This window comes from Hirundo rustica, chromosome 6 (assembly GCF_015227805.2).
Source record: "Hirundo rustica isolate bHirRus1 chromosome 6, bHirRus1.pri.v3, whole genome shotgun sequence".
Classification (NCBI taxonomy): Eukaryota; Metazoa; Chordata; class Aves; order Passeriformes; family Hirundinidae; genus Hirundo; species Hirundo rustica.
In genome coordinates, this window is record NC_053455.1 from 60,117,772 (window position 1) to 60,365,432 (window position 247,661).

The following is a 247,661-nucleotide window of genomic DNA, read 5'->3' on the forward strand; positions in this document are numbered from 1 at the left end:
GTCGAGGTAAACGGGGGTTGTTTGTGGGGGATTCGGGGGATCCTGGGGGGATTTGGGGGTGTGGGAAGGTGGCAGGGATGCAGCTGGGGGGCTGGAAAGGATCTCAGTGGGCTCTGGGCAGGGTGCAGGGAGGGAGGGAGCTGGATGGGAAGAGGAAGCGGTGAGGAATGTTGGGGGACTCACGAGCTGCTTCCAGGTGCGCTCCCCGCTCTCCAACTCCATCCTGGGGGAGCAGACGCTGGTGGTCTCTGAGGAGAAGGTGACGGTGACAGAGCTCCACACCCAGGTGGTGGCCGGGCTCTCCTTATCCCTGCGGACACAGCCAGATCATCCTGGCGTGGTCACCGCCACCGCCCTGGGGACACCCACGCTACGGGCCCTCAAGCAGGTGAGATGGGTGAGGGAGGGTCACCCCGGCGTCCCCGCTGTCCCCCGAACCTCCGCCATCCCGCTTGTCCTGGTCCCGCCAGGAAGCGACGCTGTCCATCTGGCTGTCCTTCTCCGACCGCACGCTGGCCCCGCTGGAGCTCTACGGCTGGCACGACGTGGCCTTGACCGTGACGTCCCTCGACCGCACCGTCGCCAGCGTCGGGGGGTCCCCGGGGGGCCCCGCCGCCCGCCCCTGGGTGGTGGCTGAGGGTCCGGGCCGGGGGGCCCTGCTCCAGCTCAGCCTGCACCCCCCGGATCCGTGCCGGCGCGGCCGGCACCGCGCGGCCGCCCTGGCCACCGGCACGGCCTGGCTCGAGGTGGGGGTCCCCTCCGCCGGGAGCCCCCGGCCCTTCCCGCGGGCCGAGGGCGCCATGTCTGGGGAAGCGGTGACCGTGGGACGGAGGGACCCCGCAGGCGTGGGGCCAGCAGCCACCAAGCTGCAGGGGTCTTCCTCGGAGGAGGAGGAAGGCTACGGACACAACCGCGCCGGCATGGAAGAGGAGGAGGAGGAAGAGGAGGAGGAGGAGGAGGAGATGGTGAAGGCTCCGGAGCGGGTGACCGACCTGGAGATCGGGATGTACGTGCTCCTGGGAGTCTTCTGCCTGGCCATCTTCATCTTCCTCGTCAACTGCATCTTCTTCGTGCTCCGGTACCAGCAGAAGGAGCTGCCCGAGCCGGGCGGGGCCCCCTCGGCCCCACAACCCCACAACTGGGTCTGGCTGGGCACCGACCAGGAGGAGCTGAGCCGGCAGCTGGATCGGCAGCAGCCGGATCGGCCGCAGCCGGATCGCCGGCAGCCCGAACCCCCGGCGTCCCCGGTTCCCCCCTGTGGCTGCGGGGCTCCCCCGGGCTCCGGTGAGGACGGGGCTCCCCCTGGCTCCCCGGCCCCCGGAGCGCCACCGCCCCGCAAGGAGGGATCGGCTCCGGGGGGCGGCCGCAGGAAGCGGGTGGAGTTTGTCACCTTCGGGCCCCCCCGCGCCCCCGAGGAGCCCCCCGCGGCCGCCCCCCACGTCCAGTCCATCCTGGTGGCCAGCGAGGATGACATCCGCTGGGTGTGCGAGGACATGGGGCTGCGGGATCCCGAGGAGCTCCGGAGCTACATGGAGAGGATCCGCGGCAGCTCCTGACCCCGAGGGGGAGACATCCCGGACCCCCCAATTCCCGGGCACACCAGTAAGGGCCCGACCTCCTCCCCGTGCCGTGCTGGGGGGACACCGACCCCCCCCTGCCCAGCGGGACGTGCCGGGGACCACTGGTGGCCTCCCGGGACCACCCCGAGGTGCCCGCAGAGGGTGAGGAGGAGAGGGGGGGGGTCTCCCGGCCCCGTCCTTAGACGGGCTGGATCCCGGTGGCACCGCACTGGGGAGGAATTTGGGAAGCTCTTACTGCTTTGGGTCTCATTGCGACATGGTGTTCATAGTGGTGATGATGATGGTGGTGATGATTCCTGTGGTCTGATCCCGGGGAGGATCCCGTGTCCCCCCCACCTTCACCCCGGCCGCACATCCGTTTTGTACGCATTTTTTTAATCGGGAACGCCCGGGAAGGGGCTGCCAGGGGCTGGTATTTATGGAAAATTTTTAATTCTGACGTTGTTACAAAAATAAAGTATTAAAAAAAAAAAAAAAAAATTGGGTATTTCCCTCCGTGCCGTCGCCTCTGATCCTGACACCGGGTCCCACCCTGCCGCCGTGGCAGTGCCAGGCTCCTGGGAATGGGCACGTGCCCTTGACCTTGGCTCCACATGGGAGCTGGTCACGGGATTGGACCCAGGGCTGGGCCTGGCCGTGGTGCAGCTGGGGTCACCTTGGGATAAGGGATCTCCTTCCTCCCCCTCCTGCCATCCTCCTCCTCCACCTTTCCAACCCCAACTCCATCCTGGCACTGCATGTCCTCCCCGTGGCCGGTCCCCGACATTTCCACACTCCCTTTAATTTCAGGGTGCCATGGGGATTGCCACTCCGTCAGCTTCCCGGTAAGTCCCAGCAATCCCAAGACACCCAGGAGATCCCCCACCTCATCACCTTGCTCCCAGCTATCCCAAACTTCCCAAAACGCTGCTGAGGCGGGGTGTCTGGCGTCCTGTCGCCCCTTCCCAACATCCTGGGTCCCCAGGATGGATCCCAGCCCTCACCCACGGTGGGGATCAGCATCTCCTGGGGTGATCAGGAGCTCATCATCACCCAGGGGGTTCCCATGCCCCGGAGGGTCTCCGGGCTCCCCAAAACCCCGTTTCCTCCCCACCGGGGCAGGATGAGCCACCCCATCACCCTCCTCCACCCTGCAGCACCGAGTCGGCTTCCTGCCCCTCCGCCACACTCCCGGAGCTGCCGGAGCGCGGGGACACGGCCGAGCCGTGACCCCAGCCTGCTGAGAGAGGGACCCCCCGGAATCCCAGACCCCTGAATCCCATGGGGCTGCCCCGCTGACGGGATGGGGGAGCTCTGCCTGCTCCTGGTGGCTCTTTCTGCCCTGGCACCTGCGCAAGGTACGTCCCTGTCCCCACCCTGCCTCTCCTGGGACCTCGGCGTGGTGGAGCCACGGATTTGGGGGTGAGGGACCTGCCCCCTCCCCGGGATGGGGAGCACCGGGGGTCCTGGGGGGGGTCCCCAACAGTGGTGCCAGTGGTGGAGGACGCTACCCCTCGACCCGCTGAGACAGAGGGAAATGGATCCCCTAAAAGGGTGTCCGAAGGCTTGGGGATTCTCCTAAGGGTTCAGGCCCCCTTGAATGCCTCCAAAAGCACCCAGGGAACCCCTAAAAGAGGACCCTAAGCCCCTAAAGGTGCTCTCGGAGCCATCCCACCCACAACCCCTTCGGGAATGGGGTGACACTCAGGGGCCGAAGCCCATCCTGTCTCTCGTGTACCCCCGGATGGTTTTGGGAGGTGATGCCGCCTGTCCCCCGCCCCGATCCCGGCAGGATCTGGGAAGGTTTGGCTGCCAAAATGTCTGCCAGGAGCTGCCTCAAGGCCTCCAATTGGCGGGGAAATGGCCCCATCGCCCCATTTCCGCCTTTCTCACACCTCAGCCCCCACCTGGAGCACCTTGAACCACCTTCTCCCCTCATCCCTGGCTTTTTCCTTGAACATTTTAACTCCAATCCACGCCCCCCTACCAGCTCTGGTGTCTCTTCCCAGGATTCCCACCCATGCAGCCCCCCGGATGCCTCGCCTCTGGGGCTGAATCCTTCCCCCCGGAGGAGCCAGAGGGGGCATTTTTTAGGGATAACTGGATCATCCACTCACCCGTGGCTCTGGGATGGGTGTAGGCGGGTGGGTGCAGGCAGGTCCAGCCCCTCTGTGTCCGCAGGGATGAAGCGGAAGGCGGGAACAACGTGGATGCAGGATGACATCCCAAATTTCAGCTCTTCCACCGCTGAGTTGTGCCCCAGTATCCCCGTATTTAGGGCCAAATTCTCCCAGCAGATCCCACACCGGGATTTAGCCCGGAGAAACGCCCTGGAGCACACAGGGACTGGTTTTTGCCATGCAACAGCTCCTTGGCCGCTTTGCCAGAGGCCAGGGGGATCCCCACTGTGCCCCTCACAGCTGGCAGAATCCTCTTGGCCACTTTTTGGTGGGTTTGGGATGCACCCCTCCACGCTTGGAATCCCGGGGTGATGAGCCCCTCACTCCCCTGCCCTCTCTCCCCACAGTCCCCGCAGAAACGACGGGACCTCCCAGTACTCCGGCTGGGAACACCTCAGTGACGCCGGGTGAGCGCGGGAGGCTGAGGCACCTCCCTACACACGCGGTTTTTCGGGATCCTGGGACGACTCCAGGTCACCCTTCCCGGCGCATCTCCCAGGTCCCAGAGCGCTGCGGCTGGCGGGCGGCCGGAGCCGCTGCGAGGGCCGGGTGGAGCTGGAGCAGGAGGGGACGTGGGGGACGGTGTGCGACGACGGCTGGGACATTCCCGACGCCGACGTCGTGTGCCGCCAGCTGCGGTGCGGCCGCGCCGTCAGGGCCCCGGGCAACGCCGCCTTCGGCCGCGGGCACGGCCCCATCCTCCGGGATGAGGTGGGGTGCGAGGGACACGAGCGGGACCTCTGGGAATGCCCGGCCGCTCCGGAGCACGACTGCAGCCACAAGGAGGACGCCGGCGTGGTCTGCTCAGGTGGGTTCGGAACGTTCCGGAGGCGGGGATGGCGCGGGCGGCGCGTCCTCACCTCTGCGCCCTTCCCGCAGAGCACCAGGAGTGGCGGCTCTCCGGAGGCCGGGACGGGTGCTCCGGCAGGGTGGAGGTGTTTTTCCGCGGCACTTGGAGCACGGTGTGTAACAGCACCTGGTACGAGACGGAGGCCACGGTGCTGTGCCGGACGCTGGGATGCGGGGACGTGCTCCAGCGGCCGTCCTTTGGGCACACGCTTCCCGGGAAGATGGTGTACCTGTGCGGGAGCCTGCAGCCCTCGCTGGCGCAGTGCCGCTGGACCTTCAATAAATCCGCTCCGTGTTACCAGTCCTGGGCCGCCGGGGTCATCTGCAACGGTACCGGATCCTTCCCGGCGGGATTTGAGGCACGGCCCGGCTCCTGCACTCTCCCGAGCATCCCGTTTCTGTTCCCACCCTTCGCAGGCTCCCAGGGTTTGGAGACGCCAACGCCCATGGCCGAGGTGACGCCCAGGAACGTCACTGTCCTGCACGGTGAGCGTCCGAGCCCTCGGCCATTCCCCGGGATCAGGGTAGAATTCCCAGGGGGAAAGGTTTCCGTGGGATGAGCTGTGTCCGTTCTCTGTCCCAGCCAAGGAGGGGACCCCGACCCCCGGGACAGGACCGCCGGACAGTCCCCTCTTTGTGCTGTGCCTGGTGCTGGCGGCGCTGCTCCTGCTCTCCCTGCTGGCCTTTCCCGCCGCCCTGCTGTGGCTGAGGAAGAAGAGCGGTAAGGAATTCTGGATCCGGACACGGGATTAGGCCACGACCCCCACTTTTTTGGGCTCAGCTCAGCCACGGGGCGGGCGCGTCCCCTTGTCCCCACAGCCACGTCCTCCTTGGGAACGCCCACGCCAGTCCTGGTGACCCACAGCTCCCGGAGCCCCAGCGCACCCTCAGGGATTCCCAACGACTACAGGGAGGCTCCCACCGGCCTTCCCAAAGGATCAGGTGGGTCTGGCGGATCCCCCCAGGGGCAGTGGGGCCAGAGGGCCCGGCTGGTGACAGATGCCACGTCCCCTTGTCACCCCCCAGACTGTCTGGTCACAGTCATTTCCAAGGATTCCGATTCCGACTCGGAATATTATGAGTTCAGCAGCAAGCCTCCCGTCGCCCTGTCCACCTTCTACAGTGAGCATCCCACTTCCTCTGGGATCCCTGACACCCTGTCCCAGGGTCCCTGTCACCCGGAATGTTCACAGCCCTCTCCCATTCCCACAGACTCCCTGCGCCAGCAGCCCAGGGAGGATCTTCTCCCTCTGGGACCCAGCCAGGACAGGACGGAGCCGTTCCCAGAGAACGGTATGACACAAGGAAGGGGGATCTATGCCACGGATGGGAGGGTGGCCACCCCCTCTTCCCATATCCTCGTTCCCACATTTGGTGTCCTTATTCCCACAGAGCCGGCCAGGCTCCGCAGCTCCTCCAGCTCCTCCTCATCCTCATCCATGGAGCCCTGTTGGAATGGCAGCGTTCCCCCCGCCACCCATGGCACCCAGTGCCACCCGGCAGCCACCGGCCACGGCTACGGCACAGGTGGGAAGTGCGGGAGCGGGGACCGGGAGACCCCAAGGATGGGAGAAAGGGATGCAGAGACCACAGGGGTGGGGAGGGAATGGGCTGGTCGGTGACCCTGGCTTTCCCTGTCGTTTCTCCCTGTTCCTCGCAGCTCCCCCAGCAGCTCCCGCCCCAGTGCCCTCCCAGCCCTGGGTACCTGGGGCTCCGGCGGATCCCGATCCCGACGGCAGCTCCAGCACCTCTTCGGGGGAGTGGTACGAGAACACGCAGGAGACGGAGCCCCCTGGAGAGCCCTCCTCGCACCCTGGTGAGGATCCCGCGCTGGAGGTGGGGGACAGGGGGAGTTCCGGGAATTCCCAAATCCTCCCGACGGACCCTGTTCCTGCAGGCTGGTCAGATCCATCCCGCCCCTCGGGGGAACACGGGGAGGATCCCGACTTTTCTGAGGGCAGCGACTACGATGACGTCCAGGGCTCTGTCTGCTGAGCCCGTCCCACCGCGCCGGAGGCCGAAGCTTCTGGAATCCTCTGGCTATCTCCTCCAGGATTCTCCGGCTGTCTCCTCTGTGCTGCCATTAAAAGGCTTTCCCCCCGCGTCCCTTGTCCGTGGGGGTGTCACCGTCCCCGGAGTGAGGCTGGGCCACCGAGTGCTCCCCCTTGTCCGCCACCAAGCGACACCAAGACGGCCAGATATCCCACTGCCAGCCCTCAGGAGCAGGGAAGGGGGCGGCAGGGCCCTGATCCAGCCCCACAGCACCAGGGGTTGGAAATTAAACTGCAGGAAGAGGGGACATGGAAATCCCATGTGTCCCCCCAGAGTTTCCCTACACCCTTCTGACACCGTCCCCAACCCGGGAACATGCTGTCCCTAAATCCTGTCCGGGAAGGGAAGTCACCGAGGTGCCACCCCAAACCCAGCGCCATATGGGGGTGGGATGCAGCCCCCGAACCCTCCGGCATCTCCCAATCCATCCCTATCCCAGCGGGAAGCTGGAGCCAAGCAGCTTCCTGGAGCCAAGCACCACCCCAGCTTCAGGATTTGGGGGTGCTCCCAGCTGGGAGGGGGCACAGCACCCAGGCATCCCCCCGGGATTGGGACCCCTCTGCCCCCTCCATCACCCCACTTCCCGCCGCCCATCCCAAGCCGGCTGCTCCCGCCCCGGCCCCGCTGTCGGATTTCTGTCTCCCCTGGGGAGGAGCTGGGGGTTCAGCCGCACCCCAAGTGGAAAATGTTCCCCCCCCCCCCCCACATCCTCCAGCTGTCTGCTGAGCGAGAGGCCCCGCACAAAGGAGCCGCAACAACGGAGGAAATCCCAAAATAGCAGCAAAACCCCGACAAAGGGCACGGGGCGAGGCCGGGGCTGAGAGCGGAGCGGGCGCGGGGCGGGCACGGCGGGAACCGATGGCGTTGGCATCGCTGGGATTGCGGCATGGCCGGGCCTGGGGGGGATCGATGGATCGGGGAGGTCCCCAAAAATCCAGGGGGCATCAATGACCTGGGCGGGATCGCCGTGTCCGGAGCGTCCTGAGGGCGCTGATTCCTGCCAGGGCGGCAGTTCCCTAGGAATAACAAAGCCCTGGAAGGTACCGAAGCCACGAAGGCACCAATTCCCTGGAGATACCAGCACCAGCTCCCTGGGGACACCAGCGCCCCCGGAGAGCGACACCTGGGCGAGGTGTCACCTCCATCCCCACGCAGCCACCTCAGTGCCGACCTCTCCCCCGAGCTGCTCCCGCCCGGAAAATTCCCCTTTTCCCTCGTCGTTATGATGCCAGCAGCCTGCCGACAGCCGACAAGCCCCTTTCCCGCTGGCTCCAAAGGCAGCTCCTGCTTTTTAAAAGGCTCCTCACGGCAGGCAGCGACGTCAGCACTTGCCAGCGGCCCCCCCAAACTCCCCCCGGGAAGGGATTCCAATCATCCCGAGCTGCCGCGGCAAGCTCAGGATGCTGAGCCGACTCGCAGCGCCCGAGGCAAGGCGGATGCTCAATCCCAGCCCAATATCCCCGGGATCTCACGGCTTCCAGAGCCAGTCACGGCTCTGAGGGAAGGGCTGGAGCCCGGGCTCCCCATATCCGTGGGGCTCACATCCCCTTGGATAACAGAGTCCTTCCCAGAGGCACGGTGTCCTGGGGTGTTTGAGGTGAATCCCGAATTTCAGGTTGGTTTTGGGGGATACCCGCTGAGTCCTGTGGGAGCAGGCCCGGGAATTGCACCCCTCTTCCAGGGGAATTTTCAAAGCCAAAGTGGGTGGGAGGCAGCTCCAGGATATCCCCCACGCAGGATATTCCAACAGGGCCTGCTCCCTCCAGGACCAGCAGAACCCCCGGGATCGCTGGGGTGGGATCGAGTGATGGCTGCAGGGATCCGTTCGCAGATCCTGCTCCGGGGCTCCACGGACGGTGGAGCAGGATGGGACGGGATGGGAAGCTCCATCCCTCTCTCCTTCCGGCAGGAATACCACGGAGTCAATGGAAAGCAGCTGCCTCATTAGCATGCCTGACCTGGATTCAGAGCAATTAATTAGGGCACAATCAATTAACGCCTCTGCCCTGCCCGGGTCCAGCCCCGCGGGCGGCCCCACGTGCCCTTGCAGGGGTGTAGGGTGTCCCTGGAACGCCAGGACTTGGGATGTGCCTGGATAAAAACCTTCCCCCCATCCCATCCCTGGGGGTAATCACAGGCTTTTGGGGGATGCCAGGATGGGCATCAACTCCTCTGCAACCCCGGGGGTCCGGGGGACCCCCAAACCTCCCTCTGCACTGGATATACTCGCACGGGATATCCCGGGATCTGACGGGAACCAAACCCTACGAGTTTCTCAGCCCTTTTCTGTCGCGCGTGGTGGGACCCGGGGAGGCAACGGAGTCTTCAAACGGGCCCAGAGGTGACGTCAAAAAACCACAGAGGGAGGAAAAACAGCCGGTTCCTGCCCGGGCCCCCTCCCTCGCCTGCTCCGGGCCGGGCAGCGGAGGCGGCGGAGCCTCCGGAGCCTCCCGTGCCCCCGTCCCACCGGCGGAGCCCATGGCAAGCCAGCTGCCCACCCTGTGCCTCCTGCTGGGAATGTGGGGTGAGTACCGGGCGCCCTGACCTCGGCGCACCGCTCCAATCTCGTGGCCGAACTCCCCGCCTCCCGTTTTCCCGCTCCAGGCGGGATTGGCGCCCCAAGTCAGCCGCAGTTCGGGGCTGGAGGTGGGAAGCGTCCCCCCCCCAAGCCCCCAGGGTCCCAAGATGGAGCCAGTGGTGCCGAGGGCAGCCAGGTGTCCCCCTCAATTCCCGCTCCCTGCCGGCTCCCCTCGGCCCACACGGCGCATTTCCCGAACATTCCACCCAGGAGCGGGGCGGATTCGCGGTAATTTGCTGGGCCCCCGTTCTTCTCTCAGCCCTAAAGAACCCCCGGCAGATGGATGGGGAGGCAGCAAATCGCCTTTCTCCCTCCAGAAATCCCAGCTCTCCCACAAAATCCCCCAAAATAACCATCAACGGGCCAAGCGGCGGCTCGGCTCTCCCAAAATCAGGGTCCCCGGGGAGGGATGCGGGATTGACCCCCTCCATTTCCGCTCTTTCCCACAGCCATCCCTGACCGTGGAGGAGCCACCTGGATCCCTGGAGGTGAGAATTTGGGGAGCAGCCCTTTGGGAATGCCGCCACAGCTCCGGGAGCACGGCGGGTGCTGGAGTTGCATCATCCGGAAGCGGCGTCGTGGGCTCCCAGCTCAGGCCCCCCACCTGCTCCCATTCCTTGCGCGGCTTCCCAAGACCCCCGCCAAGGGCTTTTCCATCCTTCCCAGGGTGAAAACCCGCTGGGAAGGGAAGGAAACCCCCTAATGACGGTGTTTTCCCGGTGTTTTCCCACAGAACCCATCCTGAGACTCACCAGAGGCGGCTGCCGCTGCACTGGGATACTGGAGGTGAACTGGGAAAACCAATGGAGACAAATTTGCCGGGAGAGCGTGAGCGTGGACGACCTGGATTGGATCTGCCGGCGGCTGGAGTGCGGCCCCCTGACCTCTGAGCCCTTGGAGCTCATCATTCCCCGCAGGAAAGGGCCACACAGCCAGGCCACGAGGTGCAGCAAGCCGCCCAGCCCGCCGGGATGCCTCTGGGAGCTGGAAAACTGCACGGATCACGTGGTAGTTGCCTGCAGAGGTGAGCCTGGAGCCCCAGCCCGGCCGCCTCAATCCCTAGGGAACATCCGTGCTCATGTGGCGCCTCTCTTCTCATTCCAGAGCCAGTGAGAACCACTCCCAAGCCCCCACCGGCACCCCCGGCCACCACCCCGGAGCCCACGGGTGAGCACCGCATCCCGAGGAATCTGTAGCCTCGAACTTGGGAATTTCCCCCTAAATAATGGGGAAAAAAAAAAAAAAGCCATCCCAACCAACAACCTCTCCCACCACCAACCCCTCTCCAGGACCCCCCCCGGCTGCGGCTGGTGGACGGGAATTTCAGCTGCTCCGGCTTCCTGGAGCTGCACAAGCAGGGGCTGTGGGGGGCCGTGGCGAGCACCCCGCGCCTCCGGCCACACCTGGTCACCCTCCTCTGCCGGGAATTGCGCTGCGGCGCCGCTGGGAACGGCCACGGCGAGCCGGATCCAGGGATCCACCTGCCGGTGCGGTGGGAGGCCGTGGATCCCTGCGGGAGCCGTTCCCTGCTGGACTGCTTCAACAGGACCGGCTCCCGGGGGAAGAGGCCCGCCTTCATCACCTGCTCAGGTGAGAAGGGCCCTGGAGGGAGCATCCATGATTTCCTGCTGGCGTGGGATACCCTGGGCGGGGTTCTGAGGCCGGAGCAGGGCACCAGCCCCAGGACAGCCTGCCCCTGGGCCCCATCCACCCACTCCCGCTCTTCCCCTCCGGGGTGCGAAGGCAAAACAGGAAATCTCAGTTCCCGGCAGTGCCCAGCGTGGCACTTCCGAGGAGGATGAGCCGGGGAGGGAGGGAGGGAGGCCATGGCAGCATCCCAAATTCCAGCTGGAAGAGGGGAGCGCTGGCTGTGGGCAGCTCCCTGAGCAACTTCCATGCTTCTGCCTGGATATCTTCCCTGCCACAGGCATATCCCTGCTTTTCCGTGACCCTCTTCCACGCTACAGGCTACACCCTGCCAGAGCATCTTTCCCTAGCCATCAGCATCTCCCAGCCACGGGGAGACGCCTGTGGCTTCTCCCTGTCCTTTTCCATGAGCATTTTCCTGGAGATGGGATGGGTGCCGGCTCCGTGGCACAGGAATCCAAGCCAGGAAGCTCAGAGCGGGCTCCTTGTGGATCCAGCCATCTGTCCCAGCTTGGAATCCCGCGGGATTTGGGGCTTTAACGGGCTGTGGCAGCTGGCAGAGCCAGCTTCCACGCCGCATTTCCCACGGGAAGAGTTCAAAGCTCCTCCGTGCCTGGCTCTGGCTTGGCTCAGTCCCTGTGGCATGAGGAGAGATGCTGGAAGCATCCCTGTGCCAGAAGCTGGGAGAAGGAGGATCATGTGCCAGCATTATCCCTGTGGATCTCATCCCTGTCTGCCTGTGGGCCTGACTCCTCTCTCCCCGTGGATCTGGCTCTTCTTCCCACAGGTCTGACCTGTCCCCGTGGATCCGACACCTTTCTCCTCATGGATATTGACCCTGCCCACAGGTCTGACCCCTCCCTGTGGATCCGACCCCTCCCTCTCCCCATGGATCTGCCCCTTTCTCCCACAGATTCCCAGCCGCGGGCGCTGCGAAGGCTGGCGGCCGGCCCCACCCCGTGCGAAGGGGACATCCAGGTTTTCCACGCGGGACAGTGGCGGGATCTGTGCGACCCCGGAGCAGCGCAGCGAGGCGAGCGTGGCCGGCAGATCTGCCGGGAGCTGGGCTGCGGGAATCTCACTTCCAGCACGGGAATCCGGGAGCCTCCCTCCACGGGAGTCACCTGCGGGCTTGGTCCCCTGCACCTCTGCCAGCCCGAGCTTGGGAATATCCGGAGCTGCTCCCGGACCAGAGTTGTGTGTAAGCCGCATGATCCGTGGGGCGCTGGGAGCTGGAATTCCCACGCCTACGGAACGGGCGGGGATGGGTGGGAGGACCAAATGCGCGTGGGATTCGGGCTCCTGGCGGGGCGCTAACGGATATTGACATCCCGGCACCGACCTTCGGCTGGGCGCGTCCGGTGACATCCGTGCTCTTCCCAGGCCAGGACTCAAAGCCGCTTCCCAGCGGAGCATCTGCCGGAACGGTCGTGAGCATCTGCCTGGCCCTGCTGCTTTTCCTCATCCTCGCCCTCATCTGCGGCCCTCCTGCCTACCGCAGGCTGATGAAGAGAAGTAGGGAACAACCTCGGGATCCTCGTCCTCCTTTTCCTCCTTCTCCACCATCCCCACGTGCCGGCTCAGGCCCGGCAGCTCCACGGATGCTTCCCTAAATTCCTCTGGGTGTGGGGATTTGGCTGCTCGGCCTGACAGATCCCCCCTGTCCCATTGTCCCCAGGCCTGCCCCACATGGAGCGTGGGAGCGGGAAGAGGGATTAAGCTCCAAGCAGACACAAAAGAGCAGGTGGAGGATCCTGGGGGGGATTATTCGGGATGACATATGGGGCTGGCAGCAGGGGGGAGGAAGCATCTGGAGGGAGGGTCGGGGAGATCCTTGGAGACACAATTCCCCCTCTCTTTCAGTCTCCAAGAAGAAGCAGCGCCAGTGGATCGGCCCCACGGGACTCAACCAGACGGGTGAGCTGGGAATGGTGTTTGGAGTTCCTGGGTACGGATTTGGGGTCTGGGCGGGCCGTTCCCCCCTGGATCCTGGCACAAGGGCCCTGGATCTCGCTTCCTTTGGGGACGTAACACATCCAGGAGATGCGGGCCTGGAGCAGGGCCGTTTTACCCGGCCCCTTCCCAGGGTGGGTTTGCTCCCTCCAAGCTGCTGTTCCAGCCCCAAAATCCCGATCCCTTTTCCAGTGTCTTTCCACCGCTCCAGCACCGCGCCGAGGCCGCGGGGACGGGGAGGAGGGGACAACGACTACGCTCAGGCCCCCCAGAAGAGCTCCCAGCTCTCTGCTTACCCAGGTGAGTGCTGGGAGCGGCTCCTTCCCGCTCCTTTTCCACGGACGTGCACCCGGTGAGCCGCATCCGTGCTCTCCGCAGCTCTGGAAGCAGCGTGCCGGCGCTCCAATCCCCCGGATAACTCCTCGGACAGCGACTACGACCTGCACTCCGCCCGCAGGGTGTGATTCCCTTCCTCCCAAAGGAGCTGGTCCCACCTCCCACCTCGGCTCTGGGGGCATCCTGGCATTCCAGCGCCCTTCCAGGAGCACTTCCCAGCCTCCTCACGGGAGAAAAGGAGGCTTTGGGGTTTATTTTTTTAAAAAGCTATTTATAGGAATTTAAGAGGTAGGGGGGTGCAAGGAGCCCTTTGGAAGAGTGGGATCGTCAGCTTCTCCAAACCCGGATAAAGAGTCGGGATGATGGATAAAGGATAGGGGTGTAAGGCTGGGAATACTGGGAAGGAGTCCGAGATATTTAACAACCAACAACTGTAATAAAATTGGGGTTTTGTACTAATGACCACTTGTCCTCTTCCTTCCGTTATCCCAGTGGGATTCCAATGTCCCAGACGGGAGGGGGAAGCGGGACAGGGAAACACCTTTTCCCCTGTTTTCTTCATCCCAGGGATAAACCCAAGAAACGCAGGAACTGAAGCAGGCTAGGAGATGGTCCTGGGAGAGGGTGAAAGGTTTCAGTGATGGGATCCAAAGGAAGCTGGAAGCCAGGAAGGGATAAAGGGATCGATCCTCGCCCGGGTGTTCCGCTGTCTCCCAAAGTAACCGCAGCCGTGACTCCAGAGTGCAATTAATTCATCCAGTTTTATTACTCTAATTAATCCCAGGGACGGAATTGCTCCCATCATCACTCCCTAGTCCATTAGTAATCGTTCCTTATAAATAACTTAAAAGGGCTACAGGCAGGATTTGAAGGATAAAGTGCTGAGCAAAGCAAATCCCATTTCTGTCGTTCGTCATTCCCTCCGTTTCCAAGTGTTTCCTGAGAAGGGGGGACGTGAGGAGCCCGAAGAAACACACGGGAGGTCGGGAATACTGGAGGCTGCCCAGGCCCAGATGGGAATCACTGACTCCCACCAACGGCCCTGGAATGGTGTGGGTGGAAAGGGATCCTAGGGATCGGCCACTTCCGATCCCTTTCCACTAGCCCAGGTTGTTTCAAGCCCGGTCCAACCTGGCCTCAGACATTTCCCGGGATGGAGCAGCCACAGCTTCCCTGGGAAATCCATTCCAGGGTCTCAGCACCGTCACAGGGAAGAACTCCTTCCCCAAAAATCCCATCTAAACCCACCCCTTGACAGCGTGAAGCCGCTCCCCAACGTTCCACCACTCCAAGTCCTTATCCAGTTCTTTTGGAGCCCCTCTAGGCACTGGAAGGTGCTCCAAGGTTCTCCTGAGGGTTTCTCGTCTCCGTGTTTCTGCCGGTCTGGCTCTGCCTCTTGCTCCGACCTCCGGCGCCCTGACTTATCCCGTGTAATTCCTTTGTACCAACGGATCCGGGAGCAGCACTCAGGGATCCCTCCTCTTCCTCAGTCCCCAGAAAAAAGGAGGAATCAGCACAGGATGCTCCCTTGGATTAGTATCCAGGCCAGGTAGGACGCTGAGGGTTGGGAGGCGGGGGGTATCCAAAGGGTGGGGGAGGCCCGGGATAGGGAGCCTGAGTCGGGATCGGGAAATTCGGGAGAGGGGGCTGAGTGGGATACGGACACTGCGGTCTCCCTGCTCCAGGTGGGATGTAGGGAGAGTATCCCGGTCTGGCAGGGGGAGGAGAGGGATGGGGAGCAGGATAGGGCAGGGGCTGTGGTGGGCCCCGGGATGGAGACCAGGAAAAGCCTCCCGAGGTGGATTTGGGATACCCTGGTGCAGAGTCGGCAGCGGAAGCCGCCGGATATCCAGGAGCCGGAGGAATGGGGTACGGGAAGGAGGACTGGGAGCTGGGCTGGGAGGAAGCCACGTGCCCCACAGTGACCGGAGGTCCGGGGAAAGGGGCAGGAGGAAGCGCTCCGTGGGCAGCGGGGCCGGGCGGAAGGGTCGGAGCCGGGCTGTAGGGTAGAGAGAAGGCCGGAGATCCCGGTGGGAAGGGTTTTGGTGGATCCGTGGGAACGTGAGGAGGAGGAGGAGGAGGAGGAGGAGGAGGACGCTGAGAGTCCCTGGCGTGCTCCTGGGATCCCTCTGACTTCCTCACGATCTCCTGAAGCTTCTCCACCCGGACCCGGCGCAGGTGGAACAACTTTCTCATCCCGGAAAACTGCTCCAGGAACGCCTCCAGGGGCACCTCGCCCTCCAGGAATTTCTCAGCCATTTTCTGGAAGAGAAGAGCAGCCCCGGGCTCATCCCTGCATCCCTCTGCTCCTCTTCCCTAATCCTGATTTGGGTCTCTGCCAGCCACATCCCGAGGAGCAGCACCCACGCACAAACAAGGACGGATCCAGCTCTTTGGAGAGAACCCAGGAGGCTCCAGAGATAATCCATGATTTTAGGAACGGGGTTTAATTGCAAGTCTTTGAGGATGAATCACTGGAATTCCCAATGGATTGAAGCCCTAAACTCACCTCGGATTCCTCTTCAATCTTCTGGCTTTCCACCTGGAGGAGATCCAGCAAAGTCTGAGGCTGCAGCGCTGCTGAGAATTTCTCTGGGAAAACCAAGGCAGAGGGGGGGAAAGAAAAACCCCAAGGAAAAATCACTATAACAGAACAGAAACCAGGGAAAAAACAGCGAAGAGCCCACAGGAACGGGCTTGGGAACTGCTGATGGAAAGAGGGAAACCCGAGAGGAATAACATCCTTGATCTCTCTGGCTGCTGGAAAAAAGAGAGGGATATCAGTTTTCCAGGAAGCAGAATCCCTCCTGGGGAAAGATCCCCATGCTCACCCAGCTTTTCCTTCTGCTCCCTGCACCTCCCAGCCAGCTCCTGCAGCTCCTGGTATTTCTTGGAGAGGTCACTGCGTCCCGTCTCCAGCGGCACCTGGAATTTCAGGTTCTGCTCGGCCAAGCTCCGGTTGGCAGCCAGAGCCATCTCCCTCTCCAGCTGGAGCTCCTGAACCTGTGGAATTCGGGATGGTGAGCGCGGGAAGGGGACGAGGACAGCCCAGAGCCATCTCGCTGGCACAGCACAAACCTCCTGGGATTCCAAAGCCAAGCGCTCGATCTCCTGGGAATCCTCCTGCAGCTCCCGGAGCTCCTCCACTGTCCGGTTCCTCAGGGTCTCCATCCTCCCAGATTCCTGGGACACAGGAAAAAGAGACAAATCGATTCCCAAACCCGACTGGGAAGAGGTTTCTGACCAAAATCCGGGCTCGCTGAAGCCCTCGGAGCAGCTGCGCCATGCTCCATAAATAGAGAGGGGAAAACAACATTCCCACTAACTCCTGCTTGGAAAAAGACTTTTCCCCCTTTCCCAAGTCTATTTGGATGGAATTCTGCACCTTCCAGGGTGTTTTGTCAAGGAAAAAAAACCACCCACAGCCCCAGCTTGTTAATTCCAGCTGGATGCCCCCATCCCACTCCAGAGTCCTCCTCATTCCGGCCTCCATCCCATCCCTCCGAGGAAACCGGGATCTGACCATATCCCACCATGCCCACAGGGCTGGGAAGGACCTCAGGGATCACCTAACTCCACCTCCCTGCCGTGGAATTTGGCGAAATAACAACGAGATCAGGGAAATGAGGGACCTCCTGCACCATATCCGTGATTTATCCCAAGTATTCCCAGCCGACGGATCCGTTTAGCACGTGTCTGGCGTAAATTCCATGAGGTGGGGTGGAATAACGCGGGAACGTCCCCAAAAACCGAGGAAACACGACACACCTGCACTGTCCTATTGGCTCCCAGCTCCTCTACCTCCCATCCAGCTGGAACATCCCAAGGATATCACGCCGGGAACGCCACAGCAGCGACGCTGAGGCTCGGGCTTGCCCAATCCGCGATCCAGATAAACCTGTCCCAGGGAAAAACTGGGAATTAAGTCCCGCGCTGCAGGTGTGGGGCAGAAATCCTGATTTGTGTGGGGTTTTTTTGTGGTTGTTTTTTTTTTTTTTTTTGGGGGGGGGGTGTGGGGTGTTTTAACTAAGTATCACCGAGTTTAAGAGGGAAAAGCGGGAATGGTGGCAGTGGGAAAGCTTGGGGCTGACTCTGGAAAGAATCCACGGGCGCTCAGGAAGGTGGACGCTAAGGGCCGCCCACCTTCGGGGCTGCAGCGAGCAGCCCGGCGGGAGCAGCGCCGTTATCCCGGTTAACCCGCTGTTACTCCCGTTATTCCCGTTCTCGGCCCGCTCCCGGGACTCACCAAGGCGCCACCGGGACCCTCTGCCCGCCGCCGCTTCCGGCTTCCGGCACAGAGCGGAAGTGGGCGGGGCCACCGCGGGCGGGGCGGGAGGCGCGAGCGCCCCCCCCAAGCCGTGAGGGGAGTGGTTGCTCTCAGCGCCGCCATGTTGAGGGGGGCGGGAGCACGCATCAATTTAATGGCGTGTTTAAATCAGTGATCGCTCTTTGGCTACCCGCGGGGCTCTCCCCGAGCTGTAGCTGCTCTAGGAATTAATATCCTTCGTGTTTCCGGGGTGCAAAGGGCTCCGGGAGAGCTGGAGAGGGGTTTTGGAGAAGAGCGTGGAGCGACAGGGAAAGGGGGGAAAGGCTCCGCCTGGACACAGGGCGGGTTTAAATCGGATGTCGGGAATACATCCTTCCCTGTGAGGGTGGCAAAGCAAGATGCCCAGAGAAGCTGCAGCTGCCCCATACCTGGAAGTGTCCAAGGCCAGGTTGGAATAGGTTTAGGAAGCACATACAGACCTCGGCAATATCCCAAAAATACATAAAATGTCGGGTTCCTCCAGCCGGATCCGAGAGATCAAAGCAAATTCCTCTGGAATACCTGGTTAGCTCCTCCTCGCACGACACGGCAATGTTCCCAAGAAAGCTCCGGTCCCATCACCCTCTCCACAAATCCAACGTTTCCAAAGTACGCTTGGAAAATGCTCTGCTTTTCCACCTGTAGCCCCGCATTCCCAAAACCCAAGCAAGGATGAGGCAGGGGAAGAGCTCCATGGTTTCTGCTCCTTCGGGAGACTGGAAGTCTGGGCAAGGTCACCCGGATCTTTTGGGATCTGGGAAAGGCACCTCTGAGCTGTTGTTTAACAAATCAGAGTCATATGATCCCAAATAATTCTGGATAAATCAAGGACGACTTGTTCCCAGCGTGGCTGATAACCGGGTCAAACCCCCAGTGCCATGGGAAAGAAAAGGGACTTGCCTTTCTAAAGGGGGGGGAGAAAAAAAAAAAAAAGAAAAAAAAAAGAAAAATCGGGCTTCCTTTGGAGCAGTTTCCACAGACCTGGGAAAGCTGGGAAATGCTTAATTAACATTTTATACTGAAACATAAGGTTTGAGGAGAGGGAAAATTGTGTTTGAATTTGCATGGAAGAAATGGGAAAATACCCATTTAAAAGCGTTATCCAGAAATAAATTTGGGATAAACAGGTGGTTTTGGAAGGATATTCCCATTAGCTGCTTATTAGTATCCTTAATTTCCACAAAAAGATGGTTCCACGTGTTTTTTTCCCTCGGATGGCCTCTTAATCCCAGCCCAAATCACCCACAGCAGGTAGGAAAAGGTGACCTGAGCAGCCAGAGGTCCTGTTGCACAAAATTCCATTCCCACAAGGATCAGCCAACATCCCTGGGCTTCCTTGATAAGTTAATTAAATATTTTTAATCCAGTCCCGGAAATCTGACACCTCGGGAGCGTCAGGTTTCTCTCCTTTCATCTGACAGCTCCGATAAAGCACCCGGGTGATAAAAAAGCCTTTAGGGAAGGGACAAGAAAAACTGGGAACTGGGCCTGGAAAAGTTGACCTCATCCATCCATTTCCAAGAAAGGCTCTGTCTCCGTAAGGGGATTTTTTTGGGGAGCCTGCAGAGATAAAATGAAGGAAGTTTTGTCAGAACGAGTTTTGGTGTCCCAAAAAGCCTGAAAATCCCTGTTTGATCCGGAGGGCAATTCCCACGCAAGTTAAATTCATCCCAGGGCGTGTTTCCACATCAAAATGACGTTAAAAATCTGAATTTTCCCCATAAAAGCTTAAATTTTGGGAGGGTTTTATTGCCTGGGAATCCTCACCCAGACCCGGCCGCATCAACCGGGAGAGAAAGCTTCCAGATCCATCTTTCCAGCTGGGGTTTTTTTGGGATCTCCGCATGCTGTGGTGCCCTCTGGTGCCAAGGAAAGCCTCCTGCGCCCATCCGATGTGGTCCCAGCGCCGGGATGAATTATCCCAGGACCCAGCATCTCATGCCCTCCATTTCCCCACCAAGGCTGGGAAGATCCAGGATTTCTCTCCGAGGCAGCCATCTCATGCCCTAAAAGGGGTGATTTTCCCCATCCTCATAGATTTTATTCTGGATTCAATTAGTGCTAAATAGCAATTCCCGTTTCATTCCCAGTCCTGAATTCCACGGTTTCTTCCTTTTGTGGATATCATCCACCCGAAAATCCATCCCTGTTGGATCCATTGTTCTGCTATGATGGGATTTACCAGCAGCACAATAAGCTTGTCCTAAAACTTCCCATAACTGGGTAGTTTTTAATTTTTTTTTTTTTTTTTTTTCATTGAGAAAACAGGAATCCTGATCCCTGGGGATGGCAGTTCAGGGGCAGATGGGAATTCAATGGATAAATAGCCCTGGGAAAACTTCATGCTTGTGTTTTTTCTACTATTTTGGGGGAAAAAAAAAAAAAAGAGGAAAACTTGGTAACTTCAAAATCTACACGGACACATTCCAGGTTGGTTTCTCCAACTTGGCTTTGGACACTTCCAGGGGTGGGGCAGCCACAGCTTTTCTGGGAAATCTATTCCAGGGCCTCACCGGCCTTACCAGCCTCACCGGTAAGAGTTTCTTCCCAATATCCCATTTTCCAGTTTGGAGCCATTCCCCTTGCCCTGTCACTCCATTCCCACATCCGAAGTCCCTGAACTGGGGGAAAACTGGGACAAGTTGAGGGAAAGCCAAGCTCCAGATGCCTCCGGATGAAGGTCACAGGAGCGGGATTGGGCACCTTGGCTTCGGTCGTGGCACCCCGTGCTGGATCCGTGGGTTCTGGAACGGTCACCTTGTGCTGGAGGAGATCAAAGGCTCCCCGAGGCTGGAGCTGGCGTTCCTCCCTTGGAATCAGCCCCATCCCAGCTCGGAATGATAGAAGAGTCAGAGGGTACGGTGCTAGGTTGCACTGGGGGAGGGAAAATAAGAAGAAGCTTGATGCGGGGGATGTTAGGAAAAAAGGGATGGAGCACTGGATTATCCCTGAGGGAAAAAAAAAAAAAAAAGAGGATGGGATGTGTTGTAGGGGGCTGGAGAAAGGAGAAAGTCCCGGCTGATTCTCAGAATGGAAAATCTGGACCTGGCAGCCTGAAAATCCTTTGTGGAGCCTTGGCAAGAGGAGTAGGAGAAGGATTTGGAGAGACCTTGGAGCCTCTTCCAGTGCTTTAAGGAGCTCCAGGAGAGCTGGAGAGGGACTTTGGAAAAGGACCTGGAGTGACAGGACAAGGGGGAACGGCTTCCCACTGCCAGAAGACAGGGTTAGATGGGATATTGGGAAGAAATTCTTCCTTTCGAGGGTGGTGAGGCGTTTCTGGGAATGGAATTCCCGGAGAAGCTGTGACTGCCCCATTTCTGGAAGCGTCTGGCTCAAACCCTCCAGCAAGGAATTCGAGGGTTCAGGGGACAAACAACCCTGCATTCCCACCAGCTCCCACAGAATACCCGGGACTGCTTCCCGCCCATCCCAACATGCCTGTGGCCTGAATCCCCTCAGGGACACGGGGATCCCCCGGCTTGACATTCCCCACCCCCCCCCGCCCCGTCTTCCTTAAGGACGTTTTGATAACCATCCCAGGAGCAGTTTGCCTTTCTTATCGGGGCCTCCGGCCAAACACCGGAGCCGGGATATAAGGAGCGCAGCCAGGATCTGGGGCACATTTTCCTTGAGCTCCCACCATGAAGCTGCTCCTGCTCCTCGCCCTGGTGGGCCTGGCCCAGGGCTTCCAGACCAGGTGAGCCCCAGGGAGTCCCCAAAACAGGGATGTGGGATGATCCCGGTGGCTCATCCCGGTGATGCGTCCTGGTCCCTGTCCACAGGGTGCCGCTGAGGAAGATGAAGTCGCTGCGGCAGAGGCTGCAGGAGCAGGGGTTGCTGGAAAGTTACCTGGAGCAGCATCCCTACAACCTGGCTGCCAAGTATATCCCGGGCATGGCTGTGGAGTCCTTGGAGAACTACATGGATGTGAGGGGCTGGGGTTGGGAACTGGGATCAGGGAGCACTGGGGGGCACTGGCTCCTTCCCCATCCCACTGGCCTTTTATCCATCCCACCGGCTCCTTCCCCATCCCTTTAACTCATCTTATTAGGCCCTTATCCGTACTCCTTTCCCCATCCCATTAACACATTCCCATTCCAACAGGATGAGTACTTTGGCACCATCTCCATTGGGACCCCACCCCAGGAATTCACCGTGGTCTTCGACACCGGCTCCTCCAACCTCTGGGTTCCCTCGGTGTTCTGCGCCAGCCCATCCTGCAGTAGGTGTCTGGAATGAGGCCGGAGTGTGTCTTTTGGGAGTCCTGCAGGGCTCTGCCCAGTCTTTCCCAAGGGACAAATCCCAGGCCATCCTCACCCTTCCCACCCCCGCAGGGAATCACAACCGTTTCAATCCCGCGGAGTCCTCCACATTCCTCAGCACCAATGACACGCTGTTCATCGCCTATGGCACGGGAAGCATGACCGGAATCCTGGGATACGACACCGTCAACGTACTGCCGGGCGCTCCAGGCCCCTCATCCCAGGGGATTCCATGGGATTGTGCCCCAGTCCCACACCTGTCTCCTTTCTCCCAGGTTGCTGGCCTCAACGTCCGCAACCAGATTTTTGGGCTGGCTGAGACGGAGCCGGGGGATTTCTTCTACTACACCCCCTTTGACGGCATCCTGGGATTGGCATTCCCGAGCATTGCCTCCTCCGGAGCCACCCCTGTCTTCGACAACATGATGATGGAAAACCTGGTGGACAGGCATCTGTTCTCTGTCTACCTGAGCAGGTAAATCCCAGCCAAAGCTGCTGAGGGTTTCTCCCTTTTTCCTCACACTGGCCCCGTTTTCCGATGGGGACGGAGGCGTTGTTCGGCTGGGAACCACCCCGGATGGATTCCCCCTTTCCCAGGAACAGCCAAAGTGGGAGCTTTGTCCTCTTCGGTGCCATTGATCCCTACTACACCACCAGAGGCATCTCCTGGATCCCGCTCTCTGACGAAACCTACTGGCAGATCTCCATGGAGAGGTATTCCCAGTATTCCCTGCCCTGCAGGCGGTGTTCTGGGGAGTCCAGGCTCACCCTGCTATCCCTCTTCCCAGTGTCTCCATCAATGGGACTCCGGTGGCCTGTTCCTTTGGATGCCAGGCCATCGTGGATACGGGAACCACGCTCTTGGCTGTTCCTATCCGAGCCTTCCGGACCCTCATGAGACTCCTCGGTGCCAGCTCCAGCGGCGAGGTGAGGCCTCGGGACGCTCCCTAAGACGTTTGGTCCCAGTTGGAATGGCTGCTAACCTGCCGTGTCCTCCCCAGATCAGCTGTGAGGCCGTCAGCAGCCTTCCCAACCTCATCTTCCACATCCACGGCAAAGAATTCCCGGTGCCGCCCAGAGCCTACGTGTTAAGGGTGAGCATCCCGCTGGGAATGGGTTTGCAGGGATAGAGGGAGGGGTCCAACAGCTGGTGACCACCCCATTCCATGTCCTTGGAACAGAGTAATGGGTACTGCACCCTGGCATTGCAAGGCATGGACACTCCCACGGAGGAGGGCGAGCTCTGGATCCTGGGGGATGTCTTTATCCGGGAATATTACGTCATCTTCGACAGGGCCAACAACAAGGTGGGGCTGTCCCAGCTGCCCTGAGCTGGGATGGGAATCCTGGGTGTTCCCAACTCGGTGGCTGGCAGGGCTTGTCCCTTTCCCGGCGCTCCTGCCGCCACCGAGGACAATAAAGGTGTGGAGAAGCCCCCCCTGTGCCGTGTCTCTCTGGGAAAGGCCACCACATCCCTGGGAACGCGGCGTGTCCCTGGTGCCACCCTCAGCTGCACTCGTCAAGGATGTCCCAGTGCCCCCACGATGGGAGCCTGGATGTGGCTCTGCTCATCCCTGAGGAGCTCCCAGCCTTGGGCACCCGGGGAAGGACGTGTCCCTCCTGTCTCCAAACCCCACTCAGGGTGAGGGGGCTGAACACCTCCAGCACCGCCCTCGCCACCCTGGAAAGCCACTAATCCCAAAATCCCCGGGGGACAAGCCCCAGGGCTCCACGTGCTGGCGGGTGCAGGGATGAGGGCACAGGGAATAAATACCAGAGTGACTTTATTGCCCCCTCCCCAGGGCCAGGCCTGCTGGTCCTGCAGACCCCCTTTTCCTCCTTTCCTTCATCCTCCTTCTCCTCCTCATGGCGTTCCAGGCACGCCTGGCACCTGGAACCCGGGGCTGTCCGATGGCACCGCAGTGGGATCCTCATTCCCAGGGGATCCCTGAGCCTCAGGGCTGCCCGTGGGATCGGGGGGGACCGTGGTCTCACAGAGGGGGTCGGGGGGCACAGCGGGTGCCGAGGGATGTCCAGAGGGACTCGGAGCAGTCAGAGGGGGCTTCCCAGCACCCCAAATCCCTGGAGAGGGGCTGAGGGGGAGCGTGGTGGGAAGCAGGAGCTGGGCCAGGCGGTAGCGGAGGTGTTGAGGGGTGCCAGGGGTTGAATCTTCAGGGACTGGGGACTGGGATGAGAATGGGGGCGAGGACGGGGATGGGGACAGGTCACTGCCCTGCAGCAGGAGCCGGATGCCTGTGGCTGACGGAGGGAGGATTTTGGTCAGCACCCACCTCTTTCCCAGGAGGCCCAGTCCGCAGGGGGCACATCCAAGTGCCCGGGGATGGATCTGGGGATCCTGTTACCTGGGCAGGACGGGCAGCAGCCCACGGGCAGCGTGGGGGGCTCAGAGCAGGAACGGGGGCACGGCCTCTCCTCACAGCTCACCTCTCCAAGCTGGAAAAAACAGGGATCAGCCATCCCTGCCAGCCCTTCCTGGGATCCAATGGCGTTGGCACGGGCACTCCGTGGACACTGGCATCCCATGGGAATGGGCGGGAGGTCTCACCTGGCAGGTGCAGCGGGTACAGGGCTGTCCCTCGGGAACAAAGCTCTGGCCGTTCTCCACCTTCCTGCCCTGGTAGTTGCAGTCTGCAGGGACCAAGGTCCAGAGGGGGTTCCGGGGGGGGATTTTGGCGGGGTTCAGGGGGATTTTGGGGACCTGCCCAAGCTCGTACCCTCACAGACGGGGCAGCACCGACCCTCGGGGTGGAAGGGGTAGGAGCACATGATGGCGCATTCCAGAGGCGAGCAGGCCACCGAGCCCAGCTGCGAGAGACGGGAGAGACCCCCGAGGGCCGGGCGTTAGGAACCCCGGAGCGCCCCCGGAGCTTTTCCCTGCAACGGAGCCAAAAACCGGGCTTCAGCCCATGGGGCGGGAGCCGCAAATCCTCCGGGAATGCCCGGCCCAGCCCTCACCAGGCAGATGCAGCTCAGGCAGGGATCCAGCGCCGACGGGAAGGTCTCGTTGTTGGAAAAGGTCCTCCCCATATAGGTGCAGCCTGCGGGGAGTGGGGCTCAGGCGATGCCCGGGCGGCTCAGAATCCCGGAATTCCAGGCGCGCCCTCACCTGCAGAGCAGTCGGGGCAGCACTGCCCGGGAATGCGGATGGGATAAGGGCACGTCTCCACACAATCCGTGCGCTGGCAGCTCACGGAGCCGTCTGCCTGCAGGCGGGAACACCCTGACAGACACCTCGGGATTCCCAAACCCGCCGGATTTGGGAGATTTAGGGCCTGCCAGGCCACGGGCATCCTGAGGGCGGGAATGGGGCAGGAGCCGTGCGCTGGGGCAGGAATAGGGAAGAGGGAATGAAGCAGAGCAGGTTCTCATTCACCTGGCAGATGCATAACTCACAAGGATCGCCCGGAGACCAGATCTGTCCGACAGGAAACTCCACGCCGTTGTCATCCAGGAAGCAACCTGGGTAGGATCCCTCTTCCCAGCTGTCCCGTAAAACCTACCCTTCCTGCCCCCAGGGGTTCCCTATATTCCACCCTCCCTGTTCCTAGGTATTCCCCATCTCCCACCCTTCCCATCATCAAGTATCCCCACATCCCACCCTGCCCTTCCCCACACCCCATCCCCAAATAGCCCAACATTCCATGCTCCCCATCCCCAAGTGTCCCCCCCCCACCATCCTCTGTCCCAGCTGTTCTTCCCAAGTCATGCCATTCCCCTTTCCCCTAGCTTTTCCCCATCATCCCTCTCCCTGTCCCTCCCTGCCCATTCCCGGCTGTGTCCCTCATCCCCACTCACCGGCAGGGGCCGGAGGGTCCCGGCAGGTGGAGCAGCACTGCCCGGGACCCAGGTGCCGCTGGTGCTGGGGACAATCCAGCATGGGACAGGGAGTGAAGGAACATTCCACCTCTCCTCCCTGGGAACATGGGGATGGGTCACCTGCTGTCCCTGCCACCAGCCCCGAGCAAAGCTGGGATGCCCCCAGCAGGGGCAGGGAAGCACTGGAGTATCCCTGGGGATCTTCATCTCTGGGGACCTCCCGGCTTCGGGGATCCTCATTCCTGGGGACATCCAGGACCCACCTGGCAGACACAGGTGGTGCAGTCGTCCCCATCCAGGCTGAACCGGGCTCCGTGTGCGTACGTGCGTCCCCGGAAATTGCACTTTTCTGGGAAAAGGGGAAGGAGTGGGGCTGGAGAGCGGAGCGTGGCTCTTCCCTAACCCCCAGCCCAGCCCGGGGTTCCTCACATCCCCGTACTGGGGTCCTGGGATCACCTGGATTGCAGATGCAGCAGTCAGCCGGAGAAGGGCCGGGGCAGGATCCTGGGGGACATTCCGGGGAGAGGCAGGAGACATTCCCAGCCTGTGGAGGGGAGCGTGAGGCTGGGAAGGAGGACCCTGATTCCCCATGGGGGGAGGATGGGAGGGCGTCATCCTCTCCAGAGCATCCCAATCCATGGTTGAGCTAGGATGCAGTATAAGGGTCCCCAGGGATAAGGGTGGGATTCTCCCATCCCAGTCCAGCTCACCAAGCAGACGCAGACAGTGCAGTTCCCATTGGATGGGGAGAAGACATCGCCCTCAGTCCTGGCCACCCCCTCGTGCAGGCACCCTGCGAGCCGTGGGGATCAGGGGCGTGCTCCTGGGAATTCAAGGGGGGCTATCCTGGGAATTGGGGGGATCAGGGGGGCCGGGACTCACCCGTGCAGGTGGGGCAGCAACTCCCAGCCGGAGGGGGCAGCGGGTGAGAGCAGGGAACAGAGCAGCTCACGGTGTCACAGAGGACTTGTCCCCCCTGCTGGGACACGTGGGGGCTCATCCCGGGTCGTGATGGTGCCGTGGGATGGGGTGGGAGGACGGGATGCTCACCTGGCAGGTGCAGCTCTGGCATCCCGGCTCTGTCCAGCGAGCGCCGGGCTCCCGAGGGATCCCCCGGTGCCAACAACGACGGGATGGGGGGGTGGAGGTGCCAGGGGCTCCCATGGCACGTGGGGATGGCTCAGGGAACAGGGATGGGGAGGAGGGCGGGAATTGGGTACCAGGAGCTGCCACAGGGAGATGGGGAGAGGGGGAGCCCCTCGGGAGCAGGTGGGAGCCGGGAGGGAGCAGGACAAGGGTGGGTGGATGCTGCAGGGATTGCAGGATGGGCGATGGGGCCAGGATAGATTTGGGGTACCCTGGGAAGGAAATCAGGAAGGCAGAGACATCACTTGGGGCAGGCAGGGAGACGGGAGCATCCCACTCTGCTCCCTCAGCCAGGAGAAGGGCACCGGTACCTTCACAGGACACCTTGTCCGTGCCGAGCCGGTATCCGGGGCGGCAAGAGCAGCGGAAACTGCCGGGAACGTTGTGGCAGCTGTGCTGGCAGGAGCGGCGCGCGCCAGGCCGCCGGCACTCGTCCACATCTGCGGGATAAGGGAATGTGGCAGGAGGTGCTGCACCCCAGGGCAGGGCCCAGGAAAGAGCCTGGAGCACCGGGATGGGCCCTCAGCATGGCCCACACAGGGATGAGGATGAGGCGGCAGCACTGTGGTCACAGGCTGATGGACACCTCTATCCCTTGGGATTTGGGGAGTGATGAGGGAAGGGGTTCTGGCATAGTGCCCACGGGCTCACAGCCACCTGCATCCCTCGGGATTCATGGCATGGAGACAGATGAGGGTTGAGCACGGTGCTCATACATGCAGGGGCTCAGTGACCACCTGCATCCCTTGGGATTCACGGCACGGAGAGGGAAGGGGGTGTGGCACAGTGATCAGGGCCACCTCCATGCCCCGGGACTGACTGGAAGGGCCCCATCCCGGTGCTCACCTATGCAGGAATGCCGGTTCCCGTGGAGGTGGTATCCGGGCCGGCAGGAGCAGCGGTAGCTGCCCACGCTGTTCTCGCAGCGGTGCTGGCATGGCGTGGCCTGGCATTCATCCGTGTCTGGGGGTTGGGATGAGGGTCAGGATCCCTGGGGAGCCACGGCTGCCCCCCTGGGACCCCGCGCACCCCGGCAGCTGCGGCGGTCAGCAGAGAGCTCCCGGCCGGCTCCGCACTCGCAGGCGAATCCACCCTCCGTGTTCACGCACGTCCCCTCGCAGGCTGCGCTCTGGCACTCATCAATGTCTAGGGACGCACAGGGAAGGGTCAGATTTGGGGTGCGGGCACCACCGGGACGCCCGCTCCCATGGGGATGCCCGCTTCCTTCGGGATATATCGTTCCCACTCACCGGTGCAGCGGACGCCATTGGCCGTCTCGGCCATGGAGAAGCCGATGGGACACACACGGGCGACCTCCTGGCAGCCGCCGTGGTTACAGGACAGGTCACAGCCGTACTCTCCACAAGTTCCTGGCGGTTCTGGAACACGGGCACAGCGTCCACAGGGTACCCCGTGCCACCCCAGCCCCATCCACTTCCATGGATCCCCCCAGGGACGGGGACAGTGCCAGGGAGAGGTGACAAGGAGCCACGGTCACCTCCATCTGCTGGGATTTGTGGCACGGAAAGGGAAGAGGGTTGGGCACGGTGCCCACGGATTCGTGGCCATCTCCATCCCTTGGGATTCGTGGTGTGGAGAGGGAAGGGCATCCGGCATAGCCACTTCTCTCAGTACCTGGGCAGGTGATTCCCTGCTCTCCATCCGGGCACATGCAAAGGTTGGGAGCGATACAGGAACCACCACCGCAGCCAAAGGAGCAGAGTGCTGTGGGGATGGGAACAGGAGCTCTGGGAATGGGAGCAGGACCCGCATGGGTCCCTCAGACCCCTCTACTCACGCAGGGTGCACTTCCCGCTGCCCGGGGACAGCATCCAGCCGGGACAACATCCGCTGCCGGAGCCTGGGAAGCAGACGTGGGGCCCCACGCGGCGCCTGTGGGACACCAGAGCCTGAGGCCACCCTGTCGCGAGCCCCTTGCATGGAGCAAAGGTCCCAGGAAGGCGAGGACAGGGAGGACGATCGGAGCGGTCAGGATGTGCCCATGCACCGGGAAGCAGAGCTCGGCACGGATCGGAGGGAGGTAGGATAAGGTGGGACAGAGAGGGGGAGACCTTCCCGGCCGTCCCGAGCATCCCAGCACGTGGCGACGGGAGAAGCGTCCCCAGGCTGGACAGGGATACGGGGAGCAAGACAGGGGTGAGGGGAAAAGGACAGGGATGCGGGAAGAAGGACAGGGATGCGGGGAGCAGTGTCGTGCTCCCCTGGACCTGGGAAGAGGGAGGGAACTGCGGGGCGCCAGCCCCTCCGGCTGGGACCCCTCTGGCCAAGCCCTCCTGCAGGCTGGAGGCAGGGATAGCCGGAGCTCTGCACGCTGCCCCATCCCAGGTGTAGCTGGAAGAGGGAGAAGGAAAAGGGGGGGATCCAGCTACCTCTCCACGGCAAAGCTGGCCGGCTTCTTCCTCGCGGGATACACCCTGCCCTGGCCGCTGGAGAGGAACAGGGACACACAGGCAGCCTGGAAGAGCAGCTCCACCAACATGACAGGCGGCTCCAGCACGTCCCGGCGCCCGCCTTCCCGCCTGCCTTCCCGCTGGCCCTTGGCCCTGCTCCTCCTCCTCCCGCCGAGCCGGGAACAATGCGGGATTGGAGGGGGGCGAGAGCGGGGGGGGTCGCCAGCGGCACCCACCCACTCCCCCCAAGCCCACACGGGGGGTCTGGGGTCACCCCAAGGTTGTCCCGTTCAACCGGGACGAGCGCTGGCATCCCGGCCGCTCCTGCCCTCTGGCTGCGGGCCGGGCCTGGGGGTCCCCCCCTAGGTTTGGGAAGCAGCGGGAAAGGCGTCCCCCCTTCTCTCCTTTCCCACATCTGGCAAAGCTCCGGCATGGCCTCTCCCCACCCCTCCTCCTCCTCCTTCTCCTGGAGGCGCTGGGCCGCCTTCCCAGCCCTGCACGGGGACCCACGCGGCGGAGAAAGGGGCCAGGCATGGTGGGATGCATCCAGGAGGGAGAGGGATGCTGTGGGACACCCCGCTCCGGTGACCCCCAGATTCCCCCCGGCGCCGTGCCCTCATCCCGGGGCAGGGAATGAAGCGAAGGTCGGAGGCAGGTAAATGATTGATCCCATGGAGCAAAGGGTGCTGCTGCCTCCAGAATTCCCAATCCAGCACGGGTTTCTCCCCACAAAATCCTGCCCGAGGTTTGGGATCACCCAGGCAAGATGCAGCCCCCTTCCAAATGGAAACCACAGTAGGGGGGGGTCACGCCAGTTTTTTAGGAACCCAATGCAGCCGTGGGACGCTTCTGTCCTAAGGGAATGTGATCCCAAATCCCTGGGAGGCAGCTCCATGACCAGTGGCAGTGGGTAAACTATGATCCGAAAAAAGCAGGGTGCCAACATTGCATTGGCACCAGAACCCCCATTTTTGGTGGGAAAAGGAGAGCGCTTCCAGGATCCAGGCTGTGCCGCTCCCTGGGCCTCCCAAAATTTGGGAACAAGCTGCTCCAGGCAGGTAAACAGAGCCCAAGGTAATAAAAGCAGAGGCACAGAGTCCAAGGTAGCAGAAGCGCAAGCCCTGCTCCCCCAGTCCCCCAGCTCTTGGAAGAGATGTCCAAATATAGCCTTGTCCTTGCGGCCTCCTCTGAAAATACGAGAGGGAAGCGGGAGCCAGGGATGCTTCCAGCACCAGCTGTCTCTGGGAGGGGGAGGATTTGGGAGAAACCCGCACGGAATGGGACTTGGGGGGCACTTAACCAGCAGTTACGGGGAAGATCCGGGCTGGGGAGAGCATGGAAAGATCCAGGAAAACACCCAGATTCCATGAGAGATGTGAAGCAGGTGGGAGACCACGAGAACCATTAATGAGTAGCCAGAGGCTGGAAAATCCATCTTCCCCCAAAAATTCCATCACGATCTGCCTCTCCAGGCACTCACAGTGCCACTGGCAAAGGGGCAAGGAACTAAAATTTCCTACAAATCCAAGAAAAGCTAGAAAGATGCACCTGGAAAACAGGTGTCGCCAAGATCCCAGAGCCGAGGACACGGATATCATCATTCCTCAGGACACGGATCTTTCCTCTTGGACTACTTTATTTGGTAAAACTCCGAAATCAGCAAAACTCCGAAATCAGCTCGAACTTCCCAGAACTTCCCTCCCTGAGCAAGGCATGGATCCTAAGGAGAGAGTTATCCCACTCGGCTCCAGCCTCGGCTGCTCCTCCAGCTTTGATTCCCCTTCCAAAAAAAAACCAGGATCAAAAGCAAAACCAAAAGCCAAAAAAAAAAGTAATAAAATATCTAAGGACACCAGGGAAAAGGGAATCGAGGTGAGGGCATCAGATCCCAGTGGATCACTCAAGGGACAGTTCTGGGCACAGCCAAATCCGCAGAATCCATGAATCCCAGCAGATGACTGACACCCCTCAAAATTCCTAACAAGCTGCTCCCCCCCCGTGAGATTCCGTCCCCCTCCGGCTGCTGCTGCCGGTGTTGGGCACAGCTGGGGAAGGATTCCCTTTGCTCCGTGCGGAGGGGAGGGGTAGGGAACAATCCCGAATCCTGCTAATGGATCCGGGTCAGCTCCTCTACGATCTTGATCAGGTCATCCACGGTGGCTTCCCTCTTCATCCCGCTTCCATCGTCAATCTGCACAGGGAGGAAAAGGCATTGGAGACGTTGGCAGGTGCCAGAAAGCATTCCCAGATGATTCAGGAAGGTGTGGATTTAGGATCTTCCAGAGAGGCTACGGCTTCCCCATCTCTGGAAGTGCTCCAGGGCCAGGCTGGACAAGGCTTGGAGCAACCTTGGGAGGTGCCCTAAAGTCCCTTCCAACCCAAACCGTTCCGTAACTCTTCAATTCCGCAGTTTACTGAGCCTGGATTCCTGAGCAAGGTCCTTGAAGGATCCAAGCACACATTCCTGAGCTCACCTGCAGGTTTGCCACCACTTCCTGCATCTTGGGCCTGCTGATGTCCAGGAAACTCTCGATCAGGTCTCCATCGATGAATCCCGTGGCTGGTTCCGTCTTCCGTTCGGTGTGGAATGATCTCCAGGTGCGGCAGTCAAGGAGCCAAATCCGCAGGGAAATAATGCCAGCCCTGAACATGGTTAGTGGCAGGATGGCTGTGCTGGGTTAACGGTTGGGCTCTGTGGTCTCCCAGCTTTAATTCCAGGATTTCCGAGGGCACCAGCAAACCCGCTCCCACCCTCTCCAGCTGGTAAACCCCACCCGGCACAGGCTCCCGGCTGGAATGCCAAAGGATATAAGGAATGCTCAATCTTCCCCACGCTCTTGATGACTTTGTTGAGCCTGTTCTGCATGTCCAGGAGCAGGTTGTACCAGCTTTCCGACAAGGATGTCACCAGGCCTGCACGGGAATAACGGACACGGGAATGTGGCAGGGGGTGGAGCTGGATGAGCTTTCCAACCCAAACCACTCCAGGATTCCGCAGGGAATCCTCGGCCCCTGCTCCTTACCGATCATTCCATTGACAGTGCCGAAGAGCACGGACCCCTGGGTGGGTGTGGAAGTCTCTCCCAAGTTCTGCATGACGAGGGATCCGTGGCAGAAGACGTTGACGAACTCTCCCAGGTGGGATAATCCCACTTCCTGCAGGTGCTGCCGCTCCTCATCCGTCGTGGCCGCGCTGGAATCCCAAACACCGCTCAGTCCCAGACAGGGGCACTCCAAAACTTTCCCTTACTCCCAAAACTTGGGAATGCTCCCCCAGTTTTTCGGAAAATCTCATCACCCCACTCCGAATCCATCCCATCCAGCTCACCTGTCCTTCTGGCACACAAACAGATTGAAAGCATTCTCCGCTCCCAAGAAATTATCATCATCCAGGATCTCCACGGCACTCATCCAGTTAGGATTGAAATCCCGGGCAATCTGGAAGGGGACAAGAAGGGACACGCTGTGTCCAGGTGGCCTGGCCTGGGTTCCTGCATCCTCATCCCACCCAACACTAATATTCAGGAACGAGGCAGGATCCAGTGTGCCCCTCTCTGCTCCAGGAAGCAGTTGAGCAGGAAAGGCACTCCTGGAGATGGTCCTAGTCCAAGTGGCACTTGGATAACATCCAAGCCACTCCAGCAATTCAAACCCCCATTCCAAGCGGACACCAGGCATCCCAGATGGCACCTCCCACCCACCAGGCACCAGCTGCTCTTCCCACAGCCAGCTCCCTGGAAACTGAGGGATCCATCCCTCCATAGACCATGGGGATCCATGTCAAACCTTATCCAGTCGAGCCAAACTCCTCCTTTTATCCCCTCCAACACCATTCCCTGTGCCCAGAGCTGTCGGAAGAGATTCCTGGCACCGCTCCCGTACCTCCTCGAAATTCCCTTCCATGGGTTTGTAGGCCAGGAGCAGCACGGAGCGCATGAGGTCTCCCACCAGGATGAAATCCCCCTTGGTTTTCAGGTACAGGGCCATGATGTTGTTGTAGTGGTTGCATTCCGTGCGCAATTCCTTCTCCGCTGTCCACTCGTACAGGCGGACCTGTGGGACGGGACACGGATCAGGATTCTCCACATGGGAGCTGGAATAGCTCCTCAGCAGACACCTGGCTGACACCCAGATCCACAAACATGCTCCCAGAAAAAGTCAGGGCCTTGCCTACCGTGCTGTTGATGCTGGCTAACAGCTTCCCGTTGAATTCCACCATGGAATACACAGCTCCTTTGACCTCCTTCTCAGCCAGGCTCTGCAGCTTCCCTGGAGTAAAGCCAGGCATTACTCGGGTTGTTTATCCAAAGGGTGGGAAGTCAAGGGGGTTCAGCTGAGCTGGCCTGAATTTTCATTCCTAAAAAACTGTATCCGAGGGGGACAAGTGACGGGGAAAGCAAATCCCAGAATCCAGGGCTGGCGAGGGATTCTTGGGCTTCTCTAGGAGACAGGGGAAAAAAGGGAACACAGCACCCACAGATCCTGACAACAGATTCCTTGGGAAAAACTGCCTGTTTCAGGGACACAGGCTCTCTGGGGAGCTCATCCCAGATCTCCCACCTAAAGAAGCTGGATTTTTCCAGGTGAGAACACCTTGTTCTTACCATCGGAGTAGTGGAAGACGACGATGCGGCCCTGCTTGGGCTCCGCTTCCTCGGGATACACCATGGCAGTGCCCACAATGAAGTAGGTGTTGGGATCCTTTCCCAGCTTGCAGGAGACCAGACTGAGGGCGTACTCATTTTGCAGGAATTGGTGAGCGTGGAGCACTGTGGGGGGGGGAAAAAAAGCGGGAAAGGGAGGAACAACTGGGATCCCAAAGTCCTTAAACTGAAAGCTTGAGACACATCCTAGAGATCCCCGGTCCTATTCCCCACTGCCTTGTGCCATCAAAAATCAGTATTCCCTAAAGCTTATGGCTGATGTTCCACCAGGAAAATGATTTGGCTGAAGCTCCCCTGGGAAGCTTCTCCAGGATGGGAAAAGCTGGATTTTGGGATGGGACAGGTACCTTCGAAGGTGTGCTGGTCTATGATGAGCAGGTTATGCACTTCTACCTCCTCTCCGAAGGATGTCTCGTGTGGAGCTGTGCTGCTGGAAAACAGCTTGCTGGTGCTCACACTGCTGGACAAGGCCTGGGAAACAGGAAAATCCGTCACATCCCGGTGCTACTCGGATATCCACGCAGCCTCAGGCAGCCAGTGAGCGGGAAAAGGGATGGGAGAACAGGCGGAGCAAGGAATGAATAAAAGGAGGGCTGAGTGATGGTGTTGATCCGAGTTTACACAGAGCTGTGGCTTCCAGAGCTAGATCCTTGGGAAAGGGAAAACCTCGGAGTTCACACAGAAGCTTTGATTGGGAATGGAAGGAGCAGCACTCAGAAATAGAAGGGATCAGGTGGAACAGTGGCTGTGCCACCCCCTCAGAGAGACCCCACCATCCCATTCCTCCCCAGCTGAGGAACTGGACTGGACTCACAGCTTGGAAGGGAGGACCATCAAGGAAAACCTGGATCAGGAATTCTGATCCCCATAGCATAGGGATGACCCAGCCTGGGATCTCACCTGGGTGCTGGCGCTGGGTCTGAGCGCCGTGGTGCCTCCACTGGCATCCTGCACCTCGATCCGGCTGGAGAGCACCCCGAAACACTGGGATACCTCTTGGTAGCAGATTTTCCTGTGGGATAAACAGAGCCACATGGGTGGGAGAACTGGGGAAGGCCGTTCCAAGGGCTCTGGAAGCAACAAGAGCTGTTTGTTTGCTCCTGGGGTGGCAACATCACCCCAGCCCTTGTCCTGTGCAGCAGAGCACCCTGATCCCAGGACTCCTGATCCCAGGTATCCTCACCTGGGCGACTCGTAGAGGGGAACAGTGCGGATGTGCAGCTTCTGGATCTCATCAATGGTGCCGATGGTCAGGGTGCTGTTGTTGGCCAAGGCCAAACTTGTGGGGGGGGAAAAAAAAAAATCATGGGAAACCACTGGGTGGAACAGCAAGAACCTCCCTCTCCTCCCATATCCCTCAGGATCAGGAACTCGTGAGCAGACTCACCTGTCGGGATATCCGTCGGAATTGAGGGGGCACATGTAGTTGACCTCCTTGAGGTTGACGTTGGAGAAGACCAGCTTGTGGTTGCTGCTGTAGATGACGGTGGGGCGGTCGGAGCAGGCGAACACGTTGGTGGTGGACAGGGAGCGGAATGTCCTCAGCACCGTGGGCTGCGTGCCCAGGGTCACCTTCTTCCTGTCACTCAGCAAGCCTGGATTCAAAGGGAAGAGGGACTGGGATATGCCACAACACCGCAGGGAAAAATGGAGTGCAGGTAAGCACATCCCGGATTTAAGAATCCATCTCCCTCCTCCAGTGCGCTGGAGAAATCCCCCAGCCCACGGCCAGTCCCGCCCGAGCATAAGGCTGGGAAAGCAAGGAGGGTCTTTCCTAGAAAACTGGAAAGGAAGGGAAAAGGTCACCTGTCTCGAGGCTGAGGCCGAAGTAGAAGAGAGCTCCGTCCCCCAGGGCACACAGGAGGTAATGGCTGCTCTCGAAGGTCGTCATCAGGATGGAGCGAGGGATAATCTCTGTGGGAAGCAGGAAAAGGGATGGATGAGGCCCCTCAGGTCACGGACAGCGACCGCCGCCACCCTTGGGAAGCTCCTACCTCCTCCCAGCATCTCCTTGTGCAGCAGCTCGAAGGACGGGAGCTTCAGGATGCGGGCAGAGATGTCGGTCCAGAGCCCGATGGCGCAGAGCGGGGACATCCCGTTGGAGTCTCCCAGGGGGGTGATGTCCAGGCAGGCCACCTCGTGCTCCATCTCGGTGCAGCTGGGAGGAAGCAGGGAGGACAGGTGTCTCTGCCTGGATCCCGAACCCCGGCATCCCAAGAGGCCTCAGGATGCGGGCTCACCTGATCTGCCGGAGCTCCTGGGGCCGGATTTCCAGGTAGTACAAGGCTCTTCCCACCGCCACCACCACCTGGTTGCTGTTGCAGGAAGCGACGCTGATGTTCTTCCCATTGGGCTCTTTCCACTCGCTCACCAGGGATTTGGGCTCCTGGCTGACCAGTCGCACTGAGGCAGAGGTGATCTGGGAAGACAGGCAGGAAAAATCATGGAAAACGCTGTTTCCAAGGTGGGTGGCAGAGCAATAACCTCCCCCTCTTTCCATATCCATTAGAAATGTGAACCCAGGATCCTGTTCGCTGATCCATCAGCTCAGAGAAGCACTCCAAGCTCTTCCCTAGATAGGTCACGATCCATATGACACCGGGAGAGCCACATCCATGTTTTCCTCATGCTGGAATTACCTGGATCAGCTGCTGATGCGCCACGTTGCCGCAGAAGAACGTCTGCTGGTCATCCACAAATCCCGTGAGCTCCGTCTCTTCCACTTCCTCTCCATTCAACATCAGAACCCTGAGCAGGGAAGGGAGTTCCCATTAATTCCTGCTCTGACACGGGGCTGAGAGCCTGGATCAGCTCATCCCGCCTTTACCTGGTCTGGCCAACAAAGGACAGCACCAAGGTGTTGTCCGTCTCCCGGTGCGGATCCGACCTCAGCGGCCACAATCCTGCAACAAGGAGGCCACAGTTCCACACATGCTTCCTCACCATTCCACATCCCAACCTCATCTGTGCCCACCACGCCCCCTCCCACACCTTTAATTCCCGGCAGGTCGATGCTGGCGTGCTCATGGATGCCGATGCCGTTCCGGATGATCCGCAGCGATCCCTCTTTGAAGGCCCCAGAGCAGGTGACCAGCTGGAGGAAAAGCAGATGGGCTTTACCAGCTGTAGATGGGAAGCTGTCCCACTCTGCTCTGGGATCATGGAAATTGGGGAATCATGGAATCCTGGAATGGTTTGGGTTGGAAGGGATCTGAAAGATCCACCAAGGCCTGGCTGGACAGGGCTTAGAGCAACCTGGTCTAGTGGAAGGAGTCCCTGCCCATGGAATGAGATGATCCTTAAGGTCCCTTCCAATCCAAACCATTACTGGATTCTGTGATTTTTATGGACACCCCCCCCAGCCAAAAATTCCCAGCAGTGAGGAGGAAAAAGCGGGAATGTTACCTGGCCTTGGCCTTGCCTCTCCAGGTCCACCACGCACATGTCCACGATGGGCCCGAGGTTGGTGAAGGTCTCCATGGCCACCACGTAGGATCCCTGCTCGTTGCTGTCCACATTGAGCTGGGAATAAATACTGGGATCAATTTCTGTCTTTTAAGGAGCAGGACAGGGAAAGGGCAGGCAAGGAGAAGACAGGAAAATGTATCCACATCTCCAGGTTTTGATGGAAACCGAGTCCCGTGGAAACACGCGACCAGGAGCTGCCACGTACCTTCACGAGCTGGGAATCTCCAAGCCTGGAGCCAACAAACACCACTCCGTTATCCAGGTAGGTCAGGCACTCGGCAATGGATGTCTGGGAAACGGGAAGAGGCAGGTGACCCACCGGTGGCATGAAAAGGTCCTGGCGCACACACACACCCCCCTTCCACTGCTAAGCCGTTATCCAACAGAAAAACCCTGGGCATGGGAAAGGGATTTAATCCCTTCTTAAATCCCACAGAGTCCAAGCTCCTTCCAGTGCAAGTACCAGGGGAAAAAAAAAAAAATGGGAAGAAGGTGTAAGTTTAAGCGCCCACAGGGAATTTTCCCAGTGGTTCAGGGCTGTGACGAATGTGAACCATCAACACCTCCCAAAATTCCCACTCCTTCCTAAACAGAGCCTTTCCAGACTGGAGAATCCCAGGCAAGTGCCAGTGACGGCCCAGGTGACTCCTACCTCTCCCAGCAGCTCCACACGCAGATCCTTCAAGGTGACAGTGCCGTCCATCTGCTCCTCCTTCTCCAGGAGCAGCATGAAGAGCCGCCCTTCCATGTCCCCCAGCAAATACCGCGATCCGTTGGGATCCACGCGGTTGTGGCACACGATGGTGCTTTGCTGCAAGGAAAGCAGGGAATTCTAGCATCCCACTGGAACGGCCCCAAACCGGCCCCCAAAATGTCTGTGCAGGTGATGCGCTCCCAGCTCCAGTGTCCCACCCATTCCAGAGCTCCAGGAGCGCACGGAGACCTTCAAGCACCAATATTCCCGTTTCTTCTCCCAGGATTTTTAGCCTGTCCTTATCTCCATCTTAAAAGGACCTCTGGGTGGCAATTCCAGCCCTCTTTCAGCTGGGAGCAGCACATCAGCCAGGCCATTGGTGCTTCCTCCTCTGACCAAATGTGGGAAGTGGCCTGTTATTCCCACAAAACCCACAAGTCCAATTGCTGTCCCAAAATCTTTAAGCCTTTTCTCCTCTGAACAAGTCTCATCCATGTTTTCCACTCCCCGAAATGAAACCAGGCTCTGCCCTGGACTTGTGCCCAGACCATGCCCTAATTCCTAATGAATCCCATCCAGGGGGTCCAAACAAAATTCCAAGAACTCTACAGAAAGGGGAGGCACACAGGGATCACGGATGTCCCTCGGTCCCCAAAAACAGTGGCCAGGAAGCCAAACCTCTGGAAGTCCAAGTAAGTGGCACTGTTGGACCACACCTGGGACAACAGGGGTTTGAATTCCTGGCTGGAAGGCCTGGGAAGGGAGGGATTTTTTGGGATGCAGTCCTGGATCCCCTCACCTTGATGATGGGAGGAGCGATAGCCAGATATTTATCCCCATTGTGGTAGGTGATGGATTCCTGCCCGATGATAATGGCACCTCCGAAGGGCTCCGGCACTGCGGGTACACACAGCAAACGTGAGACAACCTGCCTGGGAAAAAGGAGACATCCAGCCAGGAAAAACATGGGAAGATCTTTTACAAACAAGGCCCAACCTGCGATGACCATGGAGGCCTCGGCCTCCACGTTTTCCTGCTTCCAAGGGCCCTTGTTGAATTCCTTCTCCCGCAGGGACACCTCGTACGTCTTCACGTGGCGGCCCTGGGGGTCCTGGAAGAGAGGCCAAAGTGGATGAGATTCCAGAAGTGAGGAGATCCCACCTCATCTCCTGGAAAAACACCATTCCAGGCAGCTTCTGAGGCTTCCCACCTCCTCATCCTCCCTCAAATCCACATGCCACCATTCTCCCACATTTTTCCATACATAAATACCCCCTGAGGAAATCCCTGTGCCAGGAAAGACTGTAAAGTATTTTTCCACTGTTTTACAACTGATATTCCGGAATTTGCGTTCCTGTGACAACCCGGGAACAAGTGGCACAATGGAGTATCACCCCCTCCTCCAGCTCTTGCAGACATTCAGGAATTCAGGGGTTTTTATCGTATTTCCCTGTGGTTTCAGAACTTCCCCAAAATTACCCCAGCCTCTGCTGTCCTGGGATAATGGAGAAAGAATCAAGGGAACAGCTTGGAAACATCCTGCTCTCCATAGGCAGGGATCAAAACAATCCAGAGCTTTACCAGTCAGAACTGACATCCTGCTCCAAGGGTTCAAGCTCTTTTGACATGGACCATGGAATCACTAAAGTTGGAAAAGCACTTTTCCAACTATTCCCCCAAACTCCATGTATGACGTGACAAAGTGATTTTTTTTTTCCCTCCAGGAAGTTTGAAGGGATCCAGCAGTGCCCAAACAGGGAATAACGGTGCCACTGCCGGCATGGGATTTCAGTTAAGCCTGGGATAGCCTGGAATTTAACAAAGGGAAGCTAATCCCTTGCTCAGTCAGCAGAGGAAAGGCTTTTTGGATCAAAACAGGCATCCAGAGAAGGCCGGGAATGCTCCCTCCATAAGGAGCCAGGCCATGGGAGAGATTTTGAATCCTCTTTACACACCTGGAATCGCCTCCCAAAAATACCAAGCAGGCCATTGCCTTGTTTTCTAAGGAAAGGTTCAAGTCTCACTATGGGAAAACAACTGTTTGTGGACCTTGCTGGAAAGATTCCTAAGCTCCTCCTGGGAGTTTAACAAGGAAAATTCCCATCCAAAGCAGAGATGCCCAGGAATCCTGTTGGAAAGCGTTGCTTCCTCCTTCCCAGAGCTGGGAAAAGGCGGCATGGAGGAACACGGACCCGGAGGAGCTGGAATCACCCCTCAGTCTGCCTCACAGAAAGCCTTTGGAAAACGCTGGGAGCCCTTGGCTCCACCTGGGTTATCCATGGATAAGCAGGCACCTGGTAGACGAAGCAGATGGTGGGAGCCTGGCAGCCGTAAAGGAATTTCACGTCGATGACCTGCAGCTCTTCCAGGCGGATGTTGAAGGCCTTTAACTCCTTGTTCTCCCGATCCAGGGGGATGACCTTGAAGAGGCCGTCATAGAGCCGCAGCCCGATCATCCGGCACTCGGGATCGATGATCCCGATGATCCCGGTCTCTGAGGGCCGGCCGATGCGATCCTGAAGGATCAGAGAGAGGGAGAGGAAAGGAAAAGGTGATCAGTGCCAGGAGGATATCCCTGAAAAGCAGGGACAGGAGTTGCCAGCCCTGAGGTGAGGAATGGCTCCTTGCAAGCTTCCCAACAGGCTTGAGAATTCCAGCTGGGAAGCCACCAAGCCTAAGGAGGAGATGCCTTTCCAAGTGCCATGCCTGGCAGAGCTCCCACACCACACGTTCCCACAGGACTTGTTTCCCTCACAAGGAGTTTGGCCTTGAATTTTCCCTAAATTTAATTTGTTATTCCACAAAGCCTCTCAAGAATATGGCTCACTCCATAGGGATGCAGCTTGGAGCATCCCAGTCTAGTGGAAGGTGTACCCAAGGCAAAGGGTGGAATCAGCTGATCTATACGTCCTGCCCATCCCACACCATTCCCGGATTCCATGTGCTGGTTTAGATGGGATATTGGGAAGAAATCCTTCTCTGTGAGGGTAATGAGGCCCTGGGATGGATTTCCCAGAGAAATTGTGGCTGCCCCATCCCTGGAAGCGTTCCAGGCCAGGCTGGAGGGGACTTGGAGCAACCTGGGATAGCACAAGGCGTCCCTGCCCACGGAAGGGAACTGGATGAGCTTCAAGGTCCCTTTTCCAACCCAAGCCATCCTAGAATTCCACAAATCCTCCCAGAAACCAAGACTAGCTCTGCAAACACCCTGCGACCGCAGCGTGACCCATCCCAGATCCAGCGGCTGGCAAGGAACCACTGACGGAACAGGAATCCAACACCCTGCCGCACCAGCAAGGCAGAGCCATTCCTAGGGAAGGGAATTCCCAATCCAGGTGCTGCACTCCCCCTCACCTGCACGTTTCCGTGGGCACGGGTGATGATGTCGATGCTGTCCCCGTTCTGCTTGTATTCCAGGATGCAGGCATTGTACTTGGCCGTCAGGATGAACAGCAAATCCTTGCTCTCCCCCTGCCCAAAAAAAAGAGCAAACACCCGGACAATGCAGATTCCAGGGGCGGACGTTCCCATGCCACCCCGCCCCGGTGGGCACCCACCTTGGGGCGGAAGAGCTCCATGACGGCGGTTTTCCCGTACATTCCCACTTCCTTGACGGGCCGGAGCCCCTCAGCTGTCACGACGTAGATCTCCAGCCGGGTGTTCTTGGCAATCAGCAGGTTCAGGTCCTCCGCAGAGGTGAAGTGTCCTGGGAAAAGGAATCCCAGAGGAGGGGTCAGCTGGCACCTCCACAGCCTCCCTGGAGCATCCCAAAATCCCAGCACGTTCCTTCCGTGGTGCTAAACGCTCCCAGCAGCTGCTTTCTCTCAGCCCGCACTCCTTGTTTTTCCAAAGAAATGCTCTTCCCACTGTCTTCCCTCAGGAATCCTCATTCCTGGGGTCTCTTCCCGCCACGCCCAGCACTCCCAGGGCTCCCGCAGCTTCCCCAGATCCCACTCTCTCTCACTCCTATTACGGATTTCGGGAGCAGTTTGATCCTTCCTCTACCCCAAAACCCCCCAGTATCCCCAAAGCCCCGGTACTCCCAAACCTTCTCGTACACCAAAACTCACCGGTGAACCCCAAACCCCGCCCTACCCCCAACCCCTCTCCCCGTAATCCCAATCCCTTCCCGGTGCCCCACCCCCCCCCCCCCCCCCGGTACCCCATAACCGCCCTCCCACGCCTCCCCCCCACCAAACCAGGTGTTCCCGTCACCGCCCGCCCCGCGGTACCGGTGACGCAGCCATTGACGGCCGTCGGCTTCTGCGCCGTCACCACGTAGTTGTAGGACATGTTGGGGGAACCGGGAGGTGCCGGGGGGGGCGCGGGGGAAACCGGGGGGGAACGGAGAGCGCGGCCTCTCCGCCGCCGTCGCCGCCACTTCCGGGAAGTGGGTGCACTGGGCCGCTCTAGCCCGCCGGGAGGACCGCGGAGAGCAGACGAGAGGGGCCGCTCTAGCCCGCCGGGAGGACCGCGGAGAGCAGACGAGAGGGGCGGCTGGAGGACCGCGGAGAGCGCAGGTGTGGAGGGGGATGCGTGGGAATCCCCCAAAAGCCGCGGGGCCCGCGCTGATCCCACCCTGATCCCACGCCGTATCCCGAAGGAAGGGCCCCGCATGGGAGGGTGCAGCCCCCTCCCTGCTCCCAGCTGCTCTGTGCCCCCCGCCGAAAGCTGGGGTGGGGGTTCCCGCTCTGAGGGGAGAGTGTGGATCCATCCAGGGCCTCCGCTGAGAGGAGATCCCAGAACTTGGGAGTCTCCCCATCACACAAAAAAGCGGTCCCTGTTTGGGAGTGGTCCTATCCTGATTTCCTACCTCAAAAGGGGGTCCTTCTTTGGGGGCGGGGGGGGGAGTCGTCACGGTCCTCTCTCACCCCGAAAAGGGGTCCCTGTTTGGAGGTTATGCCATTCTGGCGCCTCATCCCGAAAGGGGGGCCTGGCTGGGGCGGGACAGTGGTCCCATCCTGGCTCCTCATCCCTAAAGGAACTCCCTGCCTGGGGCAATGCCCTGTTCGGGGACAATTCCAGCGCCAGCCCCATTCCCGACAGACACTCCCCATAGCATTACCATCACACCAGACATCATCCCACCCCGCGCCCTTCCCAGCCCCCCCTCTCCGCTGTCCATTTCAGACTGGACCTTGCCCTCTTTCCGGACAAATTCCATCTTCAGGTCCAAGTGCTGTGCTGCGCTCCCATGGAGGTGAGCCTCGAGCAGGGGGGGGTTGTCATTCCTGTGGGGTTGGCATTCCTCCTTTCCCCACCCCACTGCTCCCCATTTCCCCCCACAGGTCCCCAAAAAACTGGTGACAACGGTGTCTGGCTGCGCCGATGACGCTCTGGCTGGGCTGGTGGCCTGCAATCCAGGGCTCCGGCTGCTGCAGGGACACCGGGTGGTCCTTCGGAGCGACCTGCCGGCCATCCGCGGCCGCGTGGCCCTGCTGTCCGGGGGGGGCTCTGGCCACGAGCCCGCCCACGCAGGTGAGACCCCTCCCGTGCACCTGTACCCCCCACCCAGGGACACGGTGCCGAGCCCTCTTCCCTCTCCACAGGCTACGTCGGGAAGGGAATGCTGACCGGAGTGGTGGCCGGAGCCGTGTTTGCATCCCCGTCCGTGGGCAGCGTCCTGGCGGCCATCCGGGCCGTGGCGCGGGCCGGAGCAGGTTGGGAACACGCCAGGGTGGAGTTTCGGGGTTCCTCCCTCCGGCGCCGCGTCATTCCCGTTATCTCCTGCAGCCGGGGTCCTCCTGATCGTGAAGAACTACACCGGGGACCGGCTGAATTTCGGGATGGCCCTGGAGCGGGCGCGGGCCGAGGGGGCCGACGTGCGGATGGTGGTGGTGGGCGACGACTGCGCCTTCACCGCGCCGGGGAAAGCCGGGCGCCGCGGCATCTGTGGCACCGTCCTCATCCACAAGGTTCTGCTGGGAACATCTGTGGGCATTTGGGGAATTCTGGGGGGGCCGCTCACCCCCTCTGCCCGGGACAGGTGGCGGGAGCGCTGGCCGAGGCGGGAGCCAGCTTGGATGAGATCGAGAAGAAGGTGACGGCGGCTGCCAAAGTCATGGGTGCGTTGTGTTATCCCATGGGAATGCTGTCCCGTGTCCCCCAGCCCGCGGATCCCAAGAATCCCCCCAGTTTTAACAGAACGTTCCCACCTGCGCAGGTACCCTGGGTCTCAGCCTGTCTCCCTGCAGCATCCCAGGATCCAAGCCCTCGTTCCAGCTGGCTGAGGACGAGATGGAGCTGGGGCTGGGTGAGGAGCAGCCCCTTGATGTGCCCCCGGCTCCCTGGAGGGTCCCAATGGCCCTGGCGCCCCCGGGGAGGCGTCACCGGGGCTGGGATGTGACACGGCCCTGTCTCCCTAGGGATCCACGGTGAGGCTGGAGTGCGCAGGATGAAGGTGAGGGGGGAATTCTGCCACTCCCTCCCGTTTCCAGATCCCTGTATTCCCAGACCTCCCCACTCTGCTCTTCCCCTGCTCCGTGTCCCCTCCAGGTGCTGCCGGCGGATAAAGCCGTGGAGACGATGCTGAAGCACATGACGGACCCGTCCAATGCTTCCCACCTGTCCCTGACCCCTGGTGAGCCCCCCAAATACTCTGTGCTCCTCCAAATCCCCCGGATCCCAGGCTCATCCTGCCCCGCCCTGTCCTGCAGGATCCTCTGTGGTGCTCGTGGTGAACAACCTGGGCGGATTGTCCTGCCTGGAGCTGGGAATTGTGGCTGGAGCTGCTGTGCGCTGCCTGGGTGAGTGCAGAGGGGAGCTTGGGATCCCATTCCCCGGCTCCAGCCGCTCTGGAATGCCCCGGTCCCGATCCCCGATCCCGCAGAGAACCGAGGGATCTGCATCGCCCGGGCCTTGGTGGGATCCTTCATGACGGCGCTGGAAATGGCCGGAGTCTCCCTCACCCTCCTGCTGGTGGATGAGGAGCTGGTGAGGCTGATCGGTGAGATCCCGGTGGGAATGTGGCCTGGCACCGGGGCACGGGGGTTTCCGTGCGCTGGCTGACGGGACACAAGGTCAGCGGGACGTCTGGGGGTGCGGTTCCTGGCCCCTGGGTGTGCGAGAGAGGATCCGACGGGATCCTGAGCCCCCGGCTCTTCCAGATGCCGAGACCACGGCCATGGCGTGGCCCAACATTCTGGCGGGACCGGCGACCACCCGGAGGGAGGAGGTGCCAGCGCCAGCAGAGGGACCCAGGAAGCCACAGGATGAGACTGGAACTGGTAGAGAGCTCCTGTCCCTTGTCACACCCCACCCCCCCCCGTGCCTCGGTTTCCCTCGGGAGCGCGCAGGGACGCATCTCCCCTCGGCAGGGCCCGGCACGGCGCGGGTGCAGCGGGTGCTGGAGCGGGTGTGCAGCACCCTGATGGATATGCAGGATAAGCTCAACGAGCTGGATCGGGGAGCCGGTGACGGGGACTGCGGCCACACGCACGCCCGGGCGGCCCAAGGTGGGTGTGGGGGCTGTTATCCAGGGAATTGCGGGGAATGCTACCCCTACGGCACCTCCCGGGAGCAGGGAGTTCCCCAGGACATCCCTTCTTGGGATGTAGGAAATCCTGTAACTGTATTCTGGAATGCCTCTGCATCCAGTGGCAGCTTCCCTATGGAATTGAGGGCTGTCCCTGCTTGTCCCCAGGAGGGACAGGCGACTCCAGGGCCGCCCCCGTGCCACTGTCCCTTCCATTCCTGCAGCCATCCGGGAATGGATGCGCTCCCGGCCGCCTCCGGCTGCCCCAGCCCAGCTGCTCTCCGCCCTGGCTGATGTGCTGCTGGAGCAGATGGGAGGCTCCTCCGGAGTGGTGAGTGGGAGTGGGATTGGGAATGAGGCAACACAGCCGGCCGTGTTTCTGGGATGGCATTGATGTTATTCCCAAAGCTCTACGGGCTCTTCCTGACGGCGGCTGCCCAGAGCCTGCGCGGCCGCAGCGATTCCCCGGCGTGGGCTGATGCCATGGACGCCGGGATTGAGGCCATGCAGAGGTCAGTGCCGGGGGCTGTGGAGTCCCAATTCCCCTTGGGAATCCCAATCCCCCCCTGAATTTTCTCGCGTCCCACACAGGTACGGGGGAGCTGCGCCAGGAGACCGGACCATGGTGAGTGCTGGGAGAGCCCAGGAGCCAGGCAGGCTTCCAGGGGGATGCCAGGAAGTCCCCACCCAGCCTCAGCCCTGCCTCCCAGACTAATTCCCACTTTTCCCAGCTGGATTCGCTGTTTGCAGCCGCACAGGCTCTGCACTCCCTGCGCAGTCCCGGGGCCAACCTGCTCGAAGTGCTTGCGGCAGCTGTCCGGGTATGGAGAGCTGGGAGCTGGGATGGTGGGAAAATTGGATGGGAATCCCTGCTGTTATCCTGGGAAACACCCTGTTTTCCCCGGCAGAGCGCAGAGGCGGCAGCGGAGGCCACCAGGCACATGGAGGCTGGGGCGGGCAGAGCCAGCTACATCCGCTCATCCCGGCTGGAGCAGCCCGATCCCGGGGCTGTGGCAGTGGCAGCAGTGCTGGGAGCGGTGCTGGAGGGGCTGCGGGACCCCCTGGGCGCCCGGCAGTAATGGCAGGGATGTGTATCCCCAAAAATCTGTGTCCCCTCGTAGTGATGGAGACATGTATCCCAATAAACCCTCATGTCCCCCCCCATGTATCCCAGTAGCCCCCCGTGTTCCTTCGAGGATGTGTTTCCCAATAAACCTTAGGCTGTGGCCCCCAGTGACCCTCTGCGTCCCCCGTGCCAGCTTGGAGGGGTGGGATGCTGGAATTTGGGGGTCTGGGGGTGCCCCCCATCGCTCCAGGCTGGGAAGGCAGATGGGAACAGGGATCCTGTGACTGGGGGAGGAAGGAAACCCGGGGTGTGGAGGGGAAGCCACAGAGCTCACATGGCTCTGGGCACGGGGTCTGGGGGCGGTTCTGGGAAAGGGGCAAAGGAGAAGCGGGGACGGGGCAGAGCATGATCCCAAATCCTGTGGGGGGACCACACGGAGCTGTCACCCTTGGAAGGGACAGCTTGGCTTGGCCAGGAGCTACTCCCAAGCTCCCACCTCGCCCACCCCAGCTCCCAGGCCCTCCCTTGTTCCCAAGGATTTTGAGTGCTGGAGCCCTGCAGAAGCCAATGTTTTATTCCATGTCCACGAGGTCCCTGAGTGGCTCCACGCTGAGCCGGATCCTCTGGAGTGGGAGCGGTACGGGTGCTCCTCTTCGTCCCAGCGAGGCTGCGGCAGCTCCGGCATTGAGGGATGGCACTGGGAAGCGCTGGGGTTTGGCACGGCCCGGGCTCCAGGCAGGAGCTGGCACGTGGAGGCACAAGGATGTAGCTTGGGAATGCTGGGAGATCCCCGGGATCAGCGCTCACCAGAGAGCAGGGGCTGTGGGAGACAGGGATGAGCCTGGATCCCTCAATCCTTCCCTGCCCTCCTTCCCAAATCCAGCCAGCGCATCCCGTACCTGGCGGGAGTCTGGGGAGTTGGAATCCGGGCGCTTCCAGCTGGGCCTGGCCAGGGCAGCCACCACCAGCACCCCGAAAATGAGGATGAGGAGCCCCAGGGTGTTGGCAAACACAGCCTCAGCCGGCAGGAGCTTGTACTGCATGGTCCCGTTCTTCCTGGAGCAGGGAAGAGAGGCTGGGAATGTCCTGGATGTTCCCAAAACTCTCCCCCAAAGCCTTGCAGGGAAGTGTGCAGGGAGCCACACACCTGAGGAAGTGCTCAGTTCCCTTTGCTCTGTGCTGCTCACTCCCAAATCCAGCCCAAATCCACATCCTGAGCCTCCCCCTTTCCCTGTGAGGGCTCTTCCCGGGCTCCCCTATCCCTGTGAGGGATCTTCCCGAGCCCCGCCCCGACTCTCACAGGCTGAAGAAAAGCTTCTCGTTGATTCCCGACGCGCAGGAAGCCACGGACAACATGAGGATGGTGGAGCCGAAGAAAACGTGGATGGGCTTGTAGAGCGCCCGGAGCCAAGCGGGAGCCCAGGGAAGCAGGAACGCTCCAAAACCCGCCGCCCACTGTGGGAAGAGAAGGTGAGGGCAGAAAAACTCGGCGTGCCGGAGGGGTGGGGGGGATCCAGGAGGGATTCCCACCTGGCAGGAGAAGAGCAGGACGGTTGCCAGCCCCATCCAGCTGTGCAGCGAGTACATGTTGGGCGTCCCTTGGGAATTATGGAAGCAGAACACGGCCGCCAGCCCCAGCACGGTCAGGACGAAAGCTCCCAAAGCCAAGCCGCCGTGCAGCAACTTCCAGGGAAGCTTGGGGCCACTCCAGGTGTTGGGAATGCGGTAAACCAGGGCGGCTGTGAGAGGGGGGAGAAAAGTCAGGGAGGAGCCGTGCCGGGATCCCCGCGCTCCTCGTACTCACCTGCGCCGTAGAGCACCACCAGTCCCGTCACCATCAGCACCGGGTGCCAGTTGAACGTCCGGGAGCTGCCGTCCAGGGAAAAGCCCCCGCGCCAGTGCTGGCACCAGGTGCCCACCATGGCCACGCAGAGCAACCCCAGCGTTCCCAGGAAGGCGCAGAAAGGCAGGAAGGGCACGTCCAGCATGGCCGTGGAGCGGCCGTGGTGGCACCTGTGGGCGAGCGAGGAGCCGGCTCAGGCTCAGGCTCCGGATGCGGTCCCGGGGAGGAGCCACGGAAAGGGGAACTGGGACCCCCCAAGGGAGTGTGAGGGGGCAGCTGTTTGCCAGCCTGGGAAAGGTGACAGGGATGGAGCTGCTTCCCAGCCAGGGATGCTGGCCCAGCTGCTTCCCAGCCTGGGAACGGTGGCAGGGATGGATCCAGGATGGTGGCACCTGGGGACGACTGAGGCGCCTTTTGGGGCTCTCCGACGTCTCCGGGAGGAGCCACGGAAAGGGGAACTGGGAACCCTGAGGGGGTGACCGGGGTCCAGCTGTGCCCTGGACTGGGAAGGAGGCCAGGGACGGAAGAGGACGTGCAGAGCCGAATTCGCAGGCACTGCACCTCAGGGAATGGCAGCGAGGGGCTCTCAGTGTCACCTTGCCGCGGTGCCCCAGGCAGGAACCCGACCGCTCTCCTTTGCATGTCATTTGCGTGTGCCCCCACAGATGGGTATTTCTGTCCCCTCCGGGGACGGAGCATGTCCCAACACCTTCAAATCAGCTGCCTCACGGGACACAGAGGCAGGAAAGGGGTGGAGACACGGGGCTCCACGGTTCCCCAAAATCTGGGACGCAGAGACTCGCGGATCTCCTAAATCTGGGATACTCGGGGCCCGAAATCTAGGAACACGGGGCTCCACAGCGCCCCCAAACCTGAGACTCCCCTGGATCTGGAACACAACGCCCGGCCCTGACACCACCCAAACCCTAGACCACGAGATCCCCCGGCCCCGCCCAACCCCGGAGCCGCCCCCCGGGGCTCCCAACCCCGGGGCCGTACCTGGGCCCCACCGCCCCCTCCTCGTCACAGGGCGCCGCCATCTTGGCGGGCGCCGCTCTGCCTGCTCATCTCTATGGTTCTTCCCGCCCACCCCAATGTGCCGCCACAGAGGGGAGCGGCGGCCAGAGCGGCCGCCGCGGGTCCTCCAGCCTCCACTTCCGCCTTCACTTCCGGCTCCGGCGGCCGTTTCCATGGGGACCAAGATGGCGGCGGCGGGTGAGCGCCCGGGGCGGGGGACGCCACGGGGACCCTCCGGGACCCACCGGGACCTGGACCCCCGGCACCCAGCGGGGTTTGGGCTTATCGGGAGGGCGACCCCGGGAGAAGGGACGGGGCCAGGGACAGGGGGAGAGGGCGGCGAGAGGGGGCCCGGGGGCTCCGCAGTGGTGGCTGTGAGAAGGGGCGGAATGACACGGGGTCTGGAGGGGCAGAGAGTGTTCTCTTAATTCTTATATCCAGCTCTTTCCCCCCCTCGCCCCATTCCCCACCTTTCTCCCTCTCATGTCCATTCGTTTCTCGCCCCCCTTTCCAGCCTTTTTCCCCCATGTCCAGCCACTTTCCGTCCCTTTTCAGCTCCTTTCCCCCCGTCCATCACCATGTCTCCCCCTCAGGGAATTCAGTCCCCGGCGCAGCATTTTTCCTGCCAGGACGCACGGGATCCCTCCGTCCCTCTCCGGCCAGGATGATCCCGAGGGGGCTATTCCCGTGGGATTTGTGTCCCACGAGGACTGTACCTGCTCCCGTGTCCCAAAAAATGCCCGCTTGTCTCCTCGCTCCACTCCCTGTGCCCAGAGTGGGACGTGCCCAAACCTGCTCAGAACTGCCCATGGAGCTGGGATCAGCCAGGAATAACCGGCTTGGACGCTGCTCCTTGGGACTCTGCACGTCTCCCTCATCCCTGGATTTCCTCACATGGGGATTGGGGTGGATTTCAGGGCAAAGGAAGGCGCCAGATTGGGGAGGGGAGAGAGAAGACACAGCTCGTTGGGTTTTCCTGGTTTCTGGGATCCATCCCAATCCCTGTGCTCCCCCTCCAGGTGTGGGATATCGGGAGAGGCCCCGCTGAGCCCCCCAGCACCATGATCCATTGGGAATGCTGGGGCTGAAGGCTCCAAGCCCCGGGAAGGAGGATGCTCCAGCCCAGCAACTACAGCCTGGTGCTGTTCATGCAGTTCCTGCTGCTTTCCTACGACCTCTTTGTGAATTCCTTCTCGGAGCTGCTCCGCACGGCTCCGGCCGTGCAGCTGGTCCTCTTCATGTGAGTACGGGGCTGGTGAGGGCAGCAGATCCAGGAGATCCAAGGCTTCACAACCCCTCTTTTTTCCCGGCAGCATCCAGGACATCGCCATCGTCTTCAACGTCATCATCGTCTTCCTCATGTTCTTCAACACCTACGTTTTCCAGGCGGGATTGGTCAACCTGCTCTTCCATAAATTCAAGGGAACCATCCTGCTCTCCGCAGCCTACCTGGCGCTCAGCATCTCCTTCCACATCTGGATTATGGTAGGATGGGCTGGGCACGGCTGCTGGATTCTCTCAAGGGATTTTTCCGTGGGCTCCCGCCCCTCTCCCCAGCTTCCCACGGTCCTTCTCTCGCGGTCTCCCCATGGAATGGGTCTCATGAAAGGTGTCCCATTCCGTGCTCCCGTGGTTGGCACCAGGCTGGGAGGGTCCTGCCTGATGCCAGCCCCATCCCAGCTCATTCCCTAAGGGCCATCAGAAAATCCTCTTCCCCCTGGGAAAGCCTGTGCTAGCAGCTCCTGGTTCTTCTGGGATTAATCCCCGTACCTGAGGGCAGCCCCCTCCCTTCCCACTGCTCCGAGGGCTGTCCAGGCTCCTGGATCTGTCCTGGCAGCACCTTCCCCTTTTCCTTCCTCGATAAGCTCCTTCCTAACTCCTTCCCAATGGAGCAGCTCCCGTCCCCTGGACGTCTCCTGAAGTTCCCTCCATCCTGCTGCCCTGGAGCACAGGGAATGTTCTGGGGGGTCAGGAGCCAGAGCAGCTGCTCCAGCACTGCCCACGCTGTCCGGGAAGGGGATTTGCAGGGATTTGCAGGGATCTGCAGTCTGAAGCCGGAACAGGTCCGGGCTCAATGCCTAAATCCCCTGAGCTGCTTAACCTTCGGGACAGGGGGCTTCCCAATCTTCTCCAGGTGTTACTCCTGGCTTGATGTCCCTCCGCCTTGCTCAGAACCTTTGGAACGGGGTGAGGGCTCAACACAACTGCTCCAGGGGTTATTCCCGCTTTTCCAACCCCCTCAGAACCTGCGCTGGCGTGACTCCAGCCGCTTCATCTGGACCGAAGGCCTCCAGACCCTGTTCGTTTTCCAGAGGCTGGGTAAGGACTCCCAGGATCGGGGTGGGATCCCGCATCCTTTTGGGGGTGCGGGGGGCCCTCTCTCATCCCAAAATTCCCCGCAGCGGCCGTGCTCTACTGCTACTTCTACAAGCGGACAGCTGAGCACCTGGGAGACCCCCTCTTCTACCAGGATTCACTCTGGCTCCGCAAGGAATTTGCCCACTTCCGCGGCTGATGGATGCCCAGAATCCCCTGGAGTCTCCTTGCACTCCGCAGGCTCGGTCGGGGTCGGTTCCAGCTCATCCTTTCTCCGGGGACCAGCCCTTGGGATTTTGGGAGTCAGCGAGAGGCCCGTGGGGCGCCCCTGCATTTCAGGGCCGCGGGGCTTGTTGGGACTGGAATGTTTTCAGGAACCCTAAAGGAATAAATCGGATGTGTTTTCCAGAGGCTGCCGGGTGTTTGTGCCCGCCCGGTGTCGCGGCCGCGCTCCTCACAGCCTTACATTGTAAGCCGGCTCAGTGCTGCGCCTGCAGCCGCAAAACGGGGCAATTCCCGTGTTCCGGTGTGGGAATCTTATCCCGATGGATGCGAGGGGGCGTGGTTTGGAGGGACGGGGACGCGAGCCCGCCCCTCCGCGATCGGTCCTCCAACCGTAGAGCGGCGCGGGCGGAGCGGCGGCGCGCGCGCGCCGCCCGACCACCGAGCGAGGCGGCGGGCGGGGATAGAGCGGCCCCGCCCGCGCGCGCCGCGCGGCCTCGCCCTCGGCGCCCCCGTGCGGGCTAGCGCGGCGGCGGCGGTTCCCATGGAGATGGAAGATGGCGCCCAGGGGTGGGAGCGGGACCGGGCGGGAAACGGGGGATACCGGAGCCTACGGGGGGTACCGGGAGGAACCCGGGGTGGGAGCGGCGCTGGGAACGGGGCTGGGGTGCGGCCGAGACGCTGCAGGGGTCCGAGGGCCGCGCTGCCGTGGCCGCCCCGTGCCCCCCCGCCCCCCCCCCTCATGGCCGCCCCGTGTCCCCTCAGGCCGCCATCGCTCCTCGGCTCCGCTGCAGGTCCTGCTCTTCCTCAACGGCTGGTACTGCGCCACGTATTTTCTCCTGGAAGCATTCGTGTTCGTGTACAAAGGTGAGTCCTTCGCTCCAGAACTCTTCCCGCTCCCGCCGGGCTGGGCGGGAATGAGGTGCTGAGGGCGGTGCTTTTCCTGCAGGGCTGCTCCTGCCCTATCCCGTCTCCAACCTGGTGCTGGACGTGGTGCTGCTCCTCCTCTACCTCGGCATTGAGGCCACGCGCATCTTCTTCGGTGAGTCCTCCGAATTCCTGAGGCTCCACAGGGAGTGCAGAGTCCTGGGACACCCCCAGAGATCTTTCCCTGGGTGTTCAGGTTGGACGGGGCAGGGATTAACCTGGGCTAGTGGACGGCATCCCTGCCCGCGGGAACTGGGCGCTTAATTTTCCTCCCCTCCGTGGTTTCCATGATGCTATCCCAGCTCTGTGTTCCACAGGCTCCAAGGGGAACTTGTGCCAGCGGAAGGTGCCGCTGTCCCTCAGCCTGGCGCTTACAGTGCCGGCAGCTGTGCTGGCCGTGTACTACCTGCTGCTCCAGACATATTCCCTGCGCCTGGAAGCATTCCTGAGCGCCATCCTGCTCCTCTTCTACGGCCTGGAGCTGCTCCTGGGCTTGCTGGCGCTGCTCTCCTTCTCCAGGTGCTGCATCCCGGGGACTGGGGGACCCGGCGCGGGAGCTGCCAGGTTGGTTTGGTGCCCACACAATCCCCGTCTCTGTCCTTCTCCACAGCACGGATCCCTACTGAGGACACGGCCCAGGGACACAGGGAAGCATCACCCGTGCCAGCTCTATTTCCCAGCCCTGGGAAGGGGGAGGATCCCACCTTTCCCACTGCCCATTTCACCTGTTGCCACACCGATTCATCCCTCCCTTTTCCTGTTTCCCACTTCACTCACTCCCCCCTGGACATATCCCTCCCACCTTTCCCACTTCCCACTCCACTTGGGACTCCTCAAGGTAGGAAGAATCCTTTTTTTTTTTCCTACGACCTGCCAGGATGGTTCACTATTTTCCAATAAATATTTATTTTTACCTGGTGCCTGGGAATGTGGGTCCCCCTGGGAACGCTGAGGTGCTTCCAGCACCTCAGAGCCCGTTTGGGAAGCACAAGCAGGAGCCCACTGAAGGAGGAAGAGGGCGAGGGACAATGGGTGCAGAGATCCCTCCCCAAATCCCTCCCATTCCCTCATTATCCCAAATCCCACTGTAGGAAGGCAACAGGAGCGCTGTATAAAAGACTGACAACGTCATCCGAGTTTATTACACAATTCCAACCTATCCAAAGACAAATCTAATCACTGCGAGCAGGAGGGGCGGCGCCTCGCCCGGGCTTCCAGGGATTTGCTCTGCAACTTGGGGGATTGTCCCCCCTCCACTATTTGGAAAGAAACTAAAAATCTGTGGCGGTAAGTAAAAAAAAACCCGGAGCTCTCCCGCCGAGTGCTCCCACCTCGTGGGGCTTGGGAAAATTGGGGTGGCTTTTCCTGAATTCGTGTTATTTCATCTTAAAAAGACTTCCAGGGCCTGGGTTTTCCCACCTGGGGGTGATTCCAGCCCTGGAAGTCACCCAGTGTGTCCTGGCTCATCCCGACCCTCCTGGGCTCTCCCTCTCCTTCCTGGGATCCCGAGGGGACACGAGGGGATCGCGGCCTGCCCTGCCTCTTCCGCTTCCTCTAAAACAAGGAAGGCTCTGCTGCCAAGGGAGAGGCCAGAGCTGCCCTTGGGGTGGGAATGCTGCTGCGGGGAATGTCGGGATAGAGAGGGCGACCCCCCGGCCCAGCTCCAGCCCCTCTCTCCCAGCTCCCGTAGGGCCAAGGGGCGAAGGAGGAGCGTGGCGCAGTGCCCTGCCAGGGCAATGGGGACGGGAGTGTCCCCACGCATCCCAGAGGATGGCACAGGGCTCCTGATCCCGGGATCGGAAGCCGTGAATCCCCAAGCCCCCAAGCTGCGCAGGGAGGGCTCCGTCCCCTCCGTTCCCTCCCAGACTGGGGAGGGCTCACAAGCCTCCCTCCATGGAATGAAAGCACCGTTTCTCTTTGGGTCCGAGTATCCACGGAGCGGAGCGGGATGGCCCCGGGAAGCAGCAGCAGTGCTGGGGGGGATTCCCAAGGCCACGAGGTGCGGGCGGGGGTCCCACCCAGAGGGGGCTGGGGGTGGTGGGCAAGGGATCGGGATGGGGCGGAGCGGCCTCGGGCACTGCGTCCTGGTCGAGGTGAGGAGATACGAGTCCATTAAAAACCACTTCCTGCCAAATTCCTGCCAGGAGAGAGGAGAGGAACGGTCGGAGCGCCCTTCCCTCATCCCTCACCCTTCCAGGGCGTTCCCGAACCTCCCACCTGTCTCAGTGGTGCCGGTCCCTGTCTCTGTCCCTGTCCCGATGCCGCTCATGCTCCCGGCTCCGCTCCTGGAAATAATCCTCGTGCCGATCGTCGCCGTGGAGCAGATCCCGGTGCCGCCGGCTGCTCTCGCGGGACCGGCTGGGAGAGCGCTCCCGGGATCGGTGTCTTTTCCTTTGGGACAAGGGAGAGACAAAAACCCCCAGAGTGACCTTTCAGCCGCTCACCCGCGGGGAGGACCCCATTCCCTGGATCCGGGGGGATACCTGGAGCTGCTGCTGGAGCTGCTGCTGTAGGATTTGGCCTCGATTCCGTGCAGGCAATCCTTGAGGGAAGAGAGGAGGACGCGGCACCGCTCGTCGCTGGCCACGCGCGACTGCTTGATGACGGCGATGGCCGTGAGCAGCGTCTCGATGGCGTTGCTGTAATCCCCTAGGAGAGCGGAGCAGGGGGTCAGGAGCGGGAATCCATCCCGGGACGCGGCCCGCGAGGGACTCGGGAAGTACCTGCGCTGGCGCCGGACACCGCCTTGGAAATGGCGCTGCTGGAGATGGCGCGGTTGCGGTTCATGATCTCCTCAAACTCGCCTTCGCTCACGGCGGGGATCGGCGGGCCCAGCTCCCGGCTGTCGGGAACAGTGCGTCAGCGGGATCCCCCCGGAGCGTCCCGCCCCGGTTCCCGCCCGGCTCACCTGCTGTGGTTGTAGGGAGCTATGGCCTTGCCGTAGGTATCCGGAGGGGGTCCCAGGGCGGCGGTGGGCGGCGGGAAGAAGGCGGGATTGAGGTGTAGGGCCGGGGGCACGGCGCCCGGCGGGGGCACGGCCAGGGGCGGCGGCAGCCGGGGCGGCGGCGGCAGCAGGTGCTGGTAGGGAATTCCGGGAGGAGGCGGAGGGACTCCGAAAGCGGAGGAGAGGGGCGGCGGCGGGGGCATGGGAGGGGGCGGCAGCCCCATGAGGGGCAGCGCAGGGGGGCGGCTGAAGAAGGGCAGCACCGAGGGCGGCTTCTCCATGCGGGCGGGGGGCAGCGCGTTCTCCGTCGGCGTCGCCCGGCCGTCCACCGCGTCCATGGAATCCCGGGAGTGGGCCCGCGGTGGCACACCTGGAAGTGGCACGGGGAAAGAGCCCGTGAGGTGCAGCTGGAGGGGAGTCCAGGTCTCTGAGAACTGCTGCTCCTCCTCTTCCTCCCACCCCTGGAGGGCTGGAGGTGCCCAGAGAGAGATCCAGCTGGCCACACACAGCCTCCGCTTCCATGTGTTTTTCCAAGAGGGGCCCGGCTTTCCAGCAAGACCCCGCACGGTGCCTTGGGGATAGGCAGGTCACAGGGACAGGAGCCAAAAGCCACGAGGAACGGTGAGAGAGTCCCCAAAGGCATCCAAAGACCTGGAGAGCCGGATGGATTTGGAGAGGCCCGAGCACGGAGGAGCACGAGGGGACAGAACCCAAGTGCCGACAGCAACGGAGCTGCTGCCAGAGGAAGGAAAACTCAGCATTCCAAGAGGGACGAGAAGCCTTGCTCTCTCCAAAGAGGCTTTGAGGATGAGACAGAAAAGGGTGTGACAGGAGCCAGGGCTCCCAGCAGTGCCAAAGGGTGCACGGGAGCTCCGCTGTGCCCCGGGGGCAGCCGGAACTCGGCCCAGGGAACACTCCCTGCTCCACCAAAACTGCAGGGCAAGTTGGGACACAGCCTCAGCACCAACCAAGCAGCCGGTCCCCTCAGGCACCGGAGCCGAAGGAAAGGAGCGAAGCGACTCTGCTGGGAAAGGGGAGCTTTCCTTGCACAAAACGTGCCAAGGGATCTCTACAGTGACCAGAGCTGGCCAGGATCTCCTCAGACACGCTCCTGCCAGGACAATCCCTGCGGATCCCGTCGCATCGCTGCGGAGTGAGGCCAGGACCACCTATCGCCATTGAGGGACGCCCACGGCCAGGCCCCAGCTGGAATATTCCTCCAGTGTTGGGCACCTTACCTCCGCAGGGATGGAAAAATTCTGGAGCAGATCCAGAGAGGAGCTACTAATAGATATGGAGGGTCTTAGCTATGCTGAGAGCCTGAAGAGCTTAAGCCCATTCAGTTTGGAGAGGAGGAGGAGGAGGCTACGAGGGATCTTCGCAGTGTGGGAGCACCTAAAAGGGGATCATAAAGACTCGGGTCAGGAGCTAATCCGGCTCAGGAGCGGGAAAAACAACCCCCAGACGTTCCTGGCAGGGTCTCCCCCCATCCCGAGGGCTCGCTGGGCTGGGCCTGGCAGCTGATCCGGGGGGAATTTGGGATGCGTGTGAGGTGGAGCCCCCCCGCCCGCATCATGCCGGCGCCGCACTCACGTTTGCGAGCCTGAGCCTCGAACTGCGACAGGTTCTGCCGGGTCGCCAGCCTCACCTCCACCTTGTCTCCGTTCAGGATCTTCCCGGGAAGCAGCTCCAGGAGTTTATGGACCGAGTTCTCGGAGGCGACCACCACCTCCGCGTACCTGCGCAGGACAGAGGGAGGTTGAGTCCCGAACCCGCTGTGGAGACCCTCCCTGGACCCTCCTCCTGATCCCGTCCCGCTATTCCACGCCCCCTCCTCGCTTTTCTGTGCTCCTTGGGACGCTCCGTGAACTCCCCGTGCCAGGCAGGAAAAGCGCTGGCTGCTCCCTCACCCTCCACCAAACAATGGATGTGGCAGCGAGGGCCCCGCTCCCGCCATTCCCACCCAAAATCCCGTCGGCTCTCACCCCTTGGACTGGCCATTGGCTCGGTTCTCCGCGAATTTCAGCTCCACCACGTCGTAGACCCCGATGGAGCGGATGATCTGGATCAGCTGCTGGTCAGTCGTCCACTGAGGGCACAGGGAACAGGCTGGCATCCATGTCTGTCCCCAGCGTCCCCCACCCACCTGAGGAACGTCACCCCCCAGACTCCCTCAGGGAGCTTAAAATCATCCGGAACAAGCCTCGGGAATGGACAAGAGAGACGAGTTTTCCGAGAAGACAGAGCCTTCCCAAAACTGTCCCTGAATTCGTGGACAGGAGAAGGCGACTTGGGAGCAGCACCCCAAAGTCACGGCTTCAAAGGGATGTCGGCGCACACCCCAGCCCAGAAGCTCCTCAGGGATACGAATCCCTTTTCCCTGAGGATCACAAAGCCGAGCCCGGCTCACGATCCAGCTCAGGACACCAGCTCGGGATTGAGGAGGAGCGGGCCCCTCAGAATCCCCGCCACTCCCCTAGAGAGCCCCGCAGCCCCTCTGAGGTTCCCCAGGAATCCCAAATTTCCCAGGCAGATGAACTCACCCAGGAGAAGCTCCCGACGTAGACGGCGGCCCTCTTGTTCCGGAGGCCGCTGTAGGTGTACAGGATGGCTGGGGGTTTGCTGTTAGGCTTGGGAGACGGCTCCTGACGGATCTCCGGAGGTGCTTCCGAGCTGCTGGAACGCTTTTCCTGGGGCTGGGAGCTGGCTGCTAACACGTCGTCGTAGAGATCCATCTGGTCAGCATTACTGAACTCCGGATCCTGCCGGGAAAACGTCATGAGATCCCGCCTTGGGAAGGGCTTGGGAAGCCGCCTTTGCTGTTTCCAAACCTGCTGTCCCAATTCCCAGGCGGAATTTCCCAGCCAAGTCCAAAGGTTTGAGGCCCCAAATTGCTTGGTTTGGGTCTGTGGAGAGTTGGGAATTACAGCCACCCCCTTGCCTGGGCAGTGCCCAAAAAACAGGATGGTGGGCTCTGATTTCATGGAATCATGGAATGGTTCCATGGGGTTGGAATACGGACCTTAAGGACCATCGCCACCCCCTGCCATGGGACACCTTCTGCTATCCCAGGTTGCTCCAAGCCCTGGCCAACCTGGTCTGGAGCACTTCCAGGGATGGAGCAGCCTTACAGTTTCCCTGGGAAATCTGTTCCAGGGTCTCACCATACTCACAGGGAAGAAATTCCTCCCAATATCTCATCTAAACCCCCACCGAGCTCCAGCACATTCCAAGGACCAGCCTACTTGGATCCCATGCAGCAGGACAAGACCCTGTTGCTGCCACCAGGAAGAAATTCCCAATTTGGAGGGCAAGGATTCAGCGGTGGAAAACCAAATGCCCTCCAGGGATGAGCCTCCCACTCCTTGGCAACACATGCTTCCCAAAAATCCAGCTTGGGAAGAGCACACCCCCCTCAAACCATGCCCAGCACCCCAAACGTGCTCGTTTTTTGGGGGGAAATAAAGTGCCCTTTCAGGGTAGGAGTTCCCACATGTTGGATCTGTCCCCTTGGCAGAGGAAGCTTGGGAAGCTCCAGAGCTGGGAATTCCATTGTGTCCTAGATCTGCCTCCTAATTCCCACTATGTCACGGGTTGTATTTAATTTGGAGCGTCCGGCAAGTGCTGTGTTTACTATGGATCCCAGTTCCTCATCCAGGTTGTGCCGAGAGTTTCATCCCACAAATTCACTCCATGAGGATTCATCCCACGGTGTGCCATAAATGCCAGAGGTTCTGCTCCCAGATTTTCACTTCCAGGCAGTTTGGACGATGTTTTCTGCTGGAGACAGTCTGAGGATCAGGGAACTGCAAACATCCCGTTGGGAGCTGGACAGAGAAGGGTGCTCAGCCCACAGCTTTCCGAGGATAGTGGAAATCCGGGAATCCAAAACTCCAACCATTTTTTCCCCTCTCCCTGAAATTTCACATCCAGCTTTTTCCCTGGAGCTGATAAAAGAAGGATTCGAAAAGGGAGCAGTAGTTTTGTGTTCATTCCTCAAAAAAAAAAAAGCTCAAGTGTTTGGTTAATCCAACACCCACATTCCCACCTCCACCAGGAGCCTTTGGACACAGCCCAAGGCTGGAAGATTCCCGCCTGGAAGTTTCAGAAAGTCGAGACCAAAAATAGGAAGGAGGGGCTAGAGGAGGAATCCCTTGGAATCCCTCAGTTCTGCTACTTAGGAGATGCTTCAGCTTGGGAGATTTCAGGGATTCTCCTGCTCCCAATCCATGCGCGCTGAGTTGAGGCACACAGCGATGAAGCTTGGCACTGTCAGTGGGAATCACCACGTGGGAATGTGGGATCTGGAATTACACTGGCATCCCTGGAGTGCCACAGGGACACCGCAGCACCTCCCCAGTGCTTTGATCCTGACGTGGATTAATTTCCTCCTGCCACGCATCCCAAAGGGAGGGACATGCCGGAGCCGTTGGCCTGGATCACCATTCCAGCTTTGAGAATCCTCCATCCACTTGATCCTCCCAGGAGATTCCGTGGGATATTCTCACCCAGTAACCAGGAGCTTCTCTTGATCGCTCCGGGAGCTCATAAGAATTCCTTTCTCCATGGTGATTCCTTCCTCCGTGTGCTTCGCTTCCAGTTTCCATGACTTTTCCTCTTGCCAACTTTCCGTGGCAGTTTCTAATTTTCCAACATCTGCCTTCGCAGTTGGTTTCCCATGTCCATGGACTCCCTAAAACCTGTTTCTCCGGCACCCCCTTCCTTCATCATTCCCTCCTGTGAATCGCAGATATTCCTGAGATGGGAGAAGCAGCACAGGAACAGCGAGTTCCTCCACAGCTTCCCAGCCTGGGTGATCCCATGGATTTGACTCCTGGTATCCCCTCACTGTGTAATTCGCTGGAAGTGCCTCTTCCAGCTGGGCTTTCTCATTTTTCCAACCAGGACACAGCTAAGCCCTTAAATCCCAAACATTCCGGGTCACAACCCATGGGGAAACCCTTTGATCACAGCTGGAGGTGGCAGCCACTGAGATTTGGGAACGATCGGGAACAATCCTTCCCTTTTCCCAGCCACACTGGGCGCATATTCCACCGGGATGAGCCGCAAGACACCGGGATCTCTTCCCGAGAAAAAAAAGGGGGGTGGGATCTGCGCTCCCGTCCCAGCCCTCACCTGGGTGAACTCCTCGTCGGCGTAGATGTCAATCAGATCCACTCCCTCGGACATATTTCCAGAGGCGGGAAAAGCGGGAGCCCGGGCTGGGACCGGGCGGAGCCAGGACACGGAAGGTGCTCTGGGAAGGGGGGGCAGGGGGTCATCGGGGCCGGGGGCGTTCCCACAAATCCCTGGGTGCCCCAAATCCCGTTTCCTCGCCCCAGGACCCGTGTCCACCTAAATCCCCTCTTCCCCCCAAACACCTGTGCCCCCCTAAACCCCTTCAACCCCCCTAAATCCCCTCTGCTTCTCAAATCCCATGTCCCCCCTAAATCCCTTCTTCCCGCTAAATCCCTGTGCCCCCCCAAATCCCATGTCTCCCCTAAATCCCTGTGTCCCCCTCAATCCCCTCCGTTCCCCAAATCCTTGAGCCCCCCCAAATCCCATTTCCTCCCAAATCCCGTGTCCCCCCAAACCCTTCCGTCCCTCCGTATCCCGTCTCCCCCCCCAAATCCCCGTGTCCCTCCCCAAATTCCCTGTGCCCCCCACGATCCCCCACTGCTTCCCCCCCCCGCCCGCTCTCCGCGCCGCCCCGTCCCCGCCATATGCGGCCCTGCGGAGCGGCGGGGTCCGAGCCGGGGGGTTTGCGGGCAGGGGGAAGGCGTGGGGAGGGGCCGGCGGGTCGCGATATGTCGCGATAGGTCGCGCCCCCCACCCCGGGCCCCCCTTCCTCAGATCCCAGCCCCGCGCGCGCCGCCCGCGCTCACCGCCAGCGCCGCCGCGCCCACTTCCGGGCGTGGCCACGCCCACTTCCGGCACACCCCGCCCCGCCCCCGGGAGCCGCCAGGGGGCGCGGCCAGCGCGGCGCGCGGCAAGATGGCGGCGGCCAGGGTGTGGGGGGGGGGAACGGGGGGAAAGCCGGGAGGGCAAAGGGGAGAGAAAGGAGGGAGAGCGGGAAAAACGGGCTAAAATGGGAGGAAAAGGGCGAAAAGGGGGCGAGGGGGGGAAAAAAGTGGGGAAAGGGGGAAAATAAACGGAAAAAGATAGGGGAAAAAGGGAAAAAACGGGGAGAGAGGGGGTAGGAAAAGGAGGGGAAAGGCAGGATGGGAGGAAAATTACTGTAGTGCGGGGAAAAGGGGAGAAAAAGAGAAGGAGAGTCTGAGCAGACAGAAGGGGATTTTGAGGGGAAAAGGGAGGTCAAAGGGGGATTTGTGGCGTGTGAGCAGCGGGGTTTTTGAGAGGTGGGATTGGGAATCGCGTCCAGCAGGATTTGGGGAGGTCCCTGTGTGCAGGCGCTCCCAGGCCTGACGTCCCTGTTCATTCCTCATTCCCTCCAGCTCTGCTCCCTGCGCCGGCATCTCCTGTGGCCGCTGATCCCACAGCGCGGCTACCGGGGGAATTCCCCTGCGGATTCTGGGAAGGACGTGCTGGAGATCCCGCTGCCCCCCTGGCAGGAGCGTCCGGACGAGCCGCTGGACACCAAGAGAGCCCGGCTGCTGTACGAGAGCAGGAAAAGGGGGATGCTGGAAAACTGCATCCTGCTCAGGTGGGCTTGGCTCCAGCTGTTCCAGGGAAGAGTTTACTGGGGTAGTGCGAAAATCCCAAGGATAAGTCGCCCCAAGATCTTGCAGGTCCAGGATCCAATGACGGAGTAGAACTGGGAGAGCTCAGTGAGCCAAAATCCTTTGGGAAGGATGCATGTAAAGTGTGGGACATGTGAACACAAGGCTAGTTGGATTTTGGGTTTGAAGGAGAGATTGGAGACAGAGGATTGTGGAATTCTGGAATGGTTTGGGTGGGAAAGGACCTTAAGGGACACTTCACTCTCCCAGGTTGCTCCAAGCCCTGTCCAGCCTGGCTTGGAGCACTTCCAGGGATGGGGCGGCCGCAGCTTCTCTGGGAGATCCATCCCAGGGCCTCAGCAGCCTCTCAGGAAAGAATCTCTTCCCAATATCTCGTGTGAACCAGCACATGGAATCCTGAAATGGTTTGGGATGGAAGGGACTTGAGGATCATCCAGTTTCATCCTGGCCTGCCTTCCACCAGACCAGGTTGCTCCAAGCCTTTATCCAGCCTGGATAAAGGGATTCCAGGGGTGGAGATCCCACAGCTTCTCTGGGAATGCTGTGCTGATGTTTTCCCACCCACTGAGGCGAAAGAGAGTGGGCCGGGGGTCCGTGTTTTCCAGGATCACGTCGAGCTGGCTCTCGCGTATCCCAGCTCTTCCTTCATCTCCCGCTCATCCTGACCCATCCCTCTCCAGCCTCTTTGCCAAGGAGAACCTGGCGCGCATGAGCGAGGAGCAGCTGAACCGCTACGACCGCCTCATCAACGAGCCCAGCAACGACTGGGACATTTATTACTGGGCCACTGGTACGCCTGGCCGCACCCCGGGACACCGGGACGCGCCCCCGGGACACCGGGATGTGCCACCCCGCGCATCCCAAACCAGCACGGAGCTGATTTTTTTCCCTGTTCTCCCCTCAGAAGCAAAGCCGATCCCAGCGGAATTCGACACCGACGTGATGGCCATGCTGAGGGAATTTGCCAAAAACAGGAACAGGGAGCAGAGGCTCCGGCAGCCGGACCTGGAATATCTCTTTGAGCCACCACGCTGAGGGAGGGGATGCCCCTGTCCCCATTCCCTGGAGTAGCGGCAGGACACGGGGCTCTGGACTGGTGTTTCCGCCTTCCCTGTGGTTTTCCTCCTCTGTCAGCAGCCTCTGGATGCTCGCGGAATGCTGAATAAAGCCATGGCTCCTGGCCCTGCCCGACTGCTGGCCCTGCCCCTCTCCCGTTTTGTGACATCGGGGTCAGGCCCTCAGGGGCGTTCCCAGCTCCATCTGGCACATCCCCCCTCGCTGATATTCCCGATTCCCACCTGCCCCTTTTCCCCAGGAGGTGAGCCCACCTCGGGGTGGGTCCGGAGCGGGGACATTCCCTCCCAGGAGGTCCGCAGTTGTCGCGGTTACCCGGAGACAGAGTCGCGTTCCACGGGTGCACATTCTGCAGCTTCCCGCACCAGCCATGGCCTAGGGCTGTACCTGGGGCCATTCCCGGCGCCAGGGGGCCATTCCCAGAGCCAGGATGCCGTCCCTGCGGCAGGACTCACCCGCCGCGGGGTTGGGGACGGGTTTCCCCGTGGTGAGGGGCCCCCCCTCCGAGTTCATGGGCTTCTACACCACCACCTACGAGGCGGCCTTTGGGAAGAGGCCCACGGGCTCACCCCGAGTGTTCCAGGGGGGCCGAGTTTTGGGGGTCGAGCCCCCCAAGGACAGGAGCATACACCCCCTCCTCGGCGCCCACACCGGCTCGGGATACGTCACCAACAACTTCTCGGCGCTCCCGTCCCTCCTGTCCCCGCGCGTGGAGCGGTAGGTCCCTGCTCCAGGAGCTCGGGGGGCGCGTTTTGGGATCGCTCCGTCACAGCCGTTCCCGCCGCAGCCAGGACACCGACGTGTCCACCACCTGCGAGGACTTCAAGCTCTTCGGGCACCCGGATTTCCGAAGGATGTTGCCCCAGTACGTGGATGAGCCTGAGTGTCGCTATCCCGCCGGCTTCTCCCTTTCCCGCCTCCGTTTCGGGGAGCTGAGAGCTCCAAGAGCGTCCAGGGAATACGACACCTGGAGCCGCCTCGACGGTCCTGCCCAGCCAGGTACTATTTCGGGGTCTTGGGAATAATCCCAGGGAGAAAGCTCCATCCCTAGTAGGAGGGTTTTGGGGTGTTAAGATCCCAGGGAAAGCTCCATTCTCAGCAGATGCTGGTGTCTTGGGGATCCAGGGGAAAGCTCCATCCTCTTAAGAGGATTTTTGGATGTTAGGATTCCCAGGAATCCTCTAACCGCAGGAGGGTTTGGGGCCCTGGGGGTTCCAGGTCCGGCTCCATCATCAGGAAGCTTTTATTGACGGTCCCAGAGCCATATCCAGCCGCAGGGATTGTGGGGAATCGGCGTCCCTGGAGCCAAGTCAGGCCTCAGGAGGATTTGGGAGGGTTGGAGACACCCTGCCTCCCCCCAGCCACAGCGGAACAGGTGTATCCAGGCCATGCCAGGCCTGGGGACACAGGGGACATCCCTGCTCCATCCGCTCCCCACAGATGTCCCAGAGAGGGCAGCGGAGCTGTCGGGCTTCACCAGGAGCGCCCCGAGGAGCGACCTCACCCTGCCGGAGCAGCCCGTGAGCCCCGTGCCCACCGTGTGCCCTGTGCCCCCGGCCCTCAGCACACCCGGGGACACTTTTCGCCGCCCAGAGCTCGACGATGGTGACGGTCAGGTGGATTCCTCCCCCGCCATACGCAGCACTGTAAGCAGAGGCACGGAGACATCCTGTCCCGGTGCTCCCAGTGGGCTCTGAGGCAGCGGGAGCTGCCTGGGAATGGGAATGAACGGGATCTCATCTCTGTGTCCCCAGCCTGCCATGGGCCACCCTGCCCCCTTCGCACCCCCGGAGCTCCGAGTGGCGCCCAAGGGAGTCACTGCCGGGAAGGTGGGTGCAGCCACGTCCCCCGTGTCCCCCGTGTCCCTTTTCCCGAGGAGCCACGCTCCCAACCCGCCCCGTTCCTCAGGAGCCGCTGACATACGGTGCCATCCACAACCAGTACCTGACCAAGCTCTCGCCTATGGCCCCCGTAGCACCAGGTGAGTTTGGGGGGGATTGCAGCCCCCAGCAGGAGTGCACGCCCCCCTCACCAATCCCTCCTGGATTTTCCAGGCTGGTGGGCGCAGACTCCAATCACCTGGGCGCCGAGATCCGTGGAGGGCATCCAGATCCCATCTCCCAGCGGCTTCAGCACCAACAACCGCCCCACCAACCTCTGGCGCATCGATGAACCCCCGACTTGACACCCCCCCAAAAAAAGCACTGCCGCATCCCGGGAATCCCATCCTCGGTTTTTCCCAAATCCCCTTGGCAGGAATAAAGACCCTGCACGATGCCAGCCTTCATTTTGGGGGTTTCCTGCAATCCCAAAGGCCGGCAGGAGGGGTTTGGGTGGTCAGGGGGTGTCACCTGGCCGGCTGCCGCTGGAGGGCTGTATGAGCCTGGTTTTCCAGCTTTCCGAGCCGGCTTTGGGATGACACAGCTGATTTGCGGCAGGGAAATCCAAGCAGGGCTATGGTGGGAAGCCGGAGGATGAGGAGGAGGAAGGACCCCGCAGGGTGGGCAGCCGTGGCACGGGGAGCACTTGGAGAGGCTTCATCCCTGTCTTCCTTGGCCGTGGGGAAGGGGATTTGTGCCCCAAGGAGTGGCTCCCTGCAGGGTTCCGGGGGATGTGAGGAATCACAGAAGGGACTCCCCACCAGTTTAGGGACCCCCAGCCACTTAAGGCATCCACACACAGCTCAGGGATCCCCTCCCACCACTTCAGGGATCCCCACCGGCCCCAGGGACCCCGCAGTCGATTTAGGGCCCCACACTCAGTTCAGGGTGAGGATGCCGATGCCAGGCTGCTGGGAAAGGGGCCGGGAATGCTGGGGCGCGAGGGGCTCCTGCTTGCTTTGGGGTCAGCGCCTGGACGGGCGGGGCGGGAACGAGGCCGGGCAGGCGTGGGAACGGGGGCGGGGCCTGAACGGGCGCGGGAGCAGCGGGGCGGGGCCTGCGGGCGGCGCGGGCTCCCATTGGCCGCGGCTCGTTGCCATGGCCACGGCGTCGCTCCGCCCGCCCCGCCGGGTCCCGGCGCGGATCCCGGTGCCGGTCCCGGCGCGCCATGGGCAGCGGCGGCTCCGCGGGGCGCGGGGCCCGGCTGGCGGCCGCCGAGGGCCCCGACGGCGTCGAGCAGCGGCTGGAGGTGCGGGGCCGGCAGGTCCCGACCGAGCTGTGGGCTCAGCAGGGGCTGCGGAAGCTCTACCTGAGCGACGCGGGGCTGCGGGAGGTCCCGGACGAGCTGGCGGAGCTGCAGCACCTGCGGACCCTGGCCCTGGACGGCAACGAGCTGATGGAGGTGCCCGAGGCCGTGTGCGACCTGCCCCACCTGGCGCACCTGTACCTGGGCCGCAACGGGCTGCAGGGGCTGCCGCCCGCCTTCGCCCAGCTCCAGAGCCTGCGCTGCCTCTGGATCGAGGGAAACTTCTTGGCGCACTTCCCCCGCGCCCTCCTGCAGCTGCCGGAGCTGCGCAGCCTCCAGCTGGGGGACAACCGGCTGTGCCGGCTGCCCGCGGCGCTGCCCCGCATGGCCGGCCTGCGGGGGCTCTGGCTCTACGGGAACCGCTTCCAGGAGTTCCCGCCCGTGCTGCTGCGCATGGATCGCGTCCGCGTCCTCGACCTGGATCGCAACCGCATCGCCAGCTTCCCGGACCTCACCGGCCTCGCCTCCCTGCGCCTCCTGTCCTACGACCACAATCCCGTCCGGCGGCCGCCCTGCGTCGGGGATGAAGTGCGGCTGGTGGGGGACGGGGCGCAGGAATACATGGAAGCGCGGCAGGAGCGGCTGCAGAGCCTGCAGCGCCAGGAGAAGGAGGAGGAAGGCGCCGAGGCCGCCCCAGTGTCCCTGGAGGACGGGCCGGAGGATGGGGAGGGGGAATGTGCGGCCCTGACGGGATCTCCTGAGGAAACGTGAGCTGCTGTACCCCCGAAGGGGCGCAGAGCCTCCACTTGCCTCCCAAGGAATTCCCATCTAGGGCTGGGAAAAGAGGAAGTTCGCGGCCTCCACAAAGGAAAACCAGCGGCCTGAGGATCAGCCTTATCCAGCTGGGACAGCAGCATTGGGACCTGGGTCTGGCAGGGCTCATGGATCCCAATGGTCATCCCACCTGAGAGTGTTCCACCTGCTCCAGGGTGCCTTGGATTGGGATACAGCCGCCCTGCCCTGAGGGGTGATCCCACACTGAGAATGGGGACATTTCCACTCCTCCTCCTCCTCTGAAAATCCTTTACTCCCATCCCAAAGGGCAGCACAGAGAAAAGCCATGCTGGTTGCATCCATTCCATGGATCCCGTCATCCTGAAGAGCTCTGAGGTCCGGGAATAAAGGCACAGACCCTGAGAGCCCCATCCTGCTGCTGGAACGGGGCTGGGGGAGAGAGTTTTCCACCAGGCTCCTCCCTGGCCGTCAGGTCTGGGAAGGAGCCGATAGAAATTTTCCAGCGGCGTCTAAGCACTGCCTGTCTCCAACCTGGACAGGGTTTTGCCTCTGTGGGACGAGGAGGCTCATCCCTGGCACTGCCCGTCCCAAAATGGGCACCGGATCCCGGGCTGACACCTTATCCTTCCTTTTCCTCTCCCCAAGTGCCTCTTGGACCAAACGCAGGCAATAAAAAGCACAAATCCAAGGAATTTGTTGTGAGAGAAAAGTAGCAGCCCCAGGGAAGGGTTTATTTGGGATCCCCTGAAACCAGGTGACGTATCCTGGTGTGCAACCACCAGCCCCTCTTATTTCGGATGTCCGAGGAATCCCGATTCCCTCTGCCCATCTCCGAGGTGAGCCGGCACGGTGGGAAGCTCGGGGATCCGAGGTCTGGAGCTCTTTGGAGGTTTCAAACCATGCATCCGCTTTCAATGGCCACGGATTCGGGTTTGGGGCTGGGAAGCAGCCAGAGCTTCCGCCACATCCGTTCCGGCACTGGCAGGGCAGATGCTGCCGGCTTTTCCCCCCGCTTCCTATTCCACAGCAGGAACCACAGCTATTTTGGACAGGTGGAGCTTCCTCAACTGTGGGATGCGCTGGGGCTGTCGGTGCCAGCTCCTCTGGGGTAATTTCAGGGATTTGGGTCTTAGCAGGAGCTTGGAATCAGGTCCTCCCAAGAGGTACGGGCTGTCAATCCCTTCTCCCACCCAGGTCCCTTCGCTGTCGGGGCAGAACATCCCAGGATCCTGTGACATCCCAGGAACGCTCTCCTCGGATTCTGGGTGTGTCCCAGCCCTCCATGCCATCGATCCAGGGCACTGCTGCTTTATCTGGGGAGACATTGCTGCCGATTAGGAAGGAATTAACCATGATCCCGAGGGTGCTGACCCTGGCAGAGACCCTCAGCATTCCAAGCCCCTGCCGTAGGCGAGATCTGATGCCACCAGCTCCGTGCAGATCCCTGCCAGCCCACCCATTCGGCAGGAATTGGGGTGCAGGTGGCTCTGGATGCCACGGCCGGGATCACATCCAGGAACTCTGACACCTGTGGTAGAGGGCTCCTCCCTCTCTGCAGCCTTTTCCCACCGCCCAGCTTTTCCCGAGGAGCTGGGTCGGGCTCCAGGCACCGGTGACGACGGTGGTGACACCAGGGCCCGGAGCTGCCGCAGTCAGTGGGAATCTGACAATTCCGGCTCCGCTCGAATATTTTGGGGCCGCTGGCACCGGCGAGTCCCCGCTCCCGGCAGTGCATCATCCATACGTCTGTCCCTATATATATCCCTGCCTCCTCTCCCGGCCCCGCGTGCGACGGTTTGTGGCCTCGCCGCAGCTGGGATCACGCTGCTATTTCCATCTGCTCCCGCTGCCTGCCAGCACAAAGCACAAACGGGATTGGGAATGGCTGCGGATCCGTGCAACAGGAGCGCCGGGATCGCTGCGCTTTCAAAGATTTGGGAGGATAAAATATGCCCGGCGTCGGTGTAAGAGCCCAGGATGGGTGGCACCGACGCCATGGGCAGCTTGGGAATGCCAGAATTCCCAGGTTCAGCTCAGCTGGAGCCGGAGTAGGCAGCAGCCACTTCCCTTCCACCAGAGTGCGGGTGGCAAGGGGATGGCGTTGTCCCCTGCTGCCACCTCCGACACTGCATGCCAGGGCCTGAAGGGTGGATCCGGTGGGATCTTGTCCTGCCACCCCTGCGTTTGAAGTTTCACTTATTTATTCAGGACCAGCATTCCGTGAATTATTTAACAGCCACCAGAGCCTTCTCAATGGCACCGGGACACAGGATACGGTTCCCTTGCTCTTCCTTCCTTTTGGAGCCACATTCCAGCCCCTGTCCAGCACATCCCAAGTCCAGGAGCTCAGCCCAGACCTGGGTGGGGCGGGAGCTCACCTGGCTCCAAGCAGGCTGCCGGGGGCACTGTTGTCCCTGGGGATCCCAGAGTTCTGGGGGGATTCTCGCTGACGGATGGGATAATAGCGGGTGGATACTCGGAGTTGGGAGGGGGATGCTCGGTGCTGGGAGGGGAATGCCCACCCAGCCGTGGTGCCCGCCCAGGTGCGGTGCCCCCATTCCCAGCCCGGGTTCCGCATTCCCCCAATCCCAGAGACGACTCACGCTGGCAGTTACTGACTGTCCTTTATTACCGAGAGCAGGGGCAGCCTCCAGAAAACGAGGGGCCCCGCTCCCCAAAAATAGGATTCTTCAAAGGAGACGCCCCGACCCGCACGCCCCATCCTTGGCATCGCCAGCCGGGCACCCCCCGCTCCAGCCGCTCCTCAGCCGGGCCGGGCTCTTTAGTGGAAATTTTTTTTTTTTTTTTTTTTAAATTTTATTTTTTTAATTTTTTTTTTTTTTCTGTATTTTACACACCAGTTGGATGTTACCGTCACATGAAGAAGAGAGAACCTGAACAAGATCACGGCTACGAGCTCTAGAGTTAAAAATGAACACACAAACCCCCGGGGGGAGCCCGACCGCGGACGAGGAATCCAGCCTGGAAAAGCGGGGTGCCCGAGGGGCCACGGGGGGCACCCGGCTTGGCACGGCCCTGGCCCTGCCACCCCTTCCCCAGGCATGTAAGTCTCTTCTTTTATGTTAAAAAAAAGAGAGAATATGACAAAAATACAAATGTCCCTAAAAGCGTTGTTATTACTGTAATAGCAGTATTATGACTTTCTCTCCAGATTGTCCAAAATCGTCTAAACTGGGGCTGTGGGAGCTGCTGGGAGCCAAGGATGCCACGGGGGGAGCAGGAAGACTGAGGATGATCCGGCATCTGCCACACAGAGCCACCGCCGACCCCGCTGTCACCTCTGTGGGGCTCCCAGGTGGGTCTATCCCTGTTTTTTGGGGTCCCGGGGAGCAGGAAGGGGTCTGGCGTGTGCATCCCAGGGCTCCGTGGGGGTGCTGCTGCTGGCACTGATCCTGCCAGGCTGGCTGTCCCGAGGGGTGCCACCAGCCCAGGGAATGTCACCTGCCCTCGGCGGGGACAACAGCGCTCGCTCCACGCTTTATCCCCAGGGATGGGCTCCGCAGCCCAGATCGGCCCAGCTGGAAGGGGACCCCGCGGAGCTCCGCATTCCCCCCGAGGGCCCCCTCCCTGCCCGGGACGAGGGGGGGGCGAGGGCAGGTCCGGGGGTCCCCAGGGCGGCTCAGGGACCCCCCCGCTCCTGCCGAGACCCGAGGCGGAGGTAAAGCATCGAACCCGGCTGAAGGCAGTGCACGAAGGAGCCCGCTTTGGATTAGGAACTGTGTCATGGCTTCCGATCCCAGGAAAAGGGGCTGTCCCTCCCCTCGGTGTCTCCCGCCCGCCCCGGGAGACTCGAGGGGGGACGGGCTGGGGCAGGGGGGGGCTCCGTGGCTCCGCTGGGGGCTCCCAGAGGTTTTATGGAGCTGAAAGGGGAGGGAGGAGGCTCCCTCTTGCATCCTCAGCCTGACCCCCTGAAATGAGGGGTGGGGGGGGGGGACGGGGGCGAGGCCGGGGAGGGGCCGAGGGGCTCCGGGAGCGGGGCTGGAAGCACTCGCAGAAGTCCTGCCCGGTGGTGGGAATAGGGATGGGGGTGCATCGCTTCTGGCGCCTCCTCGGCCGGGGTTCGGGGGCGGCTCCGCACCCCCCTCACCCCGGGGAGAGGCCAGCGCGGGGGTCGGGGGGGCTCCGTCCCCGTCCTCCCGCAGGGTCCCCGCCAGCCAGGCCGCTGTCCCGCCGGTCCCTGGCCGGGAGCGCCGCGGGCAGGGGCCGGGAGCTGGGAAAGGGGAGCCCGCGGTCCGGGGGCGCTCAGGCCTTCAGCTGGTGCCACTGTGCCACCGCCTGCCGCGGGCGGGCGATCATGTCCTTCCAGTGCTTCACCTCGCCGGGACCGCTCTTCCAGGACAGGTAAATCTGCGGGAAAACGCGTCCCTGGAGCCACCGCCGCCGCTCCAGCCCCCGGACCGCTGCCCGGCACTGGCTCCTTCGCCCCCAGACCGCTCCAGCCCCGCTTTTCCGGGCTCGGCGCGGGGCCAGGCTATTTTTATCCCTCGATTTTCCATATGGCGCCGCAGAAGAGCGCGTGTGCCAGCTCTCGCCGCTGCTGCCGCCACCTCGGGGAGCCGGTGCCACCGCTCCGGCTCCGCGGATCGTCGCCGGAGAGCCGGGATGGAGCGGAGCTCGCTGCTAATTATGCCATCAGAAGCGATTAGCGAGCCTCGGGCCGCGGCGGGGTTTTAACTGAGAGTGGGATATCGCGGACGCCGCCTGTCCATCCCTGGAATCTCGGATGTGCCCGCGCCGCCTCCGCCTCCGCCCCTGCCCGGCGGCCCGCGGCGCTGATCCGGGGATTTATTTAATGGATTTATCCCAACCGCCGCGTTCCCCTGATCCCAGCGCGGCGTTTGGGGGATCGCGGGCGGAGATTACGGCGCTCATTTGTCGTCGTTGCGCTAACAGCGAGCTGGGCGATTTCAGGGACAATTCCGCAGCTCCCGGCCCCGGGGAGTAATCCCAGGGCGTGGGACGCGTCCCGGCGCGGCTGCCCGCGCCCCGTCCCTGCTTTTCTGGGGGAACTCGGGCAGCCCGCGGCCGTGGCGCCCAGCACGAGGGGTGCCCGCCCTGGAGAGGGCTGTTCCCGGATCCCACCCGGGCGTTCCCCGGGCGGTGTCACCCACCTTGCCGATGACGTCGTTGCGGCTCAGCCTGTCCTTGTCCATGACGGTGATGACGATGGTGGTCTCGCGCAGCCGCTCCGTGGGGATGTCGAAGGCGAAGGACTCGTTGAAGACGGGGTTCAGGCACCGCTTCATCACCACCGTCTTCTTCTTTTCCACCCGCTTGTCCTTGTACATCAGCCACACCTTCACGTAGGGATCTGGCGGGAGGAGAGCCGCTCTCAGCCCCGGGTGGGAGCCAGGGAATGCCGCCCGGGATCGGGGGCGGCCGGCGCCCTACCTGAGGTGCCCCCGATGTCCATGGCTTTGAGGTTCCGCGCCTTGATGATGTTGACCACGATGGAATTGGCCGAGGGGTTGTAGCACAGCGAGAGCAGCAGCTCCCCGCGGCTTCCCTGCGGGACACACGCGTTCCCTGAGGACGCCCGCGCCCCCCGGAGCTCCCCGTGGGAGCGGGGTGCTGGCGTGGGACCCCCACCGGAGCAGCCCAAGGGTGGGGTTTGGGAAAGCACGGAAAACCAGGGCAGGAGGAAATGGGGCCGCCCCCGGTGGGACACTTTCTGCTCTTGCTGGAGGCAGGAGAAGGAAAAAAACCCTTACATTTTAGGTCTACCTGAAGCAGTTTGGTTTGACCCAAAATGAGACTTTTGGGCTACTTAATACAAAATTTGGGAAGAGAAAAATCCCCGTCAGATGTTGAAGCAGAAAACACCCCTGTTAGGATGGGGGACGGTCCTGTTGGGACACTGCAGGGACAGGGTGTCCCCTCCCCTCCCCGGGGCCTTACACTGCCATCGCTGCAGGGCTTCAGGTCCTTCCAGAAGGTCTGCATCTGGGTCAGGTCCACCTTGTTGAGCGGGATGGACACCTCTCCGATGGGATCATTGCGGCTGAAGCGGTCGTAGTCCAGGACTTGGAGGTACAGCACCCGCTGCACCACCTTCTCGTAGGGGAACCCTGTGCCCGAGACGGAAAGGCCGGAGGAGATGAGGAGCACTTCTAGGACTGCTCCGCCCTTCCTGTCCTGGTGGCAAGGCCCTGGCACAGCCCACGGCACAGGGAGATGCTGCCACATCGATTCCCACGGATCCTCTTAATCCTCCCCCCACGTCCCCTTTCTGGGATGCACATCCAGCCTGGCCTCGGTGGCTTGGCCGAACAATCATGTCACCAGCAGCCACCACGCTGGTGGCTTGAGTTGAGTTGAGCTGAGCCCCAGGAGGGTCCCACGAGGCTCCTCTCCCACCCTCATCCCCATCCCAATCCACACCTTCGAAGAGGAAGGTCTCATTCCAGTGCGGGTTGAGGTTCTTCCTCTTGACCTTGGTCTCCAGCTTGTGCTTCTTGTCCGGCAGCAGGTAGATCTTGACGAAGGGGTCGCTGGTGCCGCTGAAGTCCTTGGCCGGCAGCTCCTGCGCCTTCATGATCTTCACGGTCAGGGTGGACTCCTGGAAGTTGTAGCCGACGCTGAACTGGATGCGGCCCAGGTTCTCCCGGCTGACGCCTTCGTGGCCCTCGTCATCCTCGGAGCCTGGGGAGAGCTGCAGGAGCGGGGAGGAGGAGGGGGGTGAGCGCAGCACCGGGGACAGGCGGGGAGCCGATCCCCGTGCCCCCGACCCCAGCCCCGCCAGCTGTCAGGGGACATCAGCCTCTCCCCTGCTTCCGACGCCGCCTGGCTCGGTGCCGCTCGTCCCGCGGAGCGGGAGCTCCAATTAGCCAGATTCCTCCTGACAGCGCGTCCCTCACGTGTCCGGCACCGCTCGCTCCCTCGTGCCAGCCCGGGGGACACGTCCGCGGCGCGTCGGCTCGGCCGACGGGGTCCTGGCGCAGCGGGCAGGGACGTGCCGGGGCGCTCGTGGCTGGCACGGGGAAGAGCTGGGAGGGCTGGGTGCTGACCGTGGAGACCCCCAGGCCCCCCGCGCCCCACCCACCATGAGCATCTCGCTGGTCAGGGAGTTGACCAGGTCGGAGACGGAGGAGTGCGGCTCCGTCTTGCGGTCGGACTCGTCGTGCGGCGGCTGCCCCGGCGCCGGTGCCGCGTTCCCAGCCTTCCCACCGGCCGGCAACCTGCGGGAAGAGAGGCCTTGGAGGAGAGGGGCCGGGAGCCGAGGGCGAGACAGCGAGGGGCTCCCCCGGCACCCTCTCCCAACGGATACTGAGCCTGGGCTGCGCCAGCGCCCGACGGACGCTGCCGGGACAGGCGGTGGCTGCGGCCCACCGGCATCCCTGGTCCCGGAGCCAGCCGGCGGCCTGGCGCCTTTAGGGCACGGCAGCGGGTCCCCTCGACCGCGTCCCACGGCGACGGCAGGGACGGCGCGCTCCCCACGGCACCCACAGCTCCGGCCGCTCCTCACGCACCGCGCCCCCTCGTCCCGGCGGCGCCGGGCACCCGCGGGTGCTGCACGGGGGCTCGCTGGCCCCCGCCCCACTGCCCTGTGGCCGAGACGCCCCTGGGATCGCTGTCCCGGCCGTCCCCACACGCGGTGGCTCCCGGGCACAGCGGCGGGAGGCGGGCGGACAGAGCAGCGATGGAGACGGGCGGGAATGCGCCGAGGCCGCGCTGCCGCGGGGACAACGGGACACGGGCACGTGGCGGAGGGGGACAGCCGGCCCGGGATGCTCCCGAACCCCCCGCCGCGGCTCCTGTCCGAGCTGGGACACGGCAACAAAACCACCGGATGGACCGAGAGGCGCAGGGACACACGGGAAGCCACGGCACGCCACGGGCACGCCGCACCACGCCAAGCACACGCAGACACACGGGGAGGGGACGTGGGCGAGCGAGGGGGACACCCACACGCACACACGGGGCGGCACCCAGGAGGGACCGGAGAGAAGCTGGGGAGGCAAAATCAGGTTAAAACCGGGGAAAATGAAGGCGGAGGAGCCGGCGGTGGGGCCCGCCGAGCGAGGAGGCGCCGGTGGAGCCGGGAATGCCGGCGGAGGTCACGGATAGCGGGAGAGAGAGAGCGGGAGAGAGCAAAAGAAAGGAGGAGCAGCGTCGTCCAGCGCCGGCCTGCAGGGAGGGAATGGGAGAGAGGAGCGGGGAGGATGGACGGACAGACGTAGTCGCCGGGACGGGAGACACGCCGAGGCGCCGGGCTGGAGCCGCCGGGGACAGGCTGGAAGGAAGAAGCTGCGAAACGGGGATGAAGGAGATGTTTTGAGGAAGAAGAGCGGGTGGGCGGGAGAGAGCCGAGGCTGCCGGTGCGCGTCCCCTCGGCCGGCCGATCCCGCCGCGTCCTGTGGAGCCCGGGGAACGAGGAGCGGGAGGGATGGAGGTGGGGAATGCCATGCGAGTGCTGGGATGGGGGTTCGGAGCAGGGAGCTGCGGCAAGCGAGGAGCGGGGTCCTGCGGCACAGCCACCCACCCGCCGTGTCCCACGTCCCCGTGCCCTCGGCGCGGGCTGCCGGTGCTCCCGGCCGGGGACCGGCTGCGCAGCGCCGCGCCGGGGAGGGAGGTGCTAAAAAGATGGAGCGAAACCAAGCGGAGCAGTGTAAAAATAGCCGCCGGGCGAGAACGGTGCCAGTTCATCCGCACGCCGAGCACACGGGGAGGCAGCGCCCGCCGGCTTCACACCTCCTCCCCGCTCCGGAGGGGATGAACGCCCGCTCCCGGCGGAGCACGGACCCTCTGCCTCTGCCGTGCCAGCCCCGGTGCCCGCGGCCCGGCGCCCGTGCCGGGGCGGGATGCGCTGCCGAGCCTGGCGGCAACGCCGGGAATGCGAGGAGCGGCCGGAGGCGAGGGGCCGCGCCGTGCCGGAGGAGAACGGGGGGGTACGGCGACCTGCCCCCCCCGCCCCCCGTGCCACCGCAGCGGTGTCCCCGGAGCCCCAGGGAAGCTGCCCATCCCGCCGGCATGGGGGTGGCAGCAGCGTGTCGGGATGGGACGCGGCTCAGCCCGTGCGGCATCGCTTGGGGGGTACCCCCGTGTCCCTGAGCGTGTCCCCCCGTCCCCCGCATGCAGCCAGGGCCGGGGAGGGCAGGAGGGGGAGGAAGGAGGGAGGAGGGAGGGATGGGGGTGCTCTCGGTGCCGCTGCTCCAGAGGCAGAACCGCGGGTGCCGGTGCGAGCTCAGACGTCCCGGTGCTGCCCGCTGGGCCACCCTGTGCCGCTCCAACCTTCGCGCTCCACGAGGCCAGCCTCCTCCTCCTCCTCCTCCTCCACCCTGGGTGAGGCCCTCGTCTCCTGCTCCTGCGGGACTGGCCTCGTCCTCGCTCATACCTCTTGTCCCCCTGAGCGTTCGCCTGGTTCGGCTGCGTCCCAGCGGGTTGCAGGTCGGGAATATTGGCAAAGTCATCTTGCTCTGAGAGTCCCAAAACCAGGGATAGCACCACCATCCGGCCTTCCCTGCCCGGGCGGCCCCGCCGGCAGCGGGAGAGAGAGAGAGAAAGAGAGAGGAGAACACAGCATCAGGCAGGGAACCGGCGGGAGCCGGCGCTGTCCCGCGGACCTCCGGCGGAAAGGGGACCCCGGCTCTCCCCGGCGGCTCCTGCCAGGTGACGACGGCCGGGATGGACGCACAGGGCTGTGGGGAGAAAGGGCTCCGGGGGGCCCAGCACGCCTGGATACCCGGGCCGCCCCTCTCTTCCACCGGTCCGGGCAGAGAGGGTGCCAAAAATCCTGATGGAGGGGGGGAAAAGATGCCCGGAGGGGCTAGGGAATGAGGGAGTGTGACTGGAGTGACAACCCCTTCCACGGAGGAATGGATTGGCGGTGCCACGGCAGAGGTTCTTCGCCCCAAGCGGGTCCTCGCCCGGGTCTGTAGCCGCGTTTACGCCGCGGCGCCGGGGAGGGTGAACGGGGGTGAAGAGCGGGAGGAAAATCGATGGATCGGGAAAGAGGCGGTGGGAAATGACAGCGGCTCCTCCGCGGGGAAGCGGCGCTGACTCGGCACGTCTGGGCTCTGCGGCTGCTCCCTCTCCGCCGAGTCAGGCTGGAACCAGCCCCGGCGCTGGGCAAACAGGGAGAACGTGACCCCCGGGATGGCTGATGAGCCGCAGCTCCGCGGCGGGAGGCCGGGAGATGGAGCTGGGAGGAATCTGGGAGAGGGGACCGTGGGCAGCGCACCCCGGGGTGCCTGGAGGAGGGTGCAGCCCCCACGCCAGGGGCGTGACGGGCACCCAAATTTGCGTCTCTCATCCAATCCTGATGCAGGAAGCGCCGTGTCAACTCGTGGAAGGGCAGGGTCAGTCCTGCGTCCCCCTGCGAGTGCCGCCAGCCTGCGGAAAGCAAAGCTGGGACCTCGGCGCTCCTTTTTCCAGGGTGCCAGGGGGCGGACAGCGGCTGGGGAGGAGCTGGAGAATCCAGGGGAAGATGGAGCCGGTGGGGGGCGGGGGGGGGTTGGCAGCTCTGCAGAGGAGGGACAATGTCATGTGCCGAGATAGGGTGACAACACGGGACTCGGATTAGTCCCCGGGGTCTGACGTTGGAAATCCAGCACCGATGGAGGAGATGGGGTTAAGACGGATTAAAGATCCCACGGCTCCTCCGGCTGGGCATGATATCGGGGCTCAACTCACGGTCACCCCGGCACGGTGCCACCCGCGCCGCGACAGCTTGGGACGGCAGGGTCACTCCCTGGGGACCTCGCCGGTGGCCGTCCCTGGGGATGGGAAGGGGATGGCCGGGGACGTGGCGAAGCACATTGGGGAAGTGCGTGAGCCCTTCCCTGAGCCCCTCCGGGAGCCGGGGGGGACGGGGACCTTCCCGCAGGCCACGGGCAGCGCGGCCCCAGGGGGGCGACGGATGAGCGACCGCGCCGGGGCAGCGGTGGAGGAGCAGCGGAGAGAGGGATGGAGGGAGCAGAGGGATGGAGCGCATGAGAGGGCGATGGAGCAGAGAGAGCAAAGGAGGGGAAGGGATGGAGGAAAGGATGGAGGAGGGGATGGAGGAGAATGCAGAGGGCGGTGATGGCGAACGCAGACTTACAGGAAGGACTTCATGTCCAAGCCGCGGTTGCGGATTTGCCCCACCACGTGGTCCCAGCTGCCGGGGTTGGAGCGGCTCCTGCCCCCGGCCATCCGTTGCTTGGAGCCGGCGGCGGTGCCCTGACGCGCCGGGCCGCCGCGGGATCCCCGGGAGCTGGCGGCGGCGGCGGAGGAGCCGCTGTGGGCCTGGAGGTGGCCCAGGCTCTGGCTGGTGGTGGGCTGGCTGTGGTTGGCGCGCTGGTGCTGGCTCAGGGGCTGCTGCAGACTTTGCTGGCGCACGAGCGTGCGGGGCCTCTGGAATTTGGGATCGCCTGCTGAGGTGGGGATATACTCAAGGGTAGTGGCTGTGGACAGGGTGGAGTCCTCGAAACTTAGGGAGAGGAAGGGCAGAGGAGGAGGAGGAGAAAGGAGAAGAAGGTGGAAGGGGCAAAATTGGAGGAAGGAAAAGAAGAGAGTTAGAGAGAAGATGCCCCAGCGCAGGGAGCGCTCCGGCGGGAGCCAGCGGGGGCAGCGCCCGGATCCTCCGCCTCTCGCCCGCGGCTCGGCCCTGCCGGCGGCGCGGGGGGCTCGGGCCGCCGCCATCCTGCCTCCCGGGGGGCCGGCTCGCCGGGGCCGGATGCCCACCCGCTCCCGCGGCCGCCGCTCCGCCGGCGCCTTCCCGGCACGCCGGCCGACCTGCTCTGCGGGATAATTAGGCTGCTGCGCGGAGGCAAATCCCGAGGCGCCCGCTCACGTGCTGCCGGCCGGCCCATCCCAGCGTCCCAGTCCCTCCCAGTCCGGCCCGGCGCCCAGCAGCGGCGCCGCGGGGGGCTCGGCGTCCTCCCGAGCCCTCCGTGCTGCGGGGGCAGAACCCCCGCCGTGGTGACATCCCGGCGAGGCGACCCCGGGGCCGAGCCGGGCTCCGACCGCCGTGGGAGACGGCGGGATCGGGGGATGCGGACGCGGCTCCGTCGGGACGCGGAGAGCGGAGCCCGGGGAGAGCGGGCTCGGCGCGGGCGGCGGAGCGGAGAGAGCAGCGGGGTGCCCCGAGGAAGCGGCGCCGGCCATGCAGCACATGCGTGGCACGACCCGTGCAGGATTGCCCCCGGCAGCCTGGGAAGGTCGTGGCCGCGAGGCCAAGGGAGGGAATTCCTCCCGGGACCGGCGCCTGGCGCCGAGGGGCGTCCCTGAGACCACCGGCCCTCTGTCCCCGTCCCGGCGCTGCCGGCTGGGACCGCGGGGAGAAGCCGTGCCATCGTGCAATGCCAGCAGCGGGGACGGAGGAGGAGCGGGGAGGGATAGGCAGCGCCAAAAAAAAAAACAAAGGGGGGGGGGAAAAAAAAAGAAAAGGAAAAAGGAAAGGAAAGAGGTGAAGAGAGAGCGAAAGGTGGGAGAAAGAGAGAGAGGAGGAAAGGGAACGGAAAGGAGCGGAGAGCTCGGATGGACGGAGCCCCACGGCCGGGGCCGAAGGCACTGCCCGGACTCTGCCGCCCTCCTCTCCGCACCGACGCCGACCTCCTTTCGTTTTCCTATCGAATCCCAAATTAGTTCAATTTACAACCTCTCAGTCACAGGAAACTAAATCTGGCTCCTGTCGGCCCCGCGCCAGCTGGAGGAGCAGCGGGCTCCTCCAGCGCCGTGCCAGGCGGCACCGGGCCCTGCCCGTGCCCGGACGGATGCCCTGGCACCGGCACGGCCGGACCCTCGGCCTGGACCCCCGGGACACTCCCGGTCCCGGCTGCGCTGCGCCAAGGTCGCGCTGGAAAACGGGACGCTCCGCCGCGTCCTCTTAACCCTGCCCGCGCCAGCCCGTCCGTCTGTCCGGATTCCCGGCGGGGGCACGGCGGAGGGCCGCGCCGCTCCCGCTTTTCCTCGCCTCTCCCTCCTGCTCCCCGGTGCCCGGCTGGAGCGGGACCCCTCCCCCGGCTGCCCCATCGCAGCGCGGAGAGCCGGAGCAGAGACCGGGAAGGCCGGACGGAGCCCGCGGCCGGCACACCGGGGCCAGCCCCCGCCGGAGCCACGGCGCTGCCGGCGGCGGAAGGTCTCGCCGAGACCCCCGCCCCGGCCCGGAGCCCCTGCGGGAGCTCGGATTGTCCCTAAATCTGAACGATCCCGCGCCTTCCCCAGCTTTTCTCGGCATCGGGGGGTGGTGGCGGCGCCGGGTCCGGTGGCTGCGCCGGGGGTCGAGGGAGCGCGCAGACTGGAGACGCCGCTGCCTTGTCCCCGACTGTCCCTGAGGGCTGGGAGCGTGCGGCAGCACCTCCTGCCTTCGGGACGCCGCCGGGGTAGCGCTGCCTGCCCTGAGAAGCCGAGCTGGGAACGCCGAGCCGCTTCCCACCGGGACTGCGCGGGGACGGCGCCCAAAGGCGCCGCCGCTGTGCCCGGCTGCCTCCTCTGCCGCCCCTGAGCCGGAACGCCGCCGCGGGAACGGGAAAGGCTCCTCTCCCTCGGCACGGCGGCCCCGGGGACCTGCGGGCGGCCCCCATCCCGGCTCACCCGCAGCGGGGAGCGGCCGCGGCCGCGCCGTGCCGCGCCGTGCCGTGCTCACTCACTTGGACAGGCTGAGCTTCCCTGCGGCCAAGTGGCTCTGCACCGTGTGCCAGCGGCCCCGTGCCGCCTTTCCCGCTCCGGGCTCGCTGTGGGCCGACACGCTGCTCCTCATTCCATCCTCGCCGAGCCGCTGCTTGTCCCCGGGCCGGCCGTCGCGGTCCCCGGACAGCCCGGCGGCGGCCGACGCCGTCAGCTTGGCCCCTGATAACAGAGAGCCACTGGGCCGGGCCGGCGGCAGAACCCCCCCAGACAGACAGACGGACGGAGGTGGAAAACGTGGGCAGCCACGTCGGGGAATGAGGGGAGGGCCACAGAGCCGGAGGGGCAGGACGGACAAGAGACGGACAGACAGACAGAGAGAGAAAGAGAGACATCAGCACTGCAAAAAAAAAAAAAAAAAGGGAAAAAAAAAATAAAAAGAAAAAAAGAAATAAATGGGGTGGGGAGGGCGGTTCCTGGCCGCGGGGTGCGCGGGGGCCTCGGCAGAACATCCAAGAGAAAGGGAGGAGGAGGGACGGGGGGGGCGGGAAGGGGTCGGGGTCCCGCTCGCCGGCAGCCCAGCCCCGGGGGGACCCGTCCCCGCGCCGGGGGGGTGCCCCCAACGCGCAACCCCGTCCTGGAGGGAGATCCCGGCCGGCCCCGGGAATGCGGGAAGGAGGGGTTGCTCGTCTCCATGGGACGGCCCATGGGGTGGCGTGCGGGGAGCCCGGGAGCAGGAGGAGCAGGAGGAGCAGGAGGAGGAGGAGGAGGAGGAAGGCGAGTGGGTGCTGCCCAAATACTCACTACACGGAGCAAACCCGGCAAGGAGAGACTCACTTGAGGGAAAGGCGCGGGTCACCGTAGGGAGCGTAAGGAGAAATGTTTAGGATAAACTCCTTGGGAGGGTAGGAGCTCCATTTCTGCTGCACTGTGTTGTCATTGTTATTCCAAAAGTCTCTGTCTAGATCGCTACAGCGGCCGGGTTCCGGGGGAGAAAGAAAAGGGAAATACAAGAGAGAGAAGCTGAATTCCTGCGAGAGAGAAGGATAAAGCAGCCCTCCGCCCCCGGAGCGCCAGGATCCTGCGGAGAGAGACGGGGGGAGCCCACCCCTGGGACGCCAAAACACGCACACGCACACACACAGACACGCGGACACGGACAGAAGGATGGACGGAAGGATGGGAAGAGCTGCGGAGAGACAGGAGCAGGCGGCTCCGCCGGCTGGGAAGGAGAGAAGGATGTGCGGGGTTGGGGAGGTGTCGGCGCCCGCGGCAGGGCGCTCCCAAGCGTGCGTCCGTGCGCCCTCGGCACGCGTGTCCGTGCGCCCCTCTCCTGCTCAGCAGCCGAGCCCTGCTGGAAGCGCTTGGTTATCCGTGGGTGTTGGAGGCCCTTCCCTCGCGGATCCCTTCCCGCGGAACCGGCCTGCTGCCGGCACGGGACCAGGACCTCCCGGCTCTGGGAAGCCACCGGAGCTGCGTGCCGAGGGCTGGGGGGGGTCCAGCAGCTCCCCGCTGGTGCCGGGAGGCTGGAAAAGCCCCCACCTGCAGCTGGGGGTTGATCCCGGCTGTACGGAATGTGCCGGAGTTTGGGGAAAGCTGTGCCATGACGTCGGGCGGGACGCGCCTTCCCCTCCGTTCCCAGCTCGTCCTGGTGGGCTGGGAGCAGCCGGCGAGGTGCCCCTGCACCCCGATAACGCCCAGACCAGCCGGGGGAGGAGGTTTTCCATAGGCTTATTCCAGGCAGGAGCTTTTTCCCTGCTGGTGGTCCAGCTCCCTCCTCCCTGGAGGCCTGCGGAGGGTGTGGAGAGGCGGTGCTGGATGCGGGACGCCCCGGAGAATCCCCTCAGCCTCCAGCCTCCGCTTCACTCCCTGCCCAGCGCACCGGGGTGCCCCAGCTCCGCTCTCCTTTACCCACGGAATGCCCCTGGGATGCGGAGCTGCTCCAGCCCCGGCGGGCTCGGGGTCCACACTGGAGCATCCCAGGGAACACTCGTGCCGATGTTCCCGTGGCTCCGTCCTGCCCACGGCTCGCTGGGATACGCGAGGATGCTGCGGACACCCGCCGGGTGTCTCCCAGTCTCCCGGAGCCCCTCTCCCACCGGGAGAAGGGATGGCCACCTCTGTCCTTCCTCTCTCCCCCCCTCCATCCTGGCACCTACTTGATGGTTTTCTTTTCGCTGCGGCCTCGGCTGGAATCCGGAGTTCCCACGGTCTCCAGGGAAGTCTTGTAACGCTTTCCCTGTGGAAAAGAGAGGAGAGGGGGATCAGAGGACCCCCAGAATATCCCAGTGGAAGGTGGGAGCTGCCACCGCTTAGAGAGTTTCACCTGGATTTTGCTCTTGCCCTTACGGCCTCTGGGCTCCATCCCACCCATCCGGGCAGCAAAATTCCCCAAGGCCCCATCCCTTGGTCCTCGGGAACTCGTGCCCCGCGTCACCCCAAGGACAGCATGGTCACCGCTGCCGGCATCCCGTTCCACGGCCTCACTGGGAAGGAGTGGATAATTTTAGGCCTAATTGGGCCCGAATTAATTGAGTTCACCTTTCCCAGCACCGGGCGAGCGCTGCCGTAGGATAATGAAGCCGGAGCTGGCTCCAAACTGGGGCTGGTAATCAGGGCACTCGGACTGGTTCCGAGCGCTGCTTGGAGCCGGGGTGGGCTGGAGCTAATTAACGCCAATTATCCGACAACTGGGAGCAAGGATGCAGTGCCCAGGCGGGTGAGGTGGGACGGGAGCAGCTGCCGGAGCAGGATGAGGTGGAGAGCAAGCCCTTCCATCCCGCTGGCCCTGGATCTCGGCAGCCAGGCCTGCATCCAGCCTGCCCGCGGGATGGGAATGTTTCTCCTTTCTCCTTCTTCCCAGGCTCTTTGTATCCACATGGAGCCGTCTCCTTGGCTTGCTGGGACACCTGGACCCTCAGCACAGCATCCTTGGGCCAACCATGCCAGGAGCTGCGGGGAACACCTGGACCTCCTTGGATTCACATTGGTGAATCCTGCCAGGAACTGCGGGGGTGTTGGATATCCTTGGATGCCCATGGGCTACTGCTGCTGGAAGCTGTAGGGAAACACCTGGACCTCCTTGGATCCATATTTCTGAATCCTGCCAGGAGCTGCAGGGGTGTTGGATATCCTTGGATGCCCATGGGCTAGCGCTGCCAGGAGCTGCAGGGGAGCACCTGGACCCCCTCGGATGCCCATGGGCTAATCCCACTGGGAAGCATGGGGGTGCCCGGCCTTGCTGGATCCTCACAGGCCATCCCAGAGGGAATCATCCCCCAACCCTGCACTCATCCGGCTCGTGAGGGGGCTCCTGAGGACGCGGCGGCGGTGGCCGCGTGGGTTTGGCCGTCGTTCCCGCACAGCCGCTCCAGCTCCGGGTGCTGTCGAGGGCCGGTTCGGATGCGCCTTCCCGGCCAATTTACACTCGTTTGTTCCTCTGCCAGCTCCAGCCTCCTCCTTCCCAGCGGTTTTTCCCTCTGCCAGCTCTCTCTCCCCATCCCCTCGGCTGCACCTGGAAGGGCCCTTCCCACCCATCGCCTTCCCGCCGCCTCATCACCACATGGACCCCCTCTCCCATTCCCGAGGGAACGCCGCCTCCCCACGGCTCGGGGTGGGCACCTCCCTGGCGGGAAGCGCTGCTGCCGTCGCAGCACTTGACCCAGATTCGATTCCGATGGCGAAGGAAAGGTGGCTGAGCACGTCCTGCTCCTGGGAGAGGAGCAGCAGCAGCAGGAGCAGGAGGAGGAGGAAGGACGAGGAGCGGGAGGAAGTGCTGTCCCAAGCTCCGGGGAGGAAGGGATGCACAGCGGGCGGCAGGGATGGCTCACGGCGCCCGGCGCTGCCAGGGACGGGCTGGCCGCCTTCCCACGAGGCTTTTCCAGGCAGGAGCTGGCCCAGCAGGACAGGGGCCAGCTCGTTCCGGCTCGTCACCAATGTACATCCATATATTTGGAAACTTCCCTTTGTGCCACACAAACGGTTTCGCCCAAACATTTCATCAGCGCGCCCGGAAAAGCCCAAATAAAAGCTGCAGCCGGCAGCTCCGGGGAGCTGCCTCCGCTTGGCATTGGAATTCGGCGGGAATTGCCCCCTGGTCGGTGGCACGGGGCAGGGCGAGCCGGCATCCCGGGAAGCTGGCGGGGGAGCCGGGCACTCACCATTTTCCGCTGGCACCACTGGCAGATCCCGCAGAGGACGATGGTGACGCTAAGGCTGACGGTGATGATGGCTGAGACCAGGAGCACGTCACGGGAGGGGGTCCCTGGGGGGAGCAGAGCGCAAAGCGGGGGTCAGGCCTCCATCCCGGGGTGTTCCCGGCGTGCGCCGGGCCACGGGGCGGGAAAGCACGGGGAATGTTGTCCGAGGGCCGCGTCCCACAGCACCCGTCACCCCCTTGGCTTCTGAGCGTGTCCCGGGGGGAGTCTGCCCCCGAGCGCTTCCCGGGAGCTCAGTTTGGAGCATTGATCCCCAGCCGGGACCCCGGGAGTGCTGGCACGGCCTGTAAAGGCCACGGCTGCCGCCTCGTGAGCCAATCCTGCACGGATTCATCCCAAACCGCCGTGCGGATCCACTCCTCCCCCGAGCACGACCGTGGGGGCAACCTTGGGGACCCCAAAAGCATGGGAAGGACCCATCAACCTCCTCCAGCGCTTCCATGACATCCACGCTCCCAGCCCGCGGAACGACCCCTGTGGGATGAGAATATGGACCCAGACGGGCCCGGCTTTGCCTCCAGGCTGTACTCCCGCCACAGCATCCCTGTGGATGCTCCGCGTCCTGCTGTGCCCGCTGGGCTGGGATTGTCCGCGGCTGGCAGCGGGAGGCGGCGAGGCCGGAGCAGCGCCGGGAGCGGTGCCGCGGTATAAATATTAAACAATAAACGTTAATAATTAATTCGCCCACAGACCGTGTTATTGTAAGGAAATTTCCCAGCGGCTCCGAGGCCGGGGTGAGTCAGAGTGGACCGGGGAGGGGGGATCGGGGCTCTGGAATCGCCCCCGGCGCGCGCCGAGGCACCCGCAGCTCCCACGTCCCCGCTGGAATCAGGCGAGGAGAGGGGATGGTGGCCGTGAGGGGGGGATTGGTAACGATCCCTCGAGGAGAAGGTGAGGGTGGGATGCGGAGGGCGTGGATTTGGGGACAGGTTCCCCCTGCGGCGCCCGCGCTCTCTCCATCCAAAGGCAGCTCCTCCATCGCTCCCGGATCACGAGGAGCCTGTGTATAAAACTCACATAGCAACTGTTGCCTAGGAGGGAATTTGGGACCAGCCCTTAATTCCCAACATTTATAAAACCCCGGCTGGATGAGCTGCCGAGGGAATGGGAAGCAGCAGCGGGCACGGCCGGGGAGCGCCGGGTGCCCCTGCTCGGCTGGGGCCCCGACCAGTCCGGGCGGCCCCGGGGCTTACTGGGCGGACTGGGAACTGGGATGAGCCCTCCTCGCCCTCCCAGCTTGGAGATCCCTGCTCCAGCTCGGGAAGGCCGTGACCCCTCTGGCTTAGCCCGGAGCTCCAACGGACCCTTCCATCGCGGCGGGGTCAAGCTCATCCTGGAATTAGTCTGGAGAGAGGGAATCGAAGCAGGAAGCCAGGGAGGGAAGGGCCGGGCACGGCGGAGGCCACCACGGCGTCCGGAGAGGGACCTCGGGGTGGGACATCATCAGATCCCCGTGCCGGCCGCGGACCCGCCGTCCCCCCACGATCCTGATGGATTCACCAGCGGGATCCTGCCCGGGGGGTGTCCCTGTGCCCGGGACAGCTCCGGCCCCTCCCGGTGGGATCACGCCGTGTCCCCAGGGCGGGGGGAGCCGCAGGGGTCTCCAGGCTGCGCCGCCCTCAGCACGACTCAAACCACTCTTTCGCCAGGCAATTAGCGCTGTGTTAATTAAAGACTCGGAGCCGCCGGCTCGTCCCCAGCCCCGCGGCGCGGCGTGGGGGTCCCCGCGCCCGTGGGGACGCGATGCCCCGTGGAGGCTGGATGCGGGGGGGATGCGGGGAGCGGCGCGGCACCGGGACACAGCCCCGGGAGCGGGTGACAAGGGGAGAACGCGCCGCCTGTTTGCGCCGCCGCCGGGCCTCCTTCCCCCGCCGCTCTCCGTCATCCAGCGCGGATCCAGGCGGGAGCGTGGAGACGGCCGGGTGGGATTGGAGGGTCCGCCGCCCTGGGGGTCCCTGCGGCCGCCCCCCAAATCCCAGCGGCGCTTCGCTGGTCCCGCCTCACCCCAAGGGAGCGGTGAGGGGGGGAGAGAGAGGAGACCCCGCGTCCCTCCCGGGAGGGATGGAGGCCCCAATCCCGTCCCACGTGCTGGCAGAGCAGGGGAATGCTGCGGGGGCCGGGGAGGGGGTGGAACATCCCCGCGGCTCTTTCAGCAGGATCCAATGGCACTTGACGGGATGTAATTCCACTTTTCCAGGCCGTTATCGATGAGCGGATTACCTGCCTCCCCAGCGCCGCGGCTCTCCAGCGGGGGATTTGTGCGGTGCTGCGTGAGCCGGGGAAGAGGATCCCTGTTCCAGGGGGAGAGGGCTCTGGATGCGGCAGGCAGGGGGGTCCTCACGTGGGGGGAGAGGATCCCCGCACCAGTGGAGAGGGTTCTGGATCCAGGGGAAAGGTCTCCACGGTGGATCCAGGACAGGCAGGGAACCCCCTGCGCCCTTCCCAGTTCCCACTTTGGAGTGGGAGACGGGGAACGTTCGGGAGACAGGGATGCGGGCACGTGCCCATCCTCCTTTATCCGCCGCTCCCGCGGGCTCCGGCCTTTGATGGATGTGAGGAAACGCTTCAGACCCGACCCCGGCACAAGGAGAGGAGAAGAGATCCAAGAGGGATTTGTCCTCTCCAGCAGCATGCGAGCTGGAGATCCGGCAGGAAGGGAATAGCTGCCGATGCCGACGGATCCAACACGTGCCTCAGGCGTGCACAGGAAGGGCGGACGAGGCAGCCGAGGCACAGCGCATTCAAGGGACACCCAGAAGAGTCCCTGAGCATCCCAATGGCCTTGGGCATCCCAGTGATCCTGCACATCCCAGCATCCCTGGGGATCCTGGTGATCCTGCACATCCCAGCATCCCTGGGGATCCTGGTGATCCTGCACATCCCGGTGTCCCTGTGCGTCCCGGTGTCCCCAGGAGGCCCGGCAGCCTCGGACACGGTGGTGGCTTTGTGGCGCTGGTGGCCCTGTGCACACTCAGCTCCAGGACAGGCGTCGCCTGAGGCACAGCGGGACCGTCTGGCTCACGGGCGGCTCCGCCCATTTCCCCCCTAATTCCCGGTTTCCTTGCGCCTATCCCAGGACTCGGACCTATCCGACAGCTCCTCCATCGCCTCCAGCCGCAGCCCCTGGAGCAACGCTGGGAAGGCAAAGCCCCTGCAAGGGGCATCCAGGGATGGCTCCAGCTCTCCCAAACGACAGCTCCTGCGCGGGATGGAGAGGCCGGAATCTCCACGGAGCGCCAGAGGCTTTGGATGAGCAAAGGCTTTGGAACAAGCCTCACGCCTGCGGCACCGCTGCTGGAACCGACCTCTCTGCAGGTGTCCCGGTGAGGATGGCCCTGTCCAGCCTCTCAGGGCCCCGCTTTTGGATCCAGACCCAGCAATTCCCAGCTTTTGCGGCCGCTGCGTCTGGCTGGCAGCTGCTCAGTGTCACAGCCCCATCTCCTGGAGCGTCCTCCCACTCGCCCTGTTCCAGCGGCGACATCCACGGATGCCAGGTACCCTGGGTGGGGAAATCAAAGCCGTGGGGAGCCCCTCCAGGGCCCAGCTCCCGCCGAGCTCCCTGGAAGCGGTGATCAAAGCCAACACCCGCAGCTCCACGCGGGGAAATGGCTCCACGTGCCGAGCCGCCAAGCCGGCAGCGGAAACGCGTGCATTCCCGGGAAAAGGGCAGCGGGAGAAGGTGCCAAGCGAGCAGCGCATCCCTTCCCCAACATTCCGCTGGGCACCGCCGTCGTCGCGAGCCGCGGAGCCGGAGCGGGATGTGACGCCCAGCCTGGATGTGGAGGGTGGCGCCGGGCAGGACCCGTGGGATGAGGGCGGGATGGGGCGGGAATGCGGCCGTGTGCTGTCGGAGAAGCCCCTGGCGCTGCCGGGGCGGAGGGACGCACGGCGCTGTGCGGGGTGGCCGCGTTGTCACACCGGGGCTTCCCAGATGCTGCCTGCCTGGCGCCAGGCCATTAATTCCTCCTCTTCTCGTCCTCCCACTCGTTTGCTCGATATTTCCCAAACCTCTTATTTTTAGGACGCAGCTGAAAAGCTGCGAATTTGCAGCTTTCGCTCCGGTGCAGGATCCCGGGCACGGGGCGGAGCGGGGCAGGACCCCCGGTGGGAGCAGCAGGAACGTGGAATCCAAGTCCTCGGCGCGCGGAGAGGGAGAAGGGATGGGCTCGGAGCGGGACGAGGCTTTGCTGCCGTCCCTGGTGACAGCCCAGTGGGCATTTTGGGAATGCTGCGAGCCAGGCTGGGCTCGTCACGTGGAAGAGCCGGAGGGCTGGGTCCGGCGGTGCCGCCTGCCCACGGGCTCCCGGGGGCCCTGTGGATGTGAGGGGTGGCTGGAAGCCCCACGGCCATCCCGGGATGAGCCTCGGGGGGAGAGAGGAGCGCTGCCACAGCTCAGCACCCCAGGCGTGCTCCGGGCAAGAACGTCTGCTCTCCGTCTGTCTGTCTGTCCATCGGTGCGTCCCCCTCTCCAACACATCCATCAATCTCTCCATCCGTCCGTCCGTCCGCCCCTCGTACACATCTGCCTCTCCATCCAGCCATCTGTCCGTCCCCCGGAGCTGTCAATCCGCCTGGCTCTGCCTCCCCCACGCCGAGCTGGCAGTCCTGGGGGGCTTCGGGGGGCAGAGCCGACCACCACGGGGGGCTGGGGGAGCCGAACGCCGCCCCAAGACCCTGCACAGCCCCGGCCCGCTGCTCCCGGGCATCCCCTGTCCCCAGCAGCTGCCGCGCATGGACGTGTCCCACCCGTGTCCCTCCCGTGTCCCTCCCGTGTCCCTCCCGTGTCCCTCCCGTGTCCCCTCCGGCCTCGCTCCGCGGCCACGGCGAGCAGGAGCTGGGGATGGAGGGAGAATTTGGCAAGGGAAGGCGCTCCTTCCCTGGCGCCGGGCTATTTTGGGCAGAGGATTTCCGGAGAGCCGTGCGGTCTCCCTGCCTCGTGGTCCCCACCGCGCCTCTCTGTCCCCGAGGAGCGCCCAGAGCTCCAAACCATCCATCCCCATCCCCATGCCCGTTCCAAGCCCGGCTCCCGAGAGGCCGCCGCTCATCCCCCGGCCGGGCTGGGGCTCCGCGTCGTCCCTGCTCCAAGCCGAGCCCTTGGGCGCCGCTCCCCACCCCGGAGTGCCCCCGGCCTCCCTTCCCCTGGCGCAGGATCCCCTCCCGGCGCTGGCGGCGGGCGCGGAGGGGCGGGCTGGGCTCTCGTCCCGAGCGGCACTGCCAGCTCCGCGCCGTCGCCACTTAGCCTCTCGCCCCAGGGCTCTCCATCATTCCCGAGCCCTTCGGGTGACGGCGGGAGAGAGGGAAGGCAGCGAGCCAGCGGCTCCCCGGGAACGGGGGCGGGCAGGCTCCTCCATTGCCCCCGGGCAGTGCCCCCCAGCCGCGCCGCCCGGGATCCAGGATTCCCGCGGCGAGTTCAGGGACGGGGGATGCTCAGGCTCGGCCACGGCCCTCAGAGCCGGGAGAGGAAGAGGAGGCTCGGAGGGGAACGCGTGGAAAGATGGAGAACGCATCTCTCCAGGAGGGAGGAGGCAGAGGAGGGGATGAAGGGCCGAGGAAGGCCCCAGAGGGAGGACTGGGGACTCAGGTGCGGGGAGGCGCCCGGGGGAGCTGGGGGTGGTGGAAATCCTCCGGCCGAGCCTGATCCCGGGGCTGCATCCTCCAGGGACACACGGGCAGGGTCACCCGTGGGGCGGCAGGGACGCTCAACCGCGGCGGAGCGGGGACGGGACCCGCCGCCCCCCGCAGCCACCGGCGCCCCACAGCCCCGTCCGCAGGGGAGGAGCCGATCTCCTCCTGGTACGCGGAGCCCCCCGGGGGCATGGCGCGGGCCGTGTCCCCCTCGGAGGGCCGCCGTGCCGCGCTGTCCCTCCGCCGCCGCGCCGGCTCCGTCCCCGCCGGCGCGACCGCTTCCCTTCAAACCTCATTAACTCCCCCCAAGGTGACCGCGTCCCTCCCGCAGCGGGGCCCGGGGACACCAGGAGAGGACGGGGCGCTGCGGGGGGCGGGGGTGCTCCAGGAGCCGGCAGGAGGGCGCGGAGCCTCCCGTGCCACGGCCGGGCTGGCACCCGCCGGGATGGGGGATGCTCGGCTCGGCGCATCCCGATCCCGGCCCCTCACGCTTCTCCCCGGCTCCCTGCTGGTCCCGGCCGGGGGGGCTCCGTCCCCCTGCTCGACGCTGCCCATCCCCGCCGCGCTCCGGCGGCTCTCCGGGAGCCGCTCCCTCGGCGGATCCATCCATGATGGATATTGTAGCTGAGCCCCCGGGGGCCGGGGGGGTGGCAGCGATATTATCTGCATCTGTCTTCATTCCCCGCTCCCCCCCTCCCTCCCTCCTTCCTCGGCAGGCGGAAAAGCCGCGAGATCAGGCGCTGGAAAAGCCGCCTCCGGCTCCTCTCCTGCTCCTCGGAGTCAGGGGGGATCAGCCAGACCTCCCTGCCGGAGCCCCCCGCCCCCCGGGGAGCCCCCCAGCCGTGCTCTTGGGGGTCCCGGGACGCGGCAGGGCGGGCGTGGCGAGGCTGAAAGGGTTGAAAATCGGCGGCCACCGCTGGCAGCTAGGAACCCCCACCCTGGGGGGGCTCGGCGTCCGCCTGGACCCCCCCCTCCACCCCCGCCACGGAAAACGGGACGGAGTGGCCGTGGGGGACAGGGGCAGGGTGAGGCCGCGGGGGAGGCTCCCAGACGCCGGCAGGAGCGTCCCTCGGGCTGGAGCAGAGAGGGGCCGGCTGGGCGGGGGTCCCCAGAGCGGCGCAGGGCGGGGGGGTCGCGGGTGGGCGTGGAGCGGCCGCTCCGCGGGACGCGAGGCTGCAGCAGGTGCCCGGCTCCGGGCGAGGCCCGTGCGCTGCCATCCCCGAGCTCTTTGTCTGCCTCCCCGCCGGCCGCGCTCCCTCATCCCGCTCCCAGCCCTTCCGCGGGGCTCCTCCTTTGGAAGCCCGGGCTTTGCTTCCCAAGCCCCGCGGAGCTGCTCCCACGGCCGCGCCAGCACCGGGGCGCTCCATCGCCCGCTCCCAGGCGGTGCGGGGGGAAAACAGGCAGCTGCTGCCTGGTTATTGATTCACCACCTCCAGCCGCCGCGCGGCTCCGCTCGGAACGCTTCCAGCCGGGAAAGATGGGGACGCGGGCAGCGGGGCCCCCCGGCGCCCGCTGGCCGCACTGAAATGGAGCCTTGGGGACGCGAAGGTCGCCCCAAAGGGGACAGCTGGCGACAGCAGCGGGGACGGGGACGGAGGCGGGGGTCCGGCAGGGGGAAGGGAGCTGCCCGATGCTCCCGAAGCGAGGGGGACGTCGTCCCTGTGTGCACAGAGGGCGCCTTTGCGGGCAGCCCCGAGCTCTGCTTGGCGCTCGGACGTGGCTCTCCTGGACATCAGTGGGTGTCCCCCCCTGCAGCGCAGCCCGCTGTGGCTCCCCGAAAAAAGCCTGCACCTTGGGAAGCGCCTCAGCTCGATCCCAGTTCCCAGCACCCCTCTCCAGCCCAGCCCAGCCCGGATCCTTTCGGGCATCTCCGGCCCCAGGAGCGGAGAGCCCCCGGCAGCACCTCCGTGCCCCACGTCACCCCCCCGGATCCCCCTTTCCTCGGGCAGCAAAGTTTCCCGAATTTCCCGGCGTCTTCTCCCCCCGTGAAAGGCAGCCAGCGCCGGGGGCCTCGGCCCCTGTCCCCGCACGGTGACGCGGAGAGGGGGACGAGGCAGACGGGACCGGTGCCACCTCGGGAAGGGTTTTGGGGGGACAACGGGCGCCGCTCGGCCCCGGGATGCGGCTTGGCTGGCTCTTCCCAGATCCCGGGGGGTGTGAGCGGCCGGCACCCCCTCAGCCTCCGTCGGGCTGGGGACAGACAGGGCCGGCACCCCCCCAGCGCCGCGCCTGGAAAATGCGGTGGGAGCGCCCAGGGAAGCGGGCAGCGCCGGGATGCTCGCACAGGTGCGCGCACCCCCAGCGCCCCACGGCCGCCGGCGCCGCGGCACGGCCGCCGCCCGTGACGTGGGAAAACTCCCGGGCGACGGGAGCCCCAGCGGCCGGGGAGCACGGCGCTCGGGACGCGGGGAGAGGGGCTCTGCCCCCCCAAATCCTGCCGCTCGAGCTCTGCCCCGGGAGCTCCCAGCCAGCCGAGCGGAGCTGGCGATGCCGCGAGCGGCCGTGGCGGCCCACCGGGACAATCCGGCGGGGGCGAGGGGGACGAAGCGGGGGCAGGTGCGAAGTTTGGAGGGGGGACGAGTCGGGAGCGGATCTCGGGCACGGGGAGGGGAGGGCAGCCCCGCCGGGCTGGCGTCGCCCCTCTGCCACCCGCCGGGTGACCTTGGGCCAAGCGGCGCCGTGCCGCGCTCCGGGCATCCCTGCGGGGTGGCGGTGGCCCGGGATGGAGCCGCCGCCGGCGGGAGCGCTCAGCCTGCGGGCGGGCGCAAAGTTGCCCTCGAAGGCGGCTCGGCCGCGGCTGCCGAGTCCCGGTGACGCCGTCGCCAGCCGCGGGTGACAGCGCGTGGCCGTGCCCGGCGCTCCCCGGCCCGCCGGATCCCGCAGGCCTGGCACCTGCAGCTGTCCCCGCCGGCACGTCCCCAACGCCACCGCAGGACACGCCGTCCTTCTGCCCGGGGCCCGGGACGCGGCCGGGGACAGCGGCCAGGCCCCGGCGATCCGCATCGCTCCGGCAGCATCCCTGCGTGTCTCCGCACCGCCCCGGGCACCCCCAAAACGTCCCCGCCGGCGTCCCAGATTCCCCGGTGCGGGGCCGGCTGCTGCCTTCCCAGCATGAGCTCAGCAAATCCGCGCCGGAGAAAGCCCCTGCCCCTGCCGCCCACCCCCGCGTGTCCCGGGCTGCTTCCGGAGGGGCGGCAGGACCGGGCTGCGGGACCCCCGGCAGGACGGAGGGCGCGGGCGGCGAGGAGCAGGGGCGCGCTGACCGCTGGATGCCGCTCCGGACGCCGGGATCCGCGGCTCTCCCGGGGCTTGCCTGGGGGTCTGGGGAGCGGGATGCTGCCCCCGGGGCTCCCGGTGTCCCGGGGGGGGATGCGGAGCTCCGGCGGCTCCGCAGGGCGAGGAGAGGGGGGCTCGTACCGGATGCTCTCCCGGGCGCCGGCACCCGGCGGGATTTGGGGCTCGCCCCGTGTTTATTTTTTTGGGGGGGCGCCGGGGAGCGGGGTGCCGCCCGCGGGGCTTGGGGTGTCGCCGTGCGGGGGGCTCCGGCGGCGGCTCCGGCAGCTCCGCAGCGCGGTGACAGCGGCGGCGGCGACTTTCTCCCCAAACTACCGTAACTCCCGGGGAGGCGCGGGGGGAAGCGGGCGACGGCCGCGGCGGATCCCCGGGGGGGCGGCGAGCGGGGCCGGCCGCCCCCGGCGCGTGTTCCCCGCGTCCCGCGGGTCTCCGTCCGTGCCCCCCCCCCCCGCCCTCCCCGGCGGCCCGGGGCTCACCTGCGCTGGCAGCCTCCGGGCGCAGGTACATGGTGGCGGGCGGCGGCGGGGCGCGGCGGGGCGGCGGGGCGGCGGCTGCCCGGTGCGGCGGGGCCGCGGCTCATCAGACGGCGGCGGAGGCGGCGGCGGGAGGGGGCGGCGGGGCGGGGGGCGGCGGCGGGGCGGCGGGGGCCCGCATGCGGCGGCGGGGGGCCGGGAGCCCCGCGGAGCCCGTGCTGGCCGCCCGCTGCTGCGGGGTGCGCGCGTGTGCGGGTGCGTGTGCGGGTGCGTGTGCGGGTGTGTGCGGGTGCGTGTGCGGCGCGATCCTGCATCCACTTGCTGCTCGCTGCTGGCGGGATTGGAAACTGCAGCCGCCGGGAAGGGAGGAGGGAGCGGAGGGGCGGGGGGTGGGGGAGTGGGGGGGGGGGGGGGGGGGGGTTTCGGGGATGCGCACGGAGAGAGGGGGGACACGCGTGGGGCGGCGACACCGCCCGCGGCGACGCCCCCGCGGGCCCTCACTCGCCGCGCCGGTGGCGATCTTCCGCCGTCTCCGCGGATCCACGCGTGGCACCCGCGCCGGGAAGGGACCGCGCGTGGCACGGGGCAGGGACAGGCGGGCCGGCGCGGGGGTGGCACGGCCCGTCCGCGCTGTGGCGGCGGCGTTCCCTGGGATCCAGGCAGGGCGCTCCCCGGGACCCCGCGCACACGCGTGGGGCGGCGCGCCGGACCCCGCTGGGCCCCCGCCTGCTCCGCGTGCCGCGCTCCGCCGGGATCCAGGCCGGGTTTTGGCGGAGCCGGGGCGCGGCGGGCGCTGCCGGGGCACTGCGGGCGCGGCGGGCGCTGCGGGCGCCGGAAAACGCGGACCGGATTTCGCGGAGCTCGCTCCCGTTATTCCGCCCCCCCCCCCCCAACTCCCAAACCACGGCTCAGAGGCGATTCCCGGCGAATTCCTGCCGCTCCAGCCGGGCTCCAGGGATGCTGGCCCGCGACTCCCCGGGGTGCGAGGGAGCGCGGCATGGCGGGGAGGCTCTGCTGGTGCAGGAGCAGGAGCTGACGGGGAGTGGGGGTCTTCTCCCGGAACGGGGAACCGCGCCGGCTCCCGCATCCTGCTGGGATGAGGGGATCAGGGATCCATCCCGGAACGGGGTGACGGGGTCAGAGACCCATCCCGGGATGGGGAAACGGGGCTGGGACGCCCCTGGCTGGTCCAGGACTAGCGGGAACATCCCGGGGGCAGAGCCCAAGCCTGGCCTGGCGGGACGGGGCCCGGACCTGATGACCTTTAAAGGGCGCTTCCGACCCGAACCGTCGGGAATCGGTTGGAATCTCTCTGGAGCCGTACCGGGCCGGGAAAAGGCAGGAAAGCAATACAGCCACGGTTTGGAGGCTCTTTGGGGGACAGATACGGGACTTTCCTTGCTCCTAGGCTGGGTTGGGAGAAGAGAATGGAGCGGGAAACGTCTCCTCGTAAAAACCCTGAACCGGCAGGAGCCGGATTGAGGGACGGGGCTGAACCGGGGGCAGCGGCGGCTCCCCAGAGCCATGGAGCTCCCTGGCCGGGGAACAAAGGGACGAGGGATCAGGTCTCGCGTGCCCGACTCACGCCAGAGGCTCCATCCCGGTCGCCCTCCCCTGGGGATGGGAGCTTCTCCCAGCGCCTCGGCGCCGGGCCAGCCACATCCCGCTTTGGAACGCCGGCTGGGAGCCGCGTGCCAGGCGAACTCCGGCACGTACACCCTTGGCAAAACTCTTCCAGCGAGGCGGAGCGGTGCCGGGCTGCTGCCAGCCTTCCCGGGGCTCCGGACGGGCTGGGAAGAGGGCACCTCTCTGCCCCTCCGTGCTCCGGGGCCGGCGGAGCCTCCTCCCTCGGCCGCGGGGCTTTATTTCGATTTTGGAGCGATTTTCTGCCCCTTCCGTGGGAATGTTCTGACGGAGCCCTTGGCAGCGGCCCTGGCTTTCACTCCTCTCCTCCCCGCTCGCTTCCCACGCGCTCCTGCGAGCTCTGAAATCCCCGCACGCACAGACAGCCCGGCAGCTCCGTAACCTCCCGCTCCCACTCCGCGGGGCCCGGGTGGGTGGAGAGCGCTGCTGAGTCACGGGCCCGGCGCCTGGGCCGGGGCCACGCGTGAGCCCGCCACGCCCGCCCGCCAGGCTTTTCCGTGGAAGGAGAAAGCCGGACCAAAAATAGGCACCTGTGGGTCCGCGGAGCCACGAACCCTTCGGTCCGAATTCCTGGCTGCCCCCAAATCCCTGCTGCCGTTCCCATCTCTGCGCGCCCCAAATGGATGGGCCAATGGGGGCCTGCATTCCCAAATCCCTGGGTATCCGAGCATCCCAAAGCCCTGGATGCCTGATTCCCCGGGAGCGCCGAAGCCCGGCCCAGCGTGCTCCTGCTGGGCAGGGAGATTCTCCGGCGTGTCTCCGGGATGTCTCCCACGTGCCCGCTCGGGGCTCCCTGGAAAAGGCGCGTTCTGCCGCCGGGCTGCTCCGGATGGAGCCATCCCGCTCCTTTCTCCTCGTTCCCCCTCTTTTTTTGGGGGTGGGGAGAGAGCGGATATTTCCTCTCCTCCCTCCCCGCCCAGCGGAGAGAGCCTTTCCCTTTGAATTTATTATCCCTCGCTGGAGCTGTTTATCCAAATTAATCTCCGGGCGGAGGCCAGGCCGCGGGTGATTCCAAGGAAAACGAGGAAATTTTCGGAGCCGAACGGGAGCAATTAGAGGGGGTTAGGAAGCGAGCTGTCCCTGGAGTCGGACATGAGCGGGCGGTGACCCGGCGCTTGTCACAGCTAATAAAGATGTTAATGAGCCGGCAGCGGCACCCGGCTGCTGCTCCCATTGTTCCCATCGCTCCCCATTCCCGCTCCGCCGCTCCCGGCGCTGCGGAAGCCCGGGGCCGTGTTTGCCTTCTCTGTGCAAACACAGAAGCGAGGCAGAACCGGTCCGGCGGCCGGGCGGGATCCGCCGAGCTGCCCCGGGCGGCTCCCGGCGCTCATCCCGGGGGGCACGGGAAGGAGAGCGGCGGCGATGGGCTCCGGGGGGATGGGGATGCTCATCCTCCCGCGTGTTGTTCCACGGGCGGATAAAGCTCGCCGGCCCGTGGATGCGGATCCGCAGGGAAGGCTGGAAGCCCAGCCGCGGGGGCAGAGGGGGAGCGCAGCAGAGCCGCGCCCAGGCCTCCCTCGCCGAACGGGAATAACGATCCCGGGGGCCACCGGGTATCCTCCGGATATTGTAATTACGGAGGGAGCATCCGTCGTGCGGCAGAGGCTCCAAGGGACGCTGGGCACATCCCTCCCTGCCTGTTTGCCCTGCCTGGCCCCAGCCCTCCGGAGCTGCTGGGTGGGGCCAAGGTGGGGTGGCTCCCCAAAAAAAGGCACGTTGGGAATTTTAGGGTCTTCCAGCGAGAGGCCTGAAGCCACCAGGGATCTGGGTGGGGAGCTTGGGAGATCTCCCATCCGGCCCCAGAGCTGCACTCTCCATCCAGGGAATTTATTCCTGCTCCTCTACCAGGCAGGAAAAACATTAAAGGAACGAAAGAATTGGAACCAGGAGCATGGATTACCATCCGTGTGGAATGCTGGGGACGGGGAGACACGAGCCGGGGTGGGTGGCCACAGGGGATGTCACATATTCCCCGTCCTCCTGCCACCTCCGTGGTTTATATACCTCAGCTCCTCGTCTTTTTGGGATAATTTTGGCTATAAATCCTTCTGGCTGAGCCCTCTGCCATCCCGGAGGCAGCTGCCTGGCTCCACAGGGATGGCCTGGCTGTGGGAACGGCGAGGAAAGCTCTGGGCCTTCCGGCATCACCAGGGCGCCCGGAAAGCTCCGAGGAAAGCCGGGAAAGGCGGCAGGTGGAGGCTGAAGGTCGCGGCGTGGACTTTGTCCCTGCGAGCAGCTGCTCGGCAGGTGAGACGGGATCCGAGGCTGCGCCGCAGGGCCGGGATCCTTCCTGCTGGCTCTGAGCCCGCGGCAGCCTCGGGATGCAGGAGAACATCCCGCAGCGGGTTTGGGCTAGGGGCGCACGGATCCTGCCTCCCGAAATCCCGCGGGGACGGGAGGCTTTGTCCTGCCGGGCAGCTCAAAGCCGGGTCATGCCGGGGTCCATCTCCGCAGCCCATCTGGGATCAGGTTTCGATCGATGGAGCCGCTCCGGCCCCGCTGCCCTGACTCAGCAGGGCCCGACTCCCAGAGTCCCTGCCGTGCCTTCGGATCCTCACTGGGAAGGGCAGGAGCCAGCCGGGAATGGGGTTTGGGAGCGACTGGTGCTCCCAGCGCCCAAAACGCTGTCCCAGGGGAAACCGGGAATGGCGACACGGGGGTGTCTGGGCGATCCCACGCCGCATTCCCGGCGCTGCTGGGACGCAGTCTGGGCGTGGCTTTCCACCTCCAAATCCTGTTGAACCCCATCCTCCCACCCGCTGCTTTCCCAGCCCTTCAGCGCCAGCCTTGGATCATCTTTTTTTCATGAGGGCCGGCGGTCGATGCCTGGGAAAGGCAGAGCTGGAAGAAGCCGCCCTTGGAGGCTCAGGCCAGGGAAGGAACAGCGCAGGCACTGCCCTTTCCCTGCCCCTTCCAAAGTGCCCCGGCGCTGCCGACACGGAGCCAGGAGCTCTGAGTGCATCCGAAACCGCCGCTCTCCGCATCCCGATGTCGGATAATTCGCGGAGCACGGCCCCGTAATGAGCGGTGACCTCTATTAGCCGAGCTCTCTGGCTCCTCAGGAGCTCCCCGAGCGCCTCTCCGGGGTTTTTTTTTTTTGGAGGATGGAAAGGCCGAGTCACGGTACAATTAGGGATAAACTGTTCCTGCGTTGGATGGATGGATGGATGGATGGGTGGGTGGATGGATGGATGGATGACGTGTGATTTGGATGCCCATGGCTGTGAGGGCAGGGATGAGGTCAGTGGGATAGGGAAGAATTGGATAGAGGCAGAAAATGAAGGATCTGCCTGAAAATCAGACAGAAAAGGGCTGTAGACAGACATTCCCGTCGCACCCATTGCCCTGACCAGCAGCTCCATGGATTTCTCCCACAGCCGGGAATCTTTGCGCAGCCACCTCTGACTCGCTGCGACCCCAGACCCGTTTCTGGGGTGAACTCTCCTTCCAAAGCCTTGGGAGAGGCCTGGATTTTCCCTCTGAAGGCAGCAGCAGGATGGGCAGAAGTAGCCCGGAGAAGAAAAAGCTCCTGAAAAGATCCCATCTGGAAATGGGATCCCACGGTCCCAGGGTGATGCCAAGGGACAGCCACGCCCCATCCTCATCCAGTGGGCACCGAAACCTGGCACCTGGGAGAAAATCCCACAGAACCAGCTCGGGCTGGGCGGGGAGACGGGGTGAGCGCTGCTTGGATACCCCAAAGAAAACTGTCTGTCTGCACAAAGGGCTCTGGGAAAACCGCGAATGTCAGGAATTCCTGCCCAGCCAGGGGCGGAGGAGCACAGGAAGGCGACGGCACAGGGGTGATGATCCACGGCCAGCGCCGCCACATCCGCTTGTTATCCAAACATCTCCGTCCTGCCGCGGGCGCCGGGGCAAAGTCCAGGACAGCCCCGTGAGCGCTGCAGCGGATCTGGCTGGAAAAGCCTCCAGCACCTGCCTGCGATGGATGCAGAAAGGCAGGATTGGAGGGGTAGGAGAAGCAGGGAGGAGGGAGGCTGGTCCCACGCCAGCCGCGGGAAGAGCCGAGGTGGGAATCCACCTGACATCCCGGCCTGGAGATAAACAGCTGCTGGTGGAGGCACTTAACGGCCGGGAGAAGGGATTTAATGGCCGAGGATTGTTGGGAACAGCTCGTGCCAAAGCCCTCTAACAGCTCCCATGTAATCAGGGACAGAGATGAGCCTTAAGGTCGCTTCCAAACCCAACCACTCTGGGGTTCCGGGACCTTCGGCCGCTTGGGAAGGCGCCAGTTTTTCAGTGTGGGCACCGCTGCTGAAGATCATGGAATTCTGGAATGGTTAGGGTGGAGAGGGCCTTAAATCTCACCTCATTCCTGCCCCCGCGGACACCTTCCACCTGCACCATGCCCAATCCTGTCCTGGAGCACTTCCAGGGATGGTGCAGCCACAGCTTCCCCGGGCAACCTGTGCCAGGGCCTCCCACGGCCTCCCAGGGCCATGGAATCTTCATCCCATCCTCTCCGCCAGGAAGACGGGACACAGCAATCCCAATCCCATCTGATGCCCCCTCAACACCACCACCGGAGACTCTTGCGCCAGATTTAGCGGGATGGAGGGTTTGTGTCCTGCAGCAGGAAAGGGGACACCGGGAAAGGCTCCTTGGGACAGGCCGGTTCCGCTCCACGCCGCGCTCCCGGTGCTCAGCCCCCATCCGAACACGGCAGCCATCCCAGGAATGCTGTGTGTTGGACAGGGAGAGCTCCGGCTCTGGCTCCGGCTCCGGCTCCGTGCCGGCTGCTGACAGATGTTGGCACTATCGGCTCCCCGCACGCTTCCAGCAGCCCGCGGCTCCGGAGTCACGCACCGCTGCCGGTCCCCTCCCGCTCCCGCCCTCCCCGAGGCCGGGAGCAGATGTCCGGCACCGGCCACCTCCGGCACGCTCCACAAATTCCCAGCTCCTGGCACGGGGAGCGCCAGATGGGCTTCCCGATGCTCCAGCGCGGTGCGGGAAAGCAATTCCTGCCACGGCAGGGAGCGCTGGGATGATGAACCCGCTCTCCTGCCCCTGCCCGTTATTCCCACACGAATATGGAGACGCTCCACGGCACAGCAGGCAATCTGAATTCCCGAGAAGGATTTGGAAGGCAGCAGGATCCTGCCAGCGCTGTCGAGCACCTGCTGCCTTCCCTGGATGTGTGATCCTCGTGGGTATTTTGGGAATTGCCTGGATGAGGACTTGCAGTGCTCCGGCAGTGCCTCTCGCTCTTCCTGGTTCCTCTCCAAGAGCTGGGAAAGGACAGGGAGGCCTTGGTATTCCAGAGGCTCCAGAGCCATCCCTGCGGCTGGGGCGTGTCTGTGATGTGGGATCGGGACTTTCTTGGGAAGTGGAGACAAGAGCTGGAGGAGGACACTGGGAGGGAATAGACGAGTGGGAGAATTTGTTATTCCCTGGTTTCCCACAGGGAATTCTTCGTGCATGGAGGCACTCCAGGCTCGGATGGGATGAGCTGGGATGGTGCCAGAACCTGGCTGGGCTCTGCTGGGTCTCGCCCTCGTTAGTGACCTCCACCCAAACTTGGAGGGAATCCTTCCCAGGGGAGTGGGAGAGGGATGGGATGGGATGGGATGGGATGGGATGGGATGGGATGGGATGGGATGGGATGGGATGGGATGAGAAAAGAATGGGACGGGATGAGAAAAGAATGGGACGGGATGGGATGGGACGGGATGGGATGGGATGGGATGGGATGGGATGGGATGGGATGGGATGGGATGAGAAAAGAATGGGACGGGATGAGAAAAGAATGGGACGGGATGGGATGGGACGGGATGGGATGGGATGGGATGGGATGGGATGGGATGGGATGGGATGGGATGGGATGTCCGTGCCCATCCGAGGAGCCCCAAGCAGGACTTCCCCATCCACTGCTGATGTTTTGGGGTCCCAAGGGTGGATGAGCTCCCTCTCCCTCATGTCCAGCAGGAACACACCCAGGGCAGGTTATTCCAGCTGGGAAGTGCAGTGGGAAGTGCTGAGGCTGAGCTCAGCCCTGCTGGGCTCCAGGGAGTCTCCCCATCCCAGGGGGCTGCGGGAAGAAGGCAGGAGGATGGCACATCCCACAATCCCAGCCAGGAAGAGGAAAGATTCCTCTTCCTTCCAACCTCATCCCGAGTGTCCCACCCTTTCTGGGCCCCATCCTGCTCCGGGGAACTCCTCCCTGCGTGATTCATCCCGCCGGGATCCCCCTCCTTAGCCGAGTGTCGCCGGCTGACGCAAATCCTCCCACCCCAATCCCAGGTGCCGGATTTAGAACAGTTCCACCGGCGGTGCCAGGGAGGATCCGACACCCCGGCTGCCAGCGGGAATGGGATGGGGATCCATCCTGGAGGAGCTGGAAGCGCAAATCCCACGGAGGGGTGTGATGGCTGGAGCTGGACAGAAGTGGGAATGCAGGCACCCATCTTGGAGATGCTCCCACTTCCCTGATGCCAGCACTCTCAACGGGGTTGGGATGGGATATGGGGTGGGACGGGATGGGAAAGAATGAGATGGGATGAGAAGGAGTGGGATGGAATAGGATGGGCCACTATCCCTGCACACAGGAGCCATCCACGTGGAAGCCCCAGGGCAGGAGCTGGAGCAGCTTCTGGAGAACTCTGGTAAAATCCCGTTCTGAATCCAGCCCTTCCCGAGTGGTTTTCCACAGGGACAGACACGGTCCCGAGGTGGGAGAATGGAGCCGGGGAATGGAATCCCTGGAATACAGCCCTGGGAACGGGCCAAGGGGAGCCAACGGCACCAGGAGCGCTGGGATGTGCTGGGATGAGAGCATGAGGAACTCTGGGATGCACTGGGAGACACGGGACTATTGGGATGCGCTGGGAACATCAGCGGATCCCTGGGAAGAGCGCCAGGATGCGCCGGGAGTGGCGGGAGCACCGGAATGCACCGGGAACGCGGAGCACCCTGGGAACAGAGGCATTTACTGGGAGCACTGGGATGCGCTGGGAGCATGAGGATCCACGAGAGGGATGCTCCAGGAGCGCTGGGAGTTCCGGGAACAGAAGGAACACCGGAATGCGCTGGGAGCATTGGGGTGCATTGGAACTGGGTCCCTTTGGAGCGCAGGGACACCGGGAACCCTGAGAACAGATGGAATGACCGGGACTTCTGGAAGCATCAGGATCCGTGGGGGCATAGGGACGCTCCCGGAGCACTGGGATGTCTGGGAACAGAGGGAGCGCTGGGATGCGCCGGGATGGAGCGGGGATCGCCGGGATGCAGCGGGACGGAGCGGGATGCGCCGGGATGCGGCGGTGCGGTCTAAAAGCTCCTCCTCGTGGCTCCCGGGGAGAACTACCGGGAGAGGCCCGGGATACACGGGAGAGCCCCGGGGCACGGGCCGGGCCGAGGCGCCGGCACACGGAGCGTCCCGGCACCCCGGGAAACACGGGGCGACGGGAATTCCGGGACGGAACGAATCTCCCCGTCCCCGCAAGGGCCCGGGATGGGACGGGGCCGCATCCCGGCTCCCCCGGCATGGGAAGAGCACCGGCGGGGACCGCGCAGAGCCACCGGGCATCCCGGAAAAACCCGGAGCGGCAGCGGGATGGGGGGATTCTGGGAAGGCTTGATGGTAATGGATGGGATGTGATTTCAGGCCACGGTCCCGGCTGATCCGAGTGTGGGAGAGAGGCGGGAGTGGAAAATCACTTCTGCTGCGGGCAGCAATTCCTTTATTTTTCCTTTTGCTGGCGAAGGTATTGAGAACGAGAGGGGGAGAGGAGGAATGGGAACACCAGGGAGCCTCCGGGCAGCGGCGGCTGAGCTTCCAGAGAGCTTCCCATGGATGGCCAAGCGGATGGCACCGCGCCCCCGGCCCAGGAGCCGCTGCTCCTCCACGGGAGCATCCAGGAACCCCTCTGAGGGATGTCTGGAAGGGAGGGAACCGGTGGCCGGGTTGTGCTTCGCTCCTCGCCGGATCCAAGCGGGATGCGCCGCCACTGGGATCGCTCCCAGCTCTGTTATCCGGGAAAGGCTCCCTCCCCGCTCCCTGCCGTGCCCTCCAGCAGGGATCCACAAGGAAAAATCGATACCTGACTTCCAAAAAAAGCAGCTGCCCGTGGCTTTTTATATCATCCTGCCCCATTTGCATCCTCCCTCGGCCCAGGCCCAGGGAGCCGGGCCTCTGGCTAAACCAGCCGTGAGCTCCCGAGGGAAACGGCCTTGGAAAAGCGGGAAGGCAGCTTGGTTGTGCTGGAATGTTCTACCGCTGCCACCCCATCCGTTGTTCCCACAGGGAAGAAATCCCCTGATGGGATTGTCCCGCTCCTGCAGCCTGGCTGGGCACTGGGATGGGGTGGCTGCCAGCAGCCCCAGCCCCTCCTTCCCTTCGGGATTGCTTCCCAGAGGGAAAAAGGGATGCGGGAAGGAGGAGAGGCTGCCCCAGACAGGGGGCTCATGCAGGGAGCGGGGGGAGGGATGGCTGGGAAAAGCCTGGGATGAGGAGGCACTGACCCTCTCCCCCTGCAGAAATCCCAGGCTCGTATTCCACGGATTACTGAGGTGCCGAGGCGGACGAGCAGAGCACGGGGAATATTTAGGTCACAGTAAATGAGCTCCCTCATTAGAGCCTCTGGAGCCGGGGCTGGGGCGCGGGAAGGGGATCTGGGCACCCCTGAGTGGGAGGGGAAGATGGATGAGCCCATTATCCCGAGGAAATTGAGGAGGTGGAAGGCAGGGCACTGCCAGGCTCGGATGCACAGGCCAGAAACGGTGGGAGGCTCCCAAAACACCTTTGATTCCTGAGATTCTGGGGCTCTGCCCTCGGCAGAAGCTTTTCCTGTTTTCCCTCCCCGCTCATCCCAGGTGCTGCCCCTCAGCCTCGCAGCTGGAGCAGAGGAGCCATGGGATAAAAGAGGAATTAAGGAGGCACTGCTGCCCCTTGGGAAGGCCCAGTGGGAAGGATGTGGGCTGGTGCTCCGGAGCTGCTGGAAGTGCCTTGGGAGAGGGTGAGCTCACAACCTGGGGGCACGGCGGGGCCCTGGGGATGCACCGGGAATTTTCCTCCATTTTCTTCCCATGTAAATTTTTCCCTGGCGTGGCCAGCAGGTTCAGGGAGGGGATCTCCCCCCCTCTGTCCTGCTCTGGTGAGAGCCCACCTGGAATGCAGTGTCCAGCTCCAGGTGCCTCAGTATAAGAAGGATGTGGAGCTGCTGGAGAGAGGCTGGAGGAGGCCATGGAGATGCCAGAGGGATGGACACAGGCTGGGAGAGCCGGGGGTGTCCAGCCTGGAGAAGGGAAGGGTCAGGGGAGGCCATAGAACCCCTTCCAGTGCCTAAGGCATCTCCAAGAGCTGGAGGGGGACTTTGGAACGACAGGACAAGGGGGAATGTCTTCCACAGCCAGAGCACCTGTATGGGTTGGATATCGGGATGAAATTCTTCCCTGTGAGGGCGGGCAGGCCCTGGAATGGGTTTCCCAGAGGAGCTGTGGCTGCTCCATCCCTGGCAGTGTCCAAGGCCAGGCTGGACAAGGCTTGGAGCAAGCTGGGATGGTGGAAGGTGTCCGTTCCCACGGCGGGGGTGGCACTGGGTGGGCTTTAAGGCCCCTCCCGACCCAATCCACGATTCCCAGACTCTGGGCATCCCAGCTGGCCTCTGTCAAGGAGAAGGATCCAGCTGGCAGGCTCAGGGATGCTCCCCCACGGCTGGGAGGTGTGTCAGGAATCGCTGCCTGATCCGGAGTGCAGCAAGAGCTCTCCTGAGGATGAGTCAGTGTCCCTGAAAGCCGGGCTGGTGATCCAGCAGAAAACGTTTCAAGGAGAGACTCCTGTAAATCTCCGCTCTGCGTCGGGGACGCCATTCCCTGGAGCCGCCTGCTCCAGCCCTGATCCGGGACTGCTCCAGGGTGTGTCCTCACCACGTCCAGCAGTGGAGGGAGCCGGAGCTCTCCCAGCCTCTCCTGTCACCTCGTGGCCATGCCACGTCCCAGGCTGGTGGCCCTTCTGCTGGAAGAATCCTGGAATGGTTTGGGTGGGAAGGGACTTTAAGGATCATCTCCTTCCACCCCCAGCCACAGGCAGGGACACTTTCCACTATCCCAGGCTGCTCCAAGCCCCATCCAAGCTGGCCTTGGACACTCCCAGGGATCCAGGGGCAGCCACAGCTTCCGTGGGCACCCTGTGCCAGGGCCTCAGCACCCTCACAGGGAGGGATTTCATCCCGATATCCCATCTAAATCCACCTTTTCTTTTTCATTTAAAATAATTCCTGCTTGACCTTCTGCTGCTCCATGCCTTGGGAATGCCTGTAGTGGGAATGTGCTGGCATGAGTGGGAAGCAGCGCCGGGCAGCGACTGCTGGTAATTGGTGTCACCGTGAGCAGCTGCTGCTGCTGATTTTGGGATGAGTAATTCCAGCAGCTCAATTTGGGAAATCAGGCTCTTTGTGTCTTGCCGGGCTCATTTGCAGGACAGCCCTGGCGCAGCTGGAGTCGCTGTGCCGGCAGCCGGACATCTGGAACGCCGGCATGTCCCTGGCTCTGTGCCTGGCGGGGAGGGGGACACACGAATCCTTGGCCCTCTTCCCCCCAAAAAAGCAGGATTTGCCGCCTGAGGCAAAGGGGATCCCTCACCAGCACCAGGCAGGAGGGATGGAGGGCATGAAATTCCTGGTGGATGCAGAGGAAAGCAAAGGGTTTAAAAGGTTTGGGAGAGCATCCTTGGGTTTTTTCCGGTCTGCGTTTGGTTTTGTCCTTGTCTGTGGGATCAGGCCCCTCTGGAATGCTTCCTCTGAATTTGAAGGCAGTTTTGTTCCTGGGAGACGTTTGGTTTCAGCTTTGTGTCCTGTGTGGAAGTGGTGTGGGTGACATCAATCCATGGATCCCACCCGTCAGCTGGGGACGGGACAAGGATGTGTCCATGGGATTTGTCCCCTTGGCTCCAGGGCTGCGGGAGAGACGGAATCCTCCTTACCCAGAGGCAGATGCTCCTCTCCAACCTCTGCCACCCAATCCCTGGGCATTCCCACTCCGTGGGGATTGGATTGGAGCAGAGAGGAGGGGGTGTGACCCCCTGGAAGTCTCCCCTTTGCTCTGAGGGATTGGGACAATCGGTGCTGGGTGACATTTCCGAACACCGGGATCACCAGGAAGGACACGCTGGAGAGCGGCCAGCCTTGGGGCAGCCCATCCGTGCTGCTGTATTCCATATCTTCCTGGCTTCTCCAGGCACCTGTCTGTTTGTGTGGGCTTATCTCAACAGCAGCCAGCGGCAGCTGGAATCTGCTCCGAGCAGCTCCTTGGAGTGTGGCTCCAAGATGGAGCTGCCCACACAGCCAGCGGAATGGGCTGGAAGAGCAACTCCCAGCTGGCACTGGCACTTCTCCCCTTCTTCTCCCCTTTCTGGGAATCTGTGGTGGCCCACAGGAAATCCAGAGGGCGATGGAGGCATGTCCAGAGTCCTCTCACCCTTCTGCAAAGCAGCAGCTGCCTTGTAATGTTTCCCAGAGGAGCTGGGATGGGAAACATCCCAGTGGACACTCCGTCCCTGGAAGTGCTCCAGGCCAGGTTGAGCAGGGCTTGGAGCAACCTGGGATAGTGGGAGGTGTCCCTCCCCATGGCAGGGAGCTGGGATTTAGTCATCTTTAGGGTTCCTTCCAACCCTAACTCTTCTGTGATCCTAGGATTCTGTAGTGTCCAGGGACTTCCATGTTTTCCAAAGCACTGGCTGCTCCCAGCATGGATCTGTGGCTGGAGCTGTGCGGTGCTGAGGCTGGAGCAAATTCCTCCTCCTCCTCCTCCTCCTCTTGGCAGCAGGAGCAGAGTGGTCCCGGGGAAGGGATGATCCTGTGCTTGCTGCTCAGGACTTCCCCCTGTTTGTGTGGGATGTGGGATTGCTGGGAATGGGCGCCTGGCAAAGGTTCTTTGTGGGCTCTTGGTCACGGAATTTTGGGATCTGCAGCTCCTCGTGGGCTTTTTGGGGTGGTTTCAGTCCAAGAGGTGCCTGTGAATAGTTGAGATAGTTGGAGACATAATTGTTGCTTCCAGAGCCTTCCCTTCAGAGAGTCCCACAATAGTTTGGATTGGAAGGACAGGGACACCTTCCACTGGCCCAGGTTGCTCCAAGCCCCAGCCAAGCTGGCCTTGGACACTCCCAGGGATGGGGCAGCCACAGCTCCTCTGGGAAATCCATTCCACGGCCTCATCACCCTCAGAGGGAAGAATTTCTTGCCAATATCCCACCTAATTCCTCCCTGTGGCAGTGGGAAGCCATTCCCATCCTCCTGTCACTTCATGCCGTTATCCAAAGTCCCCCTCCAACTCTCTTGGAGTCCTTTCAGGTGCTTCCTTCCCAAGTCCCTCTGTTTTATGCCCATGGATGTGGCAGTGCCTGGGGTGGGCAGAGGTTCCCCGAACCCCCTGCTCTTCCCCTTGGATCCCCCAAATCCCAGCCCGGAGCTGCACGGCGCTGCATGCTTCAGCTTCGGAGCTCCACCACCTTCTCTGCCAAGGGATTCTTCCCCCTCTTCTCTTCCCAGCTCCTTGTTCGTGGCCGCCAGGATTTGACAGGCTCTTGGCACGTCTCCTAGCCCCACGGCAGCAGCGATTCCCGCCCTCTCCCCCTTTTCCCTCTCCCTGCCCTTCCCACGGTCGGAGACCTGTTGGGAGGGCTGCGTTCGCCGGAAGAATCAACTCCCAGCCTTTCCCTCGGAGCCAGAAAAGCCCTGGCACAGGGATGGCAGCAGCAGAAGCCAAGAGGCTCAGATGGTTTTAAATGTCAGGGAGAGGTGTAAACGGATCTGGGAGACGGCATGTCCAGGAGCCACGAGGTTTCACAGACAGCGGCTCCAGAGCCGGCATCCCGCGGTTTTGCCCGGTCACCGTCCCGGAGCCTGCTGGGATCTGCCCGTGGGATGGTGCCGGTGGCCTCTGGATGAGGGGAGGACGCAGGGCCGGCGGGGGCAGCGCTGGTGAGGAGCAGCAGCACAAATGCGCCTTGGCTCCCGTGACCTTTTCCGCTCCGGCGTGATCCGTCCTGATGCTCGGAGCCGGGGGGTGGAAAAGGGGAAGCGGTCATCCGGGCTCGGCCGCTGTGCGTTTGCCTGCCACTTCCCAAAAAACTGGGTTTGGAGTCCCCGAGAGTCAGCAAGTTCCCGGTGCCAGCCATCTGTCCCATTTCCCTTAGCAACCATCCGTCCTTTTCTCCTTCACCGAGTGTCTGAGGCGGATCCCGCCTGGCAGACCCTCTCTCGCTTCCCTTTTCGCCTCTCTGGATCCGTTCCCGTCTCCTGGCGCTGTGGCAGTCAGAGTCCTGACATCAGAGCACGCTCCTCTCCCAGGAATTCTTGGACACAGCTCGGACGGGGGCTGTTTGCTCACGTTCCTGCCTGCTGATTTCTTTTCTTTCCAGCCTGATCCTTTCCGGCTCCTCTCCTTCAGGAATTGTTCCGGCTGGAAAAGACCCCCAAGACGGAGTTCAGCCCCCCAAGCTCTGACGTGGCCACCGTTAATTCGTGTCCCCAGGTGCCACATCCGCTCGGCATTTAGATCCCTCCAGGAATGGGGACTCCACCACTGCCCCGGGCAGCCTGATCCAACCCTTCCATGATGGGATTTCCCCTCACGTCCAAAAAGAAATTCCCCTGGGACAACCTGAGGCTTGTTCCCTGGGAGCAGAGCCTGACTCCCACCAGGCTCAGGGAATCATGGAGAAGGGAGAAGGTCCCCCCGCGAGCCACCTCTTCTCCGGGTTAAGAGAAAATTCCCTGCTGTATTTCATGGATTTGTGCAGAAGGGAGCTGGGAACTTCTCCTTAGGATAATTATTCCCGGTCATTTGTCTCCAGCCTCTGCTTTGCTCTGCCTGTCTCCAGCCTCTGCCTGCTGGGCTGTGATCCCAAGGCCTCTGCCAGGACTTTGTGCAGGAGCTGCACTGCAGTTTAGGATTTGGGATCTCCACGGGCAGCGGTGTCTCCCGGTGAGAGCTGAGCTTCTCCCTCCGGCAGTTCGGAGCTGGGACGGGGCCAAGTGGGTTAGACAAGGCTTTGAGGTCCGGGAGGAGCGGGGAATGGCTCTGCAGCCCGGTGTGAGGAGCGGGAAAGGAGCCAGGAGCGGAGCCAGGAAGGAATCCTTAATGGGAAACCTCCGGGTTCAGTCCGACTGCCTCCAGAAGCAAGAGCAGGATCCTGAGGAAGCAGAGGAGGGAGGGATTTGACCTAATGAAATTATCCAAGTGCCTTGGCTCCGGCTGCTGCTTTCCAGTCGCATCCGACTGATGTCCGGAGACGTGGCCTGCGGGGGGGCATCGCATCCTCCACGGAGCACCCGCACTGTCCAACAGCAGAATTCCAGGCTTCCTAGAGAGCCTGGGAGGCTGCAGGTGCTGCCTGGTGAGGGAGAGCTCTCCGACACCGCTTCCCTGGAGCGCTGACAGGAACAACACAGCTGATCCCTAAATTTCCCTGTCCTGCCGCAGCCGTTCCCATCACTGGAGGAGAGCAGGCTCCTGGAAATCGGGAAGCAGTTCATCCTCTGGGCGAATTCCTGCGCCTTGGCCAGGGAAGTTGTGTTCGTGCCACGGAGCCCTGGGAAAAGGCCAGCGCTCCTGCTTGTGGGGGTGAAGGCATCCCACATCCCTAAAGCTCCTGCTAAAATCCTGATTCATTCCCGGGCTGGAGCTCTCCTCTCCAAGGAGGATGGAGCCAAGGGCATCCGAGAGGTGGGCGGGGAGGAGGAATGACACGAAGGAATTTTGGCGGGGGTGAAGCAGATGAGGGAAATGACACGCTGTTATTGCACCTGGATTAGGCAGGGCCGGGCTGGAGCCGGGAATTCCAGCGGCTGCCAGTGCTGCAAACACAACCCTGCGGCTCGGGGGAGCTCCGGGGATTTGCGTTTTCCTCCCCTCCAAGCCTTTGGGGCTCGTTTCCACACTTTTATTATTTTTTCTTTTGGTTTTAATTCCCTGCAGAACAGCGAGGCTTTTACATCCTGAGGCGAGAAAGCTTCGGAAAGACGGGTTTGACCAAGGGGGAGCACGGAGGATGCTGGGGAATACCCCAAGAGCCCGGAGCACCGCTTCATCCTCTCATTTTTCCCAAAGGAAAAGCCACCTGGAGCTGCCGGGCAAGGAAGATGGCCTGAGCTTTGCTGAGCAGTGGCGAGAAACCCCAGTGAACCGTAATTTAACCGGCCTTTTCCATGGCAGTGGCTCCTTCCCAGGGAGAAATTTCTGGGCTGAGGAGCCACAGGATTGGATAATGCCGGATAACGGCCTCGGGAGGGGGAAGCGCTGGCGGGATTGATAGCGAGTCTCCGAGGCTTGGCTTCCAGAGCTGGATCTCGTACCGATTTAGCAGAGCAGCTGGAAAGAGGAGCTTGTGCTCAGAGTCGTGAGCAGCCGGGGCTGCGCCGGATTCCAGGAGGCAACCCGCGGGAGAAATCCTTTCCAGGCTTTTTCCTGCGGAGTCAAACCCGTGCGCGGGTGCGTTTACTGCGTGCCAAGGGCGAGCCCACGGCGTGGGAACCCCTAGGAAAAGGGGGGGGATCCCGCTAGGAAGGAGGCTTTGAGGCTGGAGAGGGCGTTCCCTGTGCCAGCCTGTGCGGGTGGGAATGGGAAGAGCTGCGCCCGAGGGAAGGAGCTGGGAATGTGCCGGCCTGGCTCCGCCCTTCTTACCTGCCGTGGGACCTGGTGCTGCCCACACCTTGGGAATTTAGGGAAGAAATCCCTTCCCTGTGAGGGTGGCGCGGCACCGGAATGGATTTCCCAGAGAAGCTGTGGCTGCCCCGTCCCTGGAAGTGTCCAAGGCCAGGTTGGACACGGGGTTTGGAGCAACCTGGGATCCTGGGAGGTGTCCCGTGGCAGGGGGTGGAATGGGGTGATCTCCGGGGGCCCTTTTCAACCCAAACCATTCCAGAATTCCATGTCCGATCCCTTCAGGTGCCTGACAGAGGTTTCCCAATTTCTTCCCTGCCTTTGGCTGGCGTTCCAGCCTCCAGCGTGCCAGCCTGAGCCTGAATTCTGGCTTCCAGCTTATCCCTGGATCAGCTCTCCCTGGGTTTGGTTCTAAATTAACAGGTTTTTAGGGATTCAGGCTCAGGGGTGGGACAGCAGCCTGGGCCCCTGTGCCGGAGGATCCGTGGAAAGCCGATGCAGCCGGAGGAAGACGTTTTCCCGAACATCCGGAGCGCGGGAGAATGGGAATTCTCCACTAGGGAATGACTTTTAGTTGCTGTTTCTCTGCAGAGCCGCAGCAGCCGCTCCTGCTGGGGGGACACTGCCAGCTGCTCATCCCTGCCTCGGGAGCTTCCCAGGGGCTGGGGACGACACGGAGCCAGGAGGGGCTGGCATCTGGGAAGAGCGGGTTTCTGGGGAGATCTGCTGGGATAATGAAGGGTTTGAGGAGCAGGAAGAGTCAGGATTAGCCGCGCTTTGGCAGGAGGTGACGGAGGCCGATGGCTCCGGAGAGCCGCGGGCGGGAATCGCGCTGGGAAGGGAGGGCTGGGAAGGCACAGCCACCGCGGGGATGGCAGCAAACACGGGGGCACTTCCTGCTCGGTGGCACGGGAACGGGGGACAGGGGAGCCCGCTGCCGGAGCTTTTAAAAGCGCTTCCCAAATTCTGGTGGGCAGCTGTGTGGCCGGCTGGGAATTTTGTGCGGAGTTACGGTTGGCTAAGCAGAGGGAGCGGCCGTGCCTGGGAAGGTTTAGGTTGGGTATGGAGGAAAATTCCTTTGTGGAAAGGGTTGTCAGGCAGTGGAGCAGGCTCCGGGGGTGGAGTGCCCATCCCTGGAGGAATTTCAAACCTGTGTGGATGTGGCACCTGGGGACACGGGACAGTGGTGGCCTGGGAACAGTCGGACTCCGTGATCTCGGAGGCCTTTTCCAACCTCAGTTCCTCACAAACTGATATTCCCTAGAGAGAGAGAGACAGTGGGTGAGGTGCTGGAATTCTTTCCCCTGGAGGGAATGTCGGGATAATGCTGTCGTCCACCTTTCCCCGGTGGCCTGTCGCCTTCCCAAGACGCTTTGTTGCTGTCTCCCCTTGGAATTCAGCCAGCTGGAACAGCCTGTGCCTGCTCCAGGGGTGATGGAGCCCCGGCTGGTGTTTGCAGGGATTGAGAGGTGGCTTGGATAACCTGGATGCTGGAATCCCTGCAGCAGGGAGACAGCCGCGCTCCCAGCCTCGATCGCGCTATTTCCCGAAGATTTCTTGTGATCCTAACGGAGCAGCTGAGGGAAATTGGCAGGGTTGGGATGGAGGAGGAGAGGGGCTCGTTACCCCCGGAGTAACGGAGCGTCTGGCTCCGACTGGGAGCCCAACAGGAGCGGGAATTCGGAGCAGCGGGTTTGGATGTGCTGTGCCTGGGGGCGGCGGCGGCAACGACAACAAACTGAATAATAATAAAAAAGCTTCCCATGTTCCCAGCTATTCCTGGAGCCCTGTTCCCTGTCCAGATTCCCCGGGGGAGGGGTTGGTTTGCTTTTAGGTTTAGGAGAATCCTTAGCCCTGGAATCCGTTGTTTTGTTTTGTTTTTTTTTTTTTTTTCCAGGGCACCAGGATCAGCAGAGCTGGATGGGTTCTTTGCTGATTGGATCCTTCCTGGCGCATTCCAGGGATCTCCAGAGCTCCAAGGCTGCCTGCAGTGGTCTGGACTTTTCCTGGGAGATGATACGCAGAATTCCAAGGCTGTGGTGGGGAACAGCCCCGTGCCGTATCCGCGTGTTGAGGAACAATGCTCCAGCTGGAAGAATGCCGCTGAAATTCCCTCTCCCTCGTATTCCCGGGGCATTCCTGCACAAAGATCCACCCAGAGGCGAGTAAGGAGCAGCAATTCCTTGAGCCAGTGGGGCCTTTGGAGGTTTCCTGGTGAAATGGGTGGTGATGGAGACGCTGCATCTGAGTTATCCGCAGGGATAACCCGGCCGATGGATGTCTGGGATGCTCCAGCTCTCCTTTGCAGCCCTCTGAAGGTGTAGGATTCCCAGGAATGTGCGTACATCCCCGCCCCAGGCAGATCAGCCCTTTCCCACAGGTTGGGAAGCTCTGAGATGAATGGATTTGCTCCCGGAGCTGGAGGTGGGGACAGACCCCGGCGAACATCATTCCTTTTGTGACAGGCTCAAATTAATTCCTTAATTCCCTTAAACGCTTCGCCACCCGCCCTCCGTGTCATGACAGCGGGGGGAAAAATGGGATTTCCGAGGGCATTAATCCCTCCCTTAATGCTTTAGGGAACGTTAAGGCATCTGGTTTATCCAAAACACTCTGAAATTTCCTGTAAACGGTGTCACTGCCATCCAGGAGTCAGGGAACGGAGCCCCGGGGGTCACTGGGATCAATCCCGGTGCTGGGGCTGGGCTACCAATGCGATCTGGCCCTTGCATTTCGGTGGAGCCAGGCTGGAAATGGGCAGCTGGAGCTGCTGGAACGCAGAAATCCCGAGCTGTATCGGATTAATCGCCTCGTGTCCATTAATTGGCGGGATCCGGGCTGGGATGTGCTCTATCCCACCCCTCGGACGGCGTCCGATCGTATTTCCCTGAATAAAGGAGCGATTTCCAGTCTTCCTGAGCTTCTTCCCGCTGCCTGCTCCGGGTTTCGGGGCTTCCAGGGGCGCCTGGCCGGCCGGGAGCGGATTGTGCCGAAGGGAGGCCTTGGAAGCGCCGCAGGCTGGATGAAACGATTTGCCGGAGCGCTAAATTCGGCAGCAGCTTTTCATCCGCACCGGAGCCACTTTGCACCTGTCTGGGAAGATAAAGGGACTCGGAGCGAGCGTGAGTGGGATTTTTTTTCTTTTTTTTTTCCCTGCCTGAACGGGATACAAAGGCCTCGGCACAAATGAATTCCAGAGCTTCAAAGGCTTTCCTGAAGGTTTTTCCGCCCCTGTCAGGCAGTTTTATTTCCCGGGTACGGTGATATCACCCAGCAGACCATTTGAAGGCTGCTGCGCCTGCTTTAAGGAGGAGTGGGCAGGCGAGGATGTGCTGCTATTCCCTCCTGGATCAGCTTTTCTGGGACAGGGATTTTTTTTTTTTTTTTTTTAATATTTTTATTTTTTTTAATATGTATTTTTCAGCGTGCCTTTTTTTTGTTTTGTTTTTTTTTTTTGAGGTAGGAGCGTCTAAGCTGTGTCCTTGGACGATGGCAGCTGCCGAGTTCAAAGGGAATCGCTGTCCTTCCTCCCGAACGGGATGGTGGCTGTGGTGCGGAGGGAAATCGGGAAAGGGACCTCACAGCTCATCCAATTCCAGCCCATGCCGCGGGCAGGGACACCTTCCGCCATCCCAGGTTGCTCCAAGGCTGGTCCAACCCGGCCTGGGACTTTTCCAGGGATGGGGCAGCCACAGCTTCCCGGTGAAATCCACTCCAGGGCTTAACTAATTTCTTCCCCATATCCCATCCAACCCTGTTCTTGGTCAGTGGGAAGCCATTCCCTGTTTTCCTGTCACTCCGTATCCCTTGTGAACAGGCTCTCTCCATCTTTCTTGGGAATATTTCCCCATAGGAGTGCGCTGCTTTTCCATGCTGGGCACTGCAAGCAGCGTGCCAGGCCCTCTCCACGGGGGAGACCGCAGCGCTGGGCTGTTTTCCGGAGGGAAGGGATGTTGGGAGAACCCCAGGAGGGGCTGGGGGGGGACGTTTATTGCTCCCTAAATTCCCTGATTGCCAGGGAAGGCAGATTGGAGCCAGGCTGTGCTCCCAGGGGGCAAAGTGTGGGATAAGAGCCTGAACCTGTGTCACGGGGAGTTCAGGTCGGACACCAGAAGGAAAGGAATTTCCTCCTGGGAAGGGTGATGAGACAGTGGAAGGGGCTGCCCGGGGGGCGGTGGAGCGCCCACCCACGGAGGTGTCCAAGGAATGACCGGATGCGGCACCCAGCGCTCTGGGATGGGCGACAAGGCGGCGACCGCCGCGGGTTGGACGCGGCGCTCCCGGAGCTCTTCTTCTGTGGGATCCTCCCGTGATCCCAGTGCGCCCTTCCCGTGATAGCAGCGGCAGCGCAGGTCACCAGCGGCCCGCAGCAGGCGGGATTTTTCCCGGGATCCCGGCGAGAATTCCCGGCCGCCCCGCCCCGCCCCGCCGCGCTACCGCCCAGCGCCGCCAGGCGGCGCCGGCGCGCCCCGCACCGCCCGTTGCCGTGGCGACCGCAGGTTGCGTAGCGGCCCTTACGCAGTTGACGCAGTGGGCGGCCCCGGCCGGGCGGGGGCGGCCCCGGCAGGGCGGAGGCGGCGTTGGAGAATCGGGGGCCGCAGGGCCCCCGGCATGGAGGAGGCGGCGGCGGCCGCGGCGCTCCCGAGGCGGCGGCGGCGGCGAGGCGAGGGACGGCGGCGAGGTGAGGGACGGCGGCGGGGGCCCGGCGCTGCGGCAGGTGCGGGGGAGCCGGGAGGGCTCCGGCAGGGCCGGGGGTGCGCCCGCCGCCGCCGCCCCCCGCCCCGCCGGGCCGCAGGCCCGGGCAGCCCGAGCGGGCCGGATCCCGCAAGGAAGCGCGGCGTTCCCGGCGGGAGGGCCCCGCTCCGTGTGGCCTGCGCCCGGTGGGATTCCACCTGCGCCGCGGGAAAGCCGCCGTCCCGCCCCGGGCAGGTGCGAGGCGTGGAGGTGATCCCGCGGTTTTGGGAGTCGGGATCCTGCGGCGGGAGGCGGGAGCGGTGCCGCTGGATGTCCTGGGGAGAGGGAGCCGCGGAGCGGGTGTGGGTGTGACACAGGGATTCTCGCTCCCGGGTTTTATTACTTCCCGCAGGGAATGGTACCTGGCTTGAGCAAACGCGGGCGGATGCTGAGCCGTGACCGCAAAATTCCCGAATTTGGGATGGCGGGCACGCTGCAGGAGCGATATATCCTTATAAAAGTAAGGGAGGTGTTGCTCCGAGACCTTGGAGCTGGGATGCTGCCAGGCTGCTCGGCCAGAATTCCCGCTGTGCCCAATTCTGGGAATTAGTACCTGCTGGTGTGTTTGGGACGGGCTTCAGCTGGCACTGGGAATACGGGGATGGGGAATTGCCGAGGCCGGGGCGCACGCACCGTGGTCCTTAGAGCCTGCTCCAGGTGGGATACTTAAACCCGGGACACGAAGGCAGCAAAACTCTGGGGAATGGTTTGAAAGGAAGGGAGTATTCCAAGGTGGGAATATTCATCTCCTCCTCCCGGGTGAAAGTTAGTGGGGATGAGCTGCTGCATCCTCCTGGCTGGACAGGGAGAAGCATCCAAGTTTTTGTGGTCAGGCTTGAGTGTTCTTAAACGGGAGATAATGAAATTGTGGGAAGTGGCTCTTGGGAACGCTTGGGACTCTCCGTGGTCCGGGCGTTGGTGTGGCCGATGAAATGAAATGTATCCCGTGGACACCGCTGGAAAAAGCTTCCCAAGTGGGAAACCTGAGCTGGGGGAAGGTGTTTGTTGTGCCAGGTGTTGGTTTTCAGGGTCACGGAGGTTGCACGGGGTTTTAGAGCTGCTGGTGAAATTCCTTGGACTGGGAATGGCTGGGGGGGTCGGGAATGCCCAACAGGGACAAGAGACGTGGAAAAACATTGTTACGTGGTAAACGATACAAAGAACCTGGAATTTCTGCAGCCAAAGCCCTTCAGCAAGGAGCCGGATAAAATTCCCCCTTTAAACGGGAATTTAAATGGGAAATTTGGGGGCTGGCAGCTCTGCTTTCCAAAATTTTACTCCAGAGGGTCGCAGTCAGGGATTTAAGGATACAGACTATACACTGCAGGTACCGATTTTGTCAGAGCTGACCTAAAAAAAATCCGGATTTGACCCAAATTCCAGTTTAAATTGAGGCACTTGGCACTTTTTGCCCGCTACCTGCGCAGCCGGCTCCGAATCCCGGAGACAGGGAATGCTGTAAATCCCTGGCAGCTCCGTGGTTGCTGGGAAAAGGGCGGTGAAAAAGGGAAACTTCTCTGGACTGTGTCCACCCGTTCCCTTTCCAGAGGGCTGGGAAGGAGCAGTTGTGCAATGATGGGATTTAAGGGAAGTGCTGCACCAGGAGGGAAAGTGGGAAGGGTGAAAATGCTCCTCCCAATGAACAAAAATGTGTGTGTGTGGGGGAAAAAATCCTAGATTTTGGAAACTTTGTTAAAATTCCCGGGACAAACAATTACAGCAACCAAAAAACAAACAAACAAACAAACAAAAAAAACCCCCACAAAAAAACCCCCCACCCCCACCCTGCTTGGGTGTGGGTTTTTTTTTTTTTGGATTTTATGTGGGAATCTCAGTCCTGTTCCTTGTGCTTCTCCTCCCCTTGGAAGTTAATTAATTGGGAGCTGGCTGCTCCAAACGAGGTCACTTGGATTTCAGAGTTGCCGTATCATTGTATGGATTTGCAAAATCGGGATTTAAGGCTCGTGTGCCGCAGAAATTTTTCCTTAAAGCGGCATAATCCTGTTTTTCGGGGGTCTTTCCCAGGCAGCTGGAGGGATGTAGGGAGGAGAAGCGTTCAAATCGGAGGGTGTAAAGCGCGGGATGCTGCTCAGCTCTGGATGCTGAGGAGTTTGGAGAAGCTTCCAGTCATTCCCAGGCCTGGCTGGCATTTATGAAACTTCCTTGGACTAAACCAGCAGGAATTCTTTTCTGTCCCAAACATCCCTGTCCTGCCTGAAGGCCTTTTTTGGGGGGGGAATTAATCCTTTTTACCTTCCCCTAGACCACACAGCTTTATTCTGGGGAGCCTGCACCCTGCTTTTCCTCCCCTCCCACTCCATCTTTCCCAAATAAATGACCCTTGGTTCCACCTCTGCTCCCGACAGTGATCCAGCTGACGAATAAGAACATCCCGAGCTGCATTGAGCCCCGGAGTTTGAGGAATTTCCAGTTAAAGGCGCAGCAGTTGAGATGGGGTGAGTTGAAACCATTTTAATCCGCTCTTGGAGCTGCAGGGCTGGAGTTTTTCGGGAGCTGGGAGCGGATGAAAGTGGCCTTTGTGCCACGGGAAGTGTGACCAATGGACTTTTGTGGGGTCTGCGGGGAGCGCCGGGATGTTTGTTCCTCCTGGGATAGATGGGAGCCAGTCGGGTCTTCACTCCAGGGCCCAGTTGGAGCCGATATTTTTGTTATTCCATCCGCGATATTGTTCATTTAGGCGTGTTTCTGTGCGTTATGGCGTGGATTTTTGAGGAGAAATCGGGGGAAAAAAAACCCCTCCAAGATTTGCCTGGTGCAGCACCTGCCCAGCTTGGAACTTTGAAAATGGGAGAAATTAGGATGGTTTTCCAGGCTTTGGTAAGAAATGGGAGAGTTTGCCCTGCTGAGGAATATCCTGCTCTGAAAGACGGACAGAAATGCTGCTAGACCCTAGCAGGGGTTTTGGATACAGGATGTAATTCCCACAGAGTTTTAGGAAAAAAGTGCCCTGTAGCTTCAGGCATTCCTTCTTCCTCCTTTTTTTTTTTTTTTTTTTTATTTTTATTTGGAGGGCACGTGGATCCCTTACCTCTGGATCTCTTTGGAAAGACGATACAAAAAAGCTTTGGATTATTTTCCCCTTCCTTGCAGCCAGGAGCTGGAAATCCGCATGGCAGGCAGAGACTTACCAGGAATTCTGTCCCGGGCTCTTAATCCAGGAGTTTCTTCTTGAACTCAAATCCTTCTTTAACTGCCCTTGTGCTCCAGCAGATCCCTGAAAATCCTCATCCCTCCCCATCCATTGGCAGTTCTCCCTCTCTTTGAGGAGCCTTCTGAGCTCCCCTTCAAAGATCTGTGGAACTGCATGAAAATTCCTGGCTTTTTGTTCCCTTCCAGCTGAGATTTTGGTTCCTGCGTGTTCCCTTGGTGTGGAATTAAAACCAGTGGGTTCCTCAGGGATGGCTTGGAATTTTTTCCCTGGAAATAGGGTACAAGATGTAATTTAGAGCCTTCCACTCTGAGTTTTCCTGGTGTTTTTCACTTGCCATTTCATCGGGAGTCAGTGGTGAATATCCCGGTGCCACTCACTCGTAGCCATCAGTAAATATGAAATGCCACCTTAAATGAGCATTTTCCATGGCTTTTTTTTCCCTCTGGAGCACGTTTCCTTGGGATATCTTGGCCTGGAGGTTTTATTATCACCACAGACCTGAGTGATCCTTAGAGTTTAGATCCAGGCAGGCTGCAGGACAGAGTCCTTATCTTTGTTCTTTGGGAATAAAATGCTGAATCCCTCAGGCCACCTTAAAACATTTGAACTGGATAATGGGAAGAAACAGGAAAATTCAGGACACTCCTATTATAGTTCAGTGCAGTAAATAGAAAATGGGGAGGCTGGGATGGAATTCAGCCCTTTCTTCCCTGAAAGGTGCATTTATTTTCCCTGAAAGGTTCCCATTTGGATGTGCCCTGCTGCCCCATGTCTGCTGGAAGTTGGAGTTTCCGCAGCTCTGCATCCTTTAGGATGAGATTTATTGCTCTGTCGCGGCTTGTCTTTGCAGCCCAGATCGCTGGTGTATTTTTGGAATATGGATTTCAGCTCCGAACTGGGAGCCTCTGGAGGCTTGGCTTTTCCCATTGGGTCTGCTAAATGATCTTGCAAATCGGTGCTGTTTTCTCCCGTGGGAAACGAACTGTTCCACCTCCCAGAAAACCAGAACAAGGCAGGTGCTGCCTGGGAGTTTGCAGCATCTCAGCCAGGCAGGGATTGTCCTGGAAAAAAGGGTGTCCTGCTCTGCCTGGCCTGTGCTTAGAATCCTGGAACCCTGCAGTGCTTTGGGTTGGAAGGGCCCTAAAGCTCACCCACTATCCCAGGCTGCTCCGAGCCCCATCCAGCCTGGCCTCGGACACTTCCATGGATCCACGGCTTCCCCCTGGGGCACCCTATTTCTTGGGGATATCCAGATCCCAAAAAATTGTTCTTCATGTTGCCTCCGGGCCACGGTTTTTAGCCTTAGGAAGTGCGTTCCCCTTTTTGTGACTCCGGGTTTTTTCCGGCTGATTCAGTTGTTTGTCACCATCTCCATGGCACCAGAGCATCCGCTAATGACAACCAGCACTTCCCTAAATGAGAGCATTCAGGGATGAACTGGATTTTTCCTTGGAGAGGGGAAAATATATGACCTGTCAGAGGAAGGAGGAAAACTTCCCACAAAAGCAGGGATTTGTGCTGCTCATTTTCTTCCTTGGATAGAGTAGGGAAAAAGGGAAAATTTCCTGGAGAGATTCTGTGCTCTGTGGGATTGCTCTTCCCTCTGCCTTTGTCAGTTTCCCCCTATTTCCTAGTGGAGAAAGAGGCATCCGTGTTCCAAAACTGGAAGGATTAGAGCTTTCCTCAAAATTCGCTGACAAATCCGGGGTAAAAAAATTCCCTTTTCCTTTGTGGAATTGTAGTGCCAAAACTTGTGCGGGAAGCCACAGGCTGCCTTGTCTGGAAAACCTTTCCCCCTCTAAATTGCGTGGCTATTCCTGGACCGATGTGTTGCTTTTGGAAAAAAATCTTTCGTCCCTTATAAAAAAAGGGATCACATTCCCTCCCCGAGCTCGTTTGAGCACCTCCAGTGCCGTAATCCAATTTAACTCGTTAGGAAATGGGCACATCCCCAAATCCAATGTCACCCATGGTTATTATTCCAAGGCCTGAAAGGGCCTGAGGTTAAGAGATTCGTTGCATGTAACTCTTTGCCTTGATGGAATCCCAGCTGGCAAGGGGAATTTTGGGATTCTCTGGGGCCTTGCTCTGACTTTGTGTTCCCCTTGAGGAATGAGGGCGGAGGAATGAGGAGAGGCGGGTTGGGAGGTGGGAAGCACGTGGGAAGCTGCAGAAAATGCTCAGGAATGGGCGGCTGAGTAAGCGTGGAGCCTCCTGGGAATACTGGCAGAGTCGGTGAAATTCCCTTGTGAGGTGGGGAGCAGGGATCTGGGGAGGGAAATCAGGAGCATGCCGGTGTTGGAAGTTTCTCTGTTACCTAACGAGCGAGTTTGCGGGATGAAAAGGAGGATTGGGGGAACTTCTCATTCCCTGCAACTCCATGACTGGATGTGGGAGCCAGGAGGGATTAGGCTATTCTCCCAGGGAACAAATGACATGACAGGAGGAAGCGGCCTCAAGGTGCATCTGGGGAGGTTTAGGTTGGATATTGGGAATATTTCTTCATGGAAGGGCTCGTAAAGCACGGTGCTTCCCAGGGCACTGGTGTGGAGTCCCCATTCCTGGAGGGGTTTAAAATCCACGTGGATGTGACACCTGGGGACGTGGGTTAGTGGGTTGATTGTTGGATTTGATGGTCCTGAAAGTCTTTTCCAACCTTAACAATTCCATGATTCTCGATGTGCAGGCCAGGCACTCCAGAGGGGTTTGATGTTCCCATCTCTTCCCATGTCCTTCATGCCATAACCCATGTTTTGTGTCCATGGGTTTGCTGGGTCCTTGGGCATTTGTTCCCTGGAATAGCCTGGAACCCTGGTTTCCAGCCATTTCTTGGTAGGAAATGATTCTCACATTTGGCCTTTATTCCCTGGGAAACTCGAGGTTTAGTCTGGGGATGATCCCACCAGGTTTCCCTTCTCTTGGGGAGCTGACAAGACAGGGAAGTGAACGTTTGCAATTTTGAGGACTCGCGGTTCCGGATTTTTTGGGATCCGCTGAGGCGGGGTTCAGGCAGCGGAACTGATCCGGGGTGGCTTTTAACGACTCCGGGCTCACCCAAATCCTTCTGGCTCAGGAGAGCGGAAGGGAATGCGCTGTGTTTGTTCACTGGATGCTCATCCCAAGGGTCGGATTAGTTCAGCGTTCCGTGGCGGCTCCAACCGGGTGGACGGGGTGCTGGGGGGGGCGTCACCTGGGCAGGCAGAGGGAGAGGCGGAGCTGCCCGAGGGAACGTGGGAATCTCTCCAACACGGAGACTGTCCTCAGCCGGTTATCCTCTTAAAACCTTGGGATGTTGCGCAGTGCATGAGCCAAGCGTAGGATATCCCAAGCTGGAAGGGATCTGCAGGGATCATCCAAATCCAGCTCCTGCTGTTCTTGGTGTTCCCAGATTGTATTCATCCTGCTCTCCTAGTTTTTCTTTCCTTGTTAACTCTTAGTCCATCAACACTTGGAAGCAGGAGATGGATTGAGGAGAGCCAGAGGCACTTCCCACTGCTAAGAAATAATTCCAGGAAAGCCTAGACCTGGGGGGGGTGGGGGGGTTGGAAAACCAGATGGAATGGGAAGAACTCATCCTGGTTCCTGCTCCTGTGGCTGCAGGATTTTGCCTTGTGTGTGCCAGAGCTGGGAGCTGCCGCCCTTTGGAGCGCAAAAAAGCGTGGAAAGGTGTGGCCGGAGCAATCCGGAACCTTTTCACCCGAGAGCGCCTGATTTATGACACCAAAATCCTGATGTTAACGTGGATTTGTTTGGCGAACCGCTTGGCTCCGAGCTCCCTGGGGCTGGGCCAAAACACTCCCTCCTGCCTGGCATGGAATACACAGCCCTGGAGCCTCTGCTCCGGAGCACGAGGGCTCAGCATTCCCAAAAAAACCAGTGAGTTGGCCTTTCTCTTCTTCCAGCAGGTGCTGTTTGCTTAAACCTTAATATTTAGGGAAGTTTGTTGGGTGGAGGTTTGGGAGCAAATCCCCTTTTCCTTCTGGAATGCTTTCACCATTCCGGTGCGTCAGGGCCTGGAAGTTTTACGTGGATAGGATGAAAGCAGATGGAACTTCTGCCTCAGTGTCTGGAGGTGCAAGGTGTTGTGCCAGAGGGTGGGATACTGGAATTCCTGGTTGTCCAGGCCTGGGGAGGCGGGAGATCCTGTTCCCAGACAATGTGACCATTTGTTTTCTTGCACTTTAGACAGCTACCCTGGTGTTTGCTCAGCTCCTTACCCTGACTGCAGGGGTTTTCCAGGGAATTTGCATTTCAGATTGGAACTTTTGTTGAAACTGGATTTTTTTGAGGAGAAAAGGTGACTAATCCCATTAGCAGAGAGGAAGAGGGAAGAATTTGGGATGATCCAAGACTTGGTGGCCCTCAGGGCTGTGGCTGCTGCTCCCTTTTTGGAGGAGAAACGAGAGAAGGGTTCTTTTACCTTGCCCAGTATTTATAGTATTCCCGCTGCCGAGGCTCCATTAGACATCGCTGCTCTTGGAAAAGGAGATGAGGTTGGGAGTTCTCATGTTCCTATGGGAACAGGGAGTTGCAAGGCTTGGAGTTCTCATTTATAAGGAGGTTTGTCAAGAAAGGTGGGAAAGGGATTTGATTTGTGACTTAAGTGGGAAACCAAGGTTCCTTCTCTCCTGGTTGGTTCCTGACTCCCAAGCTTTCCCAGTTCCCGGCTGCTCCGTGTCTTCGGCGCTAATTACAAGTTGGATAAGGAGATGCCCAAATCCGCCCTGCTGTTGTGCTGCTGACTCAGCAGCTCAGAGCTCCTGTTTTTTTAGGGAGGGGGGCAGCAGAAAGACCACCCTGGATTCCAGATGCTTGTGGAACAGGGTCAGGAACCCCTTTGGGATGAGTTTTCCAGGCTAAGCTATTCCTGAACCTGTTTTTCCCACCTTCCTTGGATAAGATGTTCAGGACAGGGAAATCTGTTTTGTTTTGTGTGGTTTTTTTTTCCCAGTGCAGCTGTTGTTTAAGTAGCTCCCAAGGAATATGGGACTTTGCCCAGTCCTGCTTGCATGCCTCTTCCCGGGAATATTGCCCCATATGTGTTCAGAAAGATTGGGAGGGGGAGGAAGTTCAGGAGAACAGTTGCGTTGTGTGAGGGAAGAGGAATTGCAGTCCCAAAGTTCGCCAGGAAAACCGACCCGGGAAAAAAGATGGGAGGCCAATTAAGGAAGAAGTGTGCTTTTTAAACAAGTTTCCAGCCAAATCCAATGGAAAGCAGGCACCTGCCGTGGGATGGGGGCTGGGTTTCAGTGTGTTGGGGTCCTGACTGAAGCAGCTGTGCGGGTTTTTTTTTTCCCTGTGGGAGCTTCCCCGAGGGCTCTTGTGCCGCTGCACCACGGCTGGGTTGTGGTGAGCGCATCTGGGACTCCCGCCTGAGGGATCCAATCCCTTCGTTTGTCATAAATCTGGGATTTGGCACTTCTGCCTGAAGGTTGTCATCCCTTATTTTGTAATAATGGAGTTGTCTTTTCTTCCCCCTAAATTTGGATTTTCCTTTAATTAGGGGCTGTTATTAATTATGGCTTGGTACTTTAATGCTTCAGTATTCCATGTTTCCAATGCTGTGGAGTGGAATTTGAGTTCATCTGTCCCTCAGGAGGATGGGGAAGTTTCGGCTCTCCAGTTAAAGGGGAGCTCTGCCTTCCTTGGAGCCTTTTTCCTTGGAACTATTTTGAGAACATGATTTCATCTTCCTCCTGGCGCGGGGGAAAAGCCCACCCCAGAAACGTGGGGGATTCGGAGCTTCTGTTCTTCCCTGCAGAAAATCACGGAGTTGTTCCTCAGATTTCCCTAAAATGGGGTTCTTGGAGCGTTGTAGGAGGGAAAAGGGGTGAGTTGTGTGCTGCTGGTGGACAGATCCGTGTTCTCCAGAGGTCACTCCTTGCTGGCAGCCCGGAGCAGGAATGGGATTCCCGGGTGCTGGCAGCTGAGGGAGGCGTGTTAAAGAGGCAGCTCCTGCTGGCCTCTTCCAGGGATTCCAGCCCCTTCCCTCCTTGTTTTCTCTTGGATGTTTACCTCTGGATTCTTTGGCTCCCACCCTGCTAATGCTAAATCCTGCGTGGTGGACTTGGGAAGAGCTGGATGAGGGTGGAGGTGAGATTTTATCCAACACATTTCAGAGCCTGGATTGTCCCTCCCCCTTCCCCTCGCTGCTTTCCTGGTGGAAACCTGGAATTTTCCCATTTTGCAGTGTTGTCTCCTTCCTGGTTTATCAGGGACAGAGGGAAGAAGGGATGTGCAGGCTGCTGGAATTTAAAATCTCCTCATGGAAAAGGGGCGGGGTCATCCCAGTGTCCTTTTTCTCTTCTCCAGCTTCAGGCTGGCAGCTGGAACACCTTGAAAATTCCAGCCAGGAAATCATGTAACTGAGAGGTGTATTATTCCTATTATGGATTCCATTCCATAATCTTAATCCCTTACTCCAGAGGGATCATTTGAGCTCTTTTGCTGGATGCTGATCCCAGCTGGGAGCGAGGAATATGGTGAAGGGAGGAAGAAACCTGTGGACATTGAGTTTTTCCAGCTTAAGGAATGCTTGGGTTCATCCTGTGCTGGACAATTCCAGGCTGGATGCTGGAGCTGGATATTCCTTGGGTCTGTCTGCTCCGCTGTGTCCCTCTTTGCAATGAAAATAAAATCCTTAAATATCCATGGGATCTTGAGGTTGCAGAAATGGGAATGCCAGCAGTTGGGAGACATTGATTTCTTTTTTTCCCGCTGGAGTAGGTGTGTTGTCTGTGGAATGTGGGAAAGACTGTCAGGAACATGGCTGGGAAAGTGTGTGAGAAGCTCCTGGAATTCTGGGAGCTGTTAAGAGCGCTCAAGAGATCCCTTCTCTGAGAGACCTTTGGAATTCTCTTGGTATTGTGGAAAAAAATCAAAGACATCTGACAAGCCCGGTTACAAGCGACTCTTGAGTTGTGCCAGGGGAAGATTTAGGGTGGATATTAGGGAAAATTCCTTCATGGAAAGGGTTGCAAAGCACTGGAACAGGTTCCAGCAGTGGAATCCCCATTCCTGGAAGGATTTAAAATCTGTGTGGATGTGGCACTTGGGATAGCGGTGGCCTGGGCAGTGCTGGGGAATATTGCACTGGATGATCTTGGAGGGCTTTTCCAAGCTGAACAATTCCATGATCCATTTGTCTGTGCTGTTGGACACAGAAGGTCTCAGCCTGGCATTTGAGGACAATTTGCCTCTCCCGTGGGCTGGGGGATCTCAAAGCATCTCCGCAAGGATGCGGGCTAAATTCCTGTTATTCCCGATCAAAAAGGCTGGGAATGTTTTCCCTTACTGCCCAGAAAAGAACCATAGGAGATCTCAGCTTGTGCCTATACTCAGAATGTACTCAGGCTGAGGGGAGGAAGTGAGGGAAGAAGAGGTGCAGGATTGGGATGGAGAAGAGTCGGGCCTGGGCAGGGATAATTCCTGATCCCTGGGAGCTCGATGATTGTTCTTTAATCAGCTCTGTAAATTACGATATCACACTGCTCCCAGGCCTCTGAGCTCTCATCAGGGGTGAGGATGCGAGCTGAAAAAAAGGGAGAATAAAGGGATTTTTTCTTCTGTCTTTGGAAGTTCGCTTGCCCCGGCAATAACGGAATGAGTCACCAAACCCTAGCTCGGGCGCCTGTGATCTCTTCCCAGCTGATTAGAACATTCCCACCAAGAGCTCTTCCAGGCATTTCCTTTTGAAGCTTAATTGAAAAAGCTCCGGGTGATTGGATACTTCATGGTTAATTATAAGATAATTAAAGGGAAGCGGGAAAATCCACACCTGGACAAATCCCGCCGAAGGAATCTCTGCGAAGGCACTCCGTTTAATTACCAGGATGGCCACGCGTTGCCTCGGGAGTGAGAGGAAAAAGGAATTTCTTTTCCAGCAGCCTCAGACTGGTTGGGCTGGGAGCCAGGGGCTTGTCCTGGAGTAGATCCCAGTAAATAGCTCTTTTCCTTATAATCCTGTTTGGATTATAGATTCAAGTGTGAAATTCGTTTTGGAATTCGTGTCTGCTGGATGAGGGGAAAGGCGGCTCCTCTCGGAGAAATCAATTGCAAAACACATCCCTGTGCTGTTGGAGCAGGGAATCTTCCCATTTTCTCAGGGTTACCAACTTCCCTGGACAGGATTTGAGCTCAGCTTGTCTTTGGAGAAATGGGATTGCTTTGCTTTCCAAAAGCTGCAGAGTTATTGAGTTCGGTAGAGAGGGATTGGGATCACCTGGCCGTGGTCCAGGATGCCCAGCTGCCAGGTGTGAAATCCAGGTACAGCCCTGAGATGGTCCTGCTGGGATTGGCTGCAAGGAAAGGTGATGTTTTTCCTGTTCCATTCAGATATGGATTGAGGACAGGCTGGGAATGTTCATCCTGGACAAGAGAAGGCTCCAGAGAGACCTTAGAGACTCTCCCAGTTCCTAAAGGGGTTCCAGGAGAGCTGGAGAGGGACTTGGGACAAGGGCCTGGAGTGACAGGAGAAGTGGGAATGGCTTCCCATGCCAGAGGGCAGTGATGGGTGGGATATTGGGAAGATACGCCAGGTTGGATGGGGTTTGGAGCAACCTGGGATCGTGCAGGGTGTCTTTGCCCGTGGCAGGGGCTGGCTGGAATGGGATGAGTTTAAGGTCCCTTCCCACCCAAAGCATCTGGAATTCAGGGATAATGCTAGGAGGAGCACACTCATCTCATTTTCAGGATCCTCCTATCTGTATTTTAGGAATCACGGGGTTGATTTAGGTTCTGGATCATCTCCTGCTGCTTCTGGGTACCTCCTGCCATAGCCTGGCATTCCCCAACTCTGGAGCTGGTGCATTCCCACCTGTGGCCAGTTCATCTTTCCTGCTCCCCGCTCCCTTGGGAAGGATTGTTCCCAGTTTTCTGTGGTAGAACCAATTGCTAGGAACAGTCAGTTCCAATCTGTGCCGTTCGGTTCGTGCCTGCACAGCTGCTTGGAGCCAAGGAATGCTTTTCCAGAGGATTTCTTTGGCTGCAGCTCCGCTCTTGTCACGTGCGGTCTCTGCTTCTGACTCACCTCCTTTCACCTTCCTCTTGTCTGGCATTTCCAAATGAATTCTGGCTCTGGAGCTGGAGGCCGAGAGGGCAGGGGCAGTGTCCCTGGAGTGACGATTTTCCAAGCTCTGCTGAAGGACTGCTCCGTAACAGGGGAAAGCAAGGAGGGTATGGAAACATGGAGAGTGGTGGCGACAGGGAGAAAAATCCCGCAATACTTTGGGTTGGAAGGGATCTGGAATGTGATCCGGTTCCATCCCACAGCCATGGGCAGGGACACCTTCCACTGGCCCAGGTTGCTCCAAGCCCCAGCCAAGCTGGCCTTGGACACTCCCAGGGATGGGGCAGCCACAGCTCCTCTGGGAAATTCATTCCACGGCCTCACCACCCTCAGAGGGAAGAATTTCTTGCCAATATCCCACCTAATTCCTCTCTGTGGCAGTGGGAAGCCATTCCCATCCTCCTGTCACTTCATGCCTTTATCCAAAGTCCCTCCCCAGCAATCTTGGAGTCTCTTCAGGCACTGGGAGGAGCTCCGAGGTCTCCCTGGAGCCTTCCCTTCTCCAAGCTGAGCAAGGTCATTGTATCCAGGAGACACCAGGAGTGTCAGTTAGGGAATAAGCGTGGAAACAGGAGGAGATTCCTGGTGCCATGGCTGCAGCCAGGAACGTGTGGCCATGTGTCCTGTGGCATCGAGTTTGCCGGATATTTGGAGAGTAGAGATGGGAATCAGCAGTTCCAGCTCCAGGATCGGTAGTGATGAATCCACGGGGGGAAACAGGCGCAAGGAATCTGTCAGCAGGAAAAAGTTGGAGTAAATACGTGTGAGTAATTCCAGGAGTCAGAGCTGGAAAAGCAGAGGACCGTGGAACTTGAGGAGATGTAAAACTGCCTTATGGAATTAAATAATTCCTGAGCTTGAAAGTGAATCCCTATCTCCTGGCCCTCCCTGGGGAGCAGTGGGCAGGGCTGGATCCCTGCTGGGGAGGGATGGAGTGCCAGGAGAGCACACATCCCCAGGGCCGGGAGAAACTGCGGATCAGCTCCACGTGGAGGCTGTGGGTGGTGGGGAGGAGGGATGTGTGTGCTGGGATTTGGAAATGCAGCTCCTGGAGTGTCCAAGGAGAAGGGGATGTGGAAAAATAAGTACATTTAAGGCTTAAATATGACACAGGATCAGGGAAGCCTGGGCTTGATTCGTCCTTGCTTACGTAACCAAAAGGAAAAGAGGATTCCTTCTTCCCATCACAAATCTGAGATTCGGGAAGAGTTTGGAGAGTTCAGCTTGGCAGGATTGAGCCCACCATTCCAGTTTTAGGTTGCTCATTAGTCTTTAGGGAAGCACTGGATGGGTAAGAATTCCTAGGAAAAGGAGAAGGAAGCATTTGGTCGGTTGGTCCTGGTGGTTTGGAGAGGTGTGGGCCCAGTGCTGTCTGTTCCCTGTGGTGATTCCAACATCTTTATCCCAAGCACCAGCTGGGAGAAAAGCAGGCTGGTTAAGTCCCAGGATTTGATTTCCACAGGGTGGGAATTTGGGACTGAATTCTGTGAGCTTGGGAGAGAGTTGGAGCTGCATGTGCTGGACTGTTTGGTGGGTTTTCCATGTGCTCTTCCTCGGTGATCTCCGTGTTCCTAGTGGACAATAGGCCTTTTTGGGATGGGATGAGAGAGGAGTTGTTGGGGTGTGGAAGGAGGGAGCTGCTCCTGAGGGTCTCCATGTGGGCTGGAAGCGGCAGTGGAAGAGGTGATTTATTCCTAGGAACAACCACTGAGGCAGGAAAAGTTTTCCCAAGCTGTCATTTGGGTGAGCAGGAGACCTGGAATCTGCCTCTCCCATCCTCATTCCCTTCCTCCTTCCCTGCTCCTGCTTTCTTTGGATTTGCACTGTCATTAGCAGTGTTACAAGAGCTGGGGCAGAGCTGGCAGCTTCTTCTAGAAAACTGTTCTCCAGGTGGGAATAAAGCAGGATTCTTCTGCTGGGAATGCTCAGCCCTGATGATGTTTTACTACCAAGGCTGTTCCGAGGCGGAAGCTGCGGGATGGGAGGAGCAGAACCACATTCCTTGGGAAGTTGCAGCTGGAAATCCAGAGTTAGGCTTGAAATGTTCCCTTTGAGCTCAGGAAAAAGGGAAGAGGATATTGTCCATATCCGAGCCAAGAACATTTCCAGGCTGAACTTCCCACTTCTCTGCTGTTGTGCATTTAAAATTCCCACCTGTGCAGGGGTGTTCCTGTCCTGGCCCTTCCCCGGGCAGGACTTTGGCGTTTGATCCTTGCTTCCAGGGTAAGCATGGAAGCGAAAGTGGACACACTCCTGGATTCAGTGTGGAAAGAAGCCCCTGGATAGCAGCAATCCTTTGGATGCTGGTGATTAGTTCACAGGATCTTGCCAGAAAAACGTGAAAATTCAGGGTTGTTTTTTTTTTTTTTTAATCCATAAATATTCCCGTAGGTTCCGGTTCGTCAGAGCTCGCAAAAAAAATAGCTGATTCCAGGATATCCTGATGTTGGTTTGATTTTTTCACTGGAGGCTGGGAAAAATCTGGAATTGGGACCAAGAAGCATATTCTGCTAAATAAGGTGCAAGATTGATGCTTTCCAAGATACTGGAAAGTGGGAATCTGGGAGGGTTTGGGGAGTAACGGGAAAAGGCAAAACACAGACGTGGCATTTTCAAGGAATTCACAGCATTTGGAAATATTCCCTCTTGGACTTGCTCCCACAGGATGAGGTCCTCAAATAGGCTGTTGGTGGCTTCCACTGGAAATTTCACTTGGACTTTGGGAAGCAAGTGACCTCCATGACCTCATCTTTCCAGGCTGATTTCTAGGAATGTGGGATACAAGCACGTCCTTTACAGGCTAAAGGAAACAAGCAGGGACACGCTGAGGGAAATAAACTGGCAGCATCAGGAAAATGGGAGTAGGTCATGTCCAGGTCAGGTTTAGGCTGTTTGAAGCCATTCCCAGGGTTTTTGAGCCTGGAAGCGTCACAGATCCAGGATTCTTGTTTACTGAGGACAAATCGTATTGAGAAGAGATGCATTTGGATTTAGATTCCCCAAAAAACTTCCCAGGTTGCCCTGATTCCCAGCGTTTTTGACTTGCAGCTGGGCATGTACCTGCCAAACCACTTAGTCAAGGAATATGAGAAGAGGAAAACTCCTGGGATAAGTTGTGGGATGTGGTGCAGGAAACCCCACAAACTGGGAACGCCGGCGAGCAGGGAGTAGAGTAAAAAGCTGGAGGCCTTGGAATTCCACGTGTGTCCCTCTTTCCCCTTCAGTGCCGGGAGGGAGGGAAATAATCACTACTCTAAATATCTTAGGATCATTCCTGGGAGATGAGCAGAGCCAGCATTCCCTCCTAAGTCGGCAGATGCACGTGGAGGGAACCTCTTCCTGGTGATTCCCATGGCTCCAGAGCCTGGAGCCGCCTCTCCGGATGCGCTTCTCCGCTCCAGCACATTTGTGGGGAGGGGAGCAGGGAAGGAGTGCCAAGGAATGGTGTTGACCACACAGTTTTCCCGAGTTTGGCAGGGATTTTGTGTTCTCCCACTTCTTTCGCTCTCCTCGTGTTGGCAGCGGTGGTCCCGGCGCCGCTCCCGGTGGCTTTCCCTGCATGTGACTCATCCCCAGGGAATTCCTGAAGCAATGAGTCAAGTTATTGGGAAAACTGTTTGCCCACTATCGTAAACTAGAGAGCCAAGGAGCTGCCTGCAGGAGGGGAGAGAGGCATTTCCTTTTGGGAATGGCCGGCTTTCTCCTTCCTCTTACCGAAGGCATCGCTTCCAGGTGTGCCGGAGTGGGGATGCGCCTCCGAATTCAACATCTCACCTGGAAATTTGCTCCTTCTGCTTTTTTTTTCTCCCACCTTTTTTTGAAAAGGGGACTGAGCTGATAAGCATTCCAGGGGGGAGTAAAACTGCTAGCCAGGAATTTGCTAGGATTGTAGTGGAAAGTAGCTTTTCCTAAAGAAATGAGGCTCCATCCAAAATGCTCCATGTGTAAGTACTGGTCACCTCCTGGATCTGCCGTGGCTGGCTTCATCCAGCCCTTGGAGTTTTGGCTATAAATAACTCAGAGGCCGTGTGCTTTCCAACCAGGAATTGCCAAGTTCTGTGTGTAGCCGTGGGATATTCCAACAGAACTAGGGATTGGTGATTCCCAGTAACTGTATCCAGGGAGAATGAGCTGTTGTTCCACACCTGGGAGCAGATTTGGGATGCTGGGAGCATTTATTGCTGTATCCATCACCTCATCCAGGTATTCCCTTTGCATTCCCTACCCCATTCCAGCCAGGCTTTCCTTGTAGCAGGGGATTTTATTCCCCTGTAGAACATGGGGAATCATTTCAAATCCCACATTAATTGGGATTTATTAGGCTTTCCCCCCTGGCAGCTTGGCCGTTATTTTTGCCGGAGCACGGAGTGGTCGGGAAGCTGCCCGTGGGCTCTGCTGGCACAAGCCGTGGGTGGAATTGCGGAGCTGCCGGCATCGAGACAAGGATTGGGGGTTGTTTTTAACTCCATTCCTGGCAGCGCACTGGGGCTGTGTGGGACAGTTCCTTCTCCACTCCCAGATTCCCGAGAAGGTGGTGGCTTCCCTTGTTTCTTGGCCAGATATTTGTGCAAGCTTTGGATTTTCCGTAGGCTGACGAGCATGGAGCTCTGGAGTTAAGGTCGAGGACAAGGAGAAAAGCCTTGGGAATCTTGGAGGTGTGAGTGAGGCTTTTCCATCCCTTTCCAAGCATAATCCTCCCTTGCATTTGGGCAGCTGGAACGTCTAACAGCAATCCCTGTCTTCACAGACTTAGCCCTACAAACCTCTTCCTTTATGCCCAGGGATGGTTGCTGCGGTCTGGATTTAATAAAGCCTTCACACAAGGAGGACATGGAAGTGCTGGAGCGTGTTCAGGGAAGGGTTTGGAGCACCTGAGGGAGCTGGGGGAGTCAGCCTGGAAAAAAATGAGGGTCAGGAAGGATCTTCTGACTCTCCACAAATGCCTGACAGGAGGGTGGAGTGAGGTGGGATCGGGGTCTGCTCCCAGGGAATAAGTGGCAGGATGAGAGGAAATGGCCTCAAATTGCAGCAGAGGAAGTTTAGGTTGGGTATTAGGGAAAAATGCTCAGTGGAAAAGGTTTTAAAGCATTGGAGCAGGCTCCAGTGGTGGAATCCCCATCCCCGGAGGGATTTAAAAGCCGTGTGAATGCAGCACTTGGGGACATGGGATAGAGGTGGCCTTGGAAGTGCTGGAGGAATGGTTGGACTTGATCTTGGAGGGCTTTTCCAGCCTTAATGGTGACGCTACGGACAAATCCCGGCCCATTGGGTGGTGCAGGGGTGTCCCTGGATATCCAGTGGGGAGAACTGTTGGGATGTGCGGTGTCACCGGTTTGTAGGACTGGGATCCCTGGCAACAGTCTCAGAACTGGTCCCAGTTGTTCAGAGGAGGTGCATTCCAAAGTGGAGAATTTCCTTCTTTCTCTTTGATCTGGTGAATCCCATATCCTGCTTTTAACTGGGAACAAGAGCTGGGAGTGGCACCTTTGGGATTTGTCCATCCTCTTGCAGTAAATCCATTAAGGTTTGCGAGACAGTCCCATTTTTCCCGAAAACTCCACTGCTGCAGTTGAGTCCATGCCGAGGAGATGCATTCTGGAGTCTCCTTATTAAAAATTAACCATTCCCAGTATAACAGGAAGGGGATGTCGTGCATGCTTGAGGGAAATGTGGGATTCATGGGACCTGTTTCCACCCAAGGCAGGGGAGTTTGGAGTTAAGGAAAAAGGGGTGGATTTAACCAAGGGAGAACGTGCACCTTGATGTGTTTATGCCAAAGGGGCTTTGGGAAGGAATTTGAGGGAGGAATGAGCTGGGATGGAGACGGATCAGTGCTGGGCCAGCTGGGAAGTGATTACGCCGATCTTGTGTCCGTCACCATTGCAGCTGCAAAGAATTCATTCCAGGATTTCGGGGTTAAGCTGGTGGGCCAAGTAGGTAAGTTCTTGTTCCCTGTGTTTTGGAGGTCACTTGATACTCCGAGATTATTTTGGGAATTTGTGTCAGTGGGCAGCGCTGGAGTTCCAGATCCAAGCTGATCCCATTAGTTCTGTCCCGATGACATTGTGGAGGTGATTGTGGTGCCATGGCCTTATCCCGAGGGAGCTGCGTCCAAAGTATGCCGAGCCACAGGAGGCTGTTTGAGCCTTTCCTGTCTCCAAGCTTCATTCCCTGGCTCTGCCGCTGACTCATTTTATTCCCTTCTCCTTGGAAAATGGGAGATTATCAAGGAGAATCTTCCAAGTAGCTGTGAAGATATCCCGAAATTCTAATCCCCATTGATTTTGCCAGTCATCCCTGCTTGAGGTTTGCTTATAAATATGGCTCTTAAATGTTCCATGAATCCATGGAATATTCCTTAAGTAGGGATCTGTTTCCTTAATCACCTCCGGTGAGGGCAGAGCTCTCCTCACAAGCTTCCGGCAGCTGCTGCGCCTTCTTCCCCCCGGGAAGAGCTTTCCCTGCGATTCCTGCAGGCACTGCTTGCAGCAGATACTTCCTGCCCTTTGGAAAAGGCAGAAAAGGACTCGCCTTCCTTTGGTGCCATGGAATTTCTCCCCTCTTGGTATTCAATCCTGGAATGGTTTGGTTTGGAAAGGACTTGGAATGCTCATCCCATTCCACCCCCTGCTGTGGACAAGGATAGCTCCCACTATCCCGGCTTGCTCCAAGTTTTGCCCAGCTTGGACTTGTCACTTCCAGGCTTGAGGCAGCCACAGCTTCTCTGGGAAGTCTATTCCAGGGCCTCACCACTCTCACAGGGAAGGATTTCTTCCCAATATCCAATCCAAACCCACAGCATGTCCGTGGGAAGCCATTCCCCGTTGTCCTGTCACTCCATGTCCTGTTCCAAAGGCTCTTTCCAGCTGTCTTGGAGCCCTCTTAGGCACTTGAAGAGCCTTCTCCTTTCTGGGCTGAGCCATCCCAGCTCTCCCAGCCTGGCTCCGGAGCAGAGCTGCTCCATGCAAATTCCTCTGGCCAGCTTCAGGACATTCTGCATGGATATAACCCATCCCCCTTCTCCCTGAGAGGCGAGAACAATTCCCAGATTGTGAGGAACCAGCTCTGAAACAGAAAGAGCCTCATTTAAAGCCCTTGAGAACAGCTGGATGGGGCCCGATGGAGCTGGATCCAAGCTGGAATTGATGATTTCCGTCAAGTAAGTGCTTGGTGGGAACGGGAGGGGTTCTTGGAGCTGCAAGGGAACGACCTAGCCCGTATTCCATGTGGGACATGTTGGTGAGGAATGTATTTGGGGTGGCTTGAAGAGGCTGGAATTCCATTGGTTAGGGAAGTGAATTGTCTGTTATCCTGCAGACTGGAAAAGCAGGATGCAGCATCCATGCTGTGCCCCCCAGGACAGGTGTCTCCAACACCTGGGCAAGGTGACCTGGATGTGCTCTCAGGGAGAAGGGAAGCGCCTCTGCTCCGGAGCAGAAGATCACTCACGAGGAAAAGCTGCTGTGGGAGCTGCCAGGGCACAAAGCTCCTTTGGTTTTGGTTTTCCAGCTTCATTTCCCGAGAAGTTAGGCTGGGAGCTGGAAGGCCTAGGCTTGAACTTCCCTGCAGGACAGCAGGTTGGGACTGGGACATTCCTGGGAAACACGGTGACATTTCAGCAAGGGAAAGGGGTCCTGGAAGGGGCGGCATTCTGGGAGACAGTGCTGGATTTCTGTGGAACACCAAACGGCTCTGTCCTTTAGCGACACCTGCAACCATCCACTGAGACCTACAAATCCAGATTTTTTTGGGGAATTCTGTAGCCCTAAGCAGTGAAGGCAAGCATCTGACTTGTTCTGAGGGAATTTCTTCATGTGAGTCACACAGGAGGACTCTGGAGCTTGCAGAGGCCAGCTGGAAGAGGGTGCTGGCAGGGATGTGATGGGATTGCTTTGTCATACCTGGGTCTTGTGGAAGTGCCATCAGGTGCCTGAGGGAAAAGGTAGGGAAGGAATATTGGGATGGCAGGGCTTCCTCCATGCAGACTTCCCCAGGGACCTGGCAGAGGGAGAAAAAGCTCCCAGCAGATCCAGTTTGAGCTTGGGTTTGGCCTCCCATCTTTAGCTCTGAACAGCAGGAGGTTGTGAACCAGGGGAGGTTGTGGGGTGATGGAAGCAGGAATGCTGAGTTACCCAGTGGATGCAGGGATGGGGATTTGCAGGGTGTTTTGAGCCTCTGGATGCAGGGATGGGGATTTCTAGATGGTTGTAGGCATGTGAATCCTGGGATAGGGATTTGCAGGGGGTTTTGAGCCTGTGGATGCAGGGATGGGGAATTGCAGGGGGTTGTGAGCCTGTGGATGCAGGGATGAGGATTGCAGGGGGTTGTGAATCTGTGGATGCAGGGATAGGGAATTGCAGGGGGTTGTGAGCCTGTGGATGCAGGGATAGGGATTTGCAGGAGGTTTTGAGCCTCTGGATGCAGGGATGAGGATTGCAGGGGGTTGTGAGCCTGTGAATGCAGGGATAGGGATTTGCAGGGGGTTGTGAGCCTGTGGATGCAGGCATGGGGAATTGCAGGGGGTTGTGAGCCTGTGGATGCAGGGATAGGGATTTGCACGGGGTTTTGAGTCTGTGGATGAAGGGATGAGGATTTACACGGGGTTGTGAGCCTATGGATGCAGGATTGGGAATTTGCAGGAGGTTGTGAGCCTGTGGATGCAGAGATAGGGATTTGCAGGGGGTTTTGAGACTGTGGATGCAGGGATGAGAATTGCAGGGAGTTGGAGCATTGGGCTGTGTGGGTGCCTTGGGAATCTGTGATTCTGGGAGCTTGGAGCAAATCCTGCCTGGATTTGGGTGGAGGGAGTGGGTGACTCCGGGGGTGTTGCTGTGGTGTGGGTGGGCTCCTGGCATGCGGGATCCAGGCACAGCCTTTTTCCTTCAGCTTTATTTCCTGGTGTACTTGTCCCTAAGGAGGCTCCTGTCAGATGGGATGGGCTGTTGGATTAGCCTAAGTCTCCGAGGTTTAGCTGGAATGTTGTCTCACTGTAGCTTTTTTCTCCCTTGCTCTTTTCCCTAAGCCTTTCCCTACAGACAGCTAATTCTCCCCTTCCCCCACATCCTGTCGTAGCCCAGAGCGTGTCACAAGGAATTAACGGCTGGAAAGGCCGGGAGAGGCTCCTCTGGAACAGTCTCTCCTTTCTGTGCCCGCGGTGGCCCCCTCTGTGTGTCCCTTTTGTGTCCCATCCAAGTCCCCTCCCCCTGGCCATTCACTGGAGACTCCACGGCCGGCGGCCTTTCCCAGCCCGATGTCCGAGGGCTCCCGGCAGCGCTCCCGGTTTCTCCACGGGAAGAAAGAGGGAGGAGGTTGGTGCCGCTCGAGGGTTTTCCTCCTCTCCCGGCTCCGCATCTCTGACAGCTCCCGGTCCTCCTTCCCACAATCCGCGTACGATCTCCTCAGAATAGGGATGATGTCACTTCCTTCCAGAGGGTGCTGGGGGGTGTGGAAGGGGGGAGTCACGACCTCTGGCTCTCGGCATTCCCGGTGGATAAATGAGGTGCAGGGAGGCAGTCGCTCTGAGGATGATGCCCGGCTCTGCCGGCTGGCAGATCCCAGTTCCCACGCCGTGCTTCCCTTTGCTGAGTGGGATTTTCAATGGCTGCAGGAAGAGTTTGCTGTTCCCTCCTGAGCTTGTGATGCCTGTCTCCCTGGATATGCACTTTTCCTGAAATATCCTGCTGGGAGAGAAGGATGCACAGCGGCTGGACCACACGCCATGTAAGATTCCTGCTTCCCTAAATCTTGCCTGGCTCCGAGGGGACTCCTTGTGCATGTGCTTCCCTTATTTCGGTGTCGGGAGCTTGGTGCTGCTTGGAATGGGATTCAGCGTTCTGGATCCTGGGAATGTTTGGCTCTTTGCAGCGGTTTTAGGGGCAGTGTGAGGGTTCTCGCTGTCGCAGAGCTGGGGTCAGCGGTCTCGGGGCTGTTTGCACTCCAACCTTCCGGTCCCTCCCAGTTCCTCTGCTGGATCATGTCTTCAGCATCTTAAAGCACGGTTCCTGGGATCTGCTGTCCTGGGATGAAGCTGAAGAGTCCTTGCAGTGAGAGATTTTTCGGGTGGGTTTTCCAGTCCCAGGCCTTCCGTCCTCTCCCTCCTTTCCAAAGCAGGGGCAAAGCCCCGAATCTCCTGGTTTAAATTCGGGAGTCTTTGGGAATTAGCTGGGAACGTTCCCGCCCTGGGAGCTTGGTAAGTGGAGTGACAGTTCCACTGTGAGCATTCCCATATGTGACAGCGAGTGACAGGCTTCTCCGCTCTGTGCCCATCCGTTGCCGTGGATAAGGAATCCACATTGGATGTTTGTTGCTGTCGTCGATATCCCGCTTCTTGAACTGGGAGAGGGTGGTGGGAACTGGGAGAGCCCAACTGGAGGGGTGGAAGAGTTGTGGAAAGCGCGTTGGCGGGATGCAGCCGAGGGATGACGGGAACGGAGCAGGGCTGGGAAGCGCTGTCCAAAGGCAGCGAAGGAGCCGGAGGTGTATCCAGGGTTTGTGATATCCCAGCTCTCCCGGGTGGTGAATGACAGGCGCGGTGGGGCTGGGAGGGAGCCTCCAGATGGCCCGAGGAGGGAAGGTAGAGCTGGAATGCACCCAGTGCTCTGATTATTCTGCGCTGAGAAAGCGAGAATCCAAATGGCGTTGGAATTCCGCATTTGCTTTGTTCGTGGAATGGTTTCCGTCAACTGAGTGACTGGCTGGAAGCGGCCTGTTAACTCTGGAATCTCCTGGAATTTGAGGGGATTGTGTAGGTTTTCAGTAACGGGTGGCTGAAACGGGTTGGGAGATCCATTCCGGTGGCTGTGGGTGTCGGCACAGGAGAGGAGGCTCTGGATTTGGGACGTTCTGGGAAGTGGTGGGGTAAGCACACCTGACTGCTGGGTTGGATTTAGTGGGACAGGGCGGAAATTGGTGCCATGGGCTGTCCCAAACCCAGCATTTGTGTTACCTGGGAGGTTCCAACTGGTCTAAATCATGAGCAGCCTGGATTGGTGGGAGGTGTCCCAACCCATGACAGGGAGATGGAACTGGATCATGTTCAAGCTCCCTTCCCATCCAAACTATGCTGGAATTCTATGGATGTCCTCCCCTTTCTAATTTGTTCTACCCACAGCCCTAAATTAGGGGCATCATATCCAAGTGTGGGGTTTTTTTTGCCTGGTACAGGAAGTATTGCAGGTGATAATCCCTTGGGAATGCTCTTGGAAATCCTGTTGTAAGTAATGGATGAGGATGCTTTGTCCTGACTTGGCAGAGGCAAAAATCCGAGAGCACTTAGGGATTTGGAAGTGCAGCTTTGGAACAGCGTGGCCACTGCAGGCTGTGGATGGAGTGCTCCAGCAGCAATGCATGGATGTGGGAATTGGGAGATTGGTGGCGTTGGGAACTGAGATGGATCAGTTGGGAGAGCTTGGAGCAGAGAGGCACAGGTGAGGTACAGCATTCCCTGGTAGCACAGGTAAGAGGTGGGACAGGGAGAGAGGGGCAGGACTGATCCCACAATCCAGAAATCCCTGGTGGCTATGGGTAGATTGCAAAGACGCCATCGTGCGTTTGGCAAAACCAAGGAAAATTCCTCGTTGTGGGTCGTGTGTGGGTCTGCCAGGAAGGCAGAAGCAGGATAAGGTGTGCTGCCAGAGTCCCTCTGGAGCAGCTTGGAGCACGGCCAGCTGGGATGGAGTGGGATGGCTGTGCCGGAGGAGGCTGGAGCGCCCTGTGCAGTCTCGTGACTTTGCACCGCTCCTGTTTCTATTTTCCAAAGGGTTTGGGAAGCCCTAAAAATAGGAGCACAAACAAAACCCGGGGAAGAACTGCAGCTCCTCGATCTTCCACCTTGGAACTGGTCGTGACTGTCAGGGCCGGTGCGGATGCGACGGAGATGTGGAGCTGGCAGGATGCTCCTGCTGGTCCAGGGGGAGATCTCCTAGCAGCCAATATCCTCACTGGAAGTGCTGTTGGGAACCAGCCCATAGTTCCCCAGATGCTGCCACTGACTCTTAATGGATATTTTGGCTTCCTGAGCCAAGCCGGGGGAAGGAATTGTTGAACAACAAGAGCCTGGCAGCAGGTTTGTCCATGGAAAAACACAGTAAAGAGATTTGAGGCCAGGATGACCTGTCCCAAATCCCACGGTGGCTGCTCACCATCACAGCCTAACAGGATTCCAGGTAATCCCATGAAGTGGAGCTGGATGAGTTACACACTGGCTTCACCTAATGCTTCCCACTCCTTCAGATCCTGGCCCTCCTTCCCAAGCATGCTGTGCCCCCTGGTGCTGGAAGGAAGCAGCTCTGGGATAAACCAGGATGGCTCCCAAGTTGTGGGGCTCTCCAGAAGGGGTTTAGCAGCAGCTTTGCTTCCATTCTTTTCCAGGAGGTGAGTGCTGTGCCTGCTGAACTTCCCGGGACCTGCCAGCCATGCCAGGGATTGTCGTGTTCCGCCGGCGCTGGTCTGTGGGCAGCGATGACCTGGTTCTGCCAGCCGTCTTCCTCTTCCTCCTTCACACCACCTGGTAAGTGAGAAGGGCACAAGGATGCTTGGAATTCACCCAGGAATTCTTCTGGCTATTCCTGGCATGGCTGGAAATTCTTCCTGCGCTTCTACACAGGGTTGGAAAGTTTGGGTGGGGCATTCCTGATGGACACCGACATTTTTCCAGCTTCTGTTTTTGTAGCTAAGCTCTGTTCCAAGTTCTAGCCGAGGTCCAAAGAGCCTGACCAGTGCTCCTTGTTATTCTCCACTGGAATTTAGGGCTGTGCCTAATTCAGGAAAAACAAACATGGAATCCTGGAATGGTTTGGGTTGGAAGAGAGCTTAAAGACCATCCAGTTCCAACCCCCTGAAGGGGCAGGGACAGCTACCACTAGGTTGTTCCAAGCCCCATCCAACTTAGCCTTGAACACTTCCAGGGGATGTGGCAGCCACACCTTCTCTGGAGTGGCACATCCCGTGGGATAATGTGGCGTGGATGAAATGGTCCAGACGGGGGTAGCAGGGCCTCTGGATGGCTTGTGGGGATTCGGGACCCAAATGAAGATTGAGGAGCGGTGGGACACTGAGGAGGGAAGCAGCCGTGGGGTATTCCATGGCTTTCCTTGGCCTTCCTGCCCGGCAGGTTTGTGATCCTCTCGGTGGTGCTCTTTGGGCTGGTGTACAACCCCAACGAGACGTGCTCCCTGAACCTGGTGGACCACGGCCGGGGCTACCTGGGAATCCTGCTGAGCTGCATGATCGCCGAGCTGGCCATCATCTGGCTGAGCATGCGCGGGAGCATCCTGTACACGGAGCCGCGGGATTCCATGCAGTACGTCCTCTATGTCCGACTGGGTAAGCAGCCGGAGCCTCCGCGCTCGCGCTCTTCCCCGGAGCCTCCTCTCCCTGCACGGCCAGATGGCAGCCGGGATGTGCCGTGCATCCCGATGAATCCATAGGCTGCGCCTTGTCACGGCTGTCAGACTGGCAGGCGACGTCCCAAACTGGCAGCGTCCTTTTCCTCTGGTGGAATCTGCTCCCCTTCTGTCTCTCTCTTCCCGCCCGACATCCTCCAGGGATAGGGGCATAAATCCCAAAGGTTCTCGCCCCGAGGTGTTGCCTCTTGACTGGCCTGATCCATCCCTCCAGGCACCGGGAGGAAAGGAGGTTTTCCACCTGCTCCTTCTCTTTTTCTCCCTATAAGCAATTCCTGTCTTGCTCCCTCTCCAAAAAGTAGAGCAGGGAAGAGATTATTCCTTGATCCCTGATTCCCTTTTAGCTTGTTTTCCCTGGGTTCTGTTGCCTTCCAGGTACAGAAATTTAATCAGATTTTTCTGTGCCGAGTGGAGATTTTAAGAGAAAAAAAAAATCTTTGGAGATGCAGAGCCAAACCCATTCCATACAAATCATCCTGTGGGTTTGCATCCCTGCTTTTTGCCGGATTGTTTTCCTGCAGAATCCACTAAAACAGGCATAACCTTGCTTGAAAGCTCAGTCTGGAAGACTTGGAATGCTCAGTGCAAGTCATTAACGCCAACAGCAAACAAATCTCCCTCTCCAGCTTTCCAGCCAGTCTCCCTAGGGAAGCACGGGGAGCCTGGCAGTTTGTGTTAAAACCAGACTAAGTGGGGCAGGGGAGGTAGGGAGTATCCAAAGGAAGGTTTTCCTGCCCCCCAAAAACGCCCCTTCTTCTTCCTTAAACTCTCTGTGTGCTCAGGAGCGGGATTTCCTCTGGATTTTAGGGTCTTGTATTCCCTTTTCCCTGTTTTTTTTCTGCTCTTAGTGGTTGATCGGTTGTGCTGATGGAAGTGGGAGCGTGACCAGTGCGTGGGCAAGGTCCATGTGACTGTCCCAATTTAAGCATGTGCTGTTTAACGCAGAAGAATTTAGGGAATTAACTCCAGTGTGAACCTGGGAACGTCTCATCCCTGCTCCTGCTGCTCCTGTCCTGCAGCAGGCAAAGGGGAGAGGAGCCAAGGGAAGCAAAACCTAACTCAGGCATAAACTGGCTTCAACGGGAACGAGTCCCAGCCCTGATTCCTTGCCCAGGAAAGCCCTGTCTCCTGGAACTGGTCTTTCCAGGTCTGTAGCAAAGCCACTTATGGAAAGATTCCGTGCCAGCAGGAGATAAGGAGTGTGAGTGGGATAAGCCAGGCTCCACCAAAAGCTCAATCTCAGCTCCACCAGAATTTAGGCAATCCCAAGCAAGGTATTCACCTTCTCCACACCTGCTTGCCCACGTGTCCTTTGGAATTCCAGGGGGAAGGTGGGAGGATGGGCACTTGAGAGCAGTTTCCCAGCTTTTTTGTTCCAGGGAAGCGCTGTTAATCCCCAGGTTCTAGTTTGCTGTCAGAGTCACGTGCAGAGCCGAGGAGCTCCTGAAGCGCCGTCTCCTTGGAACTGTTATGGGAAGGGCTGCAAAGGTGCTGAGAATGTTTGCTAAGCGTAGCGAGCGGGATTAATCCCGGATCCACATGATTTATTTTGGATCCGTGAGTCAGGCCAGCTGCCTGAGGTAGTTAAGGTTTGGGTCCTGTGATTCCTGCTGGCTCAGGGAGTCTTTCCAGCGGCGTGGGAGGTAGGTCTGGATCTCTGATTCATACCTGTGACACAACCAAGGGCGCTGACCCCTCCCCGATCCCGATTTTGGCAGAGCCGCGTGGAACACGTCGCGCTTTTGGCCGATCTCCTTCCACATCCCCTTCCAAAGCATTTTTGTACCAATTCCTTGTGAGAAAATGGGGAGAGGAGCTCATCCTTAGGGAGGAAGGCCGCTGTTATCCATGCTGTTCCCGTTTTTTCCAGCCATCCTGGTGATCGAGTTTGTGTACGCCATCGTGGGCATCGTGTGGCTGACGCAGTACTACACGTCCTGCAACGACATCACAGCCAAGAGCGTCACCCTGGGTACGGAGCTGGAACGCGGGCTGGGAGCGTTCCCACACCTCAGCGGGCATCCTTCATCCCTGCCTGTGCCCGTGGACTCTGGGAATTGGACGGGAGCTGTCAATGTGGGGCTTGTTTTCCTGTTTATCGCTCGGAACAGTCGCTCCATTCATCTGCCTGCGCTGCCGGCGCTCCGGCAGGGATCCGCGTTCCCAGGGAAGGGTGGTCTGGAAATTCTGTTTTCTCCCCTCAGAATGGCTTCTCTGTTTTCCTGGAAGCCTTTCCCAGTCTCCTGGTGGGGATGATGATAATGGCGCAGTCCCGGATACTCGGGGAGCATTTAATGGCCCCATAAAACAGCAGGAGCACTCATCCAGCTGTGGCTGGAAAGCCTTTCCAGAGGATTTCCTCTTGCTGCAGGAGTTTGGGGTGGGAAGTAAGAGCCAGAGCACCTGACTCCTGTTGTTTTTTGTTTTTTCAGGAATGGTGGTGTGCAACTGGGTGGTGATCCTGAGCGTGTGCATCACGGTGCTGTGTGTCTTCGATCCCACGGGACGCACCTTCGTCAAGCTCCGCGCCACCAAGCGCCGGCAGCGCAACCTGAGGACCTACAACCTCAGGTGAGGCTGAGCATTCCATAGGATCCCGGAATTCCTTGGGTGGAAGGGACCCTAAGGATCATCCAGTTCCAACCCCCTGTCGTGTGCAGGGATGCCTTCCACTAGACAAGGTAGCTCCGGCCTGGCCTTGGACGCCTCCAGGGATGGGGCAGCTACAGCTTCTCCATTCCAAGGCCTCACCACCCTCCCAGGGAGGAATCTCTTCCTAATATCCCATCTATCCCTGCCCTCTGTCAGTGGGAAGCCATTTCCTGTTGTCCTGTCCCTCCAGCCCCTTTCCAAAGTCCCTCTCCAGCTCTCTTGGATCCACTTTAGGCACTTTGAGGTCTCTCCGGAGCCTTCTCTTGTCCACTCCGAACATTCCCGTCTCTCCCAGCCTGTCTTTGCAGAAGACTGAATTTCCCTTCTATCCAAGGAAAGAACCAGTGGAGGGTTTCAGGGTTACTAGTGCTGTGTCCTCATGACTACAGGCACCCCAAATCCTCCCAGAGCCAGGGAATTCCAGCAGGGTTTGGGTTGAAAGAGATCTTAAAGCCCTTTAAGCCACAGGCAGGGACATATGCCACTATACCAGGTTGTTCCAAGCTCTATCCAAGCTGTCCTGGAACACTTCCAGGGATGGCGCAGCCACAGCTTCCAAGGGCAAGGTTTCTGGAAGGGTGTCCTGCTTTTTTGGGATCTTGCCCTTCTCCTTGCCTTGCTGCAGGGAGCATTCCTCTCGCCTGAGGGGGATTTTGGGAGGATGCAGCTCCCTGTCGGGTGCTGTGTGTGGGCACCTGCATCCAAAGGAGGCAAAGCCATGCAGAATCCAGCTGGATTCTGACTTGATTACTGGATTTGTGGATCCTCGTGGGCCACGGTGACCACAACAACCTGTTTGTCCCTATCCCATAGCGGCGTTTTTCTGTGGAAACAGTGAGTCTGTTCTTAAATTTTCCTTACTTCAAGGCAGCATCTCCTTCCAAACCCCCTTTCTTCCTTTATTTCCCTGTCCAAAATCCAACCTTTTGCCCTGAGGTTCCTCCCATTTAGTCTTGGCCAAGGAACAATTCCCTTTGTGTTGGCAGACAGATCTTTTAATTAAGAATTGATTCCGTCTTGGAGCTCCCCAGATGGGCAGAGAAAAAGCTTTTTTTCACCGAGCAAAGCTTTTTCCAAAGGATTTTTTTTTTTTTTCCAGTAGGGGACAACACAAACAGGCTTTGTTTCCTCTGATATGTGACTATGTGACTGTCCTTGAGGAATGTGGCTTTGGAGGGCATCGGGATCCTAGGGATGAGAAATGAGGCTTTCAAAAAACGCTCTGTAAAATTCCCATTTTTCACTGGGTTTGTGTCTTTTGTGTATTCCAGAGACTTGGAATGAGGTCCCTTTTTAGGGAAAACTAGGCTTTGCTGAGGACAGTGCTTCAAGTTCTGTGGGAAGGAGCCTGGGTTTTATTGTGGAATGCCAGATATTCCGCCTGACCTTTCCAATATGTTACAGCAGCCTGGAATATTTGGAATTAGTGCCTAGTGTGGTGATTGCTGCTTGGGTTCAGGGCGTTCCTGGGAAGATAGGAAGGATGTAATACTACATCCAAGGGAAAAACATCTTCCCTGTGAGAGTGGTGAGACACTGGAACGGTTTTCCCAGGGCAGCTGTGGCTACTCAGTCCCTGGAAATACCCCAAGCTGGACGGGGCTTGGAGCAATCTGGGATAGTGGGAGCTGTCCCTGCCCGTGGAAGGGTCTGGAACTGCATGAGCTATGTGGTCCCTTCCATCCCAAGCCATTCTGGAATTCTGTGAGGATTTTCCCAAAGCAAATCTGAGCTCGGCAGCTTGCACAAGTAAATTCAGACCGACCCCAGAGTTCTCTCCTCTGTGGGGAATTCTGAGATCCCAGAAAGCCGAGTGAAGGCTTCTCTCCCTTGGCCGGGTTTTTCCCTCCAGGCCCTCCTGTGGCATTTATGGAGAGCTTGTTCCTGCTGTTCATGGGTTCCCCCTCTGGAAAGGGAATGTTAACAGCTGTTAACAAGCGAATGCCGTGGGCTATGAGGTGAAAAACAAACGTGAAATGTGACTCTTCGCTGCTCAAACAGTTGTTTCCAAAGGATATATCCCCAACTTCTCCCTCTCGCTGAAAGAAATCCTTTCCAAGGAATAGACGAGGAAGTTCTCTGCCTGGCTGGATTGTGTCCCACGGTGGTTTTCCTTTTTCCAGTGGCATCCTGGTGCGTGTGGGCTGGGAAAAAGAAACAACCCAATAAAAGTCTTGGCTGCTTGTGCCAAGGCTTTTCCAAGGAGCTCTGGAGCTCCTACTGAAGGTGTGGAAGTTTGGCATTAGGAGGAAAGAATTTGGGAAAAGATGGAGGGAATATATCTCAGAGTACACTTGGTTGTTGAACCCCACTGGGGAAATTCTGGAGTTCTTTAGAATCTGGAGGAGCAAAGCCCTGCTGCCCCTCACGTTCCCGTTCCTCTTCCAAAAGGTTATGGAGAGCTGCTTTCAGATGCTCAGGCAGGAGCTGATGGATCCCTGTGGGATCTGCTCCTTCCATTTCAAGCAAATGTTCCTTTGCCAGCATCTTTTCCTTCCAGGTGCAACCCGCTTTCTGGGCTCGGGCTTATCCTGGTGGGAGACCCTGCCAGAAAACGGAGTGGTGTTTTATTTTGGATTGCTCTGACCTGGGATTAAACCTGTGTTTCCCTTAAAAAAAAAAAAAAACAAAAAAGAAGAGGAGCTGTGGACTTCAGGGAGCTTGGCACTCTGGCACAGAATCAGTCCCTACTTCCATGGCACGGGGGGATACCCAGTGATCCCAAAAGTCCCTTCCAACCCAAAGCACTCTATGATCCTGCGATTGGGAAAAATTGCCTGTCTGAAATGCTCGGGGTCCCTCGTGCCATTCCCACTCCCTCATACTGTGGTAGATTTTATTTCCTCCTGAGTGGTTGCACATCAGATTGCAACAGGAACTTCATTCCATGCATCCCATTCAGGCACGATACCAAGTATCCAAACACAGTGCTGGATACTGTGGATTCGCACTTCTCTGGAGCGGATCCAGGCAAAGGAACAGAGCTGGAGAAGGAGCTGGAGCGCGAGGAGAGGTTGAGGTAGCTGTGGGGGCTCAGCCTGGGAAAAGGAGGGTTGGGGGGACCTTCTCCTGTTTTTCCAGGGACAGTACAGGCTGTGCCACCCCGTGTTGGATCCCACGCCGGGTTCTGCCTCTCCTCACATCCCTGCTCTCTCCCCTTGATCCCCAGACACCGCCTGGAAGAGGGACAAGCCAGCAGCTGGACGCGCAGGCTCAAAGTGTTCCTTTGCTGCACACGGACAAAGGACTCGCAGTCGGTGGGTAACAAAAACTCTCCTGGTGGGAATCTAAATACCAGTGGGAGAAATCCCTGTTTTCCCTCAGGTTAGGGTTACATTTGGCAGCACTTGGTGGGCAGCTCCCGTTTCCCTTTATCAGCTCCTTCCTGAGTGTTTTCTCCTGTTGTTTCCATCAGTCTCACACTCTTAAGGAGGAGAATTTGGAAAACAAAAACCTGGAAGAAGCACCAAAATCCTTCTGGGTTTCCTGATGGTCAAAAACTACTCTTTAACCCATAGATCCATATGAAGATCATTGGGAATTTTCATGTCCTGCCCTTGGGATTTTCCCTTGCTGTTCTCTAGCAGGGAAGGGTAAAGGCCTTGAAATTCCTTCCCCAAAAATTATTCCGTTCTCCTTAGAATCGCTGGGAGCAGGTTGGTGCCTGAGGGTGGGATTCACCAGCATTCCTGAGAACCTTGCTGGAGAGGGAAGTCAGACTTTGGCGCTGGAAGACTTTGCTTTTGATTTAACTGATTTGGTTAAAACTCTGAAGATTTGAGGACTCTTGAAAGGAGCCAGCAGAACCAGGGAACTGTTCCCAAAGGTAGGAGAAAGTCATATAAATCAGGAGATTTGTGGACTTGCAGACACTGAGCTCTGAATTAGTTACAACCTCTCAGGGAAAAAAAGCTGGGATTTATCAAGGACATTCCAACAAAACCAGCAGTGGCCAAAAAAATCCGCCCAGACGCTTAACTCCAGTTAGAAGGGCACGGAAAATGACAGGGAAAACACCAAGGGACCGACCACAGCCGCCGTGTCCTCACTAAATATAGCCCAGAGTTCATGCTCCAAAAGGATGCAGCGGGAAAAGGAGCACATTGGAAGGGAGGTGAATGTGGAGAGGAAGAGAAATGAGACTGGGATCAAAAGCTCCAAAGGGAAAATGGAAAAATAAAGGAGAGTCACGTTTGTTCTTCCCAGGTGAGGAGTTGAATTAGCAGCATTTCTTAGGGAGTGCTGTGGAATTGTCTGCAGGTGCAGCTTCCAGAGTGTGGAAAGCTGCAGGAATTGTGGTCACAGCCCTTGTGCAGAAATCCAGCACGGTGTCCTGGAATGCTGCCCCTCCCAGGATCCCTCTTCCTGGCTGAAATACCACCATGTTCCCCAGGAATGTCCCTCCGGGAAGTTCAAGACCAGGCCTGCCAGCTCCCAGCTTATCTGCTGGAGAAATCCATCTGGAAATCCATCTGGAAAACAAACCAAATGAGCTTTGTGCCCTGCCAGCTCCCACAGCAGCTTTTCCTTGATGCTCCAGAGCAGAGGCACTTCCTTTCTCCTTGAGGGTGCATCCAGGTCACCTTGCCCAGGTGCTGGAGACTTCTGTCCTGAGGGCACAGCATGGATCCTGGGACAGAGACCCCTGACAGGCACCTGACTGCCCTGAACAACCCCCCAAATTTTATTCAGGATTGCAAAGTACTCCAAAAATACTCCAGTTCTTTTTTAACAAACTTTCCATTCTGCTGTGACTGTTTCCCTTTTTTTTTTTTTAAGCTAGGAGTAAAAGTGGATTCCAGACACTTCACATTCCTCATGCTGTTGAATTTCCACTTTACATCCAGCTTTTGAGCAATTTCCAGCCTCTTTTCTCTGCGGGAGCAAGCCCTGATGTTGTGTCCTGGCATAGCAGCGTGTGGAATGAATGAGCACGTAATGGATCAGAAATGAATCCATTGCTGCCTATCCCAGACTCCCTGGGGAAAAAACCCAAATCAAACTGTAGCAGCAGAGGATCCTTGTCCTCTGGGCTGGGAAAGTGTTTTATGGGATGGAGATGGCTGTGGGGAAAAGGATCTGGAGTGAAGTCTGAAGCCTCAGAGCCTTCAGGGTTTGTAGCAGAGCACTCCAGGTGGACAAACAGGAATAGTGTCAGGTGTTCCCACAAAAAGCTGTTCCTTTGGAGCGGAAAATACACGCTGAACTTCCATCAGGGCCTTTTTTTGTCGGAGCATCCAGGGCTGTAGCTGCCACTTTGGATTAATGGGTGTTTGTCCTGTTTCCTTTGGAGGCTCTTGGCATTTCTTGTGAGCGCACAGGAGCCGTGCTAGGATTGATGAGGTCAGGATTTCAAGGATACTGCGGTTGGAATGCCGCTGGCTTTCCAAAGGCACTGCTGGCACAGAGAGTTGGCACCTGGAGCCCCAGTTCTTAATGGGGATTTAACTGGCTTTTGTAGGGAAGTGAAAAATGACAGAAAGTCATCCCACACGCCAGGACTTTGGCAGGGATGAAAGGATGTAGGTCATTCCTGCAGGGAAGAGAAGGGATTTACTGTCTTGATGGTCAAAGAAGGGAGAGGAGAAATCCCGTCCTGGAGTGCTCAGGGTTTCCACAACACTCCCGCCTCGTGGGTTTTGATGCTGGATAAAGGATACTATGAAACCACGGGATAAAGGTTCAGGGTAAGGCTGTGATCATCCTTGTGGGAAGAGTTTTGGATGGCAGGAGTCACATAAGGACCATTGGTGGGTACAGCTCCGTGTTTTGTTGCTCCAGCCTCTGGATCATCCTTGTCCGTAGGCTGGAGTAATGACAAGTCAGCGCTGAGCCACGCTCCAGTCCCTCTCCAGCCTCCCAAAATATTCTCCTGTCAGCTCTTGTGGTTTTTTTTTTTTTTCCCGTAGCACAGAGCAAAAAGTGGGAAAAGGACATTTCTCCTCAAAATAACTTTGTCCTTCTGCTCCAGCACTTTTGCTTGACCCCCTCAGGTCACTTCCATTTCTGTCTCTCCTTGTTTGGATTCGGTCACCTTCATTCCTGGGAATTCTGCATTCAGGGACTCAGTTTTTACTTTTCATGCCTTTTTGCTTGGGTGTCACCCAAAATAAACCTGGCAATATGGGCAAAAGGATCCCAGGTCTGAGGTCAGTTTGGGCAAGTTAAATGTGGACAAAAGGGTCCCAGGTCTGGGGTAAATCTGGGGAAAGGTTCTCAGGTTTGGATTAAGTTTGGGCAAGAGGATCTCAGGTCTGGGTTAAATATAGGAGAAAGGATCCTAGGGCAAAGTCAGAGTTGAAGAGACTCTTAAATAGGACGAAATTATTGTTTTTTCCTCATGGAATGGCCCTTATTCGGCTTTAGAGGAGAAAGGATGGACTGAGGTTGCACTGGGTTGGGATTTGCTTGCTTTTCATCCCATTTTCTCTGCTCTGTTGAACAGAAACAGCCAAAACGATTCCCTTTCCCTCCCTTTGTCCAGCGTGAGCTGTTTGGATGTCGAGATGCCCACACACAGCACAAATCCGGCCCCCGAGCGGGACCGTGGAAAATAAACAAGCGACAATAATCATGTGACTAGTCCAGATCTGGCATTCCCTGCAGGAATCTCGTGGCTGCTTTGGAGGCAGAGCTCCAGAAACAAGTCCAACTCTCACTTTGTTGAGGCTGCCCACACCCAAACTCTTCCTCCTCCTCCAAGCCCTCTCTCCCTGGATTTTGCAGGACGCCTACTCCGAGATCGCCTACCTTTTTGCGGAATTTTTCCGAGACCTGGACATCGTCCCCTCCGACATCATCGCGGGGCTGGTTCTCCTGCGGCAGCGGCAGCGGGCCAAGCGCAACGCCGTGCTGGATGAGGTGGGAAAACCTGGGAATCTCACCTTCCCAGCTGCTCCGGGATTCCCTGGGAAACAGCTGCGGGGCTCTGCCCGCCTCATTTCTGGGCTGTTCTCGCTCGCTGAGGTGGGAAAGAGAAATAATGGCGGCTCCAGCGGCTTTTCCTGAAGGTTTTTTTCCCTGTGGTTTTTCCCTCTCAAAGGGCTCGGCTGGTGCTGAGTCAAATTTGGAGTGATCCTGTCCTTCTGGGCTCTCGATCCCAAAAGGGCCTCCAAGAGGATTGTAGGTACTTGGAAATGAGTGGGAGGATTATTCCCACCATACAGTGATGTGGAGAAGACTCCGGCAATGTGCAGGGGGAAAAAAATTCCTAAATTTCCAAGCCGCTATTGAGGTTTGCAGATTGTCAAGCCAGTAGGAAATTGATTTATTTTATTGAGGTTTTTCCCTTGATTTGAGATTCAGGCTACAGAAGGAAAAAAATCCCAGTTTTCCAAGCCGCTGTTGAGGTTTACAGATTGTCAGCCCAGCCGGAAATTGATTTATTTTAATGGGCTTTTTTTCCCCTTGAGTTGGGATTCAAATCAGGCAGGAATAAAACAATTGGAAGTATTTAAGGGACCTGGTTGGGATATTTGGGAGTGGATTTTTGTCTTGCTGTCACACAGAGGAATTTTTCTGTGTATTTGTGACTTCCAGGCAAACAATGACATTTTAGCCTTCCTGTCTGGAATGCCAGTGACCAGGAACACCAAATACCTGGATCTGAAGAATGCGGTAAGTCCCTGGGATGTGGGACTCCTCCAAACCCACCTGTGATCCATGTTTTCTTTTCCTCACTGGCTTCTCTCATGAAAGAGAAATAATAATAATTTTGAAATTTCTTTGAAATAGTCCAAGAAATTCCATGAGAATGGAATAAAACCTGATCTCTGGAGGCTTGTTGAGGTGATATTGCTGCAAGAGAGTCAGCACGGTTATCCATGATTTATTCCGGATTGATTCATCCAGAATTTTTGATTTATCCCTGAATTTGATTTCGATTTATCCCTGATTTAGGTTTTCCTGCCCAATTTTCTTGCCTATTTTCCCGCCAAATTTCCGCCCCCTCATTTTCCCCCCGCCTTTTCCCCCCTCAGCTCTTCCTCTGATTTCTCCCTGATGTTTCCCTGATTTTCCTCTCTGGTTATCCTGCCCTGTTTAACTGCAACCCCCAATCCAGCTCTCCAGGATAACTGAGGTTTCATAGGATGCAAACGCAGCACATGGCCCTGAATTGGCTTTGTGGCCCTCTCCAGGCATCCTCTGGCCTGCTGGAAAAGAGGATATTTAGGGAACTCATTTCAAATCGGCAGGAAACAGCTTCCTTGGCAGCGCTGCGGAATACCCAGGGAATTCGTCAGGAAATCAGGCAGAGAAATCTTTGGGAAGGGGGCGGCTCTTGCCTGCCATCCCCACTTTGCTCTCCTCAGTCAGCGCAGGTGGGAGAGGGGGGCACGTGCCTAAGTGTGGAAAAAGGGGACGGGTGTGGGGAGAAATTCCCAGAGATTCCAGGCTCAGGGAGTCCCGTGTCTTCCAGCAAGAGATGCAGCGGTACCGGGAGGTGTGTTACTACATGCTCTTCGCCTTGGCAGCCTATGGATGGCCCATTTACCTCATGAGGAAGCCCACGTGTGGACTCTGCCGCCTGGCCAGATCCTGCTCGTGAGTGCCTTGTCCCTTTTTTCCCTGCCTGGTTTTTCCAACATTTAGGAATACCCTTTGTTTTTCCCCACATTTATTTCATCCCCCTTGGTGCTTCCTCCCTTTTTTTCCCCTCATGTTTTTTTCTTTCCATTTCTCTGGGCTTCATAATTCCAAAGGCTTTCTGAATCCCTTCCAGCTCCTCGTACATAAATCAGCCTGTCCTCTGCTCCATCCTCTCTGGAGTATGGAACAGCCAGCGGAGAGAGCTCACCTGGCACAACACCAAGTCCAAAAAGAGCTCCTTGGAGCTCAGAAATCAAGGAGCTGACATTTGGGTCCTGATTAAAAAGACCTCCAAGATTTGCCTGGCTTGGGCTGTGCTCCCTCAGATTAATTGGATTTTTCCAGCTCAGGATTTTTGCCCTGGTGCGAGGGTTTGTTTCCAGCTGCCAGAATTCTGTCACCGGATCCAATTTGGGGACAAGCTTTTGGCACTTCCTGGGCCGTTGGGAGGAATGTGATTCCTTGGGAATACTTTCATTCGTGAGGGAGAAAAAAGGAAAATCAATCTGTGCTTCTCTTTTTATTTTGGGATGATTCTAAACCTGTTCCCTTGCTATAAATAAACCTGGAGCTCGGTCAGTGTCGGCTTTTCCATGTTGAAGCACTGGAAAACTGTGTTTCCAAGGGTAGTATCCTTTGAGGAGCCATCCTGTCGTCCTGGGATGCCTTGGCGACTGGCTGCATTGTAGCTCTCTCTGGTGCTCGAAAGGAAAACTGCACCCGATCCCAGGTTTTCAGGCTTGTTTCGTGGTGTTCTCCTTCACTTGGCCCTCACTGCCATTGGGATGAGGCTTGGAGTGTCCGCCTTTCCCCTTCCTCTGGGAATGCCACCCTAAATGGAGCCCTTTTCCCTCACCCTCAAGGCTGTGCTTCCCTCCCGCAGGTGTTGCTGCCTGTGCCCGTCTCGCCCGCGCTACGCTCCCGGTGTCACCATCGAGGAGGACAACTGCTGCGGCTGCAACGCCATCGCCATCCGGCGCCACTTCCTGGACGAGAACATGACCTCCGTGGACATCGTCTACACTTCCTGCCACGATGCCGTAAGGACAACCCCAGACCCCCATCCCAATGGGATTTACCCCTTCCGGCTGTATGGGACAGAGAAGGGAAGCGAAGCCCTTTTCTCTCCCGTGTCCGTCAAGTTGTTCTGTCATTCGGACACAAATCCCGTCATTGCACTCTGCCTCCTTTTCCCTGAGGGGTAATCCAATGGGAATGTCTCTCCCGATCTTTTCCAGGTTTATGAAACCCCTTTCTATGTGGCGGTGGACCATGACAAGAAGAAGGTGGTCATCAGCATCCGGGGAACTCTGTCCCCTAAAGTAAGTGGGCTGTGCGGTGACCTTCCCGGTGGACGTTCCAGAGAGTCGGAGCCCTTCCCGGTTTGAGATCCTGGCCTGGATCTGACTCACCTGAAGCAAGGTGACTGCTTTTCTTCCAGGACGCCCTGACGGATCTAACGGGGGACGCGGAGCGCCTGCCGGTTGAGGGGCACCATGGAACGTGGCTGGGACACAAGGTGGGGAAAACAAAGGGAAAACGATCCCAAACCAACCCCAACACCAAACAAAACCCCGTGGATTTTTCTAATTATTGCGCTTTTTTTAATTATAAACCCCCAAATAGTCTTAATTAGTTGAAAAAGGAGTTACAGAAAAGGCTTTGAGCTGTTAAATAATTATTGGGAACAGTTAAAATCGCCCGGCGTGTAATTAAAAACTCTGTACGGTTAGAGAATTCCAAATTCATTCCAAATTCAGAAAGGCATCGTGGAGACTCACAGTGAAATTCCTGGAGCCACTCAAAATGACTTTTTCTTCCAACGACCTTTAAGGAATTTTCAATCAAAGCCTGAGAATGTGCTTAAAATTCTGCCGCGATGGGAATGTCCTCAAAGGATACTGGCAGGACTCGGATCCATGAAATTAGATGGATGCTCCTTGTCTTTGAGCAGCTTTGGGCTGGCTAAATCCATTTATTCCGGAGCTGACCTTTGCCCCTGTCTGGCAAAGGAACGACGTGCCAGGTTTTTAAGATGATCAGGAATTTGGCAGCTTCCGCAGCTGCAGTGCCAGGTTGGGAAAGGAAAATCCAGGGTGAAGGTTGGAAGGAACGGAGCAGTTGCTGGAAGTGCTGCTGTGGGGGGAATGAGGAGTTGCTCAAGGTGGGATGTGGAGCTTGGAAGTCCTTGAAAACCATGAGCTGGGAACTCCAGCGTGCCTCGTGGTGTCCTGCTGGAATACCAAACCTCTTCCCTCTGCTTTAGGAAATAGAACCATGGAATCCTGGGATGGTTTGGGTTGGAAGGGACTTGAAAGATCCTGTTCCAGCCCCTGCCACCGGCTGGGACACCTTGGAGGACTGATCTTGGAGCAACTTGGATTAGTGGAAGGGGGTCCCTGTTCATGGGACTGGGATGGGCTTTTAGGTTTCTTCCAATCCAGACCATTCCAGAATTCCGTGATTCAATGGATACCCAGGAATAGATCCTTGCAGAAACTGGCTTTGCTTTTGATCTTTATATGAAAATATTCCTCCACTGGCGACTTCCATGAAACATTATCGGTTTATTCCCTTTGTTCAGACAGAGCTTTTATTTGTCCTTTGTGTACTTTCTTTTTTGGGATTGCTGCCCGGAGAGAAATATTCACTTTCTCTGGAATTATTATCAATATTAATCTGCAGACAACAATGTGCTGTTGATTCCCGAGGGAAAACTAAGGGAGATAATGGAATTTTAAATGCATTTTTAATGTCCAGGAGTCAAGTTTAATATCCAAACAAATCCAGTGCCTCACTTACACATTTAATTTGGAAACAAGGACTTGGCCATGTGGGAGCTTTCCCAGGATTTTTTTGATTTGGGGTGATTTCCTGCTGATTCTGTCCCACCCATACCCGGGGGTGTCCGTCAGCCATTCTAAAATTCCAAGTCTTGATGTTTACACAAATTTTTTTCCTCTCTCCAACGTCACAATCAAAAAAAAAAAAAAAAAAAAAAAAAAAAAAAAAAAAAATTTATCAGAGCTCTGAGCTATTCTGGATCAAAAAATAGAGCTGGAACTAAAGTTTAGGGATTAGAATGCCAAAAAAAGAGATTATAAAGAAGAATCCAACTTTGCTATTTTTGCTATAAAAGCCACCGATTTTATAACAAAGTTAATTTTAAAAAATAATCCTCAGCCAAAGGGGTGAAGCCGGATTTAATTGTTGAACTCCCAGGACAAAATTAGTGAAAATTGGATGTTATGGAGCTTTGTTTCCTGGTGTTGAGCCAACCAGGAGGACAACAGGGAGCTGCTGGACAGTCCTGGAAGCTCAGCTGTGATCCCAGGTTGGTAGAGCATCCGGTAATGAGGCTTTCCAACATTTTTCTCTCGGAAATAGATCCTTCTGAGGGTTTTCCTCCAAAATCTCAGGTATCCCAGAGCAGTTTTGTGCTTTGGGATGCAAAATAATGCAGAATATTTCCATTCCTTTTCCCTAAATCCTTAACCCATTTGGTTATTTTCATCTGAACTTCCAAAATTAAGCACAAATAGTTTTATTAACTTGCAATTGGATTTGTTTCCCAGAGAATTTACACATGCTATGTCTCTGAAAGTGTCCAAGACCAGATTAGATAGGGCTTGGAGCAACCTGGGCTAATGGAACGTGTCCCTGTCCATGGAATGATCCTTAAGGTCCTTTTTAACCCTAATCAGGATTACATGAAGTTTAGGAATTTTTTCCAATGGAAAATCTAAATGGAAATTTGCAGTCTCATTCCATAATCATTAAAATACCTGTCTCCATTAGGATATAATTACCAAAAACACGTCCCAAAAGCTGACTAACATCCCAGCAGTGACATCACCGTGGATTTGGGTCACGCTCTCTAAAAATAGAATCCCAAATTCGCGGTGGGAATTTAGATCAGTGGCCTGCTGCTCACTTCTCATTGGGATTGGGAATGGAGACTCTTCTGGGAGCTGGGATAAGGCACAACCGCTGTGGTGCTTTGTGGTGGTGGCAGCATCCCATATAGCTCATTTCCATGGAGTGGGGTCTCCGTTGTCCTGCTTCCCCTCTCCAGTGTCCAGATTGGGATCAAAGACATTTCAGATACTGAGGACCTGAAAAATTCCGTGTTTCCTTGCTTTCTTTTCCTCACTGGTTTCTTTCATGCCTTTCTGCCCCTCTTTGAAACGATCGAAGGAGTTCCATAAAAATGGAATATAATTTGAACTCTGGAGGCTTGATGTGATATTGCTGCTAGAGAGTCAGCAGTGATTTATTTTTTAATTATCCCTGACTGATCCCTGATTTATCTCTGATTGAGATTTTCCCGCCCAATCTTCCCGCCAAATTTCCGCCCCCTCATTTTCCCTCCGCTATTTTCCCCCTCAGCTCTTCCTCCATTTTCCCTCTGATTTCTCCCTGAAGTTCCCCTGATTTTCCCCTCTGGTTATCCTGCCGTGTTTAACTCCAGCCCCTGATCCAGCTCTCCAGGATAACTGAGGTTTTATCTGTTATGATTATTTATATATATATTTCTTTGCTTTTGGAGCCAGGAATCCTTTTATATCTCCGAGATGGAGGGTGAGCCCCCAATAACATTCCCATTGTACTTGCACCATTTTAAGACAGGGATTTAAAGGAAAACAGCCATGGAGATGGTTTCCCCCCATTTTTTGGAGGTCAGACTCACTTCCCACTGAATTAAACTGTAGCATCATCAGGAATTTATGCAACAAACCATATTCCAGTTGCTTGTTTATAACCGCGCTTGGAATTGGATCGACTACATTGGGAATCATCACACAGACAGAGAAACACTCCTCAGCAGAGAGGAGGAATGTTTAGACCCAGATATGATCTTTCCCATCTTCCAGTGCTTCTTGACTTCTAGGGAATAAAAACCTTTAATAATTTGGGATGAATGTCCTCTGACAGCGGAATTCCCTTAATATTGATGGCTGGAGAAGGCAGGAACCGATTGCTAGCGCTGCCACTTTTCCCTTTGGTGCTTATATTATTATCTCTGTTAGAATCATTCATACTTTTATTCCTGGATTTAAATGGAAAACTCCTTCCTAGATTTACTTGGAATGGGGTAATTTTGCTTTAAAACCACCAATATTTAGAATATCCAAGTCTATTTCCTTATTCTGCCCCAGGTCCTGGTATCTGAAGTACCAAATCCACAATCCTGTGTTTAAGTTAATTGGATTTGGGGTAGTTTTCCCTCTAAAAGCCCTGGAATAGGTCCTTGGAATGTTCCTTAATTAAGAAATGCCTTTACTCCCTAAACACCAAAACTTTGGGAAAGCAAAGGGGGGAGTCAGTTCTCCCTCCATCCTGATCCATGCCGAGGAACATTCCAGAGCTCCCTCACCTTCTGGCTGCTGGATGTTGAGATCCCATTTACATGCTGCTGTGTCTTCCCTCAGGGAATGGTGCTGTCTGCTGAGTACATCAAGAAGAAGTTGGAGCAGGAGATGGTGCTGTCCCAAGCTTTTGGACGGGATTTGGTGAGTATGGGTCTGGACAGAGGATGAGATTTCCATTAAAAAATGGGCTTTAAGGGAGCCTCCATGTCCCTGAGTCTGTTGTGTTCATTTGTCAGCTCTTCCTTTAATTCCTGTCCCTCTGGATTTACAGCTAGTTACTCATTCATGGAATGGTTTGGGTTGGAAGGGGCTTTAGAGCTCATCCCACTCCACCCCCTGCCGTGGGCAGAGAACATTCCACAAGATCAGGTCGCTCCAAGCCCCATCCAGACTTTCTGCAAGGCTTTTTTTATTTTGAAAGCACCAGTGCTGCAGAGCTCCTGATTATTTTCCTTTTCCTGAGGCAGGAAGTCCCACGTGGTGGCAATGAAGGACAGGGAACATTAAAACCGAATTAGCAGGAACTAAAATCCCATTTTTATGGAGATTTTCTTCAGAATGCCACGCTGACTGTCCCTGTGGGCACATTCCTGGTGGCAGGGAGATGTCACAGGACTCAAGGGAGATGTTGGGAAGCAGCTTACCTTGGTTTATATGTTGGAAATAGTTGTTGAAGTGCTGCCTCGGGATATTTGGTGGATGGAGGAAGAGATAAACCAGCATCCAGCTTTTTGGGATGGAGCTTCATTCCTCTGTGCCTAGAAAGGGAAAATGGGAGTTGTTCCTGTTACTCAGGGGGATTTTTTCCTGGCTTTAGGTCCATAAGTGCCATCCTAGGTCCCACCAGCCCAGGATGATGTTTCTGACAGTTGCCAAGGACAGATATTCCAGAGAAGAGTGTCCAGTGAGGTGCAGAGATGCTTTCTGTGTGGGCTTGGATGTTATCAGGAGGGGTGAAAGGCTCCCACCAAATCCTAAATAATTCGGATAACTGCTGTGCCTTTCCTTTTTCTTCTGGGTAAAGGCCAAATGCAGTAGGCCAAATGCAGAATTCCAGAAGTGAATGAATCCCAGCCTCCAGTGAGGCCCAGGCACAGATTTCCCAGAAAAGCTGTGTCTGCCCCATCCCTGGAAATGTTCCAGGCCAGGTTGGACAGGAATGGGAGTAACCCAGGCTAGTGGAAGGTGTCTGTGCCCATGGCAGGGCGTGGAATGGAATGGAATGGAATGATCTCTCTCTTCCTTTCCAACCTAAACCATTCCAGGATTCTGTGATAATTCCTTGATTCAGAACAAGCAAGGAGCCATTCAGCTGGAATCTGGAGTGCTCATCTATAGAAACAGATTCCAAAACTGGGGAAAGGGAGAGATTTGGAGTGATAAATTAAATCTAATTTCCAACCTGACCTCAATTCCTTGTTGTTTCCGCGTGTTTTAGGGAAGAGGAACAAAACACTACGGCCTGATTGTGGTTGGGCATTCCCTTGGAGCTGGCACAGCTGCCATCCTGTCCTTCCTGCTGCGTCCCCAGTATCCATCCCTGAAGTGCTTTGCCTATTCCCCCCCAGGTGGGCTGCTCAGGTAGGTGTTGGGATACACCTGGGACACACTGGATCCTGCTTCTGAGGCTCTAGGGAGCAGTGGAATGGACAGGTAGCCTGGAGAAGCTGAGTGTTTCCTCTGGGATGTAGTTTGGAATTCAAGTTAGGATGGCAGATGGCCGCTTTCCCAAATATTCTGGTTTGTAACTGAATTATCCGTGGCTCTAATTTTAATGGGAGATGAGTGCAATTTCCTTACTCTCTGCCCACTCCCACTGAACAGATGGAAATTAGGGAGATACTGGACCAAGTGCAGGTGTCTGCAGCACCTGATCCAGTTGTTTGCACTCCTTTTCCAAAGAAATTGGAATTGGGATGTGATTTCTGTCATTCTGCAGCCTAAAATTGGTCTCCAGGATTGTTCTGGTTTCTCTCCCTTGGCCGTGGGGCAAAAGCAGGGAGAGATTAATCGTGAATCCCTCCCATTTTAAATGGGAACAGACCTTCTGGTCATGTCATTCCCATACAAAGCATCCTGTTGGATTGCTGGGAAGTGAGGGAAGGTCTTCCTAGTCCTGACAGACACCTTGGAATCAGCTGTGGATTCTGAGAAGCTTCTTGTGCTAGTTCCTGCGTCACATTCCAGGAGCAGCCGAGGCTCTTAAACCATCCTGTGCTGGATCTAGATGCTGGCATTCCTTGTTGTAGCGTTCCCGGGGCTTCTGCAGCCACAGGGCTACAGAGGAGGATATTTCAGGAGAGTTGTATGCCCTTCTGCTCCAAACTTCCACTCCTGGATCCCTTGGTAGCTCCTGACTTGTGTCATGCCCAGGATCATCCCTAGGTCAGTGAGGCAGCCTCTGCCCCTGGTAACTGGCTGGAAATATCTCCAGGAAACTCAGAGTGGGAATCTTGATTTCTTTCTTCCTGTCTTGGACGTCAGGTTGCTGCAGAAGTTTGCCATCTGAATTCTCCCAAATATTGGGGTATTTCATCCTACATTGTAACCTCGGGAGCATGGGATAACTTCCTTCCCAAACTATTGGAATGACTGAGGCATTGAGTTCAAGCATTTCCTTTCCCAGCTATATCCAGAGTCACGTGCAGGGGAATGGTTGGGCTGTGGGATGTGGAGATCAGGCTCTTCTTCCCCAAAGCCTGGAGCAGCTTGGATTGGGGTTTGTGCCCCTGGTTTCCCTGCCACCGAATTGGGAGTGAAACATTGCTTGCTTCTTCTTGCCCCTGTTTCTCTTCCAGTGAGGATGCCATGGAGTATTCCAAGGAGTTTGTGACTGCGGTGGTGCTTGGCAAAGATCTGGTGCCCAGGCAAGTGGAGAAGTGTCTGAATTCCACGCTGAATCTCTGCTGTTCTGTCCCAAACCGTCTGTTTCCCGTCCAAAACACTTGGATCACCTCTGTCTCCAGCTTCCTCATTTTCCTGTCCTTTTATCGCTCCCTGTTTATCTTCCCGATTCCCTGTGTCACTGTGTTTTTCCTGGACGCCTCTGCTGGGGTTTTTATGGCAAATCCCTCCTGTGTGAAAGAAAAGGGGGAATGTCCTACCTCTGGAATCCCTCCTTGTGGTACCTGGAATATCAGGTGTGCCACCTTCCTGGTTTCCTGTGTTATCTTGGCCCTGTCCTGGATGTGCTGCCACCTCATTTGGACCAGTTTGTCCCCAAATCCCTGTTCCGTGTCAGCTCATCTCCGAACCAGCCCATTCCTTGTGCCTTGGCATTCCTCACCTTCCTCATCTCCCGGGATACGTTCTGCTGAGCAAGGATTTGGAACAGGAGCCAGGCAGCCTGGGATTTACCTGGATGCCGTGATCCTGTCCATGCTCTCATCTGCTCAGTGGGGTCATTCAGCTCCAGGACACTTTTCCAACTCACCCGTTGTGTTCCATCTCCCGTCATCACCTCCCTCCTTCCCTGTTCACTCATCTTATCCTGCTTATTGTCCCAGTAATTCCCTGGGGCCTCTCACTCCCGGCTCCTGCTCCTGGGTGATGCCACAGCCCCGCTCTGAATCCCTCTGCTCCATGTTGTATCCTCAGTGTCCTTTTAAACACGATGCCTTGTTTTTCTGTGCTCTGTATCCTTCTTGTCCTGCTCCCTGCCCAGGTGTTGTGAACACATTTCCCCCTCTTCCATAATCCATAGTTTTCTTCTTTTCCAGACTCAGTTCTTCTCCGGAATGACATCTTCATCTCTTCCAGAATCATGTCTTCCTCTTTTCCATAACCACACCTTCTTTTCCAGAGTCGCATCTTCCTCTTCTCTGTGATCACATCTTCCTCTCTTCCAGGATTGGGCTGTCTCAGCTGGAGGGATTTCGCCGGCAGCTTCTGGATGTTCTCCAAAGAAGCACCAAACCAAAGGTAAGAGGGAAGAACCAACACCTGGAGATGTCTCTGAGCAGGGATGAGGGTTTCCTCCAGGTCTCCCCAGGATCATTATTTATGGAACCAGAGGAATGATGAAAAGAGCTGGAGAGCTCACTGGGATCATTCGAGCTCACTTGCTGAAACTTCACCTTCACAGATCCCAAATCACCAAGCAGGGAATTTTCTGTCTGAGCCTCTTTTAAAGTCTGTATTCCAAGTGTGGCTTTTCCTGGCCAGTTAAAACTGGGAGCAGTCTGGAAGTACAGCAGCTGCTGTGCTTGTTGGAACTTTGGGGTGGCATATCCTGATGACTAGGATAAATGGTCATAGGAAGATAGGAGATAGGAAATGCGGGAAGTTGTCCCTCCCCAGGCTTTACTGTTGCACCAAGATGAAAAAACCCATAGAATACGAAGATTCTTAGGGATAATACATGATGGAATTTACCTGGAGAGGGTGTATAATTGGGTGAGGAAAATCAACTCTCAGAAATATTTGGATCATCTCTGTCTCCAGCTTCCCTGTTTTCCTGTCCTTGTATTGTTCCTTATTTATTCCCAGCGTCGCTGTGTTGGTGTTTCACACATTTTCCTTAGGCAAATCCCTTCTGTGTGAAAGGAAACAGGAATTCTTTAAACCTCTCAAATCTTAGGAGGAAATTCTGCCTTTTTTTGCTTTCCTCTCCTCAAATCCTCCCTCCTCTCTCTCCCTCTTTGTGGGAACAGTGGCGGATCATTGTTGGGGCTACCAAGTGCATTCCCAAATCCGAGCTTCCCGAGGAGCCAGAGGAGAACTCGGTGACGAGCAACCGGCTCTGGACCCATCCCAGTGACCTGACCATCGCCCTGAGTGCCAGCACCCCCCTGTACCCCCCTGGCCGCATCATCCACGTGGTGCACAACCACCCTGCCGAGCAGTGCTGGTGAGTCCTGAGATTCCCGACGGAATTCTTGCTGGAAAACTCTCCCTGACACAAGGAGGAGGGGATTTTCTTCCCCGCTGTCTCACAGGGCCAGGGGTTTTGTCGGTGCTGGCGGAGTTATGGAATGATTTGGGTTGGAAGGAACTGTGGCCGTCCACGGTCAGGGATGCTTTCCACCATCCCAGGTTGCTCTAAGCCCAGTCCAGCCTGGATTTGAACACTCCCAGGGGATGGGGCAGCCACAGCTTCCCTTGGAAATCTGTCCCAGTTTTCCAGTCTCACCACTCTCACAGGGAAGAGTTTCTTACAATATCTAATCTAAACTAGCACATGGAATGCTGTAATGGTTCGGGTTGGAAGGGACTTAGGATCACCTATTTCCTGCCCCCTGCCGTGGGCCGGGACACCTTCCACCATCCCAGGTTGCTCCAAGCCCATCCAACCTGGCCTGGAACACTTCCAGGGATGGGGCAGCCACAGCTTTTCTGGCCAACCTGTGCCAGGGCCCCACCACCCTCACAGGGAAGGATTTTTTCCCAGTATCCCATCTAAATCCACCCTTTTTCAGCTTAAAGCTACTCCCCCTTTTCCCGTTATTCCAGGCCCTTGTCCAATGTCCTTTTCCTCTTTAGATGATGATTAGCCCATGGATAATCATGTCCCTGTTGGATAATGCAGGATTTTGGAGCAATATATGTTTTAACAACTCTTCCCTCTATTTTTCCTCTTTTTCTCCCTCTGCATCCTGCTGTTTTCACGTGCCGAAACCATGTCCTGCTCTTCCATCCCGTTTTCCCTTTTCCAGCTGCTGTGAGCAGGAGGATCCCACCTACTTTGCCATCTGGGGGGACAACAAGGCCTTCAACGAGGTGATCATCTCCCCGGCCATGCTGCACGAGCACCTCCCCTACGTGGTCATGGAAGGGCTCAACAAGGTAAGGCAGGGAATTGCCATCCCAAAAAACACCGCGACCGGCCGGCCTTGCCCTGGAATGCTGCTGGTTAAATACACCAGGCCCTTTATTTCAGAGAAGAGGAGGAAAGGGGATGCTCCTGGTCAGTCTTGCACGGGATGTTGGAGTGGAGCGTGGTGAGGTCTGGGAATGGAACTCCCCAAATCCCAGATGCTCCCGTCTCCAAATCTAATGTCAGAGTAACGTGAGGTTGGGTGGTGATGGTTCATTCCAGGAGCTGCCATTAAACTGGAGCCCAGGTGACATCCGGGGAATGTGTCGGGATTAATCCGTCTAATCCTTTATCACCCCGTGCTTCCAGAAGGCTCTGGGAAGAAAGAGGCCAGTCCATTCGAAAGCCTCCAGTCAATCTCTGCTGTTCTTCTGCTTTCCTTGGACAGGTCTTGGAGAACTACAACAAGGGGAAGACAGCTCTGCTTTCCGCAGCCAAGGTGATGGTGAGTCCTACGGAAGTGGATCTCACCCCGGAGCTGATATTCCAGAGCCAGCCCTTGCCCAGCTGCCCCTCCGTGCAGATCGGGACTGGAGCCATCCCAGCGGACAGGAGGAACAGCAGTACCAAGTAAAGAGAGATTTTTTTCATGGAATGGTGTCTCCAAGTGTGGGTCTTCTTCCTCTTGGGGTGTTGTGATGCATGTTAGCAGGAAAGAGAGATCCGTGGGCTGCCTTCGTGGGAGTTAAACTCCAGGATTTCTCATAGAATGTCAGGGGGAAAAAATCCCTTGTGTTGCTTAGGAATTTGAGTGCAGCAAGGTCAGGAAAAGGTATGGAAGAAACTTCCTTTGTTTTTCTCTTTATCCAGACAAGATGGGGTTTTTCCGAGGTAAAACTTGGAGCCAAATCTGGTTTGGGTTGGAAGGGATTTAAAGATCACCCAGTTCCAGCCCCTGCCATAGGCAGGGACACCTTCCAGCAGCCCAGGTTGCTCCAAGCCTCGTCGAACGTTGGAGCACTGTCAGGGATAGTCCACAGCCTCTGGGGACAGGGGAGAAGGATTTAGTGAGCCAGGAAGCAAGGGAGAGGGGCAAGAACTGGAGTTTGCAGAGGGAGAATCCATTTGTGATACTTCCAGCTGGGAGGACGGAGCGAGGAGAGATTCGCTGGAGTTGTGGATGCCTCTGGTTGGAGGAGCTGTGTGAGGAGCCCTTGGATCCTCTGGCCGTTGCAGAATTCTGCAGCCTCGTGTTCTCGTTGCAGGAGCAAATCCCATTCAGAGATCAGCCTGGAGGGATTCTACGAGACAAAGCCGCTTTCCCCAGTGCAGAAGGACCCCGTGGAGCTGCTCCTCCTGGACACTAAGGAACGTCTCTCCGTGGAGCTCCAGGACCGTCGCGCCCCTCTGGCCACCATGGAGAGCCTCTCGGACAACGAATCCATCTACAGCTTCGATTCCCGGCGCTCCTCCGGTTTCCGGAGCATCCGGGGCTCCCCCAGCCTCCATGCGGTCATGGAGAAGGACGAGACGCACTGCTTTTATATAGACCCCGTTATCCCTGAGGAAAACCCTTCCCTCAGCTCCCGGACAGAGCTGCTGGCTGCCGACAGCCTCTCCAAGCATTCCCAGGAGACGCAGCCCCCGGAAAACGTCCTCAACAGCGGCGGCACCACCCCGCAGCGCCGCTGCAGCGCCGAGGGCACCGGCAGCGACGGGGAGCCCGCGTCCTCGTCCCCTCGGGAGGAGCCGGCGCTCCACAACGGCCGCCTGGCCGACGTTCCCAGTCCGCAGGTGCTGGAATTCGCCGAGTTCATCGACAGCCTCTTCAACTTGGACAGCAAAAGCAGTTCCTTCCAGGACATTTACTGCATGATGGTGTCGGACAGCTCCAGCGACTTCGCGGAGATTCCCAAATCCGTCAGCGACCAGGAGATCCTGCTGAGGGCGCAGTACGAGCCAAACTTGGTCCCAAAGCCCCCGAGGTTGTTTGCGGGCTCGACGGATCCTTCGTCGGGAATCTCCGTGTCACCCTCTTTCCCCCTTAGTTCATCCGGAGAACTCATGGATATCACTCCCACGGGTGTGAGCAGCCAGGAATGCCTGGCCACGGACAAAATCCGGACTTCCACCCCCTCTGGACACGTAACCAGCCCTGCCAAGCAGGACGACCTCATGATTTCGGCCCTTTAGTGCAGGGGAAAGGGGTGGAGTGATCCCAGTGGGATAATCCATGGAGGAGGCTGTTGTCGGGCAGTTGGGATCAGAGGAGACAGCTGGAAAAATCCCTTCTGGGGTGACACGCAGTGGCGGTGTCTGGAAGGATGGATTGTGCTGGAATCCTGTGCTTGGAGCTGGGAGAAGCTTTGCCCCGCGGGGCCTGAGAGGGTCTGAGGCGCTAAAGTTCCCTACCTCAGCCTGTCTCATTCCAGAGGCAGATTCCTTGCCCCAGGGCACCTGCTGAGTTTGGGAGTGAGATACCTGGGATGGATGGAAGCAGGAGGGGGCCAGGCCAGATCCCTCCCGTCGGGACCGAGCCAGTGGTTTGGGAAATGAGCGGATTGAGACTTTGGGCCCTGTTGCACTACCATGGATCCGGCCCAAGATCCAATTCAGCACGCTTCCATGGGGATTGCTTTTGTAGGACGCTCTCGTTTTAAAGCCATTGGGGCTGTATTCCCCCCAAATCCAGTCTCCCCTTCCCGGCCAGGTGCAGCAGGAATGGGGCTGGCACCACGGTTTCTCTCCCCCGAGCACTCCTGAGAGGGAAGGACGCTGTTCCAAGAGCCCAATCCCTCTGACACGTCCCTCCTTTGGCAGAAAGTTCTCCTGGATGTCACCCCCATCACTCCCCAGTTCCCTGGAACCCTCCGAGCTGGCGACATTATCCCCGCGGGACTGCCAGGATTCTCATCTTGGAGCTGCGTGGATGTGGATGGATCAACTGCAAATAGCACCTGGCACTGTATTCCAGACCCCTGTGGAGTCTGGGAGTCTCTCCTGGATCCCTGGGGGTCCTCACACCACCCATGTGCAGCACCCGCGGAGCAGCGCCAGCCTCTGTTGTTGGGAATTTGGGGAAAAGATGGACTTTTTCCCAGTATTGCAATCTCTTGTATGTTTACAGAGCTGCTGAGCTGGTTGGAAGGTATTTATGAAGGAAAATAGGGAGGCTTTCCTGAAGGAAAATCCATTGTCATCCCTCTCCTTCCCTCTGGGGACTGAGGGAAGAGAGGATGGGCGGGCAGAATTCCAAGCCCCCTGCTTCCCAAGCGGCTTGGGTTCAGGAGTAACCGCCTGCCCCCTCTCCCACCCTCTTCCCACCTGCACAATTCCATGCAGGAAAGCTTGAGCAAGTTGTTAGGAAAACTACCTGAGCCTCTGGGCCCAGAGGAGCCTGCTCCACCTCTCCAGGCAGGTTGTCCAATGATGGGAGCAGGAGGAAAACTACCTATCCTTGGGAACTGGAAAAGGCCTTGAATTGCCACAACTCCCCCTCAGAGCTCAGCAGTTACCGATGGCTCTTCCCGGAGCTCCGTCCTCCCTCCCTGGAAAAGAAATTCCTGGTTTAACTTCCCTAGGATCCTGTGGTTGCTCCCTTTTCCCCTCCCTAGCAGTGCTGTTTCCATGGTGGGAGGACGCTGTGCTTCCCAGGAGCCAGTGGGATCCACTTGAGGAGCACTTTATAACCGGTGTGCATTGATGGAAATAACCCTGGGTGCACGGAATTCCACTGGCGTCCGGGCCCAAGTGCTGATATCCCACTCCATCCAGCGTGGGATGCTCCAGCCCCTGCTCCTTACCCGCTTCAGATCCTTCAGGAGTGCTCCAAGTGGCCAGGAAAACGTTATCCCCTGTGGTTTGAGGCTCCGAACCTTAGACCTTCCCCTGAGAGGAATCGGAGGGAGGAAGCCCCTCTGGATTCAGAGGGATTTGGTGAAGGAAAAAAAAAAAAATCCTTTTATTCTGAGCAACCAGAAGTTCTTTTTGTTTTCCTAGGTCCTTAAAAAAGGAGCAGGGAGCAGGCGGTGCGGGAGAGCAGCACAGGGTAAGGAGGAATTCCTGCACTCAGGAAACACGACCGAGGTGATTTTTCAGGAATACGCACAAAAATCTGGGAAGGTTTGAGGGGAAAAGGGGAGCTGAGGGGCAGGGAGGCCGGAGCTAGCAGGCTAGCTCCCCTCCTGGCCCAGGAGTCGGGATAAGGAGCTCGTCCCTGCCCTTATTCCCGACAGGAGTTAACCCTTAGCACTAAGGCAGAGCTTGGGATCTGCAATGCACTTTAAAACACTGAAGGAAAGGAATCATCTCTGTCCCTGGGAGCCACGTGGATACCTGGGGTTAGATGGAACTGCTGGTGGGAGGTGCCTCCAGGCGAGGAAAAGCGGGATATCTCCCTCCTAAAGCAATTCCAGTGGAAACCTGCTGATGTTCCACGGCTCAAATGTTGCACTAGAAAGTCCCGTCCCTGCCGTTCCTGTGCCACGTCCTGGAAGAGTCGATCCCTGGGTGACTGTTTCCTTGTCTGTGCCATTGGAACTGTGTCTCATGGGAATGGCCTTCCCTTGCCCTGACAGGAAGCAATCTGGAATGCTGCGTTTTTTTTGGTTTTTTTTTTTTTTTTTTTTTTTCTCTGTGATTACTGGATTTTTGGAAATATGTCATTCCCAGGAGCTGGGCTTTCCACAAGGAGGAAAGGCGCAAAGGAGCCCCTCAGAGTTTCTCATTGTATCCCGTCATGGGTAATTCCTGGTTTTTGTTGACAGACAGGTCTGATCCCAGTTCTCCCAAATGAAATCCACATTCTCGGAATTATTTCTGCTCTAAATGTCTCCCTGTCTCGATCCCCATCACTGTGTCTTGATCCCCAGCATTCCGTGTCTCCATTCCCATCACTCCTTTGCTGTCTGGGCGTTTGGAAAGGCTGATCTCCCCTTTCCTCCTGGAAAAGCACACCTGGAATGCTGAAATAAGTGTTAAAGCTGCAGCTACCTCCTTCATCTGTACTGCACACACATCCCGCTTTCTCTTCCCGCTCTGGCTTTGGGAATATGAAGCATCTCCAGCTTTCCCAATCTCTTGGCTTCTGCTTCCTCCTCTTCAGCTTTGTGCCTTCCGATCCTTTGGATATTCCCACGATGTTCCAGCAGGATGTTCCGCACCCTGTGCCGAGGCAGTGCTGGAAGTGCCTGACACCCCAGATCCCAGACCGGCTGACAGGTCAGCCATTCCGTGCCCCATCCTTAGAATCCATTCTGATCCTTCTTCCTTGGACTGAGTGACCTTTAAAGGTCCTTTCCAACACAAACTATTCCAAGAGTTTCTTGGCAGAGGAACGGAGCTGAGGCTCTTCTGCACCAGTAAATTGATTTTATTGTCGCTTTTTTAATTGTCGCATCAGTGCCAAAAATTCTGGGAAGGATCCTGCAGTGCTGAGGATATACTGGCCCTTTTCCAAGATTTATCATTATTCCTTCTCCTTCGGGACTGCCTTCTCCGTTTGGAATATTCATTTCTTCCTAAAACTTCCCTCTTTTCTTTGCTCCCTGTTCCTCTCACCAATTTCAGGAGCCCCCTCATCCCTCCCTTCTCTCAGGGTGCTGGTGGCTCATTCCACATCCTTGGTAGCACATGGGAAAACTATCGCAAAGCGGTTAAATGGGATTCTTGGAACTTGTTAGGAGCTTTTTTCCCCAAAGCAAACGGGATTTGTCGGAGGTGTTTCGGTCTTTGCAGAGGGCGGGGAGCGTGGATGTAGAATTCCAGTGATTCCCACTTCTATTCCTTTAGGATGTTAGATTCCAGGACTAGTTTATGGATTGAAGTGTGGGATCTGTTTCCAAGGGCACGTAAGAAGGAGGAAAAGCTCCGAGCGTGGGGATGCAGGATCTGTATCTAACACATTCCCCATGCACTTTGATGTTTTCCCAGCTTTGGCTGCTCTTTTCCTGCAGGCAGATAATATTATTTCCATGGAATCGCCCACACAGCTTTCATTTACAAATTGGGACATAGGAATAATCAGGATTACCCCCGGCAACGGGAATTAGGTGAGATTAATTTTTGCTGGAATGGGCGTGTTTGGATTTGTGTTTTGAGGCTGTATCCAAGAGCCTCCGTGGAATTTCCGCGGGCAGCAGAGCCCTTCTGTGTTTGCCTTGGGAATTGCTGGGCCGGAGCTCCCCTCCGTGCTGTGTTTATCCTTACCCACTCTGGGATATTCTTCCCTTGGCAGCAGGACATTCTGGCTTTGCAGGATGGGAGCAGGAATATTTAATTCCCATGTGTTTAGGGACAGTGGCTGCAACTGCAGCCTTTGAGGAACGTCCAAGCCTTGCCTAGGGAGGTGTGGATTCCTCATTCTGGGAAATATTCCAGGCCAGGCTGGGTAAGGCTTGGAACAACCTGGGCTGGGGAAAGATGTCCTTGCCCATGGCAGCGGGTGGGAGCTTCCAGATGATTCTGGAATTCTGTGATTCCATGCTTGCGGTGTTACGGTGCTGCAGGAAAGGGAAGGTTGGACTTCCAGCAGCACCTCTGAAGGGGGCAGCTGGGGAAGCACCGCCTGGAATTGTTGCTTTGCTCTCAGAGCCTGTGCAGTGCTGATTTTTGGGAGGAGCTGCTGGATTTCGGGAAGAGCCTCATTTCTTGTGCCGAAGCTCCCTCTCATGGCTCCTGTGTGGAGGAGGCAATGCTGCATGGATCCTGCTGGAGGCAAACGCTGCCCATCCGTGGCAGCTGTGGGATGAAGGAGAGGAGGGAATGTTGCAGCTGGAAGCTGGAATTCAGTCTGGGAGTCCTTTGCTGCCCAGTCAGATCCACAGGGGTGTTATGGGTGGACAGAGGGATGGGAAGGGAGCTGGATCAGTAGTCACTGATGTCCTTCCCCTTCTTCCAGCTCCAAGGAGCTGCATAAGGGCTGGAAATTCCAAACAGCCAAGGATTAGGGCAATTCCTTGCTTTGTCATGGGGAATCATCATCAGCCTCCGAGCGCTTTGTTGTCTCCATTCCCATTGTTTTTTCCATGTTTTTTGAGCTCATACCTGTCGTGCCTTTGTTCTCCCTGGCTTTGGGTCCCAGATCTCTGGGATCAGGCATCTCCCACCTTCCTTTCCTACTTCTCTGGGAGTACAAAAGTGTGGCCGAGGCCCCGTACGAGCTGTCCTACCTCCCGAGCTCTCCCACTCTGCCTCAGCCAGGACTTCCCACATCTTCCCACTTCTCCCTGCTGCCTGAGATCGTATCCAAGTGCCAAAAGCAAATCCTGACCTGAGGCAGGCAATTTCCTCCAACCCACACCACGTTTCTCCCCGGCTCTGGAGCAGCCCCCTTCCAAAGGTAATCTCCCTGGGAATTTTCCCTGCTTTCCTTCTTGTGTCCAGTCCCTCTGACATCACAGTGTCACACTGTGCTCCGTGTCCCGACTTTCCCACCTTCCCAGCACCCCCGTGGGATGAGGGGCACCTCTCCCTGTCTTCATCTCTTGATTCCTGAAAATCCTTGCAGCACAGGAACAAGCCTTGATGTTGGTTTTTCTTTGGATCCCGCTTTCCTGCTTCCCATCCTGGGCTTGGTGCAGTTCCCATGGCTCAGAGTCCCAAGTCCCGGGTGGGGGTGGCACGAGCCTGCCCTGCTGGGATATCCCAGTTTTGGGAAGTTTGTGTGCAAAGGGATCCCATGGCAGGGTTTGTTTTTCCTAGGACACTGCCACACCCTTTGGTTCCTAACTCCTTTCCCAGGATGTCCCCAGCGCTTGGTGGCGGCAAAGCGGCCCCACCTGCAGCTCCAGCTTCCCACCTTTCCCTCCACAAGTCCAGGGAATACCCTGGAGCTCCTGTCCTGGCGCTGAGCGGAATTCCTAATGGCACAGGGATATTTGGGGATGGGCTGTGCCTCCCTGTCTGGAATGTTGTGCCCTACGAGCCCCTTCCCTCTGGCTCTGCCTCTCTGGAAAAGCCCTTCCTGCCTGTCACCTGTGTCCCATCCTGTGCTGGGGCAGCTCAGAGCAGGATACCTCTGGATTCCTTTTCTGCTGGATCCTAATCGCCTCCTTAGAGCCGAAGCCTTTGGCGTTTTCGGGAGAGCCAGCCCTTCCAGGGAGCTCTGAGGCGCTCCCACTGCCTCTGGCAGGGCTTGGAGAACTTGGATATGCAACTGGGGGGGAAAAACAGCCCGGCATCCTGCATCCCCATGCTCATCCCGGGAATGCTGCCCTCTGAATCCCTGCTCTGAGCTGCCCCAGCATGAAGATTCCAAGGAAACTCAAGCACTCCTGATGTGCCCTTCCATTCTCCATGTGACTTTTTTTTTTGTACCTCTGTACGAAAGATCCGAACTAATCCCGCTGTAAAGAAAGATCCGGATGAATTATAACCTAATTCCAGAAACACGGATGTATATAAATTTTCTGTATATTCTATGGCACTCTGTATAAAATGGATGTTGGAAGCATGGCTGGAGTATGTGACTGTTCCCAAGGAACGTGGATGGTTGGGAGTTGCCTGAGGTTTCTGCCTTTTAAAGGGTGGTGAGTGAGTTGGAGAGGTGGGAAGGACGCCAGGAATTGGGAAGGATCCAGGTAATCCATCACTGGGGGTTGGTTGTTTCTTCTCCCGCTCTCTCTGCTCTGGATCTCAGCCTTTGGAGCAGGAAAGCACTTCGGGGGGGAGCGTCCAGAGGTTGTGGATTTGCCATCTCATGGCCAGGTTGGAGCAAGCTGGAAGTTCTCCTGGAAGCAGTGGAAGGTGTCCCTGCCCATGGCAGGGATGGAACTGGACCTTTAAGGCCCCTTCCCACCCAAACCATTCCAGGATTCCACGATCCCTGTCCCTTGAGATGAGTTCTGGAAATCTCTCCTTCTGTGGAGAGGGAAATTAAGGAGCAGGATGCTGTGAGTTAAGTCCTATTCAACCTGTCCTGTAAACAGAAGGATTTTAGTGCAAAAGGGGAATATTTTGGGAGTGGATGGGAATGACAGGGTTAGAAGAGGAGCATTGTGTGCTCTCAGTCAAGGATATATCCCAAATATTCAATCTATGGGATATTCCAGCCTGAACAGTGTGGAGATCTCCCCTCTGGATGAACATGAAGGTGCTGGGATCCTTCTGTGAGCCGGGTGAGTCCAAACTGGGATTTTCCCCATTGTCCCACAGGACACGGCTCTGGAGTTGTAAAGCAGGATCTCCCTGCCTGAGAGCTGTTCCCAGCTGAATAATTCCACATAATTTGTATTCTGGAAAAGGGAAGAGCTGCATCCATGGCTTACAGGGTCAGGGAGTAAGGGCCAGGAGGAAGTCCTGGAGCTCGCTGACCAGCCAGGAGAAATCCAGGGAGAAAAGGAATGCCTGGAAGTGTGTAATCCTATTAATGGCTGCATGGAACCGTTTTTATGGCTGCTCCTGAAGGGACTATCAGGGAATTAAGAGCTCAAGGGTGGCTGAACTACCGGGTTCCTATAAAAATGCCTATAAAAAGTGCTGGAATGTTGAAGTGCCCGATGTTTTGGGATGGTTTTCTGGGATTTTTTTTTTTTTCCCTACCCGGAGCTATATCAGCCTCATAAAAGGATATTGGCTCTTCTGGAAACCCTTCTTCTGCCGGGGAAGGAAAACATCCAGCTCTGGCTGCTATCCTTGGATAAACATGGAATAATCCATGTTTAGGAGAGGCTGCTTTAATTCAGTTTTTAAGGATGAAAATATATGGATGTGGACACAGCAGGAGTGGGGGATGCTGCTATAAAACCTATTAAAAGCCTTCCTTAGGGATGTAGTCATGTTTTCCAAGGAGAGTCTCCGGCTGCTGGGTGTGTGTTGGTGGCCTTAGGAGAAAAATTCCAGCTTATTGAGAAAAGTTGTTTCCAATCCATTGACAAAAAATTTCCAGAAATACAGAAAAAAAAAAACAACCCCGCACAACAAATTTTCCAACAATTTTTGAAGCATTCCCCAGCAAGTAAAGAAAGTGAGGGAAAATAATGGGAATATTTAATGAACTGAAGCTGGGATCTAATTGTTAATTAATTCAATGAAAACCAGCATGGCACAAGTATTTCCTCAGGGTTTTTTGTCCCAAGGACACCAGGTTGTATTTCCACTGGAAAAGAGGGAAAGGAAAAAGTCATCTGAGGGTTGATGGTCCATTTTCCTGCCTCCTCGGCAACGTCTCCTTGGATTTTCGAGCAATCTCTACTCATCCTTCCCGCCACAGAACTTCCTTGAAAAGCACATCCAGCCCTCTTTTTTTCTGGTAGAGTGGACAGGGGTTTTCCATGGAGCCTGGATGTCCTGACCGGGAGCAGGTGGGTGACACTTCCCTGCTCCAGGCCTGGGTTGAGTCCTCGTGCTTCCAGCTCTGGAGGTCTCCCGGGATGTTGAGGTCTCCCAGGATGTGTGCTCCTCCCTGAGGACGGTCCTTTATTCCTTTATAAATCAATGGAGGCGTTCTCTTTGTCTCGGGAACGAACCCTTTGGAGTTAATGGATAACCGGGAAGGGATTGATCTGCACGGGTCTCCTGCCAGGAGGAGATAACGGAGGGAGCTCTGCTTCCACCTCCAGCCGAGTGGGAGCTTCCCTGGGGGGTTGGAAAGGATTTCCCAGAGAAGCTGTGGCTGCTTCATGCCTGGAAGTGTCAAGTCCAGGCTGGACAAAGCTTGGAGCAACCTGGGATAGTGGAAGGAATGGGATGGAATGGGATGGAATGGGATGGGCTGGGCTTTGATATTCCTTCCCACCCAGCCTGTCTGGGATTTGGGGGATTTGTGCCTGGATTGGGGTGGTTTGTGAGCAGGAGATTCTAAGTATTCCAGTGTCTCCAACAGCAACACAGGGACCTGGTCCCAGCAGGAGAAAGAGATCTTATATCCATTGGATATCCCTGGATCCATAATCCCTGCTTGGCTGAGCCTCATGTGAGCTGGATCAATGACTCCGGCGCCCTTCCAGAGACTGAGGAGTCCATGCTCAGAGCTGGTGGAAAAAGGTTAAAAACAGACTCCAAATCCTTCCAGTCGTGCCTGGAAATCTCAGCTGGAGGTTGGGATGTGGGGAGGGATGTGGTAAGGGAGGGGGAATTCCTGAATTGTTCTTTTGTTGGAAACTGGACTTTGAAATTCGGTGTTGGAGGGAGCCCCGGCCACACCTTCCATGAGTAATATCCCAGGGAATATCCCTCCAACCCTTCCTGGCTCGTGCTCCTGGTGATGCATGTGGGATAGGGAGAGCAGGGTTTGCAGGGAGCATGACCCAGAGGGGATTGGGAAGGGGGAGAAATGTGGGAAATGTGAAGGGCAGGAGAAAGGAAAACCAATGAGAGACTGGGTTTGGATCCAATGGAGCTGCCTCCCTATGGATCAAAGCAGTACCTTTGATTTTTCAGGATTCAGAGCTCTCTAGGATCCTTTGGGGATCACACAAGCCCATCCCTGAAGTGCTGCATTCTCAGCTCACTGTAGGAAGGGATGGATGAGGTTGGCTCCATCCCTTGGTGTGTTTTTCCAGTGGGTCTTTTCCCTTTAATCAGGTCCGGGAAGGAAAAGAGCAGCGTTCCTTGGGAGTGGGAGCTGAGCAGAGCTGGGGGGCAGGAGGAAAACTCGGGTGAGAAGGACGTGGAGCATCCACACCTTGATTTAGGCACCAGGGAAGGAGCAAAGATGGGAAAGGAGCAAGGATTCCTAGGGATATGTCCAGAGGAGGGCGTTCCGGGAATGGCAGCCAGCCACTCGGTGAGGTCAGAGAACCCTCAACTTTGAGGATTTGAATCCTTAATGAGCCATTCCCAAAGAAATTTTCCCGCCTGGTAAGGGGTGTGTAGCACTCAGGAGCTGCCTGACGGGAAGGTTGGGACGTGGGAATGTTGACATTGTCCCTAAGGAAAGGAGGGAGGCATCCTAATGTTTATTGTAAGTGAGTTGCTCCACGGGATTTTGCAATTTTGGATGGGGAATGCCAGGCCAAATCCAACATGGTCGGTCCAGAGGGATCCAAATCCGGGCTCAGGATCCTTTCACCGAATCTTTTGATCCTCCTTGGACCCAGCTTTATGGTCCAAAGCCAGCGCAGGCAGGAACTTGTGGAAGTGCTGGTGGAGCTGGATGGGCTTTAAGGTCACTTCCCACCCAAACCCGTTCCAGGATTTCACGATCAATCCCTGTCCCTCAAGATCAGTCCTAGGAATCTGTCCTTGAGTGGAGAAGGAAGTTAAGGAAGGAGCTTGATGCTTCGAGTCATCCCAAGTTAAAGTCATCCTGCCACGTAAAAAGAAGGATTTTGGCGCAAACAAAGTTGAGTACAACGGAATTTTTGGGAGTGGATGGGAATGACGGTGATAGGAGAGGAACATGAATGCTCTCCATCAAGGGTGTATCCCAAATATTAAATTACGTTGGCTATTTGAGCCAGAGTAGTGTGGAAATCTGTCCTTTGGATGCTGGGATCTTTCTGCGAGGAGGAAGGTGAGTCCCAACTGGAATTTTTCCAGTGTCCTGCAAGGCCGGGGACACAGGGACACGGAGCTGGAGTTGTAAAGCAGGTTCTCATGGCCCGGGGCTATTCCCAGCTGAATAATTCCAAGGATGACCTTTAAGTTCCCTCCCAAGGCAAACCATTCCAGGATTCTGGGATTCTAAATCACAGAATCACGGGACGTGATTCCACAAATCGAGTGATAGATTTTTATGAGTCCGTAAAACCGTGGGATACGATTCTGTGGATTCCAGGATTCTAAATGACAGAGCCGTGCGTTCTAGGATTCACCATCCTGAGTTGGAAAAGGCCCCCAAGGATCATCCAGTCTAATTCTGACTTTAGTGCTGGGTTTAACCTTTATTTAATGAAAATATTATGGACCAACATCTAACAGGGGTCAGGCTGGGCTGGCGTTTGGCTTCCCGGGAAAAATCCATTTTCCCTTCATTTCCCTTCCTTCCCACGCAGCTTGTGCCCGAAACAGGGAGCTGAGAGCAGGAACAAGGAGAGCAGGGAATAACAATTGTCTTAATGTGGAGAGAGAGAGAGAGAGAGAGAGGAGAAAAAAGGGCTCGTTCTCTCCATCCTGAAATAATAGACCCATTACTGTCCCCCAATCCTCAATCCCCCTCCTCTGCCGGGAGAAGAATTGGTCACTTGCACAGCTGTGGGAGCGGGATAAATATATTTATATATCCCGGAGAATCTGCCCTTCTCAATTGGGATGTGGGGCCGGACAATCCCTCATTGTGCCCTGGCTGGCCCGCAGCAGAAAGGCCCCACAGTTTGGGGCTGGCAGCGCCCCGGCGCTCCCAGAACTCGGAACTTCATGGACGTTATTCCCAGCGGGCCCTTATTTATTTGATTGGAGTCATTATGGGGTGGATGGCGAAGGGGGGGGTGTGGAAAGGGGGGAGCCGGGCGTTATTGGGGACTGCTGGAACATCTGGGGAGAGCAAACCGCAGCTGGCCCTTCCCCTGAGGGGGCAGGGGTTGGGGTTTGGGGTGGGATTTGGGGATGGCTTCGGTGATTTGGGGCTGGATTTGGTGGTGGAGGCTGGTTTAGGGTGATTTGCGGCTGGATTTGGTGTTTGGGGTGGATTTTGGTGATTTGGGGCGGGATTTGGACGTTTTAGGGCTGAGTTTGGTGTTTGGGGCTGGTTTAGGGTGATTTGCAGCTGGATTTGGTGTTTGGGGTGGATTTTGGTGGTTCGCAGCTGGATTTGGATGATTTAGGGCTGGATTTGGTGGTGGAGACTGGTTTAGGGTGATTTGGGGTGGAATTTGGATGTTTTAGGGTTGAATTTGGTCCTTGGGGCTGGTTTAGGGTGATTTGCAGCTGGATTTGGAGTTTGGGGTGGATTTTGGTGGTTTGGGGCTGGATTTGGACAATGTAGGTCTGGATTTGGTGGTCGGGGCTGGTTTAAGGTGATCTGAGGCTGGATTTCAGTGGTTTGCAGCTGGATTTGACGATTTAGGGCTGAAATTGGTGTTTGGGGCTGGATTTCAGTGGTTTGCTGCTTTATTTGGTGTTCTGAGGTGGATTTTGGTGGTTTGCAGCTGGATTTGGAGTTTGGGGTGGATTTCGGTGGTTTGCAGCTGGATTTGGATGATTTAAGGCTGACTTTGGTGCTTTGGAGTGGATTTTGGTGATTTGCAGCTGGTTTAGGGTGATTTGGGGCGGGATTTGGATGACTTAGGGCTGGATTTGGTGTTCAGGGTGATCTGTAGCTGGATTTTGGTGATTTGCTGTTGGTTTTGTGGTCTGTGGCTGGAACATGAGGCTGGATTTTGGGGATTTCCTGGTTTCATAATTGGTGCCTGGATTTCAGTGATTTGTGTCTTTTTTAAAAAAAACTGGATTCCCGTGAACTGTGGCTGCCTTTGGAATTTCTGGGAGGATTTCAGTTGTTTGTGGTGGGATTTTGTGCCTCAGGGCTGGTTTTATGAACAGGTTTGCTGGTTTGTGGCTGCATTTTTGTAATTTGTGGTGGGTTCTGTGTTTTGTGCCTGGTTTTTGGCACTTTGTGGCTGGGTTTTCGTCGTTTCTAGATGGATTTTGGTGATTTGTGGCTGGATTTTTGGTGGTTTGCGGCTCCTTTTTGGCACCTTGTGACTTTGGGGACAGATTTTGGTGCTTTGTGGGTGTTTTTCAGTGATTCCTGAACAGATTTTGGTGGCTTGTGGCTCTGCTTTGTGGCAGATTTTGGTGCTTTGTGCACAAATTTTGGTGCTTTGTGAGTATTTTTGGTGCTCTGTGAATGGATTTTGGTACTTTGTGCCAATTTTTTTGGTGGTTTCTGGATGGATTTTGGTGCTTTGTCAGCGTTTTTTTTCCCCAGTGGTTTGTGGCTGAATTTTTGCCAGCTTTTGGCCAATTTTTTGGTGTTTTGTGAGGGGATTTGTGCCCTGTGGACAAATTTTAGTGCTTCATGGCTGTTTTTGCTGTTTTTCTGGACAGATTTTGGTAGTTTGTTCCTGGCATTTTGTTTTGTTTTCTGGTGACTTTGTGGCTCTTTTTTTTTTTGGTGTTTTGTGCACAGATTTTTGGAGCTTTACTGGATGATTTTTGGGCTTTAGTGGCTGGGTTTTGGGGCTTTAGTGGCCGGGTTTTGTGGCTTTAGTGGCCAGGTTTTGGGGTCTTTAGTGGCCGGATTTTGGGGGCTTTAGTAGCTGGGTTTGGGGGCTTTAGTGGCTGAGTTTTGGGGCTTTAGTGGTCGGGTTTTGGGCCTTTAGTGGTCGGGTTTGGGGGCTTTAGTTGCTGGGGTTTAGAGGCTTTAGTGGCTGTGTTTGGGGGGCATTAGTGGCTGATTTTGGGGGCTTTAGTGGCTGGGTTTTGGGGCTTTAGTAGCTGGGTTTTGGGGCTTTAGTAGCTGGGTTTTGGGGCTTTAGTGGCTGTGTTTGGGGGGCATTAGTGGCTGATTTTGGGGGCTTTAGTAGCTGGGTTTGGGGGCTTTAGTAGCTGGGTTTTGGGGCTTTAGTGCCTGGGTTTTGGGGGCTTTAGTAGCTGCATTTGGGGGCTTTAGTGCCTGGGTTTTGGGGGCTTTAGTAGCTGCGTTTGGGGGCTCTAGTGTCTGGGTTTTGGAGGCTTTAGTAGCTGGGTTTGGGGGCTTTAGTGGCTGGGGTTGGGGGGCTTTAGTAGCTGGGTTTGGGGGCTTTAGTGGCCGGGTTTTGGGGGCTTTAGTGGCTGGGTTTTGGGTCTTCAGTGGCTATTTTGGGGGGCTTTAATGTTTGTTTTGGGGGGCTTTAGTGGTCGGGCGTTGGTGGCTTTAGTGCCCGGGTTTTGGTGGCTTGTGACTGTTTTTCACCCCTTCGTCGCAGGATTTTTACTCTGGAGCTTGCCCCTGTTGGGTTTTCCGGCGACTTTCGGCAACCTCGGGACCCGCCGGCGTTGCCAGCCCCTCTCGCCGGGTGCGGGGCGGAGGAGGAGCAGCGGGCGGGGAAAGGCAGGGAAAGAGGGAGGGAAGGAGGGAGGGCAGCAGGGCAGGAGGGCGGAGCGGCCGCAGCAGCCCGAGTCCGGGGCAGCGCTCGGCGGACTCTGATGGGCATCGGGCGGCCGCGCTGGGCAGCGGGAGCCCGGCGCTGAGAGCGGGGCTCGCTCGGCGCTCGCACGGCGCTCGGGGGCGGCGGCGGAGCCCCCGGGCCGGGGCGATGCCCCCCTGCAGCCGCAGGCACTGAGCCGGGGCCGGCCCGTGCATGGCCCAGCCATGGAGGTGGTGGACGAGACGGAGGCTCTGCAGCGCTTCTTTGAAGGTAACAGTCCCTGCCCGATCCCGGGATTCCCCACGGCCCCGCGGTGGGAAGGGAGCTCGGGGCTCGTCCGGTGCCACCTCCTGCCGCGGGGCAGGGACGCCTCAGGGTGCTCCCAGCCCCGTCCGAGATGGCCTTGGACGCTCCCAGGGATGGGGCGGCCGCAGATTCTCCGGGAAACCCATTCCGCGGCCTCGGCACCCTCACAGGGAGGAATTCCTCCCCGATATCCCGTCTAACCCCGTTCCCTGGCAGTGGGAAGCCGTTCCCCCTCGTCCTGTCACTCCAGGCCCTTTGCCAAAGTCCCTCTCCAGCTCTCCTGGAGTCCCTGCGGGCACTGGAAGGGGCTCCAAGGTCTCCCTGGAGCTTTGCCTTATCCAGGTTGGCTCCGTACCATCCTAGCCTCGTCCGGCTCTGGAATGGCACAGATCCCTGTCCCGGGGCATAATCCAGAGGCTGTTGTGCATCCTCCGGTGCAGGATATCCTGGGAACTGTGTTGTGCCCTGCGTTAGATTCCCACTGCAACCCCAGCAAGGGCCTTGGAATACCCCTCACCATCCTCGGAGCAGTGCCTCCAGCCTGTGGATCCCAGATGTTTTCCAGAGCCTGGATCCCCGTGGACACCTCATGGCTGTGGATCGCTCCCCTTCCCACTAGGGTGGAAAAGCGGTCAGGAAGGGAATTTGGCCTCTGTTGGATGAAATGGCTGAACTGGGATGCGTTGGGAGCCTGATCCCATTGTTGTTCCTGCCTGGGCTCTGTATTCCCTTCCCTGCTCTGGCCTTCTTGGCACGCTCTGCTCTTCCTTGTGGAGTGGTTGGTTCCTTCCCTTTCCCCCTCGCTGCTTTGTTTCCCTCCCTGGTTTTCCAGAGGGTCGCTTGCCAGGCCGAGTTGTAGCTGCCACGGGCTGTGTCCTTCGGGATGAGACCCTGGCACATGGATGTGCTGCTCCATGAGGGAATAACGTGCCCATCCTGGCAAGGCTCCGTTGCCCTGACAGGTCCTGGAATGGATCCCGATCCACGGGTCAGCTCCGGAGCTGGGATCCCCTTTGGAGCAGTGGGATTGTGCAGTGAACCCCCAGGGGCAGGACAGTGCTGTCCCTGTGGATTCTTGGGCTGGGAGAAGGATTTATCCTGGGAAGTGGGAACAGAAGATGCTCCTGGGAGCGAGTGGGAGCTCAGGCTGCTTCCCCCTTGCTTCCCTCTCTCCTTCAAAGAAAAAAGCACCCCCTGTTAGTTCCAGCCATGATCCCAGATTCCCAGGAGCCCCGGGATTAGCGAGGATGGGAAGCCTCCCCACAAGGGCTCTTATCAGCTGCTCCCAGCCCACGTTCCCTGCAGCCTTCCGGGGTTCTCTTTGGTTTTAGGGTTTTGCTTGGGCTGAACTCCTAAATCCTCCTCTCCTGCTTCCTATCCTGGGGGTGCCGAGCACCTCCCAGGAGTCCTGCGGAGCTCTGGCTCAGCATCCCAATGGTATTTATGGACCAGCTCTCTGTCTCTTCAGTTGGAGACATGGAGTTTCTCCCTCTCCCCAGAGCATCTTTATTATAATGTGGGGATTTCTTTCTTCTGCTGTTTTCCTGTTCTTTCCGAGTGCCTGGGGTGATCCCGCTCGAGCAAGATGACTCCAAGAGATCCCTGACAATTTCAGCCATTCTGGGATCCTTCCTCTCTATTTTCCTCCTTTCCCCCTTTTTCCTCCTCCTTTCCCCCTTTTTTTTAAATCTCTTTTTCCTTCTTTCTTTTTCTCTTGAATCAAAACCATCCCGTCCCCGTAAAAATCCGGGATCAAGGAAACTGTGCCCAAAGGATATTTTTTACCCTCAGCTATAAAATCCTTCTTAAAACCTCTGTGAGCCAAATATTCCAGGGAGCACAACTTTGTTTGGGCAGCTCGATCCCTTGCCCGCTGTTATTCCAGAGCATCTGTTCGGGCATGGAGCTCGAGCGAGAGAAGGGAAGAGGAGAAAGTTTGCCACCAGGAATTGCTGCTCAGTTTTTCCCTCTCGTGCCCGGTTTAGTTGTGGTGCTCCGAGGAATTCTGAGGCCAAACTGATCCTCTGGTTTTTTGGGAGTGAAGGTCAGGGCCTTAAATCACGGCATGGAGCTGGATTTACTCTGGAATCTGGCCCTCCCGAGGAATTAATGGTTTTTGGATGTGGTAAACAATAGATGTGTTGGAATTTAATAATTTACGGGAATAAATTAATTATCCCATCACTCCTTTAAAATTTATCGCTGAATTCCCGTCATAAGGAGATCATTTTCCAACCTGTTTTTCTCTTGGAGTGAAATATTTTCTTCTTCTCATGGATCATCCCATCCCTGAAGGGATTTCTTCCAGCAGGCTGAGCACCCTGGAATAATTTGGGAATTCTCATTCCTTTGTGTTTCTCTGATTTTCCTAGGATCTGAGCCTGCTGTAAGCAATCCCAGAAAATTTAAGAGGAATCCCTGAGCCTTTGGTATTTCCCTGTGGTCAGACGAGGATTAACGGGGCTCCTCATGGAGGCGTTTGGGAGGGGGGGCTGGGGAAGAATCGGTGCCTGTGGTCATTCCAAATCCTGGAATCTGGCTTGTTTTGGGAAGCAAGTGCTCCCGAAACCTCAGCTCTGGTGGGTGCCTCCGGTTTTCTCCGCTGTGAGAGACGGACACGGGTTTTCCTAAATTTTCCTTGGTGTTTGCTCGGGCAGGATTTCCTTGTGTTCCTGGATATCCTTGTTTCCCTGGGTACCCTTTGTTTTCCTGGATGTCCTTATTTCCCTGGCTATTTTTGTTTCCCTGGGCATCCTTTGTTTCCCTGGCTGTCCTTGTTTTCCTGGGTATCCTTGTTTTCCTGGATATCCTTATTTCCTTGTGTATTTTTTGTTTCCTGGGCATCTTTGTTTTCCTGGATATATTTATTTCCATGGATCTCTTTGTTTTCCTGGGTACCCTTTGTTTTTCTGGGTATCCTTGTGTCCCTAGATATCCTTGTTTTCCTGGATATATTTACTTCCGTGGATATCCTTGTTTCCCTGAGTATCCTTGTTTTCCCAGATATCCTTATTTCCCTGGAATACGGCTGTCTGCCCTTTGGTGATGAGATCTGAGCTGTGTGAGGATGGAGAAGCAGAAAAATGATGGGAAAGATCCCAGGCTTTGCTCTGGTATTTGGGATGGGCTAGGAAAAAGTCTCTGGGGGAAAAGCTGTGTTGGGAATAACTTCACGCTTTCCTGGGATGAAGGTGCCGGGAATGCAATCCTGGCTTTCCGTGTTGAGTGCCCACGAGCTGGGCTTCTCCTGCGTCTTTTGGAAGATTCTTGTTGTCCTCAGGCACGTGGTGGACTTTTTGGGACTGTCCTGTGCAGGGCCAGGAGCTGGACTTGGATGATCCTCATGGATCATCCCTTTCCCACTCAGGAGTCTTCCCAAACTCCGTGGTTTGTGTTAGCACAGCTGATCCACGTGTTTGGAGGCGCCCAGGACCATCCTGCTGAGCAGAGCTCGGGCAAAAATCCTGGAGCAGCAAGCGCGGAATGCCGGGGGGTTCTGGCAGGGGAGGGAAGGGAGACTTCCATGGGTTTGGGAGCGTTCCTGGAGCGTTTGTGTTTGGATTCAAAGGAAGAGGAGGGAGTTGACAGCGTCTGACCCTTGGCTGGCGTCCTGCTCCCAACCTTTCCCTTGCTCCCGCCCGCCCCTGCCTCAGGGAAACGCTTACGCCACGGCTCAGCTATTTGGGATCCCTCTCCCGGCTAATTTATGAGATAAGGGCTTGGGGAAGAATGTACAGCGGGAAAGATGTTCGGAGCGGGGCCGGCGGGGGCTGGGGAGCGGGAATTCGGGAAAGGAGCAGAGAAAGGAGAGCGAGTGCTGGAAGTTGAGCAGGTTTGGGGTCGAACGTGGAGCTGGGAAAGGCGAGAATTTCCATGAAGGTTATCCGACAGCTCCGCAGGTTTTCACGGAGCACAAGTGGCTGGAGCACTGGGAATGCTGTCTGTGGAGCAGCCGCGTGTCCGTGCAGGGTTTGCTGCGCTGTGTGTGCACGGGAATCTCCGAGCTCGTGGTGACCAGGAGTGGATGGTTTTGCCTATGGCAATGTTTGGGTGCGTGTGATCATGGAATCCTGGAATGGTTTGGGTGGGAAGGGACCTTAAGGATCACCCAGTCCCACATGGGCAGGGACACCTTCCACTATCCCAGGTTGCTCCAAGCCCCATCCAACCTGGTCTTGGACATTCCAGAGATGGGGCAGCCGCAGCTTCTCTGGGAAATCCATTCCAGGGCCTCACCAACCTCCAAGGGAAGGATTTCTTCCCAATATCCCATCTAAACCCTCCCTCTGTCATCCGCAACTTCACCGGACAACCCGTTCCCATGTTCCTGGCGTTGGTAGCGCTCCTGGTGATTTTGATTATGGAGCACTCGTTGCCTGTCAGGAGGAAGTGTCGCCCTGCAGGAAGAGGTCTGGAGCATTTCCCTGTTTTGCTTGGATGAGGGAATGTCGAATACTGGAGCCGAGGCAGTGAGGTGACCCTGGGACAGCTGGGATTGCCCCTTGTCCCCCATGCTGGGCCCTAAGGGGGATTTGGTGGTGGTGGGAATGAACGGGGAAGGAATTCGCTGGTCAGACTCCTGCTGGTATAATCCAGCGTATCCATGAGAATCTAGGGGCTGTTCCCAAGTCTTCCTGTTGCTTTGGGATGTCTTGAGGCTGAAAACTGGGAGCAGAAAGGGCAGGAGAACAGTGGAACCTGGGGTCCCTGTCCTGGTGTCCCATGTTTTAGGTTCCTGGGCTCGACACAGCAACTACACGCATCAGGACATCACTTTTCATGGAATGCCTTTAAAAAAATGGCTCTTCGGGGGCTTCCTGCTCGAATCCATTCCCGAGGCTTGGTGCCGGGGAGAGCTTTTCCCGCACGGAGCTGCTGTGGCGGGGGGAGAACACCTTGGAAGAAGCCGGGCGTGATCCCTGCCGGGGGGCTGCTGGTTGCAGGAGGAGCGGCTTGGGGATGAGGTGGCGGCGCGGGTGACAGTCGCTGCGGGGCCCGGCTGGCGCCGTGGGAAGGTAAGAGGCTTTGCCCGGAGTTCTTTGGGAGCCGGGAGTCAGCCCGTGCCGGAATGGGCCCGGGGAAGCTGGTACAGCACAAACACATGACCATCCCTGCGGGTAATCCCCTCGCGGTCCCAAATCCCAGCGCGGAGCGGCGGCCGCCCGGCCGCCTCCCCGGCCCTCCCACTCTTCCCGGAGGGAATAGAAAAACCAGTGGGCAGCAGCCGCCCTGGGAGCTGGAGGAGCTGAGCTCAGGGAATAATGACACAGGGAGAGAGCAGGGATACGGCGGGAGCTTGACATCAGCTCTCACCATGCTCAGGATGCGCTGGATCCGAGCAGGTAATGGCGTGGACCCCTCCCAGCCCTTCCGTGGCTTGCCTTGCTTTCCCCTCTGCCTCTCCATCTCTCTTCCCAGTGGGATTGTTCCCTGGTTCTCCTCTCTCTTCCCTCTGTTTGAAGCTTCCCTGCCTGCCTGGCTGGGTCAGCCCGCAGCAGGAGCAGGTGACGTGAGGATGCTGCTGAGCGCAGCGCAGTCCCAGGGCCCGAGCAGAGCAGGGAGGAGACAAAAACATTCCCTTGAGCTCGTCTCCACACCCAGGAGGCATTCCTGGACACTGGGGGGAAGCTGTCACCTCCACCCCAATCCAGCAGGAGATTCCTGGAGTCTCTTCAGCCAGAGGACTCATCCTGATGCACTCCTCAGGGAAAGGCCGGTGCCAAACGCTGCCACTTCTGGCATGGTCTTGTGACGGTTGTGCTGGTGCTTCCCCCTCCCGTTTCCCCAAAACTCCTTTATCCTGGGCCCAAAAACTCCTTTATCCTGGGAAAAGGGCAGGAGGCGTCCAGGTGGAGTAAGGCCGGAGAGCTGTTCGTGAGAGGGTGGATCCCTAAAGCCTGATAAAGGCAGGCTGGGATTTGGAAAGGCGATGTCAGCACGAGGCTCCGTGAGGAGGAACTTTGCCCGCGTCCTGGGTAATGCCCCTTCCATCGGCTGGCGTCCTGGGAGCAATGCCCGGACACAGACGGGGAGACGCTTCAGGGAGAGGTGTCAGTCGGGGTGGATTAGAGGGAGTCGTGCAGGAGGTGTGGCCAGGATGGAAAGGGTGACACAGAGATCCGGCTGAGCCCATGCGTGGGATGGGGTGTGGAAGGGCTGCTGCATGCGGGGATATGGGAAAGGAATCCTGGTCGAGGAGGAGCCTTGGGATCTGCTTCCTCACCCTTGTCAGTTAGAGCCCTTCCAGGACAGTCGACTATCCCGGCTGCCAGAAAGAGGGAATGAAATATCTCCTGGGCATGGTTATTTTGAGGAAGAGAGATGGGATCCTGCTCTGCTTTCACTCTTCTGGATAGGGGCCTTGCGGATTCCTCCTGGTGGGAATGGCTGGAGTAATCTGGTGGTGAGGGTGGTGGAACAGGGTGCCCAGAGAAGCTTTGGCTGCCCCATCCCTGGAAGTGTCCAAGGCCAGGCTGGATGGGGCTTGGAGCAACATGAGGTAGTGGAAGGTGTCCCTGCCCATGGCAGAGAGGAGACGATCCTTAGAGTTGCTTCCAACCTAAGCCGATCCAGGACTCCGTGATCCGGAGCTGGGAGCTGTGCTAGGAAGGTGCAAGTGAACCTAAGGGCACTTCCCAGCCCGTGCCTTGGCATCCCTCTCCTGTATCCCAGCCTGGGGATGGCGTTGCTCCGGCACAGCTGTGCCAGCCTTGCCGGGGAACCCTCCTGCCTCTTCCCAGTGGTGTTGCCGATTGGACTTTGCACTCTCCGATAAGAATCCCGGGACACTGAATGTGCCTGAGGAATGATTAACCAGCGTGCGCCGTGCCAGAGGACAAGGGAGCAGCTGTGGCTGGAGACACAAACAGGAACGGTCTCGTGGCTTTTGGGGCCACGCCGGTGCTTCCTGGGTGCCCATCCCGTGCTCCAGCGTCATTCAGGAGGGACAACCCCTCAGCACGGGGCATTCCAGCGGGATACCGGGACTGGGGATGGACAGACAGGGATGAGTGGCAGAGAGCCAGGGAGGTGTCCTGCTGCTGTGGAGGGCAAACGGGAGCTTCGAGAAGTGGAGGGTGGATTGATCCCTGGAAGTGTCCGAGGCCTGGCTGGACAGGGCTTGGAGCAGCCTGGGCTAGGGAATGGAACTTGGATGGGCTTTGAGGTCCCATCCAACCCAGACGACTCCAGGATTCTACGACTGGACACTACACTTGGCAATCTGGTGGCTCTCCCTAGTATTTTCATGGATATATCCACTCATTCCAACTGACTGGCGTGCTTGGCATGCCCTTGCTTATCCAACTGGCTTTCCTTCTTCCCGTTCTTCCCGCCGCACGGCAGGACACGTAATCATGGAATGCTTCGGGTTGGAAGGCACGTTAAAGATCAGCCAGTTCCACCCCCATCCGTGGCATCTTCTCCCTGATCCGGTGGTGGTGGGTGATGTGGCCAGCCCCGGATCCCCGCGCTCCGGGCCGGCTTCCAGCGGCGCCTGGAGCGCGTTCAAGGCGCATTTGAAGGAAAGGCCTCCTTCCCGAGGGAAAATGTAATGTGACACTCAGGGTCCACCACTTATCTCGCTGAACTTTGGCTGCTTTGGGGCAGTTACTCCAAACAGGGAGAGGGAAAGGTGGGAAGAGTGGCCAGGCCTGGCTGCGAACAAAGCGGGCGGAATTCTTGTGGAATTCCCTGTCCACAAACATTCCCGAGTGCGAACACTTGCGAATTTCCCTGGGCTTTGGGGTGGTGGGGAGGAAAACTGGTTGGAAAAGCCAAAGGCTGGAGTTTTAAACAGCCTTGGAGTGCTTGGATCCAGCCTGGGTGTAAAAACCAGGCATTAAAGGATTTTTTTGCTGGGGTTGATTCGATTTTCCCCGTTTTTTTGGGTTTTTTTTTCCATGGAGTCTTTGGTATCGGCCCAACTTTGCAAATTGTCCTGGTTTTCCTACCGAAGTAGTTTGGTGGGGAGGAGACAGTGCAGAGGGGGTGGTGAGGGCATGGAACAGGATTTTCGGAAGGCTCGGGTGGGATTTCCAAAGAACAGGAGGTTTCGCTCACTGATTTATAGAACCCTGGGATGGGTCAGGTTGGAAGGGACCTTATATCCCATCTTGCTCCATGGGCAGGGACACCTTCCACCATCCCAGGTTGCTCCGAGTCCCGTCCAACCTGGCCTTGAACACTTCCAGGGGTTGGGGCATCCGCATCATTTATGGCTTTTAATCCTGAGTGCCGATTGCTCGAAATCCACATAAACAGGAAAGCAAACATCTTATCAGCCCGCTGGATCTTGGCTTATCTCCCGTGTTATGACAAGCCTGGGTTTATGGGCATTGATTCGTGGAAGCTCTAAAAAGGACGCTTTGACTTTATTGGGAATGAGACACCTGCCTAAGTAAAGGAAAACTTGGAAAACGGAGCCTTACAAGGGCCATTAAAGCTTTTTACGGTTGGCTGCTTGCTGATAGTGTGGTCAGTGCTCCTCTCCTGAACAGACATGGGGTTTTTCCAGGTGAGATCCCATCCATCCCCAAATCCAAGGAGTTCTGGGCAGGGGCTAATCCTACCTGTCCATGTCCCTTCCGTTCTGTCTTGTTCTAACTCAGTTTTTTGGGAAGGGGTATTGGAATGGAGAGGTTGATGAGAGGGAAGGCCAAGCCTGGACTGGGCAGGGCTTGGAGTAACCTGGACTAGTGGGAGGCGTCCCTGCCCATGGAAAAGGTGTGACTGGATGATCCTGTAGGTCCCTTCCAACCCAACGCCTGCTGGGTGACACATGATATTCCAAAACTCACCTCACCACGTTGAGGAGCCAAAGGGATGCAGGGAACAGCCCTGTGAGGACCGGCAGGCTGGGAACAGCTTCCAAAGCCCGGGATGAGGCGTTTGGGTGCTGGAAGTCGTGCTGGTGTTCTCCGGAAGAGGAACTGGACAAACTCAACCCAGTACAACAGGATGGGCTGTGTGGAATGTCAAGGTAGGGGCCTTTCCTACTTTTCCTGGTTTTTGAGCGTGCATGGTGTGGCTCCTGGACATCCAGAGGGCATCTGTGGATACAACGGGTCAGGAATGATCACTGAGAGGGATTTTTACAGGTTCCCAACCTGTAAAAAGTTGGCTGTGAGTTGGAAGGCCCTGCAGGATCGTGGAGTCAAGCCATTCCCCGTTCCCACGTCGTTAAGGTGTTTTTCCCTCGTTGCCGGTTGTGCTGCAGCAGGGATGGGCTCCGAAGGTTTTTTCCCCACTGCCGCAGAGATTTTATCCATGAGATGGAGGTCACCATCCCAGTTTTGCCAGGAGAAAAGGGCTTTGCCACCTCTTCCTTTCCTGTATCCGAATAATCCCTGGCAGAGGCGATTGAGCAGAAACAAGGGGCCAGGAATCTTGGGAATCATTCACCCCAAGTGAGCAGAGATCATGGAATCCTGGAGTCACGTAGGTTGGAAAATCCTCTCCTCAAGCAGCGTGCCGTGAACCTTCCCTCTGGATTTGGGCCTCTCCAGCCAGCCCAGCGCTTTGAAGTGATCCTGGGAACACCCACGGAGCGCGCGGGGTGGATGGGATCCAAGCAGCACGTTTGGTATCTCGGCTGTATTGTCTGGGAAGTGTTTGCTAAATCCCTGGAGCAGGAAATATGTTCCAGGATGGCTCAGAGTTGGGCAGAAAAGGCAAACAAGGGTTGGTGGTTTTTTTTTGTTTTTTTTTTAATGAAAAGAAACCTCAGTTCACTCTAAAAAGTGGATGTGGGAATAGCCAGCATGGCAGTAATCCCTAGGGAATTTTGGGGTTTCAGTAATGAGTTCTGTTTGCGTGGAATCCTGGAATGGTTTGGTTTGCGAGGGATCATCCCATTCCACCCCCTGCCATGGGATCGTGGAGACAGAAATGACAGCCTGTCCCATTCCTGTTGGTCATGTTAGATCCTGGGAAAAGTGGGATCCTCCTTGGGAGCTTTGTGCCACGTGGCTGAGGAAGCTTTTGACCCCCCCTTTGTGATTTTCTTGGGAGACGACTCCGGAGCAAACGTCCCAGATGTGTGAGCAGCAGGAAAACCCTGGTGACCCAACGCTCCTCCTTGTGAAAGATCGGTGGTGGTTGCACAAACCTTGGGATGGCCCTTCCCAAGCCCTGGAAAAAGTCCCATCCAGATAAGTGGCTCTGCTTTTTCTTCCCAGTCTCCTCTGGAGATTGTCCAGCCTGGACAGACCTTGGTGCCTCCCAGCTGGAAGGGAGGGAATGATGTGTCCGATCTGGACACGGTGTTCCCGGCGATGCTTGGCTGCCTCTCATCCTGTATCCTGGTGCTGTTCCATTTCTAATCTTCCTCCCTAAGGATTGTTTAGCTGAGGATGTTCCCAGGGTAGGCAGCACCTCTCCAAATCCTGAGTTATCCGGCGTTCCCTGTGTGTGTGGTGCGGATGTCTTAGGATTGGGCTGATGGTGGCCATTCCTGGATCTCCGGATTCCCTAAGAGCCTTTCCAGAGCCACAGTGTTGCCCTGTGGCGAGGTCAGTGTCCAGGGACCGCACCCCTGGGGTCTTTCATTGGAAATAGAGGAGCGGTGGGATCACAGCTCAGGATCTGCCATCAACTTTGGTAACTCCCTGTGCTTCCCAGAGTATTCCCTCTCCTGGTCACTGCCGAGCATGGGAAAGCTCTGGGCAGCTGGATCGAGTCTCTTCTTGGGGCTGGTGTGTAGCTGCTAGTTATGTTATTACCTTTTTATCCCTTCTGGCAATAATTCCCTCTGAGGGGATGGTGTGGGATATGGATATGGACCTTCACCACCACGGCAGTGTCCGGGAGCCCATCCACGTTGTGTTATCCTATGGAAAATATCCCACCTGTCCCCCCAGAGTTGCAGTCTGGATAACACAAGGTCTGGTGAGGCACCTGAGCAGAAGGGATCATCAGGAGGAGCTCCTTCCCGTATCCCCGTTGTCCCCAAGGACGAGGCCGCGTGCAGCGGGAGCCGCTGGACGAAGTGGCCTCCTCCGGTCCTGTTGTCCCTGCTCCAACACCCTTGTCCCGGGAAGGGAGATAAAGGCGTTGTCTCCAAACAAACAGGGCAATGTGCCCCCCTGGGCAGGCACCTTGGAGCCTCCCAAATGGAGCCGCTGTTCCTGCCCCTCGGAGAGCATGAATGGACAAGCGCGGCATTGACGGCCGCGGGGACAGGGACAAACGCGCCTCTGTGTCCCCTCTCACACCTTCCCCTCCTCCTCCTCGGCCCCCGTTCTCCCAGGACAATGGCTCCATCCATGCCAAGGTTCACAGCTGGCAAGGGCGGGGGAAAGGCCAGGACAAGGGCGGGGAGCTGCCAGGAGACAGGGATGCAGGAGGGAGGACGGCCCTGGCGAGGGGAGATGGGAGAAAATTCCAGGAGGGTCGGAGGAGAGAAGGTGCTCGGAGGGAGGGCTCAGGGAGGTTCGGGAGGGAGGACCATCCCTCCGGCCTCCTTTTCCTGCAGAGCTTCCCCAGGAACGTGCCCATGGCCTGCCATGGCACAGCAGGATAATTTCCTCTGGCTCCTCACGCTTCTTGTGCCTTGGGATGTCTCCTACCAACGCCTTGTCCTCTTGGGAGTGGGGAATGGAGGGTGTTATCCCCTTATCCCTGAGTCTGGGCTGCTTCCCAGGGCCTTGTCCACCTCATCCAAAGGTGGCTTTGCCCAATATATTCATCTGTGGATGTAAGCTAAGGAACTGTGGGATTATGTGGGAGCAGAGAGAGCTTTCCGGGGAACAGGGAGAGGCAGCTGCCTCTGGACACACTGGGTGCTCAGGGAATCCTGGAATGGCTTGGGTCGGAAAGCACCTTAGAGATCAGCCAGTTCCAGCCCCCTGCCGTGGGTGTGGTTGTACTTCCCATCAGACCTGTTAATAATTCCAAGTGTTTTGCCTCTGGAGCTGGCTCGCTGTGTCCCCAGGTTGTTTCTCCGGAGTCTTCCTGGACGCCCTGTAAAACGCTCCTTTCTCCCAAAGTCCGGGGCTTTGGCTACACCCCACTGTCCTGTATCCCTGTCCCTGCATCCTGCCCTGCCCGGCATGAGGTAGTTTCTCTAGGAATGCTGAGGGGCTGGATTTGGGAGCAGAGATGTTGGCTGGGAGCTCACCAAGAACTCCCAGGAAGGAGGGGGTCAGGTAGGGGTGTGCTGGGAGCAATCCTGGCCCCTCCATGGAGAAGGTCTGTTCCAAGCCCGTATCCATTGCTCGGCTGATTATTTCTTTTTAATTCCACGACAGCCAAATTCGTGTGAACCACCAAATCCTTACCCCTCACTTTGGTGTTTTCCTTGGGATCTTATCCCACAGGTCCCAGAGCTCATCCTTGGCTGTGGTTTTGGTATGGAATTAGTTGGAATTTGGACCTTGTGTTTTTGCTCCGTCACAAACCGGGGATGCAGGATCTGCCCCTTTGCTTTGGAAGGCCAGGGCTGTCCTTGGGGATGGACTGCCTAGGGAATGTTCCCAGGACGGGACACAGGGGCTGGAGGAACCTCGGCACTGCCCGGGACAGTCCCACCTTTTGTGATGGGAAGGGACACGGGCCGGGTTGGGAGGTGTCCTAATCCAAGAGAAGCTGCTCAGGGATGATATTCCCGAGGGGAGCAAAGGATGACACTAATGGGATGAGGAGGGGCTCTGGTTCAGAGGAAAGGCCTTGGGATCCCCTGGAAATGCCTTGGGACTTTGCTCTGGGGTGGTCTTTGGGGAGCTGTGGGAGCGCTGGCTCCGTGTCCCGCTCCGGTTACAGGCGCCCGGTTTGGGGGCTGCTTATCATCCCAGTCAGGTAATAAAGAGCATTAATTAAGCAGGAATGCTGGGCCGGGATCCAGGGGGAGCCAGGGGCTCCTCCAGGGTCACCAGAGGGGACGGAAGCAGCGCGAGGTTGGGCACACGAGGCGACGGGGACATCATCCCGCTGCTCCTTAGGGAAGCAGCTGTGTCCGTGTGCGCAGCCCAAGTCTCTGGGCTTGCTGGGCAGGCTCTTCCCAGCCGGAGGGGCTTCTCCCTGCGTGGCAGAGCCGTCCAGGATGGGAAGAGGCTGCGAAGCCGAGCAGTGGCCCTGCGGCTCCCCGGGCTTAGGCGGTGTTTGGTTTGTTTGCCATGGCCCGGATTCCTGGTGCTCGCGGCCAGGCCGGCAGCCAATCCCCCCGGGCCGAAGGATAAACACGGCAGGAGGGAGAAGGGGGTGAGGAGCGGCGCGGGGCCCCGGGAATGTGCCGATGCTGCAGCCTGGCTTTGAGGATTGCACAACCGAGCCCCGGTGCACGGACGCAGGGATGAGTCCAGGGTTGTGCCGGGGCTCGCACTGCTGTGGCATCCCAGGTAATTCCCGGTGGAGCTTCCTGCTGTGTGTCCATTTATCCCCCTGCTGCTCCAGCACGTGCTGGGAGACCATTAGTAGAGGGACCACACAGGACCAGGAGCTTCTGGGGTCTCCTGATCCTATTCCACCCTGCACCAGTTTGGATGTTTGATCCCTCCCAGGCTGATCCGTGCCTCAGTTTTCCTTGAAAATTCTCCGGTACGTGGCTCCAGTGGCACTGGGAAGCTCTGGTCTTGGCACAGCCTCTTCTCCTCCTCCTCCTCCTCCTCCTCCTCCTCCTCCCAGGTGTCCCCCCACCCCTGGCTGATGTTCCCCAGCCCCTGCGGAGCGCTGACCTCGTCGTCATCTCCAGCTTCCCACATCTGGTTCGTGTTAGCGCATCCCGGGATGAAGTTCTCCAGCTCTCTCCCTTCCTCCCACCCCCAGGTGACCCAGGCCAGGATTAGGGGTGATTTGAAGTCAGGCAACAGAGTAGGAATTGGAGAGGGCGGAGGGGGGGAACGACTGTTATAAATAGAAATTCCATAAACTTCTCAGCCTATCACTCCAGGAAAATTCCGGGTTAAATCCCTCAGACCTGTAAATATGACAGTTCACGGAGGCCGGGCTCCGTTAACTCTTTCCAAGCCCTGTGGCCCCGTGCCCAGCTCTGGGAGCGCCGAAAACTGGGACAAGGAGCCGGGAAGGTGCCACCAGGAGGGGTGAGCAGGGGCAGGGTGGGAAGCACCTCCGTTGGGATGTGGAGCGTGTTGGGGAAGGCAGAGAAAACCAGTCCAAACATTGGGATTCCTGACATTCTCACACGTCCGGGGGCCTCAGCCCGCCCGGCTCCGCTCACGAGAAGGGTGCCGAGGGTTTTAACTTCTTGTTCTTCGGGCAGAGCTTGGGGTTTTTTTGGGATTGCCACGGCTCTTTTCCCAGAGAAGAGTTGGGAAGTGGAGCAGTGACACGGTGGGAGAGCAGGGCGGCGATGCCGGGGGCAGGAGGAGGACGGGACATAGGGACCTGGCAGGTTTGGGATGGATGAGCTCAGTGCTTCCCTGGGCTGCCCCGTCTTTCTTTGCCAGGATGGGATGTGGGAGCCTGTCCCGTGCGGAGCCATGTGGGTGTTGAGCTTCCCTCCTTGGTGGCTTCCCACTAATCCCCACTTGGGAGGGGGAGGGAATGCCGGTGCCATTGGGATCTCGTGACTCTGGAGCGGTATTAGCTTCTAATTAATCACCTAAGCTGGCTTTGGTAAGAGCCAGGCCGCATGGAAGCTCCGGGCGGTGGGGCATTCCTTATCCCTGCCCCGATATCCCTGGATTTGTGCAAATCCCGCCGTCCTGGAGCGGAGGAAGGTCCTTGGTTTCTGGTGGGCAGCCACATCTCCTCTCCAGCCCTGACGCACCTCTCGCTGCGTCACGGGGCTTATCTCGCCCTCCTCAAGGTGACTTCAAGGAAGCAAAGTCATCTTGGAATGGTTTGAGTGGGAAGGAGTTGTAAAGCTCATCCAGTTCCACCCTCTTGCCACGGGCAGGGACACCTTCCACTATCCCAGGGTGCTCCAAGCCCCATCCAACCTGGCTTTGGACACTTCCAGGGATCCAGGGACAGCCACAGCTTCCCTGGGCACCCTGTGCCAGGGCCTCAGCACCCTCAGAAAATTGGGAAGCGCAGCATCCTACCGTCTAGAGGGGGCTTCTCATCCTTCCTGGAGCATTCCTGGGCTCCCCTACCGCTGCAGAGGAGCTTCTGGAGTTTGGAGGTGCGAGGGAAACCTGCCGGGCTTGGACTTCGCTTGGGCAGGCTGAGTCACAAAAACTGGCCAAGTGCCCTTTTTGCTGCTTTGATCGTGGATCCCAATGCCAAAACTTGGGATGAGGACAAGTTTCCCGGTGGCCTTTGGGGTGGGCGTTTGCCAAAGGCGCCCTGTGATTTATAGCCCCGGGTTTTTTTGGCTAAGCGGGAGGCAGCGGAGCACAGGGAGGATTCCCACCCTCCTGGCAGGAGGTTTCGGGGATGTTTGTGGGATCATGGTGAGGGCTCGAGGAGGTGCCTCGGGAGACGTGTTTGTGATGAAGCGTTTGGAGCAGGCGATGGCAGAAATCCTTAGGGATGAGTGAGGGACACACGGATGGCCATCAGTGAGCTCCCATAACTCCGAGGACAGGAGCGTGGAGCTACCACATCCCAGGAACTTCAGAGCAGGATGTGGGTGGCTGTCACAGTGGAGGGACAGAAGCCACCCCTGTGCTCCCCTGGGATCTGCAACTCCATGCTGGAGATGCTGGCATGGCTGGAGATCCCAGTGGCTCTGCCTGCTCCGTCATCTCCTCACCTCGGTGTCCCTGCTCCAGATGGATCCCGTGTTCACATGGAAGAACATCATCACCCTGTCCCCCGGGCTGTGCCACGGAGACATCCCAAAAACGAACCCGGGATTTTCCCCGCCTCCCGCCAAGGTTTCTACGGCAGAGATCCCTGTATCCACACACACCCTGTCCGCTTGGCAGAATTCCTAGCTGGATTTATTTCTGCCGATTTGCCTGTCTTGGTATGAAAGGGATTTGCAGGGGGAGAGCTGCAATTGGCCGGGATGGGCCGGAGCCCCCCGGGCCGGCCTTTGCGGATCAGCGGGTGACCTTTCCCGGGAACCTGGGCCATCCGGGGGGTCGGGGGCTTCTCCTGGGCTTTCACGTGGGGTCTTCGAGGATGGTCTTCCGCTGACTTCCTTATCGGAGCGGGCGGAGTTGGATCTTCTCTTCCACTTTCTTGGCAGTGCCTTTGGCACCGCGGCCTGGCTCCGGCCCTGGCGGGCTCCGGACTCCCACTTGGGAGAGACAGATAAAGGAAGGATTTTCTGTCAACAAAACCCTGCCCAGCTTCCCTGGAACAGGGCAGGGAGGGGAGGAGGAGCCCACTGGAGAGAGGACAGGGAAATCCACCGCCTGCCCGTGGAGCAGAGGAGAGGGAGGAAGGTCGGGAGATGATCCAGAGCTGCGGTGGAGAAAATTCCAGTGTGTTCTGCGAATGGTCCAAAGGGAATCGTAGAATGTCCTGAGTTGGAAGGGGTCCCGGAGGATCCGGTGCCCACCGTGTATCTGTGTCCCCGCCCTGGCTTGTCTCATGTGCCCCGTGTCCTGGGATGAGGCTTTGCACCGGGATGCAGTGGGTATGGACAGCTGGCAATTCCCAGGGATCTACTGAGTCACCCCTGCCTGTGGCAGGGCATTGGAACGCCCGTGGCAGGGCGAGATGATCTCTAAGGTCCCTTCCAGCCCATTCCGCGATTCCACGATTCTGGGATCAGTTCCTTGACTGCACAAGGGTCTGGCGGTGTTTCCGAGGCCCTTCCCTGTCCTTCTCCTGGCTCATGCTTCTGCCTCCTCTCCCCTCCAGGCCACGATATTAATGGAGCTCTGGAGCCATCCAACATCGACACCAGCATCCTGGAGGAGTACATCAGCAAGGAGGACTCTCCGGAGATGTAAGTGCTTCCCTTGCTCCGCAGCAGGAATGGCGTTCCTTGTCATTTTCCACGGAGAGATCACGGAATCCTGGGGTGGTTTGGGTGGGACGGAACTCATCGAGTTCCACCCCTGCCATGGGCAGGGAACCTTCCACTATCCCAGGTTGCTCCAAGCCCTGTCCAGCCTGTCCTGGAACACTTTCAGGGATGGGGCAGCCACAGCTTCTCTGGAAACCTGTTGAGCAGTTTCCAGCCCTGAAATTTGAGGAATCATTTAGGAATCACCTCTGACGTTCCAGAGTCTTCCTGGATTGCTCTTTGCTCCTTTATCCTTCCCAGCCCTTTCTCCTCTCTCTTCCTGCCTTCTTACCTTTGAGTTTTCCCAGTCTTTTCTGTTCCTTCCCTTTATCCCCCCAAGGGCACCATAAACGCTTTTCCTTCCTCTGAGCACTGGGAGCTCAGATTAATTCCCCAGGATTACGTGAGTGTGGAGAAGGGAAGGATCTCCCTGTGTACCCTGACTTCAGGAATGAGGATGGAGTAGACCTGGGGAACACCAAGGGAATCTGGGAGCGGGGTTGGAGAGGGATCTTTGGCACAGCTGGTCTGCGAAGCTGGAGCACGGTGAGCAGATCCCGCTGGCTCCACATTCCTTGAGGTTGCCGTCCTGGGCGCTTTAAAACTTCCCTGGGTGGATTTTGGACTCTCCCACCGAGCCGTTCCCCTGACGTTGTCCCGTTTTCTCCCTCAGCTGCTTCCCTGAGATCCCTGCTCCCAGCAGCTACGCACACCCCCAGCCCTCCAGCTCCGCCGGCATCCCCGCGCCTCCCGCCAGCTCCGTCGGCAGCGTGAGCAATCCCTCTCCCGGCACTCCCCTCCACCTCCCTCCCGCCGGCAGCCAGCTCCCGGTGCGGCATGCTCCTCTGCTGGGCAATCCCTGCGGAGCCGCCTACGGAGCTCACCTCAACTGCAACAACAACAATGGCATGGTGGTGCCCAAGGGATTCCTGGGTGGCCACTGCCTGAGCAACGTGGCCCCTCCGATCAAATCAGAGCCCAAGGCCTCCTACGCACCTGGGTAAGCGGGAATGGGGCACTGGGATAAGGGAGGGCGCGGGGATGGAGGCTGCTCCAGGCTGGTGGCACCTGGAGGCTCCCACCGAGCTGTGACAAGTCCTTGGTTTTGGACGAGCGGAGCTCCTGGAGCTTCCCAAAAGTTGGGGGGCGGGTTTTGGGAGAATCGTCCCCCGCACCGTCGTAGGGTTCTGGATGCCTGTGCTGGACGTCCGCAGGTGGGAGAACGCCGGAGCGTTTTTTCAAGGAGGAAGAGGCAGAGAAGAAACTGGAAGAAGACAAAATTCCGTCTCTGGGATGGAATTTGGTCCCCGGGATGTTGCCATGGCCGTCCCGGAGGAGAGTTTGCTGCACTGGGCGGGGAGATGTTCTTCTCACGGCCCGGTGTTTGTAGGTGCTCTGCTCCGGACAAGGGAGAGATGGATCTGAGCTGGATGTGTCCTTTTCAGCAAGCTCTGAGGAAGAGGAAAGGTTTTAGGATTGCTGGTGGACCCAGCTGGAGAGTTGTTCCCGAGAGGAGAAAGGATGTGGTTCCTGCTCTCTGGGATGGAAGGAGGGGAGGAGTAATGTCCCAAGGTGCTGTGCTGTGCTCCAGCCTGGATCTTTAGGTGGTGGTGGCCCTGGACAGCCTTCTCCCACGGGATTATGGATGCAAGGACAGTGAGGCCAGGGTGGCTCCAGGACTGGCTCTTCTTCCTCTGCTGTGTGCCCTCTAGTGTTGCCAGCAAGCACAACGTGGGGATTCCCGAATTTGGGAACGCTCAGCCAATGACTTTCACCCTTTGGATGAACTCCGAAAGACATCCCAGAAAGCTAAAAGAAAAAAATTTCCCCTTTTTTTTTTTTCCCAGACCAGGGAGGGTTTCCTTGCAGTGATCCCAGAAGGATACCTGGAGCTTAGGGGGAATCAAAAGCACGAAGCCTTGTTATATCCTTTTCTTCTGGATGCGTCTGGAATCCTGCAGGATGTCATGAGTAAGGATCACGCCTCGCTGTCAGAGGTGGAGACCTTGTTTGGACGTAGCTGAGCTGGATCAGCTTTGGTGGCAGCATTCCCTCAGCATCCCAGAATGACTCCTCCCCCTTGTGCCAGGCTTTTTCCAGTGGAGAACCGTGGAATATCCCGGAAGGGATGCACAGGGATAATGGAGTCCACTTCCTGGCCCAAGCATCCCGTCACGTGCTCAGGGACAATGTGGTGGATACCAGCAAACCCTTCCCTCAGACTGGGCACATCCACGCTACCTCCCTGAGGGAATTCTGCAGTGTCCACCTTTTCCAGCCCCCTGGACTCCTTGAGTTGTGCCGTTCCCTTCTGTTGCTGGCCGAGACTTGGCTTGCTGGTGCATAAACCCTGATAAATCCATAGGGAATACAGTATGAGCACAGATCCCACGTGGCAAGGAGCCTGGAAATAAGGCTGGGAATGGATGCTCCAGCCAGGCATGGGAAGGGAATGATGGAAAGCTGCTCCGAGGGAAGGTGGAGGGATGGAAGTATGGCAAGGGGGTTTTTTGGGATCACCCTGCCTCATCCCTCTCCAGCCCCTGCTGGGTGCAGCTTCCCATGGAGAATCCAATTCATGGGCCTTGGGCTTCTCTGTATCCTGATTCCCAGCTGGAACTGTGGGTGCTGTCGGGAGCAGAGTTGGAGCAGTGTGTCCTGTGCTTTTCCTCCCTGATCCATTTGCTTTTTGGCCGGCTTTCATCCGAGAAGCGCTGGGATTTGTCTGGGATTATTTCACGTCCATAAAGCTGATGGTGCAGGATGGGCGAATGGAAAAGAATTCCCGTGGAAAATGGGAATGTGCCATGGTGTCCCTGCCGTGCCACCACACAGGACCTTGTCCTGCCATCCCTAGCCATGGATGTGCTGGCAAAGGCAGCTGTGAGCTCCCACTTTTTTTCGGATTGTGTTACACAGTCAGGGCCAAATCCTGCTCCTGGTGATGTTGGAATATATCCGGGGGGATACAGCAGGAGCTGTGGAGGTGCTCAGGCTGGTACAGGCAAAATCCATCCCATGGGCTTCCCAGACCTCCCATTTCGTAGAATCATGGAATTGTTTGGATGGGAAGGGACCGTAAAACCCATCCAGTCCCAGAACTTGCCATGGGCAGGGACACCTTCCACTATCCCAGGCTGCTCCTTTTCCAACCTGGAACAGCTTCCTGGGAGGGGGATAGAGCTCTGTGCATTCCACTTGATGGGTGGCGTTTCCGTGGGAAGCACACCTTTCCCTGAGAAGCAGATAAATTCCTGTTTGGCTTCTCCTCCCTGGAATTCTCACTGTCAGCTCAACAAAACGTCCTGATTCCTGAGTTCCAGTGGAAACAGTGACAGTGATGGCAATCCCAGCTGGACACACTCTCAGGGTGTCCGGGATCTGCCGCAGGCGCACCTGGGATTCCCTGCCGGATCCTGGAGGGTCCTTGGATCCACCTGGACTTCTTGGTTGTGCGGGAGACTGAACTAAAATGACTTTCCCTTCTCTTTCCCCATTGCTCCGCAGCACTTTGCCGGACTCTCCCCCGGATTCCGGATCGGAAGCCTACTCCCCTCAGCAGGTGAACGGTAAGTGCTTCAAAAAGTGAGAAGCGGGGGGGGGAAAACAAAATCCTAATCCAAACCCCAAATCCAGCATCCACCCCCTCTTTATTCCGTGGAAGTGGTTGGCTCTGCAATCTTTATCAGCCGGGAGAAAACAGGCGGCTGCACTACGTGGGGAGATTATCAGTTAGTAAATATCCCTCGGCTTTCGCCCATTGTTCCCCTCCCGGCTTTGGAAAAGGGGAGAGGGACCGGCGCAGAAGGCGAGCCGGGAATCCACGGAATCCGTGGTTGGGGACCCGGAATCCAGGGGCGCCGAAGCCGTGGTGGGGATCTGCGGGGGGATCGTGGCGAGGTGGGATGTGGAGCCCGCCCTTGCCCTCGTCCTGCCCTCCGCCTTGGGAACACAGAGCGGGAGCGCGTCCCTGAGATGGAACCTGGCTCTGGGAAGCAGCCATGAACCCGCCATTCTCCAGTAAGTTCCTTTCCAGCCTTTCCCTCCCCTCCCGAGCTGATCCCGAGGATTTTACGCTCCCACTGAAATGGCACAGGGGGCTGGGACCCCTCCAGGGTGGCTGCACGGTATTCCTGGTTTCCCCCTGGAAAGCCACCGAGGGTTGTTTGGTCCCTCTGGTGACCTTCACTGTTCTTCCATGGAAAAACTCCTTGGGAAGGAAGGAGGGAAGGTTGTTCTGGTCTCCCTTCCCCCTCGGCGGGAGCACCTTCTTCCCCAGGCTCCAGCCCAGTCCCCACCGGGAACAGCGCCTGCTTCTTCTTTTTTTTTTTTTTTTTTTTTTTTTTATGGAAGAGGTCAAGAGTTCTGTTTATCTTGCTAAAAAAAAATCCCTGGAATTCCTCCTGGCCCTTCCTTAAATATAACAAAGAGGCCAGGTTGCTCACCATGGGGAGAGCGGCCTTGGAGTGCTCGGAGCTCGGTTGGGAAGGAGAGGAGGCTCCGGAGGGCACCCGCAAAGCTGGGATCGCATTCCTGGAGATGATTTTCCCTGGATTTGGGAATGCCTTGGGCAAGCACATCACTTGCCTATCCTCGGCCGGGCTGTCCCTGAGGCAGCTCCCAAAGGAAGGCTGGCCTGGGATTGAGCCTGGAAGGAGGAATCCGGTTCCACGTGTGTGGAAAAGGCGCTGAGAGGTCCCAGCAGGAAGCAGAGAACCTTGGAAGGGGGCAGGATGGGGGTGGAAGCAGCTCTGCCCCGGCAGCCTTCAGCAGGAGGACCCAGCGCAAACACATTCCATTTTTCCAAACCCTCCGACGGGAGGAGTTTTCCCACTCCTGGTCAAGCGCTTTGGCCTCGTTACTCAACCCCTGCCTGGGTGTTCTGAGGCCAAAGTCCATCCAGCTCAGCCTGGAAAGATCCAGCAGGTCCTTCCCTGCCGTCCCTCTCCGTCTTCCCAGAGGCTGTGCCCGGCTTGGCCAGTCCCTGGATGCGTTTTCCCTCCGGTTTTCCACATTGGAGCATGAATTTAAAACAAAGTCACTGTCCCTTCCTACCCAGGAGTCATGTCCCTCATTCCTGCCAGGACTGCGGTGTCCTCTGGGGACACCTGAAAGGCACAGGTTGATGCAAATATCAAGGAAAAGCTGGAAAATCCGATGGGCTTTGTCCTGGTGAAGAAAAAGGAGGCTGGAGAGGGACTTTGGACAAGGGCATGGAATGCCAGGAACGGGGGAATGGCTTCCCACTGCCAGAGGGCAGGGTTAGATGGGGCACTGGGAAGGAATTCTTCCCCGTCAGGGCAGTGAGGCCCTGGGATGGATTTCTCAGAGAAGATGTGGCTGCCTCACCCCTGGAAATGTTCAGGGCCAGGTTGGGCAGAGCTTGGAGCAGCCTGGGAGAGTGGGAGATATCCCTTCCCACGGCAGGGAGTGGATCTGGAATGCTGAGGCAATGAGGAGCAGAGCAGGAAGGGGACGTGGATTTGCATGTCCCTCCACACCCCAAACAATTCTTTTGGTGCTGCTGTAGTCAAATCCGCTCTCATTATGGGATGGCTTTGGTGTCCTAGTCGGAACGGAGGAGGAGGAAGGTGGATTGCATTTGAATGTTCGTTGTTTTTTTCTTTATTTATTTGAATTCAGGGATCAAAGTCTCCTCCTGGTGTCAGTCAAAACGCTTAGTGTCCCCTCAGAAATCCTCCCCTGGAACTCCCGGGGGTATTCGGGGCATTCCATTGTCTCTTCTCTCCCGTTGTCCTGTGGAATCATAGAATCCGGGAATGGTTTTGGTGGGAAAGTACCTTAAGGCTCATCCCCTTCCAGTCCCCTAGCCCAGGTTGCTCCAAGCCTCATCCACCCTGGGAATCCAAGATAACTGGGTCGGTGCTGGGCCTGGGATCGGGACACTCCTAATGGAAGCTCCTTTGGCTCTTTCTCCCTTTCCAGATCCTCACCTCCTCCGGACCATGACTCCTGAAAATATGTGTCACATGACTCCCCCTTCCCGCCTGGAGCACCCTCCTCCTCCTCCCCCGCCTCCTCCTCCACCCCCTCACCTCCAGGGTCCCCCCCCGCCGCCCCCTCACCCCCTCCAGCCGCAGCACAATTCCCACTTTCCCGGCCTGCAGCGGGATATGTTCCTGAAGGCCGAACCCCTGATGGCTCCCTACGGCGTCGGGCCGGGAATGGCGCCCGCGGAGCTCCACCATGCCCAGCAATCCCAGATGCTGCACCAGCTCCTCCAGCAGCACGGAGCAGAGTAAGGCCCGGGAATGGCGGGGCCGAGGGGACGGGAGCTGCAGGTGTGGAGCCGCATTGCCCGGAGCGCGGGGTCTGCTGGGAGGGAGGAACGAATGTGGGGGAAATCCATGGGAGGTTTTCCAGGGCAGCGGGTTGGAACCGGATGAGCGTTAAGGTCTCTTCTGGCCCCAAGCCGTTCTGGGATTGTGTGGAATTAAAGATGTGGCTCAGCACATGAGCGGCCCCGAGTCGGCGGTGTGGGATAAGGTGGGGCAGCGCCGTGGGAATGTTGCGTTTCCCGTGGGAGATCCCGCTTGTCCTGGTCCCGGGTTGTGGGGTTGTCAGCTCCCGACTCCCGGTTCCCCGCTGAGCCTTGCGGTGCTATCCGCAGCCTCCCGGTGCATCCCGCCAAGAAGCGGAAACACTCCGAGTCCCCCCCCAACACCCTCAATGCCCAGATGCTCAACGGGCTGATCAAGCAGGAGCCGGGAATGGGATCCGTGCCGCTCAATCCCGATCGCGTCCAGACGCCTCCCTGGCACCAGCCGGGTGCGCTCTCTCCAGGTACTCCCGTTATCCCCGCAATCCCGACCCCGCTCCCGCCGCGCCGGGGCCGTGGGAGGAGGGAGGACGGTTGCCAGCCTGTGGGATTCACCCTTGGCCTGGACCTGGTGCCGCCCTGGCGGTCAGCAGGGAAGCTTGGGCTCCCACTCTTCCCTCTGGATACTCATCCCCGTGAGCAAAACCGGGGGTTAATCCACTTCAACGCTCGCTGCAGGCCTGATTCAGGATAACGACAGCCTGAACGGCTCCTACCTGGACCCCAACTTCCAGTCCATCAAGTGGCAGCCACACCAGCAGAACAAGTGGGCGACCCTCTACGATGCCAACTACAAGGAGCTGTGAGTAATTCCTTCGCCGCCGGGAAAAGTGGGATCCGCGTTCCTTGAGCAAGTGGCAAGCCGCCGGGGCGGGGAGCATCCCACTCGGAATTTGGGATAAGGATCTGCCTGGGCCGGGCTTTGTTGGGAAGCGATGCTCCCGGCTGCCCCTTTCCCACTGGGAATGTTGCTCCTCTGCGCTTTTTATGGGTACTTAAGGAACAGCAGAAGGCGTTTCAGCAGCTTTGGTGACGATTCCGCAGCCGCTCAGGACTTGCTCACCATGGAGGGCTTTATTGGCAAATCCAGCCTTTTCCCGAGGAAAGTTGGGACCAGCAGCACCTTTTCCCCCTCCCCGGGTTTACCAGGATCCTGGGTTTTAAATTTAGGATTGGGAATTCCTAGTGTAGGTGGCTGGAGGTCATCCAGAGCCGCTTCAGGACAGCTTGAGCGGCATGGAAAAGGAGCTAGAGTGGGAGTGGTTCCGGGGGCAGAGGAGGAAGGAAAGAGAGGGAAGGGGTTTAGGAAATCTAGGAAGTGGTGGACAGGCCAGAGCGGAAGGCTGGGATGACCAAGACGGGGAAGAGAGAAGTGGGAAGGTGGGCTGGGAATTGGGGCGGAGGAGGGTGGAGACAGCACACGGGGAAGGAGGAGTGCTCAGGAGGAAACCGCTCCGGATCCTCCCCGCATTCCTGGGAGGTGACAAAGAGCTGGCGAGCAGCGGGATGGCTTCCAGGAACCTCTCAGGGACCCTCTGTTCCCTCCCAATTCCCTCCCTCCTCTTTCCACACAGCCAGCTGGGGTCCCGTGGGGGACATGGGGCAGGGAATGCTCCAGTGCCTGTGGGTAACCCGGGACTAGGATCGCAGTTTGCCTGGGAATGGGAGCCAAGGGCTCCCAGGGTGGGGGCAGAGCCCCAGCTTTCCCAAACAAATCTGCTCATCCAGTCTTTATCCCATCTTGCATGGTGGCTCCAGGGCAGGGAATTCTCTGTCAGAGCCAGTCGCCTCTTTTGGACTCTGTGGCTGCTTTCCCACCCTGCAGCGGGAGAGGGATCATTTGGGAAGACAATTCCTTCTGGTGTACCAAGCCGTTTCCATAAAAGAACATCGGCAGCTCCAAAGCTATCCTGCACCTTTCCCTGCTCTCCACCACCAGTTTGCTCCCTCTGCATGGTGGGATGGGGAAAGCTGAGCATCTCCCATGGATCCTCTTCCCTAGATCCCTCTTCCATGCCCAGGAATTCCACTGCCACCTCCTCTGACCTCTGTCTGGACACGTCACCTCTAACCTTTTGGTTTTTCCAGCTTCCTTCTCCTTCTCGCCGCTTCCTGCTCTGGCAAAATGATTTTCCATCCCAAGCACATCACATTTTGTCCCGAGCCATTCCCAGGCATTTCTATCCCGGCTCCAGAGATGTTCCATGCACCCCGATGTCCCCAGGTGGATTGGCAGAGACAAACTCCATGGTGTTTTCTGCTGGGCACCGAGGGCTTGCTGGAGAACATCCACAAAACCAGCCCTGCTCTTTGGATCTGGGGAATCACTTCCCTAATTCCAGGATTGAGGGTAAAAGCCAGAGCAAACCCGCTGCTGGGGCATTGAGGTCGTCATCCCGTTGTGTAAGGAATAAATTCCATTGAGGTGACGCCGTGGAGATTTGAGGAAGCCACGTGGGCTTTGTTGTGGCGCTGGGTTTGAGCGGAATTAAGGGTTAAAGGCTGGTTAATTAATTTTCAGCTCCGCGTTACCTCAGGGGACTCTTCCTGCTCCTGTGCAAGGTGCACCTGCCTCTCTTTTTAAATGGGATATCCCCTCATTCTCCTGGTGCAGCACTTTCCTGGGATAATCTATGACAGACACCAAACAAACAAACGAACAAACAAAAAACCCCAACAAAATTCCATCTTTCCTTGCTCCTATAATGGCATTTTTTTAAGTTGGTTAATTCAAATTTGGCAGGTGGGAGTAGTCTCCTTCCTTTCTGCTTTTGGGTGTCCTCAGCAGCATCCAGATCCATAATTATTTCCCCCAGTTTAGCTTCCAAGGAGCAGCCGTTCCCAGTCTGGTTTCTGCTGGAAGCTGTCCCCAGTCTCGATGTGCTCTTCGAGTTCCCTGTGATCCAGGTGCCCAAAACCTTTTCACGGCCTCAGGAATGTGAATCATCTGAATTATCTGATTTTTTTCCTACTCTTGATCCTAAGAAAAGAGTCCAGGAAGGAGGCGAAGGAGGGAGAGCATGGGAAGCTGTCCAGGTTCTTACCAGATTCTTGGGAACGATTACAGGGGGAAAAACACAATTAATGCTATTCCATGTTTTCCTCCCTTGGCACACACAAAAACGAGGTTCCATAAGGGGATGGGGTAGGGATTAGGTTTCATTCCAGGCTCGTGTCTCAGGTTTTGCCAAGGAATCTGTGTTGTTGAAGGAGACAGAAATCCCTGGATTAATTTTATGGATAACGTAGAAATTTTTTTGGCCCTTTCGCTCTGATTTTGTGGTTTTAGGCTCAGTGAACTTTTCCAGGGATGAGCTGGTTTCCAGCAGCGGAGCCAAAGAGGCCTGGAACCGGGCAATTCCCTAATTTACTCCTGGGAGAAGGAGCCATTCATCTCCCTGACAGCGAGCTCCGATAAATTCCAGCTCCCTCCTCCTTCTCCCGGTTTGAGGGAAGGCAGCTGGGAATAGGGCAGCCCTTCACAGAAACATCTCCGTGCTGAGGCCGGAGCTCTGGAACTGGGAAACTGGGAAGGTGCAGTTCTTTTCCCACCCAGCAAACTGGTGCTCTCCGGGGGCTCATCCTGGGGTTTCGGGGTTGGGCCCCTTGGCTGGTGGAAGTGTCCAGCTCCAAACTCCTCGGCCCTGCTGCACATCCAGGATCTCCCCAAGGGGATGGAGACCGGTGGGACGTGGTCCAGACCTGCTGGATGTGTTTTGGTATACGTATCCCGGGAAGCTGGAGGGGATACATAGCGTGGGATTGTGTGGGAGAGATTACAGTGTCCTGCTGCTCAGCTGGAGTTTGTGTCCTGGAAGCAAAAGAAAACAGGGAATGCATGGAATTAGGGAATGTCTTTGGATTAGGGGTGTCTCAGTTAGGGGTCTTTGTAGTGGTTTAGGTGTAGGGAAACCTGGATGGATGGGAAGGCAGGGGGAAAGGGGGGAACATGAGCATCCCTCTGCCATCCCGCCCTTGGCCAAATCCCAGTACAATTCCCTGCAGGATCGGGAGGAACCTCCTCTGATCCTGCCCTCCTGTCCTGCCTTAATCCGCCCCTGTCAGTGGGCGTGTTTGGGATCAAGTAATCCATTTGACCCCAGACCTTTTATTCCTGACACTTTGCCCTTTGGCCCCTGCACTCTCCCTGGAGAAGCCAGCATGGAAAGCAGCTTCTCTCCTCTGGTCAATCCCAGCACCAGCCACAGCCACTGGGAAAAAGGGAAAAGCAGTGAAAAGGAGCCTCTGGAAGGGGATTGTGGAAGACCTGGAGTTTCCAGGAGGCGGAGGAGGGGGGAGCCTGCCTGTCTCCCCTCTGTCAGCGCACATTTAGCAGCCGTCAGTTCTCTGGTTTGGGAAGCATCCACGGCTTGGAAGCTCGGAGAGACCCTCCGTCTCCTTGGCTTTGCAGCAGTGGGAAGAGTGGTGAAGACTCAGGAGCCATAAAAACAGCCAGGGACGGCTTTGCCACCTTTGGGATGAGGGTGTTTGTCTCAGCTTGAGTCAGGAATATCCAGATGGAGAATCCAGGGCTGAGGCCGGCAGGAGGGAGGTTGAGGAATTCCTCTCGTGCCTCTGGGCTAAGGCAGCGCTCTGCTCCCACCGCCTGGTTTGTGTCCGGAGCACGGCACAGCATTCCCAGCTCCCTGGGGTGAGTAGTTCCTTGTGGCCATCCCAGAATTGCTCATGGCAGCCTGGAATCACCCCCAGCTCTCATCCACGTGAATTCCCCTGGTGATTGTAACCGGGGAAGGGTTTTATTCCAGAAAAAAAGGAGGGATGACAATGAAGGATCCCTGTCTCCTTCTTCCCAGAGTCTCCCGAGTTCTGCCGCATCCCTTACTGTCATTCTGTCCACCTCCCCTCCCGTTGCTCCAGTCTTTCTGGAGGTGGAAGTCAGGAGTAGTTTGGATTTTGGGGAAAAGTGCTTCGTAATTTTTAAGCCTGAGATCCAAGGCTGGGCTGAGCTCCCCTTTTGCCTCATGCCTCGTTCCTTAATTAAAAGCGATGGGATTTTGGGTGTTCTGTGGGATGAGAGGCAGCTCCTTCCCCCCTTCCCAGGGCCCACCAGCCCGGGACTGGGCTTTAGGGATGGTGAGGAAAACGGACTCGCTGCAAAGGCCACATATTTTCCTGATTCCCATGGAAACCAGCCCATTAAGGAGATGTAGATTAAACCTTTCCAGCTGGTGTGTGTTCATGGAGCAGCCAGGACCCCTCCTCCTCCTCCTCCTCCCTCCCTCTCCTCCTCAGGACCTGTCCGCTGGGGGCTGGAAGCTTTTCCACAGCAGCTGGAGCAGGTGGGGGTGTGATTTCAGCAGGAATTCGGGATGCAGGGGTACAGCCTGCTAGGAGGTGACATTGGGAATGCCACAAGGTGTGGGTCAGTCTGAGCTGCTTCTGCCAGTGAGCCACGTTAAAGGGATGCTGCAGGCTTGGGAACTTGGGATCTCCATACTCATTCCCAGCTGGGGAAGAGCTGTAGCATGGTGTGGGTTGGAAGGTGATCCATGCGCAGGGACACCTTCCACTAGCCCAGGTTGCTCCAAGCCCCTTCCAGCCTGGTGTGGAACACTTCCAGGGGTGGGACCCCCAGGGTTTCTGTGGGAAATTCCCGGTCTCACCCGCTCCCTCTCCCCAGGCCGATGCTCACGTACCGCGTGGATGCCGACAAGGGCTTCAACTTCTCCGTGGGAGACGACGCCTTCGTGTGCCAGAAGAAGAACCACTTCCAGGTCACCGTGTACATCGGAATGCTGGGCGATCCCAAGTACGTGAAGACCCCCGAGGGCCTGAAACCCTTGGAATGCTTCTACCTGAAGCTGCACGGAGTGAAGGTAAGCGGGAGCTGAGGGGTCGTGGTGGATCCATCTGGGAAAAGAGGGGCTGGGAACGGGTAACGCCGCCTCTTCATGTATTGAGGAATGTGTGGAGTCACACAGGTTTGGAATTGGTTAGGTTGGAAAAGCTCTCCAGGATCATGGAGTCTGGCTCTTCCCCCAGCACTGCCACAGCCACCAGCTAATCCGTGTCCCCAGGTGCCACATCCACACAGCTTTTAAATCCCTCTAGGAATGGTGACTCTAGGGCTGCCCTGGGCAGCCTGATTCAATGCCTGACCACCCTTTCCAAGAAGGAATTTCCCCTAATATCCAATCTAAACACCCCCCGAGGCTACTGAAACACAAATCCTAAGATGGGCTCAGTCTGGCTACCGTCAGGATTGATTCCCACTCACCTTTGACTCTGGAGGGATAAAGGCACTTTGGGAAGATCCTTCCATCCTCAGCTTTTTTTGACACTTGGACGATGCCCACACTCAGGCTGGGTGTTGGGAGCTGGATGTATCCAGTCATGGAAGGGTCGTCAGAGAGCTGGGAAGGGGAAGGTCTCTGTGCTCTGTGCTCCACATTCCCAAATCCTTCTCTCCAGCTCGAGGCCTTGAACCAGTCCATCAACATCGAGCAGTCGCAGTCAGACCGCAGCAAACGGCCCTTCAACCCCGTCACGTGAGTGTATCCCTGTGGGAATGAACATCCTGTGTTCCCTGGGAATAGGAAACAGCAGGAGGAGGTGGGGAAATGGTGGAGTTGGAGGTTTCCCACTCTCCAGTGTGGAGGTGTCACACTCTCTCCAGTTTTCTCCTGTTTTCCTCTCCTGGCATTCCCAGCCCTGCTCGGTGCCCAGTTCACAGACCTGCCGTGGTGGAGCAGGCCAGGAGATGGCCGTTCCCAAAAATGCCCTCCTCTCCAGGTTGTGGCTCCAGCCTTTCCATAGCTGGTTCCTCAGAGCAGCCTCAGGGCATGAAGAACGTGTTGCAGGTCCCGAGATTGGAGCAGTGTCCAGTTGGGAACGAGGGAAGCGTTGCTGGGTCCAGGGCCTCCAGGTGCAGGAAAACCACGTACTTCCCACCTAAGGAAGGAGGAGATAGGGAGAGGAGGAGTGGGAAAAGATAGGCACCGTTTCCAGACTGCCACCATCCTGGCTCATTCCTTCGTTTTCCTTTCCTTCCAGGGTGAACCTGCCCCCGGAGCAGGTCACCAAGGTCACGGTGGGGCGGCTGCACTTCAGCGAGACCACGGCCAACAACATGAGGAAAAAAGGCAAACCCAACCCGGACCAGAGGTGAGCGAGGACACGGGGCCTTCCCCAGAACATCCCGAGAATCCCGTGGATCTGTCTGTCCCTGGGTTGGGCAGAGCGGCTGGAGCGGGATGTGGAAACAGGGCCTGGATTGCGGATCCCGGAAGGGTGTCCCTGCTCTGGGAGGGGTTGGGGACACCCAGCACAAGGAGACCGTGGCGCCCGGTGCTCCAGAGGGGACGGAGATCCGGCTCTTCCCAGGCCAGGACGTGTCCCTGAGCTGTGTCCCTCGGCAGGTACTTCATGCTGGTGGTGGCCCTGCAGGCGCACGCCCAGAACCAGAACTACACGCTGGCAGCCCACATCTCCGAGCGGATCATCGTCCGGGTAAATCCCCACGCTCCTCCGCGCCTCCCTCCCGGGCTGCTTCCCGCGTTCCACACTCAGGAAACGTGCGGATGTGGCACGTGGGGTCGTGGTTTGGTCAGGAATGTGGTGGTGCTGGGTTGGCTTTGATGTTCTTAGGGTTCTTTTCCAAACTTGATTTCCCGCCTTTCCCACCTCCCTGCCTTGCCTGTGGCGTTCCCTGTCCACGCTTGGGTTCTGGCTTCAGACTTTCCATGCCTGCTTCGAGGAGCTGTTACAGGGCGAGGAAGGAATCCCGTTCTCCAGATGAGATCAGTGACCAGCAGAATTGTTGGGAGTGGGTGCTGTTGGAACTCTGCAGCAGGAACAAGAAGATGCAGGAAAATTGGGCACTTTCCCAGAACGTCACCTTTTCACGTCCTAAGGCAGAGGAGCAGGAAAAGAAGGGCACCATTCCCAGGCTCTCCCAGGGTTTCGCTGGAGCCCTCAGCTCCAAAACAGGAAAGCCCGTAGTGAAACCCGAACGGGCACCTCAGACAAGAAGTCCACAACCGATTAGGCAAAGCTTCCAGGATGCCCAGCGCAGGAATTCAGGGAATTGCAGGCGGCCTGGAACGCTCTGAATTTGTGACCCAGGAGTATCACCCGTGTCACTTGGTGTCCTGCTGCCCTGAGCGGCTGGAACAACAGCTGAAGGAACCGAGGATATTCCTTTAGGGAGAGGAGAGGAGCAGGAAGGGCCAACCTCCCCCATCGCCGCTTCCCAGCCTTCCCCTCCCTGCCTTTCAGTCAGTCCCTGTTTTCCCGTTCCTCCGCAGGCTTCCAACCCGGGGCAGTTTGAGAGCGACAGCGACGTGCTCTGGCAGCGGGCGCAGCTCCCGGACACGGTGTTCCACCACGGCCGTGTGGGAATCAACACGGACCGCCCGGACGAGGCCCTGGTGGTCCACGGCAACGTGAAGGTCATGGGGTCCCTGATGCACCCCTCGGATGTCCGAGTGAAAGAGGACATCCAGGAGGTGAGAACCTGGAAAACGGGCTGGGATTGGGATCTGAAGGACTCCAGTGATTCTTGTGGGTCCTTTCCAACTCGGGATATTCCATGACTTTAGAGTGGGTGGGAAGTGCCTTAGGATTCCTTCTGTCCCAAGCGCATCCGATATTATATAAGTCCGCCGTGTCTTAGGGAATATTGACTCTTCCGGTCTTAGCCGGAAGTAGCAAAGAGTGGGAAAAAAGGTGGAAAACGAGTGGAAAAAAGGTCAGTGCGGCAGGTACCACACTGGGCCTTGCCAGAGCCTGGGCAAGAGGCTTGGCTCCGCTCTGAATTCCTCTCAGCTGGATTTGCCTGTCCAGAAAAGCTGGATATGATCATGCTGCCTTTTTTTTGGGAACTGTCTCTTCCCTGTGTCTGGTTCTGCAGGGAGACTCAGTCTCCTGATTTCCCTATCCAAGGATCCGGATGTCAGTCCCAGTGTTTGTCCTTATGGCTGCTCAGAGCAGGGCTCAGGGCTGTCTCCCAAAGGAATTCCCGTGGGCCACAGCGGGTTGTCCTGCTTGGAGACGCAGAGTGGTGGGGATTTGAGAGGCAATATCCCACTGGGAATTCCGTGTGCCTGCTTTGTCCCAGGTGGACACCACGGAGCAGCTGAAGCGGATCTCCAGGATGAGGCTGGTGCACTACAACTACAAACCCGAGTTTGCAGCCACGGTGGGCATCGACAGCACCTCTGAGACAGGTACATCCCGTGGGAATACAACCGTGAGACCGGAATGTCCCACGGGAATACGCCTCTGACACGGCAATGTCCCACAGGAATTCCCTGCCTTTCCCAGGGCTGTACCCAGCTCTGTACCAGGGCAGCCCCCCGGGTGTGGGGTGGGCAAGGGGGGCCTTCTAACCTCCCAAATGAAGGAATCTCATGAAATTCCCTCTTTGGTGAGGGGGAGAGGAGGCGGCACTTCCCACAGGGAGAAGGTTTTCTCCAAGTACAACTATGGTGGGGTGGTGATCCCTATCCATAGAATTTGGGGAGCTGCCTTGCCTGACCATCCTCTGCCCTTCAGGGTCTCCGAGGAGCCCTGCACAGCTTGGAATGAGGAAGGGACAGCCTGGGATCACTCCTGGAGTGTCCAGGGGGTGCAGGGCGATCCCATCCCACTGTTCCATCTCCACACAGGTGTCATCGCTCAGGAAGTGAAGGAGATCCTCCCGGAAGCTGTGAAAGACACTGGGGACCTGGTCTTTTCCAACGGGAAAACCCTGGAGAACTTCCTGGTGGTGAACAAGGTTGGTGGCAGCCAGGAGGCCGGGGAAGCTGGCTCGAGGGAATCGTGGAGCTGGGTACGGAAGAGGGAAAGTGGGAAATGCTCCCAGATGAGTTTCAGCCGTGGCTGGTCTTCCAGAAGTCCGGAGCAGCCCTGGGTGGGAGCGGGAGCAGGGAGGAACCAGCAGGCTGATGCTGGTGAAATTTTGGCAGCGTCTCCCTCGGGAAGGGCTCCTCGTTGGCAGCTTCCTGCAGGGAGGCTCCCGGTCCTAATCTCCCCTTCCTAGATAAGATAAGGTGCTTATGTCAGGATAACCTGGAGCACCCGGTTTCCTGACCTTTCCCGACCTGTGGAAGCCTGGTTGCTGCTCTGGGAATCGAGAGGACGGTCTCCCACGGCACGCACGGAGGGCATGGATCGTCCAGATCCAGGTGTGCCTCATCCCGCTGGCCTGATTCCCTGGCAGGAGCGGATCTTCATGGAGAACGTGGGAGCCGTCAAGGAGCTGTGCAAGCTCACGGATAACCTGGAGACACGGATCGACGAGCTGGAGAGGTGGAGCCACAAGCTGGCCAAGCTCAAGAGGCTGGACAGCATGAAGTCAACCGTGAGCTCTGGAGCCTTCAGGTACCCGGGGAGACGCAGGGAACGTCCCCCTTCATCCCAGGAAGCTCCCAGGGGCGGCTCAGATTGGGAACGGGGAGATGTGGGAGGAGTGGGATGTTTGGCCTGGAGGGGATTTAAAGAGCTGAGCCTGGGGAGGTTTGGAATTCCCCCAGGACCGGCCCAGCAACACCCGGGATGAAATGGTCTCCGTGTGTCCCTAAAGTCGGTGGCTTTCTCATAGCCGAGACTTTCCCAAAGGTGCTTCCAAAATCTCCATCCTGACCCTGCTTAGGCCGGTTTTGGGGCAAAGCGCCGAAAGGGTTTGTGGCCGTCCCGCCACAAAGAGGTCTTTTCCCTCCCGGAAAATCCCCTTTTTGCCCGGGAATGGCTCGGAGAGCTCTCCCTGCCCAGCCCCGCTCCATCGCTCCTTTCTCCTTGCAGCCAAACCGGGAGCCAGTTCAGCCGGGCAGGAAGCGTGCCCCACAAAAAGAGACCCCACAAAGTCTCCGGCAAGGTAAGGCACGGATCCCAAAGGAGCAGCGCAGGGAGCAGGGAAGGCTCATCCTGGAGGAAAAGGAGGATCGGGGGGGAACCTCACTGTCCACAAATCCCTGGTGGAAGGAGGTTGGAGCCAGGAGATCAGGCTCTCCTGCCTGCCTTATCCAAGAGGAAATGGCTTCAGGTTGTGCCAGGGGAGGGCTAGGCTGGATATTAGGGAAAATTTCTTCTTGGGAAGAGCTCCAGTGGTGGAGTTCCCGACGCTGGTGGGATTTAAAAACCGTATGCATGTGGCACTTGGGGGTGTGGATTAGTGGTGTCCTTGGCAGTGCTGGGGAAGGGCTGGGCTCCATCATCCTAGAGGGCTTTTCCAGCCTCAGTTTTCCCATGATCTTCCTTTCTATCTCCTAATGGAGACTTTAAGTCACTTACAAACCCAGGGAGTTCAGGATTTTCGGGAAGAGAGCTCGGGATAGGCTGGGGGAGATACGTGCAAGGGCCGGAGCAGTGAGGGAGCTGAGCTGTTCCCGAGGGTCCTGAGCTGATCCAGGATTCTTTCCCTGGCAGTCTCCGTCGGTTGTCCCGGAGCAGGCCTGCATCAGCCAGCGCTTCCTTCAGGGCACCATCATTGCCCTGGTGATCATCATGGCCTTCAGGTGAGATCCCGCTCCTGGGCTGCTGCATCGGCTCCCTCCGGCTCTCCCGGTGGCACCCTGCCGCCCCTGGAATCTCCACGGCTTCTGCCAGAGGATCCTGGAACGCTTTGGGTTGGAAGAGACCTTAAGGCTTATCTGGTTCCAACCCCCTGCCATCAGCTGGGTGCTCCCACTGTCCCAGGTTGCTCCAACCTGGCCTGGGACGCTTCCAGGGATGGGGCATCCATCTCCCCTGGGCTGGAATCCTGTGGAAGGGGATCGATCCCGTGCTGTATCCTTGATCCCTGCTCCTCCTCATCCCGTCCTTCTCTCTTTTCCAGCGTGGTGTCCATGTCCACGCTCTACGTGCTGAGCCTGCGCAGCGAGGAGGATCTCATGGACATCGATGGGTGGGTATTTCGGGAGTCACTGGGAGGGGTGAGGTCGCCTGGGAGGGACTGGGATCCCTGAGCACAATTCCAGAGCTGCAAACCCCGCCAAGCACAGCCACACATCCCAGTCAGACGGCGGTCGAATTATCTGGAGCGAGAAGTGAGGAATAGAGAAGGAAAAGGGGATGTCCTGTTAGGATGAGCTGAATGCTCCTCGGATGCCTCCAGCCGGACTAAACCAGCCTCATCCCACTGGTGCAGCAGGGCTGGATCAGCTCTGGGAGCTCGTCTAACCCAATAATGAGTCTCTTTTTCCTCCCTCTCTTTTCCCTCTCCCATTTTGCTCCCTCCTCTCCTCCTTACGTCTCTCATCCCACCCATTTTCCTTCCACTTTGTCTCCGATCTCCCCGTTTTTTGTCTTTTCCTTCCCACCGTCTTCCGTATCCTCTTTCATTGCCTGTCCTCCTGGTCATCTTCCCACTTTTCCTGTTCTCCCTGTCTCCCTGCACTGTCCTGTAGCTCCTTTGCTGTACCCACTGCCTGTCTCCTGGCCCTCTTCCGGCATGGGGGTCCCGGAATTCCAGTTGCTCTGTGTCCACGGTATGTGACTGTTTCAGTATTTCCTTATTTAATTCCTTCATCCCTTCTCTTAATTCCTCTTGTTGTTTTTTGTTTTGTTTTGTTGTTTTTTTTTTTTTTTCCTGCACCACGAAAGAAACTAGAAACAGAGAAAGGGGATGTGAGACTTGAGGCGGGATTCCAGTAGGAAGGGTTATGGATCTTGTCAGGGAAGGGATATGAGGAGTAGGAGATGGAAAAATCAATTAATTAGAGGGTAAATAAAGAAATGGCATCCTGCAGGGAGAGCAGGAGCAAGATAAAGCTGTGTAAGGAAAAGGGATGAGGCAGTGGAGGAACATGAAGGATAAGGGTTGGATTTAGACTGGGATGAAGGTGAAGCTCCAGAGGTTTGTGCCCACATTCCCTTTGGGAGACTGGTGTTAAGTCTCCTTTCCCCTGGAAAATAAGTCCCTCTAATCAGACTAATCATGGAGATGACAAAGTGGCTTTTTCCGTTCCTCTAAATGAGAGAAGCTCCGTTAATCCCACGGAAACCTGGAGCGATGCTCAGGGACAGGTGAGACATGGACACGGGTGTCCAGAAGTGCTCCTTGTTCTGCAGACCTGGGAGAGAGATTCCCTCCCTTTCCCATCTCCCTTAGCCTCAGGAGATGTCTGCGGTGTCCTCAGCTCAGGTCTCGGACAGCTGTAGTGGAACACCTGGAATTCCATGGGATGAATTGTCAGGGAGGGATTGTGTGCGTTTCTAAGGAACAAGGTGAGGAACAGTCTGCCTTCAAGGGATAAGGAGCATGTTCCTTAGGGAATGGTGAGAGCTTGGAGCCTGTTGATTCCCAAGCACCTAAATCCACCCGGGAGATTCCCGATGGGAGTCAAATCCACCATGTACGCCCTGTTCCAGCGTGTGCCAGGAGGGGTTGCTGGTGTTCTCTGAACCAGCTGGGACTTCTCCCTGCCAGACATGGAACAGCCACGCGATTCCCTGTGGAATTTCTGAGCTCTCCTTGCTGTTTGCCTGGCTCACATGCCTTTCTCCTGCCTTTCCCAGACCACTCTGTTCTCCTCCACATCTCCGCTCACTCCGTATCCCTCTTCCCGTCCTCCTGCTGCAGCCACTTTTCTCCCCGCCTACGAGTGACCCCATTGCCCTCATCCAGGAGGTTTCCAGCATCTTTCCCTGCATTCCAGGTCAAGCCAGAACATCGACAAGACGCAGACAGTGCGATCCACGGCTGCATCCAGCGGAGCCGGCAGCAGGACCCCCCCCGAGCGTGGTGGGTGTTGGATTTGGGATGGCTCTGCTTTCGTGGAGGGGCTGCAGGACACCGGGCACTGCTCCCGTTCCATCCCTTGACTTGTTCCCCGTGTCTCCGCAGTCCCGGATGAGACGCACGGAGCAGCCCTTGGCATTCCCGGTGGCGGTGTGCTGGCCTGTTTCAGCCCTCCCTGTTTTTCCACCTGCTGCTCTGCCGCTCCCACCGACGTCTCCTCTGTTGTCCCCTCGGAGACCAGCCCTGCCCACGCCACCAACCGGACAGGTGAGGGCCAGCCCAGATTCCCAGAAATGCTGGGACGTCTCCCAGGTTTGTGGCGCCTCGTGTCCCCTGCCCTGCTCCTCACGAGATCTCCTCCAGGATGAACAGTTTCAGCTCCCTCTCCCCTCCAGATCCCTCGTCATCCTCATTCCACTCCTTTGGAAGCTCTCTAACAGCTGAAACCCTTTCTGTTCTTTTCCTTGGATATATCCTTTATATCCTCCTCTGCCCAGTGTGGTGCAGTTTGGATCCTGTTGCCAGAGGGATGTGGGGACTGGAAAGGGTTTGGAGCTTCCCACGTTGCCAGCAAAAAGTCATGGGAAGCTACACCGGGCCCAGCTCACCTGAGCCAGCCCTACCTTGAGGTCTGACCTCATTCCCTCCTCATTCCACCACCAATGGAAGCACAGAATCCTGGAATGCTTCGGGTCAGAAGGGACCTTGAAGCCCATCTGGTTCCACCCCTGCCATGGACAGGGACGTCTTCCACTATCCCAGATTGCTCCAAGCCCTGGCCTGGAACACTCCCTGGGATCCAGGGACAGCCACAGCTTCTCTGGTCGGGAGGTGACGTGGGGACAGGGCGCTCCCAGCGCTCCCAGCCTCTCAGCACAACCTTCTCTCCCGTTTTTCCGCAGACCAAAGCCAGCCCTCCCTCCTGCCAGTGACAAATATCAAAGCCAAATCCAGGGGCATCACCGGGAAATCCGCCTCCTACACCAAGTGGCCAAAGACTCCTGACAGGTCTCAGAGCTTCGGCAGCCCCAATGCCAGCCCCTCCTCCCCCTTCTCCCACATCCAGGGCAAATCCAAGTACATCTCCAACCTCTCGCTCTCCCGCAGCAGCTCCCGGCAGCAGCGCAGCCTCCGGCAGCCGGTGAGCGAGCGGCCCCGCACGGAGCGGCCCGGCACGGATGGTACGTGCATCCCCTCTTCCTTCCAGCCTACGCTCTTGGGATTTGCCACCCGTTGCTGTTCCTAAACATCATCCCGTCCTCTCCCCGGCAGGGCCAAGCCCGGTGCTGCAATCCATCCGGATCCTGGAGATCAACCTGGCCATCCATTCCCAGTACTGCGCCGCTGCCAACGCCTGCAGGTGAGCGGGAAGGGCTGGCTGGTGGCACCTCGGTGGCGGGAGCAGCAAACAGGGAAATCTGGGGAGTTTCTCCAAGATTTTCTTGGGTGTTTCCTGCCATCACCTCGTGCTGCTCCGTGGGGAGAGGAGCTGGTGCTCCCAGCTTTCCCTCAGGGTTTGTGTTTGGTGACGGGCTCGTCCCTGGGACATTGGGAAGTTCTCCCCTCTCGGTTCTCAGCCCTCCAGGGATTTTTGAGTCTTGTCCTGGCCTTCCCACAGCCTGGTGGCATCTAATGCTCTCTCTGTGTTCCCAGGACTGGGAATTTCAGCTACCGCATCCCCGTGAGCCAGCGGACGGCCGTGAACACCAACCTGACGCTGGAGATGAAGTGAGTGCCCATGGATCACGTCCTCTGGGAGCCCCCGGGGTGGCTGAGGTGGCCACGGAGTCTCCACGGCAGAGGGACGCACGTTCCCCCTTCCAGGCTCTCACGGTGCCCTCTCTTCCCAGCTCCTCCTCCGCTGTGTCCATCTCCCTTTGCGGCCTGGTCTCCAGTGATCCCTGCCAGGGTGCTGTGAGCGGGAACAGCTCCACTGACTCCACAGATGCACAGGTAGGGAGAAGGGGGCAGCTCACTCAATACACACGGAGTCCTTGGGGTTGGAAAAGTACAACCGTTCCCCCAGCACTGCCAAGGCCACCATGTCCCCAAGGGCTTTTAAATCCCTCCGGGAATGGGGACTCCACTGGCTGTCCTGGGCAGCCCTTCCCATGAGGGAATTTCCCCTTGAGGCCGTTTCCTCTAATCCTGTCCTTTGTTCTCTGGGAGCAGAGCCTGATCCCACCTGGTTTCCCTCTCCTGTTAGGGAGTTGTGCAGAGCTGGAAGGTCTTCCTGGACCTTCTCCAGGCTGATACCTCCCCAGCTCCCAGAGCCCTTCCTCATCCTTCTTGTGCTCCAGGAATCATCCATATGGGGGGGGGTCACTTGACAGCACGAGGCTGTGGATTTCCTCACAGATACAGCCTGGAGAGCACCTCCTGAGCTCATCCCTGATCTCACGCCAGCTCTTGCCTTTCCTTCCCCAGGACACCACGCACCGCTGGCCTCTGGTGATGCTGTCCTTCCGGGAGTTTTCCTACCACTTCCGAGTGGCGCAGCCAGTGAGTACCTGCGGCTTGTCCGGGGGGAAGGAGAGAAATGTGGGAATGCACGAAACATGGGAAATGCAGCTTTAGCACCAAGACCTTCCCACAGCCCTGTGGGTGGTAGGAGGACGGTCTGTCCCTGTCCCAGCCCATAATCCAGGCAGAATCCCGCCCTCGGAGTCGCACCCCTCTCTAAGCTGCTTTTCCCATTCCCAGGGCCGAGCCGACTGCGGCGCTTCCCTGGAGCAGCTGGGACACCTCTTCACTGACTATTACTTCCAGTTCTACTGGCTCTGTGAGTGAGTCCTGGCAGCACCAGTGCCCTCTGCTCGCAGACGGGAGGGGAACTGGTGCCACTGGGAGCCTCCCGAATTCCCTGCTCCGCTGGCCCCCAGCCCCACCTCATCCCCGTGTCCTGCGGCAGCTCCGGAGCTGGAACGGTCATGGCTGGAGACACCGAAGCTCAGCACACACAGGACCTAAAAGCCACCACCAGCCCTGTGGTGGCTCCCGGGGGGACCTCGCACCGATTCCCAGCGTCCCACATCCCTCTGCTTTCCTTTTGGGGATGTTTGTGTCCTCCGTCACTTCCCCCTCCCCTCCCAGCACTGGGTTTGGAAGCGTCGCACCGGACTGAGCGCGGATGGCTCTGCCACGTCTCGGAGGGACGCTCCTTCCGTGGGCAGGAGCCCCATCCTGGTGCTCCCAGATGTCCCACATCTGTTCTTCACAACACTGGAATTGCTTCAACACTGGAGCCCTTTCCAAGAGCCAGACGCTGGAGTTTGGCCTGGAAAGGATGGCTGTGCCTGGACCGACTGGAAGTCGTACACTGGAGTTGCTGTTCCTTCTGCTTGGCCCAGGGCCACGTCCCACAGACCTCCCAGAGACCCGCCAATGGACGCGTTCCTCTAGGAACAACCGGAGGAGGAGCAGCCCCGACATCATCCCCTCTCTTCTCTGTGCTCTTAAATCCCGTATCCACGTGGGATATCCAGGTCTGGACGGATAAAACCCCCACTCGAGCTGCCGCTGAGGCCACGCCACACCTGGGGACCCCTGTCCCCGAGCCGGGGGTGACAAAATGGATCCGCTTTTTATCCACTGGTCGGCTCCGGAGCCGATGCCAACCTCTGCCCAGATGTGCAGCACCAGGATCCGCGTCCAGGCGGGATCTCTGCCTCGGGAGAGAGGGGTGGTGTTCTCCCAAAAGTTGGGATGGCAGCAGCTGCAAGCTGTCCCTGCCCTCACCGAGTTGTGCTGGGAGGGATTTGGGATATTTTACTGTTACAAGTCCTTAACTTGCTAAACTACTGAATTCCTGTGGGGTTTAAGCCGTAAAAAAATATGGGAATTTTCCTTCTGGCCCCACGGAGCCGCGTGTCCTGTGGGAATGCCAAGTGGCTCCCTGTGCTTCCTCCCTCCCCATCCTGCTCCTTGTGCTACAGAGGAGCTGTCTGTGTTCCTGGAGGCTCAGCCACCTCCAGGTAATATTCCAAGATGGATTTCCCTGAGGAAACAAGTGAGGGGGGGAATGCCACATGCTGATCCTAAGGACACTCTAAAGCTGCTCTGGGAAAAAAAACCCACAAAGATGGATTTTATCCAGGTAAAGTGATGGTTCCTGGGCACGTCTGGGTTTTATCCCCTATCATCCCCCTCCTGAGCTTATCCCAGCAAAGCAGCCCTGAAATTCCCGGTGATGTCACTTGGATTTGGCATCTGCTCCCAAAAGCTGTCAGTGGGGAAGTTTCGAGGCCTGGTAATGCTGAATTGTAGTTACTAAAATCCACTGAATCCTGGAAAACAGGGAATAGTGGGCGAGCAGGGAATTCCCAGCAGCCAAGCAGTTGGAAAACCCAGTTTTGGGAAGCTCAGTGGGACAACAGGACGCCCCAAGGCTTGGGAAAACCTCTGCCCAAGCAGGGGGGTGCTCCGTGCTCAGCAGGATTCTCTGTTTTTCCCTGAAACTGGGAAGGAAACACCTGGATGTAGCTGAGTGCTCTTCCCTCCACCTGCCCCCAGTGGTTTTTTTCCTGGTTTTAAACTGGGAAGTGACTTCCTTGGCAGGTTTTTTGTCCCCTTGGCAATCAGTGGCGCAGGCTGGCACCTCCTTCCTCAGGTGAGTGATGCTGAGCTGGGATAAAAGCCCCTGGAAGAGGAAACAGGGAATGTTGGAATGCTGCAGGGGGAGGCAGAGCCTGCAATCACCCCCCTCTCCCCTCAGCCAAGACACACCAGTACATCCCACCCCACTCCCGAGGGAAGGAATCAATCACTGGTGGCCCAGGAGGAGTTGGGATCTCTCAGGTGTCCCCCAGGACGCTCAGCCATGGGATTTAGGGAGATCCCCAACAAGCCAAGTGCCTGAGGGCTTGGAAACACCTCTAGTGCCTTTTCCCTTAGGGAACAGCCCCAGGGAACAGTGTTTTCCCACATCTGTTCCCAAATGCTGCCTCAGCAGTGGTGCCCGGGTGGTTTAACTGGGATGTGGCAATTCCTGGAGTGCCAAAGCAGGCCCCACCCACGTGGAGCTGGCAGCAATCCCTGGGATCAGGAGGGGACAGGGATTCAGGATGAAGTTTTTAGTGTCAACAGTACCTTACGTCTTTAAAAGTGGCACAGAGAAGTTTGGGATGCTCCGTCCCTGGAAGTGTGTCCAGGACAGGTTGGATGGGTTTGGAGCTGCCTGGCCTAGTGGGAATGGGACAGAATGGGCTTTAAGGTCCCTTCCCACCCAAACCGTTCCAGGATTCCATGATAAAAATCATCCATCGGCTGCTTCCCAGCGAGGCAGCGACGGGCTCCAGAGGGCTTCGGAATTATAAAATGCAGGAGTCATGGAATTGCTTCCAGGCCTGTGGGAACAGCTGTCTGCACGGATTGTCACCTCCCTCCAAAACGCGTCTCTGCCCCTTCCCCGTCCCCAATCAGTTCCAAGAGAGTTCACAATCAGGCCTTTCCCTGCGTGGGATGGAGGGAATTTGGAGCCGACCTCTCCAGCTCGGGGAAGTCCCTCCCTATCCAGCGACAAAGAGACATTCCTGGCAGGAAGAAGGAAGGAAAAAAAAAAAAAAGAAAAAAAAGTTTGGAGAGAACGAGGCTGTTTGGGAGTTGTTTCAAAAGCAAATTCCAAACTCTTCTGTCCTACTGTTGGAGCTTAAAGCCTGTAAATAGAGACTATGGCACCACTGGAAGAATTAAGGAAAAAACCACCACGTAAAGCACTAATTTTGTTGGTTTTAAATGTTGCTGCCACAGCTTTAATCACTGTATTTCGCCAGCCAGTTCGTAGAGTCGCATTTGTAGCAGGTTATTATTGATTCCTGGTTTTTGTTTCTGGGGAACAAGCGTGGTTTCCCTCGTTTCTTCCTGATTTATATTTATATTTTGCTGAATTTGAGGGCGGAGTCGTCAGATTCCCCGGATTTTTTTGTCGTCGTTGTTGTTTGTTTTGTTTTGTGTTTTTTTTTTTTTTTTGTTTTGCTTATTTAGACTTTGTTTTATGCTGGAGGTAAATGTGCCCATATGAGTAAAATATATAAATACTGCTTTGTATCCAAGGATGGCTCCTGGTGTTTTCCTGCCTTCCTAGGGAATAACTCAGGTGAGTGGCTGTACAACTGCCTGTGGGATGGAGGAAATTCCCGGTCTTCAGGCAGTGGAAGTTTCTGGAGATGCCCAGCCATGGCTCTTTGGAATGGGGATAAAAAGCAGAAAGGAAGAAATTAGGAAGGGAAAATGAAGAAAAAAAAAAAAAAATAGATGGAAAAGAAAGGTTAAATGGACAAGGGAAAAAGGAAAAAGAAAGCAGGAGGACAAAGAAAGGAGGAAGATGATGAAAGGAGGGAAAAAAAGGAAGAGGCCAAAAGAGGAGAAAGAAAGGAAAAGGAAAACCTGCCTCTGACCTCTCATTGCTCGTATCAGAGGGCATATCCAGAAGGATCCAAAATCCACAGAAGGAAATCTGCCTTCCCAAATAAGAAACTGGGGCTTGAATTTGTGATTTGGAAGTGGAATGGTTTGAAAGCTGGGCTAAAATTCCAGTCTGCCTCCCAAAGACATATACATCAATTCCTTGTTTCTAGGCCAGGCAGTTAATTCAGGGATTAATGAAGGGCACATCCAGCACCACAGAACTCCTGGTTAGGGAAGAGAACAGGCACAGCATTCCCAAAAAAAAAACCCCCAAAAAAGGGTGAGGGGGTGCGACAGCAAAGGCGGCTGAGGGATTAAAAGCAGATTCAGGAATTCTTTCGCACAGCTTGGCCGCACCAGGACACAAGGTGGCACTGGAACACTTGTGACCACACGCAGCACAGACATCTGGGATAACTGGTACCCGGCATATCCCAGAGTGCCTGGATCTGGTGCCAATACGGAGCAAGGGAGGCTCAGGGGGACCTTTTCACCCTCAACTCTGTGACAGGAGGGTGCAGCCAGGTAGGATTGGCCCCTTCTCCCAGGGAAAGTGACAGGACAAGAGGAAACAGCCCCAAGCTGCCCCAGGGGAGGTTCAGGTTGAGCATTAGGAAAAATTCCTTCATGGAGGAAAGGGTTTTAGAGCACTGGAACAGGCTCCAGAGGTGGAGTCCCCATCCCTGGAAGGATTTAAATGCTGTGTGGCTGTGGAGTCACAGGTTAGTGTTGGCTTTAGCAGTGCTGCAGGAGTGGCTGGACTGGGTGATCCTGGAGGGCTTTTCCAGCCTTCAGCTTCCCATAATTCTATCCAAGCCCTTTGGAAAAGCCAGGTTAAAAACAAACCAAACAAACCAAACCGGCAATCCCCAGGCAGGTGTGCCACAGAGACATTTTTATTCACCCGTGGGTCATTGCCTGTCGCAGACCACACCTGCTACAGGCGTTTTCTCGTTGAAATATAAAAGAAATATAAAAAGAGCTTCCCCGAGTCCTCCATCCAGGCCCCCGGGGGGTTCAGACGTAGATCCCGACCCAGAGCAGCAGGAAGAGGACGCCGAAGCCCATGAAGAGCGAGGCCACCAGCGAGATCAGCAGCTCCTTGTAGATGTCCCGGGTGTACTTGGTGGATGTCACCTCGTAGCTGCCAGGCCGGGGGTTAAGGTGATAACAGAGGCACAGCAAAGCGAGGGGACCCCCACCCGCTCCCCCGCCCCCGGGAATCGGGAATCGGAGCGATAATCCGGGAACGGGAGGCACGGCAAGGGGACGCCACCCCGCCGCCCGCTCAGCCGCGGGGATACACGAAGAACCAGGCGGTGAAAAACATGCCGATGGCCAGCAGCACCACGGTGAGGTGCGGGAACACGGCCGGGTTCACCGGGCTGGTGTATCTGCTCATCGCCTCCAGCTCCTGCGGGGACGCGGCAGCGTTCAGCGGGGCCGGGGGCCGCCACCGGGTCGGGCCCCCTGTGGCCGCCCCCGGCCCGCCCCCATCCCCGGCCTCACCATGTCGCCGGTCCCTGCTGCGACACGTCGGCTCCGCTCCCGCCGCCGCACGTCCGGCCCCCTCCGCCGCCGGAAGTGGAAGTGAGGGCGGGAACGAGGCGCGGCGAGCGCGAGCCGCTTCCCCATTGGCTGGCGGCGGCTCCCGGCGGGCTCGGCGGCGGAGCGCGGGAGCGGCGGCGGCGCGAGCGGCCGGGTAATGGCGGCTGAGGGAGAACGGGGATCGGAGGGGAAACGGGGGCGCTGAGGGGTAATGGAGGCTGAGGGAGAACGGGGGTCCGAGGGGAAACGGGGGCGCTGAGGGGGTAATGGCGGCTGAGGGAGAACGGGGATCGGAGGGGAAACGGGGGCGCTGAGGGGTAATGGAGGCTGAGGGAGAACGGGGGTCCGAGGGGAAACGGGGGCGCTGAGGGGTAATGGAGGCTGAGGGAGAACGGGGATCGGAGGGGAAACGGGGGCGCTGGGGGGGTAATGGAGGCTGAGGGAGAACGGGGATCGGAGGGGAAACGGGGGCGCTGAGGGGGTAATGGAGGCTGAGGGAGAACGGGAGTCGGAGGGAAAACGGCGGCGCGAGCGGCCGGGTAATGGCGGCTGAGGGAGAACGGGGATCCGAGGGGAAACGGGGGCGCTGAGGGGTAATGGAGGCTGAGGGAGAACGGGGGTCCGAGGGAGAAGGAAGAGGGGTTGATGGCAGGCCTGGGGAGCTGGGAAGTATGGAGATAAGAACGGGGAGGTGATGGGGTCTGTGTGGTTGTAACGGTGGGGACAATCGAAGCTTGGGGAGGAGGATTGGGATGGGAAGGGCAGAGGTTGGAATGATGGGCCGAGAGGGGTGTGGTGAGGGATAAGTGTGGCCCGAGGCAGCGCTCGGCGTAGCGGCTGCCAGTAGAGGCCCTTGGAGCGGTGGTTTGCAGGGAATGCACTGCCCTCTTTGCTTCGCCCTCCTTGGGTGGCCCAGAGTTCCTCATGCAGAGCCCGCTCCCAGCATCCCCTTTTCCCTTCCCCAGGATGGGAATCCACGGCTTGGCCAAGCTTATCGCCGATGTGGCTCCCGGGGCCATCCGGGAGAACGACATCAAGTCCTACTTCGGCCGCAAAGTGGCCATCGACGCCTCCATGAGCATCTACCAGTTCCTGATTGCCGTGCGGCAGGGAGCCGACGTGCTCCAGAACGACGACGGGGAGACCACCAGCCACCTCATGGGAATGTTCTACCGCACCATCCGCATGGTGGAGAACGGCATCAAGCCGGTGTACGTGTTCGACGGGAAGCCCCCGCAGCTGAAATCCGGGGAGCTGGCCAAGCGCACGGAGCGCCGGGCCGAGGCGGAGAAGCACCTGCAGGAAGCGCAGGAGGCCGGGGAGGAGGAGAGCATCGAGAAGTACAGCAAGAGGCTGGTCAAGGTGACCCCGCAGCACACGCAGGAGTGCAAGAAGCTGCTGACACTGATGGGCATTCCCTACGTGGAGGCACCCGGAGAGGCGGAGGCCAGCTGCGCCACCCTGGTGAAGGCCGGGAAGGTGTATGCCGCTGCCACGGAGGACATGGATTGCCTCACCTTCGGCAGCCCCGTGCTGATGCGGCACCTGACGGCCAGCGAGACCAAGAAGCTGCCCATCCAGGAGTTCCACCTGAACCGGATCCTGCAGGATCTGCAGCTGACCTGGGAGCAGTTCGTGGACCTGTGCATCCTGCTGGGCTGCGACTACTGCGCCAGCATCCGCGGCATCGGGCCGAAGCGCGCCGTGGAGCTCATCCGGGAGCACAAGTCCATTGAGAGGATCGTGCAGCAGCTCGACACCAAGAAGTACCCCCTGCCCGAGAACTGGCTGCACAGGGAGGCGCAGAAGCTCTTCCTGGAGCCCGATGTGATCGATCCCGACGCCGTGGAGCTGAAGTGGAGCGAGCCGGACGAGGAGCAGCTGGTGCAGTTCATGTGCGGGGAGAAGCAGTTCAACGAGGAGCGCATCCGCAACGGCGTCCGGAGGCTGAGCAAGAGCCGCCAGGGAAGCACCCAGGGCCGGCTCGACGACTTCTTCAAGGTCACCGGATCCATCACCTCGGCCAAGCGCAAGGAGCCGGAGCCCAAGGGAGCGGCCAAGAAGAAAGCCAAGAGCAGCTCCAAGCCCAACGGCGCCGCGGCCGCAAAGACTAAAAAGGCAAAGTAACCTTGGATTGGGCACCCGCAGACCTCCAGGACTGGGCTTTTTGGGGGGGCTTAACCAGGAGTTTCCGACTAATTACAGTTGTGTGTCGGTGCTGCGCGTTAGTACCAGATGAGTGGAACGGCCTCTGGGCACAAACACGCCCAGATCTCAGAATTCCAGAGCGGAGCAGCTGCAGAGCAGACTCGGGACAGATTAGATTTCAGCCCAGTCCCATCCATCCCAGAAGGGGTAGATGCAAGCAGAAACTAGAAAGATAAGGAGAGGAAGGCAAGCTGGAATTGGGAAGGAGGCTTCAAGTCACGAGGTAAAATTCTCCCTTTAACGAGAGCTCATTAAGGTTTTTCCTTCCCTTTTTGGGGTCACTCTCCTTATTCAAAACCCAGTTGTGATCTCAGTTCCAGCAGTGTCCTGGCCCGCTTTTAGCGCGTAATCCAAGGAAAGCTGAGCACAGACTGCAGCTCTCCCAGCCTGCAGTTTGCTTAGAAATGCTTAAAAATAAGAATAGCCATAAGCCTAGAACTGCAGCCTCTTCAGTCCCTGAATTCCAGAGGCATTTTTCCATGTTGTTCAAGCTTAACAGGTCCCAGGATGGGAATTAAAACCTTTTATTTTATTCTGTATTTTCTATAGTTTTTTTGCTTGTCAGAGCCACGGGATGGATTTTGTTTTCGGAATAAAATTTGAACACAAAGACACTGTTTCTCTTTCGCCAGAGAAGTGGCTTAAACCGTGTTTTTAACTGAAAACCCCAGTTTTAGAGGGAATTCCGTCACAGCCAGCAAACCAAACACAGTCTGGAGCACAAAGAATTCCAGTTTTGAGCTCTTGGGATGCTTCGTAGACATCAGAAATCCGTGAGTTGCCAGTTTGGGAAATAAGAACCCGGCTTGTTTTGTGGGGGCATTAATATTTATTATCCATTAGTCTTGCTAAAATTGGGATAGATGTTTCCTTGCTGTGGATTCTCTTACATGTTTCAGTCCGTAATTGTTTGGTTTTTTCCCCCCCTGAAGTTTTTAAGTTAAGTGTTCCTCTTTTACCTCCAAATATCTTCATAGGTACAGGAATTGTGGTGGAGGGACAAAAACCGATTTAATAATAATAATAATAATAATAGGAAATAGGTCTGGAAAATTTACCAATTCTAAAAGCTGTTTTTCCACCACCCTCTCCCTACCTGGTGCTTCATGGTATTTCACTCCGTTTTTCCTCCATTTCTCATTCCAAACAAGGATTCCCATTGCTTCTGACACTGATGTTATGATCAGTGAATTCCAGTTCCGCTCTTTATCCTGGGAGCAGGTGATGTGGGAAGTTAGGGACCCAGTGGGGCCAATCAGAGAGGGCGCGGGCGATTTGGGGCTCTCGGTCGTGGGTGGTCTCCCCATGGGAAGACTGGAATACTTCTCTACCTTTTCCCTTTTTCCACCTCTTAGTTCAAATTAATTGAATTTTCGACTTCTTCACCCCGGTTTTCCGGCTGGCTGGGCCACGCACAGCCCACGTGTTAACCCACAGCATTCCCACCCTGAATCCAAACCCGACACGCACCAGCTCCTGGGAAGAAAGGAGCCCTCTCCCAGTGGAAAGCAGAACAGTGGGAGCTCTCAGACAGCTTTTGGGGGAACCCCAAATTTATGCAGCACCAAGAACGCTATGGAGTGTGCCAGCTGCTGCCCACGAGTTGCATGCCGAGCCGTGAGAGCCATCTCCCGAGAGCTCCCTTGAAAAGGGGTCGTTCCCGTTCCCGCCGGAGCCTCTTGTCCAGCACTGCCCGGAGGGTTTTCTCCTGCGGCACTGCTGCGGTGTCCCGGGAGCCGTGCGTTGGGCACCTGTGGCTCCAGGACACTTCCTGCTGCTGGCGCTGCTTTGCTGCAATGGCTTGGGCTCCTCGTTGTATCTCCAGGCTTTTCCTGGCTGTGGGTATCTGGTGGGTTCTGTGGAATGCCACGGCTCCGAGGCAGCAGGGAGACCTGTCCGCGGGGGCTCCTCCATCCGGAGTCCAGCAGATCTCATGGAGGCTCTGGCAGGGGTGGAGATCTTCGCTATAAATATCCCAGGTGTGGAGATCTTCCTGAGCCTCGTCCTTCACAGCCAGCTCCAGGGAGCATCCTGGACACGGGAGGAGCTGCCTTTCCCTCTGGAGCCTCTCGTCCAGCAGCGTGCGGAGAGTCTGCTCGGATGGCTCCACCGCAGGATCCCGGGAGCTGTGGATCGGGCACCGGCGGCTCCAGGACACTTCCACCTGCTTCTTGGCAGGAACGGGCCGGGTTCCAGTGGGAGCACAACACGGGTCACAGAGGGTCTGGATGGAGCCTCTCCGAGGGATAGACATTCTTGGAAGGGTGGAGGATCTCAGCCAGCGTCGGGTTCTGCGGAAGACCGAGCCTTTTCCAGCACCCGATGTTTTCCAACCCATCGGTGGTCCTGCTGGGTGCCGGCTCTGGGAATGCCGGGGGCTCCTGGAGGAGCTGGAGGAGGCGCAGCAGGGCAGGCGGCCTCGCTCCAGCAGCCGCTCCAGGTCCCGCCACCACTGCTGCCACACCTCCGGGTCCCGCGGGAAGCACGGCCCGGGCCACAGCGGCGTCACCAGGTCCCGCAGCTCCCGGGCCGCCGCCGCGCAGGGGCCGCAGCGGGGGCCGCAGCCGCAGGGCAGGTACGGGCCGCTCCCGGGGGCGGCGGGGCCGCGGGAAGGGCTCTCCTCCTCCTCCTCCTCCTCCTCGGCCGGGGGGGATCCGGGAGCCCCCGGGGCGGCTCGGCCCCGCCAGGATCCCCCGGCCCGGCTCCCGAGGACGCGGACGGCCAGCAGGACGGCGGTGCCGGCCGCCAGCAGGACGAGCGCGGGCAGCAGGAAGCTCATGGCTTCATCCGTGGTGTCCCATGGCGGCCGCGCCGGGAGCCGGGCTGGCGGCACGGGTCCCGTGGAGACGCCGTGCTGGTGTCACAGCGACGCCTCTGTGACCTCACGGAGCAGCGCTCGCAGCCCCAGGGCATCCCAGTGCTTCCACTCAGAGGGGCTCCATGTGGGCACTGGTGGCCCTCTGGAGCAGAACAGATGGAAAGATCCTCAGCCAAGTAGGACAGAGGGATGAGGAGGAGGATGATGGTCTCACCTCCTGGCTGACAGAGCTGGAAGCATGGATTGTCCCATGGGATGCTGCAGGGTGCTGGAGGAGGAAAAGCTCACCGACCTCCAAACCATCTCTTATCCACAGCATTCCCATCCTGAATCCAACCCAGGGCTGTGCCACACCCTGTGAAGAAACTGAACCCTGTGAATCCTACTAAGGGCAAACAACCAAACCACTGAGGCAGAGCGGTGGAGGTGGAGAGTGTTGGTGATGGAGAACTGCACCAAGATGAGATTTAGCAGGGGGCAGAGGGGCAGACTGGATACCTGGGACATCCCATCTGGCACAGGGCAGGAATGTCATCTCCAATGGAACACCTGACATCCCACACCCGCCGTGGTGCTGCCACACGGTGCCAGCTAATCTGTGGTCAGGGAAGGACCTGGAGGGTGCCACCGTCACCATGGGCTGAGTCAGACAGGATGCTCCTGACTGGTTTGGTGTCTGGGATAAGACCACACGTACTGGAGATGATGGAAGGTGGTGGATGCTGGTTTTCAGGCCATTTGGAAGACTCTGGATCCCGTCCCTGCCAGCTCCTTCTGGAGATGGTGCCTGTGGAATCGCAGAATGGTTTGGGTGGGAAGGGTCCAGGCTGGAGGTCTGGCTGGGCAAGGCCCAGTGGGAGTAGGGAATGGGGCTGGCTGGGACCCAGCTGGGAGGTGCTGGTGACTCCTGGCTGGAGATGGAGTCACAGAATTGGGATCAGAACCAGCTGCAACCCCAGGCCAGCACCTGAGGATTTCCGGGGAAAAATGTAACTGGTGGCCCGAGGCTGATGCTAATTGGGATTGTAATAATCAAATGGAGATAATTGCATCTGATTAATGCCACGAGAGCTTGTGCAGGGATCGGAATAGGTTGGACTGAAGCACAGGAATGTGGCTGGAGGAGCAAGCCCGTGGCTGCTGGGGAAAGGCTTTGTTGATGTGCAGGGGGGAATTGACTCCATGGAGTTTGGGTGAGGCCGTGCTTGTGTGTGGTGCTGGGAAGAGAAGGAGAGGAGCTGAGCTCATGGAATTAAGCTGGGAAGAAGACAAAAGGGCTGTGAGCCATGTTTTCTCCCAGGGACACACACACACACACACACACACACACACACACGGGGACATGCTGGAATGGCACTTTATTGCTCCGTGGAGGTGTCCAGGGTGACTGGGTGTTGTCAGTAGGTGCTGAAGACAGCCTGGATGTGCTCCCAGTTTTTTGGCTTGTAGGTGCCAACCCCTGCGGCAGAGGGAGGAGTGAGGGTGGGACATGGAGACCCCCAAGCACAGCCCCTTGTGCCCCACATCCCCCCTTGGTGCCCACCTTCCTGGAGGGGACTCCAGCAGCTGAAGAACTGCCAGTAGGTCCTTTTGGTTGTGTTGCCAGCCAGCCCATGGATGGAGGTCACATAGGGACCCCGGGATTTGTGCTCCGTCTTGAAGCTGCCGGCAAAGGGAGTGGGCTCAGAGCTGGGTGGGGGGATGCACACACCTCCCCTTCTCTCCCACCCTCTGGCTCTCACCAGAAGATGTCGGGCTTCTCACTCCTTGCCACCTTCATCACATCAAGCAGCGTGGAGTTATCTGGGACACACACCGAAGTGGAGTAGTGGAAGTAATTCTTCAGCGTGTTGGTGATGGAGAACTGCACTGTGATGGGAGCTGTGGGCGGGGAGGGGGGCAGGGTGGGTACCTGGCACACGCCACTTGGCATAGGGCAGGAGTATCATCCCCACAGGGTCAGCTCCAGGTTGGAACCCCGAATGTCCCCGGCATTGGAGGCAGGGGCAGCTGTTGGCTCGGGGTCATTCCGTTGGTGGCAGCACAGCCCCACCTACCTGCATTCAGGTACGACTTGTCCACGAGGGGAGGCAGCACCTGGGCCATGGCCATGGGCTGCTGGTAGCTGTGGTTGTAGACCACGCTGAAGGCCTGGGCACGGTCCCACTTCCGAGGGGCGTAAAACTCACTCGAGGTCTCCAGAGCCTGCGGAGGAGGTGGAAGGTGGCAGGAGCAGCCCAGGAGCGGAATTGTGACCCCACAGCCCCTCTCCATACCTGCAGGGCCAGCCCCATGCTGTAGATATTCCCGATCGTGCCATTGCCCTTCTTTTGCTCATCCAGGAGATTGTTGGTCACAGCCTTTAGCGCGTCATGGATCAGATGCTGCTTGTCTGTGTGGTTGTAGGCACACACCAGCGCCAGTACCGCCATGGCCTGGGTGTCTGTGGGATCCAGGTGTCACTGCCAGCACCCCAAAAACCCCTCTGGGAGCGGAGAGGGCATGGCAGGGCGGGAGGCTTGCCTTACCCACACAGAGGGAGCTCCCGGTGTTCAGCAACTCCTTGGCCACGGCCCCGACCGCATCTTGGTTGTCGTATTCCTTCAAGAGGCACAGGGCCAGAATGTCCAGGCTCTCTCCGTACCAGGTGATCACTGCCAGGCAAAGAGAGGTGAGCTGACAGGGTGCAGTGAGGGTGACACCCCCCCAGTCCTCCCAGTTCTTCTCTCATGTCCCTGTGTACCTTTTTTGTTTATCTCCTCATTCATTTTCTGCTTCAGGATGGGGATCAGGTTGATGGTCTTCCCCATGGCATGGACACACCGGGGGTTCTGGCAGGAGGAGAGGAGGGCGAGGATGTACAGAGCCACTTCTCCTGAGGTCATGTCTGTGGGGACAAGAGGATAGAGTGGTGGGATGGGATGTGGCACCCCAAGAGCTGGCGGTGCTGAGCCTGCACTAGGGGGTCTTCTGGGATCAGGTACACCCTCTCCCCTGCCCTGGGTTCTCCTCCTCTCCCTTCTCCACCTGTCCGGGCTCTCTCCACTGCATTCTTCTTTATCTCCCGGAGCAGCCATCTGTGGATGTGGCCGTGAGTGGCTCCAGCCAGGTTCATGGCCAGCAGGATGCTGGGGTTCGGTGGCTCGTCAAGCTTGACAGATTTCTCCATGCGTTGCAGCAGCTCCTGCACCAGGTGGTCGTGGGTGGCTGTAGCCTGGCACCCCTCTGCCACTGAGGGCAGGTCACCAGGAGCCCTGTGTGTCATCCACTGGTCCCCCTGCAGTGTCACCGGTCTGTCCGCAGTGCCGCTGCAGGAGGACTGACACTCCCTGCAGCCCTGCGTGACCATGGCGCCTGCCAGGGCCAGCAGGACCCCGATGCTGTAAGCCAGGCTGAGCATCCTCTGTCCACAGGAGAGCTGATCCACTCAGGGAAGCAGAATCCCGCGGGCACTCGTCTCTCCAGCTGTGCCCCCTGCTTTTATCTGCTCCTGGTGCCATCCTGTGGTCACCTGCCTGCCCACACCCGCCATGGTGCTGCCACACAGTGCCAGCTAATCTGTGGTCAGGGAAGGACCTGGAGGGTGCCACCATCACCATGGGCTGAGTCAGACAGGATGCTCCCGACTGGTTTGGTGTCTGGGATAAGACCACACGTACTGGAGATGATGGAAGGTGGTGGATGCTGGTTTTCGGGCCATTTGGAAGACTCTGTATCCCGTCCCTGCCAGCTCCTTCTGGAGATGGTGTCTGTGGATTCGCAGAATGGTTTGGGTGGGAAGGGTCCAGGCTGGAGGTCTGGCTGAGCAAGGCCCAGTGGGAGTAGGGAATGGGGCTGGCTGGGACCCAGCTGGGAGGTGCTGGTGACTCCTGGCCGGAGATGGAGTCACAGAATTTGGATCAGAACCAGCTGCAACCCCGGGCCAGCACCTGCGGATTTCCAGGGGAAAATGTAACTGGTGGCCCGAGGCTGATGCTAATTGGGATTGTAATAATCAAATGGAGATAATTGCATCTGATTAATGCCACGAGAGCTTGTGCAGGGGTCGGAATAGGTTGGACTGAAGCACAGGAATGTGGCCGGAGGAGCAAGCCCATGGCTGCTGGGGAAAGGCTTTGTTGATGTGCAGGGGGGAATTGACTCCATGGAGTTTGGGTGAGGCCGTGCTTGTGTGTGGTGCTGGGAAGAGAAGGAGAGGAGCTGAGCTCATGGAATTAAGCTGGGAAGAAGACAAAAGGGCTGTGAGCCGTGTTTTCTCCCAGGGACACACACACACACACACACACACACACACACACACGGGGACATGCTGGAATGGCACTTTATTGCTCTGTGGAGGTGTCCAGGGTGACTTGGTGGTGTCAGTAGGTGCTGAAGACAGCCTGGATGTGCTCCCCATCGTGTGGTTTGTAGGTGCCAACCCCTGCAGCAGATGGAGGAGTGAGGCTGGGACATGGAGATCCCACTACAGCCTCCCCCCAGCCCCGTTCCCGGGCCTCTCCCCCACCTTTGTCGAGGGCATTCCCGGCACTGAGGAACTGCCAGTAGGTCCTGTCATCCGCGCTGCCAGCCAGCCCGTGGATGGAGGTCACGTAGGGACCCCAGGATGTCTGCTCCGTCTGGAAGCTGCGGGAGAGTTGAGGAGGCTCAGGCCTGGGTGGGGAAATGCCAAATCCCCAAAGCTGCCCTGGCTCTCACCTAAAGATCTCGGGGTTCTCCTCTGCTGCCACCTCCATCACCTGGAGCAGAGTGGACCCACTTGGGACTGTCACTGAGGTGGAGTACTGGAAGTGTTTTCCTTGGAGCATGTTGGTGATGGAGTAATACACCTGGATGGGGGCTGTGCAGGGAGCGAGCGGCAGCGTGGGCACCCGGCGCACCCCTGGCGTGGGGGTGTGAACAGGGTGGGAACATAATCCCTGGGGGACTCCGGGTGGGATCAGCGTACCTCTGGGAACACCCTGTGTCCCCAGCAGAGGGGACAGGGGCAGCCATCGGCTCGGGGACGTGTCCTTGGTGGCAGCGCAGTCCAGGCCAGCTGCATCCAGGTAGGACCTTCCCACCAGGGCTGGCAGCACGTGGGCGATGGCCATGGGGTGCTGGTAATCGTGGGCATACACCACGGAGAAGGCCTGGGCACAGTCCCACTTCCGTGGGGCGTAGAACTTCCCGGTGGCCTCCAGCGCCTGTGGAGCGCAGGGGAGGCGGAACGACATGCCTGGGAATGGGACCAGGTGCCTGTAACGCCGCACTCCCCGGGCACCTCCCCTACCTGCAGGGCCAGCCCCATGCTGTAGATATTCCCAATCAGGCCATTCCCCATCTCCTGCTCATCCAGGAAGCTGTTGCTCACTGTCCAGAGTGCCTCCCGGAGCAGATGCTGCACGTCCTGGAGCTCCACGTAGTTGTAGACACAGGCCAACGCCAGCGCCACCATGGCCCGGGTGTCTGCGGGATCCCGGAGTCACCGCCGAGGCTCGGGGTAGAGCCCAGGAGTGGGAATGTGGGAGCAGAGGGGTTCCTTACCCGTGGAGAGGTGGCTCTCAGGGCTCAGCACCTGCTTGGCCAGGGCCACCGATGGCCCTTGAGCGCCGCCCGCCTCAGCCAGGCACAGGGCCAGGGTGTCCAGGCCCACGCTGTACAGGGTAGTTTTGGGAATACCCTCGGTCTCTGGAAGCCAAGAGTGGCAAGATGACGGCGTGTGGGGACAGTGACGCCCCCAGGCCCCCACATCCCAACAAACCCAGTTTGGCCATCTCCTCATCCGTTTTCTGCTGCAGGACACGGATCAGGTCGAGGGTCTGCTCCAGGGCATGGACACTCCGGGGATCCTGGCAGGAGGAGAGGAGGGCCAGGACGTGCAGAGCCACCTGTCCCGAGGTCATGTCTGTGGGGACAACAGGGCAGCTGGGCTGGGCGCCCCAAGGACTGGCAGAAGCCTGGGCCCCCAGGAGCTGGTGCCTTCCCTCCTTTCCCCCCCTACCTTTCGGGGCTCTCCTCACCGCCTCCTCCTTGATCTCCTGGAGCAGCCACTTGTGGGTGGCACCATCGCTGTCCCCCCCAGCCAGGTTCATGGCCAGCAGGACACTGGGATTCGCAGCCTCCTCAAGATTGACGGATCCCTCCAGGCGTTGGAGCAGTTGCGACACCATGTCCTGCGGGGCCACTGGAAGGAGAGGGGAGGTCACTGGGATCCTGTGTCCCATCCGTGGTCTCTCCCGGTGCCCCGTGGGTGGCTGACACTCACCACAGTGCTCGGTGGCCGTGCGGCCCAGCAGGGCCAGCAGGACCCCGATGCCCAAAGCCACGCCAAGCATCCTCCTGGAGCCAGCTGGTCCACTCAGGGTGGCAGAGTCCTGTGGGAATTCGGCTCTCTGGGTGTCCTCTCTGCTTTTAGCTGTTCCCAGTGTCCTTCTCCGGTCACCTGCACTCCTACAGCCACCCTGGCTCTGCCAAGCCCCGCTGGCTTATCTGTGTGTCCAGCAGGGGAGGAGGGGCAGTGATTTTCCATTTGGGATCACTGGTGTGAAAAACACCAATCACTTGTTTTAAAACTTTAAAAGTTTAATAGTAATAAAATGATTATAAAAATAGTAATAGAACTAGAATGATAAAAAATGTGGACAATTAGGGTTAGGACAATATGATGAGACGTTAATTTTGAGGAACTAAGGATTTTTTGGAAAGTTAAGATAATAAGTTGCTGAATTAGCTGAAGTAGATAGGTAATCTTTGTTCGCAGTTAACAGAAGCCGGATCTTAGATAAGCTACCCCGGATCTTGTAACTCATTTCTTGTCAGGTTTATGTTTATGTAGTTGTCCCTGTCATGAAAAACAGAATGTGGTAAATAAGACGTAAGATAGCTGCAGATTTCCTGCTTAAAGGACCCATTGAACACAGGAAACTGTAAGTTCTACCAAGGAATCATTTGTCACGAATGCATTGAAAAGGTAGAAAGGTCAGGACGAGGAAGACTCATCTTACTTCCTCATTTTAGGTGACCCCTCCCCAAAATAGAGCCCCGACTCATTTTAAGAAACAAAGTACGCATGCTTAATAGCCTTTTTGCCAATTAGCATACCAAGCGAGGAATGGGAGGTGACAGGGGTATGAATATGCATTTGTATTTTGGATATTCAACACTTTTGTAAATAAAAGACTTTGTAATTACCTGTGAATTTCGCAGTGCGAATTAGGGAACTATCCCGTGTGCTGCCCGGCCGTAATAAACATACACTTTCTAACTTTAAACTGTTAGAGAGTTTTTGTCCGTCACAGTTGGGTATCGATACTAGATCAATACCCATATTTCTTTAATAAAACAATGAGACAATAAAAACAAAGTTACGGACGGCTGGGTGCTTTTCCGGGCAAATAAGGCCTGAAAAAGGACCCCGTTAACAGAGGATTGACCCTTAAATGCAATAGCCTGTTGAATATTCATACATCTCATACATGGTGCATAAATTCCATTCAAACAAAGGATTCTCTCTGGTAAGTGTCTCTTCTTCCCCTTAATCCCTACAGCATCTTCAGGGCTGAGCGAGGCAGGAGAAGTTGGTCTCCTCTGATAAGGGAGTAATGATTTCTTTTTCTCTGAAAGATTTACATCTCCTGTGTCTGCTATCTCTGTGAGAGTACCCCCTTCCTCTCTTGAAAAAATTATCCCACACACATAGTTTCTATTTCAACTACAAAAACGACATTTTAACTACAAACCTACATTAACCATACTATCGAAATATTAATACAGCATTACCAATCAGTACAACATAACACATATAGTAAATATCTTGAGCAGGGCCATATAATATGCACTCTTCACACTGGGAACCACTTGGAGCACTTCAGTCTCCATGAGGCTGTGATGTTGTATGGGATTCATCCCAGTGTGTCCCAGAAGGGACCACCTCCATCTTCCACCCAAGGTCCTGGAATCCTGAGGATTCCATTGCTGGCCAGGTATTCTCCAGCTGTATCTGGTTTGGACTTTTCTAGGAAACTGCAGCCCTGACAATCTAACTGCTATTCCAAGAAAAATGGTGGAGAAGGTCATACTGGCCCCTGCTGGGAAAGGAATTCAAGGACAGTGCCTTGGGCAGGCACAGGCAGCTCAGGGTAACGGAGAGGAATTCCCGTCTAACTGGTTTCTTATCCTGCTGCCGTAAGGTCACCCGGCTCAGAGGTGATGGGAAGGCAGAGCCTGTTCATTTTTGGGATTGTAGTTGGAGTTTTGGCCCTGTCCCTCACAGAATCCTGGAGGTGTCCAGCTGTGAGGTGAGCAGGGACAGCGTGTGCTGGCTGCTGTGCTGGATTTAACTGGGATAGGGAACTTCACTGGATTTGGATTCAGAATGGTAATGCTGCGGATAACACACGGGTGCTTTGGTGCTTGCTGAGCGGGACTTGCTCTCCTCCAGCACTTTGCAGTGTCCCGTGGGACAATCCAGGACGAGGCACCATCCTCAGGGACATTGCCTGTGCCATGGGGCAGCCACTGGCCTGCAGGACAGGAGCTGAGGGGACTTCTGGGGGCTGCTCTGCCCTCCCTCGACTTCCCCCCCATTTTTGGGGGTATGTCCATGTGCAAAAGGCTTTATGGAAGCATCGAGCTGCCGGCCAGGGCACTTGGACTCGTTTTGTGCCTTTTTTGTGTGGGGAGGAAAACGGGGCTGGGGGAGTCTGGAGGGTGATGGTGTCACTTGGCACAGCCCAGTGTGGTGGGGGACCAGGTGAGTGAGGGAGGAGGGGGCCCGAGTGAGGACCCCCCAGAAAAAGGGAGGTTATAGCTCCAAAACGCCTGAAGATTCATGAGGGGTTTGTGTGTAAAATACTGAAAACTGCGAATACATTCTGAGGAAATTGAAATGCATTTGAAAACTGGTTCCGAATTAAAACCCTGCATCTGCTGTGTTATGGACAGGATATACACTGTAAGCAATTCTGATTACGGAGCCAGAGGGTTTAAAAATACAAACATCTTTCTCTCTCCCGCGGCTGCTCCCGGAAGGAAAATGCCGGAAGGCGCCGGGGCGCAGGCGCGGAGCCGGGAGCGGCAATGGCGGAACGCGGGGAGCAGCGGGGCCGGGCCGGGAACAGCGCGGGGGGCTGCGCCGGGCTCGGAGGTGAGCGGGGAACGGGGAACGGGGACAGCCCCAGCGGGGAACCGGGATAGTCCCGAATGGGGAACGGGGAGAGCCCCGAGAAGGGAACCGGGACAGCCCCGGCGGGCGGCGGGGCCGCGGGGGATGGGGTTCCTGGCACAGGGATGGGTGTCCCCGCACAGGGATGGGTGTCCCCGCACAGGGATGGGTGTCCCGGCACAGGGATGCGTGTCCCCGCACAGGGATGGGTGTCCCGGCACAGGGATTGCTGTCCCGGCACAGGGATCTCTGTCCCGGCACAGGGATCGCTGTCCCCGCACAGGGATGGGTGTCCCCGCACAGGGATGGGTGTCCCGGCACAGGGATGGGTGTCCCCGCACAGGGATGGGTGTCCCGGCACAGGGATGGGTGTCCCCGCACAGGGATGGGTGTCCCGGCACAGGGATGGGTGTCCCGGCACAGGGATGGGTGTCCCCGCACAGGGATGGGTGTCCCCGCACAGGGATCGCTGTCCCGGCACAGGGATGGGTGTCCCGGCACCGGAATCGCTGTCCCGGCACAGGGATGGGTGTCCCCGCACAGGGATCGCTGTCCCCGCACAGGGATCGCTGTCCCCCGAGGGCTGGGGTCACTGGAGTTGCCTCGGCCGAGCGGGACCCGGGGCGCCGCTCTGGGGCGGATTCTCGACGGGCCAAAAGGAACATTTTGGGTTAAATTCCGAGTTAATGTGCAGGGGAGAGATCGCACAGTGTGGGCTGAGGATGAGGTGACCGGGGCTCACCGGAGGGACCAGCTCGGGCTGGCTCTGCGTTACTGTGGATAATTCGCTTTATGGAACGGGACACCTGAGACTGCCGAGGGAATCCAGGGCTGGAGCCGGGAAGGAAACCTGCTCTGACTGCGGGAATGGGAATGGGGGTCGGGCGGGGCTTCCGCCGGTCACCGGGGCCGCCGCCGGGAAGGCGCCGTAGAACGATGTGCATCGAGGTGCGCGGGATGGCCTGCAGCGACGCATCCCGGCTCTACAGAACGAGATTGGGATAAAAACCCGCCGTCGCCATCCTTCTCCCAGCCCCGCTGCGTTTTCAGGATCTTTGGGGAAGAGTTTGGGTCCGGACAAGGCTCTCGGGCACAGGGGGGAATTCTTGGGGTGTCCCGTGCGGGGCCAGGATTCGGACTCGGATATGCTGCGACCCTGTGCCTTTGAGGGTGGGATGAAGAGGATCAGTGGGATTCCTGCCCGTGGCGGTCACGGGACAGCGGGACAGCGGGACACCGGGACAGCCGGACACCGGGACCGGCCGGGGACACCGGGACACCGGGACCGACCGGGGCTGGGAGCGCTCGGTGCTGCCGCCCTGTGGGAAGCGCCCGGCACTGCAGCCCGAGGGGCGCTGAGCCACGGGAGCGGCGTGGAACGGCATCCCCGGGAATGCTGAGACATCCCGGGAATGCTGAGGCATCCCAGGGAATGCTGAGACATCCCAGGAATGCTGAGACATCCCAGGGAATGCTGAGATATCCCAGGGAATGCTGAGATATCCCGGGAATGCTGAGACATCCCGGGAATGCTGAGACATCCCAGGGAATGCTGAGAAATGGCGGGAATGCTGGGGCATCCCAGGGAATGCTGAGACATCCCGGGAATGCTGAGGCATCCCAGGGAATGCTGAGACATCCCAGGGAATGCTGAGACATCCCGGGAATGCTGAGACATCCCAGGAATGCTGAGAAATGGCGGGAATGCTGGGGCATCCCGGGAATGCTGAGGCATCCCGGGAATGCTGAGGCACTCATCCTTGCTGAGCTGCAGAAAAAGGAAAGTCCTGGGTTAGTGGGAGGATGTTTCTGGAACAGAATTGGGATAGGTGCTGATCCTACCATGGAATCACGGGGTGGTTTGGCTTGGAGGGGACGCAAGGATGATTTACACTCTGCTGTCTGATTCCACAGCAAGGAACATCCCAAACTGCCTCCTCACCCTCATGGACAGCAGGAATGTCTTCCACAGCTCTGGTGTAGGAACGGCAGTGGCTGTTGGGAGCTCTGGCAGGAGCGCCTGGAGACAGGTAAGAACAGAAATGGGATCATTCCGGCTGCTGCTGGAGGTGGTTTTCTCTTTTCAGGATCCTTTCACAGCAGCGTTCTGGGGCACATTAGAGGGTAATTCCAAAACCTTCAAAACAGTTGAGAAACAGTGGGGAAAAACTGTGAAGCTGATCCATTTCCAGTAATTCCAAACTTCTCCCACAGCACCACCCTAGGGGAAACCTCGGTAAGGGATAAAGACGCAGAGGAACAAGTGTTGTAAGCGCCTCTGGATTTCTGACAGAGCAAACCTTCCAGTAATCCCAGCAGATCTCTTGGAGAAACTCTGTGATCATAAGGATTTCCAGGAAAGCTAGACAAGGACAGAGATGAGGGAATGGGCTTCCAATTAATGAAGATTTGATGGGTGTAGGAAAGATTCTTGTTATGTTTAATGCTCCCCTTTATATTCCTGGAACAATTTAAAATTATTCCTTTAAAAAATCATCTAAATTTGGAAATTTAAATTTGAGAGGAAATAATCCAAAACCAATGCAGGGAGAGATCACGGAATCACCATGGAATGGTTTGGGTTGGAAGCCTCATCTCTGAGCCTGTCCTGGGCTGGCTCCTGGCCTTCGGCCACTCACTGCAGGTGGACATGGAAGTGATGGAGATGCTCAGGGAATGCTGCTTGGTTTTCCCTGCCCCTGGCAATCCGGTCATTAAGAAGACTGATTGAGCTCTTCTAGCGGGGAAACATTTAAACAAGAAGTACCAAAAAGAAGAGGAGCTTCTGCACAACGAAATCTGCAAGAATCCAACTTAAAATCCCCCCTGGATTGTCACCGCTCCAGCCTCCATGCACTGGTCACTGTGGCCAGGAGTGTCCAGTCCTGCTGGAAGTGCACTGGACCAGGATGTCATTTTCATCTCATGCAGGCAGAGACCCTTGGGTGACCCCCAGTCACTGGAAGGACCGGACTGGGCTCCCAGGGCACTAATTCCAGGTGTTCTGTTTCTGGGAATAGCACAGGAGCCTTTCCCTTGCCCAGAGGAGCAGCCAGTGCCTCCCTTAGTCCACAGATCTCCAGGATGGAACACGGAATAAATACAGGAATGTGGAAACCCCTCCCCCTGGGAGTTCATGGTGCTCTGGATTACATTTTGGATTTATAATGTTAAAGTTGGGGTGTGGAGGGGTTTCTCTCTCTCTCCTGTTCATTATTGTACTCACTGTTCTTGTTGCTCTCACTGTTATTTATTGTGTGTTGTCATTAAATTACTATATTTGTCTTGGTTTCCATTATTAAACTGTTCTGAGCTGGATTTTTGTCTCTGGTCTCTTCCCATCCCACTGGGGCTGAGGGAGCTGCTGCTGGTGCCCGGCGGGGTCCGGCCATGGCCCGGGGCGCTCCTGGGGCTCCCAACCCGACGGACCGGGGCAGTTCTGGGGTTCACAGAGAGAGCCAGGGCTGCGTTTTGGGGGAGCTAAATCGGGCTGCGAGCTTAACAGCAGAGACTAAATGGAGCATTTTGGAGTGCGGAGAGCAGGCTCCTGCGGCCGGAGCTGGGGCTCTCAGGGTCCGAACGCTGTGGTTGCAGGGCTCGAGGAAGAGACCAAGCGCTGCGCGTTCGGGCTCACAGGAGAAGCTGAAGCGCAGCGTTTCGTTGGGCTTGAACGAAAGCCCGAGGGCGGCGTTTCGGTGCTCCGAGCGGGCCCCTCTGGCCCGGCCGAGTCGGTGTCTCCGAGCTCCGAGCGGTGCCTCGGGCACGGCCCCGGGCCGCGCTCCCCCGGCCGCACCGAGAGCTCCGCAGCGCGGGGCTGGCGGCGGAGCCCCGGGGCCGCCTCCGGGCTCGGCTTTGCGGCTCCGGGCGGGCGCGGGGCTCAGGGGGAGCCCGGCCCGGCGCCTCGGGCCGAGCGCGGCACCCCGGGGGCTGCCCGGAGCCCCGGCGGGTCGCGGCCCCGGCGCCCGCCCCGGAGCGGCTCCTGCCGGTGCCGGTGCCGGTGCCGGCCCCGCCTCGGTCCCGCGGGCCCGGGACCCGCACCCCGCCCGGCGGGGGAGAGGCGGCACCGCCCGGGACCCCCAGAGACCCCGGCAGCACCCGGAGCCGAGGCCCCGGTCCCGGGGCGGCCCCGGTCCGACCCAGTGAGAGGGGCGGGGCCGGGAGCGACGGCGCGGCCGCCATGCCGGGAGGGGCGGGGCCCGGGGCTGTGGGGCGGGGCCGGGCTGTGGGGCGGGGCCGGGGCTGTGGGGCGGGGCCTGAGGCGGTCCTGGGGCGGGGCCGGGCTGTGGGGCGGGGCCTGAGGCGGTCCTGGGGCGGGGCCGGGGCCGGCTTCAGGGGTGGGGCCAGGGGCGGGCCAGGGGCGGGGACATGGGAGGGGCCAGGGGCGGTTCCAGAGGCGGGGCCGGTCCCTGCTCAGGTGCGCGGGGCTCCAGCGCGGCTGCGCGGGGCGGGGCAACAGCGCGTATGCGTGGGGCGGGGCCAAGGTGATTTAATCCCTGGAACTCGCCCTCGCCGCCATTTTCTCACTCAGCGTGGGAGGGGGCTGCTGCCGGACCGGGCTCCACCGGCGAGGCTTCCTCTACCCCTTTTTCTTCCTCCTCTTTCTCCTGTCCTTATCCTCCTCCTCCTTCCCCCTCTTATCCCCTCTTTTCTACCTGTCTAGCTTCCTTCTCCCCCCGTCCTCCCTGTCCCTCCCAGCCCCTCTCCTGCTCTCCCCTCTCCCCTCCCCTCTCCCCATCCTCACCTGCACTTCCCTGTCCCCCCTCCCTCCTTTCGGCCCTCTCACTACCCTCTCCCCAACCCGACTCCTCTCTGTTCCCCCTCTGTATTCTGTTTCTTCCCCCTCTGTTCCCTCTCTGATCCCCCTCTGTTCCCCCTCTGTTCCCCCTCTGTTCCCCCTCTGTTCCCCCTCTGTTCCCCCTGTTCCCCCCTGTTTCCTCTCTTCCCCCTCTACCCTCCCTCTGTCCATCATCTCTCCTCCCCACCTGGCCTTTCCCTTCCCCCTTTCTCCCTACCTCACCCCATCCCTCCCTGACCCACCCTCTGTCCCCCTCTCCCTCTTTCCCCGCAGCCGCGGGGTTCGGGGTGCCGGAGAATAAAGCCCAGAGGGCCGGAGCCCGGCGCCCCCACCCTCGCCCCCGCCCCACACGGGGCCGGGCCCGCTCGGCGGGTCCCCCCATGCAGTTCACAAGCACGGCCCGACACCGCCGGGGCTCCGGCTTTCCCCACATCACACGGGGGCTCCCCGGGGAGGTCGGGGCGGGGGGTTTAGAGAGGGCCCCCTCCTCCGGAGGGGGTCCCGGGGGGGTGGGGGGGTAGGGGGGGGTAGGGCCCCCTCCGGAGGGGGGGGTCCCTGGGGGGGGGGTCGGGGCGGGCCCCCTCCGGAGGAGGGGCCCGGGGGAGGGGGCGGGGCGGAGGGGGGAATCCCCCCTCCAGTCCCGGCCTCCTTCCCCGGACCCCTCCTCCGGACGGGGCTCGGCCCGGCCCCCTCCCCGGGACCCCCTCCTCCGGACCGGGGCCCGGGGGGAGGGAGGGGGGCGGGTGGGGTGGGGGGGAAGCAGAGGGGGTCACGTCACTCGGCAGCGTGAGCACATAGAGATCACCACACAAACGAACAGCCTCCCCTGTCCTGCCCTCCCCACCCCACCCGCCCCCCCTCCCTCCCCCCGGGCCCCGGTCCGGAGGAGGGGGTCCCGGGGAGGGGGCCGGGCCGAGCCCCGTCCGGAGGAGGGGTCCGGGGAAGGAGGCCGGGACTGGAGGGGGGATTCCCCCCTCCGCCCCGCCCCCTCCCCCGGGCCCCTCCTCCGGAGGGGGCCCGACCCGACCCCCCCCCAGGGACCCCCCCCTCCGGAGGGGGCCCTACCCCCCCCTACCCCCCCCCCACCCGCCCTCCCCCCCGGGACCCCCTCCGGAGGAGGGGGCCCTCTCTAAACCCCCCGCCCCGACCTCCCCGGGGAGCCCCCGTGTGATGTGGGGAAAGCCGGAGCCCCGGCGGTGTCGGGCCGTGCTTGTGAACTGCATGGGGGGACCCGCCGAGCGGGCCCGGCCCCGTGTGGGGCGGGGGCGAGGGTGGGGGCGCCGGGCTCCGGCCCTCTGGGCTTTATTCTCCGGCACCCCGAACCCCGCGGCTGCGGGGAAAGAGGGAGAGGGGGACAGAGGGTGGGAATGGGGGGCAGAGAGGGTGGCCGGGGTCAAGGAAGGAGGGCAGGTGAGGGGGTCGGGGTGTGCAGGGCAGCAGGGAGGGGGCAGGGGGAGGTGGGGTGGGGGTGCAGGACGGGTGGAGAGCAGAGGATGAGGATGGAGCACAGGTAGGGAGGGCAAGGAGCAGACGAGGAAAGAGGAAAGGGGAATAGGGGGAGGTGAGGGGGAAGGAAGGAGGGGGAGAACTGAGGGGGAAAGGGGCGCAGGGAGAGGGGGCAGGTGGGAGCCGGGGTGGGGGGGGGAGGAAGGAAAGGAAGGGTGGAGGGATAGGGTATGGTAGGACAGGGTAGAGTGGGGTATGGCAGGGTAGGGTAGGGTATGGTAGAGTATGGAGAGGGAGTAGGGGGGGACCGGGCCGGGGGGGGGAGGGAGGAAAGGAAGGGTGGAGGAGTAGGGTAGGGCAGGGCTGGGTAGGATAGGGCAGGGCAGGGTAGGGTCGGGTATGGAGAGGGAGTAGGGGGGGGGACCGGGCCGGGCTGGGCCGGGGGGGGGAGGGAGGGGAGGGCTAGGGGGGAGAGGGAGGGGGGGGGGTTGGGGGGGGGGAGGGTGTAGGGGGTGGGGGAGGGGAGGAAGGGAGGGGAGAAAGGAGGAGCGTAGAAGAAGTGTAGAAGAAAAGAGATATAAAGAAAAAGAAATACAGAGAAAAAGAGCTATGGAGCCCAGAGCGGCAGCATCCTCCCTCGCCGAGCGCCGACGGGCAAATGGCTCCGCGGGGCCCTCCCCGTGCATTAAATCCCCCCAGGCCCCGCCCCGCGCAGCCGCTCTGGGGCCCCGCGCACCTGTGCAGGCCCCGCCCCTCCCACCGGTGCCGGCCCCGCCCGCGCCCGTTAAATCCCGGCCGATCCGCGCCCGCCCCGCTCTGTGCGGTGGATGCTCATCCCGGGATGCGGCGGGACCGTCGCTCGGAGCGCTGCGCGGAGCCACGGACCGGGGGCTGCTCCCGGCGCTGCGCGGAGCTCGAGGCGCTGAGGTGAGGCCGGGAACGGGACCCGGGCCCGGGAATGCGGGTCTGGATCCTGCCGGTGGCTGCTGGGGGTCCTGGGGGGAGCCGCTTCTCCCTCGGCGGGCGGGCTGCGGGTCCCGGGGCCGCAGGACCGGGGCGGGATCGCGGCCGGGATCGGGACCGGGGTCGCCGCGGGCGGGAAGAGTCGCTCCGGGACGGGCGCTGGGACCGAGCTCGGCGCTGCCGCTCTGCTCCCACCGCGGCCGGCGCGGGGCTGGGGTCCCGCCGGGGCTCCGGGCAGGTCCCGCCGCGGCCGCGGGGAGCCGGTGCCAGTGCCGGTGCCGGTGCCGGGCCCGGCGGGAGGGCGGCGCTTCCCCGGAGCGGGCTCCGGGCGGCGGCTGGAAGCGGGCGGGGCGCGGGCACCGCCGCTCCCGGCCCCGGGAGCCCCGGCCGCCGCCGCTCCCTCAGCGCCGCCCGCCCGCGGGGCGCCCCTGGCGGACACGGCCCGGCCCCGCGGCGGCCGCTCCCGCCCGCGGCCCCGAGGCCCCCGCCCGCCCGGCCTCGGGCGGAGCAGCGCCCGCAGCCCCCTGCCCCGGGCCCGCG

The 247,661-nt window shown here is 58.5% G+C and overlaps 22 protein-coding genes and 1 long non-coding RNA gene across 39 annotated transcripts in view; 14 read left to right on the forward strand and 9 right to left on the reverse strand.

Annotated features, from left to right (window-relative positions):
• The window catches only part of TMEM132A (transmembrane protein 132A), a 6,393-nt gene extending 4,343 nt beyond the window's left edge, over nt 1-2,050 (forward strand). For all 3 annotated transcript variants that reach the window (XM_040066298.1, XM_040066296.1, XM_040066297.1), the window contains exons 9-11: nt 1-6; nt 197-388; nt 471-2,050. The exon at nt 1-6 is cut by the window's left edge and continues 271 nt beyond it. In XM_040066298.1, the coding sequence (XP_039922232.1) occupies nt 1-6; nt 197-388; nt 471-1,556 (1,284 nt within the window). In that variant the 3' untranslated portion in view covers nt 1,557-2,050. The remainder of the gene's footprint in view (nt 7-196; nt 389-470) is intronic.
• Nucleotides 2,051-2,862: 812 nt separating this feature from the next.
• CD6 (CD6 molecule) lies at nt 2,863-6,627 on the forward strand. The gene is made up of 11 exons (XM_058420979.1): nt 2,863-2,917; nt 4,096-4,146; nt 4,239-4,547; nt 4,619-4,918; nt 5,006-5,074; nt 5,172-5,309; nt 5,408-5,530; nt 5,615-5,710; nt 5,801-6,115; nt 6,249-6,404; nt 6,486-6,627. The coding sequence occupies exons 1-11, from the start codon at nt 2,863-2,865 to the stop codon at nt 6,581-6,583; spliced, it is 1,710 nt and encodes a 569-aa protein (XP_058276962.1). The 3' UTR covers nt 6,584-6,627.
• Nucleotides 6,628-9,056: 2,429 nt separating this feature from the next.
• CD5 (CD5 molecule) lies at nt 9,057-13,372 on the forward strand. Its single transcript, XM_058420980.1, has 10 exons — nt 9,057-9,164; nt 9,668-9,760; nt 9,952-10,242; nt 10,323-10,386; nt 10,510-10,808; nt 11,779-12,066; nt 12,249-12,380; nt 12,729-12,782; nt 13,011-13,118; nt 13,197-13,372. Exons 1-10 carry the CDS (start codon nt 9,119-9,121, stop codon nt 13,280-13,282), a joined length of 1,461 nt encoding a protein of 486 aa, XP_058276963.1. The 5' UTR covers nt 9,057-9,118; the 3' UTR covers nt 13,283-13,372.
• Nucleotides 13,373-13,896: 524 nt separating this feature from the next.
• On the reverse strand, nt 13,897-17,450 carry VPS37C (VPS37C subunit of ESCRT-I). Its single transcript, XM_040066426.2, has 6 exons — nt 17,401-17,450; nt 16,923-17,052; nt 16,233-16,337; nt 15,986-16,157; nt 15,664-15,746; nt 13,897-15,416 (listed from the first exon to the last, which is right to left on the reverse strand). The coding sequence occupies exons 3-6, from the start codon at nt 16,323-16,325 to the stop codon at nt 14,688-14,690; spliced, it is 1,077 nt and encodes a 358-aa protein (XP_039922360.1). The 5' UTR covers nt 16,326-16,337; nt 16,923-17,052; nt 17,401-17,450; the 3' UTR covers nt 13,897-14,687.
• Nucleotides 17,451-18,652: 1,202 nt separating this feature from the next.
• Nucleotides 18,653-23,053, forward strand: LOC120753742 (pepsin A-like). Its single transcript, XM_040066422.2, has 10 exons — nt 18,653-18,711; nt 21,001-21,157; nt 21,243-21,387; nt 21,565-21,682; nt 21,795-21,913; nt 21,998-22,197; nt 22,320-22,436; nt 22,511-22,649; nt 22,724-22,816; nt 22,904-23,053. The coding sequence occupies exons 2-10, from the start codon at nt 21,102-21,104 to the stop codon at nt 23,051-23,053; spliced, it is 1,137 nt and encodes a 378-aa protein (XP_039922356.1). The 5' UTR covers nt 18,653-18,711; nt 21,001-21,101.
• Nucleotides 23,054-23,586: 533 nt separating this feature from the next.
• VWCE (von Willebrand factor C and EGF domains) lies at nt 23,587-29,205 on the reverse strand. Its single transcript, XM_040067611.1, has 20 exons — nt 29,096-29,205; nt 28,504-28,598; nt 28,341-28,430; nt 27,956-28,084; nt 27,735-27,851; nt 27,552-27,668; nt 27,017-27,145; nt 26,610-26,917; nt 26,442-26,535; nt 26,270-26,352; nt 26,016-26,103; nt 25,823-25,908; nt 25,539-25,656; nt 25,117-25,202; nt 24,850-24,946; nt 24,699-24,781; nt 24,458-24,548; nt 24,289-24,371; nt 24,086-24,176; nt 23,587-23,981 (listed from the first exon to the last, which is right to left on the reverse strand). Exons 1-20 carry the CDS (start codon nt 29,203-29,205, stop codon nt 23,587-23,589), a joined length of 2,490 nt encoding a protein of 829 aa, XP_039923545.1.
• A 1,529-nt stretch (nt 29,206-30,734) lies between these two features.
• DDB1 (damage specific DNA binding protein 1) lies at nt 30,735-42,328 on the reverse strand. The gene is made up of 27 exons (XM_040066294.1): nt 42,175-42,328; nt 41,500-41,648; nt 41,297-41,413; nt 40,237-40,458; nt 38,939-39,053; nt 38,742-38,839; nt 37,901-38,059; nt 37,454-37,537; nt 37,186-37,302; nt 36,772-36,874; nt 36,608-36,683; nt 36,420-36,528; nt 36,021-36,199; nt 35,775-35,938; nt 35,587-35,694; nt 35,168-35,375; nt 34,964-35,059; nt 34,681-34,792; nt 34,128-34,251; nt 33,721-33,885; nt 33,291-33,385; nt 32,999-33,169; nt 32,445-32,554; nt 32,140-32,309; nt 31,927-32,029; nt 31,591-31,714; nt 30,735-31,307 (listed from the first exon to the last, which is right to left on the reverse strand). Exons 1-27 carry the CDS (start codon nt 42,233-42,235, stop codon nt 31,224-31,226), a joined length of 3,423 nt encoding a protein of 1,140 aa, XP_039922228.1. The 5' UTR covers nt 42,236-42,328; the 3' UTR covers nt 30,735-31,223.
• A 32-nt stretch (nt 42,329-42,360) lies between these two features.
• On the forward strand, nt 42,361-46,620 carry TKFC (triokinase and FMN cyclase). Its single transcript, XM_040066371.2, has 18 exons — nt 42,361-42,462; nt 43,073-43,142; nt 43,231-43,420; nt 43,492-43,602; nt 43,676-43,857; nt 43,929-44,007; nt 44,106-44,195; nt 44,308-44,342; nt 44,438-44,522; nt 44,599-44,688; nt 44,772-44,888; nt 45,049-45,168; nt 45,259-45,396; nt 45,641-45,747; nt 45,825-45,928; nt 46,008-46,041; nt 46,148-46,237; nt 46,325-46,620. The coding sequence occupies exons 2-18, from the start codon at nt 43,137-43,139 to the stop codon at nt 46,493-46,495; spliced, it is 1,749 nt and encodes a 582-aa protein (XP_039922305.1). The 5' UTR covers nt 42,361-42,462; nt 43,073-43,136; the 3' UTR covers nt 46,496-46,620.
• A 415-nt stretch (nt 46,621-47,035) lies between these two features.
• On the reverse strand, nt 47,036-49,426 carry LOC120753773 (lysosomal membrane ascorbate-dependent ferrireductase CYB561A3). Of its 2 annotated transcripts, none has more exons than XM_040066461.1 (6): nt 49,325-49,426; nt 48,287-48,495; nt 48,013-48,221; nt 47,783-47,937; nt 47,382-47,538; nt 47,036-47,302 (listed from the first exon to the last, which is right to left on the reverse strand). In XM_040066461.1, the coding sequence occupies exons 1-6, from the start codon at nt 49,363-49,365 to the stop codon at nt 47,279-47,281; spliced, it is 795 nt and encodes a 264-aa protein (XP_039922395.1). In that variant the 5' UTR covers nt 49,366-49,426; the 3' UTR covers nt 47,036-47,278. The 2 variants fall into 2 exon arrangements, with proteins under 2 accessions (XP_039922395.1, XP_039922394.1); XM_040066460.2 differs by lacking the exon at nt 49,325-49,426 and adding an exon at nt 48,887-49,087.
• Nucleotides 49,390-52,069, forward strand: TMEM138 (transmembrane protein 138). The gene is made up of 5 exons (XM_040066509.1): nt 49,390-49,540; nt 50,362-50,582; nt 50,656-50,827; nt 51,586-51,661; nt 51,745-52,069. Exons 2-5 carry the CDS (start codon nt 50,455-50,457, stop codon nt 51,855-51,857), a joined length of 489 nt encoding a protein of 162 aa, XP_039922443.1. The 5' UTR covers nt 49,390-49,540; nt 50,362-50,454; the 3' UTR covers nt 51,858-52,069.
• Nucleotides 51,775-53,997, forward strand: TMEM216 (transmembrane protein 216). 3 transcript variants are annotated; one of them, XM_058420853.1, is made up of 5 exons: nt 51,775-51,909; nt 52,646-52,747; nt 52,830-52,922; nt 53,125-53,371; nt 53,899-53,997. In XM_058420853.1, the coding sequence occupies exons 1-5, from the start codon at nt 51,861-51,863 to the stop codon at nt 53,981-53,983; spliced, it is 576 nt and encodes a 191-aa protein (XP_058276836.1). In that variant the 5' UTR covers nt 51,775-51,860; the 3' UTR covers nt 53,984-53,997. The 3 variants fall into 3 exon arrangements, with proteins under 3 accessions (XP_058276836.1, XP_039922431.1, XP_058276837.1); XM_040066497.2 differs by lacking the exon at nt 53,899-53,997 and adding an exon at nt 53,418-53,687 and having other exon boundaries at nt 53,125-53,326; XM_058420854.1 differs by lacking the exon at nt 51,775-51,909 and adding an exon at nt 52,410-52,450.
• Nucleotides 53,920-61,037, reverse strand: CPSF7 (cleavage and polyadenylation specific factor 7). The gene is made up of 9 exons (XM_040066397.2): nt 60,888-61,037; nt 58,295-58,513; nt 57,737-57,840; nt 57,345-57,490; nt 55,716-56,121; nt 55,531-55,649; nt 55,291-55,456; nt 55,025-55,198; nt 53,920-54,944 (listed from the first exon to the last, which is right to left on the reverse strand). Exons 1-8 carry the CDS (start codon nt 60,939-60,941, stop codon nt 55,030-55,032), a joined length of 1,383 nt encoding a protein of 460 aa, XP_039922331.1. The 5' UTR covers nt 60,942-61,037; the 3' UTR covers nt 53,920-54,944; nt 55,025-55,029.
• A 667-nt stretch (nt 61,038-61,704) lies between these two features.
• On the forward strand, nt 61,705-63,643 carry SDHAF2 (succinate dehydrogenase complex assembly factor 2). The gene is made up of 4 exons (XM_040066510.2): nt 61,705-61,760; nt 62,207-62,415; nt 63,133-63,242; nt 63,357-63,643. The coding sequence occupies exons 1-4, from the start codon at nt 61,746-61,748 to the stop codon at nt 63,485-63,487; spliced, it is 465 nt and encodes a 154-aa protein (XP_039922444.1). The 5' UTR covers nt 61,705-61,745; the 3' UTR covers nt 63,488-63,643.
• Nucleotides 63,644-63,760: 117 nt separating this feature from the next.
• On the forward strand, nt 63,761-65,788 carry LOC120753756 (uncharacterized). The gene is made up of 6 exons (XM_040066439.2): nt 63,761-64,243; nt 64,314-64,525; nt 64,967-65,172; nt 65,281-65,355; nt 65,435-65,507; nt 65,581-65,788. The coding sequence occupies exons 1-6, from the start codon at nt 63,957-63,959 to the stop codon at nt 65,709-65,711; spliced, it is 984 nt and encodes a 327-aa protein (XP_039922373.1). The 5' UTR covers nt 63,761-63,956; the 3' UTR covers nt 65,712-65,788.
• Nucleotides 65,789-66,574: 786 nt separating this feature from the next.
• LRRC10B (leucine rich repeat containing 10B) lies at nt 66,575-67,423 on the forward strand. Its single transcript, XM_040067612.1, has one exon. It carries the CDS (start codon nt 66,575-66,577, stop codon nt 67,421-67,423), a length of 849 nt encoding a protein of 282 aa, XP_039923546.1.
• A 4,251-nt stretch (nt 67,424-71,674) lies between these two features.
• Nucleotides 71,675-94,688, reverse strand: SYT7 (synaptotagmin 7). 4 transcript variants are annotated; one of them, XM_040066360.2, is made up of 13 exons: nt 94,629-94,688; nt 85,177-85,280; nt 83,176-83,255; nt 81,854-81,985; nt 81,040-81,255; nt 78,510-78,878; nt 76,803-76,928; nt 74,511-74,646; nt 73,850-74,120; nt 73,367-73,536; nt 72,860-72,974; nt 72,580-72,779; nt 71,675-71,815 (listed from the first exon to the last, which is right to left on the reverse strand). In XM_040066360.2, the coding sequence occupies exons 1-13, from the start codon at nt 94,657-94,659 to the stop codon at nt 71,711-71,713; spliced, it is 2,055 nt and encodes a 684-aa protein (XP_039922294.1). In that variant the 5' UTR covers nt 94,660-94,688; the 3' UTR covers nt 71,675-71,710. The 4 variants fall into 4 exon arrangements, with proteins under 4 accessions (XP_039922294.1, XP_039922295.1, XP_039922296.1 ...); XM_040066361.2 differs by lacking the exon at nt 81,040-81,255; XM_040066362.2 differs by lacking the exons at nt 76,803-76,928; nt 78,510-78,878.
• A 21,832-nt stretch (nt 94,689-116,520) lies between these two features.
• On the forward strand, nt 116,521-173,616 carry DAGLA (diacylglycerol lipase alpha). Of its 5 annotated transcripts, XM_040066310.2 has the most exons (22): nt 117,240-117,278; nt 118,988-119,077; nt 138,468-138,580; nt 141,230-141,368; nt 141,972-142,183; nt 144,134-144,235; nt 144,696-144,834; nt 148,085-148,172; nt 151,642-151,776; nt 152,455-152,532; nt 153,335-153,459; nt 154,388-154,544; nt 154,743-154,826; nt 154,946-155,023; nt 158,937-159,017; nt 160,315-160,457; nt 161,675-161,743; nt 162,725-162,797; nt 163,529-163,725; nt 164,531-164,660; nt 165,080-165,261; nt 165,897-173,616. In XM_040066310.2, the coding sequence occupies exons 4-22, from the start codon at nt 141,274-141,276 to the stop codon at nt 166,822-166,824; spliced, it is 3,096 nt and encodes a 1,031-aa protein (XP_039922244.1). In that variant the 5' UTR covers nt 117,240-117,278; nt 118,988-119,077; nt 138,468-138,580; nt 141,230-141,273; the 3' UTR covers nt 166,825-173,616. The 5 variants fall into 5 exon arrangements, with proteins under 5 accessions (XP_039922241.1, XP_039922242.1, XP_039922244.1 ...); XM_040066307.2 differs by lacking the exons at nt 117,240-117,278; nt 138,468-138,580 and adding an exon at nt 116,521-116,568; XM_040066308.2 differs by lacking the exons at nt 117,240-117,278; nt 138,468-138,580 and adding an exon at nt 116,736-116,816.
• Nucleotides 173,617-180,728: 7,112 nt separating this feature from the next.
• On the forward strand, nt 180,729-223,843 carry MYRF (myelin regulatory factor). Of its 3 annotated transcripts, XM_040066293.1 has the most exons (28): nt 180,729-180,851; nt 197,604-197,691; nt 198,425-198,751; nt 201,259-201,320; nt 203,698-204,010; nt 204,383-204,555; nt 204,770-204,893; nt 209,733-209,928; nt 210,524-210,600; nt 211,106-211,216; nt 211,471-211,561; nt 212,359-212,559; nt 213,171-213,279; nt 213,721-213,830; nt 214,275-214,435; nt 214,856-214,928; nt 215,480-215,568; nt 215,889-215,957; nt 216,460-216,540; nt 217,711-217,796; nt 217,899-218,060; nt 218,696-218,801; nt 218,904-218,974; nt 219,066-219,153; nt 219,447-219,521; nt 219,644-219,746; nt 220,221-220,295; nt 220,497-223,843. In XM_040066293.1, the coding sequence occupies exons 1-28, from the start codon at nt 180,806-180,808 to the stop codon at nt 220,581-220,583; spliced, it is 3,354 nt and encodes a 1,117-aa protein (XP_039922227.1). In that variant the 5' UTR covers nt 180,729-180,805; the 3' UTR covers nt 220,584-223,843. The 3 variants fall into 3 exon arrangements, with proteins under 3 accessions (XP_039922227.1, XP_039922225.1, XP_039922226.1); XM_040066291.1 differs by having other exon boundaries at nt 218,696-218,974; XM_040066292.1 differs by lacking the exon at nt 216,460-216,540 and having other exon boundaries at nt 218,696-218,974.
• A 1,238-nt stretch (nt 223,844-225,081) lies between these two features.
• Nucleotides 225,082-225,833, reverse strand: TMEM258 (transmembrane protein 258). Its single transcript, XM_040066520.2, has 3 exons — nt 225,708-225,833; nt 225,503-225,612; nt 225,082-225,342 (listed from the first exon to the last, which is right to left on the reverse strand). Exons 1-3 carry the CDS (start codon nt 225,831-225,833, stop codon nt 225,216-225,218), a joined length of 363 nt encoding a protein of 120 aa, XP_039922454.1. The 3' UTR covers nt 225,082-225,215.
• Nucleotides 225,834-225,851: 18 nt separating this feature from the next.
• FEN1 (flap structure-specific endonuclease 1) lies at nt 225,852-228,566 on the forward strand. 2 transcript variants are annotated; one of them, XM_040066417.2, is made up of 2 exons: nt 225,852-225,900; nt 226,712-228,566. In XM_040066417.2, exon 2 carries the CDS (start codon nt 226,713-226,715, stop codon nt 227,871-227,873), a length of 1,161 nt encoding a protein of 386 aa, XP_039922351.1. In that variant the 5' UTR covers nt 225,852-225,900; nt 226,712; the 3' UTR covers nt 227,874-228,566. The 2 variants fall into 2 exon arrangements, with proteins under 2 accessions (XP_039922351.1, XP_039922352.1); XM_040066418.1 differs by lacking the exon at nt 225,852-225,900 and adding an exon at nt 226,273-226,285.
• A 3,603-nt stretch (nt 228,567-232,169) lies between these two features.
• Nucleotides 232,170-234,172, reverse strand: LOC120754257 (cobalamin binding intrinsic factor-like). Its single transcript, XM_040067614.1, has 9 exons — nt 234,097-234,172; nt 233,800-233,979; nt 233,516-233,659; nt 233,301-233,426; nt 233,049-233,215; nt 232,750-232,977; nt 232,515-232,684; nt 232,316-232,434; nt 232,170-232,231 (listed from the first exon to the last, which is right to left on the reverse strand). Exons 1-9 carry the CDS (start codon nt 234,170-234,172, stop codon nt 232,170-232,172), a joined length of 1,272 nt encoding a protein of 423 aa, XP_039923548.1.
• A 907-nt stretch (nt 234,173-235,079) lies between these two features.
• LOC120753734 (cobalamin binding intrinsic factor-like) lies at nt 235,080-237,186 on the reverse strand. Of its 2 annotated transcripts, none has more exons than XM_040066404.2 (9): nt 237,020-237,186; nt 236,756-236,938; nt 236,516-236,659; nt 236,299-236,442; nt 236,045-236,220; nt 235,721-235,958; nt 235,471-235,612; nt 235,280-235,398; nt 235,080-235,195 (listed from the first exon to the last, which is right to left on the reverse strand). In XM_040066404.2, the coding sequence occupies exons 1-9, from the start codon at nt 237,087-237,089 to the stop codon at nt 235,134-235,136; spliced, it is 1,278 nt and encodes a 425-aa protein (XP_039922338.1). In that variant the 5' UTR covers nt 237,090-237,186; the 3' UTR covers nt 235,080-235,133. The 2 variants fall into 2 exon arrangements, 1 of the variants encoding a protein (XP_039922338.1); XR_005701207.2 differs by having other exon boundaries at nt 235,177-235,195; nt 235,471-235,601.
• Nucleotides 237,187-239,816: 2,630 nt separating this feature from the next.
• Nucleotides 239,817-243,229, forward strand: LOC120753811 (uncharacterized). The gene is made up of 3 exons (XR_005701226.2): nt 239,817-239,899; nt 241,832-241,947; nt 242,132-243,229. It is a non-coding gene; the product is annotated as an uncharacterized LOC120753811 (long non-coding RNA).
• Nucleotides 243,230-247,661: the final 4,432 nt, after the last annotated feature.

Bases quoted from the DNA above. Each gene is read 5' to 3' on its own strand.
- CD6 (XM_058420979.1), top strand. From the start codon at position 2,863: ATGGGGGAGCTCTGCCTGCTCCTGGTGGCTCTTTCTGCCCTGGCACCT. The intron at 4,548-4,618 runs GTGGGTTCGGAA...CCCTTCCCGCAG, and splicing joins CGCCGGCGTGGTCTGCTCAG to AGCACCAGGAGTGGCGGCTC. The intron at 4,919-5,005 runs GTACCGGATCCT...CACCCTTCGCAG, and splicing joins CGCCGGGGTCATCTGCAACG to GCTCCCAGGGTTTGGAGACG.
- CD5 (XM_058420980.1), top strand. From the start codon at position 9,119: ATGGCAAGCCAGCTGCCCACCCTGTGCCTCCTGCTGGGAATGTGGG. The intron at 10,243-10,322 runs GTGAGCCTGGAG...TTCTCATTCCAG, and splicing joins CGTGGTAGTTGCCTGCAGAG to AGCCAGTGAGAACCACTCCC. The intron at 12,783-13,010 runs GTGAGCTGGGAA...TCCCTTTTCCAG, and splicing joins CACGGGACTCAACCAGACGG to TGTCTTTCCACCGCTCCAGC.
- VPS37C (XM_040066426.2), bottom strand. From the start codon at position 16,325: ATGGAGACCCTGAGGAACCGGACAGTGGAGGAGCTCCGGGAGCTGCAG. The intron at 16,158-16,232 runs GTTTGTGCTGTG...CGAATTCCACAG, and splicing joins TGGCTTTGGAATCCCAGGAG to GTTCAGGAGCTCCAGCTGGA. The intron at 15,747-15,985 runs GTGAGCATGGGG...TGGTTTTCCCAG, and splicing joins GGAGCAGAAGGAAAAGCTGG to AGAAATTCTCAGCAGCGCTG.
- LOC120753742 (XM_040066422.2), top strand. From the start codon at position 21,102: ATGAAGCTGCTCCTGCTCCTCGCCCTGGTGGGCCTGGCCCAGGGCTTC. The intron at 22,650-22,723 runs GTGAGGCCTCGG...TGTCCTCCCCAG, and splicing joins GTGCCAGCTCCAGCGGCGAG to ATCAGCTGTGAGGCCGTCAG. The intron at 22,817-22,903 runs GTGAGCATCCCG...TCCTTGGAACAG, and splicing joins CCAGAGCCTACGTGTTAAGG to AGTAATGGGTACTGCACCCT.
- VWCE (XM_040067611.1), bottom strand. From the start codon at position 29,205: ATGTTGGTGGAGCTGCTCTTCCAGGCTGCCTGTGTGTCCCTGTTCCTC. The intron at 24,782-24,849 runs GTGAGGGCGCGC...CACTCCCCGCAG, and splicing joins CTGCCCCGACTGCTCTGCAG to GCTGCACCTATATGGGGAGG. The intron at 24,372-24,457 runs GTACGAGCTTGG...TGGTCCCTGCAG, and splicing joins GTGCTGCCCCGTCTGTGAGG to ACTGCAACTACCAGGGCAGG.
- DDB1 (XM_040066294.1), bottom strand. From the start codon at position 42,235: ATGTCCTACAACTACGTGGTGACGGCGCAGAAGCCGACGGCCGTCAAT. The intron at 41,414-41,499 runs GTGGGTGCCCAC...TTTTTTGGGCAG, and splicing joins TGGAGCTCTTCCGCCCCAAG to GGGGAGAGCAAGGATTTGCT. The intron at 31,308-31,590 runs GTGAGCTCAGGA...CTCCCTGTGCAG, and splicing joins AAGTGGTGGCAAACCTGCAG to ATTGACGATGGAAGCGGGAT.
- TKFC (XM_040066371.2), top strand. The intron at 44,008-44,105 runs GTGCGTTGTGTT...CCACCTGCGCAG, and splicing joins GGCGGCTGCCAAAGTCATGG to GTACCCTGGGTCTCAGCCTG. The intron at 45,929-46,007 runs GTCAGTGCCGGG...CGTCCCACACAG, and splicing joins GGGATTGAGGCCATGCAGAG to GTACGGGGGAGCTGCGCCAG.
- LOC120753773 (XM_040066460.2), bottom strand. From the start codon at position 48,972: ATGACATGCAAAGGAGAGCGGTCGGGTTCCTGCCTGGGGCACCGCGGC. The intron at 48,496-48,886 runs GTGCAGTGCCTG...GCTCGCCCACAG, and splicing joins CCTCGCTGCCATTCCCTGAG to GTGCCACCACGGCCGCTCCA. The intron at 47,303-47,381 runs GTACGGGATGCG...TGTCTCCCACAG, and splicing joins ACTCCCCAGACTCCCGCCAG to CCCCTGCTCTCTGGTGAGCG.
- TMEM138 (XM_040066509.1), top strand. From the start codon at position 50,455: ATGCTCCAGCCCAGCAACTACAGCCTGGTGCTGTTCATGCAGTTCCTG. The intron at 50,583-50,655 runs GTGAGTACGGGG...TTTTCCCGGCAG, and splicing joins GTGCAGCTGGTCCTCTTCAT to CATCCAGGACATCGCCATCG. The intron at 51,662-51,744 runs GTAAGGACTCCC...AATTCCCCGCAG, and splicing joins GTTCGTTTTCCAGAGGCTGG to CGGCCGTGCTCTACTGCTAC.
- TMEM216 (XM_058420853.1), top strand. From the start codon at position 51,861: ATGCCCAGAATCCCCTGGAGTCTCCTTGCACTCCGCAGGCTCGGTCGG. The intron at 52,923-53,124 runs GTGAGTCCTCCG...TGTGTTCCACAG, and splicing joins GGCCACGCGCATCTTCTTCG to GCTCCAAGGGGAACTTGTGC. The intron at 53,372-53,898 runs GTTGGTTTGGTG...ATCCCACTGTAG, and splicing joins CCCGGCGCGGGAGCTGCCAG to GAAGGCAACAGGAGCGCTGT.
- CPSF7 (XM_040066397.2), bottom strand. From the start codon at position 60,941: ATGTCCGAGGGAGTGGATCTGATTGACATCTACGCCGACGAGGAGTTC. The intron at 55,457-55,530 runs GTACTTCCCGAG...CCGCTCTCCTAG, and splicing joins GGTGTCCGGCGCCAGCGCAG to GGGATTACAGCAACGCCATC. The intron at 55,199-55,290 runs GTATCCCCCCGG...CTTGTCCCAAAG, and splicing joins AGCTCCAGCAGCAGCTCCAG to GAAAAGACACCGATCCCGGG.
- SDHAF2 (XM_040066510.2), top strand. The intron at 62,416-63,132 runs GTGGGCTTGGCT...ATCCCTCTCCAG, and splicing joins GAAAACTGCATCCTGCTCAG to CCTCTTTGCCAAGGAGAACC. The intron at 63,243-63,356 runs GTACGCCTGGCC...TTCTCCCCTCAG, and splicing joins CATTTATTACTGGGCCACTG to AAGCAAAGCCGATCCCAGCG.
- LOC120753756 (XM_040066439.2), top strand. From the start codon at position 63,957: ATGCCGTCCCTGCGGCAGGACTCACCCGCCGCGGGGTTGGGGACGGGT. The intron at 64,244-64,313 runs GTAGGTCCCTGC...TTCCCGCCGCAG, and splicing joins CTGTCCCCGCGCGTGGAGCG to CCAGGACACCGACGTGTCCA. The intron at 65,508-65,580 runs GTGAGTTTGGGG...TGGATTTTCCAG, and splicing joins TATGGCCCCCGTAGCACCAG to GCTGGTGGGCGCAGACTCCA.
- LRRC10B (XM_040067612.1), top strand. From the start codon at position 66,575: ATGGGCAGCGGCGGCTCCGCGGGGCGCGGGGCCCGGCTGGCGGCCGCC.
- SYT7 (XM_040066360.2), bottom strand. From the start codon at position 94,659: ATGTACCTGCGCCCGGAGGCTGCCAGCGCAG. The intron at 81,986-83,175 runs GTAGGTGCCAGG...CGGCCGCTGTAG, and splicing joins AGCGAAAAGAAAACCATCAA to CGATCTAGACAGAGACTTTT. The intron at 72,780-72,859 runs GTAGGGCGCCGG...TCCTCCCGCCAG, and splicing joins GGACATCGGGGGCACCTCAG to ATCCCTACGTGAAGGTGTGG.
- DAGLA (XM_040066307.2), top strand. From the start codon at position 141,274: ATGCCAGGGATTGTCGTGTTCCGCCGGCGCTGGTCTGTGGGCAGCGAT. The intron at 141,369-141,971 runs GTAAGTGAGAAG...CCTGCCCGGCAG, and splicing joins TTCCTCCTTCACACCACCTG to GTTTGTGATCCTCTCGGTGG. The intron at 163,726-164,530 runs GTGAGTCCTGAG...TCCCTTTTCCAG, and splicing joins CACCCTGCCGAGCAGTGCTG to CTGCTGTGAGCAGGAGGATC.
- MYRF (XM_040066291.1), top strand. From the start codon at position 180,806: ATGGAGGTGGTGGACGAGACGGAGGCTCTGCAGCGCTTCTTTGAAG. The intron at 212,560-213,170 runs GTGAGAACCTGG...GCTTTGTCCCAG, and splicing joins TGAAAGAGGACATCCAGGAG to GTGGACACCACGGAGCAGCT. The intron at 214,436-214,855 runs GTACCCGGGGAG...TTCTCCTTGCAG, and splicing joins GTGAGCTCTGGAGCCTTCAG to CCAAACCGGGAGCCAGTTCA.
- TMEM258 (XM_040066520.2), bottom strand. From the start codon at position 225,833: ATGGGGAAGCGGCTCGCGCTCGCCGCGCCTCGTTCCCGCCCTCACTTC. The intron at 225,613-225,707 runs GTGAGGCCGGGG...GCGTCCCCGCAG, and splicing joins CAGCAGGGACCGGCGACATG to GAGCTGGAGGCGATGAGCAG. The intron at 225,343-225,502 runs GTATCCCCGCGG...CCGGCCTGGCAG, and splicing joins TTCACCGCCTGGTTCTTCGT to CTACGAGGTGACATCCACCA.
- FEN1 (XM_040066417.2), top strand. From the start codon at position 226,713: ATGGGAATCCACGGCTTGGCCAAGCTTATCGCCGATGTGGCTCCCGGG.
- LOC120754257 (XM_040067614.1), bottom strand. From the start codon at position 234,172: ATGCTCAGCCTGGCTTACAGCATCGGGGTCCTGCTGGCCCTGGCAGGC. The intron at 232,685-232,749 runs GTTCCAACCTGG...GGCGTGTGCCAG, and splicing joins CAATGCCGGGGACATTCGGG to GTACCCACCCTGCCCCCCTC. The intron at 232,232-232,315 runs GTGGGCACCAAG...CCTCTGCCGCAG, and splicing joins CTGGAGTCCCCTCCAGGAAG to GGGTTGGCACCTACAAGCCA.
- LOC120753734 (XM_040066404.2), bottom strand. From the start codon at position 237,089: ATGCTTGGCGTGGCTTTGGGCATCGGGGTCCTGCTGGCCCTGCTGGGC. The intron at 236,221-236,298 runs GTAAGGAACCCC...GGGATCCCGCAG, and splicing joins TGAGAGCCACCTCTCCACGG to ACACCCGGGCCATGGTGGCG. The intron at 235,196-235,279 runs GTGGGGGAGAGG...CATCTGCTGCAG, and splicing joins CGGGAATGCCCTCGACAAAG to GGGTTGGCACCTACAAACCA.